Source organism: Cyprinodon tularosa, unplaced genomic scaffold (assembly GCF_016077235.1).
Source record: "Cyprinodon tularosa strain WSP-4 unplaced genomic scaffold, ASM1607723v1 ctg498, whole genome shotgun sequence".
NCBI classification, from domain to species: domain Eukaryota; kingdom Metazoa; phylum Chordata; class Actinopteri; order Cyprinodontiformes; family Cyprinodontidae; genus Cyprinodon; species Cyprinodon tularosa.
Genome location: NW_024039227.1, coordinates 309,278 through 551,129, shown reverse-complemented (window position 1 = coordinate 551,129; position 241,852 = coordinate 309,278). Strand labels below are relative to the sequence as shown.

The following is a 241,852-nucleotide window of genomic DNA, read 5'->3' as shown; positions in this document are numbered from 1 at the left end:
TTATATGTTTCTAAAGGTTAGAATGTGATATCTGTTATAATCTAGTAATTTTTTTAGACAGTTAGCATTTGCTAAATATGTTTGGTGTTGTTACTTTTAGGCCTTTTTAGAAACATCATTGTAATCTAATCGAATAACTTCCTCGTTAAGAATTTATTTTTTTATAATTTTCTTGTTATCCTTTTTGTTGAAGGTTATTAAATTGTATAATACACTTAAGCCCCAGCCTCCCGTTGTATGTTTCATTTCAATTCCATGTGTGAACTTTATGATTGTCTTATCTTTTGTAACATTATCTGTATAATTGGATGACAATCGGCCCACTTTGTTCTTTAATGTGCCTTGAAATTATGTCTGTAGTTAATCAGCACTGTATAAAGAAAAGTAATTATAAGGTTATGCAATACTTTCTGATTTTGATTTCAGAGCACAAAATGAAACTGATTTAAGAACTTCCAGCTCTGTCTGTCATGCTTTTTGCACTTTTCCCTTCTCTTGTATTATACTGTTATATAAAGTCTTCGTTAAAAATGTGGTATCTGCATTTTAATACCTTGCAACGTTAAGCCAGTAAAAAAAGTGAATAAATAAATTATGTGAAGATGAAAGTGTGGATCAACTGTTTATTTTGCATTTAGACAGAGGACAAAAATATGCATAATATTCTTAAAGACTGTTTATCCTTATGTCTAAGAAAAAAATTAATTTAACCAGGCGGACACACATTTTGTTAAAGATAGGCTCTCTGTGTCTACATCTTAAAGGGGAGGTCTTCAACAGGGGGTCCACAGAGGTACTGCATGGGGATCGCAGTTGATTAGACTTTTTTTATATGCCGCCCTGCAATTTTTTCCACTAATAGAAATGTATTTAAATACACATTGACATGAATTCAACACACTGTAGTAAACAAATAAATGGAGGCAGAAGATGTCTTTCGGTCATCAATGCACACATTCAGCGACACACAGGAGCTCTTTCAAGCTGGGCACCGTTCCATTCACAACACCTGTCCCATCAACCAGGAATAAGAATCAGAAATACTTTAATAATCCCAGGGAGAAATTACTTACGTTACATTACTCCATCTGTAATAGAGGACCAGTTTGATATAACACAATTTCATACAATATATATAATCCATCTGGCCATCAGATTGGGGGTCCTTGGCCTGGAAAACGTGGAAGACCTCTGCTTTAAAGCTTTCTCTCTCTGTTTTTTTTTTTCCTGAATAACTTTTATGTATTAAATAACCATAAGTCAGGACAACAGATTTTCATAGAAATTGTAATCTTACTCGGATCAGAGAAGTTGCTTAGAGTTACAGAAGGCAGCTGCCTACCAACCAGGCTCACTTAACAGGAAGTGGCCTGATAAACTATTAAAGAGGCATTTTATACATCTCCAGTCTGCCACATCTTCACATTTTACATCATAGATGTTTGCAGATGAGGAGACATCTATGATTCCAGCCTTATCAAAATATTAGCTGAAGGACACCACTCTTATTCCATTCCCAAATCTTTGCCACGTACAGAATGAAGGTTTATATATATATATATATATATATATATATATATATATATATATATATATATATATATATATATCCATATATATCTATATCTATCTATATATATATATATATATATATATATATATATATATATATATATATATATATATATATATATATTTTAGAGGTTATTTTGTTTCAGTTCTGACACACAACAGGCAGCTGATATTAAGGTGTATTAAACTGACATCACTCATATTTATCCTAACAGTTTCAAGTTAACTGTAATCACAATTCATTTTACATTCTTTACTATTGACAAGTATTCATAGTTTAGAAATGAAACAATATAACTTTTTTGTTCTATTTGCTATTTATTTTCATCTATTTTATTTACTGTTCGACAAAGAAAACATCGCTAAATAACATAAATTGTTGCTCTAGAAAATTCTATTTTATCAGGCTCCTCTGTTCCACCCAGAGCAAATTCTGTAAAATGATTGGATCAAAGTCTTGTCATTTAAAATACGCCCTTCCAATTGGTCGAAACTTTCGTGGGTGGGGTTAGTTTCCAGGAAGTAAGTCGTGTGACAACACGCTCAGCCTAATGCTCGTTTTCTTCTGATCAGTTTACTTGCATTTATTTTTGTAACTCTCCCAGCCAACGGTACCGTTAGCATTCAACCTCTAGCGACATGGGGGAAGAAGAAGAAAAATATGACGGCATGTTGCTCGTCATGGCCCAACAACACGAAGGAGGAGTGCAGGAGGTAAGCCAGCGTGCTGCTAATATGCTAATGCTAGGATGCTAATAGCCAGGGTACAGGTTTAAACATTTATAAGCGGTAATAGGAAACCGTCTCAATCAATTTACTTTATCATAAAATGTGAGAATTGCTAACACATTTAACATGGTTTATATATATAGTGGTATTTATTCCGTTGTCGTGCTATATTTGGCTTACATGTGTCTTAGAGGGGACACGAAGTTAGATGGATTTTAGCCTTAAAAGCAAAGGAGGTTTTGAGTTGTCCAAAGAATTAAATTCAGTTCAGTTTATTTCTATAAAGCTTATTCATAACACATGTCATCTCAAGGCACTTAACAGTTCATCAGATCAGACAGCCCCTCACAATAAGCATGCTTGTAGCGACAGTGGAGAGGAAAAACTCCCTTTTAACAGGAAGAAACCTTCAGCAGAACAAGACTCGGTGTGAGCGGCCATCTGCTGAGGCTGACTAGGGTTCAAGGAGACAGAAGCAGAGATAGAAAAGGCAACTGTAAAAGGAGGCCCTGTCCAGGAAACACACAGCCAGGCAGACGAGCTCCGAGTCAACTCCCACGTCAGAGGATGAAGAGAGCACATCCAGCCAGTCAGTCAGAGAAACAGGACTACACTGGAAAACAGGCCGATCTCCAACATCTATAAACAGCACAGCTGATATTTCTCTCCAGGATGTAGTCACAGCCAGTCAGGAACAGACCAGATGAAGCTACTATGAGAAAAAGCAGAGAGCAGAATGTTAGAGATTGAACTAACAGTTTCTGCAGAGTGGGAGAATAGAGATAGAATGAAGCAGAATGATGAAATGGGGTCCCTGTGTCCTCCAGCAGTCTAAGCCTATAGCAGCATAAATATAGAAATAGCTTACTGCTGTACACTAATGATAATGTGTGAAGTCATTCTGAGGGGAAAGCAAATTTACAAAATTATACATGCTGCACACTGACTGCTGTAAAATGTATCATGTCTGGTGTATTTTACCATGAAAGTAACTATTGAACTATGTAAATATCTGCTCATTTTTTAGAGTTACTGTGTGTTATGTTGTGATGGGATTCTGTTTAAAGATGTACGTCGAAATAAGTGGGTGTAGCAATAATTTCTATGTATATTACAAAATGGCTTGTGTTTTGCTTTAAAAATAGTCATGCTTTAAAGGTTTTTCTTTAAACTGCAACAGAACAACCTTTATACTGGGCTAACAGAGGGTGTAAGTTTTAGTACCGATTCTGCTGTATGCCTCTAACTGGAGTCTGTTCTTTCGCTCCAACAGCTAGTGAACACATTTTTCAGTTTCCTGCGACGCAAGACTGATTTCTTCATAGGCGGAGATCCAGGAGCTGCAGAGAAGGTGAGCTGTTTTACGCCATGTTCAGACAGCAAACGCTACAAGCAGCAAAAAAGCTTCTGCTGCTTCGTTTTTGATGCTTGTTCACATTGAGGTCTGACGCACCTCAAGTGCATCTTTAATGCTCCTGCAGCGCATCAAGTAACGTGTGTCTAGATGCATCTGATGCTTCTGCTGCTCCTGTGTTCAATGGCAGAGAACGGCTTTGCTATCTTTGCTGTAATCAGTGGGTCAAAATTAGTTTGAAATCTTTATCTGTGCATCAAGACTACGATCCTGCCCTAAGATATTATTTCTCAGTCGGAGCCGCTCAGACCCCCCCCCCCCCCCACAGCGGTCATTTTCTGTCCCGTTCAACAGCAGCCTCTGGCCTGGTTGCCTCTTTGTGGTTTACAGATATTGTTCATTGCGGCTTGAAGGCTTTTTTAATGTACGTAATCCAAACTGCAGGCATCAGATTAATTAAACATATTTTTCCGGTAGGTTTCAATATTTTAAGGGAATTTAGGCGTTAAACTGTTTCAGTGGAGTGATCATAGCGCTCTGCATCAGCAGCGCTGTGTCTGTCTCCCTGCCAGCTCCCAGATCAGCTTCTCTGATTGGTTGATGTGGCGCATCGAGCAGCCAGCGTTAAATTTTTCCAACTAGAGAAGCTGCTGCTTGTGCAGCGCATCACGTTGCTCCAAAGCTCCGATGCTTTGCCTTTTGATGTGCATCAACCATTGGCTTTGCATCTAAACTAGCTGCTTCTGCAGCATGCGGTCTGAACGTAGCATTTACTGTTTTACTTCAGCGGAAGCTTAAATGGAAACTTTCCTCAAGAAAGGAAATCTATTTGCTGTTTGGTTTGGATCAGCTTCTCCATTAAAACTACCAGGCCAAGAAATGAGGATACACCAGAACAGACGTCCTCTAAGATTCACCATGGGGGAGATTTAAAATATAACATTCATACTGCACTATGTTAGAAAGTTTTTGTATATCAAAGAAAATGAAAAATGTTATATCAATTCATCTGAGTTTCCCTCAATCTGTAACCTTTTGCATTGTCCAAAAGCAAAACCACCTCTGCTCTCTTTATCCTGTTGGATTAGAAATAACTTTACACGTTTATTTGCCTCCCAAATGTGACCAAATGTGTTACTTTCAGCTGGTTAAAGAGAGCTTCGATCACCACAGCAAACTGGCCCTGAAAGCCCACAAAGACAAACAAGTGAAACAGGAAAAGGAAAAGAAAGAGAAAGCAGAACGAGCTGCCAAGCTCGCTGAGGAGGAGAGGAAAAAGAAGAACCAAGACGGACCAAGAATTCAGGAGCTGACAGACGAGGAAGCAGAGAAGCTACAGTCTGAGCTGGACAAGGTGAGGCCTGGATGGGATGTTTATCAACCAAACCACTGTTAGAATTGTTTTCCTGATATGTTTTTTTCATTTTTTATAGAAGAAGAAAGAGGAGGAGAAAATAAAGAATGAAACGACAAATGAAGAGAAGACGTCTGACAAAGTAGAGAAGGGGGTGAGTGAACGGTTTGACTCTTTGGGACTCTAAGCAATTGTTCTTTCTGTATTTTTCGGGGTTTTCATCTTGAATTTGTTTTCATTCAGTCTGACTCAGAGACGGAGGAGGATGAGAAGGACAAAGATAAACTGAAGCCTAATTCAGGAAACGGAGCCGACCTTCCTAACTACAAATGGAATCAAACGCTGTCAGAAGTAGATGTGAGTTTTCTCTCAGTGAAGCGTTCCTGCTGCACTTCACTGCTTCCAATTAGATAAGCAGTCTAAAAAGCTTTGGTTTTAACCTTTTATCTGTTATCCTGTCTTTATAAGAACAGCTCTACTGGTGCTGACAACCTCGACTTACGGGACCTCTTGTCTCACCAGATTTAAATTGCTTCGCTCAGATTTTAGTCGTTCTCACAACAGAATCTCACATTTTTATCAAATGCTTTCTTTTTTATTGTGATTATCTTCTGAAATGGAGCCCAGAGGCTTTAACTCCTGATCCTAAAGAGCCTGATATGCTGATTCAAATTTTGACCAACGCCAATTCTTTTTTTACGACAGCTGTTATAAGATCACAATACAAGGTTCCATCTTTTAGTCATTTTATTAGAAAAAAATCTTTAATTAGACACAACATAAATGTACCATTTACTACGATGTGACAAAGTCTTGACAATGACAAAGAAATAACATAAAATTAATTATAAAAAACGAAATAATAAGTTTACCCTTTTGTAAATCACATAAAACACATTTTCCTCTATAATTCAATTCAGTTTATTTCTATAGTGCCAATTCACAACACTTGTTACAGTCAAATTGATTAAAAGTTTTCTATTTAAAGAAAACCAGTTGATTGCATTGACTCAATGACACAATCCCTCACACTAAGCATGCTTGTAGCGACAGTGGAGAGGAAAAACTCCCTTTTAACAGGAAGAAACCTCCAGCAGAACCAGGCTCAGTGTGAGCGGCCATCTGCTGAGGCCGACTGGGGTTCAAGGAGACAGAAGCAGAGATACAAAAACACAGTCAGGCAGTCACAGTCAGAGAAACAGGACTACACTGGAAAACAGGCCGATCTCCAACATCTAGAAACAAAGGTGTTGATGACAGCAGCACAGCTGATGTTTCTCTCCAGGATGGAGTCACGGCCAAACAGGAACAGACGACCATAGACCATAATACTAATTATCAAAGAGCAGTTCTTTAAAATACTAAATAATAATAATATTAATATATAATATGAAACTTAATGTTAATTGTTATCATATTTATTTGCAAAGTATATTATTTTGCATATATTTCATTCAGTTTGATTTCAGTTTAAATCGTTTTAATCCGAATAAATATGTGTAATCCAACGTAAAGATAACTTTAGAGTTTGTTTTGGTCTTTAAAGGTTGTGAGATGTAAGAAATTATTGTAATATTATCTCTGACTCGTCTTTCCAGATCTAAAGCATCTCCTATTCATTCTGACAGCAGCTGTCTGAACTGTGGTCTGATCCAAGATGGCCGCCCTCTAGGCACGTCGGCCTCGCTGCCTGCAGCGTCCAATGAGGCGTCTACGTATATAATGTCTCTGGTTCTGACCGTTAAAGGTTTTCTTCTAACAATTATCCAAAGGGGGTTCCTTGTTGACGCCTTCTCTTCTCCGAGCTGTGGATCAGTTCACCCCTTCAAAATAAAAGCCTCTAGTGATCAGCATACTTTGATCGGCCTTTCAGTTCAGGGTGACAGACAGTTGAACCATAATCCTTCCAGTCTCAGTTGATCGTCTTGACAGCGATTCATGAGATGTTAAAATTCTTGGCTTAGCACTGCTCGCTTTATATAGATTTGCAGTATTAGCTTACAGTATTGCGATCTCTAAGGACTTCTTAAGCACACTGTTTTGAAGGGTTGGATCTTTTTGGAGTTTAGACATCAATGACTGAGGAGTTTCATAGACCTCCTAAAATGAAGGGAATCATGTTAGCTGGTCTGTCAGCAGATCTGTTTAAAAAAAAAAAATAAATTTCTCTCTAACACTGTCCTTTATTGCACCATTTTACAAAAATATCAACATCATTTAGCAGAATATGACCTTTTTTCAAACCTAAAAGCAAAATAAAATACACATTTTCTTTTGTAGATATTTTTCAACAGTGATGTCCTTTATCCTGAAACTCGTATAGCGTTTTTTATTTGATTTTACTGGACTCAGGGTTAAACTGGCTATTTGGATTGTGAAAGTTGCCCTCTTCTCCTCCACAGGAAGAAAAAAATAGATGCTTCTGTGAGTCCAATGATAAAATGGCTTTTTTTTCCTCTTGCCGTAGATCGCTGTGCCTTTTGATGTAAAGTTCCGTATCAAGGGCAGAGACGTAGTGGTGGACATCCAGCGTCGCTCCATCAAGGTCGGTCTGAAGGGTCATCCTCCCATCATAGAAGGTCAGCTTTACAATGAGGTGAAGGTGGAGGAGAGCTCCTGGCTCATCGATGACGGCAAAGTGGTTACTGTCCACCTAGAGAAGGTGAGAGAGTCTGGAAACTTCTGTGTCCTCTGCCTTTACGGTTCTGAACGCCTCGTTTTTGATCGTCTTTTCTGATTCCTCAGATAAATAAAATGGAGTGGTGGAGCAGGATTGTTACCACAGATCCAGAAATAAACACCAAGAAAGTCTGCCCTGAAAACTCCAAGGTAAAGCAATGGAGCTCAAGGTTCCCCGTTTCAGTTTATGGATGAATAATGAAGTTATCTCCTCACCCGTGTGTTTCCTGCTGTGCAGCTGTCAGACCTGGATGGAGAGACGCGTGGAATGGTGGAGAAGATGATGTACGACCAGAGGCAGAAATCTATGGGGCTGCCCACATCTGAAGAGCAGAAGAAACAAGACATCCTGAAGAAGTAAGTCCTCCTCCGTCCATCTCTACTGTGGCGTTTGTTTTCTGATTGGACAGTGGAGCTGATTGTTCTCAGCATCATGTTCCTCTCTTAACCTTCATGTTGTTTTTATTACGTCCATCTTTAATCATTCAATTATTTATCTGTAGGTTTGTTTATACTCGTGTAAGTAAATATTTTGTAGAAAGGATTTTTAATATGCTCAACGGTCCTGTATAATATATTTTCTGAAGCTAAACGCGCTATTTAGCTCCAAGACTCTATAACAACAAATGTTTCCAACAACCTCAATAAGTTTTGACATTCATGCTGATTTTGCACCTTAGTCAGTTAAATAACATCCTGCTGTCATTTTGCATGTCTCTGATGCTGCCGCTGTTTAAAATATAGGTTATTTATTCTCCAGTAGGACAGTTTTATATTGATAAAACACTTTAAAGTAGAGTATTTTATCGTTAATCTTTTAACTCGTCACTATTATGTTGTTCTTATACAATTTTTCTAAGGTCCACATTTGTGTGACCATTTTTTCTATAATCTTTTTGCTGCTGTAAACACCAGAATTTCCCCCACTGTGGAACAATAAAGGGATTTTCTATTCTATTTGGATACAAATAGGTGTTTCTATTGGCTACAAAGTGATGCATGATAAATATTAACTGTCCTCTGTCACCGCTGCTCCATTTTAACCTAGAAAAGGCCAGTCAGAAACAGCATGTGAAATGAGAGGAGCGCTGCCCACTTCCCACTCAGGAGGATGTTCGCTCATTCGCTTCGTCGCTCAAAGTTGCCCTTGGATGCTTCTCTTAAAATCCACTCCCCGCTCACCTTAATTGTTCTGCTACTCCGGCTAAATCGCTCCACATTTGCTCAAATTTTCAGGAGAAGGCATTTTCTGACATTTTTCTTTCATGTAATCATGCCGGGGCCCTGAGACACATGGCGTTGGATTTAATGACGTGACCGAAACATGTGTATTGTCTTATTTAACTGGCTTTTAAATCATCGCAGTTTGCTGTGCGTTTCCTATTTTATTATTAATTGTAGAAAAAAAATCACACTTAAATAAATGTTATTTTACAAATTTTTTGAATCCACTTGGGCAGAGCGAAATCCAGCCTTTGAATTGAAAACCGCTCTGCGCACCACCATATTTCTTCCGCTCCACCAATCGCTCCACGATCCGCTCATATGCTCTGGTCAGAAACAGCAGAGACACTAAAAGACAACGTAGCAACGGAGTAAAACGACCAGGTTACATTTGCCTTCAGGACTTAATAATGTTTAATGCAGTTTATTTGGTTTTTCACAACCAAATCTCAGCTTAATGAGGAAGTGTAGTTTGAACTCTGATCTGAGAAGTCTGAATGATCTCTACTTCAGTCCAACAAAGTTCACTTGTGTCAAATTTAACCTGGCAGGTTTCTTTAGATAGTACAGGTGCTGGTCATAAAATTAGAATATCATGAAAAAGTAGATTGATTTCAGTAATTCCATTTAAAAAGTGAAACTTGTATATTATATTCATACATTACATACAAACTCATATATTTCAGATGTTTATTTTGTTTAATTTTGATGATTACAAATGACAACAAATGAAAATCTCAAATTCATCATATCAGAAAATTAGAATATTACTGAAGACCAATAAAAACAAAGGATTTATAGAAATGTTGGCCAACTGAAAAGTATGAACATGAAAAGTATGAGCATGTACAGCACTCAGTATTTAGTTGGGCCTCCTTTGGCCTGTATTACTGCAGCAATGCGGCGTGGCATGGAGTCGATCAGTCTGTGGCACTGCTCAGGTGTTATGATAGCCCAGGTTGCTCTAATAGTGGCTTTTAGCTCTTCTGAATTGTTGGGTCTGGTGTATTGCATCTTCTTCTTCACAATACCCCATAGATTTTCTATGGGGTTAAGGTCAGGAGAGTTTGCTGGCCAATTAAGAACAGGGATACCATGGTCCTTCAACCAGGTACTGGTAGCTTTGGCACTGTGTGCAGGTGCCAAGTCCTGTTGGAAAATGAAATCTGCATCTCCAAAAAGTTGGTCAGCTGCAGGAAGCATGAAGTGCTCTAAAACTTCCTGGTATGTGGCTGCGTTGACCCTGGACCTCAGAAAACACAATGGACCAACACCAGCAGATGACATGGCACCCCAAACCATCACTGACTGTGGAAACTTTACGCTGGACTTCAAGCAACGTGGATGAAGTGCCTCTCTTCTTTTCCTCCAGACTCTGGGACCTTGATTTCCAAAGGAAATGCAAAATTTACTTTCATCAGAGAACATGACTTTGGACCACTCACCAGCAGTCCAGTCCTGTTTCTCTTTAGCCCAGGCAAGACGCTTCTGACGCTGTCTGTGGTTCAAGAGTGGCTTGACACAAGGAATGCGACAGCAGAAACCCATGTCTTTCATACGTCTGTGTGTGGTGGTTCTTGAAGCACTCACTCCAGCTGCAGTCCACTCTTTGTGAATCTCCCCCACATTTTTGAATGGGTTTTGTTTCACAATCCTCTCCAGGGTGCGGTTATCTCTCTTGCTTGTACACTTTTTTCAACCACATCTTTTCCTTCCCTTCGCCTCTCTATTAATGTGCTTGGACACTGAGCTCTGTGAACAGCCAGCCTCTTTAGCGATGACCTTTTGTGTCTTGCCCTCCTTGTGCAAGGTGTCGATGGTCGTCTTTTGGACAACTGTCAAGTCAGCAGTCTTCCCCATGATTGTGTAGCCTATAGAACTAGACTGAAAGACCATTTAAAGGCTTTTGCAGGTGGTTTGAGTTAATTAGCTGATTAGAGTGTGGCACCAGGGGCCATCAATTTTGAACCTTTTCACAATATTCTAATTTTCTGATATGATGAATTTGAGATTTTCATTTGTTGTCATTTGTAATCATCAAAATTAAACAAAATAAACATCTGAAATATATGAGTTTGTATGTAATGTATGAATATAATATACAAGTTTCACTTTTTAAATGGAATTACTGAAATCAATCTACTTTTTCATGATATTCTAATTTTATGACCAGCACCTGTAAATAGATCTGCTGATTCTGCTGTGAGTGAATTCTGAGAACTACTCAGAAAACAGTCCTGTACCTTTTTAGAAACGGTCATCTTTCACATCAAGCAGGACTCATATCAATGTTTATCTTCCTGACCTGCTTACTTTGTTTCCTCCCTGCAGGTTCATGGCTCAGCACCCAGAGATGGATTTCTCTAAAGCCAAATTTAGCTGAAAATGGCTGCTGGCCGTCTACTCCACGTCCTGTTTCATGATGGGTCCTGTTGGAGCCACCGCTGGGCACTGAACCATCATTTCCTTAATGATACGGTTTCTTTAACCCCTCAGTTCTTCAGTTCATGTGTTTATTTGCTGCAGAGTCTGTTTGATCAATGTGAGCTCAGCGATGCATCTCTGCATGTGGTATCTGATATTTAAAGATGTCCATTGTTTTGTTTTTTAATAAATTGATTTAAACTCTGACTCAATTTTTTATTATTCATGGGAGTTTGAAAAAGTTGCATGTTTTTTTTATTTATTTTTTTTAGTCTTCTATACATTTCAATATAAAATCCAAGGCATACATCCCTACAGCTTGTGTTGTCTTTGATTGTGTCGTATAGTTCACTGATGATTGAGGGAGAAGGTTGAACACAGATGTGACATTTTTATTTAGGGAAAATCAAAATCTAGAGAAAGTTAGAAAATTCAAAGGCCTACAATTGTTTTTTGCCACAAGAGGGCAGCATTTTTCCATAATTTTGATTGAGACTGATGTACTTGTGTGTGCTCCCCATGCACACACAATTAAGCCAAGAGGTGCAAAGGGAACAAATTTAGCCTGAAATGACAAATTGGCCTCCTAGGTTCCTGCTCAAGCTAATTTGGCCTAAATAAGTTGAAGCATGTTTGTTCAACAAAAGTTTTAGTGGGCAGTGTGCTAGGCGGAAATGATAATTTGACACAGTGGTGCCAAAACCTTTGCTCCTAAGATTTATCCATTGTTTCTTTGAAATTTACCATTGAACACACATTAATAACCAAACTGAATAAAAAATTAACAGAGCAAGTTTATGCATGCCGGTTACATCACCTTACTGGTCACACAATTACCTCCGACCCCTCATTGGAAAGGTCTGAACCCCTAGTTTCCAATGATGCTGACTTTTTCGCGGGTGTTGCTAAAATGAATATGTGCTGTTGTATTACTACCACAGGGTAATGTCTGATGGAATTTTTAAATCTCTTTATTTGTTTACACGGCTGTAAAAAAAAAGTATTTGAGGGAAAAAAAAATTTAAACATGTTTTTAGACATTTTAAAGCCCCCATTTTGAAAGTCATGTGGATGAAACACGACGTGACTGTTTTGGTCATTTCTATAACTGGATCAACATGAGCAGGTGTTGGATGTGCTTAGTATTGGGCCTGGGCTGTGCTCAAGGGGTTAAAGTGGCCAGGATATAAACACACACACATTCCAATTAGGTTTCCACACAGTTAATGAGGCAATGCACTCTGTTGTGCACACACACTCACTCCATGTTACAATAGATGAGATAGGTGAGATTTCTTTTGGGGGGGAAAACTTTGTCAGTTAATTATTACAACTCTTTTGAACATTTAACCCTTAATTTCTCTCATCCAAATTAAGTTTAAGAAAATTCATAATGAGCTGTGAACTTTAAATCCCTGTGATTCCATCATACAGTTTGAGCTGTAGCTGAGTACAACTGTTGAAAATATCATATAGTGAAGGCCTAAAGGGGAAAGGCAAGAGGCACTAGGGAGAGGCAGGCATACACTGAACAATATTTTCAAATGTTTTCAATATCTCAAACTACATGACAAAACTGCAGTGTTTAAAGGTTTACAGTGTATGTTCATAAACTGTACGGCCCGATGCTCTGATGTGATATAACTGCTCACACTGTACGTCCCGCAGTGCACAAAGCAGGATTTGCTTATAAACACCTCACAAGGGTCGACAGAACTTCAAACATGTTTGATTTTATCCCGAATTTAAAGGGGTAATAGAATGTAAAACCGAGTTTACATTGTCATAGAAGAATAACAATAGTTCAGTGGGTGAAATGGACGTACAGAGAAGTTCAAACCCCATCAACACCTCCTTTCTCTGCAAATCTCACAAATCTAAACTTCCAGCATAAAACAGGCGAATCCAAATGAAGCCCCGAGTTAACGTCATCTCGGGGTGTTGCCTTATTTGGTTCTGGGGGGGTTGGTATGAAGTGTCAACTGCTGGGCAGCTGACCGGACTGGACCTCAGCAGAGAGCCATGAGCCGTCCTTAGCCAGAGGAGGGGGGCTGGTAATGCAGGGGAAAGGACACCGCCGCCTGTGTCCGGGCTACTATTACCGGGTCGGGTTCGGTCGCTCCGTCCCCCATGGCCCCCTTCCTTCATTTGCCGGGATTCCTGGACCGGATGATTTTCAAATCCCCCCCGACATTTTTCTAGATATGAAGAGTAGGACATGTTCAGGAAAAACAGGACGTGTGGTCACCCTACCATATCAACAGTTTTGATGTTTCAGTGAATGAGTGCTTATTGTTATGATGCGTCTTTGCTCACCTGCTTCGCTTGTTGTCAACCAACCCATCAGCGCACAGCTCATCTAAATATTCATGATCATACCATAAAAGGAAGAAAACCTGTCGTTTCATTCTAGGGATTTTAACCAGGCTTGCGTTAGGGCTCATAGAACAGCAAATATGCCATTTTCAGCCCAACCAATGTTACACACCCTATTCAGAGACCTTAAGGACCAGCACCAAATACCCTATAGAATCATTCTATTACCCCTTTAAGATTCCTGATTGGGAGGTGGTCATGAGAGGCCCCTCAATAACCCCTGTATACTATGTGGTGCCGAAAGCATGATAAAGCTGAAACTCTGATCCAAAATATTCTCACAAATGGAGAATCGGCCTAAAAAGGGCAAAAGCTCCTACAAAATGACGAATGACCAAAGGGAAAACGAGACAATACTGAAAGGTACGGGACACAAGATAGCTATAAATCCACACAGAAAATCCAACATGGTCAAATCAACACTGTCAGATTTGATTTTAACACCCTTGAAGTGTCTATATGGGTCCACACCATTGAGTGTTAATTTGACTCTTTTTGGAGAGTTGGCATTGTAACTCTTATTTATAGTTAAATAATAAATCTTTCTGGAGTTGATCATGTAACACTCAATTACACCAAATAAGTGTTGGTATTGGATTATTAACACTTGGAACGTTTTCCTAACTACATAGGAGTTATCTAAATATTTTTTTTCAGCAAATATTTATTTCAAAAGTGGATCACAATTGGAAAATATTTTTTTAAACATGTAACAATGTGGAACCTTTGCCAATTTCCACCTCAATATTTTGCTTTGTAACAAAATTCTGAAGAGAACTAAATTTAAACTAAAAAATATTTTCATGCACTGCAGAGAAGGTTCATTTCTCCAATTAAACTTCAGTTTGCTGCATTGATTTTTATGGGAGACAGTCTTCTGATAGACAGGGAATCACGCAGCTCCATGTGTTCACAATAACATTTCCCAAATCATTCTTTTAGATGTATTGATGTTAATGAGTTTAGCCGAAAAATACATAGAATATTCGTCTACAAACCCTTTTTTCAACACTATAGTTACAAAGATTACAAGTTAGCTAAACATGATTAGGCTAACACCAAACAATGTAGCTAATACAATGTAGCAAATGTCTATCACATGGATTTATCTTGATTCAAAAAAACACCATAGAAGCAAATAAAAAAATGTAAACCATTTGAGACATATTATTTACCAGCCAGGTTAAAAAGGTCTGTATGACAGTAAAATGGAGAGCAAAGTTTTCCTCAGCTTTGTTCGGTACCTGTAGCATTGGAGGCAGAGTCTGTGAATGTACTCTTTGAGTGTCAAATCCACTTTAGGAGTTCAGAGTTGATAGTCAAAGAGTTATTTTTTTCATTTTAACACCTCCAGATTTATTATGTAACACTATTTTCTAACACTCAATTTTAACTACTAACATGTTACACCTCAGAGTTATCTTGGTATAATATAACTCTATTAAGAGCTAAATTAACACTGTCTTTGAACAAAGTCTTTTAACACCATATTATTCACACTTTTCAATTTGCTGTGCATGGAAAACCTAACCTAAAGATAACAGAAAGAATAGGTATTACTAAAACTAGACCAAGGAATAAATAAATACCAAAAATGCTGAAAAGAAATACAGTAACTGTAAGAAATGTCAAGGAAGAGTAAAACTTAAAATAAAATAAAAATATAGACAAAAACATAGAATGGCATGAATTAAAGCATAACTGAGAACCCAAAATGGAAACTTCAACGGAACCAAAAGGTTGAGAGAAGCATATCATGATAGTATGATCTATTGCTATTTGAAACTACATAACTTAAATACTTGTTCTAGCAAAAATAAAGCAGATGCCCGCCCTGGAACATGCTGCTCTCATTTAGACAAAGTAAACATAGTTTTAGTTGCTGTCACTGAGAATGCCTACAACTGACTAACTACCTCACATACTAAACCTCAGTCCTGTTCGAATGCTCAAAATAAGAGGTGTGAATTAATTTATTTAACCTTAAAAAAACATTGGTTTATTGCCACATGTGGGATTCTTTTAGTTTTAACCTGTTAAAACATGTACTTGATTAATTATTAAATGCTCACATGCCAGAAAGATACATCACTGAAGGTAAAATGTGACATGAAATGTTAATTCAATTCAATTCAGTTTATTTCTATAGCGCCAATTCACAACACATGTCATGTCAAGGCACTTTATAGTTCAACCAGATCATCCAGTCAAATTGATTCTAAGTTTTCTATCTAAGGAAAACCAGTTGATTGCATTGACTCATTGACTCAAATACAATCTCTCACACTAAGCATGCTTGTAGCGACAGTGGAGAGGAAAAACTCCCTTTTAACAGGAAGAAACCTCCAGCAGAACCAGGCTCAGTGTGAGCGGCCATCTGCTGAGGCTGACTGGGGTTCAAGGAGACAGAAGCAGAGATACAAAAAGCAGCTGTAAAAGGCGGCCCCGTCCAGGAAACACACAGCCAGGCAGACGAGCTCCGAGCCAGCTCCCATGTCAGAGGACGAAGAGAGCACATCCAGCCAGTCACAGTCAGAGAAACAGGACTACACTGAAAAACATGCTGATCTCCAGCATCTATAAACAAAGGTGTCGATTGCAGCAGCTCAGCTGATATTTCTCTCCAGGATGGAGTCACAGCTAAACAGGAACAGTCGAGGCAAAGCTACTATGAGAAAAAGCAGAGAGAGCATAACATTAGGGATTGAACTAACAGATTCTGCAGAGTGGGTGAATAGAGATAGAATTAAGCAGAATGATGAAATGGGGGTACCTATGTCCTCCAGAAGTCTAAACCTGTAGCAGCATAACTATAGAGATAGCTCAGCATAACCTGAGCCACTCTAACTATGAGCTTTATCAAAAAGGAAAGTTTTAAGCCTAGCCTTAAAAGTAGACAGGGTGTCTGCCTCACGGACTAAAACTGGTAGTTGGTTCCACAGGAGAGGAGCCTGATAACTAAAAGATCTGCCTCCCATTCTACTTTTAGAAATTCTAGGAACCACTAGTAAACCTGCAGATTGAGAGCGAAGTGCTCTGTTAGGAACATAAGGAACAATCAGATCTATGATATAAGGTGGAGGTTGGTCATTTAAGGCTTTATATGTGAGAAGGAGGATTTTAAATTCTATTCATGTTAATGTTTAGTCAAAATTTTCAACTGAGGACATTTTTGATTAACCATGTCTGAGCACGGTAATTGAGATACCTGTTGAGTTTAAATGGCACGCAGAACTGAACAGGACCGCGCCAGACACATTTGAGGAAGCTTGATACTAAAAGAAGACTAAAACCACACTCAGTGAGTCATGTTCCTACATGTGATGCAGCCATTCCTTAGCCTTCAGGGAAACAGAATGTTGTATGACGGGTTTTTCATCACACTAGCCCCATTTACACTATACTTTTGAAACCGTGCCAAGAACAGTCTGAGCATGGTAATCGAGATACCTGTTGAGTTTAAATAGCATGCAGAACTGAACCGGACCGCGCCAGATACAACAGGACCGAGCTGACATGGTGCTAGTTCACCAGTAGGGCTCAGCGTACTTCAGTTCAGGCCCGGTTCTCAGGTAACAAAGAGCGCATGAGCAGACCATGTCATCTCCTCACAGTCAGCCTCCGTAATCGTGACATTTCAGATTTTCATAACAATACAAGATTTCCAGTGATGATTCTGCTTAGCAGTGTGATGAACCTCAACTCCTATCATTGTTTCCTGCGTATCCAGTGTATAAGTGGAGTTTTTCCTCTCGATTGTCGCTACAAGCATGATTAGTGTGAGGGATTGCATTCGAGTCAATGAGTCGATGCAATCTACTGGTTTTCCTTGGGATAGAAAACTCGGAATGAATTTGACTGGATGATCTGGTGAACTAGAAAGTGCTTTGAGATGACGTGTGTTGTGAATTGGCGCTATAGAAATAAAATGAATTGAATTGAATCCACTTCACTCTGTCAAGTGAATTCAACAAAGGCTGCCTTCTTCCGCAAACAACAAAATAACCAAACTTCCTGAATGTTGCGGGAGCCAGCATGTTAATTTACTTAGTTCCCTCTAGAGAGCAGTAGTACCGTAGATTATCACTAGGAGGCAAGGAACCGTACTAGCGTGGTGTGCAAACGGTTGTAAGGAACCGAGCTCAGCACGGTTAACTGATCCAAGCTCAGATCTGTTTTCAGAGGGTAGTGTAAATGGGGCTAATGTTTTAACTCCAGCTCTTAAATGTATTGTGGAGGGTGTCTGTTTCTGGGTGGATCATCGAAATAAGTAGTCCTCCTAATTGTCAGTCGCCCCCATTTTCACTTATCGGTGGTGAGTCAGACATAGTGGAAGAATTTCAAATCTTCTCTTGGAAAGTAAGCTTGTATGAGCGATGCAAACAGCAACTTTTAAACAGAGCATTCATGAGGAGAAATGGGCTCATACACGCTCTCACATGCATTTAATAGGCATTCCCTCTCAGGAGCGGGTACAGGGTTGTGCATGTGCACTTTTTTCAAAGTGGAGAGGACGGGTCTTTTCAAAAAGTCACAAAAATCCTCTTGTTCACCTTTAATGAAGAGCCATTTAATTAATAAATAAATGACTATATAATATATTTTCAAAGAGATGAAGAAAAACAGTTTTTAAAATGGGCTAAATCCATGCAATCTTGAATAAAATGGCTCTCCATAAAACATATTTCTGTATTTAAATTTTTCTTTACAATTATTTTTTAAAATATTCATCTCATCAGCGTCCAAAGCTTCACACTCTTGTGTTGTCACTGGTGTTGCCATGTTGACATCTGTGGGAGAATAATGGCTGTAGGAGTATTTCCCATAACAAGATAGTGTTATTGTGACCAAGAACTAAATTTTCACCAGAAATATAACTAGCATCTGCATGAGAGGTATGCACAGTGATATCCTGGCCTCAAGTAACAGGAGCAGTTCCTTCTAGAGCTTTAGCAATGGAGCACAGGGCGTTTGTACAGGTGGGTCCCCCTTTGCAGCAGGATCTAATTTCGTAAGATAATAGCATAAGACTTTCTTCTGTATTACTACTGGTTTCCAAAAAACAGAAGTGAGGAATCCTTCCGATTCTTTAACATCCAAATGAAACATCCTCCTTAGGTCTGGAGAGGCCCACTCAGAAACATAACTTAAGAGTTGTTTAAGCTTCACACTGGCTTCCTCTGACTCAGCGGTCAATGTTGGTGGGAGATGCAAATGTCTCCTCCCTGCAGTACTTATGAGCTTTCTTAAAGGAGCAGCCACAGTAGTATAGTCTGAAAGGTAGTTCTTGCTAAAATATGCCATTCCCAAAAATGACATCATATGTTTAACTTTAGAAGGTTTGGGATGATTTTACTTGTGTGTCCTGTCATGCCAACCCCCACTAGGGTGATTACTCTACCCAGAAAAGCAACGCATAGCCAGCAGAGCTGCCATATGTCGCTGAAGACTTTAACCCTCTCCAGGCAGATGTTGCAGATTTGCAACAGCTAAATGCCACTTAGCTAATTACTCCACATCCATATTTTAAGAGCTTTTGTTACTCAGAAGTACAACGGAAGGACTTAGTTGTGCATTTGCAACAAACAGTTTCTCTCCAGCTCAGCAGCTAGCACTGCTGACTCACTTTCAACATGGCTGAGTCCTTGGTGTCCCTGAAACAGATTTTCTAAGCACCAATTTCATATAAGTATCACTACAAATTTCTATTATTTTGAAATCAATACTACATAAGATGAATCATGAATGTGTATAGATATGACACATGCCAATTAGTAGATTTTATCTCCTCTGGGTTTTTCACCAGAGGCATCTCGATTTTAATGTTGTGGATTCGCAACGTGTGCCCAAACAGGTACCAATGGATGCTACATGCTTTATCTACTAGTTTGCCTATGTATTGAGCAACAGTTTAACAGAAACGGCCTTCTCAAGAGGTTTTGAGATGTCGGTGGAGAAAAAGTTTGAGAAAAAGTTGTCTCTAATTTTGTGAGATAATTTTTTTTTTTCGAATTTTTTTTTTGTTAATTTGTTGTTTGTGACATTCAAATAAAGTTAACGTTCATATCAGATTCAGTCTTCAGTGTTAATTTGCCACTCCGGTCCACTATTGCAAATCTGCAACATCCCAGAATTGCATGTGAAGGTCTCAAAAAGAAGTCTGAATTGTATAGTACTACCCCATATCATAATTTTCTACCCCATATGATAATTTTCTCAAAATATCAGATTTTTCCTGCAACTACAACTTAATTTGAGCCTGAGAGGGTTAAAGGCTTGAGATCAACATAGCTGCTGTGTGAGGGTTGCAAAATTCTGTTCTGTGTCATCAGCAATGAGAATATCACCAACATGCTGCACAATATGAGTTTCCAGATGATCACTATGAAAGGTTTTCAGCATGTTTAACAGAACATTATTATAAAGGGATGGGCTGTCATTAAGTCTGTGTGGTACCCAGGTGTAAGTGTGCCTCTGTCCTCCAAAAGTAAGCAAAGCAAAATATTGTTTGCATGCTGATGTAATGGGAACAGAAAATAAATCATTATTAAGATTTATTAGTCATTATTCAGAGTGATGAAGCATTTGTATTCTGGAACTCAATTGGACAACAAAGTCTCAGGATTGGGTGTTTCATAACTACAGGCTTCCAAGGGGGCATTTATCTGCTTTAAATCATTAACTCATTTTGCCTGGTGTGGCCACTGGTGTTAAAGGAGTGTTATATGAGGGTACAGAGTTTAACCCACTATCTAGTAGACCTTAAATGGTATCTCTCATCTCGCATGTTATTTATTCTACAGACAATGTATACTGTGGCTGAGATATTCAAAAATACAAAGCACATTGTGTATCTTTAATATTAAGAGACTTCAGGTTAATGTGCTTTTTAAGAATAGCCATGAAAAACAATATTTCTAATAATACTCTGCATAGCACAAGAGAGGCTCGTTCTGTTTTATGCTTTCTGTTTAGTTTTCCTGAAAACTGGCACACCCTCTGGATTTTTTGTTCGGCTGAAACAGACAGCAGACTGCTGCAGATCTTGACACACTAAGGTAAGTTGAGTTTGTTACATTTAAAACAATTCACCAAATATTTGGCAAACACCACTTAGTAATTTTCTAATTTACAGAGAATATTGGATCAATTTTGTCTTGTGTTTTTTCTTACTTTTTAGATGAGTGCCATTTACAACCTGCTGCAGAAGCACCGACTGGAAGCTTACTACAACAAATTTGTAGAGTTAGGAGTAAAAGATGAAAGGGATTTCACTGATGGTGTTTCAGAGGAAGACTTAAAAAACCTTGGTAAGAAACTTTAATTTTTAAGGTTTTTGTTCTATAGTAAAGGACAACAAAAGCAAAATAACATGAAAAGAAAATTAAAGTAAATTTAATTTCCATAAAAGCCATTTGATGACGATCTTTAAAAATAAGCCGACAATATAGGGCATAAGATTTTGCTCAAAGGTACTGCAGAGAATACATCTAAATCCACAAAATCTCAGTATTTCACTTTTAAAACAATTCAGAGTCAAATGTCTACTGTCACTGCTTTGCTTTCTGTTTTGTTACTGATTGCATTCAAAAACCTGTTCTCTGATTACTCAGTTTTTGAGGTCAGCTAATAACAGGGAAACATAAAATTGTGAAGCCTTGCTTTTTGATATTTTTCATCAAATTAAGATAATACATTGAGATCTCACAATACCAACAATTATTTTTCACACTTTATGTGACTTAGTTAATTGCATGTATACTGGTTAGTCAAAAACCAGTGAAAGAAGCACAGATTTTGTTTTAGTTCTTCTCTCTCTTCTTTGTTCCATCTCTTTTGTTTGATGCATACAACTCTAACTCCAATATTTTAATGGACAGGAGCATAGAACCCCACCATAAAGGGTAAAAGACAGGTTTAGGGTAAAACATTAAATAATTGTATATATGTATGCACTTATTAGAAGTGGGTCAATTGATTCCAAAATATAAATAATATCGCTTCCAAACTGGTGTTAGGATTGGGTCACAATTAGCATAGCAATATTGATACTTAAGTTACGGCACAGTTCTTGAATTTCTTCACAAAATTCAGCTGGCTACAGCTTCTCTCCACCCTCTTTTTTCTCTCTTTTGCCATTGCCCCTCCTCTCCCTTCTCTACCAGCAGAGAGCACTGAGGGCTGGAGTGAAATCATGGCGCACACTTTTCCCTTTATTTTCCAAACCTTAGAATATAAATAACCTAAAGGTATTGTGTAGGATTTTAGCAAATTTTTTAAAAGACCTGTTCTCCCCACTTAAAAAAATGAGTGTGCGAGAGCGTGCACAAGCCCATTTCTCCTCTTGCACGCTCTCTTTAAAAGTTGCTGCTCTCATAGGTCATACAAGCTTACTGTGTCAGAACGTCCGCCCTAACCCCTAAATCCCTCAATCACTATATAGAGCGAGGACTTTATAGTGAACTCAGTTAACTGATCGTTCAGACAGATGATCACTGCTTTTTGCTCCGTTGGTCACGTAACTCCTCCTCCACTGCACGGCGCCCAAGCCATCTTTGTTATTAGTCGCTGATGTCGGGTAGTGACAGCCTATGGTGACAGTGGGACGCCGTCGGAGCAAATCCCATAATGCTTAGTGAGGAGAGCTCTCCTTGCAAAGCATGCTGGGATATACAGTATCTCCCTCTACTAAGGCCGTGCATGCTGTTGACACAACCCTGTGATAAGAATACAAGAGTGCTGGAGGCAGTGGCGGCTGGTGAAAAAAATTTTTGGTGGGGCTGATATAGCCTAGTGCAGACATGGGCAAACTACGGCCCCCGGGCCATATACGGCCCGTTAGGCTTTTTAATCCGGCCCGCCGAACTTGTCCAAATTACCATATTTTCACGACTATAAGGCGCACATAAACGTCTTTTTTTTCCCTCAAAATGTGTGGTGTGCCCTTTGGTGCGGTGCGCCCTATGTGTGTTGTAACTGCGACTTTTGAGACCACCTCATTGAGGAGATGATGAAAGAGTGGCTGAGGGAGGTGTATGTAAGGAGACCAGGTTGTTTTTTTTCCACTCATCACCATCACTGTTAATCTGTGACTCCATGCGTGCCCATCTCACAGCTGATGTGAAAAACATTTTGCGGGAGGTCTGACAAAGGAACTTCAACCGCTCAACATCGGTGTGAACCGGACGCAGCAGGCTCAGCAGAAGCAGCGAGTTTACATGCAAAGTCAATGGTTGACGCGTGTATAGGCGCATCAAAAGGTCCCGCAGCGCGTTTTGAGCAGCAGGCGCAGCGCGTCAGGAGCCCTTAAGCATCTGACTCGCCGCCAACGCGCTGCTGCTGCTCGAGAAGAAAAATTGAAGTTTTGCTGCTGGACGCGCCGCATCAACCAATCAGAGAAGCTGATCTGGGAGCTGACAGCGAGAATGACACAGCACTCTGATGACATATGATATTAAGGCAAATGAAAAGGGCTGGATGGATGAGGAGATCATGAAAGCGTGGCTGAGGCAGGTGTATGTGAGGAGACCAGGTGCTTTCTTCCACGCATCACCATCGCTGTTAATCTGTGACTCCATGCGTGCCCATCTCACAGCCGATGTGAAAAACATGCTGAATCAAATGAACGCTGTGCTCGCCGTTATCCCGGGAGATCTGACAAAGGAACTTCAACCGCTCGACATCGGTGTGAAGCGGCCGTTCAAAGTAAGGCTGCGAGCGGTGTGGGAGCGATGGATGACAGACAGAGACCACAGTTTCACGAAAAGTGGAAGGCAGCGCCGGGCAAGTTACGCCACCGTTTGCGGATGGATTGTAGATGCTTGGACTAACGTGTCTGCTGGCTCTGTTGTTCGAGCTTTTGCAAAAGCAGGCATCATTTCTGAGGAGCCGCCCGGCACGGAAAGTGACTCTGACAGCAAAGAAGGGGAAATTGGCTTGTCTGATTTAGTGCAGCTGTTTAATTCAGAAACAGAGAATGATGACTTTGATGGGTTCGATTAATACTTTGTAATAAATACTTGAATAAAGCACAAACATACTCAGTTTTGCTCCCGCTCTATTTTTCTACCTGAAAACTTAATTCAACAGCAGCCTCTGGGCCGGGTCGCCTCCGGGTTCACCGCGGTGGCTGGCAGGTGTTTTTCATCTAAATAATCTAAATCTTGCAGCTATATTTGCTGTGATCAGTGGGAATAAAGTAGTTTTAATATGTTTTTAAGGGAGAAAGTCCACCTGAAAACTTAATAATTGCAGTCAATTCATCCAGATTATCATCCTGCCTATACTATTTCTGTCGGAGGCGCTCAGACCCCCACATACCAGCGGTGCGCTGACAGTAGAAATCCCTTCATCAGCAGCCTCTAGGCCGGGTAGCCTCCGGGTTCACTGCGGCGGCTGGCAGGTGTTTTTTCATCTAAATAATCTAAATCTTGCAGCTATATTTGCTGTGATCAGTGGGAATAAAGTAGTTTTAATATGTTTTTAAGGGAGAAAGTCCACCTGAAAACTTAATAATTGCAGTCAGTTCATCCAGATTATCATCCTGCCTATACTATTTCTGTCGGACGCGCAGAATTGCCACAACTAAACTAACTCCAGACTTTGATGCACTGGCAAAAAAAGGAGAACAACAACATTGTTCCCACTAAAATGTGAGTTTTTCTACTGTGTTATGAAAAAAATAGCAACTTGCGCATTTACGCACAGCAGCGGTACAGTAGCTTAATTAACATGCCGCACATCGCTCTCATTTTAAAGACCCCTACCTTTCGTTGGGTAATAATATGTTCTGAATGTTGAAAGTGATTCCATTGATTTTTTTTTCACTAAATGTTGATTTCTTTAAATTTGCACCTTCAATTGTCTGTTTTTTTAAATACATTTCAATCCCCAGGTTTAATAAATTACATTGCTTGTCCAAATGCTCCTGGCCCGGCCCTTCTGTCAAATTTTAGAACCCATTCGGGCCCGCAAGTCAAAAAGTTTGCCCACCCCTGGCCTAGTGTATGTCTCCAACTAATCCAGAATAAGAATTCAAATAAACAATTGGACAATAAATACAATTTAACAGTAATGATTTAATTTACTATATAATAACAGTAACAGTGATGATTTTGGTCACTGTGACGGGGTTCTTTGGCCTCCAAGAATCCAGGCTCAGTCGGGTTACCGGTGTTGGTGATTTATTGTGCTCAAAAACTCAAAACAGGGTGCAAAAGAAACTAAGATACTCTAGGCCTCAGCCTCCCTCCAGTTACCAGCAATCTAATAAAGAAACAGAAAACAAAAAATGTCCACTCTTCTTCACACAGCCCTCATTAAATGGTTTAAGCCCCTCCCCTCAGGCTCTCTTATTTCTAATTTCTTCTCATAAATCAGTTTTGTCCATATAGTCCCTCTAATTGTCTGCACCTGCGCATTGGGTGCAGAAGCCTGTTAAAGGGCAGTATTTTCAGCACCCCAAGACCATAAAATTCTGAGACGCTGATTGGCCATTAAATAAATTGACCTAGCAATAGTACATGATTGGCAGATTCTCTGCACATGTGGGGCAGACTGATCAGCTCCCCAAGACAGAGACGGTAGGAGTCTGTCTGTGGAAATCCACAAATGAATGACAGTAGGTTGGGAAATGTAGTTTATATAATTTGTTTTGCTTATAGGTACACACTCTAGAGAGTAAAACTGACATTTATGAGTTAATTTCTAAAAATATATTTTACGTTTCTCTCTTCTAATCAGGGAGGGCGGTGCCCCAGCCCCTATGGGCCGGCCGCCACTGGCTGGAGGATAAATTGGTCCTGGGATCATGATACTAAGAAGCAGACATTTTCTCTCACAGACACACCAGTCTGTAGAGGGAGAAGGTTTTTTTTATTTTTTGCAGCAGTGAAAAGCCAAAGAAGTGATGCAATACACAAAAATTATTCTTCCTGTAGAGTTTATTTGACTGTAATTTATTTAGGCTTTAGTGTGTATTTATATATATTTGCCTGCCACTTTCTATAATCATTTAAAAATATTTATTTAGAGCATTTTGCAATCTGCAAATATAAAAAACATCAGATATTTTTTCAGATATATTTATCTAAAATACAATTATGCTACCAGAGGTACACCTTTAACTCATCCAATTGATAAGTTTATCTTACCTCAAAATTAATAATTGAATGAAATTTTAAGGCAGTTTATATGCTCATTTATTTCACGGTTTGTGTGGATAATCCATCTCTATTTCTGGCATCTGCTCGGCTTAAGACTCTCTTAAAAGTCCTTCTCACTCTAAACAATTTTTTTTTCCGCTTCAGGAGTTCTCTCAAAGATTAAAATGCTTTTTAAATAGCTTTTTATCGCACCAAAGTTAATTTCTAAAACAATCTTAACCTCTATCTGAACACTTCCAAGAATTCTTTGACCTTGGTAAGTACTTAGCTAATGTATGAAGAATATTTGATCTGGAAGAAGAAGCAGTGCATGCTGTTGAATCAACTCTGCCATATGAATAGAGGAGCCTTTAAATGAAGTAATGGTGGTTTAAAAATTTTTAGATCACAGTATTTCTCTTTTGCAGATTGACTTCTCTTTCTTTTCTTTCTTTTTCACTGTTTGGTTTAATGAGGTTGTCTTTTTTCCTGCTGGGGGCTAATTAAAGAAACATGTCCCATCTACAATGCCAATATTTGCATTATGTTAATTAATTTTCATTGTCCCTTTTAGTAATAAATAAACAAAATACAAATTCTAATCAATAATTGAATATATAACGAGTTTATCAAAATAGCAAAACCTTAAATGTATACAAATTAAGGTTACAAACCTTAATAGCACTTTTTGGCAAGAGTTTTAACTAAGGGTCAAAACTCTGACTTCTACCACCAGAGGTCTGTTTCACAAAGCAGACTTAACAAACTTAGACTCAAATCCTCAACTCTGAATTGATCTAGCCAAAGGTTGAAACTCTGAGTTTTTGGTTTCACTACAGCTGCTGTGATTTATTTTATTCAACACTGAGTACATTCCCTCAGGGTTGAGCATGTGCGTAACAACAATGAAAAAAACATTTTCAGTGGGGTTCAATGTGTAACCATGACAACAGGCAAGAGGAAGTATCTACCTGACACAACTGGGAACTAGAGATTTTGATGCATAGTTAAAAATAAATATAGGAGAAAGTGTTAAAAACAAAGAGCGACACCGTATCAGCTGCAAAGGAGAGGCAGATGGCAAAGAACAAGCGTGCTGATCGAGTTAATACATACGTTTTTATGTTGTCTAGTATGGCAGGCCGTTTTGACATTCACGAAAAGCTATCTCCTCTCTGTTTTCCTAATAATAGATTCATAAAATAGGAATCTTCCTTGTCAAAATCACATTCCCAGACAAAATTGTGAAAACAGATGTCCTAATTAACATTTTTGCCCACAGAAACTGTATTTCAAAATAAAAAAAAAACAAACAAAAACCTAAATTTGAATTGTAAGAATAAAGTTTCATATACTTAGAAATGTTAACATATTTTAAGGGGCACCATTTATCAGCTTAAACTGTAATGTATTTATGATATCTGAAATATATTTGTTCCTAGTCAAAATAGTTTTACCAATTATGGCCAGTGACAGTACAAACATGGAGATTAATTTGTAGGCATCCAGAATGTTTAATTTTAGATTGGAAGAATATAAGGGGTCTCATTACACCTGCCAGTGACTTGCAGTCCATTTATTGATACGAGGTGCCACCTACAGATTCTTCAGGTATCACAAAAAATTAAAAAAAAATCACAAAACCGAGTTGCAGTTCACATCCACTGTTTGTGTTCTTTACTACATCAAGCAGTGGCGGCTGGTGGAGTTTTCTCCGGGGGGGCTATAAATTCAAAATAGAAATATACCTTAAACCAATCAAACATATACTAACGTTTACTTTTTGTACATCAATCTTGCCCTTCTGAGGCTTTGTGAAGGCAAACTCTAAACGAGAGTCTATGGTTAAATATTTTTTCACCCTACGGCGGAAATACGTGATCAATCCGACACAAAATGAAATGACCCTTTACTCGTCATTAAAGATTAAATATTTATCTTACAGATTTTAAAAATATATATATCAGTATATTTAGAAATATTTTAAGTTTTTTCTAATTTTTTCTAATGTCTTGATCAAGGTCATTGGGCTGGAGGGCAGGGGAGCTGTAGCGCCCTCTCTCGCCACTGACATCAAGATAAAAAACATTTGACAGATAAAATATCTGTTGATTTTTATGGAGGGAATATATCTTTTAAAGAACGGTAATTAGCAGGTTTTTTGTTGAAACATCTTTCTTATTTAATTGCTAATATTCATGAGTAATGTTGCTGTAAAAACTGAGCCAAACCCCTTCACCCCTCAGTTCCTTCAGGGCAACAGCTTAGACACCAACCTGAGGTCATTATATCGAAACTGACTGAGTATTACCCAGTTTATTATGAGCAGCTGTGAGATCTATTTGGTTGGGTGAAGTTGCTGACCTCTATTAAGCACTTTCTTCTCACGGACACACCCTTTTACAATGAGCAGGTCAGATTGTTAGTAGCCAGGAATCATCTGTTCCCAACCTTTTGCCTTGGTTCATGACTGTTTCCTGTTCTGACACAATGGCTCTTGTCATTTAAGTCATTCAATTTTTTAGACTTGGACAACTTTTATTTTCAAAACAAAATTTCTTTTTGTACACCTTTCATGACATTTCCATTCCATAAAGTGCAGCAGTGATCAAATGTAAACATTGTGGGAGAAAAAAAAACTTGGTGCAAAAAGGCATTGATATGGAAGTTCAGATCATTAGGTGGGCTCTCCTCATCCTCTGCAGGAAGTACATGTGTTATTGTGCATGTACTTTCTGAGGTCATTACATTTTAGTGTCTTAACAGTGTTGTTTTAATAAGTTTGGCAATGGGCAACCTGCCAGGACCTCCAAATTCAATTTTCGACCTCACATCTATTTCATTACAGACAATGTCTAAAAGACTTAATGTCCACAGCTCCCAATAAAGCTTAATTAATTTTAATTAAACTTTATTGACCTCACATTGGAGAAATTGACCTCTGCATTTAACCAGTCCCCTTGGTGAGCAGTGGGCTGCCATTGTTTAGCACACAAGGAGCAGTGGGGGGTTAAGGGTTTTGCTCTGGTACCCAGAGTGGAGGCTGTGGGGATAGAGCCCGGGACTTGCAACCTTCCCAGAGCGCAAGCGCACTGCTCTAATCACTCGGACAACACTCCCCTTATGTAGCTATTCATAAGTCAGGTTGAATGGAGGTTTGAAGATTTTTGTTTGTCCAGGTCAAATTTGTTAAATTTTCTTCCTTGCGTATTGCCTCTCGGTGCTCATTTTTAATTCACACTGGTGTCATTTTTGTGTTTGCAGGACTTATTAATGGACTTTTTGATTAAATTGTGTATTTACAACACATTTGCACCCCATTGCCACCGAAATTCTAAACATATCAAATCTCCTTTTTCAAAACAGGACTGACTCAAGTGGAGAAGAATCGTTTCACTTTATTGAAGAACAATGTTTCCAGATTAAGAGCCCCAGCCCAGTCAGTTCCATCATTACAAAAGTCATTGAAAGCATTCTCTCTGATGTATACGTATCCCAAATGCCCTGAACCAAAATGCATCAAAGGTAGGAAATTTATTTTTGTGGCATTTTGTCAGAACTGTTTGCTTAAAAAATGACACAAGAATTATATCCTGCAAAAAGCAGCAGCCACTCCTGTGCTGCCTTTTGTTGTTTAGTTTGTTAATAAAAGCTTGTTTTTGTGCTAATCAGGACTCATCTTTACTAAAATAAAATTGCAGACCAATTTTTTCTTAGGCCACTGCTGTTTTAAACAGCGCAAGCCCATCACAGTCAATAAACCCCTCCCTTTTTTGTCTTATTTCTTGAATCTGTAAACCAAATATGAAACTCTGAAAGCCACACTTCTCAGGCTATATAATTACTTCATGGTTATCAGTGCAAGAAGACATTAAATACTTTCACATACTGTCATCTATAAATTCTATCATAGTGTCATCACTATGTCATTGTACTAATCGTGCAGCAGTCGTCATATTCGGTGAGCATAGGTGTTTCATGGAGGAAATAAAATAGAAATAGAGAAAGAGGATGGGAAGGAGTTGATCAGATCATGAAAAGAAAAGAACAGAATTTATTTTATTTTTTTTCTAAAATAAATATTCTAGATTGATGCAAAATATGAGCCCTGGTTAAAGTTAAACTTGTGCTACACAAATAGTTTCTTGAAGCCAAAAGATTTTAAAGTCAGTTTTCTACTTGATCTACGTTCTACAACTTACTTAAATATTTTCAAAGATACTGAAGCATACTTTAAAGCAACCCTGAGCAACTTTTTACAAAAGCATTTGCTTAATTTTAGAACTTTTTTTTTTCAGATCAATATGTAACCCTTGGTGCGAATAGATTCTCCATGCGGGTTTCTTGTTATTCTAACTTGAGAGAGTCAGCCTCATCACTGAATCCGTCATGTGTTCCATATCACTGCTGTACAGCAGTCTGAGCTCCACTTAAACATGAGAGTTAACTAAGCTAAGAGTTGCTGTTACTTTATTAGACATATTTATGGTTCTCTGATGTAGGATTCAATTTATAGTGTATCTTCGAAATTAACCACTTATTTTCTACATTAACTGATCAAAGTGATGTTATTTAAAAAAAAAAAAGAAGTGCATATGGTTGCTCTCAACGTAATACTGTTGAGCACAATGTATGGACATTAAGACAGCATGTTCCATCAGACATTACCTTACTTTTTTAACTTTTTGTTCTTCATTTTCACCTGTTACAAGGTGAGTATATCATGACTGGTGTGCCTTAAAGAGTTAAATGTGGGAAACAAGTATTAACTTTTTTGGATTCAATATTTTATCATTTATTTTAATTACAGCAAGATTTTTGCTGACAAAAATGTAACCAGTTCAAAATTAAAAGCAGTTTGGGACTAAAACTAGGACTATTTTCATTTTTTCATATTTTCAATGATTTCCAGAGTGAATGACATAATGTCCTGCTGACTTTCAAACCCCAAAACATATTACAATAAAAACTGATTTGGCTAAAGTTGCAGACATCCAGTAAAATTCAGAACATTTTATATGTTTGTGAGGTGCCCGGACAACTATTTTTAAGTGGTTAGGGAATGGGTATTTTAGGCATTTTAAGCATTTAGTTGATCTGCTTTCTTTTGCTGAATCAACAGCTCTGACTGACCTCATGGTCTGTGGAAGAAAAATGTAGATTACTTAGAACTGGCTTATGGTAACCCGGTTGAGCATTTGTTGAACAGATGAAGCAAGGATGCACTCCATACGCAAGGTCAAGTGTGGCTTTTGTCTCAACCTCGGATTTCTGAATTCAGGTTTTTTTTAAAAATGGCCCAGGACTTTTTGCACCATGGTCACACACATTTTATTCTGATTGTTAAAGAAAGAAAGCTGGTAAAAAAAAAAAAAAAAAAAAAAAAAAAATATATATATATATATATATATATATATATATATATATATATATATATATATATATATATATATATATATGTATATATATATATGTATATGTATATATATATATGTATATATATATATATATATATATATATATATATATATATATATATATATATATATATATATATATATATATATATATATGTATATATATATATATATATATATATATATATATATATGTATATATATATATATATATGTATATGTATATATATATATGTATATATGTATATGTATATATATATATGTATATATATATGTATATATATATATGTATATATATATATATATATATATATATATATATATATATATATATATATATATATGTATATATATATATATATATATATATGTATATATATATATATATATATATATATATATGTATATATATATATATATATATATATATATATGTATATGTATAAAACCTCTCTCACTGGGGTCGCTTGTATAGTAGCATTTCATCAGTTCCAAGTTTTCTGCTCTAGTCCAGCTATGTCTTGTTCCAGTAGCCAATTTGTCATCAAGTTGCCCTGGTTCCCTAGCAACTGACGCAGACCTTGTTAACCTGGGCGACGTCCGAGCTGGTATGGCTCTTGTATTTGCGGTTTCACTCATGCCTGAGGTAGGCCACTAAGCACTAAGGACCTTGCCTAAGGGTCCAACTGGATGTCCATGCCGGGAATCGAACTCACAATCACCTGTACCGTCAGCTGAATGGGAAAAACAAGATCCAAGCCATCAACACATATGCCCTGCCAGTCATCAGATACCCCGCTGGTATAATAAAGTGGCCTAAAGAGGAGATAGAGGCTACTGACATCAAGACGAGAAAGCTCCTCACAATGCATAGAGGATTTCACCCAAAATCCAGCACCCTGAGACTGTATACCAAGCGTAGAGAGGGAGGCCGAGGGCTAGTGAGTGTCAAGACCACTGTCCAGGATGAAACAACTAAGATCCAGGAGTACATCAGGAAAATGGCCCCCAAAGACAAATGGCTTGGTGAATACCTCAGGCAGGAGAAAACCGAAAGAGAACAAGAAAGATGAAGGAGAACCATCATGGAGGGACAAGCCGCTGCATGGCATGTACCACAGACAAATAGAAGAAGTGGCTGCTATCAAAAATCCTACCAGTGGCTGGAAAAGGCTGGACTGAAGGACAGCACAGAGGCACTAATCATGGCAGCACAAGAACAGGCACTCAGTACAAGATCAATAGAGGCCCAGGTCTATCACACCAGGCAGAACCCCCGGTGCAGACTGTGCAAAGATGCCTCTGAAACAATACAGCACATAACAGCAGGGTGTAAAATGCTGGCAGGAAGTGCATACATGGAACGCCACAACCAGGTAGTAGGTTGTAGTGTACAGGAACATCTGCCATGAGTATGGGCTGGAAGTCCCAAGGTCAAAATGGAAGACACCTCCTAAGGTAGTTGAGAATGACCGAGCTAAGATCCTATGGGACTTCAAGATCCAGCCTGACAAACAGGTGATGGCTAACCAACCAGACATCGTGTTGATCGACAAACAGCAGAAGAAGGCAGTAGTGATAGATGTGGCAATCCCAAGCGACAGCAACATTCAATTCAATTCAATTCAGTTTATTTATATAGCGCCAAATTCACAACACATGTCATCTCAAGGCACTTTACAGTTCAACCAGATCATACAGTCAAATTGATACAAAGTTTTCTATCTAAGGAAAACCAGTTGATTGCATTGACTCATTGACTCAAATACAATCCCCCACACTAAGCATGCTTGTAGCGACAGTGGAGAGGAAAAAACTCCCTTTTAACAGGAAGAAACCTCCAGCAGAACCAGGCTCAGTGTGAGCGGCCATCTGCCGAGGCCGACTGGGGTTCAAGGAGACAGAAGCAGAGATACAAAAAGCAGCTGTAAAAGGCGGCCCCGTCCAGGAAACACACAGCCAGGCAGACGAGCTCCAAGGCAGCTCCCATGCCAGAGGACGAAGAGAGCACATCCACTCAGTCACGGTCAGAGAAACAGGACCACACTGGAAAACAGGCCGATCTCCAACATCTATTAACAAGGGTGTTGATAGAAGCAGCACAGCTGATGTTTTTTTCCAGGATGACGTCACAGCCAAACAGGAACAGACGAGGCAAAGCTACTCTGAGGAAAAGCAGAGAGAGCAGAAGGTTAGAGATTGAACTAACAGATTCTGCAGAATAGGAGAACAGAGAGAGAATGAAGCAGAATGATGAAATGGGGGTCCCTATGTCCTCCAAAAGTCTAAGCCTATAGCAGCATAACTATAGAGATAGCTCAGGATAACCTGAGCCACCCTAACTATAAGCTTTATCAAAAATGAAAGTTTTAAGCCTAGCCTTAAAAGTAGACAGGGTGTCTGCCTCACGGACTAAAACTGGTAGTTGGTTCCACAGGAGAGGAGCCTGATAACTAAAAGATCTGCCTCCCATTCTACTTTTAGAAATTCTAGGAACCACTAGTAAACATCAAGAAGAAAGAACACGAGAAGCTTGAGAAATACCAAGGGCTGAAAGAGGAGCTAGAAAAGATGTGGAAAGTAAGAGCAGCAGTTGTGCCAGTAGTAATTGGAGCGCTGGGGGCTGTGACCCCCAAACTGGGAGAGTGGCTACAGCAGATTCCAGGTAAAACATCAGAGGTCTCTGTCCAGAAGAGTGCAGTCCTAGGAACAGCTAAGATACTGCGCAGAACCCCCAAACTCCCAGGCCTCTGGTAGAGGACCCGAGCTTGAGGATGACACATACCACCCCACGAGGGGTTAGAAAACAGTTAAGAGTATATATATATATATATATATATATATATATATATATATATATATATATATATATATATATATATATATATATATATATATATATATATATATATATATATATATATATATATATATATATACACTGATATATATATACATATATATATATATCAGGTAAGTAGCAGAGGGGGTTGTTAATCAGTTTCAGTTGCTTTGGTGTTAAGGACATTACCAACAGGTGCACTAGAGGGGCAACAACGAGACGACCATCAAAACAGGAATGGTTTTACAGGTGGAGGCCACTGACATTTTTCCCCCTCCTCCTCTTTTCTGACTCTTTCACTAGTTTTGCATTTGGCTAGCGTCATTGTCACTACTATTAGCATCAGACGGTACCTGGACCCTACAGAGGATCCATAGGCAGCCCAACTCCTCAAGGAGGGCACATCAATACGTGCCATTGCCAGAAGGTTTGCTGTGTCTCCCAGCACAATCTCAAGAGCATGGAGGAGATTCCAGGAGACAGGCAGTTACTACAGGAGAGCTGGACAGACCGTAAAAGGTCTACAACCCATCAGCATGACCGGTATCTGTTCCTTTCTGCAAGGAGGAGCAGGAGGAGCACTTCCAGAGCCCTACAAAATGAACTCCAGCAGGCCACTGGTGTGAATGTCTCTGACCGACATTCAGAAACAGACTTCATGAGGGTGGCCTGAGGGCCCGCGTCCTCTAGTGGGCCCTGTGCTCAATGCCTGGCACCATAGAGCTCGATTGGCATTTGCCACAGAACAACGGAATTGGCAAGTCTGCCACTGAGCCCTGTTCTTTTCACAGATGAGAGCAGGTTCACCCTGAGCACATGTGACAGACGTTACAGGGTCTGGAGAAGCCATGGAGAATGTTATGCTGCCTGTAACATCGTTCAGGATGACCGGTTTGGTGGTGGGTCAGTAATGGTCTGGGGAGGCATATCCATGGAGGGACGCAGACCTATGCAGGCTAGACAACGGCATCCTGACGACTGCCATTAGGTATCGGGATGAAATCCTTGCACCCATTGTCAGACCCTATGCTGCTGGTGCAGTGGGTCCTGGGTTCCTCCTGGTGCATAACAATGCCTGGCCTCATGGTGAGAGTATACAGGCAGTTCCTGGAGGATGAAGGAATTGATACCACTGATTGGCCCCCACGCTCGCCTGACCTTGTGTTCCTTTAATTTGTTTATAACATGGACAAAGTCAATGTGGTCTGCATATCAGTATTACGTATTAAGGAAGAAAAAATGACCTAAAACCTTCTGTTATTTATTCATTGACTGCAGATATGGATCCCTCTCAGAACACAGTCGAAGACCTGATGCTAAGGATAAGTCACAATGAATGTCTTGGCCAATCCATGGAAGTTTGTCTCTTTACAATGGATGGAATGCCCCTGACGGATGATCCTTTCTTCAACACATGTAAGTTTATATGAGATTGTTTTTAACCGTCACTTATGTTGTACCTTTAATGATTTAAAACCATTTCTACTTGATTTACAAAAATTAAAAAAACTATGTTTTGTTTAATTAGCAAAATTCTAGGATGTATTTATCATTTTCTGTACATAAACATAATGCTGAAAGAAAACTGGTTCCTTTACTTGTTTTCATTTGACTAAAATGCATATGGAAATTAATAGCGTATGCTGGAAAAAGAATCAATATAAGTATAATCAAAACTGCAAACAGCCCTTTAACGGCTCTGCATTAAAACTAATGTGCGAGCCATGCATCTCTACATCACTGCTTCTAGCAAGCAGGCCACTTATTTCTGAGTGATACCATTTGGTGGAGCTGTCAGCAAATCCTACTGTAATGTAATCTGAGAAAAACACATTAAATCAAAGGATATGACCTGTTTATCTCTCATGGTCTGGATCATTAATTAAGTTGATGTATGAGCTGACATTGGAAATCCTACATGATTGTATTGTGCAGTTATTCTTATTTCATTCATATTTATTATAATGTCGTGTTCTTAATTCATAAAGCAATATGCACAGATTTCAAAAGCAGCAGTGTATGCTTAGTGATTTGATTCAGGTTGCACAATAAAGATTGAGCACAATGTTCAAGCAAAATCCTTCTGGAGTAAATATCAAGATTATAACCTGTTTATAATCAACTACCTGCCTGTCATAATTGGTCCTCAGAGAAGCCCAATATGCAGAACACCACGGAAACAGATGGAAAGTTTTACAAAGTTTATTTAAAACACAAGCACATAAATAATATGGACTGGAATTGGTTCTGGCCGGGGACAGGTTCACTGGAGTCTGTGAGGATGACAGTTCAGTTAGCGTTGGCACTGAGGAGTTTGTGTTTGGAAGTTTCAGAAGATTACCTTGAGGAGTCCGGGTTTCTCTTTGAGGAAGGAACTGTTCAATTCAATTCAATTCAGTTTATTTATATAGCGCCAAATTCACAACACATGTCATCTCAAGGCACTTTACAGTTCAACCAGATCATACAGTCAAATTGATACAAAGTTTTCTATCTAAGGAAAACCAGTTGATTGCATTGACTCATTGACTCAAATACAATCCCCCACACTAAGCATGCTTGTAGCGACAGTGGAGAGGAAAAACTCCCTTTTAACAGGAAGAAACCTCCAGCAGAACCAGGCTCAGTGTGAGCGGCCATCTGCCGAGGCCGACTGGGGTTCAAGGAGACAGAAGCAGAGATACAAAAAGCAGCTGTAAAAGGCGGCCCCGTCCAGGAAACACGCAGCCAGGCAGACGAGCTCCAAGGCAGCTCCCATGCCAGAGGACGAAGAGAGCACATCCACTCAGTCACGGTCAGAGAAACAGGACCACACTGGAAAACAGGCCGATCTCCAACATCTATAAACAAGGGTGTTGATAGAAGCAGCACAGCTGATGTTTCTTTCCAGGATGACGTCACAGCCAAACAGGAACAGACGAGGCAAAGCTACTCTGAGGAAAAGCAGAGAGAGCAGAAGGTTAGAGATTGAACTAACAGATTCTGCAGAATAGGAGAACAGAGAGAGAATGAAGCAGAATGATGAAATGGGGGTCCCTATGTCCTCCAAAAGTCTAAGCCTATAGCAGCATAACTACAGAGATAGCTCAGGATAACCTGAGCCACCCTAACTATAAGCTTTATCAAAAAGGAAAGTTTTAAGCCTAGCCTTAAAAGTAGACAGGGTGTCTGCCTCACGGACTAAAACTGGTAGTTGGTTCCACAGGAGAGGAGCCTGATAACTAAAAGATCTGCCTCCCATTCTACTTTTAGAAATTCTAGGAACCACTAGTAAACCTGCAGATTGAGAGCGAAGTGCTCTGTTAGGAACATAAGGAACAATCAGATCTCTGATATAAGATGGAGCTTGGCCATTTAAGGCTTTATATGTGAGAAGGAGGATTTTAAATTCTATTCTTGATTTAACAGGAAGCCAATGAAGAGAAGCCAGGATAGGCGAGATATGATCTCTCTTTTTAATTTTCATTAGAACTCTGGCTGCAGCATTTTGGATCAGCTGAAGGCTTTTAACTACAGTTTGTGGACTTCCTGATAGTAAAGAATTACAATAGTCCAGCCTTGAAGTAACAAATGCATGGACTAGTTTCTCAGCATCACCCCTGGACAGGATATTTCTGTTGGGTCCAGAGACTGATTTGTTCAGCAGAGTTCAATAACCGCTTCAGCGTCTTACTTCTGACTTGAATGCAGACCTTGGGTTTTGGTTTCCAGCTCTTAGCCAAGAGCTGCAGAGGAATCCAGAGGAGAGTCTTCAGGTTTGGCTCTGAGGGCAGGCTCGACAGGTTAAGCTCATCCAGAGCTTCCAAAGGAACAGGTTTCCTGTGAAGCATAGACAACGAGAAGTCAGAAGAGAGACTGATCACTAGGGAGATCACTAGAGATTCTCAGGAGGTTCTAGGCTTAGGTGCTAACCAAACTGGATCAACACTGCGGCATTGAGGCAAGGTCTGAAGGCCGGTTATATACTGCAGGTCCTCCTGATGACGAGATGCGCCTCAGGTGTGTTGGAGGCTCAGCTTCAGGAGGATCCACGTCGCACTCTGCTGGAGACGGATGGTACCGCTCCAGATCCCAACACTGCCTAGTAGGGGTGTAAATAATAATCGTTTTGTATCGATGCATCGATCCAAAAGCCGACGATCCGATGCATCGACACGTCCGCAAGATAATCGATTCATGTTTTTTTTTTTCCTCCGGTCTATTTTTATCCATTTGCTCCTGGGCGTAATTCTCCCTCCCGTGCTGCGGTGCCACTAAACCTATTGTGCCCTCCTACCGCGCTTCCTGGTTATACTCTTACAGCAGTTAGTTGCAGCAAGCTTCACACAGACATTTTTAAATTATGCTCAGTATTGAAGCGTGGTCTGGGCTACACGCTGTGGGTCTAGATACGGCCGAGGCGATGAGGAAGTGGGGGCGAGTTTAGTCCGACGACGGAGGGACAATGGGGGAAAAAGAGCGGAGATTCAGCTGGAAAAAGGGTCCCAGCGTTCTCGCGCACCTCGCTCATCTAGCGGGTCAAACTTCACGAGTTGTTTTCCGCAATTTCGGTCATAAAAACAAAACAAGCCGGCCTCCTGTCTGGTGCACTGTTTGCAATCAGCTACAATCTGAGAGAGGTGCAGCGGAGCGTCTCTCAAGGGGGCGGTGACGTCGACACTGGAGCCTTCTTCTTCTTCTTCTTTTTTTTAATGGCGGTTGGCAAACAACTTATAGGTGCATTACCGCCACCTTCCAGAATGGAGTATGGACCAAACAAACTATTATATTCTCCCTAAAATACCCGTTCTTCTTAGAAAATTAAAAATACTACCAAAAACTACATCCCCAGATGACCTTTGAAACAATTCCCTTATATCTAGTTTATTTTTATTCCTGTCTAACTCTCTACGCAACATCTCTCTTTCCTGAGTATATTTATTACATTCTAAAAAAATAGGTTGGACAGTTTCTCTGGAGCCGAGGTATTGCATTGAACTCATTACACTGATATTGTGCAGTATTTTTGCAGTATTTTTTTATGCAACTTTTCTACTTCTGTTATTTGCTGTTGTTTCTAAAGACAATGCATAATGATATTACAGCTTTGATTGATTTATTTCAAACTTGAAACTTTGTTTAGCCTGTAAGGTGTAAAAAAAGAAATAATAATAAAAAAAAAATTAACCGATTAATCGATTCGAATCGTGGTGTATTCTTGAGTATCGAAAATAATCGAATCGTTGGGTCAGGAAATCGATACTGAATCGAATCGCCATGATGGATGTGATTTACACCCCTACTGCCTAGGCATAGTTTGAGCATTAAACAAAAATGTAATCAAGTGTTTTACATTGAAATGCATTCTCTGGAAGAGGGTTGCCATATCATGAAAACCAATCAGGAATTAGATGTGGCTGGGTGAAGGAATGCAGTGGAGATGAACTATTTTCAATCAAATGGATCAGCAGGGTCCGAATAATGAAATCAAAAAACAGTAAAGGTCCAGAGAAATTTTTAATAACAATCTGTTACTTTAAACAGCATTTAACATTGAAATAAAATTAGGTTTATATGCATCCATGTTATAAATTGTTTTTTTAATAACAAAAAAAAAAAAAAAATTGAGGTGAGGTGGCTCGTGCATATGCTTAGGATACCTCCTGGACGTCTCCCTAGTTAGGTGTTCCAGGCATGTCCCACCACTAGGAGGCTTAGGGGGAGACCCAGGACACGCTGGAGGGACTACAGCTGGTCCAAGTGGCTGAGGAGAGGGACGTCTGTGCCTCTCTGCTGAAGCTGCTAGCCCCAAGACCCAACCCCGGATAAGCGGAAGAAGATGGATGGAAGGATAAAAAAAATAGAAGCTTTTTAGTTTTGAAATCTAAAGTGTTTTTGAAGTAGACAACAAAAATCTTTGAGCTTTGTATATAGATCATTTCCTGAGTCATATATTTTATAAAACACCTGAACTGACCGTTTTTTCCTTTCTTTTTCTTCCTTTGTTTATGGCTTAATAAGAGAAGTGGGCTTTACGCTGCCCTGCAAGTTTTATAAACCTGGGTTTGAATGGCTAAATCTAAAGCACTAATCTAAAGCACATATCAAGGTGCTCATTTTGAGCCTGAATCCATAATTACTTTTGTTTCTGTTCATGGTGGAGAATCCTGCTTCACAGCAGCAGGTTGAGCCAAACATACTCTAAATGTGTAGGGTCATCTTTGAGCACAGCATTTCACTTTTCACAATCTTCCGCAGTCCAAAGTTGCCACATTGGTGTCAATTAAATAACAATTTCAAATCCACTTTACAGACCTAAAAAACATTATACTAGATAGTTTTTTTAAATTAACATATTTCAGTTATGTGAAAAAAAGAACAAAAATGATGGCTAGAGAGCACAAAAAAGATAGAAAGAAACAATTTACATGAACGTATCAGGTGCAGGTAAAAGATTACGCTGTACAACACAGTTTCTTTTTTGTACATGTAACTGCTATTATAAGTCTTTAAATGTGTGATGATCCCATTTCTTCAACAGTCTTTACATAGTGAAATGTCAATGTCTCCATCCCCTGGACCAAGTTTATCCTCTCAAAACCAAATACTAAAATCAAATACTAACTCAGAATGCATTAAAATTACACTGGTAACATGTTTACCAATATAGACATTTTAGACATTGTTGGAAAGCTTAGATTCTCCACAATTCAACCAACTAGTTCATTTTATGGACAAAGTGAGCACCAAAGAACAATTATAGCAGCATGTCGAAATGTAGCATGACAAAGCAGCCACAACAACAAGCATGTTTTTATGACTGCTGTTCAAAAAAGACTTATTATTTTCAAGAATAAAAAAACAACTTTAAAGACTGTTTGAACTGATGCAGCTTGGATGTTCTACTCACCCAATTTCCATGTATATATTCAGAAACTAGAAGGTGTTAACTTTCAATTAAAGTATCACACATGTAATTTGGGCTTACAGTTCCTCAGTTATTTGCGTTTCCATTTGGGTATGCAAAACAGGCGAGCATTTCCCAAAATGACTTGAGAAGTTATAATATTAAGAAGTTATACTATTAAGAAGTTATAATATTAACTAGGAGCCTCAGGGTGGATGGCCTTGGTTGTAATTGCCTTATTGCTTGAAGTCATAAATATTTTCCATAAATATGTTTCTCTTGCTAAAGGTTTGTCAGGCAAGTTTTGTTGGTTTTCCAATGTACATAGAAATAAAAGAGAAGTCTAATGCAAAGCCCAGGGTTCCGGAATACATTTAAGTTTATTTTCTCTTGATTTGAGTGGGTATATATATGACAAGTTGTGGATGAACCATGCTTAAATTTAAAATATGAAAAAAACACAACAACTCTGTTGTTTTATTTTAACTGCATAATATGTAATAATCTTATTTTAAGGTTGAAAAGTCATTACACTAATAGATCATTTTATTTTTCTGCTCAGATTAGGTACATACAGATGAGGTAATACATCTATTTTCAGAAAGTTTCACATATTTTCAGGTCATTTTTTGTAGTTCAAGATGTCTATCAACAAAGCCCTTGGAGGGCTGAGGAGAAAATAGAATCATTTGATTCAGATATGTTTAAGCAGATACACACCTACAGTAAAACACGTAGGGCAGTGGACCAGGGTTGAAAACTTCTGGTCTGCAGTACAAAGGCCAAAAACATCTTAAAATATATTTTTTCTTCCTGTACAGGGTCATTACAAGACAGACACATTAAAAACGGAGATGAGATTTATGCAATATTCACACCAAAGCAAAATGTGATAAAAATTCCTGCTTCTCAAAAATCAGATATAGAAACCAGTGGAACAGACAAGGTTCGATGTCATGTCATGCTCAAGGTGAGTTAACTGCAGAATAACATGTCAAGAAAGTTGGTCATTTGGGAACTTTAGTTACATCTCTCTTTTGTAATGTTCTTTAAATGACTGCCAGCAGACCAACAGCTGGCAGTCTTACATTAGTTTAAAAAAAAAACTACATTCAGCGATAACAGTAATTTGCAAAGCAGATTTCTTAATGTAGGGGGAAAAACAGCTGGTATTTCGTTCTATTTTCCCCCACAATATTTAGAGGACCTAGGCACATGTTCTGATACAAGTTCAAACAGAGCTTTAAGCAGTGCAAGATGTACTGACTTTTTCTGGTTATATTTTGAAAAAAGAGAAACTTGTGATTGTGATTTTTTTTTCTAACAGTATACCATGTTTGTATAAATCAACCTTGAATGAGAAAAAGGGTGTCCAGAAACCCCAAAGGACAAAATAAAACACTACTCTGTCTAAAAAGAAAAAAACACATCTGTCACAATAATAAAATGCACTACTATTACATGACCAAAAATGTGGCGTTATTAAACACTATACTGCACTTAATATATGAATTAAGGCAATTTTCAACTTCAAGAAGACAGTTTTTAACAGATTAGTTATATATCTATCACTGTTTTCACATGTTTATTGTTATGTGAACAAGATTTAATTATTTTATTACATGTTTATCATCTGAAAATGTTTACAGCAAAATTATGAGCTTAGTGTGAACTTGAAAGAAGACACAATTGGTGTTTTGAAGAAAAAGCTTGCAATTGAGAGTGGGATTCCAGGGCATGTCCTACATTACAAGTAAGCTTCAATATTTTTGATCCAACCAATACCATGGCTGCCCATTTCTTATTCCAATACATAACAGTTTGTCTTCTATCTGGCTGCCTGTTTTCTGCTTGCCCTTTTATTTCTGTCTGCCTATTTGACCTCACATCTGCCAGCCCGTCTCTCTCAGCCTTTCTGTCTCTTTGTTAAAAATAAGATGTCCTGAGTTGATGCACCAGGCAGTACGCAGGAGCAGCCTGCAACAGATTTTTGACTTTATGAACACAAAAAATAACACATATTTCCCAATCTTAAAATAAGATACATGGCAAAATGTTCTAAAATTTTTCTTATTTTTGCACTAAAAAAATTAGGTCAACAAAAAATCTGTAAACAGAGAGATAAATAACAAGTTAGTTTATAGGTAGTTCAATTAAAATACAAATGTAAATCTTTTCATATGTTCACAGGAAGCAAAAACTTAAAAATGTTAGTCAAAACAGGAATCCAAAAATCTAACATAAAAATTAAACCCAAACCAAAACCATGGGGACATCAGGGGAAAACAATCATGAGGAGCTAGGGTAAGACGAAGTAAGATGAGGAACCAGCACTGAGGGACTGCAGCGGGAGTGTATTTATGGCTGACTGAACGAAGGCAGGACTAACGAGCTGATAAGGAGCAGGTGTGAGTACAGCGGATGAGGAAGCCAAGGGAAAAGAAAACACAACGAGGCAACAGAAGACAAGCAAAGAAAAAACTGCGAAACTTCAATAAATCCAGAACACACCAATAAAGCTAGAAAACAAAGAAAAACATAAATAAACCTGAAAATGAAAACTTGGAGAAAAACCAATAGAACCAAGATCGTTACACTGTAATTTATTAAAAAAGTAGTACTAAAAGAATGTTGCCAAAGCAGGTAGGCATGGAGTTTTGTTTGTGTCTAACAGGCACCTCATTAGGATTATGCAAATATTTATTTCAGTTTTTTAAAAAGCTCCAAATCACAATATATGCCATCATAAGGCACTTTACAGAGACAACTCAATTAAGTCATACAGATATATTGGCTAAAAATATTTTTTCATCTAAGGAAAACTAGCTGATTGCATCGAGTCAGTTTTTGTTTCTCCTAGATGAGAATGTTACAACAGTAGACATTTGCTTGCATTGTGTCGTTGACTCATCAGCAATTCCAGACAGTATGTATGTAGCAATATTAAAGAGGAAAACTCCATTTTAACAGGAACAAACCTCCAGCAGAACCAACCAGCTTCGAACCAAATAGGAATTCGACAACTATGCATTTCCAATTTCAGGTGGATGGAAACAAGTCTAATGTACATTTACCATTTATAAACAGACCTTCTAATACACAGATCTAATACACACACAAATATATCTGTCTGTCTGTCTGTCTGTTAACAGTATCTGTCTGCAAATTTCTACTTCAAATGTGTATTTGTATGATTTGATTGATTGTCTTTGTATAGTGTTTTGATTTGACGCGTTGAATTGCTGCAGTATAATTCTAAAATAATTTTAATTACTTTTTTTCCCCCCTTGTCATAATAATGTTAGAGGTGATGGTAGCCCTTGTGACACACTGGAGAATTGTGGAATAACTGAGGAGTCAACAATATTCTTCTCACTGTCCTCGTTCTGTGATGAAGATCGAGAATGTGACTTCTTCATCAATGACGTTGAGCCTTCAGTCCAGCAAACTTCCACAGGAATGAGCTATTTGCTTTCATCTCTCTATATAATTGTAAGTAATACCTAATAGTGTTGTCATAGTGCTCTGGCTTAAACCATGGATAGTTAAACGGAACTATTACTTCCCAACTGTTATTACTAACGGGAAGTAATAGTAATAATCTAATATTTTTAATTAACCATCCTAAGTTGCATATCTGAATTGATGGAAATATTATGTAATTGAGTCCAGAGTGAAGAGGCTAATCCAAACCAGTCTATAAACTGAGGCACTCTCTTCATCCACATTTCAGCTCTTTCTTCTGCACTCTGACCATGTATGTTTGTGTGTTTCTTTAATTCATGGAAATCAGACAATAATCCACATGGAAATGGGTATATCCATCACAACGAAATTTGGATACAAAAGTGGAAAATTACTCCACAAATCTGATATTTATTCGTTTGAAATTTGAAGAGTAAAATTAGGACAATAAATCTACTATAGGAAAAAACATTCAGTAATTCCTTCAAAGTTTGAAAAGCAAATCCTGAGGAAACTTAGATAATAGGTAGTTGGACTTTGGATCCACTGCTTAGGTTAGAAACACAAAAAAGAATCCTCAGGATGTTGACCATAAATTTAGTGAAAAAAACAAGAAGGAAGGCTCACTGGGCTTGGTTCTGATGAAATCGCAAAAAAAGTATCACTGTTTCTTCTTTCTTCTTCCAAGTCCCAAGCTGATTCCTTGCAAATGTAAAAATACTGTAAGTCCATTTGAGAACGACACAGCTCCTTTTAGCTACTTCCTGTGCATTTAGGGGCGTTAGATCCTTTTTCTTGGCCAACAAAAGCCTGGATTTTTTTTCCCCAGCCTTAAAAGGGATATGAATCTTTCTTGCCTCACTTACAACTTCCTGACACGTTTGCTTGCAATATACAAACAATTTTTCAGCCAAGGATATATTTGCATTTTCAATTAAAAGTTTCAGCTGGATGGAAACAAGGCTAATGTATGGAAGCAAATCGTTACCATATTTAAAATGAAAAAGCATTTTCAGAAATGCTTTTTCATTTTAAGAATGTGGCTGCATTATTTTGCTCATTAATGAAATTAGTAATCAATAATCCTGTTTGATCCTGCTCATCGTTTTACTTAATTAAAATTAAAAAGAAAAAGACATTTTAGATTTATTTTTTAAAATGTTCCCCAGCAAATACATACCAAAATTCTATTTGAAATGTAAAATTTGAAAATGAAAAAGCATTTCCAGAAATGCTTTTTCATTTTAAGAATGTGGCTGCATTGTTTGACTCATAAATTAAATTAGAAATCAATCATCCTATTTGCATTTTCTTCTTTAACACTGCACTTTTATGCAATAATTTAAGAGAAAACACAGCAGATATTGCTTTTTCGTTTTCATGGTCTGCAAGCAAAGTACTGTCCACAACTCGAAAAAGAAAAAGCATTCTGAGCAGCAGGGACAGCAGAGTGACGTCAGCAGCCGCTCTTCCTCAGGTCCTTGCTAACAGGTGTTATGCCCAAAAATGCATGCCTGCCGAGATAGGCATCCCCAGTCGTGGGAGCATGCATCGCTTTGTTCAACTGCATATCGAAGAGGAAAACTGATTAAAATACGACCAATGGAGCTTGGCTTCTTATATTAATGATATAAAAACGTTTAAATATACCTCTCGTGGGAAATAAATGTGGTTATTTGGCAGATTCATTTACAAAAATACGGATTTTTTAATTCCAAAGATTTTGACCGAAGTACGGCTGACTTACTTGTGGTCTCTTGTTATTTACACACAACAATAAACCGTGGTAGCCGACGTGAGTTTTGAGATTGCAAAGCTTTCTCTTAAGGGTAAAATCAAATGCTTATCTACACAGCACAGCGTTCACAGACCAGTGTGATGCATAAGACGCGCGCGCCTTGCCACATACGTGCTGTTGCTCAAGAACTAAACTGGTACAAGCAGCAAAAAGGAAGCAGCAGACGCGATTTTGCTGCTCCTGCTGCGTCCGGTGTGAATGCAGCATTATTCTTCCCTTCAAATGTTATAGCAGAATATCGCCAGTGATACTGATTTAAAAATAATAATAAAAGACAAACGTTTGCTTGAAAGCAGGTCGCTGACAGCAGTGTCTACTCATTCCTCTGAAAGCAAACAGCTCCTTCTTTTCCACACGTTCCTTAAAAAATCTCTCGTTGTTTCACAGTGTCCAAATGTTCTTATCCCATAGAAAACTGTTGTAAACCATATGCTTGTAATAAAAATGAAATAGAAAATGGAGTGTAATGATTGAAGACTAAATCCTGAAGGAAAATAACTTTTTCCTGTGTGAAATTTTTACTTAAATCTATATTTGTGTTTTATTATTAACTTACAATTTCTCTTTATTGTACTATCCTTAATAAACAGTCTGTGTTCTAACATCAGGCAATTTATTTATATAAAATAAAAATCAAACCTCCTATAATATGTCCCCCCTGTCTAAATCAGACAAAAAAAGGTCCCAGCTTTTTCATTTTTGACTTATACACATCTTTTATGATGAAAACTCACTCTTGAAACTTTGGAGGTGATAGACCTTTGTTTCTTAAAGTTACAAGGGGGGAACAGATTATAGCAGGTCACCTGCTATAATCAGCGCCCCCTACCAAACAAGATGGGTAGCCTGGTCAGCAAGGACCTGAGGAAGAGCGGCTGCTGATGTCACTCTGCTGTCCCTGCTGCTCAGAATGCTTTTTCGTTTTCGAGTTGTGGACAGTACTTTGCAGGCAGACCATGGAAATGAAAAAGCAATGTCCGCTGTGTTTTCTCCTTGATTATGGCATAAATGTGCAGTGTTGAAGAAGAAAATTCAAATGCAAATAGGATGATTGATTTCTAATTTCATTTATGAGTCAAATAATGCAGCGTTTCTGGAAATGCTTTTTCATTTTCAAATTTTACATTTCAAATTGAAGTTTGGTATGAATTTGCTAGGGTACATTTTGAAAAATAATTATCAAATGTCTTTTTAATTTTAATTGAGTAAAAGGATGAGCGGTGTTGAAGAAGAAAATGAAAATGCAAACAGGATTATTGATTACTAATCTAATTTATGAGCCAAACAATGCAGCCACATACTTAAAATGAAAAAGCATTTCCAGAAATGCTTTCTCATTTTTAAATTTCACATTTCAAATTGAATTTTGGTATGTATTTGCTGGGGAACATTTTGAAAAATGAATCTCTAATGTCTTTTTTATTTTTTATTTTAATTAAGTAAAAGGATGAGCAGTGTTGAAGAAGAAAATTCAAATGCAAATAGGATAATTGATTACTAATTTCATTTATGAGTCAAACAATGCAGCCACGTTCTTAAAATGAAAAAGCATTTCTGGCAATGCTTTTTCATTTTAAATATGGTAACAATTTGCTTCCATACTAATGTACATTTACCATCTATAAACACTTTATAAACACTCGCTTTGTGTTTATAGACAGCTAGTCAATCCACTCAAGATTAATATTTATTAACTGCTGGATTACTTGTACTCTCTCATGCACACCTTTGTCTTCACAGACGCAAATGCTCTACATTCAAATTCTCAAACACTACATCCATATTCATGTTACCTACATATCACAGATAATTCTAATTTGATTACATTTTTACTATCTCACAAAATTTTAACCTGGAATGACTTAGTCCCTTTTAACTTCTTCACTAAGTAACATTTGGATGGCTTATTTATTCATACAACAAAAAAAGAGGTAAGGTGGTAATTAATGTTATACTATTGATGAATGTTTTTGCCCTTCTTCATTTCAATAGATAGAATAACATACTGCCTTGGAGGTTTATTACAGCTTTAGGGGATGACATTACTTTTCACATCAGCTCTTGCAGGCACACAGAATTTTCCATTGCTGGTTACTTTAAAAATTCACTTCCCCTTTTTTTTAATCCCTTCTTCTTTTGCTCAAGACAGTCAGTAATAGCTATACTGCAGATGTTATGCTTTATTATTTAATTATGAAGATCTTTTACTAATATTTTGCAGGGAAACAATGCTGACCTCACCTCATTTCACAATGTCCATTTAGATTTGAACAGTCTGAAGTTCCCTGGCCTGAAGTGCCAACCATTGAGGAGACCCTCGCCAATTTGGCTGCCTTTAGAACTTAAGCCGGGCATACACTGTATGATTTTTCGCCCTTTACAGGCCGATTCTCCAGTCGTGCAAGACTTTTTCTATTCGGCGACTTTTAGCCTCATTGCGCGTCATGGGTTGTGTAGTTTACAGGGGGTAACGAGGGGCAAAAGCCTCTCATGACCACCTCCCGCTCAGGAATTGTAAAGTCGGGAAAAAATCAAACATCGGGCCAACCAGTGTGAGAACATACAGTTTTGTCATACAGTTTGAGCTGTAGCTGCATGCAATAATATCGCACACTTTGTGCCCAGCTTTAAGCGGCCAAAAACAGAGAGGAGGTGGGAGTTGCAAAGCCTTTATAGATGCACAGCAGGGCTGTATGGCATGTCCCTGTGCATGTGTAGCTTAGATTGAGTGTAAAGTAAAGTAAAGATCTTTGCTCCAACAATGTTCAAAATCCAAATAATAGGTTGTAGCATTACATCTCCAAGCTAATGGCTAATGTTAATTCAAGCTATATGAAAACAATGGCATCCTCTCTATTATCTTAATAGAACATAAAGTAATAAATTGAGAGTACTACTGTGCCGGGATGAAAGTGTCATGAAATATGAGAGATGGACCCAGTCTTTAAGGTGAGTCAGACAGTGACAAGTTTCAAAATGTTTAATGACATGAAAGACAGACACAAAACAGAAACAGAAACTGGCTGCTGTGGATCTACGGACCGCAGCAGCTGCTGGTGGGGTGCGGGGCAACACCCAATCACTGATACTCTGGTTTAACAGTTCAGTCCATCCTCTCCAAGAAAGGCAGGATTCAGCCCCATGGACTACAAAACAAGCTGCAACACAGAGTAGCCCAAACTGTCTTCAATGCAGCAACCTCAGTGAGCAGACAGGAGTTCCAATCCACACAGGAACAGACAGATCCAGGGTTCCAGGAATCCACAGAGTGTGAAGGCAGGTTCAGAGTTCCATGTGTCGAGCAACAAGCTCAGACAGAAATGCACAGATACTGACAGGCAGGCTCAGTGGTTGAGGGACAGAGAAAAGACATGGTACCAGGAAATCTGCAGAATTTTAAACTGGTCTTCACCTAGGAGCTAGACTTACGGGATTTTAAAACTGGCCTCCCCCCAAACTCCAAGCCAAAACCCTTAAGGCTCCGCGGAGAAAGGCCAGAACCCGAGCTCCCCCTGCATCCCAATCCAAAACCCTGAGGGCTCAGTGTAGAAGAGCCAGGATGCGATCAGTGGAGAAGAGCCGGGACACAGGAAACAAACAACAAACCCTCTCAAAGCACTGGCCTCTGGGGACAGGAACAAAAACCAAGGACAAAACAAAACCTAAATGACACAGCGAAAACATAGATAACTTTAAACGAAAAACTAAGAATAAGGATCTGGCCCCGATAGTTGGGCTGAACAGTATATATAGCAGAGGGAGTAGGTGATTAGAATTATTGATAATTAGAGAGTGGGGAATGGTAGGTGAATGAAGTGAGTAATCAGATTAGCTACTGGGGCAGCAATCATGACAGAAAGTGTTGTTGTGATATTCACATTACTGTTCTTTACACAATTAGATGCAGCTTAATATAATGCTTCTCATTGTTATGTCATAGCCCAGGAAAAACTAAAACAAAAAAACAATTACACTTGCCTGTACAAAGACAATATCCATCTTCTTCCACTTAATGGGTGAACTGTACCCCAATACCCTTAGTGTTGCAAGTGAGGGTGCTCCTATCTCCAGCAGTGTATGGGGCAAAGCAGTGGCCACCCAGGACAGGTCGCCAGTTCATCACAGAGGCACAATGAGATATAATGAATGATAATAATAATTTAACTTTTTTGATCTCACATTGGAGAAATTTACCTCTGCATTTAACTCATCCCCTTGGGGAGCAGTGGGCTACCATTGGAGCGCCAGGGGAGCACTGTGGGGTTAAGGGTCTTGCTCAGGGGCCCAGATTGGAGGCAGTGGGGATTGAACCTGGTACTTGCAACTTTGTCAGAGCACAAGCGCACTGCTCTCACCCACTAGGCCGACACTCCCCCCTTACGCACACGCTTATACCTAAGGATTGATTTGAGTTTGTATATATAGCAGCTATTCACAACACATGTCATCTCAGGGCATTTTACAGCAACATTTTAACCAGATCATACAGTCAGACTGGTTCAAATTTTTCTATCTAAGGAAAACCAGCTGATTGCATCGACTCATTGGCTAAGTGTGCGCGGCCATCTGCCGAGGTCCACTGGGGTTCAAGGAGACAGAAGCAGACATACAGGAGGAAGCAGAGATACAAAAGGTTACTGTCAACCTGCTCCACAGGCGGCCCATCCCAGAAATTTAGACATAAAACGTTTCCATCCTAAAGAAAACACTTCCAGATCCTCTATGAATTGTGCATTACAAACAGATCAATAAAATCTTCATTACTCCAAAAAAGCAAAGAACAACAAAAAATAGATTTAAAATTACAGGGTTTTGATATAAAAAAAATACAGAGTACCTAGATAATTTCCTCAGCCTCCTGCTTCAGAGTGAGTCACAGATTATTTGAACTGAGTCATTTGACAAACTGACTCCACAAATATTTAACATACCACATAATGTTACAGTCTGTGGCTGCTGATGGCTATTGTCGTGTTTTCGTATTTTCCTATTAAACCTGACTCTACAATCTACATTGCCTGACAACCGGCATCACAAGCTTTTTGAGGTGACACTAATGTGGCTGTTGGTGATACTATGTCTTTAATTTGTTATTATTATGGTTTAATTTTACGTGTGAACTTTCTTCTTTTGTTGTAGTTTTGCTGCAACCAAAGAAACATGCACACATGCATTTGGAGCATAGGTGGAGTTTTACTTTTGCATCGGGGGGGGGGGGGGGGGGGGGGCAAAAAATGCTTTTTTTCACACGAACACGCTCTCACAAAGATGCGTGTTAAAGCTCATTACGCATGATGACACAAGGGATTAATGTTCAACACCAGTTGTTACATTACTGCATACAATACAACGTAGTGGCTAGGAGTAATCATTTGAAGAAAGTCTTACTTAGTGCAGAAGTAATTGTCTTTTTTTTGTCCTGCGAAAACGTCCACAACCATCTCAGGTGACAGCCTGGCAGTGATGTCGCGCTCGATATGAAGCACAGCAAGGGATGAAAACCGTGCAGCTGCTGTTGTTAAGTGTAGCCAGTTGCGAATCCTTTTCATTGCACAGAAACTCCTCTCGGAAGTGGCAGATCCAACGGGTAGAGTCAATTGCAGCAGCTTGTACAGATTTGGGTAAACGGCCCTTGTCACATTTTTTTGAAGATTTTCACGTGACACAGATCCAACAATAGAGGCTCTAACAAGGTCCATCTCTGCCCCAACAAGGTGGTGTTTGGTTTTCAGAGGCTGTGCATACTTTTTTACGAGAGGTTCAATTCCACTTTTATCACATCTTAAAGCTGAAGTCTGTAAGCCAGGCATCCCCAAACTCGGTCCTCGAGGGCCGCTGTCCTGCAGGTTTTAGAGGTTTCCCTGCTTTAGCACAGCTGATTATCATGATTGCAGTAGAGCTGAAGCCTGTTAATCAGCTTTCAATTAAAATCAGCTGTGCTGGAACAAGGAAACCTCTAAAACCTGCAGGACAGGGGCCCTCGAGGACCAAGTTTGGGGATGCCTGCTGTAAGCTTTTAAAAATCACTTTTTTGTCATATTGGCTAAAACTGTCCCTATGCCCAGGCAGCAGTACATGTGATATGTAACCTGTGAAAAAAACTGCTTCAATTGGCTGTATTGCAATCTGGAATGAATATTTCGGGACGAGACAAAACAACCAATCACAGCCAGAGGAGCGTCTGATGGAGTGTCAATCACAACTCACACACGCTGAATCCCACCCCCTCCCTCTCACTGCTGAACCTGCAGCTGCCGCCCGGCTGCCGCAGTCAGGAGGACGCGCGTGGAAGTCATGGCGGAGCGACAGCCACCAGCGAAAGAGAAACTGACCTTACTGCCCCTGCCGACAACTGCTTACACGGCAAACTTCGGTATAACCAGCATCTTATATCTAGCTGCTTGGAGGTGAGTGTTATCGCTCTTACCGGTTCACACTCCATGCCGCGTACGCTGCTTGGACGCTTCTGGTCGCATGCGGTAGCCGCGCAGATGCTGTGAGAGGGGTGGAGCTTGGAGGTGGGGCATGAGTGAAGCAGGGAGGGTGGGGGAGTGGCGTGAAACCTGTTTTTCTTCAAATTTTCAGTCGAAGTCTGCTCTCTTCTCAATGTAACAGACTGCAGCTTTAACACTGCTGCGCAGGCCTGTGCGAGTTCAACAGCTTCTCCTGTGAATCGTCTGTCCAGTTAGCAAATTATGGTATCCAGCACTGGGAAATACAGGTGCTGTTGGAATCCAGGGGTCTCACTCTGGGACATTTGTACAGCATTTACATAATTTTCTTCTCTGTGGCCCAAAGTCGTTATCAGGAAATTGTCGAGGGAGTTGGGGGGGGTTGTGTGGCCCATTTTCTGTGGTCCAGGACCAGCAGGTGTCCGACTCTGAATGTTCACATCCTCGGGTACGGAGACGTTGTTGTCTCGACAGAACTATTTTACTGATCCCCATACATCGTTCCATTTGTCCGTCTGTCTCTGTGACACAAATTGCGCTTTCAGGTTGTCGGTGAGCACAGCCGCTTCGGAAAGTGTGAGACTGAAGCACTGAACGTCTTTGTATGTGACATGAATCACACGTAGTATGTCTTCAAGTACAATGAGATATGTAATGAATGACAACCTGCCCATATGCTCACATAGGCCAGTGGCCTCCACTGACTATTTTTCTACCTCATCACTCATTTCTCTCAGGCACTTTGTAATCGCAGAGTAGTGTGTTTTAACGGCATGCAGACTTGCGTGCCCAGCAGGTCTGTGTAACTTAGGTTGGCTTCATATCCAGCGATTTCTGTACTTCAATAAAGCGATGGTGGTTTGCCGGCTCTGCAAATACTGAGTACAGTTTGTCGATGACATTCAGGAATGTTTTGACACTACGGTTCACCATGCAGCAGTCCACAAGCATGAGATTCAGTTTGTGAGCCAAGCAGTGTATGTATGCTGCATATGGATGCATCTCTTGAATGTGCTGCTGCACTCCAGACACTCGGCCAGACATTACAGAGGTGCCATCGTAGCTGTTGGCAACAATTGGGATATTTTTCAGTCTCCACAATCCCCGCTACATTTCCAGATGCGGAACAATCAATAAAAAAACAAAAAATGCTCCTTGATTTGAAACTGCTCTGTATATCTTAAAAAGACTGATAGCTGCTCAGTTTTGGATGACCTGGCCTCATCTGCGATTACAGCAAAAAACCCAGTGTCCTGCACTTTCTCTGCACTTTCTGCATGAACCAAATTTGCGCATATCTCAATGATTTTGTTCTGAAAATCTGGACTTGTAGCATTGAAATATTAGATTGCATACTTTGAAAGTCGAAATCATATTTCGAGAAAAATTTGCAAACCTCAAGATAATTCCCACGAGAATCTGAATCGATAGTCTCCCTGTTTCCACGAAAAAGCAATCCAAGTGCAGACAGCAATCTTACTATATCCACGACTTACAGGATGTAAACCAAGGATAGAAGACAGTAGTCAACGTTACTATGTCACATGATTGAAAAATAAATCTATAACAAAAATATACTAGGATTCATATTAATTTCACACTATATCAATACATTTTTTATATTTATATTTTGCCATTTCCTCGACTTAATGTCATTACATGTTTCAGCCACAACCTAATGCTCCTTGTAGTCAGTCAGTTCTAGGATCCTTGTAGGATTTAGATCTCATCGACACATGGAGGGCCCTTCACCCTGCAGACAAAAATTATTCATTGTATTTTAAAGTGTACAAATCCTCCTCGAGGATTGATTATTTTTTCACTGCTAGCCATGCCCTTTCTAAAATGTTTACATTCTCAATTGCTAATATTGTTATTTCAGACCATGCTCCTTTGTTTCTGGTCATGTTCACTTAAGTGTAGCACCCTCCACCACAGTAGTGTTTCAAAAATCCCATACTTCACCTCCAGATTTTATAAAATATTTTACTGAGCAGTTCAAATTCTTTTTGGGTGAGAATGATACTCCAGAAGTCTCTCCCAATGTCCCCTGGGAGAATGCTAAAGCTGTGTCTAGGGGCATTACAATATCTTGTTCTGCTCATCTCAGGCACAGGCAGCAGTCAGAATTTGGAAAAACAATTAAATTAACTTCAGAGAGAATTTGATATCAATCTTCCAGTGACTTGAGATCTCAAATTGACACAATGTACAATTGGAGACCTGGTAGCTGATGGCTTAAGTATCATTTAAATTAATTAATCAATCTGAGCTTTAATGTTGTTACATGTTTTTAGGTTCTTTTATTTTTTTCTTTTTGTAATTATAATTTTTTTTTCTTTTTCATGTCTGTACTGTCCGTACTCTATATTAATCTTTTTTGAACATATTGTTACAGGTTTTCCTGATTTAGTTTTAATTATCAATTTACTTATTTTTATTTATTTATTTTATTTTTCACCGTGTGGGTTTTTTTTTTTGTTGCTGTCGTTGTGGCGGTTTCTTTCTTCACCTTGTTATGTTTAATTAAGAAGCTTTTTTGCTTTTGGACAAAGCTTTTCCTATATAAGTTGAAAAAGGTAATAAAGATATGTTTTAAAAAAAATATTTTCAGGCGAAGTAATTAATCAATATGGCATATACTATATGCATTTTTTTATTTTTAGAATTATCAGAACAAAACCATGAACCTGTAGGTTCAATTAAAGCCACCAATTTAAATGATCAGCAATTAATTACTCTCTATGGCTTTTAAAATGTCCATTTTAAATTTCCATCAGGAAATTCTTCACTCCTTGTTGAACAACATACAGCTTGTATTTAGTAGAAATGTTAATTTTATTTTCGCAATTAAATGTATGTGATTTTCTTTTTCTTTTAGAAATGTAAATTTAGTGGGGATGAACAGAAAAGACTTATTAGCTACATACGGAAACTTACTGGATGCAACCCACTGGCTCAGAGTTTGTATCAGTTACTCTGTAAGAATGAACGCATATCCAGAAATCAAAAGGTAAAAAAAAAAATTTATTCAGAATTTTCTTGACATTAAAAGTATGTTGTTAAGACTTTTTTTCATTTCATTTAGATTGCTACAGTTGAAGGACTCTACATGCTGTTTAGAGAGCTGTTGCCCGCTGTTGGAGCAAAACAAGGTGGAAAGATCATTGATGATCAAGATGTCTTTGAACACTCAACATACTGCTGGGCATATCTTCTGTCTGAAGCAAAGGTAACTGAAAATATACATTAAAGATTTAGACACAATCAAAGTTTGGATATTTGATTATAAATGTTATTTAGAATACAATGTCACTGGAGGTAAACATCTTCAAAGGTTTGCTTCAAACATTCTTTTCATGACTTGTGTCTTTAGTATTCTTAAATTGGTACAAGGTTCCCTGGATTACTAGAGGAAAAAAAGGAACAACTCTGATGTTACAGGTTTTCTGGAAACATATAATTTTTATTTATTACCGTATGAATATGCAAACTTTAAATTTTGTGTTAAACGCCCTGTTCTCTTTGAATGCAAAGAAATCTGTGAAAAAATATGATTTCCTGTTTCCTGCATGTGTGTCTTTATTTATTTTTTTATACAGAAACAGACAGCAGAGCATGAGAACTTTGCACCATATGCTTTGAACAGCGAGGATTGCAGCCGTTTCCGTGAGCCTGTCATAGTGCCTGGGGTACCAAATGCTATGGAAAGAGCAAATGTTCTAAAAAAAATAGAAGGCAAGTGATTTTTATTTTACACTGATATATTTTCTTTAACTACATTAGCTTATTTTACAAGTAAAAGAACTATGTAAGTAAATAAATGCAAGGAAGCAAATAATTCTACAAATAAATATAAAAAATTTGACATGATAACATTGCATTTTGGTTGTAGACATACACTTCCCTGTAATCCCTGATTTAGATTTTTTTTGGTTGTTTCTAAATGTTCGTATTTCATAATGACATCATCTGCTTCTTGCCCCTTCTGGGTAAAGATATGGTAGAAAAAGAGGTAATTTCCAAATACTGGTTGGGGAGATGATCGGCTTAAACTGTATTGTTGAGATCCAGTAGACTGTGTGAGTTGAGACTAGTGCTTCACTCGGGACCCGGAAGATAGATGTCAAGCTTGGATAAACATCGCTTTGTATGAACCTGTCCATGATGAGCAAGCATGAACCGACAGTAGAGAGGTAAAACTCCTCTTTGGGAAGAAACCTCTGGCAGAACCAGGCTCAACATGGCGGTCTTCTGCCAGACCGGTTGAGATGTGACAGGGAATGCAGTAAAAGTCCAGAAGAATGACACTCTGATTAGGATGAGGTTGAAGAAGCACCATGGAAAAGCTAGACAGAGCTTAGCTACGGTGATCAAGAGGGGTATGGAGTTGGGTTGAATCGGGGTCATCTGAATCAAAATCACACATAGCGCAATAAATGCAAGACCTTTTGAAATGAACTCTGGATGCTGATTGGGCTTTGTGGAGATGCGGTTGAAAGCTGAGATGGGTACATGGTGCCAAAGCGCCGGCCGCAATGCTGTGATCAGCCAGATCTAGTGCAGAGATTGAGATAGAAACAATGCACTGTGGTAATGCCTGAGACTATGCTGGTGGTAAGACTTGGCACGATAAGGACGATCTGTAAAAATAGAAGCAGAGATTATTAGAATGCAGTGTGCCCCATGATCACTAATTGGATGACAGATGCAGCAGTAACATGATTAGCTTTGTACAGGCTCATGAAAACTCAAATCTTTCCATGACGAGGTGGCCAAATGGGCATTTTTAGTGTACAGCAGTGATTGGTGCAGATGGGAATTAACGTGGGCACTGCATTCCACCATTAGCATGTATGCGTGAATATCTGGATCTAAATGGCTGTGGCGTAAATGCATGTGTGCTTATGTACTATACAAATGGTTTACAAAGCTCCTTCATAAGGAGGATATCCCTTAAGGACTGGTGTGAGTGGCCCCAGATCCACTCTGCAAAGCCCCAGGCAGACTCAGAGGAGACCAGAGCCCCAAAAATCTAAAGGCATCCCAGACTGCAGAGACACAGAAGAGCAGATATAAGAATGGTTACATCCACCCAATATGGGCAGGAAAGGGCCCCTGGGGCAAAAATAAATCTGACATATTTGTGTTAAAGAACCAGAGCATGAACGATGCCTTTTAACCCCAAAAAATATTAATGAAATTATGGTCATTGTTTAATATTTTGCAGATGGAGACCAGATTCCAAACTGCACTGAGGACAATTTGCAAATAACTTCACTTGTGAGAGCCACTGACATTGAGAAAATTCTGCTCAGTGTTCATCCTTCAGTAACAACTTACCATCTTTGGATTTCCCATGGCAGTGTGACTGGACAGAAGTATGTAGTATTTGCTAATGAACATTTATGTTAAATCTAGAAACTGCATTTGGATAATGCCAATCAATCTCAAAATTGAAAATTAAGCTGCCTTCTTAGTGAGATATGGCTTTTTATTCAAGCTTTAACATAAATACTGGGAAGACTTTTGGAAGCTTGGCAGAAGACCTGAAGGCTTTCCCACAACTCCATGTCACCCCACCAATGCGTCTGAAGGATATAGGACTTGACGATCCATGTCTTGTTTTTCTGAGTAAAGGTAACACATACATTGTAAGATAAATTTATTGTGAGTGTGGAAATTGGCTTGTTTTACAAGCTTCTGATTTAGCTTCTGTATTTCAATTTAGCCCCTAATTATGAACTGTTAAAATGCTGTCACTAATGGTTATTCAAGGCTGTTCATCTCCCTATTTTCCATTTACAGAAAATCTTGGTGTTTATCACAATAAAAATAAGAGAGAACCAGGAACAATTGATGTTTATGACTGTATGACTGGCAAGTCTAAAACTCTGGATGTGAATGAGCTGGCAGCTAAGTAAGTACTATGTAGTCAATACACGAAGACACCAAACAATTTTTAAATAGTTACTAAATTAAGTTTTTCCTATGCAAGCATTATAAACATTTCAGCTTTTAAATACAACATAATTATACTTATAGAAAGAGAACCTTCAGAAGGCTCACAAAAAAGATCCAATTTGCATTTAATCTAGTTCAGAAATTAAGTTACCTAGTTAAGTTCATTAATGTTGTTGTGTGTTGTTCCCTTTTGACCAATAGATATTATTACTTATGCACTTATATCTGCTTATACCTTATTACTTGTTTATACTTGTTCTTTGAATATTCCTTAAGAGCATCTTTCTGTCAGATGTTTCAGTAACTGTCTTTAAATGTATCACAACATTTATAATAATATAACCACTTAGTTCACCAGTAAACTACTCTTTGTGTAATCTAGTGAAGGTAATATTCTGAATCATCTTTATTAGTGAGCCTTTGTACTGAATCAGGAACTCTGTGACTGAGGTCTCAAATTTATTTTGATCTCTATATTGAAAAGTTGAATGAATGAAAGAAAAAATATAATTAAATAAAATACCTAAAATAAAAATGTTTTCTGAGTAAACACAAACAAATTTTTTTTAAATACAGAATTGGTGACCAAAGAGATGACCAATCCATTATCACAACCAGGAATCCGAAGGAGGCTATACAGGTATTTTTAATTCGTACCGGTATATGACTACTATACTGAATTTAGAAGGGACAGGGTTGGTAGCGTGACTATAGGACTGGATCAGAATAGAGCAGTAATCTGATCAAAACCATTCAAATTTTTGATAGTTATCCTTAACTTGTAAAGTTGTAATTCTGAAGAGAAACACAATTATGCTGGATAGTTTTTGTATTAGAAAAACTTGGTAATTGTAATGAGTGTGTAGACTTTTTGAGCCACAGCTCTTTGAAGCTTGTGGTTGTAACATGGCAAAATTCAGAAAATAAACGATAATTTGCGAGGTACAGTAGGCAAAATATATATCCCTCATAATATTCTCAAAATTCCAGAATTGTCCTGAAAGTAGCTCTGCTAGCTTGCCTCTAAAATTCTTTCTTAAGAGAACATGAATTCCTAAATTTTTGCATAAGAGTTTCTTTTTTTCTGAAGTTTTTCACCTCTATTCTTGATACGGTGAAACTGTAGTGATTTTCACTGATATTTTTGTCCTTTTTGGGTACTTGTTATGATGCATAACCACGGCAACCATAGTAAGTTGATTTTTACACCTGGGAGAAGCTCTTTAACGTCTCTAAAGTTGAAATAAATTTTCAACTACTTCTGAAAGTACTGGCTGAGTTTAAAAGGGGGTTTGGGGGATGCAGAGCTGAGCAAGGAGAACAGAGAGGAAGAAGAAATATAAACTATCTCTTCCATCTATCATCATGAGATGTTAGAGAAAAAAAATGCCAGAACTCCATGTCCTTGCAAGGACCCAGCCAGAACATTGGCAAAGCACCATTATATGTTTTACTGAAAGGTGCCTTCAGGAACATACCTTGGACTACAACGTCTCTCTGACAGGCTTTCTGACTGTACGAGCAGACAGAGACTTAAAGGAGACTAAGAATTTCTAAGGAGGTGGGTTGGCAGTGTTTGTGAACAACAATGTCAGCAATGGTGTCAAGATACTGTGAAGATTCGTCACCGCAGCCCAGATGTTGAACTGCTGGCAATTGGTGTTTGGCCATATTATTTGCGAAAAGAGTTCAAGAGTGTTATGATAGTATCAGTTTAAATTCCAAGTTCTGATGACAAATAAGAGTCCAACTCAGGACTAGCATGGTACCTAACAAAGTGGCCAATAATTATATATTTCTCATACATCTTCCTTGTCTCTTTGAATCCTCAGTTGGCCTCAGCAGAGGGTTTCTCATTCTGGTTCTGCTGAAGGTTTCTTCTTGTTAAATGGGAGTTCTTCCCCTCAACTCTTGCTGCATGTGTGTGGGGTCTGAGGGATTGTTGTAGAGTCAATAAACCAATGAAAGTGAATGTCATCTTTCTCTACCTGCTACTTCAGGAGGAGCATATCCTTCAAAGTCAATGACTCCATTAGGGCTGCAACTTACCATCATTTTGCAAATCTATTAATCTGTCTATTATTTTTTTGATGAATCAATTAATAATAAGGAAGAATTTTTGAAAATTGAAACCAGGTGAAACTAAAACTTGTCCACTTGAGGAGTTCAGGATACAGCATATTGAAATAAAAAAGTTTTTTTCACTTAGAAGCAACATATATATATATATATATATATATATATATATATATATATATATATATATATATATATATATATATATATATATATATATATATATATATATATATATATATATGTGTATATATATTTAACAATTTTGGGTTAGTCAGCTAAAGACATGTTTTAAAGTCTTTATCCTCCAGTTAACTATTAATCTATAAATAAAACAGTTGACGATTATTTCAATAATCAATTAATCACGATTAATCTAATTAATTGTTTTAATATATATTTAAATGCAGAATACTGGAGATAGACGCCAGTCTTCCATGACCTTGGGGGGACAACCAAAAGAGTGAGGAAGGATAAATGGATCTAGTAAAGTTTGTTAATGGATCCTTATTGTATAAGTAGAAATCCCTTACACTAATACAAAATTACAAAAATAATTTGTTGTTCAGACAATGTAAAGGTATAGTGGATGATCTTCTTTCAACTTCAAGTCCCTGGGGGATAAGCTAAGTGTATCTATTTGGATACCTTACACCAGTGTGCATGGTTTTTCTCGCTTCACATGCACACATCTAATGTTTACATATTCAGTAATCTTTCATGTATGCAACCTACATAATGTAAATATCATGTTTCATTAAGTTAATGAAATAGACAACACATCAGCTGTAAAATTTAACAAGTATGCTAATTATATATTTTGTTTCCCCAGATTCTGATAGACACAAGCTCATCAATGAAAGAAACTTGCTATGGAAGTGTGGACATTCAAAAAATTCATGCTGTAGCAGAACTTTTTGACAATTTTGCATCGCGAACCATGGCTTATGATTTTCATCACATCATTGGCCTTGTGACATTTTCCACAACTGTCAAAACAGTACACACATTCACAGAAACACTTGAAAAGTTTAAGGTAAGTCTTTTAACTTATCTTAATGAAGCATATCTAATTTAGGTGTGAAATTTAAATTATTTTTTAAAATTAACTTAGGCCCCGTCCACACGAAGTCAAAACGAACACGAAACGCTGATATTTTCCAAAACGTTTGCCGTAAAGACGGAGACGTAAAATAAATGTGAGCGTCCACACGAATGCATGAAAACGCTGCAAAATGTATGCCAGGCCTGTAAGTGGCGCTGTGGTGCCAAAGCAAAAATAAGTGACGAAATGTTGGGCATGCGCACTAATATTTATACATGGTTGCCCTGCGGGTCCATTTTCGTGGTTAAGTCAAATTCAGGTGCTGAACTATGTCGTCGATATTGCTCTGTTCTTCCTGGAGATATTCCAGAAGAAGAAGATTCTGTTGTAAGCCCGACAGCAGGGTGAGTAGCATTAGCAGCAACCATTCAACACAGTACGGCGCCATTGTTGTTGTGATATTGGTCGTGCATGCGTGTTTAGAGGCAACGCTATGACGCATGCGTGTAAAAAAAATATGCGGTTAGAGCGTAAAGATGGAAACGCGAAAACGGCGTATCGAAATCTTCCCACTCTGAAGGCTGAATAAAAAAAAGATCGTTTACAGACCCCCGAAACGCCGGCTTCGTGTGGATGAGAGGCTGGTTTGGTGAAAAATTTGTGCGTTTAGGCCAGGGTTCGTCTTCGTGTGGACGGGGCCTTAGACTGCCAAGTCTGTTTTTATCAAACTTAAGCCCAATCTCTTTCCTACCTCCTCTTCACATTGGGTTGAAGCTAAAACAACTTAGTTATGCTTGGCTTATCCCCCTCAATACTCCTTCACTCTGAATGTGTATTGTATGTTTCTTCAGTCCACGAACACACTGCTGCATCCTGTCAGTTACTAACCCTTCTCACTATATATCAAGCAGTTGATTTTATATATGTGACTCATCTGCTGTCTACCTTTCTTCAGAACTCCCAAAACTTTCCTGAGAAATATATGAAACTGGTCACTTACACTTAATGTTTTATATAATCACATACTGTTATGTTTTATATAATTACATACATACTCATGTTAGTGATTCGAAACATTATATCTCATTACTTGGTGACTGACCCAAACATATACTGTAAAAGAGAACCAGTTTATTGACTTTATCTTATTTGTAAATACTATTCCGATGGCTTTTTTCTCTATAAACGAAAGAAGACGTTAATTAAAGTTTCCTATTAAATTTGTGTTTGTGGCCTGGCACAGGATCCCCATGGTTGGTCTTTCATTTCCATCAAGATGAATATTACACTAACCAGCTTATTTATAAATCATTCAATTCCCCATTCTCTGTCTTACAGAGGTAGCACATCACTTTCTCATTTCACAGGTTTTCTTTTCTGTTCACAACTCTCACCAAAGGCCTCATGATATAAGCTCTTTGTTCTTTAATTATAATGTTCTAACATATTTTTGAATGAAAACATGGACATACCTCACCTTTAACTGAAAAGCCATAGTTTTCTAGAAATGTTTTTGTAACATTATCTATTGTTGTTGATGGCATTTTGAGGATTTTTGATGCCATCTTCTCCATCAATCATAATGGGCAATGAAAGATCTTCAGAATACAGTTTAGATGAACTTTTAGTCCCAACAAGGACCTAGCCAGAATATTGGCAATGCAACACCTGCCTAAATCATACTAACTGACAAACAAACAACAGCTTATGAAACTGTGAAACACTCTACAAGAAGGAACAGGGAAAACTGTGTTGCTTAAGGATGCTCAGTGTAAGCAGCTAGGTGCTGTATATCATCTATCATTCTGTTGAGAAGTGTTACCTTCTCTGCCATATAGACAACCCCTCTTCGGACTCTTGTTGAAAATAGAGTGTCCTCATTTAAATGGTTTGTAATAATCCCTGTGAGAACTATCACTACAGGAGATCCAGACTACAATACAGCCATCAACATCTGCAAAAACTCTTTATAGTTATAATACATTATACTGAAATTAAGCTTGAGATGAACATAACCAATTATCTGTTTGTTTAGGAGCATATTCGTAATCTCAAACCATCTGGACGAACTTTGTTGTATGATGCTTTGGAACATGGAAGGCTGGAGCTGGAAGAAGTAAAAAAGAAGTTTCCAGAATGTAGACTTCGCATTCTGTGCCTCACAGATGGAAATGATGTTGGGTAAACATACACACACAAATGCAATAAAGGAAAAGGGGATCATTTCTAGCCACAAAGAAGGGAAAATCCTAACTTGATTCCTCACAACAGTATTTCTCACTAATCAAGACCAAGAACCCCTAGTGACACAGGAAGCCTTTAAAGTTGATTTGAATTAATTTGCTAATTATAGTATAACAACATACTTATGCAACAGTTTCTAGGTTTTGGAGATTCCTGATTATAGGGTCTTTGTCAGCTGTAATCCCTAATCATCAAATGCAACCAAGGGCTGAGAGAAAAAGCTTTTAAATTGCCTTTATAGTTTCCTTCCATTCTTAAACTTTAGATGCAGATACGCTTACTCTATATATTCAATATTGATTTTAGAACAAAAACTTTAATGGAGTGAATGGGGCATTACCATCATGGTCTAGTTTAAAGGTGAGTTGCGGTGAATAAGAATAATATTCAATTCAAACATATATGATTTATAAATTATAGTGTGTTTTTGAAAAAAAAAATTAGTTAAGCTGTATGCAATGAAAGAAGTAAAGAAACTACTGTTTTTGCAGAGTTTACAGTGAGGGCGGAGTTACTTGAACACAGTTCTTTAGGGATTGTTTCTTCATGTCTGCCAGATGGTCTATTTGTTAGTCAAAATCACATATCAGTTCACTGTGGGAAAGTTGCACAGCAAGACATATGTCATGCATAAGGAGGAGCAGCTCTGCCATATTTAAAAATAAATACAGATTTATTTTTATTCGCCTTTGTAATAATTACCTTCTTTATTTATTGTCATTATAATCTTCAACTTTATTTTATTAATTAATTTTTCTTTAAGCATAACCAACCAATGGGCAGAAGTTGACCCTCCAAGACACAGCCCTTCCTCATTTGCACAATGAGGCAGAAATGCAAACAGAAATGTAAATACGACAGGCAGAAAGAAATAGCATGGAAGAAATAAATAGGGTAAAAAAATACAAAGTAAGAATAAAACAGACAAAAATATTATAACAAGCAAATAAATAAATAAGATAACTATTTAATTAATTACAATGGTGAATAAATAAAGAAGCTAATTAAGAGATATATACATTTATGTCTCACCGTATAATTTAATTTCTACCTTGATTTATATATTAATTATATTTTTGGGGGCATTTAATTGTATTCTTATTTATTTATGTATTATTTATTTCTGTATTTATTTTTTTAATATGATAGAGCTGGTCCTCGATACATGCATGATGTCTTTAATATCTGTCTGTCTGTCTGTCTGTCTGTCTGTCTGTCTGTCTGTCTGTCTGTCTGTCTGTCTGTCTGTCTGTCTGTCTGTCTGTCTGTCTGTCTATCTATCTATCTATCTATCTATCTATCTATCTATCTATCTGTTTTTAAACAGATCCACCAAACTTCCTGCTGAGGTTGCAGAAAACTTAATAAAATCCAACATAACAGTGGATTCAATTCTTCTTGGAAATGTGGCAAATAACATGCTGCATGGAACCAGTATCGCAACAGGTAATTTTATAGATAAATATTTGTACTTATACCTATAATTCAACTGTATGTAGTATTTCAGTTTTGCTAACATGTTTCCTCTGAGTAAAAATAATCTAACCTTTTGGAGCTGACTTATCAACATTATCATATATATATATATATATATACACACATATATATATATACATATATATATATATATATATATATATATATATATACATATATATATATATATATATATATATATATATATATATATATATATACACACATATATATATATATATATATTAGTGCTGTCAATCGATAAAATTTTTTAAATCATGATTAATCGCATCAATGCCTGAGTTAACTCGCGATTAATCGCATTTTAATCGCAAATTTTTTTTCTGATTGAAAATCATTTAAATACTCTCGATGACATACAAAAAATACATACAGGCTAGGTTTGTCCCAATGTTTTTTTTTTTAAATGAAAACAGGTCACAGACACTGATTTATGCCATAGAAACATATGGCAAGAAGATGGGGAGGCATGTAGCAAAAAATAACAAATATGTAGCCAAAAAAAAGGCCCTGAAAACAGGCTGATGTAAAAGACAGTCTTTACAGTTAATACAGTCTTTTGAACAAAGACAAGCATTTTACCCTACTGCTATAAAATGCAGTACAGTTAACATTAGATGTCAATTAACCAAGGTAATAATGAACAATTTTCAATCAATACATCAAAATCAATAGACCGACATCACTAGATGGAGGTAGTCTATGCTCTAGAAAGTTACTTTTCAGCCTCTTAACAAAAATGAGAACACACACACACCCACCCACACACACACACACACACACGATACCGACCTGTGGCGTACACAGACAGCAAGTGCCGTAGCAGATTCCATTTCACCTCAGTAATCTGTTTTCTCAGCGTATTTCAGGTTGCTACTAGTTACCAGACACTCAACTTGTTTGTTGGTGGTGGGGCTTAAAGAAAAGGCACTAGCGTCACCCAGTGTATGCGCGTCTTTTTTCCTTGAGGAGCTCCGCTCTTGAAGCCTATGAGAAATGCATACACTGGGGGAAAATAGCCCCGCCTTCTCGCAGGCTGCAGCGGGATGTACTTGGAAAATTGTACCATAAAACCACATAGCGTTAATCTCACGTTAAAAAAATTATCGCCGTTAAAATGGCCTCGCGTTAACGCGATAATAACGCGATAATTTTGACAGCACTAATATCTCAGGCTGATATAAAGCAATCCTAGTAGTGGTAAATAATATACATTTCTAGAAATTTTTTTATCTTTTTAACTAGAACAAGGTTTTAATATGAGGTAATAGAAACTTTCAGAGAAATAGTTAAGACCTCATCACATAGATTACAATAATCCAGTCTAATTTCATCGAGTAGCAATTTTTGAAATGCTTGAACATACTAGACCAGCATGGTCTGGTATGGTACTGAGTTAAAAAAATAAAAATAAAAAACAGAAAATCAATAAAGGTGTGCAATGGCAGAAGACATAAAAAGTTAATTTAGACAGTTATTCATACAGTTGTCCATAGAGTCATTTAGAATTTAATGTGCTGGGCACAAGGCCCCTGCTCATAGCTAATGTTGTAGTATGTTCTTGACAGATGATGCAAAAGATATGAAAGAGTGTTAACCCTAGATAAGGCTTTTATAAAACATATTTACCATTTTCTGTAAAAATCTTCGTTCTCTAGGTTAATGGAACATTTTTTTTTTTAGTAATGGTTACGATTGTGTTTGTGAAAAGATATTTCTTAAACATATTTTATGTATTTCTTTTTTTTTTAGGGGGTTGCTGTTTCAAACCAGAAACGAGCAAAGATGGAGTCAAGCTCTTTGAGATTGAAACAGTTCTTTCTTTGGAGATGAGGAAGCCCAAAAGCAAAGCTGACCCATCCTCCATTACTGAAGTAATACTTACTCTGAAATACAAAAACCTGAAACTTTGAGCACTGCAAAAATATTGCTCCCTCTTTTTTTCTTTACAGACTGTTTTGAATAGCTTCTTCAATACAAATGGCTATGATTCATTTCCTGATGCTGTAGTACCAAGTCAGATGAACAACAAAGTGACTGTGGCCAAGAAGTAAGGGACAAAATATTTTTGTACTTAATTTAGCTTGGAAATCCATGGCAACTCAAATGCTATTATGTTATGAGTTGAGTATCAATTAAAAATAAACTTTTTTTCTATTGTTCACTTATTCATAATAATTTTAGTAATTAATGAAAAATCTTCAATGAAAAATCAGACATACCTTTCCTATAGTTGTTGTCTAGGTTTTTTTTTATATGTTTTTACAGGTAAATATACAATTTATCTTTGGAAATCAGCTTCAACCTTTCAAGGTCATAGGCATACTTGCCTTTACCCTAATTGCTTTTTCATGTTTGAATTCAAGCTACATTATTTTGATTAAAAATGTTTTTATTAGAAATAAATCATTTAAAATAATTTCTTTCACCAGGACCTCCTAATTTAGGAAATTTATTAAACGGATCAAATAAACAACATTTTACATTTAATTTTCAAAAGATGTCCCAACGACAATATGCTCAAAAATAGATTTATTCTGATATGTCAAATTGTCAAATTTTCCAATCAGCCAGCTCTTTTGTTTCCTGTCTTTCATCACTGGACGAACAGATAAATTCAGGTGTGTGAGACATCGATCAGTTTGTCCAGTAATGAATGACAGGAAATAAAGTTGCTGCTTTCTAAGGGGATGGGTTAAATGCAGAGGAAAATTTCTCTGAAGTGAGATCAAAAACTTCAATTATTATTATAGATACCCTGTTTACTTGTTAGAGTAGACTTTTCTTTCCTTTTTGGATAGAGCTTGAACAGTTAGCATGTCAAACAAGAGAAATTGTTCATGGATCAGTGGTACTATGCATCTTTTGTGTGCTTCCATATTCTCTAACCCCAATTTGTTCTCGTCAGACAGACACACACACTAATATAATATAATATAATATAATATAATATAATATAATATAATATAATATAATATAATATAATATAATATAATATAGAATAGAATAGAATAGAATAGAATAGAATAGAATAGAATAGAATAGAAAATCCATTTATTGTCCCACAATAGGGATATTGTGGTGTTATCCTTGGTGTAAATCTTTGTTTGGCTGGAGTTTTTTTTTTTCTTTTTCTTTTTTTTAACCAGTTAAAATATTGCTTTTCTTCTTCAATGCCCTCCCTGCATGCTCAGTGTAAGTTAGATGGGCTCAGGTTATCCTGAGCTAGCTGTATGGTTATGCTGCTATAGGTTTAGAATGCTGGAGGACATACAGTAGAAACCCCTTTTTCGTCCGTCCATCCATCCATCCATCCATCCATCCTTCCATCTTCTTCAGCTTATCTGGGGTCGGGTCGCAGGGGTAGCAGCTTCAGTAGGGAGGCCCAGACGTCCCTCTCCCCAGCCACTTTGGCCAGCTCCTGTGTAGGAATCCCAAGGCTCTCCAGGCCAGCCGAGGAACATAGTTCCAGCGTGTCCTGGGTCTCCCCCTGGGCCTCCGTAGATCGGAACGTAGATCGACCGCTAAATCGAGAGCTTTCATGAACAAGACCCCAAGATACTTAAACTCCTCCACTGTAGATCCCGCCCTGATGGAGCCAATAGAACCACATTATCTGCGAATAACAAAGATGCGATCCTAAGGCCACCATAACAGATCCCCTCAACACCTTGGTTGCGCCTAGAAATTCTGTCCATAAAAGTTGTGAACAGAATCGGTGACAAAGGGCAACCTTGACGTCCAACCCTCACCGGAAACGAATCCGACTTACTGCCGGCAATGCGGACCAGGCTCTGACATCTAACAGCCCCTATTAAAGGGCCTGGTACTCCATACTCCCGGAGTACCCTCCACAGGACCCCCCGAGGGACACAGTCGAATGCCTTCTCCAGATCCACAAAACACATGTAGACTGGTTGGGCAAACTCCCATGCACCCTCCAGAATCCTGCTGAGGGTGTAGAGCTGATCCAGTGTTCAATGGCCGGACGAAAACCACACTGCTCCTCCTGAATCTGAGATTTGACTATCTGACGGACCCTCCTTTCCAGAACCCCGGAATAGACCTTACCATGGACGCTTAAGAGTGTGATTCCTCTGTAGTTGGAACACAACCTCCTGTCCCCTTTTTTAAATAGAGAGACCACCACCCCAGTCTGCCAATCAAGGGGAACTGCCCCTGATGTCCAAGCGATGTTGCAGAGCCGCGTTAACCAACACAGCCCCGCAACATCCAGAGCCCTAAGGTACTCAGGGCGAATCTCATCCAGCCTTGACACCTAGGAGCTTTTTAACCACCTCATTGACTTCAGCACCAGAGATGGGAGAACACAAGCCGTAGCCCCCAGGCTCTGCTTCCTCAATGGAAGACATGTTGGTGGGATTAAGGAGGTCTTCGAAGTACTCCGCCCATATGACATGTGACGTCCCGAGTCGAGGCCAGCAGCACACCACCCCCACTATAAATAGTGTTGGTACTGCATTACTTCCCACTCCTGAGATGCCGGATTGTGGACCAGAATCGTTTCGATGCCGATTTTCGTCATTCTACTTAATTCTATTTCTTGGTTATTCTTTAACTACGGGCACTATTGGCCTTGCAAACTTGAAGAGAAAAAGTATAATAAAATATAAATTCTCACAATGTAATCGGTTAGCATAACTAGTGTAGTTTGAAGATTCATAAGAAAACACACTGATTTTTAAAGACAAATTGGTGTTTTTTTAACAGATTTCCCAAATTGGCTGGCACAAATGTAATTTCCATCACATAAATATTTATCATTTATTTAAAAATACTATGATACACAGAGGGCCGGATTTATCAAGATCCAATTTTGCCTGCAGTAATTTGCGCTCGCAAACTGGAATTTTGCGCGAGGGGCTGAACCATGGTTTGCGGGTGATTTAACAAGAGTGATTGCGTAACTGGTGGCAGGCGCAAAACTGTTGGAGACGCCCTATTTAAATGATGGTTTTGCGCGTTTTGTGGTTTGCAGCAAAGTAGTTTGTAGTTTGTACAAACTAGTGCATTAAGAAATTTTAATCTTACAGTGACACCCCCACCCCCTCCAAAAAAAAAAAATAATAATAATATATATATATATATATATATATATATATATATATATATATATATATATATATATATATATATATATATATATATATATATATATATATATATCACTGATTCTTGAGAGTCAGGACAAAACACGTTTTAAATTTTTTTTTTCAAAAATACACACTATATCAATTAGAGTGATATGTTTCTGTAGAGAAAGGTCTTAGTTATTTAACTATGTAAACGAACACGTTCTACATAAAAACACATTTTTAACAAATAAACATGTTTCCCTTCAGAGCTAGATTTGTGTCAACTCCGTCAGACACACTAAAAAGTATACAATTTTAATTCTTCCAATCATACAAGAATCTAAAGTTCTGAAGTATACTATAATAATGTTTAATTACTATTAGTGCTGTCAATCGATTAAATTTTTTTAATCGCGATTAATCGCATCAATGCCTGAGTTAACTCGCGATTAATCGCATTTTAATCGCAAATTTTTTTTCTGACTGAAAATCATTTAAATACTCTCGATGACATACAAAAAATACATACAGGCTAGGTTTGTGCCAATGTTCTTTTTTTAAAATGAAAACAGGTCACAGACACTGATTTATGCCATAGAAACATATGGCAAGAAGATGGCATGTAGCAAAAAATAACAAATATGTAGCCAAAAAAAAGGCCCTGAAAACAGGCTGATGTAAAAGACAGTCTTTACAGTTAATACAGTCTTTTGAACAAAGACAAGCATTTTACCCTACTGCTATAAAATGCAGTACAGTTAACATTAGATGTCAATTAACCAAGGTAATAATGAACAATTTTCAATCAATACATCAAAATCAATAGACCGACATCACTAGATGGAGGTAGTCTATGCTCTAGAAAGTTTCTTTTCAGCCTCTTAACAAAAATGAGAACACACACACACCCACCCACCCACACACAGACACACCCACCCACACACACACACACACACACACGATACCGACCTGTTGCGTACACAGACAGCAAGATTGCCGTAGCAGATTCCATTTCACCTCAGTAATCTGTTTTCTCAGCGTATTTCAGGTCGCTACTAGTTACCAGACACTCAACTTGTTTGTTGGTGGTGGGGCTTAAAGAAAAGGCACTAGCGTCACCCAGTGTATGAGCGTCTTTTTTCCTTGAGAAGCTCCGCTCTCGAAGCCTATGAGAAATGCATAGACTGGGGGAAAATAGCCCCGCCTTCCCGCAGGCTGCAGCGGGATGTACTTGGAAAATTGTACCATAAAACCACATAGCGTTAATCTCACGTTAAAAAAATTATCGCCGTTAAAATGGCCTCGCGTTAACGCGATAATTTTGACAGCACTAATTACTATATGTAAAAAAAACATAATGTATAAACTTAAGTTGTGATTTCACACTATTTTTGAAAACTCAGATTTCTAAATATTTGCATTTTCAAACTTTAATTTTCATTTCAATATTGTAAAAACAAGGTCCTTAAATAAATAAAACATAAGAGGATGTAGATCAGATGGTCCTTTATTACAAAAACAACATAAACTGAAGGAATAATATTTTTTCTCCCAAAAAATTTACAAAAACATACATCCAACGCTGTTGACGGAGATCTGACGGTGTTGACGAAAAACTGACGGTGTTGACAAAAAATGCGTGCATTGCTGATTGAATGAACAGATTTGCTCTTTGACCACTACTACTAAAACTACTCCTTGTTAATAGAGAATTTAACTTACTGTAAAGCAAACTATAATAAACATATTGCACATACAACGTTTCTAACTATTATAAATTACACCGTTTCCAACCATCAAAAAAAAAAGAAGGAAAACAAGGGGCCCTCCTTCCCCTCTATTTTCATCTGCCTCCCCTATAACACTTTCTTCTCTTCATCTTCTCATCCACCTGGTCTTCTCTTCCTTTCCTCCTTTGTAAGTAGACATTTACTTTAAAGTGGTGTGTGTGTGTTGTGTGTGTGTGTGTGTGTTTGCACTGCCTACTTTATACTGGGTGTGATCTTAAATTGACATCGTTTGACAAAAATACTGCAACACATAATCTGTATCTTAGAATTAGGTTCAAGTAGGTTACTTAAGATTTCATTTTTGTCTAATCTGCACTTCTGCCTTGAGCAGCAGGCGTCGGACATGCTCCCTCTCTATAAAGTCCATCACATCAGGGGCTATGCTGTAGATCTCTCGTTTTCTTAATTTGACTGGTGATGCATTTCCCGTTAGTTTCACTATGATGTCTTCAACTGGGCAGAAACAGACATCCTTTGTGAGAAGCTTAGGCTGATACTTTGCTGTTGGACCATGGGGATGCAGAAACTCCACTTTCACATCTTGATGCTCAGTATCCACAGCAATGGTCTTGGCTAGCCACCAGTGGTCATCATATACTACTGCTAGCCAGTCTCTATTATTAAGGCTGGTAACCGTTGTTACTGTCACAGTACCCTCAGGACCTTTCAGAGGCTCCTCATCCAACTCCTCCTCCGTTACATCTTCCATTTCCATATCCTCTCCCCCCGCTCCCATCTCTTTTTCCATCTCCTCCAACAACAGGGCCAAAGGCCTTTTCTTCCCTGCCCTCTTTGTATGACTCTGCTGTTCCTCTGGGTAGCCATGAAAATAGAAGGTAGCTGGGCTGAAGTACTGGCAAACCAATATCTTGCTGCAAAAGCAGGATAATTGTCTGTGCTGGATCCTGTTCTCATGTGGGATGACCTGGTGTATTCCTCTTGTTGAGGGAACCTGTTTGAGAGGATGCATGAGAAGTGTATCATATCTTTGCATGTCTTCTTCTGCAATGTGATACAGCTGAATGCTCTTCAGACTGTTTGAGACCTTTTCAAAGAATGTGTGTCCATCTGTCACATCATTTCCTCTGAAGACCAGGTTGTCAGCTGTTCTTTTTACTGTTCCGCCAATGCCGTCTGGTGCGCCCTTACCATGGGAAGTGGGGAAGAAGTTCCATGTTGCTCTTTCAAACCCAAGTGTAGGGGGGATACAAGACAGAAGGAAAAAATTCTTCTTGTTCTTATACTGTTTACTTGGACCATCGGACCAAAAGTGCACGGTGGTGACCTGTGGATATCTCGTTTTGATATCTTTTAGGACTGGATCCATGTGTGTCCAGATTGCTCCAGCATCCTGTCTCTTTGACTCTGAAAGTGTGCAAAACCCTGCCCTTCCACCCTTTATGTAATACATTCCGGTATGTAGCGTTATCTGTGGAAGATTTTGTCCAAAATGGCAGGCCTGTACTTCAGATTGATACTTGCATCTCCAGGATTCTGAAAAGTCAACATGAATAATTGCTGTACTTTCTTCACAAGTCTCAATTGAGTTTCTGTATGCTTTTGACTGGTTTTGCACTAAACACACATGTGTTGTGGTTTCATTTCTTAGTATTTGCTCATAAAGTATGATGATCTCTGAAAGACTGCCACTGTGTTGGACGAGTTTAGTGTGGATTCCATTGACTGTCTCTTCTTGAACTCTCTTCCACTGCTTCCACTGAACATGGATTTTGTCTTGCTCTTGAGTTGTAACTGTTCCTTTGTTTAGACATCGTGAACATGTGCGAAGAAGGCAGGCCTCACTTGCTGGAGAGCAACAAACTAATTGAAAACTGTCATCTAGTTTGTTTGACTTCACAACTCCAGACGTTCTAAGGACCTCAAGCATTAAGTATGCATTTTCATGCTTTTGACATAGATATGTCTTACGATCAGATGCTTTTGGTGCTGTAATATAGAATGGTTTCAGAGCACAGAAAGAAGAGTAGCTCAGCTTCACAGTGGGGTTCCTAATGAGGAAATCAGAGTGGAGGTTGATCATGGAGTCTGCCAGGATCATTCTCTGCTGCTTTATCTTATTCCTAGTGATGGTGTCAGTCTTATCAGTTGTAACACGTGCATAGTTCAGGAAGAAATCCTTTACAGTCTCGGTTATTCCCATTAGGAATGTTGGCTTTTTCTTTGTCTGTTTCTTTCCTCTCATTAACTTGTAGGTTATCCCAAACTGGTGGATTTGATGAAGGAGACGATACTTTTTGAGAATTTTGCCCGATGACACACTTAGTGCTGGTTCTTGACGCCGTGGCCCAGGAGTTTGTTTGTTTTTCTTCAGCTCTCTTCTGAGGATGTTGTGGAATAGAAGGGCTTTCTTGATTTTTGGATTATTTATGTTGCTTCCTGATAGCATCTTCTTTGTTTCTGTGCCTGGGGAGTCAAGTATTGTTTTATTTGTAGCGCTTCTAATTCGATATATTTTCTTTCTCATTCTGTTTCTTTGCTTTGTTACCTTCTTAAGCTTCTCTTTCAAAGTTTTTATTTCTCTCGAATGCCTTTTTCTTCTTTTATTTCTCTCCCTTTTCTGTCTGAGTGACTGTCTGCTGTGTCTGGCGTTGTATTCTTGAATATCCTGATGTTGCGGACTATCTGGTGGGGTGTGTGCCTTCAGCACTGCATCTTCATTGGATCTTTTCTCTCTGGACCTTTTCTGTGCCTCTCTCCAATACTTCCTACAATTCCTCTTTGCCCTGTCTCCCATATCGTCTATTTGTATTACTTTTCTGTCTTTAACTCTCTTCTTCCACCTTTGTCTTTCCTTCTCTTGCAAAGCATGCTTGCTCTCTTGGTCACTGTTTAATTTTTCTCTTCTCTTTCGTTGGTACTCTCTATTTCTTCTTCTTTTCTCCTCAACTGACAATTTCTGTCTAGCCATTTTTTCCTACAATACAAATTGAAATAAAGAAAAATTTACTTGAATAAGACTAAAGAATCAGATTTTTTATTTACATGATATGATTGATTGACTGATGGATGAATGGATGGATCTAAAAGCATCTAGGTGCAGTATGTAGTTTTCATAACCAGATGTTGTGATAATCTACACATTGGCCTCTCATTTCCCTTTCTCTGTCTCTACATATATAAATATAAATATATATATATGAAAGTGCTAGAAAAATTACACGTAACACAATAATAAGCAGACAACTGCCTGCCCAATCTCTACAAGTCAGATGCGTATGGTTAAATAATGTAATGCATGCTATGTATGTGCATTTATGTGTAAATAAAACCTTGAAATATCAGTTTAACCTTTCACTATATTCACACATAATATTATATTTGCACATTAAGAGGTCATTGGTGGTTTTGTCAACTCCGTCAGCTTACAGTTCAACTCCGTCAGACATAGAACCTGACGGAGTTGACGTCTGACGGAGTTGACGTAAGGGCATGTATTTTCCCTCCAAAACATGTATTGTACACTGCAGCTAGGTACTTTTTACTCAGTGGCTAGCTGGCCCAATAACCTCACTAAAATGCTTAAATTCAATCCACTATGGTTTAAAAAAAAGTATCTCAACTGAAAGACAGTATTGACAATGTGCAGCTGTGACCATAGGAATATTGACATTCTTTGTCTCAAATATAAAAAAAATTAAAACATACCAGATCATGTGTGGTAGTGTTGCATTCACCACAGACAGGGAGATAAAGAGGGGTCCTCAGAGATATAGCTGACCATGCTATTGCCTGATATAAAGAGCTTTATGAAAAATTCTGACGGAGTTGACAGAAACTGAGGACACAACTTTAATAGGCAGATTTTTATGGAAAATATGGTTTAATGTTGACTTCATGTGTTGTTTTTTATATGTATACCCCTTATTTTTTATTTGATATTCCTGTTTTCACAATTTTAGAGCATTTTTAAGTTTTTTGGGATGGTTAATATTGTGACCTATTGCTGAGGACAAGTAAAATAACATGGACATCCTAACCGAAGACAATATATTTAAACAAATTTTCCCCAAAAAGATAAAAAAGTTTATTCTAAATATCCGATAGGTATATAAAATTCCTTTAGATTTAACTTTGTAAGTATGTAAATCATGATGAATTTATTATTTTTTGCTATAAATTAGAATTTTTTATGTGGGACATGTTTTGTCCCGACTCTCAAGAATCAGTGATATATATATATATATATAAACTTTGGCAACCTTTATTACCTAAGGTGGTATGTGGCTGAATTTCTACTTCACTGCAGTAAAAAAAAAAAAACAGGTATTTTGTATTGGCCTGTAGAAAAATGCACATACCAAATGGCTCACAAGAAGTGACTGTGGATGAGATTACTGCGCGAACGCATCCCCGCAGCATTGGCACGTTGCTCCACAGGCGCAGGGAGGAGGTCGGGGTTTCTTGGTAGGGCGTCAGGGCGACTTGGCATTTAGAACGTCAGACAGCACTTCTGAAAAACGAGATTGGGAGATCCCAGATGCAAAAAAGTGCAATGTTGCAAGGAGTTTTGTGATATCTGGTATTGCGTGGGTCCTCCTTGTGGCTGGCTCCAAATCCATTCGGAGTTCCCCCAACAGCTCCAAACTGGATAAACGATATGTTTTGATGATCGTTTCCTCGTTCATTCCAAAAATATTCACACGGAGTGAAAAAATGCGTTCTCTGCGTCTCCTTGCTTCATTTCGATGTCTCCTTCTTGCGACAAAAACCGCTGCCATGTGTGCGCAATTACGCATACAGACCATTTGCACCTTCTTTTGAAACGTGTTAAATATAGAGTCAGATACCGTTAGCAAAATTGCTTTCAGGTTTAATAAATCACTTTGCGAGTGCTAAATTAATATATTTACATGTTCTCCTCCCACAAGACGCACTTTTGCGTGTAAACGCCCCATATTGCATATTCATTGCAGAAAAAGTACTAAATGGATAAGAGGCGCTATTTAGCACGTTTTAAAGACCAAATCCTTTTAGCACGCTGTTGATAGAACAGTTTGTACATTTTTTAGCGTGCGCAGTGAAATAGCTCACGTTTTTATACACGCAAACCTTTGATAGATCCGGCCCATAATGTTTTTTCACTGGAAGAACAATTTCATATATAGTTTTAACTGTTTATGTGAAACATTATCTCTTAAGTTATGAAGAAGATTAGAATTTTGCAGCAATTTATTTAAAAACAAATGGTGTGGTGGAAATTATGCGGCGTGGTGAAAATTACTGGTTGTTGTGGAAATTACAATGAATGGACCGTACAGACAACAAACCTTTCTTTTAAAACCTTAATGGAGCATAATAATAAATAATAATGATAAATAAATACATTATTTAATAATAATACGTTAAATGCTGTTGTGCATAGGTGGTACTAAGGGTGAGAGAGAGGGGGTGGCACCACCGCAAAATGCTTAGCATGTAAATTATAGTTAGAAACATGTCCAAAGTTGTCTAAAACTACGGAGCCCCTCTGATGACATGGTCAAAAAAAATGTTTAATTGTGGCCACGAAGTAGTATTTCGTGCGCACGAAATACTTATTAATAATATCAGTAAATCCGCCCCTGTTTTCAGATTTATGTTAACTGTAATGACTTATCTTGGACAGGCTGCTATGTAAACGGGCCTTTAGTCCTTCGTTTAGCTATGCTGCGGTTGTTTACACTACGCCTTTTCCACCTAAAATAGCGTCTTAGCAACAAATGTCACGTGACTGGCGGAGACCGACTGGGTAAGCAAATCGAGCGCGCCTTAGAGAAGGCGCGCTCGATTTGCTTACCCAGTTGTCCAGGAATGATATTAATATTATTAATAAGTATTTCGTGCGCACGTTAAACTTATTGCGTGGCCACGAAGTAGTATTTCGTGCGCACGTTATACTTATTGCGTGGCCGCGAAATACTACTTCGTGCACACGAAATACTACTTCGTGGCCACAATTAAACATCTTTTTTGACCATGCCATCAGAGGGGCTCCGTATAAAACAGTGTTATTTTATAATATTACCACATTGATGTAATAATAAAATGAGATAAATAAAATGTGATAACAATGGCCTTGTATGTGTATCTATAAATTACACTTACACTGTACAATGTTATTTCCACCACACCATTGTTATTTCCACTACACCATTGTAATGTCCACCAAATGTGGTGGAAATTACTGTGGTGGAAATTACAATCTGACAGAAATTGGTGGGAAAATCTCTGCTAACATCTCATATTAGCTAACAAAGGGTCTCTAGCATTTTATGCTTACAAAATACATCTATGTGTGTTAAAATAACATTTAATTTCCAAATTGAGTTGATGTTACAGCATGTTTGGAAATTATATACAATAAAAACATTTTCATTTCAAGCAATATTTACCTTGGCTTTACTTCAAAAGTTGATGGATGAAGTCAAAATTTCCACCATGTCAGACTTGTGCTGTGATGTCACTGTTCATCTCCATAGCAACTACCCAAACAATCTTTGATACAAACTTTTTAAAGGGACATTACAGTGTTGTGGTGGAAATTACGACAGTAATGTGGGACAACTATAATTGGTTTAGAAAATCACATAAACAGTTGTATTACATTAAAATACTGCTTCTGGAGGTTTCTTCCTGTCTTTCTTCTGTTAAAAGGGAGTTTTTCCTCCCCACTGTCACTACAAGCATACTTAGTGTGAGGAATTGCATTTGAGTCAGTGAGTCGATACAATCAACTGGTTTTCCTTAGATAGAAAACTGAATCAATTTGACTGTATGATCTGGTGAACTGTAAAGTGCCTTGAGATGACATGTGTTGTGAATTGGCGCTATATGAACAAACTAAATTTAATTGAATATAAATAAACCGTAATAATTTATCCTTGAACCCCCAAAATACCAGATCCATACAGGCGCTATGCTTCAATTGGCAGGATAACAAATTTGCATTGGTAAGGTTTGGCTAAAGACATAATATATTTAATATTACCTCACACAGAATAATGTGTAAACTGAGTGGTATAGTTGGTAGAAATACAAGTTGAGTCTGTGGTTATTTTATATTTAGTATTTTTAAGTGTGGGGGAAACCATAGTACACAGATAGAACACAAGTACCTATAAGAACAGGTACCTCCATGCTGAAATGTTTTGATCTATTTTTAAACCTCAAACCTTCCCCATGGCAGGGGACATACATATCAAGTGCTCTACACTGCAGGTTTTGGGATATATAAAGTATTGTTTTAATTGAATTGTATATCAGTTATGTTTTCATTGTTGAATCAGTTCTAAATGTATTTAATTTCAGTTTCAATCACACTTACTAAAGAAGATAAACTTTGGCTAGGAAATTATTCACATAGTGATGAAAAGATCTCCATTTCTAGGGTTCTAGCAAATGTTCAGCATCATCAATAACTTGATCTGAATACTTGGGATTCACACACCAATACAAAGCAAAACAGAAAAAAAAATACTGTTGCACAATTTGAGGTTTACCAGATTCTTAACATTTTCCTTAACCCTTTCTCGTTAAAGTGCCCTTAAACTGAAGATTGCAGAGGCCAAAGATGGGCGTTTCATGGAGAAAGACAGACGTATTCTGGAGGAGCTGAAGAGTCTTTACCTTGAACCACATCCCTATATTAACATCTTTCCGTCAGAATCTGACTTCAGTAGGTTATATTTGTCATCTAAGATTTTTATTATACATTCCTTTTTGTTTAGATTTGCATTATTAATGTGAAAAAATAACTGAAGCTTATCAGTACAGTTTTAAGTCTTCAATTAAAAAACATTACAGCACCTAGAATATATTAATAATAAGTCATATAAAATGTGCAAAGAATTCTTGGTTGATATTTAAAGTTTGTACTGGTAAAACAGAACATAAACATAATACAAAAAATATTTTTTTTCTTTAAAGACAACAACCTTTTCTAAACTCTTGGGGGCTGGTGTATTTAGAAGCCTAGTTTGCTTGTATTTTTGGCCAGGTTTACTGAATATATTTTTTCAGCTCATGATTGATCATTTAGAGTATAGGGAAAAAATGTGCAAAAAAACTATGAAGGTTATTTTGTTTCAAAACTATTTGTGCATTGTAAGTGCCCCCCAGGGCTGAAACTGCTAGTGGAGTGGAGATAGATGAAGTTGGTCAGTCTGTAGACTGCTGGTTAGCATGACGGTCTGCTGAGCTTTATGGGGAGATCCAATGGACTGAGTGGACTGATACTAAAGCTTCACTCAAGGACCTGGAAGATGTAAGTCCGGTTTGGTTAACACAGGTTAAGAGAACCTGTCCATGATGAGCAAGCATGGAGCGACAGTGGAGAGGAAAAACTCCCCATTGGGAAGAAACCTCTGGCAGAACCATGCTCAACATGGTGGTCTTCTGCTGGACCGGTTAGATGAGACAGGGAACACAGTAAGAATCCGGGAGGAATGAAACTCTGATGAAGCTTTAGCTACAATGATGGAGGAGGGGCTGGAGTTGAGTTGAAACGGGGTCATCTGAATGAAGTCACACAGCACAGCTCTGCCCGTGCGCAGGAGCAGACAAGTGCAGATCGGAGGGCCTTTTAAAGGTACACTATGCAACCGGTGTTGATTTTCCAGCGAGGCTCCCCCCAGAGGGCGAAAGTAAAAGTGCACTGTTGTAAATATGCACAGCTGTTCTCCTGGTTTCTCCGTCAAGCCAGGCACGGTTGTTTTGAGCTTAATAGACAGGCGAACGCAACGAATGACTAATGTTGCATTCACACCGGACGCAGTTGGCGCAACAGAAGCAGCGAGTTTACATGCAAAGTCAATGGTTGACGTGCGTCAAGGCGCAGCAAAAGGTCCCGCGGCGCGTTTTGAGCAGCAGGCGCAGCGCGTCTGAGCAGCTGAAGCAGCGCGTCGGGCGCGTTTAATCATCTGACGCAGGGAGAGAGACACAGCGCTGATGATCACTCCTCTTAAACAGTTTATTGACGCCTAAATTAACTTAAAATGCAGAAATCTGCCGGCAGAATATGTTGGCTTTTATTATCCTGCTGCCAGCAGTTTGGATTATTTAGATGAAAAACACCTACCAGCCGCCGCGGTGAACCGCGAGGAGGCGACCCGGCCAGAGGCTGCTGATCAAGGGATTCCTACTGTCGGCGCACCGCTGGTATGTGGGGGTCTGAGCGGCTCCGACAGAAAAAATATTGAAGGCAGGATGATAACCTGAATGAACTGACTGCACTGATTACGTTTTCAGGTGTACTTTCTCACTTAAACACATATTAAAACTACTTTATTCCCACTGATCACAGCAAGGTGCAAGGCAGACAAAAGGACAGTAAAGCTCCGCCCAACGCGCGTCAGACACACTTTTGCACCGCGCAGCCAGAGTAGCAAAGCTGTTTCAGCCGCGCGTCAGAACTAACTGGTACAAGCAGCAAAAATGAAGCAGCAGACCTGATTTTGCTGCGTCCAATGTGAACGTAGCATAACTGCACAAAGATCGCCACTGTGCTAGCAACAAGCATGCTTTTAAGTGGGGGCGTGTAGCAGTTCTCGCCGTAAAGCAAGACTGACTCTCGCAAGACTTCTGAGCCTGTGGGTGCGGGTCGGTGCTCCTGCAATTGCAAGTGCAGTGTTTCCCCCACAGACCACCAGGGCGGCCGAGAATACCTTTGTTCAACCTGAAATGACTCATTTAATCATCCAAAATGTTATGGAACACTTTAATTAACTGAAAAATGTTGCATAGTGTGCCTTTAAAATGAACTTTGGATGCCGATTGGCTTTTGTGGAGGTGTGGTTCAAAGCTGATTGGCTGTGTCACAGGTGGATGAAGGAAAGCAATGAGTTTCTTCAGTTGAACTTCTGCATAGGCTCCATTTGTGCATTGTAACTTTGGTGTTTAGTAACTAGATTTTTTTTTATCGGTCACTATTTTTAAAAAAAAAGTTACACCTCTTCAAATTCTTGATTACAACTACACAAATTGTGTTCTGTGAGTTGCACATCAAACATGTCTTCAGTTCAGTTTTGCTACAGTTGATCTAAAAAAATGGTGCAAAAAAAATTCAAACACGTGTATTAAAATCTTTAAAAAAAATTATATAGTATATATATTTTTCCCTTAACACAAATAATAAATATATTCTCTCTATAACTTCAAATTCACACTTACAAAAATAGTTTTGAAGCAAAATAACCTTCCTAAAAAAATCCATAGGTAAGAGCTGATGTGATGGAAGGTCTAGCTTAATAGTTATTCTTAAAAACGTCCTGTACTCATTCTTTCTACTAGAAATGGATTAACTCCATGAACCAGGCGGTTAATAGGGTCACAGGAGATGAGCAAGAGGCCAAAAAAATTGGAAAAAGTGGAGACATGGAAGGTTAGATGAACACAAAGATGGGAAGTTTGAGGCAGTCTACGAATTTTAATAAATATAAATCTTGAATGGACCAAGGTACTTAAGGCTGTTTATTTGGTTCTCCTGTAGGCTTTAAACTCTACAGGAGAACAAGAATCTCTGCGGGAGGGAATTCTGAAAAGCAGAAATGTGATCTTATTCTGTTTGAATAATTTTGAAGTGCATCTTTGGTTTTGGTCAAAATTGAAAGTTGGTGTCTAACTGATGATAAAATAGCAAAACGTGGAGAAAAGATTGACATCCCACTAAGCTTTAAAGAGGAACATACAATACAACAAAGACATCAACTCAACACAGGACGTTCTGTCTCAGTTTTTTAGTTGGAAAGGTACTTTTAGCTTTGCAGAAAAGTTTCAGAGCTCTCCTGGAGACTTATTTTGATAAATTCTCTTAGATGGGTATCAGCGACCAACAATGACAATTGTAAGCCTACAAGAAAAGCTAATGCCAAGCCTTCTCTTCCTGTTTTTTTTTTTTTTTTTTTGTCATGAGTAAACATTTTGTGTAATAATTTAAACCTATATACCCTTTTTTACAGCTTTCTGGAAGATTCTAATGGAGGGTCCGCCTGACACTCCTTATGAGACAGGAACATTTGAGCTCTATTGCCAGTTTGGCCCTGACTACCCAGTGAAGCCTCCAACAGTTCGCTTTGTGACCCATGTATCCTATCTAAAATTTTCACAAGTTCAAAATTGTACATGTTTAATATCAATGTGTTTCTTTGCATAGGACGATAATTTTTCTCTACTGTAGCCTCTACCTCATCAAATCTAGATATTTGGTTTAATGCTTGTGGGTTATCCTCTTATTGAAGCAGGCAAAGCAGTGAAAGAATTGAACAGCCAAAGATGCGGTCAACTAGTCAAGACCGGCTGACTGTTGATGGGTGTATTAGCACGTTCACAGGAAGGTATAGGAGCAATTCAAGACCTCATCACACTAAGGCCCAAGGAGAAGAAAGACGCCAGCTAATCCAAAATGAGGTCTAATTAGGAGAAATAAGATTTGGATGCAGGAGCAGAGGGTGTGGACCAGCAGGGAGCAAGGCACAGGCTATTTCATATAAAAATATCATGGACAGGGATGTGGAAACCAGAGACATATCAGATCAATTTTGCAGTCCATCTTGGATATCATACGTCTTTATTCAGTTTCTTCTGCTATGGCGTGGGTAACGTCTTACTCTACCTGCTGTACCAAAAAATAATGGTCACTGGAGCACATCTTAATCTGGTGTGCATCATTGGGAGAAGAATGTCACTGCTAGCGCCATAATGAAGTACTGGAAGTCATCATTACTTGAAATCCAGAAATTGCAGCTGTCACTCAGCTGATTTTTTAACTATTTGACAGTTCACTTTAAAGGCAAAAGTAGGAGGCCTTCGAGAGGAAAGGGGCAAGTATGAAAGTTGGTAAGTGAATGTTAAAGAAAGCTACTTAAACACACAAACCATGGCCTGATCAACACTTTCTTTCAGTAGTCCTGGGATACTTAGATGAAAATATACCTGAGTAATTCAAGTATTTCAATAAAATATTTTTATCTGTGAAGTTATTTTCCTTAAAATTAAAGATATACCACTGCAACATCAATAATGTGGGACGCATCTGCCACAACATTTTTGATCGGAACTACAATGCTCAGATCACAATGAGAGATATTCTTGAAGCTGTGTTTGGCCTGCTGATTGCTCCTGAGCCAGATGACCCGTTGGACAGGTAACCAGTGTCACCATCTTACTAATTACCACATATTCATGCTATATATTGGAGTGGGAAGCTAGCTCATGTAGAATTTGAAATTATCAGGTGATTTTTCAAAACTTAAGAGACCTTACACATGACAATAAAACTTTTTTTTCTCTGTGTACAGTGGCCTATAGAATCCAAAATCTGTGCAGTCCTTTAACCAGGATTATGATCCTACATTTAATTATTTTGTAGTTTGCTTTTTAGTTGGATTTCCCTCTGCCATTTATAGTGGTTGGATCTGAATAAAAAGTGTTGTTTAGCGGGTAAAAACTGCAAGTACCAAAATATGAAATAAAATTTTTTTCTTCTAGGCAAGTTAATGAATTTTTACCATTTTTTAACCAGAATCAAGTAAAATATTTTAGTGAACTGATCAAAGCAGTCTTAATTTTATTTGTATGTGAAGAAAAAAACAAAAACATTCTTACATTCATGCTAATTGTTGTTGTTTTATAAAGGAGAGATCAAAGCTCTGATGCAGCATCTTAAGCCAACTCATGGATCAGCTTCTCTGATTTGTTGACTTCCAGCAATGAGCTGCAAAAGTTAAGAATTTTAAACTCCAGAGCATGTTTGGCTTGGTGGACACCACACACTACAGGATATAGGGCCACAGCAATCCAGCATGTTGGATTTCCCTGTTTTGCGTGGTCAAAATGGTGTACTAAGCAGACTTTATCTCTCTGAACGCACCACACATGACGCATGACATTTCAGCGATTATTAGCACCGAGAGGCTGTCGATATCAAGGGCTCTTGGAAGGGCAAAAATCGACATGATTATGTTGCTATGTCAACAAGCCTTAACTTGTGAACAGAAACTGATAATCCAAGTTTAAAAAAAAAAACTTGTGCAGAGATAATTTTCAACCATATGAATCTTCAGCTTTACAGCAAGAACAAATCACAAATACTTAAAACAGTGGTCTCGAACTCCAGACCTTAGGAGCTAGTGTCCTGTAACTTTAAAATGTGTCTCTGCTCTCACACACCTGATCCCAACATAAGCTCATCAGCAGTGCTCTCTGTAGCTTGATTGCAGGCTTGTCAGTTTTTTGTAAGTTTACCAGAAGATTACAAATATATTAAATAACTAGAACTGAAAGTTATAGTTAATTAACAATTTAACAATTAAGGGTAAAACTAATTAATTATTATCATTTAAATAATTATAACTGTAATTTGCTTACTGAACAGGGTTCATAGTCTTTATAGCCTCAACAGGTTGGACTCCTGAATCAGCTGTTAAAAATTCTGTTGCCTCCACCAATTTAGTAATTTGGGCTATGGCTATCAGCAGAGTTATTAATCACCAACCAAATAAATATGTCTCTGTTCATTCGGATGCAATTAAAAGAAGAGTAAATCCAGCCAATCCAAGTGTGAATCCAAGTGTTTAATTGTTCACTCTGTAAAGAAAACTCATCAGACCATGGGTTAAAATACAATGGTACCTTTATTAGCTACTAATCACACAGTATTATTATATGAACGCTAATAAAAATAAGCAAATAAACAAATAAAAGGGGAAGAGGGATTAAGGGTCAGTTTAAGATCCTCTGATGAATGTTCGACTTTGAAGGCTTAAAAGTATAGTGGAGGTTTTTCAGGGATTTTTGAAAAGACCCACCCTCTCCACTATAAAAAACATACATAACCCTGTACCTGCTGCCACGAGGGAACACCTATTAAATGTGTGCGAGACAGCTCTGTTTAAAAGTTGCTGTTTGCATCGCTCTTACAATCTTACTTTCCCAAAGAAGATTTGCATTTTTTTAACATGTCAAACTCACCACCTGTAAGAAAAAATGGGGACGAACACGTAGGACAGCCCTATGTAAACATATCACCGAATGATTGACAATTTTGAGGAGCACTTACTTTGATGATCCACCCGGAAAAATAACATCCTCCACTAAACATTTAATGCATTGAAAGTTGCTTTAAAGTAGTTTCAGATAAATAAGAATAAACCCTGATGCAGAGATGTTAAATGCAGTCAAAACGGTGCATTTTGATTCGGTTTATAGTGAAAAATTTATAATGACTCATGAATGCATTAAACTGTGATGAGGCTGAAAGAAGAGGGTTAGTTAAGCTGATAAGGGCAGGTCCACCTGAAACAAAGGAAAGGTTAAAGTTCACAAGTGGTCTCTACAGTGTGTCCAGCATGAGGTAGTTGGACCTTATGATGCTAGCCAGTCCAGTGAACATTAGCATTTAGTTCGAACTATCTATTCTACATAGTTCACCCAAGCAGAGCACTTATTAAGCATCAGTAGGAAAGGGGGAAGGATGGGTGTTAATATTTGGTTAGGTGGAGTGGAAGGCCTTCGCCTCGGTTCGGTTCTTTGCAGGACCTGCATTCAGTCCAGTCCGTTCATCCAACAGCAGCCCTCAAAGAGATTTGTGTTAGTCTGATTCAATAACAAGGGGCAACTTTGTTGGGGGGGGTTAATGTTTTAACGCACGGCAGCCCAGGATGTCTCCCTTTACCTATCGCAGTTTGCTCGCAACGCCCCTCATGGAGCAGCTTTCTGGCGGGTCCTCTTAGGCAGGATCAGTAAGGCACCGGTCAATGGTATCAAATGGCTCTTCCGCAAACAGCAATTAGGCCCCGCTGTTGCTCCTTCAGCGGTAAGATTAACGTTCCCAGAGCAAGATTAGCTCTCCCTCTGCTGTAGCAAGAGGTTTCAGGAAACATTATGTTCAACTCGGTTTGAATTGCATGAAAAAAAAAAACAGCCACTACCATCAGCTCCTTCTGAATCGTAGGAAGGATGATCACTGTGATTATCTCTTTCTGGATTGTAGGAAAGGTGGTTTGACTGGGTCTAGCAAACATAGACCTCTCAGGAGGGATTTGGTCGCTACATATTGTAGACTTCAACTGAGAAACGCTTAGCCTGGCCTTTAGCAGCCACGGGCCACCGGCAACATAAAGTTGATTAGGTTTTATTTCCTTTAAAAACTCGGTCAGAGGGATGTGCATTCAGAGGGGAGTAGTCCCAGTTACAGCATCAACATTTGATCCCAACATCAGGTAGCTTAGCCATTTATTTCAGGTGTGTAGGGTGAGGGACATATCTAAATCTTGCTGGACATTGCCCCCCAAGAATTTGAGTTTGAGACCGCAAGTTTAAAATTATCTGGTTATATGAATAGTATGAAGGAAAAACAGGTGCTAGATTTACCCACCATTGTTTGGTAGCTGTTTTAATTTTGACAGGTGAAGTATGCACTATTGTTAATAAGGAAAAAAAAGGAATTTGTCTTGTCTATGGCATAACATACAGACAGTGGTGTAAGAACTTTTTTTTTTAACCCATATGCTACATTAACACAACTGATGAGATTTGAGCAGCAATTAGGCCTTTGCTGCTTCATCTTTGATACTACACACAAAGGTCAGATGGTCCAGTAAAGTGTACAGATGCATCTAATGATTTTGCTGCTCTTGTGTTCAATGGCAGTGAGTCTTTTCAATATTTTCTTAAACGATAAAGTATACCTTAAAATTGTCTATGCACTTAGATCATCTAGATCAGCGGTCCCCAACCACCGGGCTGTTTGTATTTGATTTTATCATTTTACTTGATCATATCAGCGCCTTGCCGTTGGAAAAAAGTATTCAAGTATTCACTTCAGTTAAATAGAAAGGCAGATTGATGGATTTCCCTGTGGGGCATTTTATTACATCTTTTCAAAGAGAGAACAGTCAAAACAAATTACATACACTTTGATTAAACAGTAAAATTTTATGAATAAACATTGAGAAAGAATTTGGCTTGTTATGGGAATAAGTCTGACTGTCTACAAACTCTCCGCTCACTCAAATTTTGTGGCCTTGCAGGTGAAACAGACTGAGTAAAAATATTTTTTAATGAGTAAATAGCATAAATTAATGCATGAAATAGGAAATTAATAGATATCAAAATTTTCCGACCACAGTGGTTTAGTAAGAAAAACTTATTACTAAATACAGCAGAGCAATAGAAATCATTGAACCTCAGAAAAGTCAAGAGAACAACCCCTACCACCAAAAACAGAGAGGATATTAACAGAATAAAAAACATACAACTAGGGTAGCCAATAACTGTATGCTATTACCCTAAATAATTGCATGCAGGTATTGTATCAGAGTTCAGCAATATTAACGAACATTCTATTCAACATATTTACTATTAATATTGATTAGATGTCTATTGTGATATGTATTGTTGTTTTTTTTTATTGCACAGCCCCTGCTGTTACACCACAAATGTTTTATAATTCTTACCATAAGGAAAACATAGCCATACTGCAGGCAGCTGTATATTCAAGGGGCGAAAAACAGAAAAGGTATAATAGGTACATAATTTTTGAAATAATAACTTATTAATTTCATTTGGCTACATATTGTCATAAGCTCAGAATATAGGATCCAGAAGTTCTGAAGGGAGGGAACAAGACAAAAAAAAACACACTAAAACGGGGTCACTCTAAAGGGTGGTCCGCTTAGCCACCTAAAAATAACTGGGGCTTAAAAAAAGATCAGACCCGCTAAAGCCTCGGGGGCTCTCCCGACTACAGGGTTCAGGCTCTGGGACTGGCCCACTAAGGTGCTCAGGCTTGGATACATATGGATTGTGGCTAGCGGAGGGAGGTAATCGGAAGGAAAATAGGTCTTCCTTATGTACATAAAAAAAACATCCACCAGATCAGATTCAGAGTAAGGGGTAGAAAAACAATCAGCTTCCGTGGGTGCCGGGGCCGTCGTTACTGGATGGTCATGAGATCTTGGTAACAGGAGAGCTGGGGAGGCAGAGAGTCTAGTATGACCCAGCCAAGTTCCACCCTTTATAGGACAAGACTTCACTAGATTTCCTTGTAGAAAAACGGGTTAAGCTGCTGACATCAATTCTTCCCCTCCTTGAACAGGCCTGTGCATCCCAACTGCATCCGTTTGGGATCTGGCATACAAGCCGAACCAGAAACTGACACAAGTGCGAAGGGAGCGGGGCGAGGAGCTGGTCGAGGGAAAGTCGACTTCCGCGGATAACAGATGGAAGTCAGTGATAAAATCCATCACAGATTGATCACCCTGACTAATTGACAGAAGTCCTCTGGAAGCTTCCCTACTAGGAAGAACTGGGAAAAAAACTTGGATTAGTTCCTCAGAAAAATCCCCGCAAGAATTACGCAGGCGAGGATTGTTTAGCCACTCTGACTTTCCCCACTTTCTCTCTGTTGCCCACTAACAGAGAGATTACGTATGTCAATTTAGATCCATCAGAGGGAAACGCGGAGGGCTGAAATTCAAAGTGAATCTGAAATTACGTCAAAAAGGTCCGACAATGTTATGACTCACATTTTGGGAGGGGACAGAGGTGCTTCAAGACAAGCTGATCTATCAGCAGGTGAGGAAGGCATGGCAGCTGTCAAAGGCGGAGGAGCGGGAGTGGAGGTAGCCTGATTACGCAGGTAACTAAGAATCTCCTGCATGCCTGATTCAAGCCAGGAAATACTCTGCTCTCCCTCTGAGCGCCACTGTCCGTCTGCCTATAGGTCCATGTTTGGCCGGTTATTCTGTCATTAGCTCAGAGCGTAGGATCCAGAATTCAGGCGAGGCAGACAGTGGAATACTAAAGTACGCTAGAAGACTCTCTACACCAAAGGCTTAAGAATTATCTTGCACCAATGGCTAAGAAACGGGGAGCTTAAATAGGAAACTGGAACAGGTGGATCTGATGAGCAACAGGGCAGAGCTAGACAGGTAAAGGAAATCAGCAATCAAGCCAGCCATCAGCACCAAAATCATGACACTTATAAATTAACTATGATATAATATATAAGATTACTCCTTGATCCTTGAATTGTCCATAGATTCTTGTGAATGTTAATAGATGTATTGTTCTTTTTTCATTAAAGCATTCTGGCAGAGGAATACTTGACCAGTAAAGAATCATATGAACAAGAAGCCAGAAAAAAAACAGAGGAAGCTGCAGCAGAAACGCTGGAGGTTAAGGAAAAGGTAACATGTTATTCTTAGTGTTTTGTTGCAAGGAAAATGGTGGTGGGGGGGAGATATGGAACCTTGAAAGTACTCTGCATAGGCTAAAAACAACCACATGGAGCTTTATTCATCAACCGTGTATATTCAGTGTTTAAATACAATTTAAAAAGTGGAGATTTACAAAATATTTAAAAAATGATTATCTGTTAAAAAGCTCTATCCTCAAACCAGAGATCTTTTCACATTTACAAGTGAGTTGTTTTGCACTTTAGGCAGAGGTGTCAGGTAACGAAGTACAAATACTTCGTTACTTTACTTAAGTACACTTTTTAGGTATCTATGCTTTACTCCATTACTTATTTTTCCTCCTAAGTCTCACTTCTACTCATTACATTTTCACACAAGTGTCTGTACTTTCTATTCCTTACATTAAAAAAAAAAAAAAGTTACTCGTTACTCTTGGCTTCATTTTAATGTTTATAAATATTTATTTCACGTCATCCAATGCAGATCATTGGCTCCATCCACATCTAGTGAAAACTAGTGTAATAGGATGAGTCATAGAACGCAAACACTCATTGTTTAGCTAAAGGAAATCATCAGAAGCCAGCAGGTGTTCTTCAAACTGTAAACGTGAATTGTCTATGCCATGCTACAATGTCTGATTCAGAAAAAGATGTTGAAGGCTGGGTTTGAGTTCATGGTCTGCATCTTCCAAGGACACAGTGTACTTGGACTGGATCCTTCAAAGTCCATGAAAATAAGGAGAACAGAAGAGTTTTGGCTGTGAATTCAAACAAACCCATCCTTCCCAAGGCATTCTCTGCCATATGCTCTGTCGCTTAGCAACTATGAGAGTTGACACACAGAGCAGGAAATTAATTAATACTGAACCTTTCAAAACTGTTTCTTTTTCTTTTTTATTGTAAAGTTTAGAAAGACTACATGACTCCTCATGAGAATCAGGAGTGGAATAAAGGTTCCAACCACCGGGAGCATGAACAAATAAAAGCAAATGTAATGATAGAAACCTTAGTCAGTTAAATAACATGCTGCTGCCATTTGGCACATCTCTGATGCTGCTTCTATTTTCAGATATCCATTACTGTACAAATGTCCATAGCCATATGATGATTGTTTTTCTCTAGGTGCTCTGTTTTTTATTTTGTTAAAACCCTTTACAGCACAGTATTTTATTGTTTATCGTTTAACTCTTCACTATTATGTTATTCTTCTACAAAATTCTAAGGTCTATATTTGTATGACAATTTTTTACAATAATCTTTTTGCTGCTATAAACACCAGAATATCCCCTTCTTGGACAATAAAGGGATTTTCTATTCTATTCTATTCTTTTCTATTCAAGGGGTAGAATGATATAAGTAAATCTAAACAATGTATTTATAAAAACATATATCTGCAAAATTTCTTATATTCAACAACTATATTCAACAACAAAAATACTTAGTTAAGCAAATTGTGCGAAATAACAATTACAAAATAAAAATCCTATCAGATTTATATTCCTCACAGTGCAGATATATTAGAATCTGTCCTAAAATTACAGCCAAACCCATTTACACAGTAACAGGTAAAAACATTTAGATAAATCAAACATTACCGCCACATATTTGACTCAACAACCATTGAAACAACTATTTTCATTCATTTCAGACGGAACTATTCACATACTTGTATATATTAAACTGAACTTTCAATATTCATCATTGTTTGGCGCCAAGTACCTTTTTCCTCTGATCAAGGAGCAGCCGGCTTCCTTGATCTCTCAATGAATCCTGGGATAACCAACGATAGCTAGGATACATCGGACCCGTCCTTCAAATCGGGCTAAAAGAAGGACGCATTTTTAGGCCATGTAGCCATGTATCGAGGAGTCTTGGAATCCGACCAGACCTCGGGCCACGCTATGACGTAATTGGTCTTTAAATCTGGCCTTCAGAGGACGCAGTCCATAAATTCAAACAGAGCCGAAATGTCTTAAAGGTCTGACACAGGTGAGAGCGTATCGGGAGATGGGGACGGAGACAAAAAAGACCTACCTCATCCTTGGCCCTATCTCTAAGAATTTTTTCGAAAAATTTAGCTTTCAATTCATATAGTGGCATCATATATATATATATATATATATATATATATATATATATATATATATATATATATATATATATATATATATATATATATATATATATATATATATAGGCCTTGGAGCTTGAGGGTTCTGTGCAGTATCTTTGCTGTTCCTAGAGCTGCACTTTTCTAGACCAAGATGTCTGATGTATTTCCAGGGATCTGCTGTAACCAAACCACTCCTCGAATTTTGAGGTCACTGCCCGAGTGCCCCAATAACCACGGGTACCACTGATGCTTTTACCCACCAGATTTTCTCCACCTCTTCTATGAGCCCCTGGTATTTCAGTGGGGAGTGGCAGCCTAGTGGTTAGGGCATAGGGCTTTGAGTCCTGAGGTTATGAGTTACATCCCCCACTCCCACAGACATCCACTCTGGGTCCCTGAGCAAGACCCTTAACCTCACACTGCTCGCACCGCACAATGACAGCCCATTGCTCCCCAAGGGGATGTTTTTGGAAGTGTTAGTTTTTGTTGGTTGAAAAGGCTGAGGACAAGAGGATCTCTACCACAGATGTTTCTTAACCCATCTAAGCCCTATTAGATCTTGGTGGTGATATGGATCCAGATTTAGAATGCTGAGGCAGGGAAATTAGATGGTTGGCGAGGGTCTCTGCTTTCCATGTGCTTTTAATTTCCAGATGTAATTTTTTGACAAAATGTAAAACTTAAGGGCTCTTCTCAGCTTGAGTAACCACTCCCTAAATTCAGAATTTTTTTTCCCCAAAACAAAATATAAAAAATCGTTATCAACTTTTGATGAGGGTTATCCTTTTGCTCTAATCTGGGGCTTTTACAATGTCACACTTGAATAAGTAAGAGTTGGATTTATCCTTTTTAATGTGAAATAAATGGATTTATATTCTTTGTGAGTTTACAATAAATAATGGCCTAATATGTGCTGTCTATTTCCATTCTAAAGGAACTGGTGGAGGAGGAAGAGAAGGAGTTTATACCTCCACATCTAATTTGTCCTCTAACCAAGAGGATATTTTGTGATCCAGTAAAAACAAGGCATGGAGCGGTGTATGAACGGAAGGCCATTGAAAAATACATAGCAAAGTAAGTCATTTTGCCAAAAGAAAAAAATTATTTTGACTCTTTGTGCAACCCCTAGTACTTAGAGAGAGACAATTTAGTGAAAATGTCTCACTTCTATCACTTGTACATTGTTTGTACAGTCAGTGAGTTACCAACTCAGCCCCACACTGGTATTTACACAAATATAATCATAATAACAGTTCAACATACTTTTTAACATAATTGAAATTTTGTGATCTGTCAACTACAGAATATAGTTAATAGGCCAAATTTGAACATAGTGCTTGAACAGTTGTAACAATCTAAAGCTCTTTTTTCTGTGTCTCTTTGTTGACTAGCCACATTTTCTTAATGCCAGCATAATTTACAGCATAGCATGTAGCATGTACAAAAAATCTTGATAGTTAGGCAAACTGATTTTTTATGCTTGGCAGAAGATGACCAGTCAGTTTATGTAGCAAGGGCAGGAAGAGCCATACTGCTGAGAGCGAACCAGTGTGGAGTGTAGAGCTTTAAGCGCAGACTCATGCTACTGTACGTTCAAATCGCAAGCAGCAAAGGCAGCAGGTCAAAGGTTGACGCGCATCAAGGCGCAGCAACAGGTCCGGCAGCGCGTTTTGAGCAGCAGGTGCAGCGCAAAGTGCTGCAAATGCGGCTGCTATTGGAGTTGGAAAAATTTAACTTTTGGTGCTTGACGCAACACATCAACCAATAAGAGAAGCTAATCTGGGAGCTGGCAGGGAGAGAGATGCAGCGCTGCTGATCCAGAGAGTACAGTTTGGATTGCGTACAGCAAAATCACCTTCCAGCTGCTGCGGCAAACAGCGAAGAGGCGACCGGGCCAGAGGCTGCCGTTGAACGGGATTTCTAGTGACAGGGCACCAGCGGTGTATGGGGGTCTGAGTGGCTCCGACTGTGAAATAATGTTTGAAGGCAGGATGGTAATCTTGATGAACTGACTGCACAGATGAAGTTTTCATGTGGACTTTCTCAGTTAAAAACATTAAAACTACTTTATTCCCACAGATCACAACATATATACTGTAGCTGCCATTGTTACAGGCAAAGAAAGGATAAGGTAGCTCCGCCTAAGGCGCATCAGATCCACTTTTCGAACGTGCAGTCAGAACAGCAAAGATGCTTAGCTGCGTGACAGAACTAAACTTGTTCAAGCATCAAAAATGAAGCAGCACGCGTGTTTTTGTTGCTCTTGCTGCTTTAGGCGTGAACGTAGCATCAGAGCTAAGCATGAACAAAGACGTTCGTCAGAGTTGAGCGGGCAATACCGAACCATTCCACTCTACTTTTACCCCTGCTGATGGTGCCATTATCCATCTGTGATCCTACAGAATGTCTACCATTGCACGCCAGGTGGGGGGCATGACCAAACAGGACGCAGCAGCATGGCTGATACTGCTCAGCAGATTACAACACAATTATTCATTTTAAACCTCTGACAGACCATCCGCTAACATTTTATTTAGTGTCGTATCCTACCATCAATGAAAACTCACACCCATGACTGGTCATGTTTTTCGTCATCAAAGTTTAACTCGTCAGTTTTCGTTATCGTCATAAATATCAGGAACATCAACAAAATAATTTTCTCATCATTGACGAAAACATCCCTGGTTTGAGGGCTATAAATGTTTGGGAAATGTAGCTTGAAGCTTCTGTGGATGCTACATTGTTACAGGGCCATAAAAGTAGCTATCACTAGTGAAAAGCTATATGATGTAGAAAAAATCGACATTACAACCATGCTACCGACAAATGTAGTTAAGCTAGTAATGATACTACATGTAATGGTGCTACTGCCCAAAAGTCATAGCAGGTTCTATCAAGGAATACTGTTTAAATAAGTAGACTCAGGGCTCAAGTAAATGGAGTCAGAATCCCTTATAAACCATTCTGTAATTAAATTAAACTGTGCAGCCTTGAGGTATTGTAAGCGAGAGGTAATGGCAAGGCCATCTTCATGAACAAGTACACATAAATAACTTTAGAAGACATGCTGTCTATTTATGCCACCATTTTGAAAGGCATAAACCCACCTGCAGGCACTGTAATAATACAGTATTTACTATAGAGTATTTACTACAGAAATATGATACAAAATGAGAAGAGAATCTGCCAGATGGGGAGTTAAAACAGTGCTACATTGCTCAACATTCTCTTGTTGGAGTGCAGGATCCCTAAAATTTGCCTGCTAATTTGTTTTCACAGGTTCAAGATTGCCTTTGACATCCCCATCTTTGCCTACAACGACTTGTATCATTATTTGGCTTTTTAAGGAAAGCAATGAAGGATTATCAAAGTTTAAATGCCTTTTTGTATTTTTGTAAACCAAGCGGGGGAGTGCACTACCTCATTCCCCTGGTGGGAGGTACGTGTGGAGGACATGCTTTGGGTAAAGCTATAATAACAGCTAGCCTGTTGGCTATTTTGATGGGGAGGCTTTCTACCAGACCAGAGCCTTACTCACCATTTTATTTCGTTCTCAAACTTCCATGCTTTGAAAATACTAAACTTATGCTTATTTTGGGCAGGGGAGCCAGTAAAGCTTCACGGCCCGTCAGGCTTATAATATGCTGGGGAACTCTAGATGGCTGTTGAAAGGTGAAATCCTTCACTTGTTTTTGACTAGTGTCAGAAGCAATCTATGTATCTTAGTTTATAAAAAATCTCAACAACAACAATTTAAGCATAAAAAACTATTTATGACGTTATTGCTGGAAATTCTGCCAGTTGTTGTTGGTTACCACCCATCTTGTTCGCCTTTCTCAGTCTTTAGGGATGTGATCAAATGAGATGCCATCTTCTTTTCTTTATCAGTTGGTACACCAATATGCACAAGATTACCCTGATTTTGTTCTTTTTTTTCAAGGTAATATAAAGAAAAACTGCAATAACTGCTGGTCATATTCCATGTAAGTGAGGTTGTTTTGCCATCAACAGGGAGGAGTCACGAGTGTCACGTGATCGGCTGACATCAGCTGCACATCCTCTATACCTTAATTTAGATCTTTTCTTGTGCAGGATTAATGAGATAATTGAACGATTCAGCAGTTTTGACAATACGTTTTCTGACAAAACAAGAGCCAATATCTGAAACAAAGAAAAAAGACAAGGAAGACAGTTCATCTTAACCAAAAGAGACAGAGGGTGGATGCACCACACATCTCAATCATGATTGATAGGTTAAAAGAGAGGAGCATAGTTCAGATTGTGTAAATGTTTTAGATTTGCGGTAATCCTAAACGGCTATAACTCATTGAGGGCTAAAGAAAAGGCTGAAAAATGTTTTGGTCAACCCCATTTATACCAAAACTCACATCAAACTGAAACACAAACAAACATTCACACCCAAAATTATTCCTCTCTCTTATTTACTCTCATAACCCTTTGCACTGGCATGCTGTATTTCGACCTCATCGCTCTGATGTTCTAATCAATGATTGTGATTTCAGTCTTTGGTTACCCCTGTCAGCCAGGTCAGTCAGAAAGTATTAACCCTCTTATCAATATCCAGCGTGTCCACCAGTGTTGTTTTCTTCAATGATGATGAATTATTTAGTTGATGATCCTTTTTTCATGACGATAATGAAAATTGATGAGCTAAACATGGATATTTGATGAATAAAATATGACTAGTCATAGGTTTAAGTTTTCGTCAACAAGACCAGACTGCAAAAGAATTAACAGGTGGTCGGTCAGACTTTTAAAAGGCATCATTGTGCTGTAATTTTGTAAGTCTTGTTTGGCGTGCAGCACCGCACATTCTGCATATACACAGATAGACACGTATAGATACGTACTGCACGCTCAACTCTGACAAACTCTACCCTTCCAGCTCTACTTGTGCAGAAATGCGTCTTTGCATGCGCATAGGTCAGAGTCTCTCAGCAGCAGTGTTGTGCCTGAACGCGTTCATTGAACGAAAGTTCATGAACTCGTTCATATTTTGGGCGAACGTGAACTGAACGTACTGCATTACTGCCAGATGAACGTTATTGTGAACTCGTTCATTCTGGTGTCTGTGAACGGCACGCTTTCTCAGTTCAGCTCCGTTCAATAGGTTGCCAGATTTCTATAGAGTCCTCCAGGCGAAACCCTGGCTAAATCACACCGTAAACAGGCCTTAGCGGGAAAAACACCCAATCTGGCAACACCAGCTACCAGTGTCGTAGCCTACAGCCGCGTGCGTCATCTAAACAAAATGCCGCGTGGAAGCCACAGCAGCGTGGAGGCGACAAAGCAGCAGTATGATCACTTAAAACAGTTTTATGACCAGGTGGTCGGTGAGGATGATGGCAACAAGTTTGCCTGCCGGCTTTCAGTAAAAAAATCCGGTCTTCAGTAACCTTAAATTCCTACCTCAGCCTGGTCCCTCAGTTTGTGTTAGTAAAATCTTCTTGAGCGGAGGTCTTCAACAGGGGATCCGCGACCCCTAGGGGGTCTACGGAGGTACTGCATGAGGGTCTGCATGGTTAGTTGATATTTTTATATTCCCCCCCTGCAATTTTTTCCCCCACTAATTGAAATGTCTTTAAATACTCATTAACATGAAATCAACACACTGTAGTAAACAGATAAATGGAGACAAAAGATGTCTTTCAGTCATCAATGCTCACATTCAGCGACACACAGGAGCTCTTTCAAGCTGGGCACCGTTTCCTTCACAACAACCAGGAATCAGAATCAGAAAAACTTTAATAATCCCCGGGAGAAATTAATTTCTTTACATTACTCCATCTGTAATAGAGTGACTATAGGACACAATTTCATACAATATATATAGTTAGGGGGTCCCCGCTCCATCTCGCCATCAGTTTGGGGGTCCTTGGTCTGGAAAACATAGAAGACCCCTGTTCTTGAGGGTTTTACTATCCATGTAACTTGTTTGTTAAACCTGCCTGGTATAATTTTCCAGGATTCCAGTATTCCTTTTTAGTATGTATTGAAATGGAATTTCAAATGGAAAAAATTATTAAAATAAAAAATAACATTTGCACCTTAAAGACTACTTTCCTATTTTTCTTTTAATAATTCCTCATAAAAAAGACCATTCAAGCAGCACATTTTTCCTGATGTTTTTGAGAATATACTGTAGGGGTGAAAGCTGCAGCTGCTACTAGTGTGAAGTGAATGGACAGCAACAAAGCGTTAAAGCAACAATGGGGAAATCTGTCCCCTCAATGCTAATGTAAACCCTGGTTGGCTAAGGATTCAAAACTGGATATGAAGATGAAATCTGACGCACAGTTTCAGTGTTACAACTGATAAAATAATTGCTGTCTGTGGTTCTACAGTAGGCTATGGTGTAATTGAGCAATTATGAAAAAAAAAAAAAGAACTATGAACTAGTTCATTTTTTGGTTTTGAATTATGAACTATGAACTGAACTAGTTCATTTTAAAATGTGTGAACTGAACTTTGAACTAGTTCACGTAGAAAGAGAACTTTCCCAATACTGCTCAGCAGTATGGCTCTTCATGCTCTTGCTACTTCATAAACTATATGTGGTTGATCACCGTCTGCCAAGTGTAAAAAATCCCTTTGTCCAACTATCCACATTTTATTTCTTTCAACTCACAAGAGGTCATACTAAATATTTTTTTATTTCTACTAAAACGAATCCCTAAATTATAACAAAGAAAATATTCTATAACATACGGTTTCTTATAAAGACCCAGGTGAAAAGGTACATAGATCTTTGAATATTTCTCTCTCATTGTTCCCATGTCTATCTATTTAGACATGATGTAAATGTTTCTTGGTAATGTCATTAAAATATTTTCTCTGTTTCCTTTAAATATTTCAACATTAATTAGCATATTCATTCAATTTAGATCTGGATTGCTATGTAATTAAAAGGCAATTATGTAGGTTCTCTCTGTATTTTTTTTTTTAAACCAAAACCCTGTGAATTTAAATCTACACTCACCCCTGAGCAGTGATAACCAATGGCCAAATTGAAAATTTTATTATGTGTGTAATGCATAATTCATAATAGTTTAAGAAGTGTTAGCTTGTGGATGGAAACATTTCACAGTATATGTAAAACCATTCCTTTATTGTACATTTTCTTAGCTTGTCTGTCTCCTATATTAACCAATATAATGTGTTTAACTAGAACTGCTATTTCCACAGCTTTTGTGAGACACTGTTTTATAAAGTAAGGCAGCAATTCATATAAAAATTGAATTTTAATTATATAAATCAAAGTTTTTGTACAAACAGCAATTCTGAATAGCATTGCAGCATTCTACACCCATCTATTATCATATCTAGACTAGAGCTGTCAGTCTGGTAAAGAATATGGTTGTTATTCGAAATCATAAATGTTAACTTTTTTTGCATTATAACTGACTGAATCTAGACTAAAACCTTTTAAAGTTTTATTCGACCAAAACAGACTAAGACTTTCACATATCATAATGACTAAAATGCGACTAAAACTAATAATAGCTTTCGTCCTGAAGACTAAGATTAAATCTAAGATGGCTGTCAAAAACAACACTAGTTTCCACCCATCTAAACCCCTTTTTCTGGTTGTTCTCTACTTATTTTATTTTTATGGATAAATTGCCACTGTAAAATACCTTGAGATGACAACTGTTATGAATTGGCACTATACAGTAAACTGAAATGAATTTGAGTTTGCCTGTTTAAAAATTCAGTCATCCAGCTAATGGCAACCAAACACAGGCCTAAATTGGAAGGCATCCGGTGAACGCCTATCCAGAATTCACTGTGAATTCTGTTGACTCACCCCAAAGCAAACTCTAGCTTGGTGCGCTGATGTAAATAAGCCACGTGGAGGACCAAACTCTTGCACACATTCCAGGTCAGGTACTTATCAAATAGCCACCCCATATACTGTAGCTAAACTGCTGAGGCAGTAGCAGGACAGAAGGGATTTTTATATTGTGTTGAATTCACAAATACTGTGAGAATTAAGCTTGCAACCAAGGTTCCTCCTTTTCCTTCCTCAGTGTAAATCCATACGTGCCAGGTTTATTGGGTCTGATTGGGACTTGTTCTTGGTCCCAAAAAAATGAGGGTCTGAGTTTGATTATAACAAAGGAGGTACAAATATAAATTGAGAGTGATATTTTCTAGAATTTTTCAGTGACTCTATATTCTCTTATAGGTGGAGGTGGGATCCCATTGCTGGAGCAAAGCGTGTACTCAGAAGAACAGACCTAAAGCCAGACAAAGCGATGAAGTCCATGGTGACAAGCCATCGTAAAGGACAACTTGAGACATACGTTTAGCCACTATGAAAATAAGTTTTTTTTTTTTTTTTCACTATGAGGGGCCACATTTGATCATAGGTTAGATGTTCCAACTTCTTACATGATGGAGTATAAAGTCACATGATTCAATGTTCCACCCATCCTTACAGTGAGTGTTTGTCCCTAGTAGGATAATTAAGCTGCATAGGAGAAATGTTTAATCTTGAAATGTGGGCTATTGTTAGGTTTGAAATTATGTTATCTTGGATTTCCTACAGTACATCTAGTATATTGCAAAAACATTCAACCCCTTGGCATATTTCATGTTTTGTTGTTCCTAAACCTTGAATTGTAATGGATTTTGTGAGACTTTCAACAGAATCGTTACCAGGACGTCCTTACAATTCTGATTCTTTGTTATGTACAATATGTAAACAAATATAACAAAAAAGCGTAGCGTAGAGGTTTTCAAACTTCATCCTTAGGACCCACTGTCCTGCATGTTTCAGGTCTTTCCCTGCTTCCACACACCTAACTTATATAAAAGGGTGATTAGCTGGCCCCTACAACCTGTGGTTGCTCACGAGGAGTTAATAAAATCATTTGATGCATATGTGTCCTGCAGAAAAACAGCTAAAACATGACGGACAGTGGATCTCAATGATCAACTGCGTTTGAAAACCACCAGCCTAGTGGCAACTGCGGTCTAAACTGCCACATCATGTGACAATTTTATTCCACACAGCTGGACTTTAGTTTATCAGTTATCTTACTCTTAAAAGTTATTTACTGTACCAGAATGTTTTAAGGCTTTACAGTAAATGGGTGGATAACTATAAATAGTGCAGCAATCAGTTAACTTGTCATTAATGTTCTAATTAAAATATGAAAACAATTAGAATCATACTACAGCTACCAGTCTGTGTATGAAGAGTTTTTGATACATTATTGTTAAGGGTTCATCTTTCCACAGTCTAAAATACGTCCCAGGTATTCAGATCCCTGTTAAGAAAAGGGGAACAATTATGTACACATTTTGGATTGATAAATAAAGCGAAAAAAATTAAGTGTGTTTAAAAACAAAACAAAACTCATATTTCAGGTGGTGTCGAGTTCAATCGATTAAAAATCATTGCACACAAACTTGACTCTTTCACATTTTAAACATGAGGTCTAAATGCATCCTAGATCAGTTCTACTGTATTATTCCACAGATTACAATCAATGACTTAAAGACTTAAAGAAGTTAGTAACCCATGTGACCAAAAGTGTCTTAAAACAGACTTTTTACAAAGAAAACCTTATAAACCTGCAAATATCAACCAATATTCAGAATCGGAAAAGTTGGTTTAATGACAGTTTTAAAAAGGTACATCAATTTTTTTTGCAGCGAATGCTTAGTACAGACAGTTCTTTAATCTATCACAGAGACCTGGTTTAAATTTTCTAAGTTTTATCTTTTTTGTGTGTTTGTCTATTTTTGTGCAATATTGGGATAGTTACTATACAGATTTAAATCTGTTTAAATTCATCCAAAGTGTTTTTTTCAAATAGAAAATGGGACAGGCATCTGTTTATAAGATAGTGAAACAATGTAAAATTAGCCTCAATTTGGAGAAAAAATCCCAAGCTGTTTGATTTTTTTGTGGTCATTTTATTAAATGTTTTGTGAGGAATTTGTATAATTTTTTATTTGTGAGAAAGAGAAATCTTCACTGGCATTTCATAAAAAGAGCACATTAAGTCTCTTTTACTGTTATTTTATAACTTGCATTTACCTATGAACTGCAGGTTTTGGAAGGCATTTTCATCTTAATATTAAGCAACATTCAGAAATTCTTTGGTCCAGATATCAGCTGGGCTACTTACGAACGTTACTATTTACAATAGGAAAAATGTCAAGGTAAAAGGAAGGTTAAAAGATAACTTAAAATTTCATTAGATGTGAATCTTTTTTTTTAAATCTTAACTGTACAAGGGAAATATAGTTTTAATACTAGTAGTTAGAAAAGTATATCTACACAATATTGAATCAGTCTTTTATTTAAAAAAAGTTGTTTTAGAAACGATTTACATATATTTATACTGAAAAGTAAAAAAAAAAACTTTTACATTAAGTCAGAGATTTTTGAATAATGCTATTACATTTGACAAAAGATTTAAAATAAAACCTTGGACACCACACTGAATTGTTCTGTATAACCTGGGTATAAATTAAACTATTACTGCAACTGATTTACTTTTTTAAATCTGATATTTTGATCAACTATAAAAGGGTTTTACTTAGAGGAAATATTGCAATAACTGATTGTATTTTCAAGTTTATTATTTGTATTAGTATGATTATTTTCTGAACGGTCAAGTACAATAATAGTTATGGGGTGAGTTAAGGGAAATCTTTGATGTATTTTTAACATTTTGAATTAGATTGTGGTTTTTAAAAATTGAATCCTATAAAACTTTATATTGAGTACATATGTCTGGAGCAACAGATTGATTGTGTTTTTGTAATTTGAATAAAAATGTATTTGGGGAATGGATCTTTTTTTTACCTTACCTCTGTCATTTACACATGTGCCTCTGTATCCTGATTAGCAAAGTATTGATATACAATTGCTTTTGGAACACCTACCCCAAATATACACATTGTGTTAAAATTTTATTACATCTTAAAACCAATTGGTCTATGAGAAGAACAGGAACACTCAAGGCTAAGAACCGAAGCTATAACCTTCTCTTCTCCGGGCCATCTCTCAGAGAGCTAGGCGATCCAAAGCAGTGTGCACCTAGGCATGGGCTCAGATGGATGTCCATTTTATTTTCTCTGTCTCTCTGTCTTGCTCTCTGTTAGTTTAGGGGAACCCAATAAGCACCAATGAGCCATACTCATCGGGTTAGCTTCAGGATGCCTGCTACCATCAGAAGCAAAAGAAACGGCTTGAACTAAGCCTCCTGGAGCCTATCCAGGCCATGATGCAGGCCAGCAGGCCAGAGCAGTTTCAATGTGTCCAAGCGCTTACAGTGCTTCAGCTACCTCTACTAGGGCTGATCAATGCTACAAAATGTTTTTTATTATCTTCAGACTTGCACCACCTACAGCAGAACCAGGTGCCATGCTTAGTTAGCTATCCGCCCAGGGTGAGCCCTGGAGCAGACATGCAAAAGGCAGTGGAAGGGTCTTCTTAGGACCTAGGTATGGCAGCCTGGTGCCTCGAAAGGGGGCTTCCTTCTAGACGCAAGCTACCTGTCCAGTGTAGTGAGCTAAGCTATCAGTTAGCTTCACTACACAAAAGCTACCACCTAAAGAATTATAGCAAGCTAAGTTACACTAATGTGTTAAAAGTAGCTTAACTACATCAGAAGCTACTTAACGTTGTACCAACCTAATGTCAATTCAAAATGAGTCTGACAAACTGGTTAAAACATTTATTAAAGATCAGCCAATGACATAACACAGTGTAAACATTGCTTTATGATCAGCATATTAAAATAAAAACTGAAGTAATTACTAGTAGACAAACTAGTAAACAATCTGCTGTTATTAGAACCAAATTAAAGGTACTGTGTAGTGTTCTACAAATCGAGACATGGCTATGAGTTTGCATTCAATGGACATCTCTAGTCAAAACAAAACCCTACAAAAGGCATCTTATTTCTTTAGGGTCTCCCTTAGAGAAAACTTCTTCAGACCTCAATGAAACAGTCGATTCAAGTAACAAATGAAACTGTTTACAAAAGAAGGTGAAAAAATAAAGAAGCTAATTAAGTGATACATATATTTATGTCTCACCATATAATTTAATTTCTACCTACATATTTATTCATTGTATTTTGGGGGGTAATTAATTGAATGCTTATTTATTTATTGAGCATGTATTTATGTATGTATTTATTTTATATACGGTAGAGCTGTTCCTCCATACCTAAAAAATCTTATCTGTGCAAAGCCTAAAAACAGATTTATGTAAACATCCTGTCAGGTAAACTAGGCCAAGAAAATACAATATAGAAGTTTCACTACTGCTCTCTAATTAGAGTATCTTAGTGGCACACATCAGATTGAACTATCTGGAAATTAAAGGTGCCAATAAAGTTAAAGCTGATATATATTTCACATTTTTATTTCAAAAAATATACTGTAGTTGACTGTTTTAATTAGTGTTTGGCTATGTAAAACAAATGGCTAATCTTGGCCACATGAGCTCTCTATGGCCAAGAACCTTGAAAATCACTCATGTTACAATTATAAAAATTGTATAAGTTTTTTTTTTTTTTTTTTACACTTCTGCTTAGCCACTTGGCTAGTCCCTTTCCATCGCACACTGCTTGTTGGTAGGTGGGTAGCTTTCGTTTTACTAATTTACATACGGCATTTGGCTAAAGTGAGTTGGGATTTACACTGACGCTAGATATTTTCACTTGCATATTGCACGAGGGAAATTAGTGATTCACCTGAATGTGAGTTCTCAGGTTGGTGCTCGATGTGCTGGACGTTGATAACAGTTTGGTTTTTGGATTGCAAAGCAGACATCTGTACACTTATTTTTTTATCTGATGATTCAACAAGTTTCATAATCTCTGAAGATAAGGTAGGGACAGTTGGCTGCTCTTCTCGCTCTGCTCCTGTCTCCTCCTCCATCCTATGTGTGGCTCTGTGTGTGTGCGTGTGTCTGTGTGTGTCTTTCTTTGAGTTCCACTGCCGTGCGAATGCGTATGTTTCGGTAGATACACACAGAAGAGGCAGAATAGAGGCTCATGCGTGAATGTTCAATGAATAACTGATTGTTGTTTCAAAATAGAAAACCTGGTTTCATTTCTTAGTCCTGGATTTTGTAGACGCTACGTCGCTACTTGATCAAAGCAATAACATCACTACAGGAAAGTTACTTGATAAATAAAGCAGCGACACTACGGTCAAGCTACTGGAACATGTAGTTAAACATGCTACATGTAAAGCTACATGTAGCGCCGTCACTGCCGTTCACACTGAGTCTAGTTCTGCTGGAGGTTTCTTTCTGTTAACAGGGAATTTTTCCTCTCCACTGTCGCTACAAGAATGCTTGATTAATGAGTTGATGCAAGCAACTGATTTGCTTTAGATAGAAAACTTGGAATCAATTTTACTGCATGATATGGTTAATTGACTTTGTAAAGTAATTTGTGTGTGCTGTGAATTGACACTATATAAATAAACTGAATTGAGTTGGACCTGAAACTTGGTTGTCAGTGAACATGTATCCCTTTTTGGCATGGAAACACTGAGGGGTATCCTATAATAAACTGGAGACTGACACTAAGGATATGCATGTCTGTGTTCTCCAGCTGGACAAGTAACTGCCGCCATATCCTTATACCACAACCCCACTTACTGATCTTGGATAAGCACAAGCTGGTTGATGGATGTATAGAGACAAGCAAGTTTATGTTTAGCAATTGATTGCGTTCAATATAGATTCATTGCTAGTAAATGGTGTTTAATTTGACAAAGGTCATTTGAATTTGCCCTCTCTGTCCACTGGAGGACATTCAGAGAAGGGCAGGCCAAAAGGAATTTGTTTTCTTTTTTTGCTGTTGTAAACTAATATAATTTTATATCAGGAAGATATCTCTTACTCTTGTACCTCCTAAAGGAATGGTTGTTTATAGTTTTATTTTGTTTTCTTTGGTCTACAGGCTGTTGCTTAAGCTATGTAGAGCTTGAAGAGCCCAGCTTATAGAAAGAGTCTGAGCTTGTGAACAAGAAGCCAATGGGTGGTTGATGCACAGGGTTGCTTCAGTTTAAACTTTTTTCATCTTTGGTTTAATCAAACCTATTCTGCAGGTAAGACAACTTTTTGATTCTTTTCGACTGGCAAGTCTATACTCATTCTGAACAACAAAGTTCTGACTATTGTGTAACTTTAAGAATTAAACAACTTTCATTTAATGTACAACTTTGTGTGATTTCATTTTATTTTTTTAATGTAATAGTCTGGGTAACAAGATTTTTTCAGAAGGACACAATATTCTGTATTCCATAAAGTAGGCTCTTGCTCTCAGTTTATTTTAGGTTTAGTTTTCCTGAAAAATGCCACACCCTGTTGCTCATTTTAATGCTGGAAACAAAGAGCGATAGAAAACAAGGAGTGACAACATAACTCTGCTGATCCTGAACACACTAAGGTAAGACTGTTTTGCTTAAGTTAAAACTTACCTAGCAAACATTTGACAAAAAAGCAATTTAAAGAGAATATTATAATTGGTTCTGGAATGTATTTGTCATATTTATTAGATGAGTGCGGTTTACAACCTGCTTGTAAAGCACCGACTGGAACCTTACTACTACAATTTTCTACAGCTGGGTGTGAACGATAGAGGACAGTAGAGGACTTAACTAATCTTGGTAAGAAATAATGTTATGCATTATTAGTTTTCCACTACTGTTTTGTTCTCAAAAAATTCTACTACAAAAATAAAAGCACCTCACATTCTATTAAGTTTGTTTAGAACTTAGTTATTTTTGTTCTTAACTTGTGCAAAAAATGTCTTAATAAAAAGCTCAAAAGGGTATTAATTTCTTTGTTACTCTTCATTTCTTTTTATTATAAAAACATCAACGTGCACATCAAGGGAAAGCACAAAGAAGCAGACTGGGGGTGGAGTTGCATACAATTTGTATGCCAGTGGAAAAAGGTTTGGGGACAACTGATGTGGAGAATAACTCTATACAGTGATTATAGATTTATTGCAAATCAGTATACGCTGTTTATGATGGATCCCCCTAAATAAGGGCTAATGTACAATGTGTACCAGCTGAATCCCATAGCACACACACAGTAGAGAACTAACTGGGACCTATTTTCAAAACTAGAATGTGTTTCAATTAGCTACTCTATCAACTCTTTTGAACACATTCATCTGCTTTTAAAACAGCTTGCTTGTTAATCCTAGACACAATATATAAATACCTGTTTGTACAACAATGACAAAGTAATATATATTGACAAGAAATCAATATTTTTTAATTTTCTACACAAATCATATCTCTTTTTAAACAGGACTAACACAGGTGGAAAAGAATCGTTTTGCTTCATTGAAGAGTGATGTCACCAGATTCAGAGGCCCACACCAATCTGTTCCATCAGTGCAAAAGTCATTAAAGTCATTCTTTCTAATGTATACATATCCCAAATGCCCTGAAATGAAAAGCATCACAGGTAAGAAATTTGCATTATTTTTGGCATTTGGTCAAAACTGTATAATTTAAGAATCACACAACTATTACATCTTGCAAAAATTGTATGAGCATAAAGTTGTTGTGAGAGTTTACCAGACTGTTATGAATATATTAAATAACTACAATTGGAAGTTATAGTTAATCATTCAAAGTCATTCAAATCAAGGGTAAAACTAATTAATTATTATCAGTCCAATGATTATAACTGTAATTTGCTTAATGACCAGGGCTTTTAGCCTCTTACTTAAAAGGTTGGACTATGGCTGTCAGCAAAGTTATTGATCACCAACCAAATGTGTCTCTGTTCATTCAATTTGATGTTACTATTTTAGTTCGGTGGAGTGTAGGCCTTTGGCTCGGTCCAGTTTTCTGCAGGCCCCGTCTTCTGTCCTGTCTTTTCCTTCCTACAGCAGCTCTCAAAGACAATTTGGATCAACTCGATGCAATAATAAGAGTTGACTTTGCAAGGGGGTTAATTTTATAACTCACTGTAGCACAAGACATCTCCCTTTTAGCTACTGTGCTTAGCTTGTAGCCACAGCCTTCAGCAGCTCCTGGGTGCTACTCTATCTCAGGCAGTGACGGTTCTGGCAGCTTCTAACTGCTCCTTCGGCGAACAGCGCCCGGCTTGCCATAGGTTTGCCTGCTGTGACTAAAAGTGGCCCACAGCAGTGACCCAAACTGACACAGCTCATTGGCCAATTTCTATCACGTATAGCCTTGTCCTGGCGCTCCAGACTGCTTTACCTTATTAACAGGAGAAGCGGCGCAAGTCGTCGGACAACATTTAGTAATTTATAAATGTCTTAAATCAGGTTGTCCCGGATTAGCCAGCTGGTGGGTCTGGATCCGGACTGCGGTCAGCGAATCCGTGACCTATGGTGTAAGGGGTCAAACAATTGTTTGGCAACTACTTTCTTAAAAATATTACATCAGAAAGGAGGATTGGATATAGGTCTATAAATGACTGAAAAGCCCTCAGAGTCCGAGCTAGAGCCAACTTGAATTATGCAATCAAAGCAGAAACACAAGCAGACGATCCAGGATCTCTTCCACAGTGTCAGCAACACCAGGAGGATGTGGCAAGACATACGGGCGATTAATAAACTGGATGAAGAGAGTCTAGCACACCTGGAGGAGAAGAACACCCACGTGCGGATGCTGTTCCTGCACTTCAGCTCAGCTTTTAACACTATCATCCCGAAACATATGATAGAAAAACTGAAACATCTGGGCTTCAGCACACCCTTTTGCAAATGGCTGCTAGACTTCCTCAGCAAAAGACCTCTGCTGTTTAATCTGATGACACACGACTGTGGCGACAATTACCAGGACTACAGAGAGGAATTGGGGCAGCTGGTGGGCTGGTGTAGGGACAACAGCCTGATCCTGAATGTAGAGAAGATGAAGGAGATCATCGTCAAGTTCAGGAAGAACTGGCCTAACCACGCTCCACTGCTCATCAACAGCCTCAGACTGGAAGAAGTGAGAATAGAGGTGAGGACAGCAGAGAGGATCATTGAGGCTCGTCTTCCCTCCATTAAAGATATTTCATCCCAGTGCTGCGTACTGAGCCCGTAACGTCATCAGTGACCCCTCACACCCCCACCATGGACTGTTCTGCCTACTGCCCTCTGCGAAGAGGCGTCGCAGCATTTGCTGCAGGATCAGCAGGTTCTGAAACAGCTTTTTCCCTGCTGCCATTTAACTAGTGAACTGTTGTGACTCTAATCAAGACTTATACATTTGCTCTACCAACTTTCCATATCAATGTCTTTTGCACCATGAGTTTAAACGGGTTTTCCTTTTCTCCTACACTGTTTACATTCTGATCACTGCTGTAAGCTGCTCATTCACTGTTGAAAAGCTGTATGCATCTCAATTTCGTTTTGTGACAATAAAGATGACAACAAAGTTGTCTAAGTCTAAGCTCCAATGAAAGCTGCTGCTATTGCCGTGCATGCTGGGATAGCTGTCAATTTAAAGAACGGACATTTCTGCACTGATGCATACTCGGTAAAGAGGGAGGGGCAAGAACAACATCTGGTGACTTTGTCCATTTTCGGCCTTGTGTTCCTGTGATTTGGAACAGTACTATAGCTGAAGCTGATGACGTTTCACAAGCAAATGAGAATGCACAAGTACACATATTCAGAAACAGCCAGAGAGTAGGGAGATGTTCTTCGTCTAAATTGAGAATAGCAACATTAGTAGCCATAATTTTTTTAAGAGGGAACTTCCCACATTATAAAAACCAGATTTGCGTTCAGATAATGCACTATTCCTGCTATCCCGCAGTGAATTTCAGGTCCTGTTTCTATTTTTTATTTTCTCTTTTTCAAAGGAGCTATATTGTCTGATGCACTATGCATAGAACAAGCAAACCCATCTATAAAATCATCAACCTGAGAAGGGGAATAAACTAAATATATGCCTTGCAGCACTGCTTAGAAACACAGAGGAGAAAGGGCAGCAAATTCTTAAAAAATTATTACTGCATTATTTGTTATAGAGCTGCTAAAGTGAGACTTTCTTTTGAGGGATTTATACGAGTCTTTTGGATATCCTTTTATACACAGTTTAGGGCTGAAACCACAATGATTCGATTGCAAAATTAAAATTCTAATATACTTCTGCGCCATCTGCATTGGGAGAGGAGGAGGAGAGAAAAGTTTAAGGTCTATAAATGTCTGGGAAAATATAGCTTGAAATTTCTCTGGATGCTCTCCTGGTACTGGAGGACAAAAGTAGCTTCACCACTGAAAGGCTATTTGATATAGAAAAAAGTGACTTTATGACCATGCTACTGAGAAATGTAGTTAAGCTAGTGACGGCTCTACTTGTAACACCTCTGCTGTTCAATACTGCCAGTCAATAAAGGCATTTAAAAAAAAACCTAAGATGATTACACAACATTTTTTAAAGTTGTTTTTATCTGTAGCTGCAGCTTAGTATTTAGTAAAAGTCTGTATCTATGGAAACCTGGAACCAAATGCCTGTAATACGTATGTATGTCCAAACAGTACATGTTTTTAATAGGTTAACAAGTATTTTTTATACAGGTAAAGAGAGGCAGAAGACATATTCATAGGCATCCAGTCACATTCACACAAACCCACCATTAGGTCCTCACAGACATATATAGGCACCTAATGAAATGGCACACAAGAGCTGACACTGAACATATTCTTACATTCCTTATACATATGGTACACTATCCTCCCAGGTCTAGGGACCAATGCCCCAGCCACCAGACCAAGAAGGAAACCTCCAGCCCCACTTCAGGGGCAGGTGCAGGCAACACAAGCTGTTAAAAAGAAGAAAAAAAACCCACCAAGGCCAAATACATGGTAGACTTAACCCAAGTGTGATACCCAGCAGCCAGACAGAGTCCACATATAAAGTGATAGAACGGCCCGCTGAGGACCAACCAGGGCGCCTGATTGGCCAACCCCCAAATCCAGGCACTGCTAGCTAGCTGCATACTCACACAGAGGGTAATCTAAAAGCATTCCTGTATTCAGCCAATTTCCAGGACAAGTAAGCATACACTACTGATTAAAATCTACCTCTTTACATAATGATGTACTTAATCACCAACCTTTAAATACATTTTTTTAAAGAATTAATTTAAAGACCCATGAGCATGATCACTGAAAGGGAGATTCTCAATGTGTGAGATGTTATTTAACCAAGAGCTGCGGATTAGAAAATAATTTAAACAATAGTTAGAATTATGTAAAAAAAAAAAAAAAGAATTAGGTACATGAGAAAAAAAGGATATTCCCTGCTTTTAGGGCGGAACGAGTGCCACCCATCAGATAGTTCGAAATCATTTATGCAACTTTAACTATATTTATTGACTGCCAACTGCAATGTGTTCCTGTAGTGTTTAACCTCTACTTCACTCAGGGGGAAACTGAAATTGCCCCCAATAATAAGTGAAGTATCCAAATGTACGAACAGAGCTGTGAAGAAAGTATGAAAGGATGAGGGGACATGAAAGTTTGGGGCATAAATTCTAACTATACAACGTCATGAAAAAATATCTTTATTATGGTAAATCTGCCCTCTGGTTTCTAATATTGTGAAACCTATGTGTGTGAATTAAAATGGCTAATCATCTTTTCTTAGAGTTATAGCAGGCAGATATATTGGTGAAGATTCTTGGTCATCCAGGTCATAGTCATTTCAAAAAAGTTAAAAAACAATCCACTGGACTTTGTTTTCCAGGTTTGAAGACATTTCCCTTCCCATCCAGTAAGTAGGCGGATAACACATAAGGTGTGTAATTCATAATTCAGATGATTTAAGATAAATGCAGTAGCAGCTTACTTATCAATCTCTTTTAAAAAGACAATGTCTGCTTTCTTCCCAGCTAGTTAAAAATGTCAATCTTTTTTACTGTTGTGGCAGCTCCATGCACATTCCATGTGATAAACCTTAGTTTACCTAGTGTAAAGCTTGATTCGATAATTTTAGGCAGTGTGTATCACCATACAAACGTATGTGTTTGTGTGCGGAAGTAGGAGGAGCAGGTGACAGAGAGAGGAGAGAATGTTTGGGAGAGAGAAATTATCCAGATACAAAAAAAAAAAAAAAAAAAAAAAATCCAAACAATCCACATTCACAAGTGCAACATGATCTTATAACCCTCCAAGAAGTCAGTAACTCATTTAAATGACTGATAGACATTATGTTTCCTAGATAAATATTAGAAATGGGTTTAAATAAAGTTTTAAGGCAAACAATTCTTTGGCTTTCTTGTGCCAAAAGCACTTGCTTAATAATAAATGCAGAACCCCCGAGTGTAATAACTTTTTGTTTCTTCCTCTAAATGTTTGGTAATACAAATGTTGGCTTAAACACAACTGCTTTTAGTATGTTAAATTTTAAAACAGTTCTGCATTATTTGTTTACCAAATGTTCAAAATCAAAAGTATTCCTTTTGTCATTGTTGGATGAGATTTTTGAGAACACAAAGGCAGAGATCAGGAGTCGAGTTTAAAAGAGTCTGCCTAGATTTAATAGTTAACAAAGGCAGAAATACAAAAATACTGAGAACCAAAATACAGATGATCAAAATGTCAGGGAGAACTCACGGGGGAACCAGATACGAGGAAGAAACACACACAACAAACTAGCACTGCAAATGTGAGGTATATATTGGGAGACTGAACCAAGACTAGCTAATCAGCAGATTGGGAGCAGGTGTGGACAGGACCAACTAGGGCTACGTTCACACTGCAGGCCTTGATGCTCAGTTCCGAATTTTTTGTGAAATCTGTTTTGTTTTTTTTTTGCATTGCCGTTCATATTTCCAAAAATATGTGACTTGTATGTGATCTCCTGTATGAACTGCAGTCATGAACCGCAAGTGTCCCGCATGCGCAGTAGAGGACGCGATGACGTCACAGGCCAGCGTGCTCTGTGTTTACGGGAGTAAACATGGATAGTAGTGCTGGCGCGCGTGTAGCAATCTTTCCCAACCATAAAAACACTATCTTTTCAATATGGTTAAACATAAATTCTGCCCTCTGCATCATCATCTGCCATGGTTGTTGTTTTTCCTGCCACTTCTGGGTAGCAAGACACAGAATAGCGACCCTTGTCGGGTATTAATGACGTTCAGGTCGGATTAATCAGACCTGGACACTCAGATACAGGTCACATTTGAAAAGATCAGATTTGTTTCGGATTCACAACCACATAGCCAAGTGGCCTGGGTCGGATTGGAAAAAATCAGATCTGAAAAAAAATCGGATTTGGGTCACTTCAGGCTGCGGTATGAACGTAGCCTGAGAGAAGGCCAAGGGGAAAGCACAAAGGGGCAACAGAGGATAATTTAAGAACTCAGCACTGGTAGAAATAAACTACCGGTACAAAGACACAGAACACAAATAAGCTTAAAAATAAACCCAAGCAGAGGGCAGAAACCTGACACATTTAGCTCAATATTTGGTTCTGGAAATTCACGCATAGGATCAAACTTTCATATAATAATGACAATTAAGATCAATATTTATTTTTTGAATTCCATTGTTTGGTAGGTGATGTGAAAATGCACCAATCGCAAAATCTCAAATTGCTTTAAAAATTCTCCCACTGTGTTTATTCTGATTGTCAGTGACATTAAAAGGACAATGTTTGATTTTGACCTCCATCTGGTGGTGCACTACATAATGTACAAAGTGGTGCCTCCCAATATGGAAGCTGCAGACATTCTACTCTTTCTAAATGGACGGGACACATTAACCTCTGTCATCCTTGTCAAATCAGCTAAAAATAAAGAATAAAACCTTGTTTTCTCTGAAACCAAGACTAAAAGAACCCTATGCCTGCAAGCTGATATGATTTTTACAAAGAATAACAACAAATGAAGACTGTTTCATCTGAACCTTTTCAGTATAGGCTAACAAAAAACTAGCCTTCTCTACCAAAAGGACAGCCAACTTAATCATCCTTGATATGGAGATTTTTTACATAGGCATCTGAAAAAAGTATTTGATTGTTAAAATAATTTGTTTGTATTATGTGATCAGTTTCATCCTGTTCTGTTTGATTACAAAACTAAATCTTGTGAAACATATGACAACACTTGCAGCTTGTCTTACATATGCATCTGAACTGTCATTAGTGCCGCGTAAAGACAGTGTTGCAGATTTGTGTTCAAGTGCTTTTCTTGTGGTACAGAGGAGTAACATGGATGCAAAGATTATCCTGACCTGCTGCTTGGGCAAGACAAGAATAATCTTCCGAGTTCATCTGCTACATAAAGAGGAGGATGCATCAAATGCATCGACTGACTGCAAACAAGCATCTGATAAAATCAAACAATAACCGTCTTTTCAAAAACAACACAAGTCTTACTGGCGATATATTTTAAAATAATATATGTCAAAGCATTACGTAGGCTACCAATATAACATGAGACAACGCTTAATGACGCAGTATTCACCATACAGAATAGTTTTGCTGCTCTCTGCCATGTTAAAAGGTCAAAGTTTACCTCATCTCGTCAACTCAGGTATCATATAATTTTTCAATTTTTCCAGTATAAATTACAACATGAATGTGCCATTTTTATTTTTATTTTGTAAAATACATGTAAAATACATGGCATTTACCATTATTATGATACCACATGAAAGGAGCATCATGTTGCATTGAAAACACTCATTAAATTGTTCATCCCACATCTCTGCCGTGTCTCTCTGAGCAACAGTTAAATTTCTATCACCCCCAAAAACTCAAGATACTATAGCACTTTGCAGGCATAAGAAGACTCCTGCTAAGTAAATTCTTTGAATAACACACCACTATTATTCAATGAGACTTAACAGTTTAAACAATATGTAACTGCTGCTGTAGTTAGCCATAAGAATTGGCTACTCTGGCCAGTGCATGCTGGGAGTTGGAGTTGTAAATCTAGCTTTGTAAATTTGCATTTTATCAATTCTAGTTATGACACATTTGTATGTACTATATTTGATGTATATGCAGATTTGCAACTGCTCACCGATCTGAAAATGGTTTGTTGCTATACAGATGGCTTTAGATTAAGCTTCATGCTCACCTAGCTAACCCCTAGCCTGGGTGCCAGTCCGAACTTAGTCCCGCCCACAAGGTTTGAGTTCGGGGAAGTTCGGTCTGGCTCTGCTCCATAGTAGCGCGAGTATTATCGGCCACTGTCAGGCGATCCAATCAAATTGTCAGGGCGGGCTTTATACGATGATGGACAGATGATCAAGAGTAACGTAATCAACCACGTGACCAAAGCGCGCTTGGGTGACAACAATAATGGCTGCCGCTGGAGAGTTTGGGTGAGTAGATTCTGCTATTAGGTCTGTTCTAGAAGATATCGACAGCAAATTAATTTTAAAAGAGGAACAGAGAAACGCGATCAAGTCTCATCTTCTTATTCTAGGCGTGCAACTGCACGCTTTGATTTTTGTGGACAACAACTATGCCTCGCTTAACATACGTCACGCACTCCGTTGCTCTTATTGGTTGTAGGTCTGTCCAATTGAGTGCAGAGGCATTTTTTTTCCTGGTTCGTTAGAAACACGCGACATAATCACAGCTCTATGGAGCAGTATCAGACTCATATTCTGACTAGAATTGAGTCGGACTACGTCAGGCTAGCTAACCCCCCCAACAAAGTAAACATTTAAGTTAGAATCTATTAATAAGTCTGCTGGGGAAACCATTTTTAATAATTTTTTTAACCAAGAAACAAAGCTAAAGATTAGCCAATATTTTCCTTAAAAGCTACCAATGGTACTTGTATTTAAAACAGCCCAAAAAACTATCAGAGGACTCACACTCTTAATCCTCCCTGGTAAGGTCTATTCCGGGGTTCTGGAAAGGAGGGTCCATCGGATAGTCGAATCTCAGATTCAGGAGGAGCAGTGGGGTTTTGGTTCTGGCCATGGAACACTGGATCAGATCTACACCCTCAGCAGGATTCTGGAGGGTGCTTTGGAGTTTGCCCAACCAGTCTACATGTGTTTTGTGGATCTGGAGAAGGCATTCGACAGTGTCCCTCGGGGGGTCCTGTGGGGGGTACTCCAGGAGAATGGAGTACGGGGCCCTTTAATAGGGGCTGTTAGGTCTCTGTATGATTAGTGTCAGAGCCTGGTCCGCATTGCTGGCAGTAAGTCGGACTCCGCCAAGGTTGCCCTTTGTCACAGATTCTGTTTATAACTTTTATGGATAGAATTTTTGGGCGCAGCCAAGGTGTTGATGGGATCTGTTTTCGTAGCCTTATGATTGCATCTCTGTTATCCGCAGATCATGTGGTTCTGTTGGCTTCATCTGGGCTTGATCTACACCTCTAAGTGGAGCAGTTCGCAGCCTAGTGTGAACCGGCCGGGATGAGGATCAGTGACTCCAAATCCAAGACCATGATCTTGAGCCGGAAAAGGGTAGAGTGCCTTCTCCGGGTTGGGGAGGATGTTCTACCCCTAGTGGAGGAGCTTAAGTTTCTTGGGGTCTTGTTGACGAATGAGGGGAAGATGGAGCAGGAGATCAATAGGTGGATTGGTGCGGCATCTGCTGTGAAGCGTGCACTGTACCAGTCTGTTGTGGTGAAGAGAAAGCTGAGCCAAAAAGCAAAGCTCTCGATTTACCGGTTGATCTACAGTACGTTCCTACCCTCATCAATGGTCCTAAGCTTTGGGTCACGACCGAAAGAACGAGATTCCGGATACAAGCGGCTGGAATGAGTGTTCTCCATAGTGTGTCTGGGTTCTCCCTTAGAGATAGCGTGATCAAGCCCAGTCATCCGGGGAGGACTCAGAGTAGAGCCGCTGCTCCTCCACATCTAGAGGAGCCAGTTGAGGTGGATCAGGCATCTAATTAGGATGCATCCTGGAAGTCTCCCTGCCGAGGTGTTCCAGGCATGTCCCAGGGGGAGACCCAGGACACGCTGGAGAGACTATGTTTCTTAGCTGGCCTGGGAGAGCCTTGGGATTCCCCCGGAGAAGCTGGCTAGTAAAATCTGTGCCGATAGAGACTCTGTATTCCCCATGACTTATTTATTTATTTTTTGGTTGTGTGTCTTGTTTTTCACTGCACAAAGAGTATGATGGTCATTCATTGCAAAAGAAAGTGGAGATTGAATGATCTATGGTTGTTTTTGCTTATTTTAAACTCCTCCACCACTGACAACACATTGTCAGATATAAGTAAAACATGTAAGGCTGACAAGTTTTTTGGCTACTCTGGTCAAAATGGGGACCAAACATCCCAACATGGCGTCTCTTATTGAGTGTACCACACCAATGTATTTATAAACTACTAATTCTAAGGTATTAGAGTTATTTAATTTTTGGTTATATGCCATTAAAACTTTCACTGAACATGTATTTATTAAAGCAATACTTCACCAAATTTGTACTCACTCTCCCTTTAATAAGCTGGTGAAAATAATAATTGCAAATCTTAGTAAAAATCATGAAAGCAGGACTCTCGTTGAAAAATATCAACACAGCCTGGATTTTTTTTTCACTAACTGCAGATATGGATCCAGCTCAAAGCACTGTTGAAGATCTGATGCAAAGGATACATCACAACGAAGGTCTTGAGCAAAGCAGGGATGTCTGTCTGTTTACTCAAGATGGAATGCCTCTAACAGAAGATCCCTTCTTCAACACATGTTAGTTTGTGTAAAGTGAGATTTATGTCATTGAAATTATACAAAAGATCTGACAATTTTGTTATCCCTTTTACAAGAGTTACAAAAAACTATTAAAAATACAGCTGTTTTATTTAGTCAACAAAATTATATCACTTAAGCAAATACTGAATATACGCCCTGTTGTAATTGTCACCAGCTGGAAATATTTATATTTTAAAAAGATAAAATAAATAAATAAATTAAGGAAATTAACATTAACAGCAGAAATATAAAGGCAGCTTAAAATTTATAATTTGTATTTTAGGCAAAATATCTACATAGCCTGTGTGAGATAAGATGTTTTTCAAAAATATTAGCATGTGGAGAAAAAAACGAAGAATAGACATTATTTGAGTTGGAAGCAGACTGGCACAGCACTTGCTACTTACTGTACTGTCACTCCGGCTTCTGCAGCAACTGCTGGGGTCCTGCATTGCAACCTCTATGCCATTTGAGGCAGCTCCTCCATTCTGCATTCCAACACTAGGCTATACTGTAGACAAGACTTAAAATGAAATGTAGTCAGGCTTAGCTCTGCTGAAAGGTCTTCAAACGTTTGCCAAAATTTAGACCTGGAAGCTTTAGTGACCTCCTGTTTGATGGTGAGGCATTCATGCAGACTTCCCTTAGTAGTGTATTTTTAAAATTTCTTTTAAAAGTATCATCTGTCACTAGACAAAGATAAACTGTATCTATCACAAATTGTTTTTAACCACAGTAGCCTGTGACTTTGTTTTTGGTGGGAATGGGTTACTTGATGTAACCTGTCATTAATTTCCAGTTCGGAGAAAATCAGACCATCCATATTTGATTCAGCGCTGTCTATACATGTATACATAAGTCGATGTTTGGTAGAGTTTTTTCTGTAAGTCAGTGACATTTTGCATTTATAGAGGGGTTCTTTCAAATACTTCTGTAAGTTAGACAACATAGATTTATAAAAATGTCTAACTTCCTTACAGATTTAGACAATTGCTCAGAGAGACGCATTTTTGTTCTTTAGAAGTTACAGAGATGGATAGATTATCCAAAAAATTTACTTAAGTAATAAAAGCAACATTACGTTTTTTTTTTTTTACTCAAGTAAATGTACTTTTATTTTACTCAGGTAAGAAAAACAAATAACAAGTATTCAATGAGGTTTCTCAAAGTCTTTGTAACTAATCATAACAACTAATGAATAAATAAAGACCAGAATGAAAACAATATGCAAAAAAAAAAAAATAAAACTTAATTACAAGCTTCAAAATTCTGGCTCAATAAAAATATTTTTAATGAAATATAAAACTTAGAAAACCAATACATATCTACAACATTTAATGTACAGTACTGTAAGATAGAACTCTACAAAGTATTTCCATTTAAATACATCTACTGTTTAGTGTATTCTAACTTCTAAAACAGATAGCAGATAGAAGAAAACCAATACAAAACAATAAACCAGAAAGCTTGGAAACAAAATCAGATTTCTCAATTTTAATATGAAGTGTTGATGTATCTCTCGGGTCCATTTGCGGTTAAAAAAAAGGCTGTTCTTTAGTCAGTGAAGGTACTTATGGTGGGTAGAGTTGCTGAAAATTTTACTCCATTAAGGGTAGCAATACTTTTTAATAATATTAGTTAAAGTAAAAAGGTATGGTAATGCACAACTACTCATAAAAGTAAATTTTGCTCAAAAAGTTTCTCAAACAAGTGTTACAGTGAATGTAAGTAGTTACTACTCACTTTTGCATTTGTGCATTTAATTGTATAATCCTTGGCCAAAAATGGCTTGGGGCTGAATGTTTTAAATTGGCTTGGGGACCCTGCAGAGAAACTATGAGACACAAACTAAATGTGTATCTGGGTAAGTGTTTTTGCCTGGATTAAGATGAAGACATTGTCATAATGAATTGTATAAAAATCAAATGATATATGTGGAAACTAGAGCCAAATGTATGACCACAGCAATACCTACCAGCAAAAACACCATGTGTTTAACGCCAGCTTCAAATAGATTTGGCAAGGAGGTTTAGACAGGAACATTTTTTTCTAATGAAAGACAATGGGTCCATGGTACAGGGCTTTTTTGATGCAAGCCTGGGTCCATGTATTAGCATTGGATATACAGTAAGTAGCTGAAATGACCTTCCTTATAGGGTGGTCAGTGATATGTAAAAGACAACCATGAAGACAATATCACAAAAGGGACAGAAGGATATTAGCTAATGGGAATGAAAATATCCCACCTGCTGACTAACTGCAAGATATTTATGCAGGAGAGGTGATTACTGAACAAGTAGCAAGTACTTTCATTTTTAACCTGGTGTTGCTGTAGTTAAGGCAAGTAACTTTAATCAAAATGAGTTAAGGTGGGAAAGTGCAAAATTCATTCAAAGATTATTGTGTGCAGGAAAAGTCACTAAAAAGACATATGCAAATTCCAATTAGATGGCATGTAAATCCTGGCATTTAGGGATACATATGCATAAAGATCAGAATTAAATTGATACAAATTTGTCTTTTGTTTACAAAAGGCAAAGAGAAGATTACTTTGTCTTATGAAATGTACACCTCATTTTGTTTCTACTTTACAGGGTCCTTACAAGATAGACATATTAAAAGTGGAGATGAAATTTTTGCAATATTCACACCAAAGCAGAATATGATACAAGCTCCTGCAAATTCACGGCATTCAAATTTTGAAACCAGTGGAACAGACAAGGTTCGATGTCACGTCATGCTCAAAGTAAGTTTAGTGTACACCAGTATTTTCTATATGGAATATTGTTGATCTGGAACCAGATCATTCCTTGGAGCACGTGAGATGCTACCAAAAAAATTTAAAATATAGAATTTTGTCTCAATTGACCTTGGCATAAACCAAATTGATACTATGTAGAATTCAAATTGTACTACACAAATCAATCTGGAAAGCCCCTTGTAAAAAATATTTGCAAAAGGGAGAGATATTCAGCACAATTTTTCAACAGTAGTTTTAGCCAATCTCAGTAGGAGTAACAGCTTCTTTTGTTTCATAACTAGTGGAGTTAACTGATTTTGCAAACTTACCAAATGGGTCAGGGGAGATGGGCAAACATCTACCCGTATACAAAGTAGGGGCAGGTATTGCCAAAGAAGTCACGATTCGATTCGAATCACGATTCACAGGCCACGATGCGATTCTATCACGATGCATCACGATACTTGAATTATTGCGATGCATTGCAATATTTTCTCCTCCATGTTTTGTTTTTGAATGACTCGGCACAGTATCCCACAGCCGGAAATGCTTGTGACACAAGGCAGCGTGCGTCAACACATTTGCAGCGACATCTACTGGACTAGAAGTGATATTACACTTGTTTTTGGCTGATGTTCGCCAACCATTCATGCAACTTTATTTATTCATTTTTTTTAAATTAATAATCGATTCTTGGCATGAAGAATCGATGCAGTAGATCACGAAAATTAGAATCACGATGCGTCATCATCACGATTATTTTGCACAACCCTAATACAAAGGCAAACAATCATGTCCTTTTGCTCATAATTCATAAGGAAAAAGAAGGTAATGTTTGTTTTGCTTCAGGCTTCTGCCTCAGGTTGATGCGTTAACATCAAACACATCATTGCATTTCATTGGTCCGAAACTGTTTCAAGGCAATGCTTCGCCTGGCTCCTGGCAAGATTTATTTTCAAGAGTTTTTGAATTCATATATCTAACAACAATTTATCTTGCTTTCAAGGTAACAAACAAATATCCATGCTTCAAAAGGTCTTAAAAAAAATCCCTATACTTATGTAAGCAATAACAGAGCAGCAACAGAGAGCATAACTGCTGCAGTCTCTCAGTTTGTTTATTGTTTAAATCAGTCAGTCAAAGCTCAGCTCTTTTTAAGCTCAAATGCCATCTGATAGAGAACAGAGCATAGCATGACTTGAAAAATACATTAAACAAACTCATTATGAAACTCAAAATTACAATACTTTAAACATCAAGTCAGAGTGCTTAGCTAATTAAGCAGAAAAACAAGAAAACATCTCTGGTGGTGTACTGTACATGATTAAAAAGAAAGATCGAGTGTTTTATTACAGACAGATAATGTGCTAGCATTACCCTGTCTCTTCTATGAACTCCTCTCTTAGCAGAGATTCTGAGTAGAGCAAGATGCTTGCTAACTGACTTTTGAAGGAATTTAGAAATAAACATGAAAGAAATACATGTTTAAGGTGACGACTTATTATAACATTATAGCTGATTTGTATAACAAAGTAATCCCTATAATGGGTCAATACGAGAGAAACTATCTCAAAACTTTGATGTAAAATGTGTATAACCCTTTCATAAAAACCTCTACAAAAACATTAAATTCCTTTGAAATGGGGTTTTTGACATTTAACTTTAGAATCCTTTGCAATGCATGGATTTGGTAAAAACACGTTTTTGAATATACAATTAAAATGAAAAAATTATAATTTTAAAAGGTTGAACTTTTAAGCATATCTTTGCATAAGTTAGTATTATTATCCACTGTAACTTTATTATTTTATTTTTAATTATTTTTTACTTTAATGAGTCTAACTGCAAAGGCATGTACCACGAAGCAGGATTACTGGCTTAGCGAGGTAACTTCAGGTTTAAGCTGGACTATTCGGTATCACGAAGCTGGACAAGTTTTTAGCAAGGCAAGTTATCATGGTAACAATGGAAGACTTTCAGGTTTGGTCAGAAACATTTAAAAGGCTTCCTCCACAAGCCAGTCAGCTGTTCGGAAACAATGACGCGTCCTTTCATGAAGACTCTATTTAATGCAAATTGTGAGATGATCGTTTTAATCACAATTAGTATTTACTTATATGAGCTGTACAGGATTTCAAGGTCTGGACTGGCATATATTGGCCAGATCCAGGAGCCCCGACCTGCAGGAATGTGGCCCTCACTATGTCACAGACTGTATATATGGCCATGATGTCAAGGCTCAGAACAGATGACCCAGAATTCAAAACAAACAGACAGGTGGTCTTTTTAAAACCATTTATTAAGAAATCTGCAATTCAGCAGCAAGGGTGCCTAAGGCCGTAATCGCTGCAGAGGGAAAACTCAGGTTAGTGACCACATAAGTCTGACGAAGGATGATTACGAACAAGTGAGTCACTAACCCGGTCTTAGAGTTCAGTGTGTGCCCAGAGGAAGGAGTGGAATCCAGCTGAATGGCTGCCAACAGCACACGGCGAACACCCCCGATAGAGTTCTAGGAGTTGAAGCCTTGAGGACTGCTACACTGGATGATGAGCAGACCCAAGCGATGAAGGAAGGCAGAACTGTCCAGCAGACAAAGAAAAAGAGAGAAGAAATCCAAATTCAGAATGGGTCAGGATTAAGCAATCAGAACAAAAACAGGTATGCTAGAGAATTCTCACCGAAGGCTCGAATAATCTGAAACTGAGAGTGTGAGCAAGCAGTTTAAATAGAGACTAGAGCAGGTGACACTGATGCACGGTAATGAGAAACTGTGCAGAGCTGGACAGGTGAATGGAATAAACCACTTAGCCGCTTGCAATATTATGCAAGCGGCTGCTTCATGTACACCATACGGCATGCTAAATGGCTTGGGAAAATTTTACTCCGTCAGACGTTATATTAAGTGTCAAGTGCCGTGACGTAACTACAGGTGCTGGTCATAAAATTAGAATATCATGAAAAAGTAGATTGATTTCAGTAATTCCATTTAAAAAGTGAAACTTGTATATTATATTCATACATTACATACAAACTCATATATTTCAGATGTTTATTTTGTTTAATTTTGATGATTACAAATGACAACAAATGAAAATCTCAAATTCATCATATCAGAAAATTAGAATATTACTGAAGACCAATAAAAACAAAGGATTTATAGAAATGTTGGCCAACTGAAAAGTATGAACATGAAAAGTATGAGCATGTACAGCACTCAGTATTTAGTTGGGCCTCCTTTGGCCTGTATTACTGCAGCAATGCGGCGTGGCATGGAGTCGATCAGTCTGTGGCACTGCTCAGGTGTTATGATAGCCCAGGTTGCTCTAATAGTGGCTTTTAGCTCTTCTGAATTGTTGGGTCTGGTGTATTGCATCTTCTTCTTCACAATACCCCATAGATTTTCTATGGGGTTAAGGTCAGGAGAGTTTGCTGGCCAATTAAGAACAGGGATACCATGGTCCTTCAACCAGGTACTGGTAGCTTTGGCACTGTGTGCAGGTGCCAAGTCCTGTTGGAAAATGAAATCTGCATCTCCAAAAAGTTGGTCAGCTGCAGGAAGCATGAAGTGCTCTAAAACTTCCTGGTATGTGGCTGCGTTGACCCTGGACCTCAGAAAACACAATGGACCAACACCAGCAGATGACATGGCACCCCAAACCATCACTGACTGTGGAAACTTTACACTGGACTTCAAGCAACGTGGATGAAGTGCCTCTCTTCTTTTCCTCCAGACTCTGGGACCTTGATTTCCAAAGGAAATGCAAAATTTACTTTCATCAGAGAACATGACTTTGGACCACTCACCAGCAGTCCAGTCCTGTTTCTCTTTAGCCCAGGCAAGACGCTTCTGACGCTGTCTGTGGTTCAAGAGTGGCTTGACACAAGGAATGCGACAGCAGAAACCCATGTCTTTCATACGTCTGTGTGTGGTGGTTCTTGAAGCACTCACTCCAGCTGCAGTCCACTCTTTGTGAATCTCCCCCACATTTTTGAATGGGTTTTGTTTCACAATCCTCTCCAGGGTGCGGTTATCTCTCTTGCTTGTACACTTTTTTCGACCACATCTTTTCCTTCCCTTCGCCTCTCTATTAATGTGCTTGGACACTGAGCTCTGTGAACAGCCAGCCTCAGCCAGCGATGACCTTTTGTGTCTTGCCCTCCTTGTGCAAGGTGTCGATGGTCGTCTTTTGGACAACTGTCAAGTCAGCAGTCTTCCCCATGATTGTGTAGCCTATAGAACTAGACTGAAAGACCATTTAAAGGCTTTTGCAGGTGGTTTGAGTTAATTAGCTGATTAGAGTGTGGCACCAGGGGCCATCAATTTTGAACCTTTTCACAATATTCTAATTTTCTGATATGATGAATTTGAGATTTTCATTTGTTGTCATTTGTAATCATCAAAATTAAACAAAATAAACATCTGAAATATATGAGTTTGTATGTAATGTATGAATATAATATACAAGTTTCACTTTTTAAATGGAATTACTGAAATCAATCTACTTTTTCATGATATTCTAATTTTATGACCAGCACCTGTAATAATTAGTTCATCATCGTAGGGGCTTCCCTCTCTGTCTCTCCAGACCCTTTTCGGACTCTCTAAATCTCCTCCTCTTTCTTCTGCCCTCTGAGCCAGATGTTCAGATATTCCTCTGCCTCCTTTAGCTACACTCACCGGCCACTTTATTAGGTACCCCATGCTAGTAACGGGTTGGACCCCCGTTTGCCTTCAGAACTGCCTCAATTCTTCGTGGCATAGATTCAACAAGGTGCTGGAAGCATTCCTCAGGGAGTTTGGTCCATATTGACATGATGGCATCACACAGTTGCCGCAGATTTGTCGGCTGCACATCCATGATGCAAATCTCCCGTTCCACCACATCCCAAAGATGCTCTATTGGATTGAGATCTGGTGACTGTGGAGGCCATTTGAGTAAAGTGAACTCATTGTCATGTTCAAGAAACCAGTCTGAGATGATTCCAGCTTTATGACATGGCGCATTATCCTGCTGAAAGTAGCCATCAGAAGTTGGGTACATTGTGGTCATAAAGGGATGGACATGGTCAGCAACAATACTCAGGTAGGCTGTGGCGTTGCAACGATGCTCAATTGGTACCAAGGGGCCCAAAGAGTGCCAAGAAAATATTCCCCACACCATGACACCACCACCATCAGCCTGAACCGTTAATACAAGGCAGGATGGATCCATGCTTTCATGTTGTAGAACACAAATTCTGACCCTACCATCCGAATGTCGCAGCAGAAATCGAGACTCATCAGACCAGATAACGTTTTTCCAATCTTCTATTGTCCAATTTCGATCAGCTTGTGCAAATTGTAGCTTCAGTTTCCTGTTCTTAGCTGAAAGGAGTGGCACCCGGTGTGGTCTTCTGCTGCTGTAGCTCATCTGCCTCAAGGTTCGACATACTGTGTGTTCAGAGATGCTCTTCTGCCCACCTTGGTTGTAACGGGTGGTTATTTGAGTCACTGTTGCCCTTCTATCAGCTTGAACCAGTCTGGCCATTCTCTTCTGACCTCTGGCTTCAACAAGGCATTTCCGCCCACAGAACTGCCGCCCACTGGATGTTTTTTCTTTTTCGGACCATTCTCTGTAAACCCTAGAGATGGTTGTGTGTGAAAATCCCAGTAGATCAGCAGTTTCTGAAATACTCAGACCAGCCCTTCTGGCACCAACAATCATGCCACGTTCAAAGTCACTCAAATCACCTTTCTTCCCCATACTGATGCTCGGTTTGAACCGCAGGAGATTGTCTTGACCATGTCTACATGCCTAAATGCACTGAGTTGCCGCCATGTGATTGGCTGCTTAGAAATTAAGTGTTAACGAGCAGTTTGACAGGTGTACCTAATAAAGTGGCCGGTGAGTGTATAATGATACATGTAATAAGTGTATAATTTTTGTAGCTTTAGAGGCAATGTTGTCAGAGTCTCTGTTTTGGGACCTGGTCCAGTAGCTGACAGCTTGGAACCACAGAGACGAGGGAACAGTAGTGGTCCTCCAATAGTTCCTGAACATCCAGGAAACTAAGGTAGTTGGATGACGGTATGTAGAGAGTTGTCCTAGATCTTTGCCAACTGGTCACCATCGACCTGTTCACGTTTCTAACTAATTCACTATGAAGCCAACTCTGGTAATTGGCAGCTCCATAGTCAGAAACGTGGCATTAGAGACACCAGGGACCATAGTCAAATGTTTCTTGAGGGCCAGAACAGGCAACATCAAATCCTACCCCAAACTGCTGACTAAGAATAAGGTTAAATACAGTAAGACTGTTATTCAAGCTGGATAATGATATGACACCCAGTTACGGTTATGTGAGTGAGTTTGAGTTGTGTGACATTTTCACATGCCCAGGAATTCTGGGCTAACAATCTGACTTACTGTATATTCCAAGGCCAGTTAATACAGTTATTTTGATCATTTAAGCCTTAATTTCCCCCATCCAAATAGCAAAGCAACACAAAATGTTCTCTTGGTAACTTTGTATCATCCACCAGGTCCTTACTCTTAATTTTTCATCAGTTTTCAGGATAAGTTTTCAGAGTTCCTATCTGATTTAGAATTAAATTTTCTCAAGTTGTCCTGTTTGGGGCATGGCGTTTGACCCATATGCAGAGAACATACAAGGAGATGGATGAGTTGTAGATCAAAAAGGTTTATTTTCCTTTCTTTTAAAACTGATAGCAAAAACAGAGATGGAATGAATATTGTAAAGGAGGAGGAGGAACTGGAACATCCACAAACTGAAGGGTGAGAAGGGGAGAGGTTAGTGGAAAGATGAGACTCAGGCTGGGAACCGAATTCAGACATGTGCTTACAGGATAGCTGGGTTGTTACCGCCGGGGGGAACTGAGGTTGGGAGGCTGGGCGTCTTCCCTGAGATCTTTCCAGACAGTTTGCAGAGAGAGAGAGAAGAGGTACTTTGCCGGATAGGGAGGTTTGTCCAGGAGTTTCTTTGGCAGAGGTTGCGCTCCGATTTGGTTCAGGAAGTGAGTTCCTAGGAGGAAGCTTTTCTCAGAAGCAGGAGAGGTAACCTGCAAAAGCACAAGAAACAGGTTCAGGTTTAAAGAATCTAAAGAGACCCTTTAGCTCAGAGGGGGGATTTGAGTACCAGTAGTGATTAATACTCAAGTGCTGGAGATCTGGCCAACCGCTCCTCTTATACTGGAGAAGACGAGGCTCATTGCATGCAGGTGCACAGAAACTGCCCTCCAGTCCGACCGCAGCCTAATGGCTCCACCTAGAGGGAAAAGGAGACTCCAGCACCCAACACAAGTCATTATAGTGGGGGATTTTAACATTCATGCCGACATTGAAGGTGATAGCTTGAATACAGCATTTAACGGTATCTTAGGCTACGTTCACACAGCAGCCTGAAGTGACTTAAATCTGATTTTAGTGCACCTTTGCGACCTGTATCTGATCTTTTATTGACTGTCTTAACAACACAAATCTGATTTTTCCAGGCCACTTGGCTATGTGGTCCTGAATCTGATACATATCTGATCTTTCAAAATGCAAACTGCGTCTGAGCGGCCAGGTCACATTCAACCAACCTGCACATTATTCATTCTCAACAAAAGTCACTATTGTGCGTTTTGCTATTCAAAAGCCGGAAGAAAAACCATGGCAGACAATAATGCGGATCTTGAGGTTGGCTGAGGTTGAGAAAAAAATGAGAGATTGCAAGATGCACTCTAGCACTACCATCCATGTTTACCTCCGTAAACACAGAACAGGCTCACTTGTCACATCATTGCTTCTTCTACTGTGCATTCTGGACACTTAAGTTGTGTTTATGAACTTCACTTATACATGTACAAGTCACACATATTTGGAAATGTGAAAAACCATGCAAAACTATCGGATTTCACAAAATAATTTGTAATTGAGCATTAAGACCTACAGTGTGAACATATAGCCATAGACTCGTAGGGCTTTGTTCGAAATGTGAATAGTCCAATACATTCTCTTCTTTATATTTTAGAGTTTGTGCTGACATATGACTGTGGAGGAATACCAATATTCTCTTACAACCCTGTCCTGTCTGACCAATTTTTAGTATCCTTCAAAATTATACAGTTCTTGGACACCCCAAAAGAAGAGTTCATTTTAGCAGTAAGTAACTGGGACAACAAGTTGAAGTTGATTAATGTAATAACCAAGTAATAGATTTTAGTTAAATGATGGAATGACTATTTGCTCAATTTCCAGGTGTTATTAACTGCTTACCTTTTATGCCTGTGTGTCTTAAAACTGCTGTTAAAAATCCAAGATGTCCTCATCATCTATAATTGTGAATAACTTTGTTTATAAATTAATCAGATTTAATAATTAACAAACACGAGGAAAATACCTTTCTCTATCAATTCATGTGTTAAAAAAGGAAAGGGGAGACCCAGGACACGCTGGAAGGATTATGTTTCTCAGCTGGCCTGGGAACGCCTCGGGATTGCCCCAGAGGAGCTGGCCAAAGTGGCAGGAGCGATGGACATCTGGGCCTCCCTACTAAAGCTGCTACCCCTGTGACTTGACCTTGGATATGGGGGAGTGGGTGGTCGGAGTCGGTTGGTCGGTCGTAGTGTGAATGGCTGATGCAGAGAGGCGGTGTTAGGTGACCAATGGGGAGTGAAAAGTAGTGATCATCTGTCCAAATGGTCAGTTTACTGAGTTCACTATAAAGTCCACTGTATAGTCCCTGCTGTATATAGTGATTAAGGCATTTAGGGGTTAGGGTGTACGTTTAGAAACCCATGGCACTCCCAGGCTAACCGAGTGACATAGTCTCTCCAGCATGTCCTGGGTAGTGTTCCAGTGAAAGCTGGGTTAAGTTGGTAAGTTGATAATTAGCGTTGTGGTACTGCTCATCGTGATTGTAATTAACCCATTTTGGATGGGTTAAGCTGGATAGACTGTAAGTATCCCAAGTAGGTCGAGCTCACGTTGGAGTACAAGCATCATTATGTATTTGTTTATTAGTTTATCATTTGGCGTCAGGTAAGATTTGTTAATTTATTAGGACAAAAAATAAGTAGGATGGTCAACTTCAACTCAGAACTTCCTATTGTTCATTGCTTTTTTACTGTCAGGAATTAAAACATCTCAGACTCAAAATAGTTTAATTGTAGGGATAATATGACATTAGCTTTGATTGTGTGAAATAAGTTAATCTAAGGTAAATGTTCATTCCTGGTTGTTCCAGACATTAGAAATATATATATTGTTTTAACAATATTTTTGAACTCCCTAATGAAATAGTTGTTGTTGTTTTTTTATGAGATGCTGCAGCAACTCACTATTAAGGTGATCATTTTGTTCAAAACATTTTGTGGAACACCCCAAGGTGCCTTACTATTAAACTCCAATTGGCTTCCATTAAGTTCTTACCTAACAGCTGCCTAGCAGCAAGAAGACCTTCCTTTTTAGAGCTGACCCTCACACCCCACCCAAAAATTAAGTTTAAGAAGTACTTTATGTAGAACAGTTTATGTAACATAAAAAACTTGTACACTCAAAGTACCCTCTCAATTTTTATCAGCTCTTATGGCATGTCTATGATTCTCTGCTTTCACATGTTCAATGTTATGATATATAAAAGATCTCATAACTTTTAATCATGTTTATTATCTGAAAACATTTTCAGGGAGATTATGAGTTCACAGTGAACTTGAAAGAAGACACCATTGCTGTTTTGAAGAGCAAGCTTGCAAATGTCTGTGGAATTCCAGCACACATCCTACATTACAAGTAAGCTTTAATTCTTTGTTGTTTTTTCTTAACGCTGAGCAGGTTGTCTTCTTTCATTTGACTCGCTACTTTTCTGACTGCCCTTTGTTTTATTTGACTATTTTTCTTCCTATCTGCTATTATCTGTGATTAAAATTAATTGTTCTCAGAAGATTATCCACCGGGCATAAAGTGATAAAGGAGCAAAAGTAAATCTACTGACCATCTGCTGTTCTACAGTGCAGCTATAAAATGTAACATGTGAATATCTTTCGGAATTTACAATCACTAAAAATGTCTTACTTGTGGACCCATATGCATTTTTACATTTTCTTAAGTGACTTTAGCTTTTATTTAGGTAAATTTTATGACGTATATGAGATCTCATAATTTTATTATCTGTGTTCATCATCTGAAACGGCCCTGGTCCTAAAAAAGAGCATTTGATTAATTAAATGTATGTAATAAAAACCTATTAATTACTTAACCTTACTTAAATATGTTTAGCACACTGTGTAATTAAATGTGTTATGAAATTTAATGTTTGTTTTTATTCTAGTTCTTTATCATAATGAACATTTTATATAAAATCTTAAATCTTAAATGTAAAAATAAATTCACACAATATTTTTTTTAAATGAAGTACCATAAATCCTCTAATATAGGGCAGGGCCTTTATTTCACTCAGGTACGTCTTGGTCCAGATTATTATTGGAAGGAGGCCAGAATTAGAGGCAGGCCTCTATTTCTATTTGATCAAAACAGACTTCAAGTGAAATGAAAAAAAAAACGAGATTTTGTGTCTCTTTGAACCTAGAAAATACTAGGTTCATTTATTGAAAAAGTACAGTTACCATAAAAGGTACCACACCATAAAGGTATACAGAACATTATTCAGACATCTTCCAGCAGCTGCAATTTTTCTGCACGGCAATATGAAAAAAAAAAAAAAAGACACAGAATGGAATCTTGGCCAAACTGACTTGTGAAACAAAGTTTAAACAAAAATTAATGGAAACTGTTCAGCCATCTACTATTCATTCATCATTCATTTAGCGTAGCCGCCTGAGGCCCGGGCTGCCTACCACAACTCCAGTCCGGCGCGCCCGGATGACATCATACACACTCCGCTTTGTTTAAAAAAAAATATATAAATCTGATTTCTGAATTTCTATATTAAATTTCAACTTTGAAATCAATTCTGTCTGACGAGTACTACCACTGTTTTCATGTTTTTTTTATGTTAGAGGTGAAGGAGGCTCTGGTGACACTTTGGAAAGTTGTGGAATTACAGAGGAGTCAACAATATACTTCTCACTGTCCTCATTCTGCACTGAAGCTCAAGCCAGTGAATTCTTCATTGATGATGTTGAGCCTTCTGTCCAGCAAACTTCCACAGGAATGAGTTATATGCTTTCATCTATCTATATAATTGTAAGCAATACCTAATTGGATGTCATAGTGATAATAATGTTATGGCTACAACCATTGATAGTAAAAAATACCTTATTTATACTGTATTTATACTGTATGAAAGATGTAATCATACCCAAAACCTCTTGCCAAAAGGAAAAAGTTCTACCCCCTGCCCTAATGTATAAAAATAAATGTGAGATCTTTCTTTGGAATATTTTATCCTGGCCAACATAATAAAAAACATGGAGTTGTAGATTTAAATGAAGGCAATAATTTCAACTCTTTCATTTAAATGCAATACATGACATTTTTTAATTGCCATTTTATATGAAAGCCAGGGGTCTCTCCTCCCTTTTATGTATACACAGTTGGTCATAATTATAGCAGAGGTTTTTGAATTATCTTTTAAACAGAATTTATGTTGGATTTGTTTTCCATGTTTAGAAATGTAACTTTTCTGGGGATGCACAGACGAAACTAGTTAGTTACATACGCAAACTAACTGGATGCAACCCTCTGGCCCAGAGTTTGTATCAGTTACTCCAAAAGAATGAATCTATATCCAGGACACAAAAGGTAAACAATTTATTCACTTTGCTTACTTTTGATATCAAATGTTTGTTGTTGACATTTTGTATATATGATGTAGATTGCTACAGTTGAGGGATTGTACATCCTGTTCAGAGAGCTTTTGCCAGGTATTGGAGAAAAACAATGTGGAAAGACCATCGATGACCAAGATGTCTTTGAGCATTCAACATACTGCTGGGCATATCTCATGTCTGAAGCAAAGGTAGCTGAAATTATTCACATGATTTTTTTTTTTTTATCAAATCAAAGTTTTGTTATTTAATCATTTCAGAATACAATGCCGCTGATACTGAAAAGTATAATATTTATTAAATTTCAATATTAACATTGATATATTCTGTTCTGAGTATTTTCATTTGTATTATAAAAAGGTTGAAAGTTGTGAGGATCGGTAGACAAAAAAAATAATAAAACATATTAGTATTGGTTCTTCTAAATACATTCCACTTTCAGTAAGATTTATCACACAATTTAGAATCCAGCATCGCTGTTGCAATTTGTTTTGCTTGTATAAAACCAACAATGGCTGATGTCATATTAGAACCAACCATTTTCTCCACTCGCAAGATCGAAGTATTAAATTGCAAACTTGTCAAGAGTAAAATACTATGTACACTGTAAATAAAGTGATAAAAATATATGTCAGTGTGTTGTTAAATGTAGAAAAATGTATGTCTTTTATTGTTTTTTTCACAGGACCACCCAACAGAGCATGAGAACTTTGCTCCATATCTTTTAAAGAGCGAGGATGGCAGCCGTTTCTGTGAACCAGTCAAGGTCCCTGGGGTACCAAATGTTATGGAAAGAGCTACTGTTTTGCGAATGATAAAAGGTCAGCCATAAAGACCCTCTTACTGTTAGTAAAAATTGTGACGTATTTCTGTGGGTGGACCTTAGCTAGAGGCAGGTGCCAAGTTACTTTAAGAGTGGTATCTAGCAAGTTTTGCTAGCTTCTTTAAAAACGAAATAAAGTTATAGGGAATCAGATTTTATTTGAATATGCTGCCTAATTGTAGGCTACCTACGTATAGCATATGTACATACAGTACGTAGCCTAATGTATTTAATTTTTATTTCTAAGGCCAGGATAGTTTTAAAGAAATTAACTTTAAATGAAAGTTACTGGATGAGCTCTTCTGAATGAATTACCTCTGGCTGAGTGGGGTGACATCCACACCCAGTTAAATGAAAACAGGGTGATCTTAATTTCGTCCTTGCTGCACCAAGGCCAGAAATTGTCCATGTAGCAGGCTTATGTCAATGTCAATGTCAAATTTATTTATATAGCACTTTAAAAACAGGTATAAAACTGCACCAAAGTGCTGTACAGGACAAACAATAGTACTAATTAATAAAAACAGATTATCCAAACACTTCAAGTAAATGCCAAAGAATAAAAATGAGTTTTAAGAAGCAATTTAAAATGATCCAGGCTGTGGGCAGATGTAATTTGAAAAGGTAAATTGTTCCATAGAATTGGAGCAACAACAGAAAAAGCCCGATCTCTTTTCCTCTTAAGTCGCGTCCGAGGGACTGTCAGTAATAGCTGATTATTTGATCGTAAGCTTCTGGATACAGAGTGAAATTTGAAAAGGTTCCGAAGATAGGGAGGAGCTAATCCATTTAGAACCTTATAAGTTAATAAAAGAATCTTAAAATCTATCCGATAAAAGACGGGCAGCCAATGTACAGAGGCCAGTATGGGCCTTATACAGTATGGTCACGCTTCCTGGTTCCTGTAAGAAGCCGTGCCGCTGCGTTCTGGATCATTTGAAGTCGCTGCATCTGTGATTTATCCATGCCTCTATATAATGAATTGCAATAATCCAACCGAGATGTGATGAAAGCATGGATAAGTCCTTCAAAGTCCTTAAAACAAAAATAAGATTTAATTTTTGCTAAAATCTGCAGGTGATAAAAACTTGATCTAACAACAGAGCTAACTTGTTTATCTAGCTTTAAACAGCTATCAAAAATGAAACCAAGATTCCTAGCAGAGGTCTGACAAAACTGAGCTAAAGAACCAAGAATCAGATCTGGATTTGTAGTCTGAGGACTTTGACCAAATAATAAAACTTGGGTTTTAATGTGATTGAGGTGAAGAAATTTTGTTCCATCCAAATTATGACTTCAGCTAAACAATCCATCAATAGCTGAAGAGATTCAGTTTTACCATTCTGTAGTTTAAGGGGCATAGAAATCTGGACATCATCTGCAAAACAATGAAAAGAAACACTAAACTTATGGAAGATCTGACCAAGAGGCAATAAATACAAAATAAACAAAATGGGACCTAAAATTGAGCCTTGGGGGACACCGTACCTCAAAGGTTTGATCCCAGAACAGCAGTGGTCAAGATGAACTGATAAAGTTCTGTTTTCTAAGTAAGATTTAAACCACTCAAATACTGTGCCTCTTAGGCCAACACAAAGCTGTTTCAGTACTGTGAGCAGCTTTAAACCCAGACTGAAATTTCTCAGTTATATTGTTATCTTTTAAAAAAAATTTCAAGCTGATTAAAAACTAATTTTTCAAGAACCTTGGATAAAAAAGGAAGCTTAGAAATGGGCCTAAAATTTGCAAGTACACTTGAGTCTAGATTGGATTTTTTAAGAAGGGGTTTGATCACAGCATGTTTAAGTATTGATGGGACACAGCCAGACTGCAATGAGGCATTTATCACCATTAAGATAAAAAGGCTGAAAGTGAGAAAAATGTCTTTTATCAGACGAGAAGGAAGACAATCCAAAGAATAATTTGACGGCCGCAGATGTTTAATAACTGAAGTCATTTCATCTAAAGAAACTGGCTGAAAATGGTCCAGAACAGCTGTGCATTGTGGCATTTCTTGGGAATCTAAATCTACTAAAGTATTCAACCCTCTAAGAGCTACATTTTTTTCTGTAAAAAACTCAGAGAAAGCCTCACAAAGTTCAACAGAGGCTACAGGGCCAGATGTAATCAAGAGATTTACAATCCTATCCAGAACACTAAAAAGGACTTGAGGCCTATGCTTATTGGAAACTACAAGATTAATGAAATATTTAGATTTTTCTAATTTGACATTGTTCTGATAATTAAATAAACTGTCTTTTAAAATTTCAAACGAAACCTGCAATTTAGCTTTTTTCCACCTCCTCTGAGTGCACGAGTGGTTTCATTAAGCCATGGCTCTAAAAGTTTCTTTTTTTTAGCTTTTCTAATTTTCAAGGGAGCTACCGTGTTTAGAGCATTTGAACAAGCATTATTAAAATGTAGAATAAGAGTTTCAATATCAAGACTGCTATCAGTAGGGAATGTAGTATTAGCAAGGACTGTATTTAGTTAAAGAGCAGTGTCAGAGTTTATAGTACGAGAAAGTAGGGGTTTAGTATTGTTTGTATCCACAGAAGATAAAATATTAATAGAAAATAAAAAAGGCAAATGATCAGAAATACATGTCTGAAGGATTTCAATGGTATCCAAACAAAGTCCATGTGATAACACCAAGTCCAGAGTATGTCCCTTTAAGTGTGTTGGCCCAACCACAGATTGTGTTAAATGGAAACGAGTCAATCAAGTCCAAAAAGTCCTTCACCGGGCTTATCTAATTGTAAACAGAGAAACAGCTTAATCTTGACGGCAAACTTCACTTACATAGGTGGGTGAGTACATCATAATCCATGCCTGCAAAAGACAATATTTTATTTACCCTTAACCTAGGGGGAAAGAAGTGAGCGCTGCATACAATAGCATGTTGTATCATTTCTATCCATTGCCCTTATATTGCTTTCAACCTGAATCATCAGCGGCTCTGATTTTAACCAGAGCTAGCATAGTTTAGTTATGAGATAAAACTTCGAATTGTCTGAGCCAACAACAACAAGCTAATTTAAGTTCCTTGTGTAGTCGAACCTGAACTGGTTTGTAGTGATTGCCTCTACTTGTCAGTTTGTTTTGCCTCCAGCTAATACTCCCATGTAACTGTGATATAGATGGAAAAAAGGGTGTGTTTCCCAAATGGAGTGCAATATGCTGGTGAAGGTTCTCAATCATCCAGGTCATAGTCATTCCAAAAAAGAAAATTAAAAACAATCCACTGGACTTTGTTTCCAAGTTTGAAGACATTTTGCTTCCCATCCAGGAAGCTTTTTCAATTCAGAATTTCAGGAATAGTGTTGAGTTTGTTCCAAATGGATGGACCCCTTCGTCTGTTCCAATTTGCATGTTTTCAAAACAAAAACAAGGCTTTGTTAGGCTACTGTATAAAACCCATCTGTGAAAAGAACAGGGCGCCAGTGGTTGACTTGCCGATTCCGGTGTTCTATGGCAAATGCCAATCGAGCTCCACGTTGCCAGGCAGTGAGCACAAGGCCCACTGGAGGACATCAGGCCCTCAGGCCACCCTCGTGAAGTCTGTTTCTGATTGTTTTATCAGAGACGTTCACACCAGTGGCCTGCTGGAGGTCATTTAATAGGGCTCTGGCAGTGATCCTCCTGATCCTCCTTGTGCAAAGGAGCAGATACTGGTCCTGCTGATGGGTTGTAGACTTTCTACAGCCCTGTCCAGCTCTCCTGGAGTAACTGCCTGTCTCCTGGAATCTCCTCCATGCTCTAGAGATTATGCTGGGAGACACAGCAAACCTTCTGGCGATGGCACGTATTGATGTGCCATCCTGGAGGAGTTGGACTGCCTCTGCAACCTCAGTAGGGTCCAGGTAGCCCCTAATGCTAACAGTAGTGACAGTGACGCTAGCCAAATGCAAAACTGGTGAAAAAGAGTCAGAAAAGATGAGGAGGAGAAAAAATGTCAGTGGCCTCCACCTGTAAAACCATTCCTGTTTTGATGGATGTTGTTGTTGCCCCTCTAGTGCACATGTTGTTCATTTCATTAACACCAAAGCAGCTGACTCTGGTCAATTATAGACCTATATACAATCTTCCTTTTTTATCCTAAATTCTTGAGAAAAAAATTGCTTGCCCACTGACACAATAATGAACTTTTTCAATGTTTTCAATGAGGTTTTAGAGCTTATTGTACCACTGAAACAACTTTGGTGAGAGACACTAATGATAGTGTCATGGCATCGTGTAATGAAATTGTATCTACACTTGTCCTGGTAGATCTCAGTGATTTATTTGATAAAGTAGGCGATAATATTCTTATAGAAAGACAAATGTTTTGTAGAAACTATGGTAAGTGCACTAAGTTGGTTTAAATCTTATTTGACAGATTTCAGTTTGTTCATTTTAAAGATAAGTCTTCCTCATGCTCTGGGGTTACCTGTGGGGTAACAAGTAATGGAGTAAGTGTAATTCTTTACTATCAGGATCTACCCCAACTGTAGTTAAAAGGCTTCAGTTGATCCAGAATGCTGCAGCCAGAGTTCTGATGCAAATTAAACAGAGTGATCATATATCTCCCATTTTTGCTTCTCCTCATTGGCTTCATGTTAGATTGAGTATAGAATTTGAAATCCTCCTTTTCCCATAAAATGATATAATAAAGCTTTGTCTTACTGGGGCTGTAGAGAGGTTTAATCAGGGAAATGTAATGCAAAGAAAAAGCAATTTCTTCAATTTTGTGCAGGATCCTATCAATTCAAAGCTGACATCATAACCAGAAGTGTTTTGGGCCCAGCAAAATATATATAAATATTATTTATAAACTGTTTATTACTGTACTATTATAACCTTTTTTTTTACAGCACTCTACGTGGATTTTGGAGGAAAAGTTTCAGAGAGTACCTTTAAATGGTTTGTTGTTAAAAAAAAAAAAAAGCTTATTTCTATAAGAAATATATGTATATAAATAATATTTATGTTAAAAACCTGTTCCGAAAAAACAGGGTTGTCACCCTTAAAACATGTTGATACAATACTTTTTGTTAAATACATTACAGATGGAGACAAGATTCCAAACTGCACTGAGGACAATTTGCGCGTAACGTCACTGGTGAGGGCAACAGACATTGAGAGAATCCTGCTCAGTGTTCATCCATCAGTAACAACTTACCATTTTTGGATTTCTCATGGCAGTGTGACTGGACAGAAGTATGTACAGATGGTGGATAAAAAAGTTATGCTATTATAACTGTAACTGTATTTTATTCATCCCTAGTTTCTTTATTTATAAAGTAAAGCATTTTTTGTATAATTTTGGTTTGTATTCTAGCTTTAACATAATTACTGGAAAAACTTTTGGAAGCATGGCAGAGAACCTGGAGGCTTTTCCACAACTCACTGTGACCCCGCCACTGTGTCTGAAAGATATAGGACTTCAAGGTCCACGTCTTGTTTTCCTGAGTAAAGGTATTACATAAATTGTAAGGCAAAAATAATTTATGCAGTCAGTGTAGAAACATACCTGTTTTAGAAGGTGCCAATTTAGAATTTTGAAATAACATTTACTAATCTCCTTTTTCCTCTTTACAGGAATGCTTGGTGTTTATCTCCATAAACATAAGATGAGTCCACAAATAATTTGTGCATATGATGTCATTGCTGGCAAAGCAAGACAACTGGATGTGGAACAGCTGGCAGCTGAGTAAGTATTAAACAGTTGTTAGATAAAAGTACCAAAAAAAATGTATAGATTCTCATTGTATTCCATTCTTACAACAAGAAAAATAAAAACACTATCAACTACACTGGTCTATAAAAGCTACAGTATAAAGAATTAGTGGAGAGAAGCTTTAGTATCAAATTTGCAATGATACATTTTTATTGAGTTAATGGAGCATACCACAGTCAGCAATAACAGTGAGTAAAGGTTCCGCAGTTTCATTTACACTCAAAACTTGCACCATCTCAATCTCTGTTAGGAGTCAATCATGTTTTGTGTATCACTACAGTAATCATGCAAGCATCTAGGACTATGATGACTGTTCTACACATTTGCTGGTCAGCAATTATAATAGAGAGGGTCAGATTCTGAATCTAAATCCCACAGGTAGGGGTTCAAGACATCTAATTTGTCCTCTAGGTTGAAAATAATGTAATTAAAAAGACCAGTGAAATAATGAAAAAAAAATGTGGCATTAATAAAAATGTCTGTATAAAAACTAACCTTTTCATTTTTATTGAAGAATTGGTGACAAAGGAGGCAATACAGGTATTTTTATCTAGCTGATGTCTATGTTCAGTAACTTTGAACAAATTTAATTTAATTTGAACAACCCCCCCCCCCCATCACCACCATCACCACCACCACCACCATCTTGAAAGTGCTTCAAAAGTGCTTGATTTTGACTTTGGAAAAGGTGTACGAACCCTGCATGGGGCTCTAACTGTCATGGTCTTGGTTCTGTTATGTTTTCTTTTAAGTATTCAGTTTTGATTTGTTCCATGTTTTCAAGTTTTATTGGTTTAATTCCTATTTTGTTATGTTTTCTGGATATATTTGAGTTCTTAGGATTTTATTTGGTGCCCTCTTTTGTGTTGGTCTCCTTTTCTCTAGCTCCTTTCCATTTATCTTGTTAGTCCTCCCTTTGTTCAGTCTCCCATACATACTCTCCTTGTGCAGTTCCTCAGTGCTGGTTCCTCGTCTTACCTCGTCTCTCCTCGCCTTTCCCTGACTCCACATGCTCTTTTCCCCTGATCTTTCCATGGTTCTGGTTTGTGTTACATTTTAAGTTGGATTTTTGGATTCTTGCCTCAGTTGTTTGTGATCATTAATTATGTCTTCAAGAAACTCATATCTGCCTCCCTGCCTCTGCATTTGGGTCCTCAAAATCCACAACCAAACCCTGACAATAACTGTTTCAACACTGCTTTAAAATTTGTCTATTTATTAGCGAACTGATTACAAAGATGAAGCACTGAGTTGTACTTTCTCGCTGAAAAACATCTCAAAATGAATTATTAACAAATAAGTGTGCAACATTACAGCTACTGTAAGTCTGAGCTCCTATTCCATATCCTGGTTGAGTAAGCAGCCCACACCTGCCTGCTCTGAAGACCTGGGGCTATGCCACTACACATATGAAGTATTGCTTAAAAATATCTTAAAATGTAATAAGTTACAAGCTTAAGGTAAAAGGTAAGTTGAAAGTGAATTTACCCAAATGAAAGTCAGAAAAAGAATTTTCAACTATGCTTGATCAGAATGATTAATTAATAAATCAATGAAACAGGCATGGACAAGAATGATGGTACTCTTAGAAAGACTGAAAACAATGTGAGCAAAGGGACATGTTGAATCAAGGTAGGTCCATTAATTAACACACATGTGTCTACAACCTTTTAATCAATCAGTTGTCCTTTAGTATATAGGGCTACAGGGAGTCACTGTACTGTTCGGTAACATGGTTTATACCACACACAACCTGGACCAGAGAAAGCAACAAAAACAGATGTCTCAAGGGATTAAAAAGTAAATTAAAGAAAAGTTCTAAAGAGATTGAAGGTGTACTTCAAGCTCAAAGGTAATCAGTGTCAGAAATCACAATCTGTCATTGTTTGAGCCCAACTGAAGACTACCAAGGAGGACACCATTGTTGAAAACAAATATTAAAAAAATCTGACTGGAATTTCTTAAACTACATCTCAACAATTTACAAAGGTTATGGGAGAATTTAATATGGACAGATGGGACATAAATGTACCCTTTTGGAAAGGTCATGCCAGTTTTAGACATATTAAGCATATCCAGGAGAGAACACTGTCCCTACTTTAAAACATGAAGAAGGTTCTGCTATGCTTAGGGCTGCTTTGCTTTATCTTGCACAGGATGTCTTGCATTCTGCAGTGTAAAATGTCATTGTGAGACTTTCAAGGGATTCTAGAGAGAAATATGATGCCCAGTTTCACAAAGCTTGGTATCAGTAGCCGTTTATGGATGATTGCTTTGTCCAAAAAATAAGAAATGAAGAGTACCATCAATTGTTGTTTTCACTTAAATCATGATTAAAAATCAATGTCTTCATTTCACAGAAATTCTATTTATCACTTTTAATACAACAAGAAAACCCACAATGTTCACAGATGTTAACAAAATTTGACAAAAGTCATAATATAAATATATAGGAGAGGAGTGTTTCTCTTTAGACCACTGAATTACTCCTAGTGCTCTCGGTTTCCTTCAAAAACCTATTGGCACTTTGAGGTGAAGAGGAGTGAGAAAAAAAGCAATTCTCTTCACCCTTTTTCTTGAGCCCTGTTTATCTGAAATAATAATTTATCTGCAACAATATGTCATTTGTAACTTTTATTTTACCAGGTACTGTTAGACACAAGCTCTTCAATGAAGGAAATGTGCTATGGAAGTGTGGGCATTAAAAAGATTCATGCTGTAGCTGAACTTTTTGACAATTTTGCATCACGAACCATGGCTTATGATTTCCATCACATCATTGGCCTTGTGACATTTTCCTCAACTGTCAAAACAGTGCACACATTGACAGAAACACTTGAAAATTTTAAGGTAAGATTCCTAAATTGTCTGTTCAGCATATTTTGGTCTGGCATTCCAATGGTTTATTTTAAATAGAACATAGGCTATAGAGTCATTTATTTAATCAGTTATATGTTTGTTAAGGAACATGTGCACAATCTCAAACCATCTGGGCGTACCTTGTTGTATGATGCTCTGGAACACGGAAGGCTGGAGTTGGAAGCAGTGAAGAAGAAATTTCCAAAATGTAGACTTCGCATTATGTGCCTCACCGATGGAAATGATTTTGGGTAAAATCTGTGTACATTTAATGTCATTAGCTGTAAAAGTATAGGTAATGTATGGGGAGACCCACAAAGCTTTACATTAACACCCACCAAAAATGGGATAAATTAAGTATTAAATTCTTATAGTTTTCTTGAATGGCCTTTGAGATTATAAACATATTAAAATGTGGCACTATGAGATTGTAACTCCCATGAGCACCACCTGCGCACATTATTTACTCATTCGTCTGTTCTTGAGCAACATCCCTTTAAACGGGCTGACCCAGTGGAAAACAAAGATATGAAGCGGTGGGGGTAGTATTGTCTAGGCATTTTAAAGATGTCAGAAAACCCATAGTGGGCAAACAAACCTGACAAAGAAAAAGAAAATCTGTTTGACAAAAAGTAGAAGACACCAGACCAAGCATGGTTGGTGTGCGAATCATGTACTGCACTGACTGTTTTTTTTTACATTTACATGCTTTTTTTCTGATCTCTGGCTACTTCTGTAAATATTATTGAAACAGACAGTGCTTTTTTTTTTCTTTTTCCACTTTTCTTGTAATTCCAAGAGTTTAGAAACTGGGGCTAATTTTAGATAAAAAAATTTTAAGGGTTCATACATATTTAAATAATTTTAGTGATTGTTTCTACAAGTCCACCTACAAGATTAATAGTTCTGTAAGTTTAAATCCCAGGAAAGGGAACTCTGCTTGTGTGAAAATAGCATAGGAACACATAGTCATGTATGTTTTTTCTATTAAAGAGTTCTGTTTTTCTACAAACAGATCCACCGAACACCCAGCTACTGTTGCAGAAAACTTAATAAAATCCAACATAACAGTGGATTCAATCCTTCTTGGAAATGTGGCAAATAACATTCTGCATGGAACCAGCATTGCAACAGGTAGATATATATGATTATATTGATACTTATATAGGAAATTCATGCAATATGTCTGTATGTTAACATGTTTCTTCTAGCTAGATTCAATATGATCTTTGAGGAGGGTTCCAGTCATATTTTTAACTTGTAAAAATTTTTTGAAATACCAGTGACAAATTCTAAAAAGTTTGAAGTAAGTTTATATTACTCTTTTGATTGTTGTTGTGCTAAGATTGGTGCTATTATCAGCAATAAAACCATTCTAGTCATTTGGATTTGCCCTTATGATATTTTCAATAGCATTTTGATTATTCAGTTCAACTCAGTCTATTTATTAAGCACCCATTCATAAACATTACCCCAAGGCACTCAAATCAAATCATAAAGACAGGTTAAAGATTTTCTATTTAAGTAAACCCAGCTGACTGCATTAAGTCATTTAAAGTACTTTGAAGAAATCACTCCTTCTGAACCTGTACCTGTAACTACAGAAGACCTTCACTTGCATTATGTAATTGACTCTATAGCAGTTATTAACAGTTAATGACTATTAACATATACTGTTAGAGACCAGTTATAATAGAAACAAGAGCTTGCCAAAGGTTCCTATTCACTGATTGTAATAACTGGCAATGAGAGAATGTACATGTTATCTTTTTAATGCAAAGGCTTTGTTGCATATTTACAACGATAGGTGTCAAGGGGTTAATATCACCCCTTTCTCATTTTAATGAAAGAAACCTCCTGTAGTATTTATATATGAAAAGTAACAAATGCAGCTAAGTAGCATAAGTAGACTTTCAGATTCAATATGCATGTTATTAAAAGATAAAACAAAGCATAAAGCATAAAAATAAAATAAATCATACTTACCAGAGATTCAATTCAGTTTATTTATATAGCGCCAATTCACTATACATAATCTCAAGGCATTTCACAGTCCGCCAGATCATGAAGTAAATTTGATTTGAAGTTTTCTATCTAGGGAAAACCAGTTAATTGCATTGATTCATTGACTCATCAGCAATCCCTCACAATAAGCATGTTTGTAGAGACAGTGGAGAGGAAAAACTCCCTTTTAACAGGAAGAAACCTCCAGCAGAACCAGACTCAGTGTGAGCGGCCATCTGCCGAGGCCGACTGGGGTTGAAGGAGACAGAAGCAGACGTAGAGAAAGAATCCGATATACAAAAGGCAACTATAAGAGGCGGCACCGTCCAGCAAACACACAGTCAGGCAGACGAGCTCCGAGCCAGCTCCCATGTCAGAGGATGAAGAGAGCACATCCAGCCAGTCGTATTCAGAGATACAGAACTACACTGAAAAACAGGTCGATCCCGAACATCTATAAACAAAGGTGTTGATGGCAGCAGCACAGCTGATATTTCTCTCCAGGATGGAGTCACAGCCAAACAGGAACAGATGAGGTGAAGCTACTATGAGAAAAAACAACAAGAGCATATCGTTAAGTTCTAGGAGCTATGAAATTCTAGGAACCACTAGTAAACCTGCAGATTGAGAGCGAAGTGCTCTGTTAGGAACATAAGGAACAATCAGATCTCTGATATAAGATGGAGCTTGGCCATTTAAGGCTTTATATGTCAGAAGGAGCTTTTAAATTCTATTCTTGATCTAACAGGAAGCCAATTAATAAAGGAAAGGATAGGAGATATATGACCTCTCTTTTTAATTTTCATTCGAACTCTGGCTGCAGCATTTTGTGGACTTCTTGATAGTAAACAATTACAATAGTCCAACTATGAAGTAACAAATGTATGGACTAGTTTCTCTCTCATCACCCCTGGACAAGATATTTCTAATTTTTGCAATATTCCACAGATGAAATAGAGAAATTCTAAAAAAAAAACCTATTTGATATGGGATTGAAATGACAGGTCCTGATCAAAATATTATAATTCGGCTGATCTGGAGCATATATATAGTAAAGTGAATTGGTCCTAGCACTGATCTATGTGGAAATCTTAAGTAAAGGTTTAATTACAACAACCTTTAAAACATTTGGTACATATCCCTGTAAGAGGGATAGATTAATAACATATAAAATGGAGGACAAGACTAAAGGGAATACTTCCTTAAATAACTTGGTTGGAACTGGATCTAACATGCAAGTTGAAGGCTTAGATGAGACAATAGTTTTGCTAACTCTGAAAGTTCAACTGGATCAAAGCAGTCTAAACCCATTTTAGAGGAGTGCCAATGATCTTATTTTTATATATATGTATATGTATATATATATATATATATATATATATATATATATATATATATATATATATATATATATATATATATATATATATATATATATATATATATATTAGTGCTGTCAATCGATAAAATTTTTTTTTATTTTTTTTAAATCAGGCATTGATGCGATTAATCGCATCAATGCCTGAGTTAACTCGCGATTAATCGCATTTTAATCGCAAATTTTTTTTCTGATTGAAAATCATTTAAATACTCTCGATGACATACAAAAAATACATACAGGCTAGGTTTGTGCCAATGTTCTTTTTTTAAAATGAAAACAGGTCACAGACACTGATTTATGCCATAGAAACATATGGCAAGAAGATGGGGAGGCATGTAGCAAAAATAACAAATATGTAGCCAAAAAAAAGGCCCTGAAAACAGGCTGATGTAAAAGACAGTCTTTACAGTTAATACAGTCTTTTGAACAAAGACAAGCATTTTACCCTACTGCTATAAAATGTAGTACAGTTAACATTAGATGTTAATTAACCAAGATAATAATGAACAATTTTCAATCAATACATCAAAATCAATAGACCGACATCACTAGATGGAGGTAGTCTATGCTCTAGAAAGTTACTTTTCAGCCTCTTAACAAAAATGAGAACACACACACACCCACCCACCCACCCACACACAGACACACCCACCCACACACACACACACACACGATACCGACCTGTGGCGTACACAGACAGCAAGAGTGCCGTAGCAGATTCCATTTCACCTCAGTAATCTGTTTTCTCAGCGTATTTCAGGTCGCTACTAGTTACCAGACACTCAACTTGTTTGTTGGTGGTGGGGCTTAAAGAAAAGGCACTAGCGCTACCCAGTGTATGAGCGTCTTTTTCCCTTGAGGAGCTCTCCGCTCTAGAAGCCTATGAGAAATGCATACACTGGGGGAAAATAGCCCCGCCTTTCCGCAGGCTGCAGCGGGATGTACTTGGAAAATTGTACCATAAAACCACATAGCGTTAATCTCACGTTAAAAAAATTATCGCCGTTAAAATGGCCTCGCGTTAACGCGATAATAACGCGATAATTTTGACAGCACTAATATATATATATATATATGTATATATATATGTATATATATATATATATATATATATATATATATATATATATATATATATATATGTATATATATATATATATATATATATATATATATATATATATATATATATATATATATATATATATATATATATATATATATATATATATATAAAATATTAATAAAAACATTTGGTTCTAAGAGCATCTGGGATGGACTGTTCAACAGAGCTATGGCTGTCAGCATTGTTTTTGGACTGTGTGAGGAAGCCAGAATACCCGGAGAGAACCTGCGCATACTAGGGAGAACATGTAAACTCCATGCAGAAAGACCCCGGGCCGGGAATTGAACCTGGAACTTTCTCACTGCTATAACAGTTTATATTTTTTGATAAAATGATTTCAGATAAAGTTGCCAGCTTTCTCTTGGACAGGTAATTAATCCTACACACACAATTGTCTAATATCACTGCAGTTTTTGGAGTACAGGATGCTCAGACCTGTCTAAAACAATAACATGCTGCGGCGTGATGATGCTGTTACTCTCCAGTATACTTATTCAGCAACGTCCCTGACGTTTCACAGGTAATGATTCAGTAATTTTCTGTAAAATAATTTTCTGGATATATACCTCGGTTACTTCTCTCCGGCTCCTTTGGAGATCTTCAAGCCTTTCCTCCTCTGCTCTAGTCACCCCGCTGGCACCCCTCCCTTGCCTGGTCCTAGCTGCACGCCCACCCCGGCCTCTCTGCCCTCGCCCTCTTCCTCTCCCTCTTCCTCGCCCTCTTCCTCTCCCTCTTCCTCGCCTTGTAACCCCCGTGCCACAAACAAGACTTGGACTCTGTAAACGGGGAATATATATTCTTCCAGCGAACACAATCTCACTGTTAAACTAATGACTACAATTACTTCGTCTGTTTATATCACCATGCAAAGCAGCTCACCAAATGTCACAACGACGTAGAAAAAATAACGGGTATATTTATTATCTAAAGTCTACATGAAATCTATACCCTACACAGACTAATGAAATACTATCTGTAAAATTATCTATGTAAACAAACCTCATCACTTGAGAAGGTAGGTGATTCCGACGTCGTGGAAGACATTTTGTCCAGTAACGCTCGCCGTACTGTTGGGGGGGAGAAGCGGTGGGGGGGAGACGTTCATGTTGCTGCAGTCTGCAGTCTGGACGTTAGATGTCGCTGAAAATTACACACTGTAGCTTTAAGTCTGCATTATTCTATTTTGATTTAAAAAAAAAAAGCTTCTCTCTCCACTCCCTCCTTCACTAAAATAGTGGTCAATTATGATACTTTCTCATCTCCTAATTTTTAGACATAATAAAACAATGTGAATGCTTACTTTGGTCAACTTTGACTTGGTTATTATAATGAGTGTTGGTTTTAAAATCAACACTCATTATAACTGATAAAGCTCAAAGTAATAAAAATGTCACACTACACAGGGTTATGTTAACATAAAAACCAATCTTACAAGAATATATATTACAATGTACAAAGACAAAAGTACAAAGTGTGAATGTTGTGACTGCTCATTTGTAGTCCCTTTAAATATATATTTGTGATGAATTGTTGTAAAATTGTCTCAGTGTCTACATTAATTTGAAACATTCCGATTCAAGAGATACAATTGTGGTGCTAGCAATTATTCACCACCTGCCTTGTGTACATGCCTAAATGCTATATTTACCTAAAGCCCCCCCAAACAGAATGGAGGGCAGAAAATGATTAGTGCTTGAATGATTGAAGGCTAAAGTGAAGGCTATCGGTTTGGGTTCCCTAGTGTAGGAGCAAGACCAATCTGTCAACAAAGTTATGCTGCTCTGAAAACTATCTGTGTTGAGGTCTTTATGCCACCATAATGACTTATTTTTTTCTGTTCCCTGGAGAACATCATTACAGAAATATGTTTGTTTTATTGTCAAAAAGACTTGTTCATTAGAATTTGTCTGCTTACAAATACAGAGCCAAAATCTGAATAAAAATCACTCTGTAAGAGTTAAATTTATATCCCGTCCACTTGATACTAGGTTTGGGTATACACAAGTTTCTTGACTGCTTAGGGATCCCATCACGAAAAAGTGGCTACAACATCAACTATATTTTAAACCAGCTTCCGGACTGGATATGTGTGAAGCCACCATCTGCAATGTCTCAGTCTTAAAAAGGCTATATGCATAACCAGCTAAGAAACTGGTGCATCTGCACCTTCAAGCGAACGCAGTCCAAACCACTCTAACATAAAAGAACATTGGCAGACTTGGGTGTTGCGACTCTGTTTTAAAATCTATGTTAATTAGCGTTCTACTTTATCATGAATTTTACAATTAATACTACTTATTACTCCTCTGTCCTCTGTCCAGACAAATGCCTTTTTTTCCTCGGTTTTACCTCCTACTTCTACCTTCCTTCTTCTACCTACTTTACCTTTCTTGCAGTGCTCACGTATAACATTAAAATGGCAAGATGAGCATTTTAATGTCCTGCAGTGACTCTTGAAAGAATTGAGGAGAGAAGACTTAAAGATGGAAACACTTTAAATATCCCTTTATAATGTTTGTTTTAAATGAATAGAAAACGTGACAATCAGTATCACATAGCTACGACGGTACCATCGGGCTCACTTCATCAAAGAGTCAGCAGCAGCCCTGAATACCAGTTAAAAAGCATTTTATTCACACAGCCTACCACATCATTACATAATACACATTTGTAAACTGAGGCATCACTGGCCCCAGCCTTATCAAAATATTACAGAGTATATCATATAAAGGCCCAAATGCACAGAGAGCTCACTGTTAAGAATTATACACTTTGTCTGTGCACTCATTCCATTCCCAAATCTTTATGTGCATAATGAAGAACAGAACAAAGGAACTGTCCTAATTAGATAAAATGCTCAGGAAAACGTTAGTCTTAACAAGTAACAGGCAAGCAGTATTAGGGTTTAACAAGCACATCAGTGAACCATAAACATAATCATAACAACTTCCTCTGAGAAGGTAAAATTTTTACAGTTACTTTTAACTGCAAATTAGATTTAATAAAAAAAATTAAGTCTGTTTTAGTTTCCCATATGCACATTATTTTCATTTACCTTAGCCTTAACATATAACAGGCAAGTAGTATTAAGGCTGATTTATACTTCGAAACTAGGTCGTCTGCATGTGTGTCGCAATGAACACAGATATACCCCCTCCGCAGACACTCTGCTGCACCTCTCCCAAATTGTAGGTGACCGCAGACAGGAGGCCTCTGATTGGTCCAATCTCAGCGTTCTTGAATTGGTGTGCGAGAACGCTGGATCCCCGCTCTTTTTCGCCCTCATATCCCTCCGTTGTCAGACAAACTGGCCCCCATTTCCTCACCGCCTCAGCCGTATCTAGACCCACAGCTAGTTCGTGATTTTCCCCTTTTGCGTTGTGGCATTAAATAAAATAACGCAGACCACGCTTCCATATTGAGTATAAATCAAAAATGTCTGTGTCGTACCTGCGACAAGCTCACTGCGACACACTGCTACGGGAGTATAACCAGCCCCTTAGCATTTCACAAGCACATACATGAACCATAAAAATAATCCTTACAGAGACTGGAAATGGAGATTCCTTTCTAATGAGCAGCAACAGGTTAGACAGTTTTATTTCAACAGCATACCCACCTTCAAGGGAAGGATGTGTTTCCTGCCCTTTTTCTCTTGCACCCATCATATTCATGATGTCGCTTGGAAGACATGTTGATATCTTATCTTCTGTGGTTCTGCAAGAGAGAGCCTGCCTGGATGCACACCTCCATCTGATTTGTTAGATGTCAAGCACTGACAATCATTATGCTGTCCGATAACAGGTGATCTGTTTTTTCTCTACTGCTTCATGGAAGAGGGCTTATGTGCAACGGTGTGTATCCATACTGCTCGCAAATATGGCTCCCATTGTAAAATGTAGGTCTATGTTATCAACACCTACAACAACTGGATAAAAAAAAAAAAAACTATGAATAAAAATTTCCCTTTGGGATTAATGAAGTATTTTTGAATTTGACTAGAATTGAATTCAGTCTCAAGACCACCTGCGAAGTTAATAATATAATTCAGAGACTCCAGCAGACCGTAAAAAAAAATAGTTACCATTCTATTGTAATACAAGGTTGACACTGGATTGCATATCAACCATACTCAGTTTTTTAGTGTCAAACACCTCTCAATTGTGCATTACCAGCCTCTTTAAAAGCTGGTGTTCTAAACAGGATTGTATAGACTATGGCAGTGGCCAACTACGGGAAGTGGAGACTGCTCCATCAGTGAATCCTAAATGCAAAAAGTTTTGTGGCAAACTTAACACTTAAAGTAATGCTTCGATGTTTGTCATGCGATTATATATCCAGCAGGACAAAGAGACAAAGCTATGAAGATCTATGCTGTTCTTATTTAACATAGTAACAGGTCACCGGGGAGAACTTTATTGTTAAGCATTTCATTGTTAAAAGAGAAGGATCAAAGTACACTTTAGAGACACGCTTGGGATTTCTAGACTAAAGGTAGACATGCCAATAATGTTTTTATAGAAGTGCTGGGCAGCAACACATAGATTGTCTTACCTACTTTGAATGAATGCAACATGTTGGATTAAGACAAGTGTGAAATAACCCAGCTAAGTATAGCCAGACATTATCCTTATCCCAAACACTTGGTGGATAAAACCCCAGTTTTTGATCAACATGTATCTATCTTACCTTTCCTTGGAAGAGATTTGATCTAGCTGCACAGGGTCAGTGATGGGACTAACGGCGTTGAACAGGGACTAACGGCGTTGAAAGTAACGGCGTTACTAACGCAGTTACCTTGTTTTAGTAACGAGTAATCTAACTAATTACTTTGACTGTAACTATAACGCAGTTACCATTGCAGACACCCCGTTACTGCGCGTTACTCAGGTCGCACAATTAACCTTTTTTCATGATAGGACTCGTGCACAGCTGCGTGAAGCTGACACCCCACCCACATAAAAAAACTCTGCAAATAGACTGAATGGTTAGTGCAACGTTAGTGCAGATTTGTGCAGAAAAAATATTGTTTGTGCTACTTTTGTTTAAGAGATATTAAAGATAATTTTTTTAGGTCATCCAGAGGTGCGCACCTTGTCATGAGAGCGGGGAGGATGAGAATGGCTGATGTATAGTGAGATTCCGTCTGTCAGTTGGGTAGGTGGGTGTTTCTGCTGGTTGGTCTTAACGTACAGCACACACAGAGAGATGGAGAGTGAGGATGACTTCAGCAGCAAAACAGCGTTACTGCGCGTTACAGGTCGCACAATTACCCTTTTTTCATGATAGGACTCATGCACGCGTCATGAGAGAGGGGAGGATGGAGAGTGAGGAGGACTCCAGCGGCAAAACAGCGCTTTCCAGATTGAAATACCGGTGTTACGTCGAGCTGCGTTTCCTCGTCAGATACGGTTTCCCCTGCATCTCCGCACAGCGCAGGCGGCACGATTCACCGCGCAAGTGACAGGAAACACGCATGCTCGCTAAAGGCGCGCAACAGTCACCCAGTGCTCGCGCCACAGGAGAACTATGGAGAGCGGGAACGATCAAATGATAGCCTATATGGAGAAAGGGAGAAAATTTGATGGATGGATGGATGGATGGATGGATGGATGGATGGATGGATGGATGGATGGATGGATGGATGGATGGATGGATGGATGGATGGATGGATGGATGGATACTCTGCCTTTTCAACCTACTGTATTTTTTATTTTAGACATTATTTGATGGCCTTTGTGGCAGGGATGGAGATCCATATTTTATGTCACACAGAGTATAGATCTAGATAGATAGATGGATAGATAGATGTTGCAGTATCTATAACAACCCAAACACACAGAATTTCAGAATTAGACATCCCCAGTTATTGATTTCATACACTCACCAGATCTGAACGCCCTGTTAAAAAACTTCACATCGCGTTCCCCCCGATGTCATTTATGTTGAGTTGCAATAAATGCTAAACTCTCTGCAGGTTCTTGTCTTTGTCGTCCGCTCTATTCAGCTGGCTTTAGAAACACACGGCCAGAAGGTGGGGGCTGGGTGGTGAGGGTTACGGGGGCGAGAAACGCAAAAGTAACTCAATAGTTACTTTTACTAGTAACTAGTTACTTTTATTGTGGAGTAACTCAGTTAGTAACTCAGTTACTTTTTGGGAGAAGTAACTAGTAACTATAACTAATTACTTTTTCAAAGTAACGTGCCCAACACTGCACAGGGTACAGAACCATTGGGGTTGGTGCCTGAAAAGAACACACAAGACACATGAAATCAGTGTCTTTAGAACCAGCATGCTTGTAAGTGGGCTCACCCCATTATCGACCCATGGACCAGCAGCCTGGTTGTTCTGACCCGAGCAAGTAATTACCTAGTACCACATGAACATGCACATTTTTGGATACTCTTCACTTCTGTGGTAGCCATCTGTGGCCTCAGATGGGAGTGAGATTAAAACAATTCATCATGAAGAACTTTCATTTATGGTCCTAATTCATTTTCCACTAAGAACTAAGCCCTCTCTGCCCTAAAATAACATTGTAGGAGCCAGAGAATTTCCTTTTTGTAAATAGATTGCAAGAATTCTCAACATACTTAGGTTTCTGACAGAGGGCTTTATGTTACTGATACATGTGGGCTGCTGACGGGGATGGGAGGGTAAGCCGGTCCTTCTGGCCTGGGAATATCGTGGATTTAGGGAGTTGGTGACTGTTCAAATAGGGGTGGGGTTTATTAAAAACTCAGTTGGGAGGCTGCTTACTGGTAAAATTTAACCTGACTAGTTAACCTGACTACTTATGGGTGTGACTCCTGTTAATTATCTTGTAAGACAGTGATGTACCTCTTATGGCACTATAGTACATACATATAAAATTGACTATGACCTGGATGACAGAATTTTCATTAGCATCAAATCATGTCTTAACAGTTCTTTACCTAATTGCAACCAGTTTTCCTCACACTTGTTAAGAGGAAATCTTTTAATAAAGACTAGGCAAGCATTTGCATAGGGAACTGTGAAAAGGTATCTGGTGTCAACTGTTCTTTTGCATTTTTTATACAAAGAGTAGCCTAATACTAGATTTTAAAGCAAAACAGAATAATGTTTTTTTAATCTAGAAATTAATTGTTACTTAACTATTTGCTTAACCCCTTTTTGTCTTAGTGCTCTCCAAAAGAAGATTCTGGAAGCCAAACGTGGGCGTTTTATGGAGAAAGATAGACGTATTCTGGAGGAACTTAAGGGTCTTCATTGTGAACCACATCCCTACATTAATATCTTTCCATCAGAATCTGACTTCAGTAGGTCAAACTTTTTTCTAATATTTTTATGTTCTTTTTTTATTTAGATATGCATTATGGATGTAAATATATCTAACTGTGAGTACATTGTATTGTGAGGGATTGCCTTTGAGTCAATGAGTCGATGCAATCAACTGGTTTTCCTTTGATAGAAAACTTTTAAACAATTTGACTGTATGATCTGGTTGAATTATCTTTATAAAGTACCTTGAGATGACATGTTGTTAATTGGCACTGTATAACTAAACTGAATTGAATTTAGTTGAATCTTAGAAACATAAGGAATGTTTGACAAGGCTATTATCAGATGGAGCTTGGTTATTTAGGGGTATATACATGAGAACAAGGAATTCTTTAATTCTAGCCTGGTTTTAACAGGAAGCCAATGAAGGGCAGCTAAGATAGGAGAAATATGATCTCTCTTTTGGTTTTCATCAGAACTCTGTCTGCAGCATTTCAGATCAGCTGAAGGCTTTTAGGATCATTTTGTGGGTGTTCTGATAGAAAGAAAAATTACAATAATCCAACCTCGAAGTGACAAATGCATGGACTAGTTTCTCAGCATCAACCCTGGACAATATATTTCGATATTATTTTTTTTCAATATTCTGGAGATGAAAATTATTATTATTATTACGGACAAAATGTTCATTAATACTTTAACAGCTATATTCTGTTCCACAGCTTTCTGGAAGATTCTCATGGAGGGTCCCCCTGAAAAGGGAACATTTGAGCTGTATTGCCAATTTGGTCCTGACTACCCAGTAAAGCCTCCAACAGTTCGCTTTGTGACCCATGTATCCTGTCAAGTAACATGTCTATTCCTTGTATTAAAGCCGGCCTAGAGTGGAAGAAGTGAACAGCTCTAAAGGCAGTCAAACAACCTGAGTAAGGAGTGCACAGTGACTTAGACTGAGACAAACTTATTTATTTTGTATTCACAGAGTGTATACAGAATGAAATGTAATTTTGTACAGCTCTCAGGCATTTCCATTTCCTAAAGTGCAGCGGTGATCAATGTAAACATTGTGGGAGGAAAAAAAAAAATGTTTTTTCAACATTCAGCTGTCTTATGGCAGTGAGGAAGAAGCTGTTTTGGAATCTGCTGGACCTGCATTGAATGCTGTAAAGCCTCTTCCCACAGGGCAGCAGGGAGAACAGTACAAGGTGGGGGAGTGAGGGGTCATGGAAGATGTTACAGGCTGGGGACATGGAGCGCTGGGATGAAATGTTTTTTATGAACGGAGCTCAGTTAGTGTGCAGGTGGCTGGATTAAGGCAGGCAGGCAGTGGGAGCAATCCAAGCCTTCTTATAACATGGCCATAGAAAAGAAAAGGTGAAGGCTGTTCCAAGAATAATCGTAGTAGAGGGGTAGTGTCCGAACTAGTTAGTGCCCAGTTAGGACCAAGCTTGGATCAGTTAACCGTGCCAAGCTTGGTTTTTATGACCAATTACACTTAATGCTAGCACAGTTCCTCACCTGCTATAGGCAGAACCACATGAAAGTGAAAAGAAAGCCCTTTGGGAAACTCCTCCAACTCCCATTGTCATTGTGACACAGCACACACAAGTGAACACTGCACACCATGAAATTGCATTTATGCCTCACCCGTGCAAGGGGGCAGCCCTCAATGGCACCCCAAGGGAGCAGTGTGGCAGGACGGTACCATGCTCAGGGTACCTCAGTCATGGAGGAGGATGGGGGAGAGCACTGGTTAATTACTCCCCCCACCAACCGAACCAGTAACCTTTGGGATCCAAGTCTGACACCCTAACCGCTCACCCACGACTGCCAATGAACATCAAATCAAGTTTAGAGGTAAATTTTGTCTATGATATATTTTAAACTCAATCCAGTGTCTTCTTTTGAGGCCTAGTAGACATTTTACTGTGCTCCCTCTACCAGTAAGAAAGATAACTGGAGCACATGTTGACCTGTTGTCCAAGAGCCCTAGGAGACATTGCCAGGTCAGAGAAAAGCTACAGCAACATCCGTATAAACTGGAGGGGCTGTTCACAACCGGCAGGTGAAAGTCTATGGTTAGGCAGCTAGGATACCCAGGATATACAGTAGTAACCATGTTTGCACCTGAGAGAACCTGTGAGAAGCATCAAAGTAAGGGGTGCCTTTGAAATTGATTGTTCACGTAGGAGACTGAATGACATAACTTGTAAGGTAATGCCGAATCAGGGAAGGAATTGTGCTATCACACTGTTGCTGGACAAAGACGATGCCTTTGTAGGCTTTTCACTTATCAAGGCCTTATAACTATAAGAGAGAAATTCTTTAGAGAGGCTTATAGAGAAGCCCCTATGAACATAACTGATAATACTGAATGATGCTGATGAAGAGGCATTAAGAAAGTGGTTAATCATACATGCTACTTAGACACAAATCAGGGCTTGATCTAACCTATCTGGATGGCCCAACACCCAATGATCCAAGGATACTTTACCAAAGGTTTACCTGAGTTGCATCATAGATGTACATTAAGAAGTTATTTCCTTAATATAATTAAAGATATACCACTGCAACATTAATAATGTGGGACGGATCTGTCACAACATATTTGATCGGAACTACAATGCTCAAATCACAATGAGAGAAATTCTTGAAGCTGTGTTTGGCCTGCTGATTGCTCCTGAGCCAGAGGACCCATTGGACAGGTAACATCACACTTTACATAACTTTACAGTATTTTTACCTCTTTAATTCCAACACCAGTCCACTATCCACTCCTACTTTTTCAGTTATGTGTTCGTTCTTTTGGGGAAAATTATTACCGAAACCAGCCTGGTCTTCTGGGAAGAACAATTATGCTCTAAACCTAGTAATTGTGACATGTTTTGCACCAAAAGCTGTCATCAAGAATGTGCAACATCTTGTAAAGTTATATAATAGAATCTGCCCATATATTTGCTTTTATACATTTTGGAAACCTAACAGTAATTTCGCTAATTCAAAAATATTTGTACTCTATTACCTGATCTAATGGATCCCAAACTCACCTGATCAGCACAGGTGGGCATAGAGTTTACAGGGGCAGATGGAAGCAGGAGCTAGTATTTATTTTTCTAAATAAGATACATTTAACATAAAGAAATACCTGAATTTCCTTTTGCGATTAATTATTGAATTGAATAGTTAAAAGTATCTGATAGTGCATAAGTAAAAGCATGCATAAATATATTGAATCAAAACAGTATGCTGTATTAGACACTAAACAAAGCCCGTTGCTTTAATTTCTTTAAATCATTGGCTGTTTATTTTAACCGCAGATTCTAGTGTCATGGCTTTAAGGTGTTTTACCCACATGCAGACACAGACGGAGAACAAGGAGCAGTTTAAGATGTTTATTTAGGCTACACACAACTATGAATGGTTCTGAACAGAAGCCGCAGGCGAGGTTTGGAACGTCAGTGTTTGGGGCTTAAGAGTCTCTATACATCAGTTAATGATTTATCGATTACTAAATTTGTTGATTTTTATTTAATTAAAAACAAATCTGATCAGATAATCGCATAAACAAAAAGTTTAAAATAGCATAAAGCATAAAATAGCATAGATTAAATGCTTGTCCCCCCCAAAAAATAAAGAACGTAGCAACAGTTTCAGTTCCTGTCTCTAGACACTTTATGCATGCACAAATCAGTGTAAAAACTTTGCCAAAGTGCACATAGCAGTCACAGTTCACAAACAATCTTCAAAACAACAACTTATTAATTTAATTTTGCCTCGTCTAAATTAAGCATGATATTCAATATAACCTGAATATTAATCAATGCTATATAATTTCCACAAATATTTGCAAATGTTATGTTTTTTTTTATTTATTTTTTTATTAAAGCATTCTGGCAGAGGAATACCTGAGCAATAAAGAGTTTTATGAACAAGAAGCCAGAAAACAAACACAGGAAACTGCAGCAGAACCACTGGAGGTTATGGAGAAGGTAATCTTCTTTTAGTCTATGCTTTTTGCTGCTAAAGAAAAAAAACAACCTTATCTTTAGAACCTAAAAAGTACCTTAATAATATATAATATATATATATATATATATATATATATATATATATATATATATATATATATATATATATATATATATATATATATATATATACATAGCTTGGGTGATCCTTTGTATTTGAATGAACATTTTTTTTATACGCCTTTTTTTTGTCTCCAAAAATTTGATTCTCATATGTTTCAACTATTTATATTTTAAAAAGAAACTAGTGGAGGAGCAGGAGAAGCAGTTTATACCTCAACATCTCATCTGTCCACTCACCAAGAGGATATTTTATGATCCAGTAAAAACAAAGTATAGAGCAGTTTATGAACGAAAGGCCATTGAAGATCATCTGAAAGAGTAACATTGAAATTAAATTTTGTATTATTGTGCACCCCTTGGTTGAGAGTGGAACTACATTTAGCAGGCATTTTACTTGTCTGTCAAATCTTTGACACTTTAACCTTTGATCTAATAATATAATAGCTTAAAAAAATTTGTTACTTTTGTATATTTATTCTTTAACACCAACATCAATTAAAATCAATACTTTTTCAATAGAAGTATATGAGTTGAAGAAACTTTTTTCTAATTTTATATTTTGGGTAGCCTTTTATACTCTTTTCCTGATTATTGTCCCTCCTCTCCTATCAAACAACCCCCCCCCCCCCCCCCCCCCCCTGTTCTGGAAGTATATAAATAACAGCTAAATATATGTAACAAATATTTTCTTTGTCCTTAAGGAAAAGAGATGCTCTCTTTAAGTCACTTCATAACCTTTCACAAAACCTCGAATCAAAAAACCTGAACAAGTGATTATTATACTGGATTTACTTTCTGAGAGTTTACTTAATACTATGTCCATTCCTTGTGTCAACTTGTGAGGTGAGGTTGCTTGAGGATCCGAAAACAGAGATGAGTGAGGCAGAGATGAGTTCTTGCAGGTTTAATGGAGGAAAACTGAGGCAAGCATCTAAAAACACAAAAATACTGAGAACCAAAAACCAGCAAACGTCAGGGAAATCTCACGTGGGGAACCAGAGATGAGGAAGCAACAAAACAACAACAAGGAACCAGCACTGAAGAACTGCACAGGGAGAGTATATATGGGAGACAGAACAAAGACTTGGAGAAATTAGATTATATGGAGCAGGTGTGGATGGAAGTTGTGTGGTTAAAAAAAAAACCCTTGACTACTACTGGAGTATGGTCAACAACTTTTAATGAGCATCAAACAGTATTCATTCATATATAGTCCCGTGGTTCCCCAAGTGGTCTAAATCGGTACAAGCCATGGCAGGTTTAACATTAACACACTGGTTTACACCACATAAGTGACTAGAAGGGAGCTAGGGGAAAGGAGACAGGCACAAGGGGGCAACAGAGAGTAACTAAAGACTGGCTTAAACATAACACAGAATGGAAAAATAAACCAAAGTTTAACAAAACAGAAGTACTTAGTAAAAAACTTAAAACAAAAAACTCATAGTCCCAAAAGGGGAGAGCCATAACACCTATATATAATACTTCAATAGCTCTGTTGTGTCTAACATTTGGCTAGTGGTGCAGAAGCTGGAAAGGTGGGCTAAATCTAATCTGTCCTTCATTATTTTCTGAGTGTAAAAATATGCATGGCAAGTTTATTAGGGAGTATAGCTTTAAGTTGGATATTTGATGAGTTTCATTATGTATATATCCTCCTTTTAGCTGGTGTTGTGGCTGATTGGTGACCTGTGCTTGTAGATCATAAAAAACTGCTGCTCACACTAGACGACTAAATGCAGGGTTTAGTCGTACATTGTAAGCTCACAGCTAACGATTTATGCTCGGCCCAACGCTCTGATGCGATCACACTGCACGACTAAAAACCACGTTGGACTCAGTTCCGCAGTGAGATGGAGCTGCTCTGTAGCTCTCTATCCTGAAGCCAAACAAATAGAAGAGGAATATGAAGCTCACTATAATGAACTGCTCTTTGTGCAATTTTGTGCTGAAAGTCCTAAAAAGAAAAGGCGACAACATATTTGAAAAAAAGACATGGCTGAGCAAACATGGCTAATATGGTCTTTCAATTTTACAGTCAGAACTGCATTTCACTCATTGCATCCCTGCCATGCTGCTGTGTTTACAACTGAGAGGAAGAATAAAGAGAAGAATCCTTGTTTGCGCACTGAGCGATTTACTCACGACGGTCGGGAGAAAATCAAACATGTTTGATATTCTCCCGACCTCATAATTCCTGATCGGTAGGTGGTCGTGAGAGGCTGATCGCTGCTTGTAACCCCCTGTACAATACACGACTCACGACGCACAATCAGGCTATAGTTGGCCTGATCTTAAGATTCTCGCACGACTGGAAAATCGCCCCGAAAATTGCACAGTGTACGTCCAGCTTAAGTAAGATTGATATTTGACTTTCTTTGTGACTCTATATTCTCTTACAGGAGCCAATGGGATCCATTTGCTGAACCTACGATCCCTCTCAAACTAACTGATCTAAAGCCAGACCAAGAAATGAAGTCCATGGTGAAAGATTATCGTACACAACAAATTAATGGACAATTCTAGCCAAACAGTGGCGCTTCAATCACATCATCTCATGCCCTGTGAGTACTATGGTTCATATTCTTAGAGTCATAGATTTAATCATGGAGTTCAAGCTTTGACTCATCAGTCAATGATCAACCCATCCTTTCATTGAGTTGGTATCCATTGTAGGATGTTTCCTATAGAGACCAATGTGTGAGATTTTTTTTTCCTTTTTATTTTTTGATCAATGTGTAAATATACTGCAAAGCAAACACTACTTAGGAGCAAAGCAAATGGTGTAAGTGTAGAGAAGAAGCCATTTGACCCATTCTACGCTGGTATTGTTCAGGCCCTGAGAGCAAGATAAGAATAATTTCAGCCAACAAGACAGGGGGTTAAGACAAGAAGACTTTCATTTTTATTGGAGCAAAATGATGACAGAACATTTGAAATCAAGGTACACAAGTATTGTGTAATTTCTGCATTTCAAATCTTTTGTTAAAAAAAATCAACTTTTGAATAATCAATTAAAATAAGCTAAATACAGTAAATGCCTAAGAAGATTTGCAAACTGTAAGACAATCTCTTAATAGTCAAATATGTAAAAACCCTTTTTTGAATTTTGACCCTGAATGTAAGACCCCTAGATTGATTAAAAATAAATCATGTTCGAAGGCTCAGAGGCAACTTTACTGCCTTATTTGTTCATGACACTGATTCAGTAAGGTATTGGAAGTATTCATCGAAGTGTATGGTCCATATTGACATGGCAGAAGCACTCAAATGCTGAAAATTTGCTGGCTGCACTCCCCTAATTTGAATCTACTTTTCCACCACACCCCAAAAGCGCTCTATCGAATTGAAGCTTGCATGTGAAAATCTCAGTAGATCAACAGTTTCTGAAAAACTCAAACCTGCCCGTCTGGCCATAACAACCATGCCAAGTTCATAGTTACTTAAATCACCTTTCTTCCGTATACTGATGCTTGGGTTGAAATGCAGCAGATCATGACCACAGCTACATGCCTAAATGCACTGAGTTGCTGCCATGTGAATGGCTGATTAGAAATTTGTGTTAACACACAGTTAGACAAAAGTACCTTATAAAGTTGCAAATGAGTGTACATTGTTGAGCAGGTAAAACAGAAAAACACACCAAGATGTTTTGGGAGCATAATAGTGAAGGGGGATTGATAAACATATATACTGCATACTGAAACATAACTAATGTTCCAATGGACGGTGAAAACAGTAAAGACCATAAACAAGCAAACAGTCTGTGGGCTTAAATTTAAATGTAGGCTCAGGCATAGTTGCAAACATGCTGCATCAAACCTTTGTATTTTCCGCACAAAGCCGGTGTTTTGGTTGCTATTATACAAACATTTTTGAAACTAGTTCCATGAGTGAAAATATTTTAAAAAGTCTTGCTTCCTTTTTCCAAACTATCTAAGACGCTTGTGTCATGGTCCCACTTCTAGAGAAGCAGACATGCAGCACATTCAGAAAATAACAACTATAGCGCCATACAGTGTTGTGTGCATGCTTCCCTTCCTAGCTGATCGAGCATATTTTCAGAATCTTCAGACATATTGAGTATATTTGTTTGGAGTTGAAGATTATTTGATCTAGCTTTGTGATTACAGAGAAATGTTCTAAAACTGATGACCATTTATGTGTGGATGTAGGCTAATGTTAAGACTTCTATCTCTCTCTTTCATCATGCCCCAAATCCTAAAGTCTAAAACAGACTTATCCCAGGTGTTCACCTATAAAAGGTCAAAAAAATACAGTATATTCTTAAAACACCCCTACGTCTGCAGAGAAGGTGTCTGGTTTAACCCATGAAGTACATGATGCCCAGCCTTGACTCTTTTGCCCAGGCAGTTTTACATCTTCAAACATGTAGTCAAAAGTCTCCTAAATCTGTCTTATATTCCACAAATTACGGTCTCTAAAATTACCCAAACAAGGGTAAGTTAGTGACCCATGTGAACATTAAAGTCCTTACCAATTATTTTTTACAAAAAAACATACACATTTTTTTTTATTAATCTTGAAAAATATTAACTCGCACTACACCAGACATAACCATTTTCCCACTGTGTATATGAGGCAATGAGCCCGAGGTCTTTTAGATTGCCTTATCCTAATATTAAGCGCCATCTACAGAATTTTTTGACATAATGCTGGCTTGGAGTCCAAAAGATGTCTGTGATTGAAAGAAAAAGATTAAAAACCGAACTTAGCAATAGGTGTGATTAATTCTGGTCTGAGCTGTTAAAGGGAAATACATAGATCTCTCTTTGGGATTTTTTTCAATAAGATAACTATTCAGTTTTTTGTTGAATTACAGAAATGTTCTATGAAAACACAAGTTTACACCTATCTTTATTAAACTGTTCTTTAAACAAATTAAGATATAAAAGTTATTGATTGAATTAAATGGGATCTGCGCTGTTTTTTTTTAAACATTTTTATAACTTATTCTTTTTTAATAATCACTAACAGTTATAAAATTATAAATCAATGACATATAATTTTCTTTTATTTCTAATAAAACATATTTGGTTGGAAAATCTTTTTCTTGCTTGATCTTTGTTATTCACACTTTTGGAAGTTTGAGATACACTCACACACCTGTTAATATTTCATTATATATTTTATCCCAAAATTAAGGGGAAGAAAATGCTAATACAGGCAAAGAATTAAACCAAGGAACATTTTTCTAAAAGGCATTAGAAATTCAATTCAGAATATTTATGTAGCCCTACTTCACAACACATGTCATCATAAGACACTTTACGGTTCACCAGATCATACTGTAAAATTGATTCAAAGGAAAACCAGTTGATTCCATAGACTCATTATCTCAAAGGCAATCCCTCACACTAAGCATGCTTGTAGTGACAGTGGAGAGGAAAAACTCCCTTTTAAGAGGAAGAAACGTCCATCAGAACCAGACAGAGGAGGAAGTTTGGTTTTATGTTGTAGCAAACCCCAAATATAAAAAAATAAAAACTGAAAACCTATAAAGACATGGCAGCTTCGTAAACTCAGACATACACACTTTCTGGCACAATTTCATCTTGTAATTAAGTAAATCGAAAGAGACACACAGGGGCCTGTTTCAGACAGGATAAGTGGGAATAGAATAATTTTATTTGTTAATCCCTGCATACCCTGGATTTTCAGTTTCAGAAAGCCATGTTAACCTGAGTCAGGTTTACATCAATTCAATTTCAATTCAGTTTATGTCTATAGCGCCCATTCACAACACATCATCTCATCTCACATCACAGGGATTGCCTTTGAGTCAATGCAATCAACTGGTTTTCCTTAGATAGAAAACTTTGAATCAATTTACTTTGAACTGTAAAGTGTCTTGAGAAGACTTGTGTTGTAAATTGGCGCTATATAAATAAACTGAATTGAATTGATCTCAAGGCACTTTATAGTTCACCAGATCATCCAGTCAGATTGATTCAAAGTTTTCTATCTAAGGAAAACCAGTTGATTCCATCGACTCATTGACTCGAAAGGAAATCCCTCACACTAAGCATGCTTGTAGCCACATTGGAGAGGAAAAACTCCCTTTTAACAGGAAGAAACTTCTAGCAGAACCAGGTTCAGTGTGAGCAGCCATCTGCTGAGGCCGACTGGGGTTCAAGGAGACAGAAGCAGACATAGAAAAAGAACCAGACATACAAAAGGTAACTGTCAACCAGCTCCACAGGCGGCCCCATCCAGGAAACACACAGCCAGGAACCCGAGACGGCTTCCATGTCTAACGATTTTCATAGTCTTCCTTTGCAGCATAAAACCGGTCTTACTAATTAACTTAATTTTTATGTTAGAACACAAGTAAACTTACATACTGCATTAAAAACACTCAAAAGGTCAGTAACTCCTACACTCCTGTCTGTCTCTGTCGTCCATGGAATAATTGAAATCACCATATCGGTCACTCTATCGATTTGTCTTTACGATCTGATTGAATTGTAAAGTGCTTTTAGATTACATGTGTTGTGACGTTATGTAAATAAACTGAAAATTGAATTACACTCAAAATATCAAGTCTCTACAACAAGTGTCTCTGAAATCTTTATAATGTGTTTAGAAATTATTATTAATTATTATTAACAGTCACTGAGCACTGAGCAGGGCAGTAGATGGTGCCTGTTATTCCAATGGTCGACAAAATGTAATGAAAAACTTTGTTTTTAGTTAGAAATTCAAATTATTTGTGGATTTGTTGCATCACCATTGAGCCTCCTAAGACTGAAAATGGTTTAATATTTTTGGCCACAAGAAAGCAGTGTTTCCTTTAAGTGTACATGAAGCTGGAGGGAGGTTGCAGAAGGCAGTTGTCCTTTAAATGGATAACTGTGATTTTACATTATAACAGCCTGTCACCTCAAGTAAAATATCATGCAAACATACCGGCATCCTCTAAAATGTTTTGTGTTTTTTCATGTTAACGATTTGCTTACACTATCTACTCAATGGCCACGGAGTATTGCATCACTGAAGTGGATGAAGAAACAAATGCGCATGGATAATTCTTTGACAAAAATCTTAAAAGTGTTCCCTTTGTACGCCCTTCCACTGCCCCACCTAAATAAATTCATTGCATCCAATTCCTTTTCTGCAGGCATCAACAATTCTGTCCTTCTCTGTGTTGTATGGCCAAATAACGGGAATCTGAGTAAGCTCACGGTTCTTAGCGTAGCATGCTTATGTTCAGAGGTGACCAGAGTACCAGTAACATGTACGCAAGCAAGAGCAGCACTAGGAGCAGCACTACTTGATCATAATTTTACTCAAGCAAGAGTAAAAAGTAACTCATCCTAACATCTGATATTTTAAATTGCGTAATAAAGACAGAACAAATTAGTTCTGTGCAAATTCTGGTATTTTAATGATTATGATACAATAATTAAAGCAGACAAATAATGTAATTGAACAATAAAAAAAACTATTTCAGGCAGAAGAAACACTTTTCTAAACCAATTTTGTTTTTAACGTAAAACTTACTAAACTAGTACCTCAAGTAACAATATTTACTCCCTACTGCAGGGGGAACCCAGCAGGGTCCTAATAATGAAAATCATCAGCCAGTAAAGGTCCGAGGACATTTTTAATTACAATCTATTACTTTGAACAGAACTGAACACTGAAATAAAATGAGCTAATTATGCATCCAACAAACGTTCAGTCTAGTATATAGACAATTTCCTGATTCACATATTTTATAAAACACCTGACCAGACCTTTTGTGTGTTTTTGTTTTTCTTTCGTTTTTCTGTCTTAATGAGAGCAGTGGGCTTTATGCTGCCCTGCAAGGCTTTAAACCTGGGTTTGAATAGAGACTAAGCTATTCTCAAGCACATATGAAGGTGCTCATTTTCTGATCTGAGAAAATGCACCAAAGTGAAAAAGAAAAACTGTACTATATAGTTTACCTGTGTGAAATGTAATTTCAGTTTTCATCCAGTTGTTCTTAGTAGGTTTTTTAGAGTACATTGATAAGGAAAGCGCAGCATTACAACACGGGCTGCTCTTGCAGCAAGAAGGTTGCGGGTTCGATTTCCAGCCTGGGGTCTTTCTGCATGGAGTTTGCATGTTCTGCCTGAGGATGTTTTTGAAATATGAAGGTTTTTTGTTCAATGGTTATTAATGGAGAAGCTGTTATGCTGCCATCTGCTGTGTCTTCTGAGTACTGCAGTTGTATTGTACCATTCTGAAAAACTAAATATAGCACACGCACGTTAAAACGCCTGTTCTCTTCAGATGTCGTTAGATTTTTCAGCAACTGTATATTTTCAGTTCGCTAAAAATGAGCCACTGGTGCCGTAAAAAAAATCAACAAATAAAATCCCTCTAGGAGAGGAGTTTTTAGACAGCTGGAGATAGGCCCCAGGACCCAGCTTGGGATAAGAGTGACAGAAAATGGATGGATGGATAATCACATCTTTTACTTACTGACCTTTACTGGTTTGTCCATGCAACAGTCCTAGTTTTTGTCAGGAGGATTTTACTTTACTAACACAGCATTTTCATCTGACTTTTATAAGCATCATTACATGTCTTTTAAAAAAGACTAATAGCCGTTTTTTGGCTGTTGGGTTTATTTGTTATGCAGTAGGCTACTTCCATAACTGACCACGAGAAACAGAAGTGTTGGATTGACATGGCAAATTATATGATATATTATAATAACTAAAGAAATGCAGTTAACTTTATTTGCATGCAGATGAAAACATTAATATTCAAAAGAGGTAGGCTGTATTATATTTTTAAAAATATTTTTTCATAAATCTGACTTCAAGTCTGACATTTTTCAGTTCAGCCTGAATGTCAGAAAATGACTCTGTTCTTCACATTCAGAGTTTTCCATACACACCCTTGGTATTTGCTGGGATAGCCTCTAAAACAGGGGTCTTCAACGTTTTCAAGGCCAAGGACCCCCAAACTGATGGTGAGATGGAGCAGGGACCCACTAATTATATATATTGTATGAAATTGTGTTATATCAAACTTGTCCTATAGTTACTCTTTTACAGATGGAGTCATGTAACGAAATTAATTTCTCCCTGGGATTATTAAAGTATTTCTGATTCTGATTCCTGGTTGATGGTACAGGTGTTGTGAATGAAACGGTGCCCAGCTTGAAAGAGCTCCTGTGTGTTGCTGAATGTGTGCATTGATGACTGAAAGACATCTTCTGCCTCCATTTATCTGTTTACTACAGTGTGTTGAATTCATGTTAATGTGGATTTAAAGACATTTTAATTAGTGGAAAAAATTGCAGGAGGGAATATTAAAAAAAAAGTAATCAACCAAAACTTTTGCAACCCCCATGCAGTACCTCTGTGGACCCCCTGTTAAAGACCTCCGCTCTAAGCCAATTCCTCCTCAATGAGGTTACAAACAAATAAACAGCTGATGCTGCAACAGTAAACTACAAATTCTGAAAAAAGTAAAATATAAGTTACTAAAGGAAAATAAATCTCTTAATGTCAATTTCATATAGTTGTATTAATGTCAATTTTCACATAGTTTTATTTTCCCCAAACCCTAAAAATATAACATCGGTTAAGGCTAAATTTATTGCCAACATTTTCAGATTAAACATTATATATTTAGCTGAGATTTATGAGTAGGTTAAAACACTTCATAACTAGAACAGAGGAAACTTTAAGATCCTAATTATTTTCAAAAGACATTATTATATTCAATACATTTGTGCAGCTGCCAAGGCCTGAAAATGTTAGAGAAAGCACCCTCTGGGGGTTATGTCATGTCAATAAATTTAGTACTCCCAATTCTATTTTAATCTTAATGTAACAAAGTTAAAGGTTGTCCTGCATGCTTTAGATGCATCTTTTCTTCAGCACACCAGAATCAAACGATTGCATTTCCCCCTCAGCAACCTCCTGTCATGATGGGTTTTCTTTGAGTAAAGCCCAAGATGCAGAACACACACGGAGACACTAGTAAAAGTCCAAAGAGTTTATTAAAGGGCACAAGTACATGGATAATTATGGAACAATACAGGCAGGGGGCTGGTTCACTGGGGTCTGAGCAGGGAAAGGAAGATGGCTGGTAGCTGAGTTCATGTGAGGCTAAGCATTAGCTTCAGGCTTAGCCTGGCAGTCCTGGATTTGAGCTTCCAGCTCACAGCAGAGAACATCAGGGGAAACACGAAGGATTTCTCAGGCTGAGCTTCCAGCTCTAGCAGGGAACAACAGGGGATTAACTCAGAGGATTCTTCAGGCTGAGCATCCAGCTATCAGCAGGGAACATCAGGGGAAAATCCACATGGGAACCTCTAGGGAAACTCCACATAGGGGTCGTCAGGTTTCAACCAAGTAGGAATCTTCGGGTTGGCTCACCAGGGCAGCTTAGCAGGTTAGGCTTTCCCAGAGTTTCAGGCTTGAGACTGGTTTCCTGTGATGCAGCTCTCCCAGAGCTGCAGACCAGAGACAGGGTTCCAGTGAGGTTGCTCTTCCAGAGCTTCACGAGGAGACAGGTGGTTAAGCTCATCCAGAGCTTCACGAGGAGACAGGAGGTTAAGCTCATCCAGAGCTTCACGAGGAGACAGGAGGTTAAGCTCATCCAGAGCTTCACGAGGAGACAGGATTCCTGTGAGGCACAGATAAGGGAGAGATTAGAATCTGATCTCAACCTAGGGACAACCAAGACTCAATCTTAAACAGAAGGCTCAGGAAGCTAACCAACTAAGATCAACACTGCGGCGTGGAAGCAAGGTCAGGCAGGAGCTTATAAAGGAGAGGTCTTCTAATGAGTGGATGGGAATCAGGTGTGCTGGAAGGTTCCAGCTCCAGAAGACCCACGGCGCACTCTGCTGGACACAGAGGGTAATCTCCAGATCCCCACAGTAACTCCAGCCCTAAAAGACAATAACACAGAGCAGAAGAGGATCCTCGGCGCCCTCTGGAGGGCAAGCCTGAGGATCCTAACACCTCCTGAGGGATCAGTTAGTTACAGTAAAAGCTGAGCATGGAGCTAAATCGATCTCAAAAACATCCACATGTGTACAACAAGATATCTAATTGTACATCTTAATTTACAAATCTGTATCACACAAAGATCAAATGTGCACCTTGACATTTACAAATGTGTTCAGTTTCTCAAATTCACATCATTCATAATATGCGAGTAATAATACACTGCACATGCATGAATTGTAAATGTCAAGGTACACATTTGAGCTTTGTGTGATACACATTAGTAAACTGAGATGCACAATTACATATCTTGTTGTACACATGTGGATCTTTTTGAGACTGATTTGACTCCATTTTTATCTTTTCTAAAACCAGTTTTAATGTGAGCGTCGGATAATCAATCCATTTAAATCCTTTACCCCCTTTTCCTTTAATAGAATATAGTCTGAAACATTAACTAGATGGTGTCTGTTAAAAGGAGTGAGCTATGCAACCCTGAGGGACCAAGTATGTATAGTTTAGAGAAGAAAAAATCACCTTTCAACAAAGTTTTGTTTGAATTAAGCAAAGCTGTTTGCCTTTGGGTTCATTAATCATTTAGTTCATACTATATTCCTTTAGTTTTATTTTAACATTTATCTTTAATTATCCTTCCATTTCAGTTTGTTGTTCTTTGTAAGTCTTAGTGTTGATGTGTCCTGTCTGCTCTGCTGCTAAACTGCCAGATTGTCTATAAGTTCATTAAAATCAGAAGAACTGCAGGAGGAAAGTCTCACTGTCCTTTTGTAGAGCTAATTAGTTCTGAACCTGCAAGGTGACTAGAACAATTGTTCTATTAACATGTTGTCAGGTCAGACCCCCCAACAGAGAAACAATAATAACCACATATCTGCCAAAGCGCTGTATTATAGTAATATCAAACTCTTGCTCCAGTTGACTTCACTTTTATTTATAAAGAACCAATTTACAACCACTTTTTTCAAGACACTTTAGAAATAAAGACAAAAAGATCCTGTTCACAGGACTTCAATCAAACCTTTATTATAGTGAGAATAACATGTGAAGATAGAACGACAGGAAGCATCCTTCAACAGAAACAGACCTAGTAGGGGAATTTATTAGAATCCAGTCTTGTAAAATAGAAACAAGTCCCAGCAAATGTCATCTGAAGGCAATTTACATGACAACTTTAATACAAAAACATGTAACAGAAAACAACAGAAACACAGAATCAATTTGAAACACAAACATGGAGTCCAGCCTGATCCTACTTACAACATGGTAAAAATAAATTCAGCTTATTATGGCGTTTAGAGAAATGTCTTCAATCCGAGGAAGCTCAGCCAATCATATCCAGTCGTTAATTTTACAGTAGTCCTTCCTCCTGAGCAGTGAAGTGGTGACAGTAGAGAGGAAAAGCAGCTTTAAGCAGGAAGGAACCTCCAGCAGCTCCATGTCAGCGCCCATCTACTGGCCGAGCGGAAGAACAGGCGTTAGTGAACAACATGCTAGTCTGTGACATTTAAACACATGAACACTGGGAGAGGTGTAACTTTGACCAAGAGGAGAGGGAAACACACATAGAGAAGCTAAAGTTAACAGAAGCCATAACTGTAGAGAATGGATGCTTGGAGAAAATGCCTGAAAATGCTGCAAGTCTTCAGTCGGTCGTTTCTCTGCTTTAAAAAGTTCTACAAAACCCTTCAGAGATCAACCAGGGGGAAATTCTCCCATATTGGATCAGAAGCTGCTTCCTAACTCTTTATCTGTGGTCTAATGAAAAAGTCAGAACTTCTGGTTCTGGTAAATTTTGGTTACATAGATTCAAACGAAGGTGAACAATTAATGATGGAAAGATAAAGATTAAAGGTCAGACCACCTTGATGGGATGGTTGTATCTTTTAAATCTGTTTGTTCTGGATCTGTTTTTAATATCTCCACCAATACTGATGAACATCTGGAAGCAATAAAGGTTCGTTATCTTCTCTTACTGGGTGGAGCAGACTGATGGTTTAGCTGCAGGGTCGTCAACGTTTTTCAGTCCAGGACTCCAGCATGTTGGAGAGAAATAGAGGAGCCATGTTTCTCCTCCTTAGCGGTCTCTGTGCTCCTTCCTCTTCTTCAGCTCCCTCATCAGTAGCTACATTTACATGCGCGCAATTTCCCCGATCCGATCCAAACCTTGGTTGATCGGAAATTCATGTACCAAGCGTTGGATCAGATTAAATATTTTAAGCATGCGCAGAACTTCCTGCCAAACTTGGCAGTTCTGTCTGCGTCTGGTTTTTGGGAGGCCTGACAAACGATGCGCTCGGAGTGAGCGGAAAGAAAAACGGAGAGAGGAGGAAAAAAGCGCTTGGCAGCGAAATGTCCGAGAGAAAATGTAGAGAATGAGCGATTGAACCGGCGTGGGAGAGCGAGTGGGCTGTGGAGAGAGAAAAGAGGAAGAGGAGGAGGATAAATTCCTGCTTCCTGCAGCTTTAAATGAACTTGAGTGTATAAGTCGGCGTTCCTAGACTCCCCCCGCCATGTTGTTCACAGCGAGAGCGAGAGCGACCGGTGGTTTCCTTTGCTGACGTCGCACACATGCGCAGTGAAGATTATTTTACTCTTAAGATCTGAATGGGTGTTTACATGGACGCCAATCAGAATGGCGATCGGCAAAAACCACCTCTCTCTTTCGGAATTAAATTTAGATCCGATCGGACCGAATCGGATTAGAATCTTCCGTCTGACATGTTTACATGAAACATTTTTGATCTGATCAGGCCTTCAATCCGATTAGTTGTGTCCATGTAAACGTAGCTAATGAAAGCAAAGTGTCCTGAGTCTGAAACTGTCTGCATGTGATGCTTCTCTAGTTAAATAACAACCAACATACCTCCAAACACGTGTGGATGGATTCTGTTCCAATGTGATCCGGCTGCTAGAAAACTGCTTCCATGTTCAACCTGCTTTCCCTGCAAAAAGAAGACAAATTAATTTCCTGGAAACCAAGTTTAAATCTGGGGCAGGATGTTGTTTTCATCATAATCTTGGTCTTTCTGTGTTTTAGTGACTGTTAGCTTTTAATCAGGCCTGGGAAGCTTGAGTTGTCGGTTTGTCGTGTTAATAAAGTCTTACTCCGTGTGTTTTCTGTTCCAGTCTTTCTCTGTGCCGTCCTCAGGTCGGGGCTGGGAAGCTCCTCACCATCCTGGATGTCCCGGTTCCTCACAGAAGTTCTGCTTTTGGACGTCCACAGTGTCTGAAATTAACATGAAAAACTAAGTGAGGCCACCTGAAATGTTGACTTTATAATTAAATGATGGATTATTGTTGCTCCTTACTGAACATGCTCTCACTCTTTGTAAAGGTCAGCAGCCCAGATGATCCTCCTCTGGTTTGGTCGCTGCAGATCTCATCAGCATCTTCTGATGGCCCAAAGCTTGGAGAGGCTCAGTCCAACATGGGATTCAAAAAACACAGAATCACAGATCCACTGCGGTCAGAACTGGCCTAGATCATATGAAGAATATTTCTGCAGAGGATTCTTTTCCCTCAAAGTAGGCCTGAAAACTAACTGACCAGAGGAACATCTAGAACTAGACCAAGTCACATCTGAAAGCTGTTTCTAACAGTCGGCTCCTCTCACAACCCAAATCCCTACATCAGTCCTGTCCTCTGTCTCAAACTGGTCTGAAATCAGTTTGTCCCTCTAAGCATGGTCTCTTTACCTTCTCACCAACATCCCAGAGACCAGTTCCACTGATGACCATCACAAGCTGTGCCACTGTTCCATTCTAGATCCAGTTTGTCCCCAGCAGCATCGTCCTACTCTAGATAATCTGTCTCCACTACAGCCTTGGCCCTCTGCCTATAGACTTTAGGTGACCTCAACTCCATTTTTAGACCTTTAAGATTTTTCTTTGACCTCCTGCGTTGTCCTCAGCCGTGATGTCCAGCTGCTCTTTGGATTGGTTTGCCTCCTTGTGGTTCATCTGTTTTCAACCAGGATTTATTTTTTGTCTTTTGGTGTTTTTATTTTTTGTTCATTTGCCTCCATGCTGTGTTTCTTCTATTCAAACCTTGTTCTTTTATCAATCCTTTGTTTGTGTTGCCTTCTGTTAGCTGGCAGACTGTCCAGCTCTGTCATTAGATGTAGAGCATGCTAGATTATGTCTGCCTTAACCAGCTCTCATGTTCCACACCTTTTTTAAATCGTTGTCATGTCCTCAGTGCCTGCTCAGATGTCAGTGCTAAACGAAATTTCTAACATCTAAAACTTAAATTAAAATCTAGCAGCGGGGTAAATAAAAGCCACGGTGCAAGACGCTACCTAAGGCATCCCTAGACCTGCCAGAATTTCTCTTCTTAAACATCCCTCTCACGACAAAGCCTCTTCCAGGGGAGCTCCTCTTCATCTTCTTCCTCTCTTCTCCTCCTCCTGGAGATGCGGTCTTCTTGGCACTCCAGGGACTCTTCTGGCTCTTCGTGGTTCCATGCGAGTCTGAAGTCGGGGGGAATCCTCTGGGTGAACCGAAGATGTGGGGGAAGGTGGTCATCGTCTTCACCATCTTCTTCCTCAGAGCTTGTGGTATCATACCCGTAGGAGTCACTAGAAACCTCAAGAGACTCACCAGAAAAAGACCTGACATCATCAAAATCAACATCTTCCCCCTCAAAAGACCACATCTCCGCCTGCTCATACTCATCCACCACTACTCCTTCAACTTCTACCTCCTCATAGTCAACCCCTATTTCTTCTACTTCTATCTCCTCATTGTAAACGGGGAACGGTGCTGTGATGACAATATAAAAAACATATACATCACCCTGATCCTCTATCCAGAACCAGGGCTCCGGGTCAGGATCAGCAGGAAGCGCGACGTCTGGAACTGTGTGGGGGGGAAAAAATCATTAGACCAGGAACATTAATTAAGGAAAATTAAATGAAAAAAACTAAATGCTTTATTTTAGGTTGCTGGATGTGCCTGTGTGAGTTTTTCAGGTTAAATAGATCTAATCAATAAGACATAAAAAATGCTAACAGTTTGGTTAGTGTTAAAATAAAAAAATATTAATATATATGTATATATGTGTGTATATGATTTTGTTGCCCTGTCTCGGCATCAGCCTGAGGACTGATTGTTGTAAACGGGGACATTTTGCTGGTCCTCGCCAGCTATCTTGCTGGTGGCTAAGTTTATAACACAAAAAACTCCAATATCCTTTAAATCACAAGACTACAATTAAATTGTAAGTTTACTTTATTGTAAATCTTTATTTCATTGAGTGATCAATACAAAAAAGATCAGCTCTAAATGGTCCATTTATTTAGTTTATTTCTACCACGTCTCCTGCTATTAAACTGTGCTTCCACTAGGGGGCACACACCCTCCTTTGGGAGCTACAGACATTTAGATTAGTTCAGATTAAAGAACATTTGAAGCTGTCAGTAAAAAACGTTTTTCATTAAACAGACTACCAAATTAGAAATAGTTTTGAACTATTGGATACATCTCTTTACCAGAAAGAAAGTTTCATTGGCTGACTTGATAATATATTCATAAATCTTTGAAGTTAATTTACTATAAGCAGAAAGTTATCCTTATTAGGAGAAATAAAGGCTTAATAACATCAAGCTTTAAAGTTCAGATCTATAATTTCTCAGAATCAGAACCTCAGCTAATCAGACCCTTCCTCAGTGCATCCTAGAGTAGAAATAAAGACCTTAATTAACACACATAGAAAGCTCAGAGCAGAAATGGACATTAGCAAACTTAATGCCAAACTATTTAGAACATTTTTCTAAAAGAAAGGGGATCCTATACGGAACTTTTCATGGTTCAGAAGAAACCATCCAGAGTTAAATGTTTATAAAATGACAGAATACTCTATGAACAAACTATTATTACTTTCACCTGAAGATCCAAACAAGGGCTGCAGGAAAACTTTTAAATAATATATTGTTCTAAACTCATGTTTTAATTCTACCTTCTCACTGTAAAATAAACATATCATCCTTCCTTCTGAACTCTTAATTAAACATTTATTCTTTTATCTTTTTATCCTTATTATAAACTAAGTCAATTTCTAAACATGTTACAGCCAAAAAAATTAAAGGACCTGATTTTTGTTTTAGGAAAACAAAAGCTAAAAACAAAAAATGATAATGTTTATGGTTTTATTAAAATTAATAGTGTTAGTTAGTTGCTTAGTAGTTGCCTTTAAAAACATGATTTCAAAATCACCATGTTTTCCGAGGATTGGATACCAAACTCGCCAAAAATTATCCTCTGAATGAAACCGGAAACTTAAAATCTCTCAAACATTTTTTAACACCTTTGACCTTCCATTAAAGTTAAAAATATATGCCACCTGAAAAAGCCTATAGTTGCTTAATGCATATAACTAAGGTATCCATGGAGACCAATATGTTTACTACAGCAGGTTTTAAAAAAGGCCTTCCTTTTCAAATTCCAGTATATTCAATGAATCCATTTTATCCTAAAATAATTTATTTTCCATTTTTTTTCATCCATTTCCACATTAAATTCATCATAGATTATTCTCTCAAACCAAACTTTGTTTATGTTTTACATCATTGCATTTCTGTTATCATTCCTCCCATTTCCGATCAATAAAAATCAATTTAATACATAATACCCCTTAAAAAACATTTTTGTATTAAAAAAAAAAAACTGGTTAAAAACGCATCATTTCCTAAACACATTTACTAAACTAAACAAACTTGAAATTTTTTTTTCAGCTACAATTCAGTCAACTTCCAAAATAATACTTTTTATTAAATAGGAAAATAAACAGTTTGGCTTGATAATATATTATGATAAATGTCCTTCAAATGTCTCTTTGTTTAATTTCTTTATTTAATGTATTTTCACCAACATTTCCATATAGAGCTAACATATTTTCAGGGCATTTAAAAAAAAAAAAAAACAGACCTAGCTTAATCTTGTTTTCAAACATTTCACATAAAATTCAACAAAGGTGTTTCACTGAAACAAAAATAGTTTTTTTCAAATAATTAAATGGCTGCTAACATTCCTGACAAATTCAGTTGACTAAAAACACATTTAATCTCTGAGATGTCAAAGATGGTAGATGCTAAGCTAGCCGTCACAACTTCATGGAAAAACTTCAAAATAATAATTTTTCAAGTAACATTTTTTGAATTAACATAGTAATATAATGACATTAACCTTCCAGCCGATCCTGCAACCTGTTGTTCATCGGTGTGAAGCACATCTTTGGCAGGTTAGTAAAAACCACAGACTGCAGCAAGTCAAGCTTCCAGCTCAAGTTCAGAAAGTAAGGTTCAGGGGCCTCCGTTTCCATGGCAACGGATGCGCGTGCGCACACGCGCGTGCGTGCGTGAGAAGAATGAGGAAAAACCGTCTAATTGCACCAGCTAATTAGCAAAGCCTGTTTTTCTGCATTATCATAGTTTCATCCTGACCTAAAGGTTAGTATCAAAGCTTGCATTTAATAAGGCAAAGGAGCAAGTTCTAAAGCTCACTGGCCGCTTTCTAAGGTTTTCTACTGAAATATTTAACAATAAATCTGAATTTAAAAAGAAATTTCAATCCGAAGGAGAGAGGTGTTTTTTTCCCAATCCGTTTTGCAGCCATGTACACTAGAAAGAAATTGAAATCTAGATAAGTCATTTTTTTTTCTTAAAATAAGTGCATTTGTTTGTGCATTTGAGGAGGTAAGTGAGACTTTGCCAACAGAATAAGATCATTTACATACAAAAGAAAAAAATATTGCATTGTCTTATTTAAAGCGCATATTATCTAATTATCTTATTTTAAGAGTAAAGAAATCTCATTTCATTGGAAAATGCTCTTATTTACCTGCTCAAATGAAGGGTAAATACATTTAATTTAAGAAATGTTGACTAATTTCTAGATAGTTTTTTCCAGTGTACACACCCATTCAGATCTCTGGAGTAAAATAATCTCCACTGCATATGTCCAGTGGTGGATGAAGTACTCAACAGTAGTACTTGAGTAAAGTATTGCTACTCATAGTCTAATCCTACTTAACTACAATTCAACGTTACTCAGTCAAACATCTACTCAAGTATTGAATTTTCTAATTAGTCAAGTGAGTATTCAATAAGTATTAGCATTAAAGAATACAAACTAAATGTTCTAATATCAGTATTTTTCTGTGTAATTTTTTAGAGTCATTTTAAAGAACCTTATAACTTACAGAAACCCCCTGATGTATTGATGCGTAGAACCACTTGCTACAAATTCTACACCACTTGTAAAGAACTTCATCATTAAAAGCACAAAAAATAAAAACAGCTATTTTAATTATTATTTATTATTTAAAAACAAACCAAAAAGAAAACAGGACAGTCTTGATTCTCAAACTTTCATTATCGAATAGAGGTTTAATGTTGACTCTATGACCACAAAGAAACTACAACTCTGATTTGAGAGCTGATCTGAACAACCTCGCCACATGTCAACAACAAACGCTTTAATACAATTAATTAACTATAAATAATATCTGTTTCTCATATAAGGGACATTAAGGTAAGATTCTACAAAGTTAGTGTGCTGGGTACTGAGTTTTTCAAGTGGCTGATGGGAACAGAAGAGACCTGCTGGAGTGAGATTAAGAGATTTTACTCTTAATGGGTAATTCGGCCTTGTAGGTAAACTGTTTATTACAGTTTTTTTATTGTGAAAGGATAAGCAGGAATTGCTGGATGGTTGAACACAAGCTCAATGGTGGAAAATGGCGAGTTATTTTAATTGTGGGGCCAAACGTGTTGAGTTACTCTAGAACTGGCCACTTGAATCCTTGTGCCCAGGAACACGACAGTCTGGGTGTGGAGAGTTAGTAGTTAGATGCTGATTTGTTTATCAAAAAGGAACTACATTAACTATTTTGCTGATGCTTTTATGACAGGCGTTCAAATTGTGTCTTTTTTTGAAGCCGCCGTTTCCGTCCGAAAGCTGTGAGGCTTTTTTCTTTCCTCTCATCTCTGTAGACAGAGGAGTTGGTGATGGGAGTATCTCCACAGCCGACAGACATTCAACTCGTGATCTCTCTGCTTGCTGTGCTGTCAGGATAGAACTGTAAAAAAAGAAAAAAGTACGTATATTTATTATGGCCAGCACTTTAAAGGAATAGTACACCCAAAACACGATTAGCCTTCATTTTCTACTCACCCCCATGCTGAACAACACTCTGGAGTACTTTTTTGATATCTCAAATGCATCTGGAGATTTGGGAGGCTTCTTGCTGTCTGCTGACATTCAAATAATGGAGGTCTATGGTGCCCGAGGCAGAAAGGTCCATAAAAGTCCACAAAAAAACGTGTAAATATTCCTCCATACTGCTCGTCCAATGTATTCCAAGTGTCCTGAGTGGGTAGCGTCCATAATTTACTCGAAACGAAGTCATTTAGAATGTTTTTAGAGCCTAAACAGTAGTGTAAAGGATTTCCTAAAAGCGCGTTCACGAGTCTACGGAAACCGCGGCAGACCAAACCATATGAAAGTGCGCATTCAGCGTCTGCTCTGCCGATGATGCAAGCGTAGAGGAAGAAATGTGCTGTTTACCTGTGCAAAGAAAGAAACAACGAAAGAAAAATGTCTGAGGACTTCAGTGTTGAGGAAGAGCATGAGTTCTTTGCCGAGCTGAATGTGCACTTTCATCTGGTTTGGTCTGCCGCGGTTTCCGTAGACTCGTGAACGCGCTTTTAGGAAATCCTATACACTACTGTTTATGCTCTAAAAACATTCTAAATGACTTCGTTTCGAGTAAATTCGGGGCGCTACCCACTCAGGACACTTGGAATACATTGGACGAGCAGTATGGAGGAATATTTACACGTTTTTTTGTGGACTTTTATGGACCTTTCTGCCTCGGGCACCATAGACCTCCATTATTTGAATGTCAGCAGACAGCAAGAAGTCTCCCAGATCTCCAGATGCATTTGAGATATCAAAAAAGTACTCCAGAGTGTTGTTCAGCATGGGGGTGAGTAGAAAATGAAGGCTAATCATGTTTTGGGTGTACTATTCCTTTAATGCATTCATTCTGATCAGGCTCAGAACGATTTTCGGACCTGGCATTTTTCCATTTACACCGACCCACTTATGGACCCCACCCCCCCGCCCCCGAAAACAAATAAATAAATAGAAGCACAGTCAAACATGTGCGTCTGAAATTTTAAACACACTGACTCACGTTTTCCAGCCCAAAACTGTATTTAAAATTTTTCGAGCATCATTTACGTGTGTTTCTGTCACTAAATGATGTCTGCAAGGGCAAAGCTGTCCAGGTTCAGCGCAGCAGTCTGGAGTTCAATTCCTTCCAATGATGGTGTCCTAAATATTTGCCCACAAAAGGAAAAGAAGCTACAATTATAGTTCTTTTTCAGTCAGGTGACTCCAAAGGGCTTTACATTATATTACTCCTCTCGAGTTAATCGAGGCTCAACGTTGTTCTTTTGGTTTTAACAGTCATTTATTGTAGACACGTCTTACAAAGCCCCCAAAAATGCCGTCAGAACTAAGAAGGGAAACAGAAACCCAAATTAGCTCAAAACAAATATATAAAGGTTTACACAAATAAACACAAGTAAATCAACTTGTACCTCATTGGCCACAAAAGAAGAATAAAAGATTATTTATACAGGTTTTCTCGCAATTTTTTTTATTTTTTATTTTTTAACAGTGTCCTGTCTGGCAATGTGGCAATAAGAATAATTGTCTTGATGCCAAAAAGAGCCCAACAGATTTTACTTTCACAAGTGGAGCAGTACGGCTATCGCCATAGTGTTCCGCTTGATTTATGCTGATAAATAGCTTTATTATAATTATGCAATTGTGGTGGGATGGTGTTCCACCCTCCCAACTACACACACCAGGTGTAGTGACTGATTGGTGGGCGGGGCAGATAGCTTTAAAGCTGAGCTGTCCGCTGCGAGCTGCGTGTGCTTTGTTTCCTTACTGTATGTCGGCTGCCCAAGTGGCTGGTGTGCTCGATCCACTCATCCAAAATAGTAAGTGCCATTTTGCCATCTGGGCTGGGGATTGTTGTCGGGTTCTGGTGCAATACCTGCCGTGCCTTTCTGCAGCGTTGCGCAGCTGGCGTTGGTGGCTGCAGTTGGAGGTTGGTGCGGCGAGCGGCTTCCATCCGGCCGTCGCCTGCTGATCCGCTCCCTCCCTGGTCGGCTGTGTCACCACATCTGGGTAAGCTACCGGTTTAGAATTTAATTTATTCTTACCTGAATCCACCGTTAACGAGTTTTCTAATTTAGGATTCTTCCGGAGTTGCAGCGCTTGGACGCTCCTGCTGACCATTGAGCACGGACTTGTCTTTGTTTTTTATTATTTTTTTTGTGTGTTTAGGGTCTTAGTTGTGTTTTTATTCATGATGTTGTAAGACAAGACAGCAGTAGCTATCCAAGGAAGACTTAACTGTGGGTTCAGGATTTATTTTCACTGTTTCTTTTGTTTGTTTTTTTCTCGCGTTTCCTTTTGGTAGTCTTCCCCTGTAGGTATGGAGGAGGTGGCAGGCCGCCCGGTGGATGGAGTTGGTCGACAGAATGTGGCGGTTGGAGGTTCGCTGGGCGCTGCTCCTTCCCCAGCTGTGGCTGGTGGTGTCATGCCTGCTGGCGCTGTGGTTGCTGAGCGGTTGGTGGTTGTGCCCAGGGACCAGCGATGTCCCATGTTCGGTGGTGGGACTGGCATTGGGATTGGTGAGTGGATCGAGGAGGCCCAATCATGTATTCGGGCCCGCCATTTGTCAACGGCAGACCAGGCTTTCTTCCTTCTTGATCATCTAGAGGGGGAGGCAAGGGAGGAAATAAAGTCCCCGCCCCAAAGGCAGAGGGGAAAATGCCCAGCTAAAAAAAACCCTTGGCTATTTTAAAGGGTTTTGGGGTTTTTGCAACCGAGCCCAAAGTAACCCCCCAATCTGAAATTTTTTTCAGGAAGCGGGGGGCAAGGGGGAAACCCACTGTTGCAGTTTTCCAGCTTTGAATGGCCCCTTATGGAACAGTTAAGCAAAATGTCCTATGGGTTTGTTAAATTTCTGAAAATTCTGCTGCGTGCCATTTTTGTAGAGCAGGGTTTTGGGATAGTGCTCTCCCCCGGGAACTTAAGCAGAAATGTTGGGGGGCCCACCCCACGGGCCATTTTTTGGATGTCCCGGGGGGGAGGCAATTCGGTGGGAAAAGGCAAGGGTTTTCCAGGGGGGCGCTAGGGAGCTTTCCCCATTCTTTTCCCTTTAAAATATGGGCTCCCGTACAGGGGAATGGCATTTCTCGGCTAACTCCCCCTACTGGCCTTTTTCTGATTTTTAGTGAGTTAAGGGAACTTCTAAAACAAAAACAAAAAACAGTTTTAACCCCAAACTCCCCATGTATTGCTTTTTCAGACTTTTTTAAACCACAGGTGGGGAAACCCTCGCCCAGGTTCTGTGGTCGCCAAAAGGTTTCCCTACACCCGGGCCCACTTTGCCAGGAGGTTGATGGTGAGGGGGTTTTCGTCCCCGGGGGTTAACTTTTGGGGCCCAAGCCAGCTAATTTAAACCCGGGCCCAAAACTACCCCCACTGACCCTGTTGGCCAAAAACTCAGGGGGGGGAATAGCAGGCTACAAACAGCAGCCGCGTAAAAAATTGTTGGCATCCTCCCCGGGTCATTGATTTTTGGTGGGGATTTGGGTGCCCTTGTTATTTTGTTTGTAGATAAAATTTTCCATGGTGTCGAAAATTCACCGAGAGCTGTTTTCAGGAACTTTTTGGGCTTCATTGGGGCATGATGGCCTTCAGCATTTCACTGGTTTCAGTTGGGGCACCAATGGTCTTTCCACCCCATAATTGGCATTTTGAGTTGGTTTCCCACTCTGTGAAAACAAAGTGCTTTCCTCTTTGGGGAAATTTTGGGTTGTGAAGGACCCCACAAAATTTTGGGTTTTTCTTTGTTCCGGGCATTTTGGGAATGAACAAAATTTAAATCGTGTTTTCCCAAGAACTTTTGGGGCACTTGGAGGCTCTTTCTTTGATTTCCCTTAAAATAACAAAAGTCTCCTGGTCCAGTTGTGGGGGCCCCTGAAAACGGGTGCACCCCAACCACAGCTAAGTCCAAAACCCCAGTTGATGGTGCTGTTAGGGCCCGGGGGGCCCCTCACCATTGAGGAAAACGGGTGGGGTTATGAATTTTTAGTTTAAACCCTCCCCTGAACAACTTGCGGGTTTCCGGGTTTTATTTTTTGAGCCTCCAGAGCCCGGCTTACCAGCGGGCCCTTTATTTAGCCTCCCCTTTCCCTAAATTCAGTGTGCACGGTACTGCTTATGTTCCTGCCCCTAAATTTGGGAAAATAGGGGAATGGTACTCAACCCCCGAACTCACCTTGGTTTTTTTGGAGTCGAAACTGAAGTGGTTAGCCTGCCCCTTGAGGGGAAACAGAAATAAGCCCCTGTGTAAAATTTTTTTCCCCTCAGGTCCCTTTGGGCCCCAGAAAAAGATTTTTGTTTGTTCTTTTTGATTTGTCTGCCTGAAGAAACTAAAAAAAAAGGGGCGGGTTTCCAGTCACTTCTACAGAAGTACGCTCTGCCCTTTTAGTAAAGGAAGGTGATTTGGGGGTTTCCAAAATTTGGGTGCCCCCATGACTTTCCCCTTTTTGGGATGGGGGCCCGGTCCGGAAAGGGGGTCCGACGAATCCCCCCTCAGAGTACGAGGCTGCCAAGTCAAAACTTTTAATGCTCCAAACCAAAAACCATTTTTAAAAAGGGGGAAAGGGAAAGCAGCCCTTTAAAACCTCCCCCAATCGTTTTTTGTTGGGAAAGGGAAAAAATGGCGCTGGGGAAGTTGTGGATTCCCCGCCCTTTTTAACGGGCAAGCGAGAAAAGATGTTTTCCCTTTGGGCCTCGCTTTGGGAAAGCCTGGAATTTTTTTTCTGGGGCCCAAGTGGTTTTCCCCCCTTAATCTACCCAAAGGGGTACAATGGGGGTTCCCTGTTTCAAAACGGGAAAAGTAAAAAACTGTTTTTTGGGTAGCCATTTGGCCTTTTTTGAGGGGGAACCGTTAGCCTTTGGGGCTTTGAAAATGACCCATTTACCTTTCGGCGCCCAAAAGGGAAAAGGTTTGTTTGGGGAAACCACCCAGGGGGCCATTTCTTTTTTTTTGTTTTTGGGAAATGCCCATATTGTGTTTTCAGGTTCAGTCTCCCAGCAATTGAGCCCCCTTGGAAACCGTTTTTGGGCTGGGCCCTAAGGAGAGAAAGGTTAAAAGGTAAAGCTTGACAAGTGTTCATTCTTTAAAGGGCGCCAGGTTAAATACTTGGGACACCTTATCTCAGAAAAAGGTGTTTAACAGCCCCAGCCAAGACTAAATGCTGTGGCAAATTTTGGCCACGTCCCACAAAATGTTTCAGAGTTTGCCCCTTTTTTTGGGTTTTGGGAAGTTATTACGGGGCACTTTGTGGGGGGGTTTTGCTTGGGCGGGGCGGGTCCGCTTCATGGGGTGGGGGCACAAAAAGTGGGCACAAACCCCAGGAAGGGGGGTCTGGCCAGGTTTTTAAAACCTGCTTAAAGCTTTCAGAGTGTGAGGAGAGCTTTGGGGTTTTTTAAAAATTTTAAAAATTAACATCGGGCACCGTTTTTGGCATATGAAATTTTTTAAACGTCCCTTCATTTTTAGGGGCGGGATGCCAGTCAAAAGTGGTTTTGGGGCAGTATTTGTCACGGGAAAAACAGGGGATGGATTTAGGCCCTTTTGGCCATTTGCCAGTCAAAGGTCTTAAACCTTTTCAGAGATAAAAATGGCCAATTAAAAGCTCTATGAAGTTGGAGTTTCTGGCTTTAAAAGGGGGCCATGATTGAAAAGGGTTCCGGATTCTCTTGGCCACCCGGTGTTAGTTTACACAGATAACAACCCTTGAGTTATTTTCGTGGGCCCAAGTTTTGGTCCCAGGGGAGCCCCGTTGGGTGTTTTGATTTTTGGGGTTTGGTTTGATTTCCCGATATTAAGTTTTTCGTTCGGGACGCACAAATTACTAATGCTGATGGCCCCTTTCCCGCCAGCCAAATCGGGGCCCAGCCTGGCAGAACTCTTGTCATGTACCCTGTTCCAGAGGCTCTTCAGTGTGCCCCGGGTTTCCATCCCCTCCTTTTTCGGAAAACCCAATCTATGGTGACTGTTTTCCCAATCTCTTTCGGGTGTTGTTTCTTTGTGTTTTTGGGCGGGAAAAGCTGACCCTTTTCCGGGAAGGGGACTTTTTGGGGTTTTTTGGAGGGGGGCCCCGGTTTTTAATCTTTTTACCTCCTGGGGGGGAGGCAGCATTTTTCCCAAAAATTACCCTTTGGTTTTTTGAGACAGGGGGGGGTCGTCTCGGGGAGAGAAAATGGTTTTGGTGTACGGTTAAAGGTCCATCGGGTCAGATGGTGGTGAGGAGGTCTTACAGCTGGGTTTTTCCGTAGTTCTTAAACCCGGGTGTTCTGACTCAATTTTCCCCCTTTAAGAGCATGGACACCAGGGTGTGGAGGGGGGGACCACAGGTGTTGGTACGGCAGGGGCTGTTTTCTGGCCCCGGGGGGTGTCTAATGACATTCAAAAAAAGTGGGTACAAGAGGTCAAAGGTGCCCGGTTTCTAAAAATGGGACCATCTAGGGTCTGGACTTTCATGAGTCATCTGTTTGGGTTCTCGGGCCCAAAAAGATTGGGTTTCCAAAGGATTTTACCTTTTGGAGCCTTCACAAAAAGGGGCCCCGGGAAAATTTTTTTTTTTTTTAGTTACTGATGTAAAAAAGTAAGTACACCATTGCGGTTCCCAATCGGGATCAGAAGGCCCGCCACTTTTTTCCCAGATTTTTGGGGTCACTGGGAAAGGTTTTTTTTTGATTTGGGATTTTTCCCAAAATCCATTCATTAGATCGGGTCGGGTTTTGAGAGTGCGTTAATTCAGGGGAGCTCTGTAACCCGTATGGGGGGTTTAAAAAATCCCGGGCCCTACCCCTTTTCCCTCCCGCTGGGAAAACGTGGCAGTGTGAGCGCTTTAATAGAAAACTTTCAAAAATCTTGGGTGGGGCACTTTTCCAACATTCTAGGGGAAACCCGGGGTTGGGTTCTGTCTTCCACCCAAATGCTCTTCTGTTTTTAACAGTACCCACTCCCCTTTAGAGGGGACTGGCGAATCTCCGTTTTTTCTTATGTTTGGCCGTGAACCTCAAAATGCCTGTTGGGTTTCTTTTTGGGTCGGGATTCGGGACCCTGGCCCCAGGGGAAGTGGTGGAATGGCCCGGGTGAGCATCCCGACCAGGTTTAAATATGGCTTCCGCTATGCTCAGGGTCCTTGTTTGGGGGCTGCAGGGGAGGAAAAAGGCATTTGATCCAGGGCAATTCCCGGGGGGTTCCATTGCTGGAGGGACAGTTGGTTTAAACCTTTCGCGATATAGTGCTAAGGTGCCCATAAAATCCCGAGGGCCTCTTTAGCCCAGGTTATCCATCAGGGCGTGAGAGGGTCCAAAAAGCTGGGGGGCCGGTTTATTTCTGTGGCGCCCGTAGGTGATTTGCAGAGAACCGAAAAGGTGCAAACGTTTAATGGGTGAAAGGCCTTTCTCGGGTTGGGGGGGGGAAAAGGGAAAAGGGGGCCTACGGGGGGTAAACCCCCCAGTTAAAAAACCCACCTTTCCTTCCGGGGGACTGGAGGGCCCTTTGGAGGGTGATTTGTGTTATTTGGGGCCCCGATACTTCCCGTACCCTCCCCTCTGCAGGGTCCCCCAGGTTGCTTTTAGGGGCATGGTCACCCTGCTCAAACTTCTGGGACACTCCCCTAAACCCCTTGGGAAACGCATTTCGTTTTGGGGCTGGTCAGCACCCAATGTCCATCACCTTTTTGGAAACCCGTGGGGAAAAACGGGAGGATCCCATCAGCCCCGTCCCCAACTCCCAGTTTTAGTTTTCGTCCTTGGTGCGGGTTTGTAGATTATTTGTCGGGGGGGCGACGATGCCAAAAAACAGGGGGGTAGAATGTTTGGGGGGATGTTGTTCCACCCCCCCAAAATACACAAACAGGTTAAATGACTCGATTGGGGGGCGGGGCCAAAATAGCTTTAAAGGGGGGGGCAGTCCCGGGAGGGGGGCCCCTGTGCTTTGTTTCCCTTTTTCTGTTTTGCAGCTGCCCCGGTTGGGCTGGTTGTTTTCCGTTTCCACTCAAACCCAAAAAAAGTAAGTGCCATTTTGCAACTGGGGGTGGGGATTGTTGGGGGGTTCGGGGCAATTTCCCCCGTGGGGGTTTCTGCAGCGTTTTCGCAGGTGGCTTGGGGGGCTGCAGGGTTGGGGGCTTGGGGCGGCGAGCGGCTTTCCACCCGGGCCCCCGCCTGCTTTATTTCCCCCCCTCCCTCCCTGGTCCCGGGGTTGGGGGGGGGGGGGGTTTTTTTTTAAATCTGGGTAAGCTACCGGGGTTTAAAAATTTATTTTATTCTTTCCTGAATCCACCGTTAACGAGTTTTTAATTTTGGGGTTCTTTCCCGGGGTTTCAGCCTTGGACGCTTCCCCGCTGTCTTGTCTTGTTTCCCGGCCCTTTTTTTTGGTCCGCTCTTTTGGCCCGGGGCCTGCTACGTTGGGTTGGGGGAACGAGCGGGGCACGACTCTTGGCCCCGTGAAAAGACATTAGAAGTCGGACACGACCGTTGTCCCAAACGTTTGCAGTGGTTGTTTTTTTTTTTTGGGTTTGTTTGCTTTTTTATTTAAATTTAAATAATTTGTTTGCTTTCCTTTGTTTTGGGTTTACTAATTTGTTTTTTTTTTGCATTGATAAATTTTTTTGTTTTATTAATTTTTTGGGAATAAAATTTTAAAATTTTTCTTTTTTTGATGCCATTTTCCCTTTTAGGGGCCCGAATTTGTGGGCCCGAAGGGGCCCGTTTTAAAAAAAAAATGTTTTTAAAGAAATTTTGGGTTTAATTTAAAAACATTGGGGACTGGGGGCCCTGCTCTGGTGCTTTTGCCTAAAAGATCTACCCCCCTGGGTTACACAATTAGTTTAAATTTTAGTTTTTATTTGGGCATTGCAATTTATGTAGAACAAAAAAAAGACACAAAATGAAAAAAAGGAAAAAAAATGAAAAGAAAGAGGAAAAAAAAGGGATGAAAAACCCAAAAGCACAACCAAAGGGAAAAATTTGTAAAGAAAATACAATTTAAAATAACACCTTTTGGTTTCTATTACTGAAGGGATAAGTAAATATTTAATTTTTGACCCCTTTCCAAAAACCCTTGGAATCTTTTCAGAGGTTTCCCCCCCAAAATAAAAGGGAATTTATGTCTTTTAAGGGTTTTTTTTAAAGGGAAAGACCCTCTCCTCCTTTTACGAGGGAAGTGCCGGGTGGGGGGAAAATGCCCAACCTTTTCCACAGGGATATTTTGAAAAGGGGCAAAACCTTCGTAGGGGCCCCAGGGAAAACCCCCCCCAAAAAGAAAAACCCCGAAAAATTCCCCGCCGCCGGAAAAGCCGGAGGGGCCCTTTAAAGGGGGAAACGGGAGTTAATAAAGGGTGCGAATTTTCCATTTGGGAAAAAAAACGCGTACAAAGGGGGGAAAGGGTGGGGGGGGGGGGGGGGGGTTTTTTTAAATTTAAAAGAAAAAATTCCCCATTTTCTTTTTTCCGTTTAAAAACCCCGAGAAAATTTTTTACCCCTTAGGGCCGGGCAAGAACTTTTTGGGTTTTAAAAATTTTAAAATTAATTTTTTAAAAAAAGATCTAAACTCCCCGTAAGGCTTGTCTGAAATTTTTTGGGAAAATGGGTTTTTAATGGTTTATTAGTTTAATTTGGCGGAAATTTTGGGTTTATCTAAAAGGCTTAACTGTTTTGGGTTTAAAAAGTTCCCCGGGAAATTTAAAGGACCCCTTTTTTTCCCAATTATTTTAGAGTGGGAAAACTATTCTGAAGGGGTTTAAAAATTTTTAATTTTTGGGTTTTTTTGCACAAAGTTTAAATTTCTTAATTTTAAAATTAAATTTTTTTTTTTAAAAATTTTTAGAAAAATTTTTGGCATTAATAATTTTTTTTGAAAATTATCTTGGTTTAAATATTTAGCCCAAAATTGGGGGAAAGAATAAAAATTTCCCCCATTTTCCCCAAATGGGCAAAATTACCCGCAGGAAAAGTTATTTTAAAATTTGGACCAAAAAAACCTTTTGAATTAAATTTTTTTATTTTAAGGGAAACATAATGGGGGGTTTTAAAATTTTTAAAAAAAAAAAAATTTTTCAAGTAAAATTTTTTTATTTAAAAAATTTTAAAAAAAAAAGGTTAATTAACCAAATCGGCGAAAGGGCCAATTTTTTACAATGAATGGGAAAATTTGAAAATGGATTAAATTTTAAGGTTTGCGAGAAATTCCGAATCTGTTATTTTTTCCGGGTAAGGCTAACCCATTACATTTGATTTTATTTGTTCCTGCTCACGGTGGTTGGAACCTTTATTCCACTCTGGATTCTTGTGAGTGTAGTCTTTGTTCACTTTAACTTTTTTTTAAATAAATAAATAAACAAACAGTTTTGAAAACCTCGGTATTCATTGTTTTCCTGCTGTGTATGTCAACTTTCACGGTTGCTAAGCAACATAGCATACAGCGGTAAAACCTGCCGAAGGGAGGACCTGTTCGAATTTACAGACAGAACTCTTCCGCCCTCCTTATTTTCAAGGACTTCGAAGGATCCAGTCTAGGTAGACCGCGTCCTTGGAGGATGCAGCCCAGGTTTTTGAACAGAGCCTCTGATTAAGAGCAGGGCTGCCTGCACTGACGCGGCTCAGGGATTACGTCACACGGAGCGTCGTGCGCAGTGAAATCAGGACATTTCCTCACTTTCTAAAAAAAACCCGGGACGCCCGGGACAGGACGTGAAATACGGATATGTCCCGGGAAATACGGACGTTTGGTCACCCTACCCCAGAAGCCGTGGGGATGAGCGGCCAGCCACTGCAAAGTTGATCTGGCCATGGGCCCCAGGGAACAGAGGCCCCAGGGGCACCCCGCCCTCGGTGGGAGCCCTGGGGGGCCAGACCTCGCAGAGAAGTTAACATACCAAAAAATCTTAACGTTGTCTGGTGAAAATTTTTGGAAAAGAGTCCCAGTGATGCAAATATTTGAATAAATCAGTCTTTCCCATGGGCAACAACGTGACATGCGGAACAAAAAAAAGGTTCCTCCTTACATTTGAATGTGCTTTTTAACCAATGTGCATAAACAACCTAAATTCAAGGTTAAGGTTAATTTATGATTGGACATTTCATTTTAATACTAGTCTGTATGAACTCTTGTTTTAACTAAATATTTAAATGAGTTGACTCAGAGGGCAGCTACACTTTACATTCAGTAATTCACACACACACTGGTGGCAGCACGCGGCAATGACCCTAACAGAAGCGAGGCTGCCGTACCCAGACGCCAACAGTCACTGTGGTCTTCATCATTAGGCAATGAGGGCAAGTGTTGCCCAAGGAAACAACAGCTAATACAGATAGCGGTGGGGTTCAAACCAGCAACCCTCCAATTGCAGGAGGAACTTCTGCATCCCACACCACTGCACAGTATTAGGGCCAAAGGTTAATTTGTTTGTCTCACCTTTTTCACCTGCAGGGTGTGACTTGCTGGTGTGTCCCTGCAGGCCAGTCAGGAGCTTTAAGAGGAGGTTGTCTGCCACATGGTTCTTAGTGACAGAGAATTGATCAGGCTTCCATTCTGGTCTAATTTTTATTATATCTTCCTTCGAGGAGCATTTTCACTTTTTTTAAATGCAACCTTCTACCCCTCTTCCCTCCTGTTTAACTCCATCCCAAATCCTGGAAGAAACGTTGCTTTTCTTTTGTCTTGTCAAACTGCTTAAACCGACTTTAAATAAGCAGTAGTTTTTGTTTGCACAATGGCTACCTTTCAAGTGTAGAAACTCATAAAAAAAATTTTATATACATTTTATTTAAAAATCTAAATTAACAGGTTTAAATAAATTTGTTAAAAGAGAGGAAGGAACTTTTCATAGCTAATTCAGTTGTATTTAATATTAAAATCAGTCATCCACGTGTCGGCTGAGGATGTAGTGACACTAGCCTTGTGGACAGTGAGGAGAACCAGCATACTGACACAGATCAGTGAAACACAGGGTCTCAGGCCACACTGGATATCATGGACCTCTGCTAAATGCTAACTCACAGAGCTCCAGTTTGCAGACAAGTTTTGTCAGGTTGTGTGACTGTCTGCAGTGAAGCGGAAAGGGCCTGTCAGGATGGTGAGAGGCTGTCACCATCACTGCAGCGACTGCACCAAACATACATTAGCTTATGCTGGCTAGCGACTCTTCCTATTGTGTGAAATTGCTCATGTAGTTCAAAATCACCCGTCAAACAGACTATGGCGTTTCAGCAAAGGCCGAGCTGCTCTGCAGAACGCTGGTGATCAATAAGTGTGGCATTAATAGATGCTTTACTAGAGGAAATAAAGGTTTATAAACGTGGAGGAGTAATGCCATTTTAATAATGCTAAGAAGTCTGTTCATAATATATTTAAACAATAAATATTTCATTGTCTATTGACTAATTGAATCAACTGTACAATAAGCAGCTGTTTGGTAAAGCATTTTTATATGATGGCTTTTTAATATATAAAAATTATAGAATAAAGATTTTAATCCTTTAAACCTGGACAATGATATAATTGTCAAAAAAATAATTTTTTTTCTAGTTAGTGGAGTCAGTGAAATTTCTTACAAATGACAAAATACATACATTTTTTAAACTAAAATTAGATTATTTATTCGCATCATTTCGATACATTAGGCATTTTTGTATAATCTTTTATACCTTTTCTTTTCATTAATGATTATGTATGAACAAAAATATCACACTGATGATGCAGATTTAAAAAAAAATTATGTATCAAATACGATACACTTGGCTTTAAAGGGTTTTACTATATGTTCTAATGCAACAGGTAAAACCTTATATTGTTCTATTTTTAATGAAGTAATTAATTTATATTATTTCATTCATGTTTATAATTAATGTGAATTTATACATTTGAATTGAAATGAACCTACACATACATTTTCATCTAGCAATTTATCGAGTAGTCTTTTTGAATTGTTTTGAATTCACAACATGTATTTCCTTTTTATTGTCGCCCCTCTTTGGTTGTCATATAAGCAGCACTACTTTTTATGACTCTTAAAAAAAAACAAAAGCTCGACAATCAAGAAAAGAAAATGATTCAATCACAGGAATGTTTTATGTCTCATGTTCTCAGTGAATGCCTCGCCCTCTCTCTACACACTGACTGCTCATTCCTTTACACACAGCGTACATTTAAAAGAAAAATAAGAATGATCACAATAACCAACGTTCAGTTACTCTGTAGTTTTCCCCTTACTCTCTACTCTGCAGATATTTTTATATCTAAGGGAAACATATTCCAGAACATTACAAGTTTTTTCATGTTTTATGCTTTTTTGTATTATATACACTCTTTTTATATTGTCTGTCGTATTTTTAATCTTTAATGGCATTTTGCTTTAACTTTTTGTGCTTTATATAAGCTACTGGATCAGAATTTCCCTGAAGGATGAATAAAGTTGAGTTGAAGTCAAAGTCTGCTAACTCAATAGCTTTTGTTTTACATCATCCACTCTATTGACCAACATATAATGATAATGGTATTATCTATTATTACTTTTTATTGTAATAACAGTAACAATAAATAAGTTGGGGTGTATGGAGCAGATCCGCCATGCCGGCGGACAAAAGCTTCAGTCAGCACAGGGGCCCGGGGCCCAGCAGGATTCATGAATATTGTCTGAACACATCTGCCTTGGAAGAGGCAGTAGAGTTTTAAGCTCCCGATCAAATTAGATATGAGTTTATATTTCTCTAACTTCATTATTCATTTTCAATTCCTTTTATTTATATAGCACCAATTCACAACACGTCATCTCAAAGCACTTTAGAGAGACAATTCAACCAGATCATAGAGTCATATTGGTTTAAAGTTTTATAGGGAAAACCAGTTGATTGCATTGACTCAAAGGCATTCCCTCACACTAAGCATGCTGGTAGCGACAGTGGAGAAAACTCCAGCAGAACCAGGCTCAGTGTGAATGGCCATCTGCTGAAACGGATTGGGGTTCAAGGAGACAGAAGCAGATATAAAAAAAGGAACTGTAAAAGGCAGCCCCATCCAGGAAACACACAGCCAGGCAGACGAGCTCCGAGCCAGCTCCCATGTGAGAGGATGAAGAGAGCACATCTAGCCAGTCATAGTCAGGGAAACAGGATTACACTGAAAAAACAGGCCAAGCTCAACCATCCATAAAGAAAGATGTTGATGGCAGCAGCACAGCTGATATTTCTCTCCAGGATGGAGTCACAGCCAAACAGGAACAGACCAGATGAAGCTACTATGAGAAAAAGCAGAGAGAGCAGAACACTAGAGATTGAACTAATAGATTCTGCGAAGTGGGAGAATAGAGATAGAATGAAGCAGAATGATGAAAAAGGGGTCTCTATGTCCTCCATCAGTCTAAGCCTATAGCAGCATAACTATAGAGATAGCTCAGGATAACCTGAGCCACTCTAGCTTTATCAAACTCATGAGGAGTGTTCTCTACTGGCTCCTTTTCATCAATTCATCCCTCCAAAAAGAAAGCTTTACACCAACAGTGGGATCTTTTTGTTGGGAATAAAGAGGATATTAGTTAGCTGAAAAGAGATCAGAATGGAAATATAATTTTATAATTTATATGATTCAAGATCTTTATTTCTCCTAAATTTTAATCTAGAGAAATAGGAATAGGGGATGGACGGATGGAAGGAGAGTGGGTCATAATCATCACTAACTTTAAAAGACAGTCTTAGAAAACATCAAGGCACTGATATAACTGATAATGACGTACTCAATAAAGATTTTCACTGAAACAATATGTCATGATGGGTTCACTAATAGCGACCCAAGTATGCAGAACACCACTGACGGACACAGGAATAAAAGTTCAACAAGTTTATTTTGACACAAGCACACAGAAAGTACTGGTTCTGGTTCGGGCCTGGACACTGGTTCACCGGAGTCTGCGTGAGAGACAGTTCAGTTAGCGTTGCTAGCAGGAGCTTGATTTCCAGATGAAAACTGATTGTACCTTGAGGGTTCTTGAGGTTAGCTTTGGGAGAGTCACTGTTGGATCTGGAGAGGAGTAGTTCAGCAGAGTCCGCTTGCTGCTTCAGCGTCTCACGTCTAACAATGAACAGACCTTGGCTTTGGGTTTTCCAGCTCTTAGTCCAGAGCTGCATGGAAGTTCACTATGATTCTTCAGGTTTGGCTCAGAGGGTCGGCTCGGCAGGTTAGCTCTTCCTGAGCTTCACAGAGGTGACACTGGTTTCCTGGAAGACAGAGACAACGGTTAGAATCCAGGCTGGATTCAAAGTCACAAAGTTACACTGAGGATCTAGGCTTAGGCGCTGACCAACTGGATCAACACTGCGGCGTTGAGGCAAGGTCTGAAGACAGCTTAAGTAGTGGATCCTCTGATGATCTTGATGGGCTACAGCTGTGCTGAAAGCTCCCTCAGAAGGATCCACGGCGGACTCTGCTGGAGAAAGGTGGAACTTCTCCAGCTCCCAACAGTACCCCCCCCCCCCTCAACGGCCGCCCCTTGGCGGTCCGGAAGAGGTTGAAGGGCAGGAACGCTCGTACTCCTCGATAAGGGCAGGATCGAGGATGTACGAGCCCGGAACCCACTGGCGATCCTCCGGTCCGTAGCCCTTCCAGTCGACGAGGTACTGCCATCCGCGACCTCGTCGACGGGAGTCCACGATGCGGCAAACTGTGAAGGCTGGATGACCATCGACCTCCAGGGCGGGTGGAGGGGAGTCGGAAGGTGGGTACAGAGGGCTCGAGGTGACAGGTTTGATTTGGGACACGTGGAAGGTGGGGTGGATTCGGAGGGACTGAGGTAGTTGGAGACGGACGGCTGAAGGATAAATGACTCGGGTGATTTTGTAGGGACCTATAAATCTTGGGGAGAGCCATCCCCTTGAGGGGAATGTCTCGAGTGGACAGCCATACCTCCTGGCCCTTAGCGTACTCGGGGGCGGGACGTCTCCTGGAGTCGGCGAAGCGCTTGTTGGTCTCAGAAGATCGGTTGAGGGTGGCGATGGTTTCTCTCCAGAGTTTCTGACAGCGGCGGATGTGTTGGTTTACGGCCCGGACCGAAATCTCTCTCTCGTCTGCGGGAAAAAGTGGAGGTTGATAACCGAGACTAACCTGGAAGGGAGATTGAACAGTGGAAGCAGATCTGAGGGAGTTGTGCGCGTATTCGATCCAAGGGAGAAATTGGCTCCAGTCCACGGGATTGTTTGAGGTGAGGCAACGAAGGGTTGATTCCAGCTGCTGATTCATCCTCTCTGTTTGTCCGTTTGATTGAGGATGGTAACCAGAGGTCAGAGAGGGTTTACAGCCGAGAGCTGAACAGAATGCCTTCCAAACCTGGGAAATGAACTGAGGACCCCGGTCCGAGAGGATCTCTTGGGGAATTCCGTGTAAACGGAAGACGTGCTTGATGAGGAGCTGGGCTGTCTGGAAGGCCGTGGGGAGTTTCCTAAGGGGAATTAGATGGCAGGCCTTCGAAAAACGGTCTACAATGGTGAAAATGGTGGACATACCTCGAGAGACGGGGAGGCCGGTGACAAAGTCAATGGCGATATGGGACCAGGGACGCGAGGGAACAGGAAGCGGCTGAAGCAGACCAGAAGGAGGTTGGTGTGAGGCTTTATTACGGGCACATGTGGAGCAAGCCAACACATACTCCTTGACGTCTCTATGGAGGGTGGGCCACCAGAAGCGTCTTGAGATCAGAGCGATTGTTCTGCTGACTCCTGGATGAGCAGAGAACTTGGCGGCATGCATCCATTGGATGAGACGGGACCTGACGGAAGATGGTACATAGGTCCGGTTAGTGGGGCCGTTACCTGGATCGGGTTCTGTGGCCAGGGCGGAGTTGATAAGGTCGGAGATTTCCCAGTTTACCACTCCCACTGTGCAGGAAGCCGGAAGGACAGGTTCAGGCGTCTCGGGATGATCGACGGAGTAAAGACGAGAGAGAGAATCGGGTTTGACATTCTTGGATCCGGGTCTATAGGAGATGATGAGATTAAACCGAGAGAAGAAAATGGACCATCTGGATTGGCGGGGATTGGCTTGCTTGGTTGACTGGATGTAAGCCAGGTTCTTGTGGTCAGTCCATACAAGAACCGGATGCTCAGCTCCCTCCAGCCAATGTCTCCAATCCTCCAACGCTAGCTTGATGGCCAACAGCTCTCGGTCTCCCACATCGTAATTCTGCTCAGCTGAAGAAAGTCTACGGGAGAAGAATGCACAAGGGTGGATCTTTTGATCTGTGTCAAGTCTCTGGGAAAGGACTGCTCCAACTCCTGAATCTGAAGCATCCACCTCGAGAATAAACTGTTTAGCTGGGTCAGGTTGCATTAGCACTGGTGCTCTGGAAAATAAAGATTTTAATTTATCAAATGCAGCCTGAGCCTCAGGAGTCCACTGAAAGGTGCGTTTGACAGAGGTCAGAGAAGTTAATGGAAGGGCGGTCTGGCTATAGTTTCTGATGAACCGACGATAAAAGTTTGCAAAGCCTAGAAACCTCTGTAGCTGTTTGCGGTTCTCTGGAACTGGTCAGTCTAAAACTGCCTTTATCTTGTCCTCAGATGGTTTTACCTGGCCGCCCTCGAGCACAAACCCCAAAAAGGTGACTGAAGGCTGGTGAAATTCGCACTTCTCGGCCTTTACGAACAGCTTGTTCTCCAGCAGTATCTGTAAAACAAGGCGAACATGTTTCTTATGTTCATCGAGGTTCTTGGAGTAAATGAGTATGTCGTCAATGTAAACGAAGACAAACACATTTAAAAAGTCTCTGAGTACATCATTCACGAGGGCCTGGAAGCAGGCTGGAGCGTTAGTTAGACCAAAAGGCATTACCAAGTACTCAAATTGGCCCAATGGAGTCTTGAAGGCTGTTTTCCATTCATCTCCTTCACGGATCCTAAGAAGATGATATGCGTTCCTTAAATCCAGTTTAGAGAAAACTGTGGCTCCCTGTACGGGTTCAAATGCAGAGGCGAGTAGAGGAAGTGGGTATTTGTTCTTTATGGTGATCTGATTCAAACCTCTGTAATCAATACATGGTCTCAGGGAGCCATCTTTCTTTCCAACGAAAAAGAACCCGGCACCCAAAGGAGAGGAAGATGGGCGGATTATTCCTGCGGCTAATGATTCATTAATGTATTTTTCCATGGTTTCTCTTTCAGGCTTGGAAATATTATACAACCTGCTACTAGGTAGTGGTGCCCCAGGTAGAAGTTCAATGGCGCAGTCATATGGTCTGTGTGGAGGTAGGGACGTCGCAATGACCTTACTGAAGACAGGAGCTAGGTCATGGTACTTGGAAGGAACAGAAGAAAGGTCAGGAGAGTCCATCTCCCCCCCACCTCTAGGAGACCCCACCAAGGGGGCAGCTGAACGGAGGCATGTTTCATGGCATGAGATGGACCATGATTCCAGGTGACGCTCTGTCCAATTAATGTGAGGATTATGCTTCTCCAACCATTCAAAACCAAGCACCAGAGGGGAACATGCAGAGGGAAAAACAAAAAATTTTATTGTCTCTCGGTGGTTACCTGACAGAAGTAGCTCGAGGGGCTGAGTTTGATGGGTAACTTGGTGAAGTTTCCTCCCGTCAATAGCAGAAACACTAAGAGGCTGAGTTAGAGGAATGGTTTCAATTTGGAGTTGTTGGACGAGGTTAGAGTCGATTAAGTTCCGTTCACAGCCTGAGTCGATGAATGCAGAAAAAGAGAGGCTCTGGTTAGCACAAAACAACGTGGCAGGAAGTAACAGTCGAGGAGATTTCTTTGTGTTAATTTGGCCCGCCAGACTCCTCAGTTCCACTGGCGGGCCCAGGCTTTTGATTTAGCCGGGCAGGAAGCGATGAAGTGTCCACTCTCACCACAGTAAATGCACAATTTGCTTAGAAAACGTCTTTGTCTCTCCTCTGGGGTTAGCCTCGTGTGTCCCACCTGCATGGGTTCGATATCTCTTTCGCCCGAAAGAGAGGCCTGAATGGGCAGCTGTTCTGTAGAGGAAGAACAAACAGTCACGTTACGTGAGGCAGAAGAAAGTGTTCCCTGCTTCTTAGAACTGTTTCTGGCACGGATTCTATTGTCCAATCTAATGGAAAGAGGAATTAGATCTTCGAGGGTAGCTGGTTCGTCGAGGGTTGCAAGCTCATCTTTAATGTGCTCATTTAAAGCCATAAAATAGGCTCCCTTCAGAGCGCTTTGGTTCCATCCGGAAGCTGCCGCTTTAACCCGGAAGTTGATGGAGAATTCAGCCACAGAAGAATTTCCCTGTTTTAAATTGAAAAGAGCTCGAGAGTCAATGGTTTGATCTGTCTCTTGGTTGAATACCTGAGTAAATTCAGAGAGGAAATCAGAGTAATCGCAGTTTAGGCTATCGTCGGTGGAAAATCTTGCCTGAGCCCACTCCAAGGCTCTTCCTGTTAGCTGAGAGAGGATGAAGGTTATCTTTTTGTAATTCGTGGAGAAGCTGCCTGGAGAGTTCTGAAAAATCAAGCGACACTGAAATAAAAATCCTTTGCAATCTTTCATGTTACCAGAAAATCTTTCTGGAAGACTTGGACGGAACTCTGATGACGTCACTGCTGGTGACCTCAGAGGTGGAACTGGACCCGGAAATGGTTGTGGTGCTGATGCAGCATTAGCGCTGTTCAAAAAGTTAGCATAGCTCTGTAGCATATGGTTATGAGTTTCAACCAGGCGGTATAACTCACGGAGCGTTTGGGTTTGTCCTTGAAGTTGGGCATCCTGCTCCTCCAATCGACGGGTGAGGTGATCTGCTGGGCCTTGAGTTTGGCCGCAGTGTTCTGTCATGATGGGTTCACTAATAGCGACCCAAGTATGCAGAACACCACTGACGGACACAGGAATAAAAGTTCAACAAGTTTATTTTGACACAAGCACACAGAAAGTACTGGTTCTGGTTCGGGCCTGGACACTGGTTCACCGGAGTCTGCGTGAGAGACAGTTCAGTTAGCGTTGCTAGCAGGAGCTTGATTTCCAGATGAAAACTGATTGTACCTTGAGGGTTCTTGAGGTTAGCTTTGGGAGAGTCACTGTTGGATCTGGAGAGGAGTAGTTCAGCAGAGTCCGCTTGCTGCTTCAGCGTCTCACGTCTAACAATGAACAGACCTTGGCTTTGGGTTTTCCAGCTCTTAGTCCAGAGCTGCATGGAAGTTCACTATGATTCTTCAGGTTTGGCTCAGAGGGTCGGCTCGGCAGGTTAGCTCTTCCTGAGCTTCACAGAGGAGACACTGGTTTCCTGGAAGACAGAGACAACGGTTAGAATCCAGGCTGGATTCAAAGTCACAAAGTTACACTGAGGATCTAGGCTTAGGCGCTGACCAACTGGATCAACACTGCGGCGTTGAGGCAAGGTCTGAAGACAGCTTAAGTAGTGGATCCTCTGATGATCTTGATGGGCTACAGCTGTGCTGGAAGCTCCCTCAGAAGGATCCACGGCGGACTCTGCTGGAGAAAGTTGGAACTTCTCCAGCTCCCAACACAATAATGTTCTACAATGGGACCTTCTAAGGTTGGATGTTTCTAAGCATATATGCACTGCATGGAGCAAACATTCTGAACTCATTGGTTTATTAAAACAATGAAGAATTCGTATTTTTTAGCTCAGTGTTTGGTTGTGTTATTCAGAGCTGCTAGAAGAGAAAAAGGAAAGTCCAGACCAGAGGCCCAGAGGGTTCTCTGCGCCTGGGTGGGGCCGAAGTATGACTGTTCAGGGGTTGAGGGCACAGAGCAGGCAGGGTCTGCTCAGCTGAGAGCAATGTCTCACCAAGGTATCAGAATGTCTTCATTAACGAAGACACACAGACATCAGAGGGTCGGGGATGAGGGTTCTGGGGCGGGCTAGGTGGGCAGTCTGCAAACACACCTAACTGCAGCTGCAGCGACTCGCCGTTCCAGACTTGACGACTTGTTTTCCCTCCATAAATCAACCAAAAGGCAGTGCACAATGTTGCACGATGTGACTCACCATCACGATCATGATGTTTGCTCTGCCTTTCTGTCCTCTTCCGTTAGAATATCTGATGGAATATTCCTGGAAGGGCAGGGGGGGACGTGACAGGACGTGAACAAAGATGGCTGCAGAGATAGTTTAGTTTTTAATGATAAAACTTAAATGTTACTTCAGTTCGTGTCCATTTCACATATTTTGTATTCATTCAAATTCTGTTACATACACATAAATGCTACACAGCTCTGGCCTTCATCAGAAAAATATTTATTTTACTGTAAATGTTTGACTCTGACCCATCCTGACCAGCCTCTGTCCTCCACACCTGGGTGCTGAGCACACTCTGGAAAGTGTGCTCAGCAGACACACTTCCAAAGGCGGAGAGGCAGCCAGTGAGCAAAGTCAAACTCAAACTGTCAATTAGAGAGGGCCAACAGAGGCTGCAGGCTTGGGTGTACGGAGAAGATCTGCCATGCCGGCGGACAAAAGCTTCAGTCAGCACAGGGGCCCGGGGCCCAGCAGGACCTGTTTACTGCTCCAGACTGAGCAAAGACCGTCAGCAAACAACAGAGTCTGGATAACTGCTCAAAAACACACAAACATACACAGATTTCAATTGGAAAACAAGAGATCAGTGTAGTAATCTGTTAATTATCGAATTAAGGGCAACTTTACAAGTATATAAACTTTCTGGTGTATAATCTTTAATCTATATCAAGGCAGTAATTTAATAGCTATAACATTATATTAATCAAATGGAACACACATCATAAGAAAATCACACATTAGCTGGACTCTGTTAAGAGAACATAAAAAGCCTCTAAAGTTCAGGTCTTTTTTAAACATAAGCGTCAAGGTTTTCTACTGAGTCATAAGCTCTGAGAATCATTGTTCAGTCAAATATATTATGTGATTTTTACATTGAAAATGCGATAACTAGTAGTAATATAATATATATGATAGTTAGATAACTATTATTGAAGTCATAAACTCCAGTGATGTCAACCTGGTGGTGGAGAAATAACCTCTAACCTCGGAAGCACATTGGAAATCCAACTTTTGAAACTCTGCTCTGCTGCAGATTAAATCTGTGCAGAAACTCAAATAAATGACCTCAAACGAAGCCTGAATAAGCTGTAGACGGTTTCCATGGATACGGAGCAAAAATTTAACTGCATTATAGTTCTAGTTCATCACCAAGTTTTAATTCTATTTTAAACACAAATTGATAAATAAAACGGGTTGACGTTAAGGGAAAGTCACTTGCCTGAAGGGCAAGTGACTTTCCCTTCAGTCACTTGCCCTTCAGTCACTTGCCTGAAGGGCAAGTGACTTTCACAATTCATTTGCCCAGAAACAATTTTTACTTGCCCAGTATAATGTTTGATAAATATAGTTCCTAATATAATTTTTGTATATATATCAATGAAACATGTTTGTTTTTTAAATGTTTTTTTTTTTTGTAATTCAGTATGTTTTTACAGGTTCCTGTTGTGTATATGCATGCGTCAGATAATGAACTCAAACCTACATTACCGTGTTAACATGCTTTTTAATCCTTCCTGCACATTCTTTTCAAACTAAACTTTGCTTGAAACTGTTGTGTGCTTGGAAAAATATACATTGTAATGTTAAAAATCTAAAGAAAACTTGACAGGTTAAATAACTTACACTACTACTACTCACCAATTTAACATGTTTAGCTCTATAACATTTAAATGCACCACTCCAATGTCTAAGAGGAAAAAAAATTTATGAACATTTTTTAATGTATGACCTCCATCACTGTACAGAAGACTGCCATATGAGAGAAATATTTACACTGTGGGCATACAATTATTATTATTATTTTCCTAATCCCTGACTGATAATTTTTAATCTAGTGTGTATTATAGTATAGATTAAATTCAAAGATGGCAAAAGTACTCACTTTCCGTACTTGAGTAAAAGTACAGATACTTTTGTTAAAAAATACTCTGGTAAAAGTGGAAGTACTGATTAAACTTCTTTACTCAAGTAAAAGTAACAAAGTACAGGCTTGTAAATTTACTTAAAGTATAAAAGTAAAAGTAGAAACCATGTTTTTCATGCCGTTGCCTACATTTTAAATGGATGTCTGCCAATAGGACTAGATCTCCGTTGTGTTCATTTTCAATCTTCTCATCATCCATGCTACTATGCTAACGCCACCGCCACCAAGCTGCAATGATTTGCCGCCAATGAATACCGCCGAATCTGTCGATTCATCTTGTAGTGGTGCGTCAAATGCAACGTAGATTCCCATCCAATTAGATTGAATTTGGTATTGATGACGTGAAAAATAATAACGGTAACTCCATTGAAAGGATTTTTAAAAATGTAAGGAGTAGAAAGTACAGATATTTGTGTAAAAATGTAAGGAGTAGAAGTAAAAAGTCGCCATAAAAATAAGTAGTAAAGTAAAGTAAAAATATCAGAAAAATCTACTTGAGTACAGTAACGAAGTATTTGTACTTCGTTACTTCCCATCTCTGATTAAATTCATCATCCAGCTGCTGCTCTGCAGAATTCTCTCCCCAAGAGCTGAATCCCGCCATCTAGAGGAAAATCACGTGGCTTTTTCAAATCACGTGAGAATGTGTACAAAACAACAAAAATGGCCCCCGGCAACGCTTGTGGGTCGTTTTCAGCGAATGTCGGTGATTTTAAAGTCATTTTGAGTGATAAATAGTTTTTTTTTTGCGATCATTGCACTTTCCCGAGACCAAATGCAATGAAATTTGTACTCTCCCGACAATAAAAACCACTTGCCCCGGGCGATCGGGCAATGGTTAACATCGAGCCCTGTAAAAAAAGGTATATTTTTTGTTTAAAATTAATTTTGCAAACAGCCTTGCCTGTTTTTGGTCTTTAACAACGTTCTAACTCAGTTAATCTTGTCGAGTTTAACAAGCAACCACAACATCCAATATACAATGGTAAATGCTACAGGGATAACCTGCTTGAACTGGAATTGCACTAAAGTGGAAAACTGGGAGATTCCAGAGCTTGAGGACTTCACCTTTGCTCTGCTGAGTTGGTCCCTGCCAGCTGCGGGTCACATTGCTGTTTCATTACTGTTTGCCTGTGGCCCTGTGACCCTCAAGCCTTCATTTGCACCTTGGTGAGGACTACTCCATCACTGATCGGGGGGCAGAAACCTCCGTTGGCCTGGCACACACATGCATCACACCCCTGACATCATGAGGGAACAGCCAAGCCTCTGGCCTCTCGTATGAACAGAGATAATTTACATTTTCAACTATTTTCGAAAAGTTACCTAGATTGGCAAAATATATCTTTATTGATCTTTTACCATTGATATAGCTAATACTGTCTTCCTAAAGAGAGATTCTAACATATATAGCCACCATAAACAGCGGTCTGTGGTTCAGTCCAGATGTATAAACAAGAAAACATCTGACAAACGTCTGAAGTCAGTGTTCTGTTTGCCAGTAGGTCACTGCCATGGAGTACAAGCACTACCCTGCACATCTTACTGTATTTTTTCAGACCCAGGTGTTGACACTTTGGGTCCGTGTTCTTTGACATGCTGATCTGAGCGTGTTAGCCGTATGTCGCACCACAATGCAGATTGTAACGAAAGGGTGCCGCTGATTGAGACGTACCCCCAGTTGATTTCTTAAACTGGACTCTTTCATTTTGGTCACATGCTGGAGAAGCCACATTCACTTAGCGTAGCAGTGCTGCTGCCGTTATTTAAAGAACAACTCATAAATTAGGCCAAAAGTTTGGTAGCTGAGGTTTGATACACGAGGGCAAAGTGAGACTTACACCTTCAGACTAAAGCCATGGGTTTTAAAATTAGAACAGGTGCCCGGGTTGCAGCATTTCAAGATCACCTGTTTAATCAACCATTTGTGTTTTTTGCATTGACCTAAAGAAGATCTTCTAAACCAAGCAATGCCAGGGTTAGAACTGGAGCCAGATCCTTACTGGTTAAACAAAACCACCGTAAAGAACCAATAACATTTTCAGCAGCTTGGGAACTGAGATTATGATGCTACTTTCTTTCATTAAAGGTTTGTTCTTTGTTTTCCCAAAGTGTTTCAAACATGAGCTAAAACACCTGATTGGATTTAGAAATTAGTCATAATTCTCTGTTTAAATGTACATTGATGGTTCAGCTAAGGAGTTACTGTGAGTACAGATCTGTTTGGGGAATGGGTGCATTTTCACCTGTGAACAATCAGCTTTATGTTGCAGTTGGAACAGCCCGCCACCCATGTCTAGGTCAAACGAATCGGCCAGCAATGCGTGTTAGAATCACCTCGGCACTGATCTGCATACAGTGGGAAAAGCAGACCAAATAAGTAAATATGGTTCAAAATGCAGTAGAAGGTTGAGTTGTGTTCCATTTAAAGGGAACATGAAAAAAAATCATCTATGTTGGTAATGCAAATATGATGTTTCCAAGTGTGATACAGTCTTGATAAGAGCTTTCACAGTTCAACAGTCTGATGGCAGCGTAGAAAACGCTGTTGCAGAACATGCAGGTCCTGTAGTGAATCAACTCACAGGTTCTGCAACAGTTCTGCAACAGGGAGCTCTACCTGCTCCCTGTTGCTGCTCCCTGCTGCCCTCTGGGAAGCAACTGTAAAAGACGGCCCAGCTCCCATTTCAGAGGATGAAAAGAGCATATCCATCCAGTCACAGTCAGAGAAACAGGACTACACTGAAAAACAGACAAATCTTGAACATCTATAAACACAGGTGTTGATGGCAGGAGCACAGCTGATATTTCTCTCCAGGATGGAGTCACAGCCAAACAGGAACAGACGAGGCAAAGCTACTATGAGAAAAAGCAGAGAGAGCAGAACATTAGAGATTGAACTAACAGATTCTGCAGAGTGTGAGGATAGAGATAGAATGAAGCAGAATGATGAAAAGGGGTCCCTATGTCCTCCAGCAGTCTAAGCCTATAGCAGCATAACTATAGAGATAGCTCAGGATAACCTTAGCTACTCTAACTATAAGCTTTATCAAACAGGACATTTTTAAGCCTACTCTAAGAAGTACACAGGGTGTCTGCCATGGACTAAAACTAGTAGTTGGTTCCACAGGAGAGGAGCCTGATAACTAAAAGATCTGCCCCTCATTCTACTTTTAGAAATTCTAGGAACCACTGTTTTCACCTTCTTCCAGTCTGAGGAGCTGCAGCCTCCACACTAAACAGTGAGACAGCTGGTCAGAACGCTCTCTATGGTGCTTCTCTAGAAGGTGGTGAGGATGGGTGGGGGGAGGTGGGCTCTCCTCATCCTCCGCAATTGATAAAATAATGTTATAAAACAGAAAAAATATAAAGATATTTAGAAATGCTTGTATGTTAATGAGTAAAATATACAATATATAACACAATCAAAAAAACTTCATGCATAAGTAATTCATAATTTTTACATAAAATTAAACAGTAATAATCACAGCAGTTAAATACCAGGAAAAGTATTTAGTCACCTGCTTTAACATATATATGATAACTGACGACATACTTTTCTTCATCATTGGGGTCTAATTTGTTCACTCTCATCAAGAATAACTTTAACTTTTCTGTAAACATTTACGTCAAAGTTTGCTACAAACAGACCTTTGTAAACTTTAACCACCTGCAGCCGTAGAAGCAAACGACTCACCCAAACAACACAGCTGGAGTACAAACAAGAGGTGTCACTAGAACATAAGTTGCATGTCTGTGTTTTTCTGGAGTCTTTTTAGCCCAAAAAAAACATTTGACACTATTCAATTAAGCTACTTGTGAAGGGAGTCGTGCACAGAAAGGTTTGTCAAGTTAGAGTAGTGATAATTCCTAATAATACTAATCTAGTAAAAGTCAAAAGTGATGTTTAGCAGATCTAAAATGATCTAAAAATCATTTAACCAAACCTTCCGTCCACACCAGTCATTAACAAACAATCCACTCAACACCCAGTGGGTTCCTAATTACTAATATTAAAGCTACAGTGTGTAATAATTACAGGGATATACAGTCAGAAATGTAATATATTATACATAACTATGTTATTTATCATCATCTACGAGCTCAGCCTCTTAACCTTAATATTTGCGTTGCCTAAGAATTCGTTATTTATAATTACATAGGAGCGGGTCTCGCAGCCATGGAGGCAGACATCATTGCGCTACGGTAGCGCAGAGCCAACAAACTAGCGATTGCTAGATCGCCCATTACGCTCGAAAGTAACTACGGCAAGTTGAGAGAGATGAACTGAGACGTACTGAACAATAGATGGCAGTATTATGCCTGAGAATACTATCTGTAAAATTATCTATGTAAACAAACCTCATCACTTGAGAAGGTAGGTGATGCGGATGTCGTGGAAGACATTTTGTCCCATAACGCTCGCCGTACTGTTGGGGGGGAGAAGCGGTGGGGGGCAGATGTTCATGTTGCTGCGATCTGCAGTCTGGACGTTAGATGTCGCTAAAAATTACACACTGTAGCTTTAATGGGAGGGTCTATCAATTAACAACATAATCTAAACAATTCCAAATATAAAACATAATTACATATTTTGGTTCTAAATTAACTGAAATATATTGTAAATACCCAAATAAGAAAACTAAACTGGTAGAAATGGAAAACTATAAAAAAATTAGCATAAAAGGTCACAACAGTTCATCTTGTTTTAAAAGTTGTAGAGTAAATATAACTTATCATCTATCTCCGATTATGATTAATAATTATTTTTACTTCATTACAACACAATGAAACTTGTTGGCGAGCAGTGAGCAGCTTGCAGCTTCCAGGGGACATCGTTTAGCACAGGGTCTTTCTCAGGGACCCAGAGTGGCAGAAGAACTATAGATCTTTACAGGATTCAGAGGTTCTCCGCTCTATGTATTTCAGTGCCCTAAAGCAAGTGGAGACTGTTAGAAACCATGCCTGCAGAGGAGGCTGCGATCTAATAGCACTGAATTCCTCCAAACGTATCCTCTCAACCCATCCCTTATGGAGCTGAGAGCAGCTTCTAGCATCGGCGAATCCTCACAGGGTTGAAGGTATTCTTTGGGGATACAGAATCACAGTTTTTAAGTTTAAACCAGCAATTTACCAGGCTATTAAGGACTGAAATCATCCAACCATGAGAAAAATCACTTCCCTGAGTAAGACCAGTGAGATGAAACATTTGCATGGTTGGGAATCAAACCCAGCACACAGGGAAGAACCTAAACCAGTAAATCAGGGGCCACCATATCCAGTCATTACAACTTCATCAAAGACTTAGCAGAAATGTTACTCTGGATGTCCTTCTAAACCTTCTAACTGCTGGTCCCCAGAATTAACTCCTTTAACAGCTCTGTGAAATGTAGCTCACCACCGTCTGTGTGTAAATGACCGAATGCAGCTCTAAATGAGTGCAGGCATTTACCAACAATAACATCAAGGTTTGATTTTACTGCGTTTTTTCCAGTTTGAAAAATTTAATCTTTACAACAAATTTTAAAAATATATATATCTTTACTTCTAGATCTATTCTATTCTAGATAGAATAGAAATACCCTCTCTTGCCCTGCATGTGTAAATTTAAAGCAGTTCACCAATTATAAAAATAAATACTTTCAATAATATAAACATTTAGTAACATACATTTTAATAATGAAACTCAGTTCATTTGGTGAAACACGTTAACTCAAATTACAAACTAGTGTTTCTTAAAGCTTTTTAAAAATATATAATATTGAAAAATAAAATAGGACATCAGATAAGGAAAAAATATCATATTACAGAAACATGGGAGAAATACAAATTAGAGCCTCATGAAATTTATTGGATGTTAACGTGTATTTAGTTCAATGTAACTAATCACCAGGCAACATCTGCTCATAGATAAGATGTAAAAAGAAATCAAAACAGTACAATTACCTCGTTACCAGCATTTACAGTATTTATTAATTTCATATCAGCATTCATTTCAACAAAATAAACTCCTGCAATGAGTTAGAGTGAAGTTCAACTTTTTAATCAGAAACTTTATTGTTTTTTCTTATTTCTTTAGTTAAACTTTAGCCGTTTTTCGCAGAAAAGGGAAAACGGCCCTAAGAACCTTTTGTTAAATGGAATACGAGCTTAGATTTGACTCTAAAGCAGAGGCCTCAACCTTAGCTCCTGGAGGACAGGTGTCCTACACACCTGTATCTAATGATCGGTCTTCCTCACCAGCAGAACTCAAGCTGCAGAGACACAACGCAAGGCTGCAGGACACCAGCCACCCACAGTGAAACACAGTAGAGGCAGCATCATGATAGGTGGTTACTCTTCAACAGAAAGGGGACTGTCTGTTGTTTTTATGGAGGAGGAGAAAATGTATAAGTTATAAACATGTCAAAGTAGCAGCCGGTTCTGCCTCTGTAGCATCGTTTGTTTGCTCGATCAATAAAGATAAAAGATTTGATTGGTTTTCACATCAGTTTGAATAAAAATCCAAACCAACCAGAGAATAAATATGTGAGAAATAAGACAGATTTAGACTTTTATTGTCATTTTGTATACACAGAGTGTAAACAAAACCAAATTTCATTTAGTACAGCTTTCAGACAGTAAAGCGACGTATTTTGTGTATTTGTCAGGAGGTATATCAAGCCACTGCCTATAAGTGCAGCCATCACGTTACAAGGCGCCAGAAGATATTTGGTTGTTTGTTAAATCAACAGGTGCTTTAGAAAGGTTTTGGTTTTTGGGTGTTTAAAATTTTTTCCGTCCAACAGTTTTGTTTGAATGTCAGCTAAATTATTATCAAATTAATATCAATCATGCATAAAAGCCTTAGAGTTACTTATCAAAGTCTTACTTTCTTAATGATTCACAGTTTTACCAAAGAGTTACCCTTTTCAGGGCCGCCATATTCCTTTGCACTTTATTAAATTCAATATTTTCTAAAGGAAAAAACAAACCAAATGAAACATGTTTGAGAAAGCAGATATTTTTTAATTTATTATTAAATGACATAAATAAATCGTGCAGCAGGTTCAAGTAGAAATAGATAGCTTATGTACAGGCAAAGGCAGCGGACTCATCTAAAGCCTGCCAGCATCCAGAAGGCACTTTAGAATCGATCGTACAGTAAAAGGCACAATGAATGGAAAATACACACATTAATTTACTCTATATACACACATGTACATATTCACGTTAGTTAGGACCTTTTTTTTGTTGTTTTTTAGGGTTAACAATGATATAAAATGTAATGAATATGGTGGAAAATAACTTTGTAGCTTCCTAAGAGCAAGTTAACATTCATAACCTAATGTCTGTCTACATATGAAATTAGTTTATGTCATTATTTTCTTGGCTGCATAAACTACCCTGCGCCAGTCGACAGACCATTACTTAAACAGGGTTTAAAAGTGTCTTATTTAATTTGCAAAGTTAAGTGTGGAGAAAAAAACAAAAAAAAACAATCTTTTTGGCTGTAAGAAAGCAGAACAGTGTACACATTGCACTGTCTATCCCAAATGAGTCTATTCAGTTACTTTTTCGAGGAACTGCAATAAGTGATCTGGGATCTTAGTCTGTACCAAAGCTCCATGCTTCCTAAAGGTCAGACAGGAAGAGGTGAAGCCTGAGAGCTGCTTCAGTAGCTCTGAGCTACAGGCGCCCAGCTCGCTGTGAGCCTGGCGATGGAGCTCTCAAACTGGGCATCCCCAACTCCAACCTCGCTCAAGCTGGGCTCGTACATGGAGGACGGCGAGGAGACGGGTAGAGAGGAGGTCAGACCCGTGTAGGAGGAGCCCCTCAGGAACTGAGAGGTCAGACCTCCAGGCACGGAGCTGGAGGAAGAGCCAGAAGGGGTGAGCGTGGTGCCAGCTACCGACCAGAGGCTGGGGTACTGACTGTGGAGAAGAAAGAGGAACACGTTGGAAAAAGGAACTGATGTTGCCTCTTCTGCAAAAATCAGCAAAGAATTGGATATTTATGAGCCTCACCCGGTGTTGGATGTGGAGTTGCTGGTATGAGACAGAGTACCCATGCCTGTGGAGTTGGGGATCTGAAGGGCAGACCAGCTGTCATGAGTCGGCAGAGTCCCCGAGTTGTTGTCCATGTAGTTGTCTGAGAAAACGAAGTGAGAGGAGAAATAAATAAAAACTTTCTTCGCTTTAATCCAGACAGCGTTAAATCACAGACTCCTCAGCGGGTCTTACTGGTGCTGGAGCTGCGGTGGGGGTAGTGGCTGGGGTAAGGAGCCGCTCTGTGGCTTCTCAGGCTGGAGTAGCGCTCGCAGTAGGAGCCTGACGGGTGGCCTGCAGTGCCACTGAACTGAGGGGGGCTGCTGTTGGGGCAAATGGGACTCTGGCCTGGAAGGAACCAACCCCCAACTGTAGAGGAATAAAAGAATGTAATTATCTGGAGATACAATTCGAGAAAAAAAGCATGTATGGCTCCTCCTTGATGTACATCTTAAAGATTTAGAGTCTAAAGAGATGACAAGAAACTTACGTTGAGAATATCCGGACTGTTGGCTGTCCGTAGTCTGGTCAGACACTTCTTTATGGTCACTCCTTCAATAAAAGATAAAAAATCAGATCACGTTCAGCAGATCTTTACTAAGCAGACAGGATAAGCAGTAACAGCTGATCTAACATGGCTCCATAAACACATTATTATCCTAAAACATACATTAAAAACCAAAACTTTTATTCCTTAATTCACAAGAAAAAACTTGTACCTTTCTTTGGCATCCAGAAAAGCTTTGGCAAAGGGGTTGTGTTTTATCTTCAGAGCAGTGATCTAAACAAGAGAACACAGGTTCAATAAAGCTGAAATAAGCCGTTTTAATGAGAATCTGGCTGATTTGGGAATAACTGACCTCTTCGTTCTGGTAGGCAGTGACAGCGATAAACTGGGTTTCTGGGAAAGACTGGCTGCTGATCATCTTCTGGATGCCTCCGACCTTCACGATGTGGATCCTCGGCTCATATTTGTGCAAAGAATTCAGCATGATCTATGGGAACATCTCAGTTAGTCTTCTAATCTCTCAGTATGTGCGCACATCTAGGTCACACCAAGTGAGACTGAAACCATAAACACACAAACTCTTAGTAAAATGCATTTAAAGACAGATATCGCCCAAAAGAGCCAGAAATACAACAACAAAAAAAGGCAAATAAAACATAACAAAAAAGTAGGTAACACTTTGGACAAGGGCTGAAACAATTAATTGGATTAACTGTGATTAACTGATTATTATTTTCAACTAATTTAGTAATCAATTAATCATTACCTGGAGTATAGAGAGTGTTAAATATGCCTTTAAATGACAGAGCGACCCATTTAGAGCAGTAAATATAACAAAACTGTAAAAAGAAAAAATATGGAAACATTTTGCATTTTTAAGATAAAAAAAATGTTTGGACTGTCAATTTGCTCTATCCAGAACTCCTTATGTGGAAAAGTTTTAGCTTCACCTGGTTTAATAAAAAAAAAAAAATCTTCTTTTAGGAACCTTTTTGCAATCTTTGGTGAACGGTAAAGTGCCTTGAGATGACATGTGTTGAGTTGGCGCTATATAAACTAAACTGAAATAAATTGAACCGAATATATGCGCTTTTAATTGAAATTCACAATAACACTGTAAAAACGTAGATTTTATAGTGTTATATATTATATCCCATGTTTTCCCTTGAAAAGCTTCCTGGATGTGAAGCGAAACCTCTTCAACCTTGGAAACAAAAGTCCAGTGGATTGGTTTTAATTTTCTTTCTTTTTTTTAATCTTTTCTCTAAGTTCCCCTCCTCACCTGTCCTCCGCCGTTCAGCTTGTTGGACAGTTTGACTTTGCTGAAGGAGACCGGCGCCTTCATCCAGTGCGCTCCGAAGTTTGGGGAGTCTGGATGGATGTAGACGCAGCTGGGGCTCTGAGGCTCCGGCTTGCCCCCGGGGACCCATTCCCCGTTCACGTATTTCCATCGGTTGTTGTCCGCTGCCACGAAGTCTAACAGCACCGAGTACATGGCGTTCGGGTCCAGGCCGGAGACGCTGACCCGCAGAACCGGGAACATCCTCCTAAAATAGTGAGTTGAGGAAGAGTTTGAAACCAAGTGGCTTATATATGTATATATATGTTTTTAAATCTCCAGACTAGTTAAACGTAGACATAAATATCTACATGTTATGTTAAATCAATGACTTTGCTTCTTAAAATGAGAATATTCCCCATGTTTATCTGGTTAAATCTCGTGCGTAAATTGCGCCCAAACCGGTGCGTAAAGATCCCCGCCGCGGCCTCCTTTCCATTCAGACCTACCTTCCAGTCTTGGTGACGATCATCTCGTTGGTTAACTCTTTAAACTTGTTCCACAGCTCCGCGTCCTCCAGCGTTAACTTAATATCTCTCTCGGTGACGTCTCCTTTCTCGCTGCCTTTCTGGAACTCGCTCTCCACGGCGCTGAGCAGATGCTCCAAACGCTGATCGGGGCTGGAAGAGCTCATATCTCCAAGTCAGGTCAGATGGGTCTAAATCCGACAGGAAGATGCCTGTGCGCTCAGGCCTTAGCACATTCTGGAGTTTAGGCCCCGGGGCCCTCCTTCTTTAAGGGCCCCCGGGACCTCATGGGGCTTTTGGGCGTGGTTTGGTTCGAGTGCGCACACCTCGAATGTCTGACGGTGTTTTTCAAACTCCACCCCAGCAAACCACGAACCGCAATGAAATAAGACATTTGGAGAAATGTAGAAAATTTAGAGCGAAAACTTTGAGGACCAGGTGAAAGAAGAGGCCTCGTTCTGATGCAGAACTTTGCAGAACCTAAAATCCTATAAGCTGGAAAAAATGATGAGATATATTTTACATTAGAAGATGTCGGAAGGTTTTGTGAACAAATGCAAATAAAAAAAAAGCATTTATCATTTAGTTAATTTCACTATATTCACCTTTTAAACTCTTTTACCTGCAGCTTACTGTTTTACCGTTTCATTATTTTTCCAAATTCTTTAATTCTCCTCTCAGCAAATAATAACAAAATATACATTTTTAATTTGTGCAAAAAATGAACATAAATTAACTCTTAAACTTAATTTATAGCTGATGATTACAGCAGTCTATTCAAGTTTGTTTATACATCAATTGCAATGATTTTAAACCAATCCTATTCTTGTAATATTTCTATTTAAAAATTTATGTTTTATGGCAAGCCTTGAATAAAGTGCTAAAGTCTTGGTTTTTATTGTTAAAATTATTTATCCATTTGTTTCATTTGACTTAATTTAACACGTAGATGATAAACTGAAGCCAAAATGTTGGTCTTTTTTGTATTTTTGGCTGATTTTCAAACCAGCACCCCTTAACTGCCAATTATTCTGTTAGTTGTCCTTATTAATTTCACTCATCTGTTAAAGAAAAAACACGTTTCCACTAGGATAACAACATTTTTATTATCTCATTAATAGATATAAGTATATAAATGCTTTGGAACATTGATTCTGATTTAATTAATAAATGCAAAAAAAATTGGTTCCCTATTTTGTTTTGTTGGTCAAAACGTAGAGCTTTAATATGTTCAATATTGTAGACTTTAAGTATTTTAAATATCTCCAAGGATATTCAGAAAACATTGAAGGGATCAGCTGTTAGATCTTTAAAGTAGCTAACAGCTAAACTTCACTAAAATCAGCTTTAGCAGGTTTCTGCAGCATAAATGTGCTTTTGCACATTTTGCATAGATAAATTTAGGATTTATAGCTTAAAGGCCACCCCACACTATGATGCCCTCCATGCTGAAAGGTGTGCATGCAAACAAAGGAAGGGAAGGGAAGGAAGAGGGCCGTGCCTTTGAACTCAGCTGTATATTTGCAAATTGTACTAATCTTTTGTTGCCTCAAATCCACATGAGAGAGGATTTGTGTTTGCAGAGTGAGGGCCATTAGGGCTGCCCCTGTGTTCTTGTTGTGCCGAGGTGTGGAAGGCCTACGAGTGATGCCTGGATTACCATAATGGGCCTTTGGATAACCCACTCAGGCTTTAATATTCGATATAACAGTCACTGATTTTTTTAAATTTTTTTAACAAAACTAAAAGAACTGCTACTTACTGGGAAAATATTGAAATGACCTGCTTCCATTTTATTTTAGAAGCAGAGGAAATCGGATTCTCCTTGGGTACAGCTTGAAGAAAAGGAATAATTTATTTTCACTTTATTATGTAAAGTTATTTAATGTATAAACAATGGTGGTTTAATTTATTTTAAATCAATACACATTTCCCAAGCTAGAAAAGACAACCATAAACCAGGGTCTGATATATTAGGATCCATCCGTCCATCGTTGTAGAACAGGTCAGCAGTCAGTCACAAGGCCATGTATAAATTGATGCTTTCTTTCTCTTTTTATGTGTGTTTTAAAAAATACTGTTCTTGATAAATGTCCAAACAACGTGAATGTGAATGTGATGCCCCTGCCTTTAATATAAGGGCCTCCAGGCCAGACCCAGCAGACGTAACAATGACAAATTGAAGTTGATGCTTCACATAGGTGACCTTGTTTAGGTGACCTTGGCATTTTATAGACGTTATTTCTTTTTCATTGACTTTAAAAGTCTTTTACACTAATATTTTTTCAAAACTATTAATATAGTTAAGTTAGATAGATAGATAGATAGATAGATAGATAGATAGATAGATAGATAGATAGATAGATAGATAGATAGATAGATAGATAGATAGATAGATAGATAGATAGATAGATAGATAGATAGATGATAGATAGATAATTTTCTAAGAATTTCTGCCTTATATTTTGTTTCCTGTAAGATCCCTTTGCTCTGTTGTTTTAAATGATACATAACAATAGGAAACATATTTGTCTTTATTTATACATTTATTTATTGATTTGCTCTTAATTATATAAAAGACAAAGAGAAACACACCTCCATCACAGCATGAAAGTATCCCTCATCTGACCTTTGAGCTTCAATGTTCTACTAAACCTCCTTTATAAAGGCCGGTATTAACGAGTTAGCTTTACTTGAGTCACTTACAATAAAATTGTACTTTAAGGAGCACTTAATTGATTTAGTATTCTTGTTGGTAATTTTTCTTTTTACTCCACATACAACGTGTAAGCAAAGCTATTCAGAAATATGAACACTAGAAAAGTTATTTATCCTTCAAAGCATATATGCATTACATACTGTAAAAATTGGTTTTATACGTTTCTGTTAAGAACATTTATGCATAAATTGTTTCTTCTGTCCAAATGGTTTTTTTTTTTTCTTTCTTTGGGAATCATGTTCTTTTTATTGTGGCTAGATTTTCTATTTTCTACTTGAAATAACAGAATTTTCTAATAACTCTCTGATAACTTTAATTTTTAAAATTATCTCTGGTTTCACAATTCAACAATATCTAGAAAAGTTCTTTGTACTCTTACTTTCTTTTCTTCACACTTTACCTTGACTAAAATAAAAATTTTCAAGTAGTGTTTCTCAAGTGAAATGAATGGTATTCCAACTTTTATCATTTGTCTTTTTTTGAGCAGAAACTCCTGTTACAGAGAAAATATCACAGCTTTTCATGGAAGTATCATTTTACAGCTGTAGGTATGGAATTCATTGTTGTTGCAAAGAACAAATTTTGGGAATCTAGAAAAGAGGTTCTGAGAAACATAGCTTTACTGTAGTAACTTTACTGTTTTCTTAATTTTTGTGTTATTTAACAATTTTATTGTTTATTCTTTTTTTTTTTCTTTTTTTTTTCACAAATTTTATATAAAAAAATTATTTCTATTTTCATGTGAAGTTTTACAAACTGCTTTCCTTTTAAACTGACCTCGTTGTCTTCACTTTAAGCCCAAAACAAACGCTCAGTCTTGACCAATGAAAATGTTTTGCTGACGTCCAGCAGATCAATAGAAATGCGTCTATGTTCGCCTCTCTAGAGGGAAGCCCAACCCCAAAAATAGAGAGAATGTGATCTGTAAAATGCAATTTGAAAACAATGATATTTGCCTTTATTGAATCTGAAAAAGAACACTTTTGAAAAAAAAAATTAAAAAATATATATAATCTGTAAAAAAAAAAAAAAAAAAAAAAAAAAAAAAAAAAAGAAAAGATGAAATAGCAAAGTTACTTTCAAAACATTTTAGTTATGAAGATGTTTTTTAAAGTTTAAATTCTGGACTATCATTTTCTTGAATATCAGCTTAGAAAATCTTGTTCATTGTTTGCAATGATATTGGAACATAATTTTCTCCATATATAAGATTCCTCCAACAATATTTATGGCCACTGCATCCGCTACAGCCAAAGAGTATTTAATGTCAGCCGTGTGTAGATGGATGTATCTCAGGTAAACAGCAGCTTTTATGGCGTTTCTCTGAGGCTCCTCTGTTTCCGTCGCCTCTGGCCAGCCTGTCTGTGATGTACTTGGAATTGAGTGAAGGCTTTGGAGCACGACTCCGCTTTACTGCACCACTTCCTCCAGTTCCACAGAGGCCGTAAATGTAAAGGGGTCCTCTCACACCTTGGCATCCCGTATCATTCAGCAGCCTCTTCCTTTTCAATGTGGAGGACTGAGACACAGAGAGTGTTAAAAAAGCGGCTGCATAAAGAACATGACCCCCGTCGACCGACTGACCGGGCCCTTCAGGCTCCGCTAACCCCCAACAGATACGAACACACGACAGGAAGCCGCCTCATGGCTTCAAATTAAGATCTGCTAAGAAGCTTATGGACACGTTTCTTTGTAGCTGCAGGAACAAACAGTCTAAACTTTGAACAATGTGTGTCTGTCAGGTGTTACACTGCGAGAAACATTCAAATATGTTAATTATAAAGCAAGATAACTATGGTGTAGCTGTCTGAATTGATAGATGCAATGTAAATAAGTTTAAGATTGTTATTTTTTTCTTGTTTTCATAACCTACATACATGTGACATTCAATGTTTTATCTCTAAAAATACCAGTTCAGATGTTAGAAATACAAGCAAAGTTAAAATATTGAAACAATACAAGTACAAATCTTAAATTCATAAGTAAAATTACAAATCTTTGAGCACAAATCACAAAATATCAAGTATGAATCACAGATTAATAAGAACGAATCACAAATTAATGAATATAAATCACACATTTACGAGTATGAATCACTCATTTCGAAAAATCCCAATTCTAAAGAAACAGTCACAAAGTAGTAGAAATCCCAAAATTACAAATAATACAGGTACGTATTTTCTACTTACAACAAGAAAAAAACAAACTGTACATTGACCAACGTTTACTAATTTAGACACACGGGTATGTTTTTGGACAGTTCTCTAACTCCATCCTTATCCTCCCACATAGTGAACGAATGTCTGCTACGAAAAATATGCAGTTTGTTTGAAAAGAAGCACACAGAAATAAAGCTGCTGGCTGGTGAACTGGGGGTTAACCAGAATAGTCCCTGCTCGGCATTAGCACACACTCACCTAGGTGAGAAATATTACAGAGGCCTGGTGCTTCACAAAGAGACAGTTATAGTGATGCATATTTTCCAGAGAAACGTCGCTGGTTTAAATGGGTAAACATGGCGAGGCGGAAGCGTCAAGCCTGGGAAGAAAAAACACAGTAACGTACTCTGACTGACTTCTAACAGAAGCAATGATACAAAGTCTGAGTTTTTGATATGAGAACGAGACAAGAAATAGTTTGTTCTAGCCTGAATAAAACAATGTCTCAGACACAAAAAAAAAAAAAAAACTAATTCATAATAATAATTGAACTGTCATTTAGGATTTGTAACGCTCTATCTTTGGAATTTCTGTAGTTTTAAACATTTGCAAAGGACGGAAAACCTAAAAATATCAAGGAGGTCTTCCATTGGGTTTCAGTCATTCACAAATAGTTAAAAAACATACCACTGGACTCAGGGGCGGATTTAGGAAATTTGGGGCCCCAGTCAAAACAGTCATGGGGCCCTCTTAATTCAAAAGAAAACACATAAAACAGACCCATTATACAGATACATTTTAATAGAATAGACACATTATTTGTTCTAGGTTTTGTCCCTCTCTTCTTTTCTCTTTTGTTGTTGTTTTCCTCTCTATGTTTTCTACTCAGCTGACTTTTCATGCTGTCTACAAGGAATAAAAGATTTTTTCCAAGCACTAAGCTCACTTAGCTGATTGCTCCTTCCTGTGTTTCCAAAAAGGCCAAAGTAAATAACCCAGTCCTTCTTTTCACTGTAGACAAGCCATGATCTGCTTATCTGTTCTCCATTTTTCATTTGGATGAAATAATAGCTGCATGAATCATGACAGCAGACAAGATAGATGAGAGCAGGAGGCGGGGTTACCAATCTACTTGCTCTAGGGAGCAGAGTTGGCTGCTTTTATATGTTGTCTCCAAAGTCTCCAGTAGCAGGAAAAAGTCGCTTGATTTGGTGCTAGGCGCTTTTTTGAAATAAAAGTGCTAGAGGGGTCTGAAAAGTCACTAAATATAGCGACAAAGGTGCTAAGTTGGCAACACTGCTCTTCTCATTGTTCGTTCTCAATTAGTTTGCTGCTGTCTATTTGAACTTTTCTGAACATGAGTAGCAAATGGACTGATCCAAATGGGTGGACACTAAAGGGGGGTGCTTTTTGTAATAAAAAGATGTGTCTGATGGTATTTCCACGAAAGGATTTCAATCAAAACATAATTAATTTGCACAAATAAGGAATAGTTGCATTAACTATAAATGTAAACAGAGTTTTATGGGGCCCCCAGGAACTTGGGGCCCTAGGCAACTGCCTAGTATTTGCTAATGGTTAATCCTCCTATGACTGGACTTTGTTTTCAAAGCTTAAAGATGTTTCGCTTTCCATCCAGGAAGCTTTTTGAATTCAAAAAAGCTTCCTGGATGGAAAACGAATAATCTTCAGTTTTTTTTTTTTTTTTTGGTATGACATTGACCTGGATGACTGAGAATCTTCCCCAGCATATTGGGTTTCAGTCAGAAAACCAGCCTTTCTGACATAATTAGAGCCTATGAACCTAAAACACAAGGTAGATATTAAGTACAGAGTGATGAAGTGTGGTCTGAAAAAGATCAGGGCGACTCCAAATGGCTTTAAAGAACAAGATCATTTCCAGATTAAAAAGAACATTTCTAAGTACTTTTTGATGGCCAAAAGGACTACCTCTGTATCCAAAGATCAGCTTCACAGGAAAAGTAAATGTGAAGGTAAGTTATAAAACAATTGGAATCTTAGTTTCAAAGGAAGGAACAGTCGCCAAGGCGATTAGCTCTGTCAAAGTCGACAGCCAGTCATTCTCAGTGACCATCATGGCTTTCATTGTGGATTTTATCCTCTTCAAAGATCCTCTGTCAGGAAGAAAAGAACAGCTGAAGACTAAGATCCGTGTCTAAAATCAGTCCTGAAGGCCTGTGATCCTGCAGCTTGTAGTATAACATACCTGATTTCAATGATGGTTCATTTGCAGGCCTCTGCAGGAGGCTAAATCAGCAGTGTTGGAGCAGAATTATTATTATTTTTTTAATTAGTGATACTCATGCTTGAGGACTGGAGCTTAACTCCCATATTGTACTAGTACACCCTCAATATCTTCTTCCTTGTTTAATTGCCCATTAGAAATAACCACGGCAACAAACTGCTTTTTCTCTGTTTCTGAGCCAAATGACTGACAGAAAACTTCCCTCTCATCTACCACATTCACAGCTTTAGTTTTGGGACTTTTTAAGGCCAAATAACTTGAGATGACAAGTGCTTCGAATTGGCACTATATAAATAATCTGAATTTTATTGAATTGAATATTAATCTCTGAAATCTTCCTTCAGACAGACTGAGCATGTGAGTGACATCACGGCCAGGGTCCTTATGCAAATAACTTCTACTTTATTATGCTGCATTTAAACATTATAAATAAACTGCACTGATATGAACAGAGGTAGTAATTAGTTACCTTTACTTGTTACATTACTTGAGTAGCTTTTTGACAAAAATATACTTATAGGAGTAATTTTTCTGTGTTCCTTTTGCACAGAATTGTTATCTTTCAATTAAAGTGTTTGTTTGTTTTAATTATTTCTTAAAATCTTATAAGAAATTTAATGCAGGAGTGAAGTGCAAAGTGGGGCAGCTGTCTCCTTGTCCCAGCATTTTATAATAATTCTTAATAAAAAGATTGTCCCCCGCCACACTCACAACAGCCTGTATCTTGTACTAAAACTCTATTAATGGGAAACATTAGTGGGCTCTTAGTGAATTAACGATGCAGTGCTTCTAATCTTCTTTCTCTTTCTAGTTTAAACGTCTTTTTACTGATTTTAGAAATATTAATTAATACAAAATGGTCATATTAAGGGTTTAAACCCACAAAAAACTCCCCAAATGGCAGATAAACCCACTTAAAACAACACTGAGGTCAAATTAATATTTAGGCTGATAGGAAGTAAATTACAGCAAGCAAATAATGCTAGTTAGCATTCCTTACATAAAACAAGAAAAGCCGATTTCTCAAAAAAAGGAAAAAAGGGGGAGCAGACTTTCTAAGGTCTTTTTTTTCAGAACCTTGGACAGTGAACCGTATCTTTTCTAAATCCAGCATCATATCACTTATCCAGTCTGAATGAAAAGGTGGAGCTGGATCTTTCCTTCTCAATAAAGTAGCTCTCCTAGTAATTAAGGATAAAATGATAGTATTTTTGATCATTTTACTCCAGGTCTGGAGTAACCACAAGGCTGGTGGAAACGTAGTTTGATTCAATTTCAGGAAGCAGAGCTTCAGACAAAGTATAGAAAACAAAACTCAAACATTGACCTAGGAAGGTCAAAAACAAATCATATAGGTTAATGTAGCTTGTGCGCTCCTACACCTGTCCTACATCGGGGACAGGTGTAGTTTTAGAAAGGTAATACCTGGTGGACTTTGCATTGTAAAACTTCATAGCAGGTCCACATTGAAGAAGAATAGAACTGGTCCAGGAAAGAGATGATATTCAGAGATGGTAGATGGCGATCCTGTTCGCAAACTGTTTTTTATAATAGTTAGAAGGACATCACGAATTAGAAATAAGCTTATCAAGTTTTAATAACGTGCCTTTAGGAGCAGGAGACAGAAATGCATCGAGAGGAATAACCACCTGACTGTTTAGGCCTTTACAGATTGACTTTCCTTCAAATAAAGGACATTAGTAATGAGTACAGAGATTTAAAGAACGATTTGGGAATCATAAAAGTGAGGCACTGGAATAAATGCAAATATTTAGGAATCAGCATCATTTTTACAGGGTTGATTTTGCATATAAGAGACAGTAACAATGGGGAGCATTTAAACAGGAGCTTTCTCGATTCATCAAGTAAAAATATAGAACCAGCTTTTAATAAGTTTTGAGAATTTTTAGTGCCAATGTATTTAAATTGCTCAATTTCCTGAGGGCAAACTGTCATAGTTTAGTTTTATTGCCTCATCATGAATCAAAAACATTTTACTTTTAACTAAATGTATATTATGCCCAAACAATTTCCCCTAACTTATCTAACCTCTGGGATATTGTAGGTAACCAATTCCACAGATCAGACACATAGAAAAGCAAATCATCAGCATATAGTGAGACCTTATTATTCCACCTCTTAGATTTCCTTTAGTTCTCTGCTGTGAAAGATCCAAATAGCAAGTGGCTTAATTGCCAGAAGGCAGAGCTAAAGCCAGGGGACACTTATGTAGCAATTTTATCCAAGAATGTAACAAACAAGAAAAATTGAAACTTCTCCAGGGTAAAAAAAAACTATGATCCCAACTAACCTGATCAGAAGCGGTTTCATAATCCATAGAGATCAGACATTCTGCTTTGCGTTTGAACATTCTGCACCTTTATCGTATAAGGAATATAAATTCATGTTAAACTAGTCTGGTCAGAGGCAATAATAAAAGAAAGGACATTCTTAAGTCTACAAACAGTTTAGCCAGTATCAGTGTTTAGCAAAGATATAGGTCTGTAATCTACACAGTCTATTGTGTGGATTATTTTTTAACAGCAGGGTTATACAGGCCTGATATCATGAGCACCATACTTAGTGAAGCACTGAAAACTTCATGTAATCAGGATCAGAGGTCGTTTGAGAAACTTTTGAAGAAATTAGCAGAGAACCCATCTAGTCCTGGCGATTTCCCTGACTGCAGGGATAATACAGCTGGAATTGAACGATTCAGATTAGCTAGCCAAATGAATAGAAGAGGTAGAGCGCAGCCGCCTGGGGCCCTGGGTTGTCTGTCACAACTTCAGTCCGGCACATGTATGACATCATACACGCACCGCTTTGTTTTAAGAAAATATAAAAAAATATAACCGCGGATGTCTGGGGGACAGTGATTTGCCTACATGTTATGAATGCTGGCGTACCATAAAGAATAAATTATGAACAGTTTAGTTTGTGCCTTCAACTTGTTGCCCATAGGAAGACTAGGAAGACGTTACTTGGATATAACGGAATATCTTCAGAACAGCTCCAAATTACACAAAACTAATATGGGTGAGTAGAACATGATGTAATAACGTAAAATCAATGGCAAAATGTAAAAAAACAGTGTTTCCCTATAAGTGTTCTTTTTTTTTTTTACACCTAGTATAATTTTATGTCTCTAACTCTTTGCAGGCAATTGGACAGATTTTATCAGTTTCAGCGTTCATAATAAGAACCTTTAGTCCTTAACTCAGAACTTTCCACCTGATTGGAGAAGATTATGATAAATTCAGTCAGTTGCTTCAATCTTTCCTTATATAATGACCCCCTGCTGTCCTCACATGTGTTTTTAAGGGGAGTTTTGACTAGGGGAGCGTTGATCTAGTGGTTAGAGCAGTGTGCTTGTGCTCTGAGAAGGATGCAAATACGTGGTTTGATCCCCACAGCCTGCAATCTGGGTCCCTGAGCAAGACCCTTAACCCCACACTGCTCACTGGGGACCCCACAATGCAGCCCTACTGCTCCCTAAGGGGATGGTTTAAATGCAGAGGTGAATTTATCCAGTGTGAGATCATTAAAGTTGAAATATGTGGGAGAACAGTCTGGGTTAGGGACTGGGACAAGTGATGCAACATGAGTGTTCAGGTCTTTACCAGAAACACTGACTAGTGCTTGTTGTCAAAACTTGTGTTGTAAACCATACAGTCAGATCTTTAGGAACATAAGCTGAAGGAAATATTGAAGCTTAACTTTCTTTTTCAGGAATCATAATACATGATACACACTGCAAATATTATGCTTAGATGATTATTGGCCTCAAATTTCCTTAACAATTCATTAAAATTATCCTTAATTAAATGGAATATTTTTGTTAGTAATTAAAAGAGTAGCACTGTCTATGCAGAATGACTCAGAGTGCAGTGAGATGTTCTCATCTTAGTCAGTGTCAGTGGATACTCAGCTTTAACTCTGCCGTTGTTCCAAGAATCTGTGTTTGTTACCCTGTTATCTCCATGTAAACCCTGTCTTATTCAAAATCTTACTCACCTTTGTATGACTTTCAATTTGTAAATATTATATGTTAATGTAAGGATAGAGTAAAGTTTTCTTGCCTCCTCGTGTTTGGAGGAACAAGCATGCTGCCGTTAAGTAGCTTAGATCTCAGTCAAGTGAATCTAGATCGTTGTTGCTAAATATTAGATAGAAAATGGAAAACAGTTTCCATGAAACACTTCTTTTATGACTCTGACACAAACACACACACACACACACCTTCAACACACACGTGCCTCCAGGATGCGGATTGAGCTCTGAGCTTCGTCTGTCACGTTTGCGTTTCCACTTCAAGTTCAGGAAATCTAAACTTTCCTCTTCTAATCAGCCCTACCTTTGAAGGGGATACAAAGCATTAGTGGGAACAGTAATTACATCCTCCCCTCCCCCTCTCGTTCCCCTGCCCCCTTTGGCCTCTGCGGGCCCTGGGGTTGCCCTGCAGTAGACCTCTGCACCTTTGGCATGCTAATGATAAGAAGCTCAGCTTCAACACCAGCAGCCAGAGTCAGGACGGAGAAAAAGAAACACACACGAGATCCTGAGAAGGAGTTTGTTGTTTTTTTGTTTTTTTCAAAGAGAGGGAGGCACACTATCATATGTACCTCAAAAATAAGGATGCGCTTGGTAAGGAAAGAACTGGAACACTGTTAGCAAAGTAGACCTTCAAATAAATAATATATTCCATCCATTCACATATAATATATAGCACTGTGTTTATATCATGTAAATAAAGATTTTTTTTTAGACTTCTAGTTCCTCCTTCATTCTTCTTATATTTAAGGTTAAATGCCATATAATATATGTTATTGAGTGTGCACCAGCTTTCTAACTCTTCCCAGGTTTGTGTGCCAAATGTTTAAGTTCTGTCCTGGTATCACACCAAGTAAACCAGTTGGGTTGAATTTGAAAGAAAAACAAACAAAGAGGAAATTCAGCGGGTGATTTTATTAAATATAAAAAAAGGTGAGGCGTGGCAGCTGTGGACAAAATACAAATTCTGCATCCCTTAATCAACCAGTGCACAAAGTGCAGAGAAAGAATTTAAACAAATGTTAGTAAAAAAAAAATATCATAGAAAATACATTTGATTAAAATGAAAAGAAAACCTCAACAATGAATGCAGAGCAGTTCATAAATGTTCAAAGGGGATTCTCAAAGAGCTTTAAGTGGATTTAGCTGAAGTTTTTTTTTTCAGTTCAGGGCTGCTCAGTGACGCAGTGGGTAGCACTGCTGCCTTGCAGCAAGAAGGTTCTGAGCTCGATTCCTGGCCCACGATCTTTCTGCATGGAGTTTATATGTTCTCCCTGAGCATGCGGGGGTTCTCTCCGGGTACTCCGGCTTCCTCCCACAGTCCAAAAAACATGACTGTTAGGTTAATTGGCTTTTCTAAACTCTCCTGAGGTGTGAGTGAGTGTGTGAATGGTTGTTTGTCTTTGTGTTGCCCTGCAATGAACTGGCGACCTGTACAGGGTAGACCCCTCCTATCGTCCCCAGACAGCTGGAGATAGGCACCAGCACCCCTCCCAATGCCTACTGGGGTTAAGTGTGACAGAAAAAGGAAAAAAGGATATTTTTCAGATCAGATGGTGGCATAACTGTAAATTAACACTGTAATTAGCAGCACAAGAAAGGCTGCACATGTTCCTCCTTGTCCATCCTTGTTGTTCAACATTTGTTGCAGTGAAGCTCAAAGAGGATCGCTACTTCCCTTTACCGGTTTTCAGCTCTCCTGAGCTCAATCGTGTTTGTCTGAGTTTGCTGGTGATGATTTACCTGTAAGCTAATCAGATCAACCTGCAGGTATACCATCAGACGTATAACTCATAATATATCAAGCCAATTAGTGTCTTATCAACATATGTTCAGTTATTAATTTTGATTGTTAATGTTGTCTCATTAGGGATATTCTGAAATTATTTTTGGGAGGGGGAAAATTAGACTATCTGCTCTGTTAAGTCTGCCAGCTTTTTAAATGTTCAGAAATTGAACCGTTACACATTAATAAATAAACATCAAACCAAGCTTAATATGTCAGGTTATATCTTTCACTTTCTACTCTGTGATCATTGACAGAAGCCATGTTACTATCTCAGTTCAATTCAACTTTATTTATTTCTATAGTGCCAGTTTACAGCATGTCATATCAAGGCCCTTTACAGTTCACCAGATCATGCAGTCAGATTGGTTCAAAGTTTTCTATCAAAAGTTGCATTAGGATGTGCTGTGCAGCAAAGCTGCCATGTGCAGAGAACCTTAATAAGAATTTATTAAGGTTCTCTGCACATGGCAAGGATTAATTTAGGATTTTATGACTCACCTGCACCTACTGTGTACATATTCATGTAAATATTTAAGTGACTGGCTAACACAGGAGGGAATATCTGATTGGTGAGCAAAATAGGTTTCTGTAAAGTCTTGACTTAGGAGGACTCAGGAGAGTAAAGTTCAAAGACGACAAGCTTATGGTAAATTAATACCTGTTTTTGGAGGCATCAGAACTACTCTATTATGCGAGAGTATGAATGAAAGTATTGACAAATATTTCAACTTTAATTTATTATAATATGAATTTATTAATCCCACAATGGAGGAAATCACTGCTCACGCAGTAGCACACAAATTAGGTACAAAAAGTTGGGAAAAAAGAAGAATATGCAGTTAAATAAAGAACAGCCTAACAGTATTTATGTATAAGCCTAATTAGACGTATATCTATATCTGAAAATATATTTAAATGAATAGTTTTTTCATTGTGTATGAATATTAATATTATATTATTTATTATTATATTGGACATGATTACTTTACAGTCATTGTTATTTTACAGCAGTAAATATTGATCTAACTAGAGCACCTTCTTTTTTTCCACCATGGCTTGATCAAAAACATAGAAGCATGACCCAAAAACTAGAAATGAAAATATCTTTAAGGGGTAAGATATATTTATCTGAAGCACCTTGTGACAAATCATAACGAGCTATAAGTTACCAAAAAAATTGTTTAAAACCTGATATGATACAGAAACATGAAAAGTTTTACTAGATAATAATAGCAGTGAGGAGACTTTTCAGAATAACTGTTTTAGTCTGTGAGGCAGACACCCTGTCTACTTTTAACGGTAGGCTTAAAATGTTTCTTTTTGATAAAGCTTATAGTTAGAGTGGCTCAGGTTATGCTGAGCAATCTCTATAGTTATGCTGCTATAGGCTTAGACTGCTGGAGGACATAGGGACCCCTTTTTCATCATCCTGCTTCATTCTCTATTCTTCCACTCTGCAGAATCTGTTAGTTCAATCTCTAACGTTCTTTTCTCTCTGCTTTTTCTCATAGTAGCTTTGTCTGGTCTGTTCCTGTTTTGGCTGTGACTGGAGAGAAATATCAGCTGTGCTGCTGCCATCAACACCCTTGTTTATAGATGTTGGAGCTTGGCCTGTTTTTCAGTGTAGGCCTGTTTTTCAGTGTAGTCCTGTTTCTCTGATTGTGACATCTGAGCTGGCTCGGAGCTCTTCTGCCTGGCTGTGTGTTCCCTGGATGGGTCTGCCTCTGGAGCTGGTTTAAATTTTTCTTTTGTATCTCTGCTTCTGTCTCCTTGAACCCCAGTCGGCCTCAGCAGATGGCCGCTCACACAGAGTCTGGTTCGGCTGGGGATTTCTTTCTGTTAAAAGGGAATTTTTCCTCTCCACTGTCGCACCAAGCATGCTTAGTGCGAGGGATTGACTTCAGATCAAGGAATCAATGCAATCAACTGGTTTTCCTTAGATAGAAAACTTTGAATCAATCTGACTGGATGATCTGGTGAAATTGAAAAGTGCCTTGAGATGACGTGTTGTGAATTGGAGCTATATAAATAAACTGAATTGAAACTGGATTGAATTTTACATTATGTTCTACATTTTGCTGATTTTATGTCTGTTTTATGTGTCACACATATGAAACTGAGTAAAGCTGTAAAGCTCATCTGAACCTGTGATAAGCTTCAAACCTGCACTGCTGTATAGAGTTTTCCCTCTCATTTTTTCCACCGGTGTTGTCTGATGTAAATATGAGCAGCTGAGGTCAGCAGACACCAGTGTGTGAGACAACACTGTAAACCCCCCCACCCAGCTGCGTGCACACGCTCAAACACACACACACATAAACAGCTGGTTCTGTACAGTGAGACCCCACTTGTCTATCTCCTTCTGACGTGAAGGAGGATCCATCAGCCTGTACTGCGAGGCTGAGGAAGACATTAGTAAATATTAGCTGAAATCAGATGCAGGGTTACTGAGAGATCATCTCAGTGGGGCCCCACTGTCTGCCTGGGGGTTTATAACCTCTGTCTCCACTGAAAGATGTTGTCTCTGCTCCGAGCTGCTTGGAGGACAGCTCTTTTAGTGTGAGAGGTGGTTTAGTGGTAGTGGGGAGGGGATCAAAAGGCCAGTTTCCACCGACTAACAGAAAGTGTTAAAGACTGAAGGATTAATGATAGGTGCAGGCCAAGAACATTATTTACCCAGAGTAAGAGGAAGTGTGATTTCAGAGCTCATCACCTTCCTCCTCAGTCGGTGCTTCCTGTCCCTATAAATGCACAATTAAAATGAGATGCTCACACTGTCGGCCTCTGATGCATGACCCATACTGTCAGCATCTGACCCAGCGCTAACAAAGGAGCTGTGATTTCATCTGTTACAGAGAGAAGCTGCAAAAGGGTCTCAGCAAACTCAAGCAGAGTCAGAGAAAAGCAATGTGTATAAAACAAAAAACTACATTTGCATCAAGAGTCCCTGTTCACTCTTAGACCTAAGTCTTTTTTCAGCAACTTTATTGCTTTGCAAATCATTCATAATCCTAAAAATATTCATATTTTATAACATTATAACCAGTGGCGCCTACAGAATAGGGTGGCCAGATGGAGCCACTAAAACTGAAAGTAAAAGCCATAATGTGGAATTAATAAAGATTTAAGTAAACACCTACTCATATCTTGGTTAATTGTGTGATTTTTAATGTTACATCGCTGGCTGTGCATAATGGGATGAATTGTTAAACTGATGCTACTACAACTTACACTGGTGAGTGGGGTCGCCAGTGGGGTGGCCACCAACTGGTGGCGCCACTGATTATAACTCAAAAACTCCATTCCAAAAAAAAAGAAAATTAAAAACAATCCACTAGACATTGTTTCCAAGTTTGAAGACATTTCTCTTCCCATCCAGGAAGCTTTTTCAATTCAGAAAAAAATATTAGATAATATTTAATGATTTTTCTTTTTTTTTTTTTTGTAATTGAAAAAGTTTCCTGGATGGAAGCAAAACATCTTCAAACTTGGAAACAAAGTCCAGTGGACTGTTTTTAATTTTCTTTTTTTGGAATGACTATGACCTGGATAACTGAGACCCTTCACCAGCATATCTCAAAAACTCTAATTTCATATTTATTGATGTTTGATTTGAAAGGTGAAGCCAAAGGAAGGCGTCATGGTGAAGCTTAAGAGAGAGTGATAGATGTTTTAAAAAGTTCATGCCTGGAGCAACTGTTCAGTGATGCAACCGAAAACATTGACAAATTGTAATTCTGGTTCAATGGAAATGTTCATTAACTTGACCAAAACCACAATAATGCTGTGATTGACATGGAAATCTACAGCTAAAATGAAATAAATGTTACAAAAACCAGGTGTGCAGACAGTAAAAAACATAAATGTGTTTAAAATACAAAAAGTACTGCAAGCACAAACATTTGATCTGCAACAGAACAATTATTTTACCTTTAAAACACAAAACATATGCAAAGACAAACATGCTTTAATAAAAAAAAAACAGCTGCTGGTTAAGAAAAGCTGCACGCTGGTCATTTTCCCTATAAGCTGAAATCTAGTCGAATCTGTTGGTTCACTAAAACACAGATTTCCTCTTATACCACTCAAGCTTCAAAATTCAAGTCTTAAGTCCTTGCTTAAAAATTTCTGTTGAACATCCCTCCTTTCCCTGAAAGGAAGCTGTCCTTGATTGATAATGTGTAGAACTAAACCTGGGAGCTTTAGAGTTTGATGATTCACTAAAGTGTAGAAAAGTGATCCTCTGTGAATTTGAATCCTTTGAATATCTGGTTGTCCAAGTACAAGGCCCTGTTTGAGTCATGTTTCTGAGTCCAAAACCAACTTTTTGAATTATTTCAATTTACTTTTATCTATCATGTCCATTGAAAATAAACAATTTCCCTCTGGGATGATTAAAGTATTTATGGTATTTCTGATTTAAAGTATTTCTGACGTGTTTATATGGGCAGCTGTGGCTACATTCTAGCCTGCCACCATCTGTGTGCCTGAATGGATGAATGACCTAATGCAGTGTAAAGCGCTTTGGTCAAGTCTCCTGACTTTGAAAAGCACTTTACTGATGACCAAGCACCATATTTTGGACCTGGTCATCACTAAAGGTTTTAATATTCTTAATATTTCTTTAACTGATGTTGCCCATTTTTTTTTTCTGTTTATTTCGAAACCTTTTTTTCCACTCATCTAATTAACAAAAGAGATGATTCTGAAAAGCGTGTTATCATGGACAATACAGTTAATAACTTTATCCAGGCTTATCCTTCAGCTTCAAGTTTACTCTGTAACTCAGTAGATGAGCTGGTTAATACTTCAAATGATAAAGTTGCAGACAGCATTGATTTCATTTCTCCAGTTAAAATGAAAGTTGTCTCTGGGGATTTGAAATCTCCATGGAGAAATGCTCCAGCAGTGAGAAAGGAAAAGTGCTGAAAAGCCCAACGACAGTTGCAAAAGAATGGACTCCAGGTAGACCATGTAATATGTTATGAGAAACTTCAAAAATATAACTAACAGATGCAAGAGAATCTTTATTTCTGAGATTATCAGCAAGAATATTAACAATGCTCATGCCTTATTTGCTACAGTCGACAACAAAACCTCCTATCTCTGTGGCCCAATCATTTCAATCTAAAAAGGCCTGCAATGACTGCAAAGTTTTCTACTGAGAAAATGCAAGGTATCAAAAGTCTGCACACCAACTCCAGTACCAATACTGTCTCCAGTTAGAATAGATAAGGTTAAAATGCCAAAATGATGCCAAATAAACTACAAATGTTTAGAAAAAAATTATCAGCCAGCTAAGCTCCTCTTACCCACAGGTTTTAAGAAGGTTTTACCTGTTTTAGAGTCTGATTCATTTCAAATAATAAACATATCATTCATGTTGGGTGTTTTCCCCAGGCCTTAAAAACAGCAACTATCAAATCATTGTTGAAAAAGAGGAGATATTGGTCCTGCAGAACTACAAACTCATCTCAAACCTCCCCTCCATCAGTAAGGTTATTGAAAAAAAATTTCAAAAGTTAAATGCCTTCCTAACAATGAACAGCTGCTTTCATGCCTTCCGATCAGGTTTCTGTGCCACAGCACAGAGACTGCCCTGATTAAGGTGTTCAATGACATTAATATAAATTCAGACTCTGGAAGAACCACAGTGCTGGTATTATTGGACCTCAGTGCCGCGTTTGATAGTGATGATCACTTGATTTTATTAGACTGGGACAGGTGTTCTGGTACAGCACTGGACTGGTCTAAATCCTGACTGAGGGATAGAGACCTCCATGTGCCTGTAGGGAATGTGAAATCATAAACCAGAAAAATCACATGCAGGGTTCCTCAAGGCTCCATTCTGGGGCCCCTCCTATTCAATATCTACATGTATCTTTTGGCTCAGATTATAGCAAACAACAACATCAGTTACCATAACTATGGAGACGACACACAGTTTATATCACAATGTCACCAGGTGGCTATGAACCCATCAGAGCATTAGCTAGATGCTTAGAAGCGATCAATACGTGGATTGATTAACTAAGGTAATCATTTTCAGACCAAAGGAGGAGAGATCCAGAGTTACTGTAGCTCCACGCTTCAGCTACTACAGCTAGAAACCACTGATTATGGTTGAAATCTTGGTGTCATGATGGACTCAGACCTAAACCTTCAGAGGCACATAAAAGCAGTAACTATGACAGCCTTTTATCACCTGAAGAACATCTCGAAGATTTAAAGAATAATGTACAAACAGAATCTAGATCCATCCATCAGGATCCATGTATCAAAGAGAATAGACTTTAATTTCCTTCAGTTAATCTTTAAATCACTGAATGGATCAACATCTCAATACATGACAGATTTCTTGTCAGTGCATAAACCTCCGGTCTTCTAGTTCAATCTACTCTGTTCACCCAGACCTAGAACTAAACATGGAGAAGTAGCCTTTAGTTTCTATGCTCCACCGATCTAACAAACTCCCAGAAGACTGGAAAAATGCTGAAAGCCTGAGTAATTTTAAATCAAAGTTAAAAACCCATTTGTTAACTGTGGGATTATTAGTTTAAGGCTAACTGCTAACTGATAACTGCTTTTATCATGTTTTTATCTTTATTTGCATGTATCCTTCTTTTAATTTTCTTCAATTTTATTGTCTAATTAATATAAAACACTTTGAAATTACCCTCTACCAAATTCTGCTACATAATTAAACTTACCTTGCTTTGCCTTACCCATTATAAATCTGGTTTTCTAGGTTAGCAGACTACCTCGACGTAAAGAAGAGCTCCAGACCTCCAGGGGGATTTCACTGAGTCAACCGAAATGGTAAAATGGTAAATGGCATGTACTTATATAGCGCCTTTATTCAAGTTAGGAGACTTGACCAAAGCACTTTACACTACATTCATTCACCCACTCACACACACACTGATGGTGGCAAGCTACATTGTAGCCACAGCTGCCCTGGGGCTCACTGACAGAAGCTGGCGCCACCGGGCCCTCTGACCACCATCAGTAGACAATGCAGGTGAAGTGTCTTGCCCAAGGACACAAGGACACTGAAAGTCGGAGTCGGGGCTTGGACCGTCAACCCTTTGATTTCAGGGCAAACTCCTACATCCAACCCCACTGTTGCCCCACAATAGGACTCGGTCTACTTGAGGACATTCAGAAAGAAGACAGAAAGGTAAGTTTCCTTTAAATCTGTTTTAAAAGCTCTCTTAGCATCATGTTTATTTTGGGGTAAATAATGTTCCTGGCCTGCAACCCTCTTTGATCCTTCAGAGCATTTCAGTAATGCAAAACTAGTTTGCAGTTTTTATTAACCTCTAGTGTTTTTCATTTATGTTTTTGCAGCAGATTTGACAATCTTAGCAGATTTATGTATTTGCAGTTTGTTTTCACTTTGCCTCTCTCTTTTATGTCTTCTGCTGATGTGACTTTGCATATGTGTGTCTGTGTTAATGTAATGTTTGTGTTTGCTAGCTCTATATTTGTTTCTGCAGAACTTGTTGCATTTATATATTTCAAGCATAGTTGCACCTCTTTGCTAAAACATATTGAAAGATTACATGAACACAAATTCCTTGGGATTGTTATAGCAGAGTTGGATTTTTTTGTGTGTTGCAAATCCAAAATGGCCCACAACAATAAAATGTAGAGAAATTATACATGCCAGGAATTTGGAGTAAAACCACAAGCCTACCTACACCCACAACTCCAAAACAAAATCTAACTTGACATTAACCTTCAGATATCCTCTCATTAAAGAGAGTCACCCTTGGTGATATTTTATCTCATTAAAGATCCAGCTGCTCTGCAAAACCTTTGTTAGAGAACATAAAAGAGCAAAGAGCATGATGAAGACCAGGGACCACAGCTGGCAGATCCAGGAAGCTGTACTGAAGCTTATTGCAGCAGAGTAGGGTGATGAAACCAGAGGTGGGGAGTAACTAATTACATTTGTTAGAGTAACTTTTTGACAAAATGTATTATTACTAGGGCTGCAATTATTATTTTTTGATTATTGATTACTCTGTCGATTATTTTTTTGATTGATTGATTAATAACTGGATAGATAAAAGTTCCTTAAAGAAGACTTTTTATGAGATAAACCAGGTGAAACTAAAATTTTCCATTTGAGGAATTCTGGATAGAGCATATTGATGGACAATTCTATTTTTTTTTTTACCATTTTGGTATATTGCTGCTAAGGCTGGATTCCTCTGTCAGCTAAAGGCGTATTTTAGAGTCTCTAAACTATACGATTAATCGATTACTAAATAGTTGACAATTATTTCAATAATCGATTAATCCTGATTAATCTGATTGACTCAGGTCTAATTTTTTCAGCACCATACTTTTTATTTTTGCTTGAGTAACATTTTTATAAACTATTGTTGTTAATTGAGAAAATGTTTAACGACTCCCAGCATAAGTAACTCCCCTGAATAAAGAACAAACAAATTTTGTATCTAAAATACACCAGACAAATAATTAAAATTAGAGTTTCCTTTTTGTACACAAGTGTTGTTTTTTTTATCTTGCTTTAATCTGCTAAGCTTTCTGACTTTTATAGGTAGGGTGACCAAACGTCCGTATTTCCCAGGACATGTTCGTATTTCACGTCCTGTCCTGGGCGTCCCGGGTTTTTTTTAGAAAGTGAGTAAATGTCCTGTTTTTTTAAATTACCTTCATTGGACCATTAAATTTACAGACGCTAGGGCACTGCGCACGACGCTGCGTGTGACGTCACCCCTGCCAGTGCGGGCAGCCCTGTTCTTAATCAGAATATAGCGTGGCTGTCAGTACGCCAACAACATGCAAAGGCACAAATGTATGTTTACCAACGATTTACAAAAGAGTTTCCCTGCTTTCAGACCGGATCGAGACAAATGGGAGGCCTTGTGCACAGTGTGCAAAGCAGGCACATATGTCTCGGTGTCCAATGGAGGTGCAAGGGATCTGAAAAGTCCCCTGGACTCCGAAAGTCAAGATATTCTATTGATATGTTTGTTCGTTTTTGGTACATTTTGAGTTATTTTTGCTACAAAATTGGTATTTTTTGTTAATTAGCTCATTTGTTTATTTTTTCCAATAACCTACAGAACAGACATTATTTCGTTCATTGCTGAGGCTGAGGATCATCATATTGGGAGTTGAGAGTTATTGTTAACTTTTATTGTTAAGTGAGGGATGTTTAGATGAGACATTATTTCTTTCATTGTGCTATTCATTCATTACAGGAATTGTTAAGCATTTTTAATAAATAAATTTTGAATAAAATTATCATTTGTTATTGGAGTTATTGCTGTTGACTTTTACTGAAAAGCATTTTTAATAAATCAACTGTTAATATCATGTTATTGTAGGATTACCTAGGCCTACTGTATGCATTTAGAAATGAAAATATGGTCACCCTATTATAGGTAAAGCTAATATACAGTAAAAATAATAAAATGTCACTGGAGGTAGTTTACTCTACTCTAACATGCAGTGTATTTTATTCTCTATTGGTTTCATTAATTTGGTTAAAATGTTTCTTTTGCTTGAGTCTGCTATTTTCTGATTTAATTTAGCATTTAGCATTAGCATAGGATTTATTATTAACATATGAGCTTGTTAAACCCTAATATCAACTGCCTGGTATGTGTCGAAATTAATGTTTCGCCAATCAGTTAATTAGATTAGGACAGTTCCTCTGTCAGTATAAAAATGAATCATCTTCAAGGAATCATGTAGAGTTAGACAAACTTTATTGTCATCTTGTATATAAGTGTATCTTTAGACCTTGGAGCTTTCTCTCTCCGGTTCTTTTTCCTGAAAACAGATCACTCAGGACAAACTCTTTAAATAACACGTCATAACTCATATGTATTAAATAACCAGGAGACATGACAACAGATTTTGATAGAAATTGTAATCTTACTCAGATCAGAGAAGTTGCTTAGAGTTACAGAAGGCAGCTGCTCACCTCCAGGCTCACCTTTCAGGAAGTGGCCCTGATAAACAGTTAAAGAAGCATTTTATGCATCTCCAGTCTGCCACATCATCATCATTTTACATCATACATGTTTGCAGAAGAGGAGACATCCATGGCTCCAGCCTTATCAAAATATTACACTTTGTTCTTAGCTGAAGGACACCGCTCTCATTCCATTCCCAAATCTTTGTCACTTACAGAATGAAGCTTATAACTGTATATAGCTGGAGAGAGGAACTGGCCTAATTAGATAAACTATTGTGGAAAACATCAGTTCTGACACGCAACAGGCAGCTAATATTAGGGTGTAATAACCTCACACATCATCAATGATAATTATGCCAACAATACAAAGTGTGTATACAAAATTAAATCTTGATGCATACAGCTTTCCAACAGTGAATAAGCAGCTAGGGCACAGGACTTTAAATCCTGAGATTGGGAGTTCGATCCCCCACTCCCCCAGACTGCCTACTCTGCTCCCCGGGCGCCACACAATGGCAGCCCACTGCTCCCCAAGGGGATGGGTTAAATGCAGAGAAGTAATTTCCCTCTGGGATTATTAGAGTATGTAAAATAAAAAAATACAACAGTTGTAGTTTGTAAGCTGCAGGTAACAAAGATGAAATGTTTTATCCTTACATGGCTGGAGCCAGTGAGGTCTCCTCATTTTCATATGTGTGTATGATGTAATGATGTGGCACGGTCTGACCCTGGAGATGTATAAAATGCTTCTTTTAACTGTTATTCAGTTTTAATAGAAATGTTTGTTTGCACCACAAGCCCTGAGGGGCCATGGTAAAACATGGTGGTGGCAGCCTAATGCTGTGGGGATGTTTGTCTTCTGCTGACACGGGAGAGCTAGCTCATAAGAAAAACATATGAAGCCAAATACAAGATGATATTGGAAGTAAAACTTTTTGAAAACCATGTCTTATTATTTCTTTATTACCCTCCTATTCCCTATTTTGAGTTGGTTATAAAAAGATAAAATAAAAAGGTTAGACTGAAGTGGACGTTCTCAATGATGTTAAAGACTTACACTTAGGGTCAACTTTATTTATCCTTTGGGATTTCCTCTTCAGGGAAATTCTGGTTCCAGTAGCCTATATAGAGTACAAAGTGTTACTTTGTAAAAACTATAAAAGTTGTGGATTGTTTTCATGTCGTTCTGAGACAAGAGAAACCTAAACATCAGTCTGGACACCTAGAAGCAAAAGCAGGACAAGGAAAGGTTAAATATCTCAGAACCAAGCTGGTAAAGTTTACTATAAAGTAGTTTTTTCTATGATATCTTGCTTGTTCTGCTTTCTTCTCTGTGTCTGTATCTTAGGTCCACTGAAGCTCTGGTTTCCAGTAACTGTAATGACAGTCACCCCCTGTCTGCTCACCACCCTACAGACGTTGAGGGTCCCTGGAGAGGCGTCCTGTGTCTGCCTTCAGAGTCGGTGGACGGACTGCACTACAGCATGAGGAAGGTGGTGGTGGGGAAACTGCCTGCGCCGTTAACTTTACTGCCTTCCCACGCCAGGCAACAGCAGCAGCTGACTGGAAAGTGTTACCTGGAATATACTCAGTGGCCCCCCTGTGCATGCAGACAGCCAATCTGAATGCAGGCAGAGTGGCCCAGGTGTACAAACAGCAAACTGTGGGGCCACATCAAAGGCTCTCCTTAAAAGACAAAAGAGCCCCCCCCCCAGCCTCCCCATCCCCCATCCCCGCCCCTTAAGACCAACACAGCAAACCAAAGAGGCCTTCATCCCTCCTGAGACTCTACGCTGCCCCCTTCTGTTGACAGCGTCATTAAAGGAATCAGTTTGAGTATCGGCCTGTTTCTGGGAATCTTTATCATCATTATCGATATATATTTAGAAACTTTACATCTACATATCAGCTCCTTCACTCTTTCATTCCATCAAATATTCCCCTGGCAGCAGTTTATGCAGCAAATAGTCTTTAGTAGCATGCTAAGTCGCAGTGTTTAGTGTTAGAGTCATAAGGGTTGTATTTCTCTCATTTTATTAATTCAGCTGCACCTTTGTCCTATTATTATTTTAATGTGCACACACATACTCACACATCTAAATGAAAGCAAATAGCTCCTAGAAAGAAAAAAATGCAGAGTTGTTCAGATGCATGTTAAGAACACAAAGTGCTCTTATATTTGGTGGTTACAGACATGCGCTGCACTAAATGTTGTATATTTTAATTACTTTAAATCCCCATTTCTATGCTTAAACACGGTGGTGGCAGCAACAATCTTTATCAGCCAGGGAATCACACAGACAGGCATTAAAAGATTCATATATAAAAAAAAAAAGTCTTCATAGAGGACCTTATAATTATTAACTCCCTCTGGACGAAAGCTAAGAAATTTAAATATTCAACATCTGTAATTGTTTTAGCCTTCAGCTGCTTTTCCTTTAACAGGAAGAAATTTTAAATTCCCCAAATAACAAACCCCAGCCGGTCAAAGCTGCTCAGTCTTCCTGGTTTAGTAAATGTCAGTTTTCTAACATCAAAAATAAACTTTACCTAATTGTATTTTCTTTAGGAAAGCTTAGCATTCAGTTGTTTAATATTTTTCTTCATATGTTGAAGTAATTTTAAAGTGTTCCTGTCTGACTGTGAAGCTACTTATTTTTTATTAATTGACATCAGGAAAATCTTAATAAATATAATTCATTACTAAGCTGAGAATCAGTTTCTTCATAAGCCTTTTTTTTTGCACATTATAAAAAAAAATCAAAAGAGAGAAAAAAAATGTAAATCTCTTTTGGTTATTTTCTCTTAAAATAATTGCATTTGTTCTTGAATTGAGGAGGTGAGTGAGACACTTTGTCAATGGAAAAGACAATAAGAAAAAAACAATAACATTGTCTTATTCCAAGTGCATATTATCTAATTATCTTTTCCTAAGAGTAAAAATATTCATTCCACTGGCAAATAATCGTATTTACCTACTCAAATTAAGGGTAAATACACTTAATCTTGGAGTGTCATAATTACCCTCTTGACTTTTCATTAATTCTTATTCTGGCACAGTCTATTTTAACTCTCTATCTTCATGGCTGTCTTTTAAATATCATAAATATACATATATGCACTGGCTTATTTGCATTAAAATGGCTCCAGGGAATGAATCAAACCAAACTACTTTCTGCCTCTGGCATTGCTGCAGCTGTGTACCTCTCTCCTCCTCCAAGGAGTGAACCTTTCTGGGTGTCACTCTGCATCCTTCAGGAGATGTTGGAGGCAGGAAGGCATGATCTCTGCACACGCAGAGACAGCTTTAGATCTGAGCAGGCCTGGGAACAGCCTATCTGGGCTCCACAGACAGCAGCAGCCTCCCAGCTTTGATGGGGACGCCTCTTTGTAGTTGGCCTGGAGATGGCTTGTTAGTCAGTAAAAGTGAGGACTAAATGGCTCCCTAACAGGAAGCAGTTTACACGGTGACGCTCAACCCGCCTGTGGCTCTCTATTGTCCTCAGCCCCATGTCCCACTTCATTACCATTTCCATAAGAAAGGAGCAGTAATTGCCCCTTTTCTTCTACTGCCCCTTCATCTTGAAGTGTCTCTTCTTTTTTTTTTTGCCCCTCTCTTTCTTGTATCTCTCTTCGGGTAGAAGGCCACTACAGCTGACTCTATAAAAACTCATTTCATATACAGAATTTATAATATGGGGTGATTTAAGGTTTGTAGTCCAAACCAACCTTCTTAGCTCTTTTGTTTTTAAGGTGTAAATGCTCAGAATTGATGCTAAGCTCTAAAAAAGGCCAAAGATAGGAGAAGCATGCTGCCTGGAGGTCCTGATGGTCTCTGTGACCTATGACCCGACTGATTTTTCTCACGCTGTGCGAACAGCAGTAATGTAGCTCGTAGCTCACAGATGTTTTTCATGTCTCTTTAAATTCCCACACACCTTGCAGGTTTATTGTGTCACGATGACAACGAATGTGAAATAAAATGAGGCTTGATGATTTATTTAACAAAGAGACAGAATCAGCAATCTGGGTGCTATCTGTATTCACTCCTCCTGCGTCATTACATCTTTAGATATAATGAATATTTAATTAGGTATATCTCTGCATTTCAAAAACAATCTAGAAATATGTGAAAAGTCCTTAAATTATGTGTATTTAGCTTTAATTTGAGCAGGTAAATAAGATATGTAGATAAATAGATAATATGCACTTGAAATAAGACATAGTTTTTTCTTATTTTAAATGTAAATTGTCTGTTTTACCTCTGCAATTCAAGAAAAAAATGCACTTATTTAAGAAATAATGTGTTTTTGCAATTTACAAAATTCTAAACTAGGACAGATGGAGAACCTCTGGAATTTTCCAGTTTTGCCTCAAATTTGTTGGATTTAAGTCAGGACTTTGACTGGGCCGTCCTGATATATGAACATGCTTTGATCTAAACCCTCCCATTGCAGCTCTAGTCATTCCTCTTTGGAGCCTCTAAAGGTTTTCAATCAGGATCGCTCAATATATTCAGATTCATCCACGTTTCCATCAGCTTTGAGCAGCTTTTCTGCTAAAATAAACATCAACATGGCATTACTCTGCCACCTCTGTGTTTCACTGTGCATTCATGATGATGGACGTTAGTCTGTTGAATGCCAAACATTTTTCTTTTTTTCTTTTGGTCACATCAGACCAGTGGTCCTTCTCTCATATTTTTAAAACTTTAAACTTAATTTAAAAGGGACTTCTTACAGATTTGTTTCTAAAGCTCTCTAATTAAGGCCACAAACTGGGTTCATATTGAGATAAATTACATGAAAATACATTAAAGAAAGTGTTTGAATTTAAATATTTAAATGTATCAGTATAAAGGGGCCTGAATATAAAGGTACACCGCACTATTCAGATATTTAATTATGAAAGCAATGTTTCATATTCCTTAAATTAAATTAAACTCTTTTTATTTATATAGCGCCAATTCAAAACACGTCACATTTAACTGAAAGGGATCCAGGATTAGTTGTAACAACACATTATTTGAAAAATATTTATTTTGATTTAAAAATACTGTAAGCCCTTTAATTTTTTTAAATAAATTTCAATAAAATATTGTAGCACAACTGTTGCTTAAAGTGCAATGAATTCTGGGTAAATGACAACTGGTAGGTTCTGTAGCGCTAGCTCCATCTAGCCTCAACAGCAATTAGTAATATTAAACCTTTTAAGTTTGAACCAGAGCGCGTAAACAATGAAAATGTAGAAATGAGGAGAGGTACCATTAAATCCACACTGCTCCCTGGGCGCCATACGATGGCAGCCCACTACTCACCAAGGGGATGGGTTAAATTTCATTGCTCTGCATTTATGACAGCTTAATTTAATTCATTTTATTTCTATAGCGCCAATTCAAAACACATGTCATCTCAGGGCACTTTACAGTTCACCAGATTAATAGATAATTAGATCATCAGATTGATTCAAAGTTTTCTATCTAAGGAAAACCAATTCATTGCTTTGACTCATTGACTCAAATGCAATCCCTCAGCATGCTTGTAGCGACAGTGGAGAGGAAAAACTCCTTTTGAACAGGAAGAAACCTCCAGCAGAGCCAGGCTCAGTGTGAGCGGAAGCAGACATACAAAAAGCAGCTGTAAAAGGCGGCCCGGTCCAGGAAACACACAGCCAGGCAGACGAGCTCTGAGCCAGCTCCTATGTCAGAGGATGAAGAGAGCACATCCAGCAAGTCACAGTCAGAGAAACAGGACTACACTGAAAAACAGGCTGATGTCAAACATCTATAAGCAAAGGTGTTGATAGGCAGCAGCACAGCTGATATTTCTCTCCAGATATTTCTCTAATGAAAAAAAAAAAAAAAAGACTGTGTGGTTGCTGCTGGGACATGCTAACTCAGATGAGAGCTATGCTACAAATAGCTCTTATTTCTAGCTGAGGCAGTTTAAAGTTAGCATCGGGATCAAAACATTTTCTCAGATATATTACAGCAATGAAAGATGCTTCACTGTCACTTTAAAAAGTCGTTTATTATCTTCCGACTTGACTTTGATTTCATGTTAGCTTCAGCTAATGGTTTTAGCTCTAACTAAACAGTAATTCACAAGCGGATCATTTGTTTGTCTCAGCAGATATCTCATGAATAACATTTAACAGAATCTTTGGGGCAGTGTGGCGTCAAACGTAATACGATAAACAACTCTGCTAATGTTAGCTTTCCTGTGTTTACCCTGTAGGTTCCCGTTCAGTGAGACCTAACCACATCATAAAGACCCACATGTTCAACTAGTCCAGTCAGATTAGTCACTGTTTTCCATCAAAGGAAAACCAGCTGATTGCATCCAGTCATTGAAGGACCGCTCCTCCTGGATGAGTATGTGGTGACAGTAGATATTTGCCTGAAATATTTTGTTGGATCTGCAGCAATCCCTCACACTGAGCATGCATTCAGCAACAGTGGAGAGAAAAAAACTCCTTCTTAAAAGGAATAAACCTCCATCTGAACCAGGGGCAGTGTGAGCGGTGTTTCACAGAGGTCAATCCCCATCATAACGATTTTAAATTATATCTATATTTATATATGTTTAAGCTTGTGAGTCATATGATGATAAAACATGAATAAAACAGGCATGCATGTGTTTTCATTATTCTTTTTTATTGTTTTATACAGTTTTGGTCTGCAGTTTTAGAGGCAGGAGAGGAATAAAGGTTTACAGATTGTGTTAACTGCTCCTTTTTATCTCCTTTTACACATTTGCAAAGAGAAATGTGTGAGTTTTATCAGCCTTACTTGATAGTTAAGGCCAATAACCTCCATAAACTGTATGAGAACACTTGTTTTAAAACTGAGTTTCGCATGAAACACTTTTTTTTGCAGTTATGTGGAGAAAGGGGTAAAATGTGGAATCACAGACTGAGAGCCAAAGAGAATCCACACAGACTCTCACACCTTCCCACTGTGACCAATTCCAGGACTGTCTCGCTTCACTTTGAACTTCTGAGGTGACAACAGCTAAATGCAGCAACGACAGAAGGGATCTATGCAGAGGGAACGATCCGCAGCCTCAGCGTGTCGGTAATCCTATCAAGTGCAGCGTGAACTGCTGCAAAAAGATCAACAGAATCAAACATGTTGCTTCACACGTTGGCCTGGTGGGACACCTAAAGCTGCTGCTTCATTTCAAAGGATGGATTCCTACAGCTGCTGCAGGTTACACATGGCTTTAGCCCAAACTTTTCTCTTTAACAGTTTTAAAATTCAGACTCATGTAGGTTTCCTGCTTTTTTGCTCCATAGGAAGGCTGCAGGTAAGCG

At 38.7% G+C, this 241,852-nt stretch overlaps 5 protein-coding genes and 1 long non-coding RNA gene across 6 annotated transcripts; 4 read left to right on the top strand and 2 right to left on the bottom strand.

The window, feature by feature from the left end:
- The first annotated feature begins 2,074 nt into the window (after positions 1–2,074).
- On the top strand, positions 2,075–11,543 carry nudc (nudC nuclear distribution protein). Its single transcript, XM_038302669.1, has 9 exons — positions 2,075–2,286; positions 3,575–3,652; positions 4,800–5,009; positions 5,089–5,163; positions 5,253–5,366; positions 7,477–7,671; positions 7,755–7,838; positions 7,927–8,045; positions 11,244–11,543. The coding sequence occupies exons 1-9, from the start codon at positions 2,212–2,214 to the stop codon at positions 11,293–11,295; spliced, it is 1,002 nt and encodes a 333-aa protein (XP_038158597.1). The 5' UTR covers positions 2,075–2,211; the 3' UTR covers positions 11,296–11,543.
- A 9,189-nt stretch (positions 11,544–20,732) lies between these two features.
- LOC119794911 lies at positions 20,733–101,645 on the top strand. Its single transcript, XM_038302675.1, has 25 exons — positions 20,733–20,770; positions 20,893–21,022; positions 29,222–29,380; positions 35,393–35,530; positions 41,822–41,970; positions 42,650–42,753; positions 44,306–44,492; positions 55,597–55,728; positions 55,804–55,947; positions 56,318–56,453; positions 57,946–58,096; positions 58,219–58,355; positions 58,524–58,635; positions 59,256–59,319; positions 61,588–61,791; positions 63,836–63,981; positions 65,372–65,490; positions 67,294–67,415; positions 67,494–67,591; positions 79,966–80,102; positions 83,383–83,507; positions 84,421–84,566; positions 90,510–90,612; positions 93,668–93,807; positions 100,943–101,645. Exons 2-25 carry the CDS (start codon positions 20,893–20,895, stop codon positions 101,064–101,066), a joined length of 3,207 nt encoding a protein of 1,068 aa, XP_038158603.1. The 5' UTR covers positions 20,733–20,770; the 3' UTR covers positions 101,067–101,645.
- Positions 101,646–107,390: 5,745 nt separating this feature from the next.
- LOC119794913 lies at positions 107,391–139,437 on the top strand. The gene is made up of 12 exons (XM_038302677.1): positions 107,391–107,409; positions 108,065–108,223; positions 118,265–118,402; positions 121,000–121,151; positions 130,818–130,921; positions 132,148–132,334; positions 132,761–132,892; positions 132,966–133,109; positions 133,604–133,739; positions 138,790–138,940; positions 139,062–139,198; positions 139,322–139,437. Exons 2-12 carry the CDS (start codon positions 108,181–108,183, stop codon positions 139,435–139,437), a joined length of 1,440 nt encoding a protein of 479 aa, XP_038158605.1. The 5' UTR covers positions 107,391–107,409; positions 108,065–108,180.
- A 14,496-nt stretch (positions 139,438–153,933) lies between these two features.
- On the top strand, positions 153,934–160,711 carry LOC119794912 (ubiquitin-conjugating enzyme E2 11-like; the record flags this gene model as incomplete). The annotated part of the gene is made up of 6 exons (XM_038302676.1): positions 153,934–154,132; positions 154,817–154,929; positions 156,654–156,799; positions 157,981–158,083; positions 158,364–158,503; positions 160,588–160,711. Coding segments are annotated over 6 exons (825 nt in total), but the record flags the coding sequence as incomplete, so codon positions are not given.
- An 11,315-nt stretch (positions 160,712–172,026) lies between these two features.
- LOC119794907 lies at positions 172,027–172,612 on the bottom strand. Its single transcript, XR_005282270.1, has 3 exons — positions 172,473–172,612; positions 172,270–172,390; positions 172,027–172,106 (listed from the first exon to the last, which is right to left on the bottom strand). It is a non-coding gene; the product is annotated as an uncharacterized LOC119794907 (long non-coding RNA).
- Positions 172,613–208,237: 35,625 nt separating this feature from the next.
- Positions 208,238–211,849, bottom strand: tbxta (T-box transcription factor Ta). The gene is made up of 8 exons (XM_038302670.1): positions 211,574–211,849; positions 211,068–211,332; positions 210,138–210,272; positions 209,997–210,058; positions 209,768–209,829; positions 209,473–209,646; positions 209,257–209,380; positions 208,238–209,163 (listed from the first exon to the last, which is right to left on the bottom strand). Exons 1-8 carry the CDS (start codon positions 211,756–211,758, stop codon positions 208,905–208,907), a joined length of 1,266 nt encoding a protein of 421 aa, XP_038158598.1. The 5' UTR covers positions 211,759–211,849; the 3' UTR covers positions 208,238–208,904.
- Positions 211,850–241,852: the final 30,003 nt, after the last annotated feature.

Coding starts and splice junctions, on each gene's coding strand:
- nudc (XM_038302669.1), top strand. CDS start 2,212: ATGGGGGAAGAAGAAGAAAAATATGACGGCATGTTGCTCGTCATGGCC. Junction 2,287..3,574: donor ACGAAGGAGGAGTGCAGGAG/GTAAGCCAGCGT, acceptor TCGCTCCAACAG/CTAGTGAACACATTTTTCAG. Junction 7,672..7,754: donor TTACTGTCCACCTAGAGAAG/GTGAGAGAGTCT, acceptor CTGATTCCTCAG/ATAAATAAAATGGAGTGGTG.
- LOC119794911 (XM_038302675.1), top strand. CDS start 20,893: ATGAGTGCCATTTACAACCTGCTGCAGAAGCACCGACTGGAAGCTTAC. Junction 29,381..35,392: donor TGAACCAAAATGCATCAAAG/GTAGGAAATTTA, acceptor CATTGACTGCAG/ATATGGATCCCTCTCAGAAC. Junction 67,592..79,965: donor AAAGTGACTGTGGCCAAGAA/GTAAGGGACAAA, acceptor TTCTCGTTAAAG/TGCCCTTAAACTGAAGATTG.
- LOC119794913 (XM_038302677.1), top strand. CDS start 108,181: ATGTATACATATCCCAAATGCCCTGAAATGAAAAGCATCACAG. Junction 108,224..118,264: donor TGAAATGAAAAGCATCACAG/GTAAGAAATTTG, acceptor CACTAACTGCAG/ATATGGATCCAGCTCAAAGC. Junction 132,335..132,760: donor TTTCATCTATCTATATAATT/GTAAGCAATACC, acceptor TTCCATGTTTAG/AAATGTAACTTTTCTGGGGA.
- tbxta (XM_038302670.1), bottom strand. CDS start 211,758: ATGAGCTCTTCCAGCCCCGATCAGCGTTTGGAGCATCTGCTCAGCGCC. Junction 211,333..211,573: donor ATCGTCACCAAGACTGGAAG/GTAGGTCTGAAT, acceptor TCACTATTTTAG/GAGGATGTTCCCGGTTCTGC. Junction 210,059..210,137: donor CTGCCTACCAGAACGAAGAG/GTCAGTTATTCC, acceptor TCTCTTGTTTAG/ATCACTGCTCTGAAGATAAA.